The 288,358-nt window shown below is 37.0% G+C and overlaps 3 protein-coding genes and 1 pseudogene across 7 annotated transcripts; 2 read left to right on the top strand and 2 right to left on the bottom strand.

Moving 5' to 3' along the window:
• Window positions 1–1,965: 1,965 nt before the first annotated feature.
• LOC141570123 (chymotrypsinogen A-like) lies at window positions 1,966–4,501 on the top strand. Its single transcript, XM_074325864.1, has 3 exons — window positions 1,966–2,522; window positions 3,529–3,662; window positions 4,328–4,501. Exons 1-3 carry the CDS (start codon window positions 2,489–2,491, stop codon window positions 4,490–4,492), a joined length of 333 nt encoding a protein of 110 aa, XP_074181965.1. The 5' UTR covers window positions 1,966–2,488; the 3' UTR covers window positions 4,493–4,501.
• Window positions 4,502–6,214: 1,713 nt separating this feature from the next.
• On the top strand, window positions 6,215–40,779 carry ERGIC2 (ERGIC and golgi 2). Of its 4 annotated transcripts, XM_019737184.2 has the most exons (15): window positions 6,258–6,346; window positions 12,434–12,498; window positions 14,056–14,195; window positions 15,676–15,784; window positions 17,636–17,682; window positions 18,944–19,014; window positions 23,892–23,932; window positions 27,813–27,914; window positions 28,877–28,972; window positions 31,593–31,648; window positions 32,538–32,636; window positions 35,934–36,031; window positions 38,759–38,921; window positions 39,992–40,074; window positions 40,234–40,779. In XM_019737184.2, the coding sequence occupies exons 3-15, from the start codon at window positions 14,090–14,092 to the stop codon at window positions 40,294–40,296; spliced, it is 1,134 nt and encodes a 377-aa protein (XP_019592743.1). In that variant the 5' UTR covers window positions 6,258–6,346; window positions 12,434–12,498; window positions 14,056–14,089; the 3' UTR covers window positions 40,297–40,779. The 4 variants fall into 4 exon arrangements, with proteins under 4 accessions (XP_019592735.1, XP_019592743.1, XP_019592751.1 ...); XM_019737176.2 differs by lacking the exon at window positions 12,434–12,498 and having other exon boundaries at window positions 6,215–6,346; XM_019737192.2 differs by lacking the exons at window positions 6,258–6,346; window positions 12,434–12,498 and adding an exon at window positions 6,843–6,965.
• An 8,714-nt stretch (window positions 40,780–49,493) lies between these two features.
• On the bottom strand, window positions 49,494–184,769 carry FAR2 (fatty acyl-CoA reductase 2). Of its 2 annotated transcripts, XM_074325862.1 has the most exons (13): window positions 184,545–184,769; window positions 148,200–148,241; window positions 101,710–101,938; window positions 87,456–87,631; window positions 85,293–85,472; window positions 75,648–75,825; window positions 74,307–74,351; window positions 63,628–63,746; window positions 62,693–62,760; window positions 60,382–60,553; window positions 55,015–55,144; window positions 52,345–52,472; window positions 49,494–51,492 (listed from the first exon to the last, which is right to left on the bottom strand). In XM_074325862.1, the coding sequence occupies exons 3-13, from the start codon at window positions 101,896–101,898 to the stop codon at window positions 51,330–51,332; spliced, it is 1,548 nt and encodes a 515-aa protein (XP_074181963.1). In that variant the 5' UTR covers window positions 101,899–101,938; window positions 148,200–148,241; window positions 184,545–184,769; the 3' UTR covers window positions 49,494–51,329. The 2 variants fall into 2 exon arrangements, with proteins under 2 accessions (XP_074181963.1, XP_019592758.2); XM_019737199.2 differs by lacking the exon at window positions 148,200–148,241 and having other exon boundaries at window positions 184,545–184,757.
• Window positions 170,660–172,609, bottom strand: LOC109449639 (elongation factor 1-alpha 1; annotated as a pseudogene).
• Window positions 184,770–288,358: the final 103,589 nt, after the last annotated feature.

Raw genomic sequence — 288,358 nt, forward strand, 5'->3', positions numbered from 1 at the left:
TTTTGTATCCTGTGAGGTGAACCCAAATACTTAGGAGTTTGATCCATCAGGTGTTCGATTTCCTGGACCTTCATGACTTAGTAAATCTTGTTCTTTTTTTCATGTCCATTGAAACCAAAGCTATTGTGAACGTGTAGTGAGGAATTGTAGTCTGGCTCTGTCACGTAGTAGCCATGCAGTCTTGCATAGGTTGTGTAACTGTTCTGAGCCTCAGCTTTATCATCTGTAGAATGGGAATAACAACAACCCACCTATCTGCATACCGGTAGCACAAATGAACATTCAGTGGCAAACTATATTGGGGGGAATATAACTAAGGCCTGTGGATCATCCCCACTTTCACACCATGCCTTTATTCCAACTCTCTCCTGTGTTTCTGCATTCTTCAACTGTTCCTCTGCCATAGCTTCACCTCCCTTTTTGTGTCTCGTCAATGCATCTACCTGCAAACCCCCAATTATGGTTCCATCCACCCTTGCTTTTTGTGCTTTTCTAACTGAGTCAGTGAGAGCATCTAGAATAGTGCATCTTAATCGTGGCTGCGCATTAGAATCCCTTGAGTTGCTTTAAAACAAAACAAAACAAAACTGTAGGCCAGGATACATTTTGAACCAATTAATCACAGTTCCAGGAGTGGAGACCTGACATATTTTTTTCTCCTTATCCTGCTTTTCAAATTTATTTTAGTTAGACATTATATGTTGAGATCATTGTAAATTCACATGCAGTTGAAAGAAATACAACAGAGACACCAATGTACTTTTTGCCCAGTTTTCACCCCTGGTAACATCTTGTGGGATATTGACATTGATGCAGTAAATATACAGAACATTTCTATCACCATAAGGATCTGTACTGTTGCCCTTCTATATTTAATAAATTGTGGTACATTCATTATCTGAATACTGTGTGCTATTAAAAAGAATGATGTGGTAGATCTATATGTAATAATGTGAATGATATAACCATAATGCAGTAAATGAAGAATATCAGAACAAAATGACCAATTAAAAATATATGTTGGTGGGGGCCGGCCTGGTGTCTCAGGTGGTTGGAGCTCCGTGCTCCTAACTGTGAAGGCTGTCAGTTCTATTCCCACATGGTCCAGTGGGCTCTCCACCACAAGGCTGTCAGTTCAAGTCCTCGAGTCCTGCGAGGGATGGTGGGCAGCGCCCCCTGCAAATAAGATTGAACACGGCACCTTGAGCTGAGCTGCCTCCCAGATGGCTCAGTTGGTTGGAGTGCATCCTCTCAACCACAAGGTTGCCAGTTCGACTCCCGCAAGGGATGGTGGGCTGCGCCCCCTGCAACTAGTAAGGGCAACTGGACCTGGAGCTGAGCTACACCCTCCACAACTAAGATTGAAAGGACAACAATTTGACTTGGAAAAAAAAAAAGTCTGGGAAGTACACACTGTTCCTCAATAAAGTCCTGTTCCCCTTCCCCAATAAATAAATAAATAAATATATATATATATGTTGGTGAAGGGAAATTATTTTTTTTAATCTCAAGGAAATTGGCAGGAAATGGTATGATAGAGCAATGATGATCTGTAAAGGTAGCATAACATAAAACGTGGAACCAGTTGGTACATGTATAGAGAGATGAGTAGGAAAAGAATAGACAAGTTACAAAGAGTTTTGTATGATTTTATTAAGAGATAGCAGTAAAAATAAAAAAAAATCATTTAAAAAGTGGTCTAGGTAGCAGATATGGCAAATCATTTAAGTATGTAAAAGTCTGGATAAGAGTGAAGTGAAATCGCGTGGGAAGACACTCAGAGGAGCACTGTATTCAGTGTATGTGTGTGTGTAGCGTATATACACAGACACATAAAATCACTATATATGTGTGTGTATATATATGTTTGTATATATATATACACACACACACAGAAACTTTGGTATTAAAAATGAATATTTCAATGTATAATGTATCAATATAGTTTGCAATACACTTGTGAAAATGAATTATATATAAAAATACTTAAAATGTTTAAATTGCTATAAATATGGTTTTCCCCACTCTTCATGTGATAGAGTTGAAGCCAATTATGTTTTTCTCCACTGTCATCTCAAACACAACGAGGTGAGGTCTTGGAGGCATGTGGACAAAAAGGCGGATGCATTTTTAAAAATGGTTGTGGAAGAGAAACCAGGGGCCCACATATCACTGTAGGGCATGTGTTTCTATATGGAAATACCTGGAGCAAGGTGGTAACATGTAAATTTGGATGATCCCTTCTGAATAATTAATAGATGTCATCTTTTGGAAGACTTATTTATTAAATTACAAGGTTAAAAAGGGGTACTGTCAGGTCAAAGTAGATATTTCTAGAGTCATCTCTGAAAAGTGAACGATATTAATAACAATCCTATGAACTAAGTGATATTTGCCTTTTTCTTTCTCATCCTTTTAATTAGGAGAGTTTGTATCTCCAATCTGTTTGCCAGGGAAAGACGATAAAATAAACTTACTTTCCAAATGTATGACGGCTGGATGGGGACTCACTGAACCACATCGTGAGTATATTCACTGCCTCTTCCAGGGTTAGGATCCAGACACGTACATGTGAAGTCCGAGGAGACTGTCTACTCATTTTCAATATTTTTAATAGGAATACTAGTAGAAAAAGTCTTTTTCATAGTGGATCTAAAAGTGACTGCTTGGGTTTTAGGCCATCATATTTATTGATGTTAGTTCAATAATACTTGTAAAAAACGTTGCGTTGGAGAATGTCTAGTGATTTTATTGCCTAATAAATATTTGTGTGTCCCATTTATATGTAATTACTCCCCAACTGCACTGTGAACACATACGCTTGCACACACATTTGTTATCACAACAGTATAGATGGCACTACTGTGAAAATCCATACTTGAAGATATGAGCCTATTCTCAAAGACATGACTTTTTTTTCCTTTGAAATGATAGGCTAGTACAAATGGTAAATGGGTGGGAAAATTATGTGAAAATAACTAGTCCATATAAAGATCAAACCCATGTCTGTGGTCTCACTTTCACTGTATTCTACAACTGAATTAACAAGTTACAAATGTCCAAGAAACTAAAGAGTAAGTCAGGATGCAGAATGCAATTTCAATTGTCAGCTTACACACAGTGTCAGCACATAAAAATGTCTGTTCAGCAAAAGCCAAGTTCAAAGAATGAGAGCACACAATGGTGTAAAGTATAAACTTAACATATAGAAAATTAATCATATAGTTTGCTTTATCAACAACTGATTTGGGTGTAAATGTTGTCTTTTTCCTTCTATAAAGTGAAATTAGTTTTCTACTTAGCACTGTGGTAAAGACAAAAGACCCCGTGTAAAATGTTTTGTTTTTGTTGTACAAGCCACTGTGGAGTAATCCATTTTTGACAAATCACCTAATAGCATCATTACAGTGCTGAAAGGGGAGAATGAGTGGGATGGAATCCTAGGAGTCTGTCTATAATATAAGGCTATTTTTATCCCTCAAAAGCATTTGCTTAGGTTATGTGTGTGTTTATTCCTTTTTCTACTAGAAGATGAATTTTCTAAAACTGTGCAGCAGACAAAGGTACCACTGATCAGTAGTGCATCTTGTCGAAGCTACTGGGGACTGGATATTGAAAACACCAATATATGTGGAGGGGCTGCAGGATCTTCCTCATGCATGGTACTTCAAGGATAGCATTGATGAGTATAGGAGTTTTCTTTTCAGTGTGTCTCATGAATGGGTGTTTGCTGACCATAACAGGGATAAATGTATGGTAGTTTTAAAATGAAAAGTGTAAAGAATAAGTACATTGCTAAGCTGAGGTACAGAGATTGTTAATGTGGTACTTGAAATAGACTTAGCCTCAGAAAGAATTCCTCATTCATTTGCTTGGTTAAACTATGAAATTGATGATATTCAACTGTTTTTGACCTACACAAAATGATTTCTTATGGTTTGACTTCTTAGCTGAATTTGATAGCTCACAGTACCTACTTTTAGTAGCACTGAAAATATAAAGATGTTTTCATGTAACTTAAAACCATTATACAGTCATTCTATGTAGCAGATGCTTGAAACTTTCTGCATGGCACAGTGTATTGTCAGCATTCAATGAATTTATGCTCAATGTATCTTTTAGCCTCTCCTTGAAAATATAGATTTTAATCCGATTCAGGTATCTGTGACATGAGCCAACTACCTGGGTTGTTGTTTCTCTATGTTGTTGTGAGCAGAAATCAGAGATGAGAGTGACTCAGGCATTGTCTGATCATTCTGTGCACTTGGAGTTAGCTTCCACCATGAATCATAACAGCCCGGAGAACTTCTCTTTTTGCTGGTTGCAGGGGGATTCTGGAGGACCACTGCAGTGCACCCAGTCTGAGCAGTACAAGCTCGTCGGTATCGTGAGCTGGGGAAGCAGTAACTGCCATCCCAACGCACCAACGGTCTTCACCAGAATTTCTGCTTACAGGGACTGGATCACATCTGTCACTGGAGGAGAAGCATGATCACTGAGACAGCAGCAGGGTGGAATTGTGTTATAAATGGGAAAGGAAATGCATAACAGTATACATGAAAAATAAGTCTCTCGTCTGTGCTGAAAAAAACTCAGTGTCACTTCGCTCAACTCTTGTATTGGGGAGCTTGGATTTGGTGTGTTATATACGTTCAGTATTAAACATCAGTCACAGAAAGTTAATGTTGCTTCATGCCTCCTGGGAACTTACATTCTCAAATATCTTTAAGGTCATGCCTACTATATCATGTGTATGTCATATTACCTTTACTATATACCTTTACTATTTTTTTCTAGTTTGGTAAACATTGGAAGATATGAAGGGAAAATGTTATTCAGTCCAAACAATTCTAAATTTTACTCACACTGAATAGAGCCCAGTTAGATTCGAAAGATCCCTGTACATTTCACAATTTCAATGAGCAATGGACATGTAAGACATTATTTATCAGGCTTCTCACTTGAATTTTAATGTTTTAGATAAAATTTTAGGATATTTCAATTGCTTACAAAACAGTTAATTTACTTCTCAGTTGTCCAATACCCTCTCTCTAAACTGTAACCAGTCATTAGGGAGCAAGTAACTAAGTCTGTGACGTTAACCACTACACTATGCCTCTTATTAAAAATGTGAGGGAGAGAGAGAGAAATCACCTTAAAATTGATTTAAAGTTTTGGGACTAACCCTGACATGAAAGTGTGGAAATAAAATTGCATCAGTGGAAACTCTTTACCTGCCCTTATAGTCTAGGATAGTTTCAATTTAGTGAAATTTCATTTTCAATAAACATTAATTTGCTAAATAAAACGATGTGATGTGCTCCTTTAAAGGGCAGTTTAGTGTTGTGGCCAAGATTCCCTGCCTCTCCCAGCTTATCTGACTGCTGGAAAATCACTTAACTCCCTCTTGACTCAATTTCCTTGTTTCTAAACATGTAAAAAATGGTATTACCTTACAAGGCTGTAAGAATTAAATGAGATAAGGCAACTAAAGCACAGGAAACAGTGCTTACTGGAAAACAAAAACAAAAAACAAGCTGCTCCTGTATAAGCATTAGTCGTCATTCTGAGATTTTTTTTTGGTTAATCAGAAAATTAAAACTCAGTGTTTGATTGGAAAATCTGGTAACAGATGTGCTTACTCTCAAGTAGTTCCCATTAAAACTTTCTTTCCAAAGTCCCCTCTATTACCTCTTCAACTATGAAGTGTTAGGAAAAAATGAAGTTTTAGTCCTCAATAAATATTTGAGTGCATAGTAAGTATTGGCAGTATGACAGATGTGCTTTCTTATGGAGTTTACTATCTGGAAGACAAGAAAAACATTGAATAAGTAATGGAGAGCTTTACCTATGTCTGGAAAAGGAAGTTTAAATATTCTCAACGGGGGAGAATAAGGAGGCAAATCAGAGAAGGCACACAACGTGGCGCAGAGTTTGGAGGAGTGATACGCATTTGGGCTGCAAATGAGAATCCCAGCGCTCCAGTCTCTCATCAGTAATGCAGCACGGGGTGAGGAGCTGAGATTCGTTCGGTGGTCGGCGTTAGTCAGCAGGTAATCTATCCCTTCCCGGAGGAGCTGATTCCTTCCCGGCCATGTGGTTATTCCCCCTAAAATAAGTTTCAACCTTCGCTTTAGTCCCGCCCCTCTCCTCTTGACCACGCCTCTTGATTCACAAAGCACTTCGTCAGCACAGGGCCTATCGCGAGAACGTCCTTAATTCTGACGTTTTCCGCGGTGGTAGTCTCTCGCCCTCTCTCTGTTCTCGCGATGTTTCCGCGTAAACGGGACCCTCGGCGAGCCGGGCTTCTGTGAAACATGGCGGTCGGCTGGGACCGAAGCAGAAGGTAAAATGCGGAGAGCGCGCCGGGTGCTGTTGCCTCGGTGGTTCCAGGGCTGTTCAGGGCGTGAATGTGGTCGAGGGGGGCTGAGAACCTGCCATGGGGTTGGCTCCCTGCTTATCGCTTTTCTGGGGAGAGCGGGCCGGGCGGGGGAGCCGCTCCACCTCCCCCGGGGGCGTTGCTGGCAGGACCCTGGGCAGCGCTGCTCTGGGCGCTCCCCTCTGTCCTGTCTGGTTTCCCGGCGCTGTCTCGCAGCTTGGAGTTGAGGTGCTTCCCCCTGTAGCTGCTGACCCTGACCCGTTGCTTCTCGCAGTGCCCGGTGCCCCGGCGGCTCCTCCCGTCCGCAGGCGTGGAGGGTCCGGCGTTGTGAAGACCGTCCGATCGTGTTCCGATCCTCCTGGGTGTCTGGCTCCCCACCACCATTCAGACAAATACCAAATTCTTGGCAGCAAGTTGCTTTCTCTTTTTAAGAAAGACTGAGGTCTCGGCCTGGTCTGGAAGGAGAGTTGCAGACGCCGCTTGGGAAAATGGGAGAGGGGCAGGACAGGGCGAGATGGTACCGGAGAGACAGGTCCGAGTGTCACTACTTTTCTTAAACCTTCGAGGGTTAAGACATCCTTGGAAGGTAACTTGTCAACTCGTGGTAGACAGTAGCCTTGGGTAGATGTAGTATATTGAGTTGAAAGGTCATCGGTGGGAGAAAACACGTTTAAGTAACTTTTACATTCAGAATTTGGTGCCCTCGAGAGTTAACGCAAAGTTACATACGTATCTGTCAAAATGTTGCAAGACTGGTGGCTTTCAGAAGCAATTAAAGATACAGTTTAAAACAATTGATTTATTTGTTTGAGGTTCTACTTAAGTATTTCCTCTTTCCTAAGTAATTGCCTAGCCTGATACATTGAACTCTAGTATCCAGCCATTATAAAGAAACGAGTCAGGCTTGTTCCCTGAATAATTCAGGACTGTGCTTGTTTACTTAATTTATTGATATGTTTAAAGTGATGCAATTATTCCAGTTCTCTTGAAGGGAAAACATGAGAAAAATTCCACTTTTTTGGCAGGGCGCGGAGGAATTTTTCTTTTTGAGAATAAACTTTGCTGCACAACTGAGTATTGTGATGGTTTGAGGGTACTAATCAGAAAAATATATCAAGCTTGAAAGATTGCAAAGGAAATTAGACCCAGTCTGGAACAAGAACAGCCAAAAAGAATTAGAAAAAAAACAAATTTATTTACTTTGGGGTTTAGTGAGTTAATTGGAAGAAATAGTGAAACTTATTTTTAATAGAAGTTACTTTTAGGCAGTCTATTCCTACTATTAATCCTATTTAACAGTTTTTCAATATTCTGATTCTGTCTCGTAAATTCCATGATGAGCAAATTCACCACTTTGTGCCTTAGTTTCCTTATTTTCAAAGTGAGAATAATAATAATGCCTAACTCATAAGGTGATTGGTGAGGATTAAATGAGTTAAAACATGCAATGCGCTTAGAGCGATGCCTGGCATGCAGTTAGCACTGTGCTAACTCTTGTTATTTTTTAATGTTTGTTTTCTAACTTCTGTGGTTACTCACAAGATGTTGCCTTGGTACTTAGTCAAAATACAGACTGAAAAAGACGCTTTTTAAAAACTTTTTTTTTTTCTGGCCCCTAAATTAATTAAACACTATTTTATATGGTTAATATGGCTTTAAACTCCATCTTCCATTTGTTTGCTTTCTTAAATTGTCATCCTCTGTAAGGTACAAATGTCTCCTTTCTACTACTCCATACTGTCTTATTGCATTCTAGGTCAGTTCTACTGCTCTAGGTGCCTTGTTAACTCATTCTCCTTGCTTTTGGGGGCATTCATTTATTATAAATATATTTCATGTCTCCCTGACCTTTTCCTACATGTTCCTTATGCGTCTTCAATTTTGTACATGTTCATTGAGTAGTTATTATAGTCAACCCATTCTTTGAGGAGGATTATACTTGCCCTTGCTTCACATTGCCACTAGGCATTTCCAAATTGTAATGTCGTCACTCAATAGTCTGTGCTCTTAACTTTTATTTTATCGTTTTATACTATCTTCAGTCTTTTCATGATATTACTAACTAATCTCACGTACTCTCCCACTTTCTTCAAAGACTTTAACGTAATTCTCAAATATCCTACAAATCTTTACAGTTCTCTTGAGAATTAGAAACAGGCATTTATCAAATGATTCACTTCTATCTTGAATAAAAGCTGTGAGGTAGCCATTATGATCCTCTCCATCTTTTGAAACAAAACAATAATAGGGGATTCTGAGAGGTTGGGGATCTTTCGGACGTTGTTCCACAGCTAATAAGTGCCTAGATAGTAACCCAAATTTTTCTGATCACAAAATTTACATTTATATTGTCTTACTCGACTTTCAAGTATACCTTTTTAATCACTCAGAAGGTTATTACATTTATTTGAATTATATTATGGCAAACAATTTAAAATATATAACATTTAACTTGTGAAAAGTCTAAGTTGTAAAATAAAAAGAATAAGTAATTTTTTTGGATATCTAGTGTTTGTAAACTGAAACTTAGGTACCTTTCATAAAAACATTTTTATTATAAAATATTCTAATACAATTAAGTAATTTAAAATTACAGATAAGTTGTAGTTTTGCTTTTTGTTTAAGTTCAGTGATATCCGGGATAACATTTTTTCTGTATCCTTTTCTCATTCTTATTAAAGGCTTGTATTAATTTTATAGGGCTAACGTAACAAATGACAGTAAACTGGTGGCTTAGAAAATAGAAATTTATTCTCTCTCAGTTCTGGAGGCTTGCAGACTGAAATCAAGGTTTAGGTAGGGCCATGCCCCCTCTGATGGCTCTGGGAAAGAATTCTTCTTTGCCTCTTCTAGCATCTGAGCAGTCTTGGGCACTCCTTGGCTTGTGGGTGCATCACTCTAATCTCTGCCTCTGTCTTCACATAACATTCTTCCCTGTGTGTCAGTGTGTCTTCACATGGCTTTCTTAATAAGGACACCAGTCATTGAATTTTTGGGCCACCCTAATCCAGTATGATCTCATCAATAGTTAAGTTACATCTTCAAAGACCCAAGTATTTCCAAATAAGGCCCATTCACAGGTATCAGGGGTTAGAACTTCAATGTATCCTTTTGGGGGACACAGTTCAACCCACACATGGCCATATGTATTAACCAATTAAATATTTCTCATATTGCCAAATGTATTTTAAAAATAGAAGTTAGCTCATAAAATGTGGGTAGCAGGAGATAAATTGTGTCTTCATTTCTGTTTGGAGAAGTAATTAAATTTAATTGAGCGGACAGATTGTAAAACATGTCATGAATTCTATATTTTAATTTTGGCACAACATCTAATAATCTCATTGTATTCGGATTGTATTTCATCACACAGTGATGAAATATGGGCTGTATAACATTACGTAGATTGAGTCTTGATAGTGCACGTCTGTGTTCTAGCAAGAAAGATGATTTCTTATTTCTTAATGCAGTTTTTCAGTGCATTGTCTTACTCTCACCTATTATCAATGACTTTCTGGAGTTTTTTCGTTTGTTTGATTTTTTTACTATACGTGGCAGTTTAGGCTAGAAATTGGAGGAAACAGGTACGGTATTGGAGCTTGTTAAAGTATGAAGAGCAGCACCAACCAGTGGGCAAAAGAATCTAGTGCAGTGGCTTCTAAATTTTAGATTTTTGTGCACCAGTACAAAACATGTATAGAAAAAAAGAGGAACAGGGCAGGATTTAAGGACTGACATAGAATTGCAGTTTTTAATTTTATTAAGGAAGGATATCTAAAAACAAAACAAACCACAAACCTGTTATCTACTTTTAAATAATACCTACCACATAATATGAAAGTTAGGCTATAATTCTATGGAGTACATGTGGTGATGGTGGTGATGATGGTGATGATGGTGATTAGATAGCCTTGAATGGGGGAGAGATGGCTGAGCAATCATATGATAAAACTATGCTACTTTGTTACCTTGTGGGTCTCAGAGATGAAGTAAGGATTTAAAGGGAATTACTGATTACCGTCAGTAGAAAGTCAAGTTTCATAGAGAAAACCAGTAAGAGGATTTCTTTTAGAAAAGCTAGGAGTTGTTGGGTAACTTGTTCCTATCAGAATGCTGGCTTTATGGAATAGAGTGGTAAATATTGGACATAGAATGAGTTTTTTTCGGTGTAGGTTACTGTTGAACTAACAGGGACAGGACAGGAGTAGCAGCAGAGTGGCAAGGTACTCCATCCTAGAATAGTAATCATGGAAAATAGGAATGGAAGAAGCTAGAGGCAAAGGGGTAGCCAAGTGGGATAGACTAGCTAGACTTAAGGGAGGAGTGCTGAACTGGCTGTATGGATTGTTAGAGGGTTTGGAAAACTAACTAGCTGCTTGCTATATCCTTATACTTACATAATTTTTTAAAAAGCATTTATGAAGCTTATAAAAATATAGAAAATTTAGGAAGTAAAATTCACAGTTTTATTCATTTGCTCAACAATGCTATACCTACTATGTGCCAACCACTGTTCTAGGTGCTAGAGATACTGTGGTGAACAAAATAGAAGAATCTTCTTTGTGGTTCTCATATTTTTATGTATTTACTTATCTAAGTGTAACAGTTTGTTTTGATTGGAAAGCTGTGCAACCATGGGTGCTTCTGCGGAAATTCCCTTCTTTCCTTCTTTGGGGAAATTTCTCACCTTCCTTCTTTTTTCCCCTTCAACAAATATTTACCAAATGCCTGCCATGCCAGCCACTGGAGATACAGAGATCAAGTTAGACATGCTTCCTGCTGTGACGTTACAGTGGAGAAAACAGAGAATGAAGCAAGCAATCGGAAACAGTGTTCTAGGAGCACACACTATAACTAGTATCTTTGAGGTCATAGAAGTTATTTTATTTTATTTTATTGTTTAATTGAGAGAGATGTGCAGACTGAGACTTGAAGAGTAAGTAGGAGTTAGCCAAATATAGAGGTGGGGCAGGGGGAGAAAGGATATTTCTGGCAGAGAGAACAGCATGTTTAAGGACTAGAAAGTTGTTTAGGGTGGCTGGAGTTTATAGACTTTGAGGGATTGGGTTTGAAGAGAAGCAGGACCTGGTTTTGAGGCTTTTGTAAACCGTGTTAGGATAGAGTCCAAACTCTTCAAATGTAATGGGAACCTATACAAAGATTTTAAAAGAAAATGTATGTGATCAGTTTGATGTATTAGAAAGATTACTGGTTGTAGTCTAGAGAGTGAATTGAAAGACTAAAGATTGGAGGTTGTGAAAGCAGTGCAGACATAGATGGTAGCAGTTGGGACCAGGGTCCTTGTAAGGAACTTCTCAGTGGGCCTGGAAGAGAGAAGACAGATTTGAGAGAAATTTAGGAAGAGCTTAAGTCTAAGAATGTAACCGGTGTTTCTGGCTTGTGCCTTTGGGTACATGGTGTCATCATTAACTAAGATAGGGACTCAGGAGAAATAATTTCAGTAGGGTGGAGTATTCATTTTTGGACTTGTTGAGTCCGAATTGTAATGTAATAGAAGGCAAGAAGATAACATGTGTCTGCAGAGAACTTTGGACTGGGGATAAAGATTTGGGAGAAATCAACATGCAGATGGAAATGGAAGGGATGGGAGATCACTTTGGGCAAATGTGGAAGTTGGGAGGAAGGCTTACTGCAGAATCTGAGAGGAAGAATCTGCCAAGTAAGCCGAAAAGGTCTTAGAGGGAGGACGAAAAGCAGGAGTATACTATACTATACAGCAGGAATAGCCTGTTTCAAGAGACTGTTTCAAGAAGAAAAAGAAGTGATAAACTTTTTTCAGAGGCAAAATGAGATAAGGACTGAAAGTGTCCATTGGATTTAGGACTGAGGAAGTTGTTAATGACCTCGCTGAGAGAAATGTGGCTAAGAAGTGAGGAAGCAGTCCCAGTGATTGCATGGGGACAACTCATTCTTTGAAGTTTGCCTATAGGTACTCAGCCGGAGATCTATAGTTGGAGTTGGACTTGACCTTTAGTGGAGAGTTCTGTTTTAAATATAAGAGGATTGAACATATTTAATATTTAACTCCAATAGGAAAGAATGGATAGAAATTGAAAGATTGAAGAAGGATCAATCTTGGTGCAGTTACGACTAAGCAGGTACAGAAAATAAATGATTATTCTCTCAACTGAACACATTTAAGGAGCAGGAGCATGGCTAAGGCCTAACAAACGCTCAGAAGCTTAATTTACCAATGAGAATGCCAATTTCATAACTGTCCTGGGGATTAGAAAATGGCCTATGTTTTGTCTACATGTTCTTTTCTTTCCTTAGGAAAACCATATACATGAGAAGCAAAATTATAATCTGAACGTCACTTTGTGAGCATGGAGTCAGCAAAGGGGGTTAGTTGGATGTTTATAATGGCAAGTGAAACCCACCTGTTACTGCATCCAACTTCACTTGAGGGCAGTTGCTCCCTCGTGGACCAATCGGTGTGCCCCTGGTTGGGTCTGCTTTCTATTGGCCTGTGCATGATGGCTGCCAGTTTTACTTCTCCGACTCTCCTTTTTCCTCTGGGAATGCCCTTTTTCGGCCTCTTCTTTCTGTATTAATTTAATCCTACCATTGGATTTTAGAGGAGTCTTTCAGCTTTTTTTCTAGAAACATTCTTTGTCTTTTCATAGCTTCTGCAACCATTTGATTTATTCTGCTATTAGGTATTGATCTTATTAATACAACTGATTTCTGGTAATGCTTTATAATATCACCTATCGCATTTATAGAAATGAGTCATAAAAATTATATAAATATTTGAAAATTCAGTTATTTTTATGGCTTGTAATGCATTTTAGATGTAGTTGGCATGCTGATCAAAAAGAATAGCAAGCAATTTTTAAATATGATTTTACTGTAAAAATAATTTGTTAAGTCTAGCCTTTTGCAAAGAAGACAATTAAAATCTCCCCATGGTCTACTTTGAACACTTTTGTGTGTAGGCTTTCAATTTGTTTCTTTGAATATCTTTTCCTCTGGACCCATATGGCCTTCTAGTCATCTCTTAATGTATTTTAGTAGTAGTATTTTCTTAGGTCATTCAGTGTTTTCCTTTGTAAGATTTTCAGTGTTTACATAGATTAGAGCTTTTAATTCAACGTATTTGTATATTGGATACCAGAAGTCTTTTCTATCTTTACTATTTTAAAATAGCAATATGAAAAATATCCCTTTAATCGGATTTTTGTGCACAACCCTGATTATTGCCTTAAGATACATTCCTAAAATAGGAATTTACTTAGTCAAAAGTGGAATGGTGAATATTTATATTCTTATTAGCAATGTATGAGCATGGTTATATACTTCATTGTCATTTATTAGTGGGAATGTATTATTTTTATATATTTGTAAATTTAATAGGAGAAAAATTATTTCTTATTTTAATTTGTATATTTAAATATTATGAATGTGATTGACTTTCTTTTCACTTTTTTTTTGCTATTTAATGTATTAATATTTATTTGTGTAAATTGCCTTTCATTAGTACTTTTTGTCAGGGTGGGAGTGGAGAAAGGAGAGGTGTGAATAAGTGTTAAGCTCTTTTTTTTCTTAAAGAAGAATGAATATGTTGTTTCAAGGATATGTGTCAGTTATCTAAAAATAAAAGAAAAAGCTATTCTCTTTTTAGAGGATTCATTTATTTATTGTTTATTTTGTAGCATGACTATATGAAAAAATAAGGTTTTCCTGAAGATGAGGCGACTGAATCGGAAAAAAACCTTAAGTTTGGTTAAAGAGTTGGATGCCTTTCCAAAAGTTCCTGACAGCTATGTAGAGACTTCAGCCAGTGGGGGTACAGGTGAGTATCAATTCAAATGAAAACTCCTTCACTAAGTTCATCTTCTGAGTGCTCCAATCAACAGCATGCAGAAATGTAGCCATGAGGAAGAACTCATCAATGAATTGTGCAGTGAATTTGTAACCGGTCTGTCCTTATTTCACACTGTTTGTCCTAATTTTATTATATATATTCTCTTTGGCATCTAATTCAGTGCAGTCTGTGCATTTAGCAGTGTTTATTAAAACATTCCTGAAAAAAAATCCAATTTTACTGTTTTGGTGCTGTTATGTATAATTATATTAATAAGATCATTATATATAAATAGAATGAAACTTGGAAGAAGTTATTTAATGATGTGAAACTGCTTCAGTCCTATTTGGTTAAGAATAAATCAATTTAGACATTACAATAAAAATTAAGTTTCACATTACTGGAGGCTTTGGAAGCGAACTGTCTGGATTTAAGTCCCACCTCTTCCACTTCCTAACTACTTGACTTTGAGGAAGTAAATCAATCTGTCTCTGCTTTAGTTTCTTCTTCCATGAAATGGGGATGATATCAGTATTTACCTAGTAGGGATGCTGTAGTGATTAAGTAAGTTAATATTTATAGTGTTTAGAGCAGTACTTGGTAGAGATAGAAGTATTTGTTAAATAGAATAATTAATAATGAAATATATAAGAATATTATGCAACTATAACAATATTTACTATTATATCTCTCCCCATTAAGAGCTAATAAAATGTTTCACATAAGATTGACATTTCATTTGGTAAAATATGTACGAAGTTGCTTCCTATTTCTGATCTCTTGTGCTTAAATTTTGTTAACAAAAATAGTGCAAGTTCTTGTGCAGAAGCCATTATAAGTGTATTTTACATAGTACATGATAGTCATTTTTGTCAGATCTTTGACTTGCTTTTATAAATGAAATGATATGTTTAGGGGATTCAAAGTAGATGAGAGATGAGAGTTTTATTAGCAATTTGGAGATGTTATTTGAGTTTCTGGCACACAGATTGTTGTGGCTTCTTACTTCCCAGTATCTAAGAAAAGAAGCTTTTTTGGGGGGAGGGGGTTGCAGGCCTGGATGCATTTTAAATTATGAGGGGACTACTTTCAAATTTGTATTGTAAAACTTATGCTTACTTTGATTATTATATGTGACATTATTATATATAAGAAAGTAAAAGTTTTGAGGCGTCTAAAATTTTGGCAAATCTTTTTAATGAAAGATGTCATTAACATTGAAAAATAAAGTGCTTTGTCAATAGTATAAATGTTTGTGTTCATTTTTGTGTTTATCTCCTGTTTTGAGCTGTTTTAGGGGGGAAAAGTCTATAATGAACATTTTAAGGAAAACCTTTTATAGTATTCATTTACGTGGCAATCATATTAAGGCACTCTGATAATTTTAATCGCATGTAAAATAGTTTCCTATTGCTCACCTTTTAAAAATTGTTTTAATTATGTTTTTCTTTTCTGTTTCATTTCTTAGTTTCTCTAATAGCCTTTACCACTATGGCTTTATTAACCATAATGGAATTTTCAGTGTATCAAGATACATGGATGAAGTATGAATATGAAGTAGATAAGGATTTTTCTAGGTAACTGTTTTTCTTCTTGAAATACCTTTAGATATTGTTATAAAGATAAATTGTTATAAAGATAATATACCTTTTATAAAAAAGTCTAACCTTTTATATTTAGTTTTGAAGAAATAGTTCTGGTAAGTTCTTATCAATTGCATGCCTGGGGTGAAACATTTTAGAATCTTTTGAATACTGGTTAAATTCTAAAAGGGAGATTCTCTGACTTAATATACCCTAGTTTAAAAAGGTTAGGAAAACATAATATGTTTTTTCTTAGATGTTGAAATGGTGGAAATTGGTTCATGTTTTGAAACTGTTCACTCTTTAGATTTTGAAATAGCTTACTGTGTGAGTTGGAAAATAAATTGTCTAAAGATACATTATATATGCTTATAGCTTGATTTTTATAGATTGTATCTAAATTAAATTGCAATGTAAATAACATCACTTAAAACTTTGAAGACGTACTTTAATTAGGACACAAATTATACTTTATTTTTATTATTTGGATTTTTTAATTGATTGAAAATAACAGGTTTATAATGTTAAGATTGTACTAGATAGGGGAGACATTTATTTCTCCATTCCAGTTCCAGCTCTGCCATTTACTAGCTGTGTGACATTAGGGAAGTTACTAAATCTATATCTGTATGTGCTTCAGTTTCCTTTTCTGTTAAATGGGGATAATAATTATATTCCTTCATGTTGTTAATAAGAAGTAAGTCAATATTTATAAATTGCTGTGTAACTTTCAGTAAGTCACACAACTGACTTCTTCGGGGCTTCAGTTTCTCCATTATAACTTGAGAATTCCTGATGACATTAATTTTCAAGGAATATATTGTTTTTCTTATTTTGTTTGCTTTTAGCACCAATGAAGTACTTTTTATTTTTTCCAAATGCAGTCTTATGTAGTTCACCATGTAGGCGTAGTGGGGATGGATGCCTGTCTACTTGGTCTTATCCTCTGGTTCCTGGGCCTAAACTCCAGTTATTTGGAGCACAGCTTGAACTCTAGACAACTAACTCTAAAACTCCGCAAAGCTCTAAAAATCTACAATTCCTATTGAAATCAGATGCAAATTATTAGAGTAAAAAAAGTTTTGATAGGAAGCACAGGACAACACTGATTTTACTCATTGTTACTCATGGTGCTTAATTAATTCTAATATTTCAAAGTTAATTCTATTTGAACTCATCACTAGAAAATAAAGCATTGGATGAGCCTTTTCAAAAGGCCTTCAAAACTTTAAACATCAGAGGGGTTTTTTTTCTGGCAATTCGGTTGCATTATTCTGAGTCACACAGGTCTAGTTTCCAGTATGCCATTTCAATGGTTATGCCATCTTAAGCCAGGCATTTATACTGCCCTGATCACCACTGGCTTATCTACAAAACTGTGAAGCAGTCGCCTATATAGGTCCATGGTAAAAAATAAAGAAGATAGTATTCATAGGGAATCAGGCATAATGTTTGCTGTATGGTATTTATTTGATAAATAGAGGCAATAGACTTGCAATTCCTAACTCTTGATTTTGGAAGTTTTAAAGGAATATTCTTTATAAGGTTTATGTAAACAAAGTTTAAGAATTTTTTGCTGAGTTGCTTAGCGTTATTAATTGTAGAGTTGCCATTATTAAATTAAAGCATACTGTATTAAAATCCTATGAAATCAAAAAGGCTTTGGAATGATTGCAAAATAGAATTTTAATATGCCTTTGTTTTGGTCGTAAGAAATGCTTTCCACGATCTAATTGACATATTTTATTCTTCTTGAAATCCAAGCTTTTCATAGATCGATTGAATTATATTTCTCATTTTTGTTGATTAATGGGTAGGTACTAATGTTTCCTTTTTGTCTTTTAGCAAATTGAGAATCAATATAGATATCACTGTTGCCATGAAGTGTCAGTGTGAGTACACCTTTAACTTGATGAATCCATATGTAGTTATAGTTTAAACAATTGCTAGTGAAAAGTAAAAAAGTTGTGCTTCAACTTTATTTTTCATTTTTGATGGTATTGCAGTGTTATTTAATAATAGAAGTTGTTTTTCTCCCCAGCTTGTTATATTCTTTAAATTTCTTCTCCATAAAGAGATTTAACTTTCACATTAGTATAATTAAAGTAAAAGAAATTGAAAGAATTTTTGTGAATCAGCGTTTTAGGTTAGGTATGCCCTTTATTTCTTTCTTGTCTGGAGTACTAGTTTTTATACCCATTTTCCACAAATGTATCCTGTTTCATTCTCTCAGTTTACCACCCTCTACTCTTACTCTTGCATTTTAAAATGCAGATCCAAGTCTTTTAAGTTAATAGTGATGTTACCCTTTTCTATTTTCTTCACTAGCTTCACTTGACTATTTTGGTAGAAGTGAAAAAAATGTAATATGCCAGATAGTGTTTGAATTAGTATTGTTCTCAAAAATAAGGATGCCTTTGCATGAAAGTTATATTTTAAATTACTGCCTGAAAAGTAGAGACCAAGAATTCAGTAGTTCAGACAATATTTTGTAAAGTGTGAAGTAGTAGTATTCAATTATGGAAATTAATTTCTGGGAGATTTAGTCTCAGAACAACGTTACATCTCTTTTCCTTTTCCATTTCCTTTTCCTTATGTCAATGGTTTTAAGAGAAAAGGAATACTTTGTATCTAAATTATGAGCTAGTGTTGACACTGAATATGCCATATTTTACCTTGTTTTAGATGTTTCAATACCATTAAACTTATAGTCTTTTTGGAATAAGCTTTTTCCATGTGTTGATTTTTAAAACGTTCTCAGTAGCTTTGCCTTAAGATTTCTTTTAATCTCTAAAAATAATTGTTGTAATTAATATTTTGGTTAGCAGACAGTTAGTACTTGTGATTAGGTTCTTGCCAATTTTTGTAAAGCTCTTCAGTTCACTAGAGTTTATGCTTTTTACCATGAGATTCTGAGTCATCTTTTTACTGAGCAAGAAGTAGAAAAAGCATTATTAATTTTTGTAATAATTGCTACCAAAATATAATGCTACTTTTTAAACTTTTGAACAAGTAAGTAATATAAAAAAGTGAGTTTTCTGTTAGTCATCATAATTTGTTAGTTTATATCAGCTATAGTTTGACTCAGCATAGAATGTAAAACTTCTAATATTTTTTAATCTTTTTTTTTAAACTTCCAATTTTTTTATGTAGATGTGGGAGCAGATGTATTGGATTTAGCAGAAACAATGGTTGCATCTGCAGATGGTCTAGTTTATGAACCAGTAAGTTTTATTTATATGTTTTTTTAATAATAATGGTTTGAAAAATGGTCCCCTTGAAGATAGTTTTGATACTAGCTTTCAGTTTTGTCTCAGCTAGCTTTTAAAATATATTTTCTTAATTGAATAGTAATCTACATTCTTTGTAAAAGTTTGTATCTAATACAAATCCTTAAGATAACCATTGTTAGCACTTTGAATAAGGCTTGCTGTCTGTTTTATAACCTTGTTCTTACTTTATACTTTTTGCTAATGCTTTCTAATAGTTTCTTTTTTCCTCCTTTAGTTGCTATAGTGATTCAAATTTTTTCTTTCCTCTAATGATTTGGAAATTTTGTGTTCTGTTTGTATTCTATTTTTACCATATTTAAGTCTTTAAAAATGTTTGAGTTGAATTTCTCTTATACTGAAGAATGAAGCAGTATCTAAGGGGAGAAATTTCATATACATCTGCTTCCTTCTCTCTCTTATACCTTCCATTTCCCAAAAATAGTGAAATACTGATTCTCTTATTGTTTTCATAGCACAAATTGCATTTAATATAATTGATTTATCAGAAAACGGCATCACATTACAGGGGCAGATATGACATTACAAGGGCTGATGATAACAAGTCATGACCAGAGAACTAGCCCAAAAGAAGTTATAAAGAATAAAGCATGGAACTCCCAGCTGCTTGGAGTTGCTGGCTGCTCTGTTGGCATTGTGGTACTTACGTTTACCATGCATTCTTGAGTTCTTTTGTTTGCCAGTGACCGTTGCAAACCCTTCTGTAAGCAAAATTGCAAAATGAAGACTAAAGATGATGGAGGAGAATTAGAAGTAACTGAATGTGTGGAGGTAAAAAAGGAAACTCTTAAGTCAGTTTTGATACAAAATTATTTTTAGCTTACATTAACAAAATACTACATCCCTTTTGATACATACTTTTTAGATAGAAATTTCTAAAGAAAGAGTAACTTTGTTATTGCCTCTCTTCTCTACTTCTAACTCCTGTATTCCCACTCAAAAAATTGATTTCTCAATGTAGTTTTTTATGAGGTTAGGTACCTTACAAAGTCAGGTACCATGTTACTGCGTATTAAACTGTTATGGGGAAATTTAGATCTAGACGATTATTATTAGACACTTTAACATTTGTATTACATTTCATACTATTTTAAGAATACTTATTCAACTTTACCTCTGTGTGTTATTGTTTCCGTTCTCTAACATTCCTAGGTTCTTTATTTTTGTCTTTTTGAGTCTTACCGGCAAGAATATGTGGCTTATGTTTATGAACTGTAGCATGATTGCCTATGTCATTCTGTTCTTTATACATTAAGCTTGGCTGAGAATAGAATTCTTGCTTTATGGTGTTTTCCACTCAAATCTTTGTAGACATTCCTTCATTGTCTTCTGGCGCAATTATTTTTTTCCTTCGTAGTTAACATATTTACTTTATCTACTTGAATGCTTTTTTTTCTTTTACTTTTCAAATTCAAACATTTATCCTGTATATCCACTTTAGTTTTTTTGGTCTTTGGTGATCTTAATTTTTCAAATCTTTTTAGATTGTTGGCTGTAATGATGTTCAAAGCAATGCTTTTACCTCTGCTTTTTGAAATTATCACATGATGTTGAATTTTGGGGAGTGGTTCTCAATATCTTTCGCAGTTCTTACATTAGATACGTATTTTGAACTTTGCCTCTGAATGCTGGTAGATTGGCTTGATCCAGCAGGCTAAATCTTCTTTTTAGTGCCTTCATTATGTTTTAAAAATTCAGTAATTATATTTTCCACCTCCAATATATATCACAGATGATTCCCTTTTTTTTTCTGTCTTCATAATGCTAAATCTCATTGGGAAATAATTAGAAAAACTTAACATTTTTGTTCTTCTCTTTAGAAATGGTATCGTAGAGGAAAATTAGCCATAGTACCGCATATTGACCAGTTCCTTAAATTAATGAATCTTTTAATGTATCCATTGATTGATTGATTGATTTTCTTATTTATCTTTAGAATGGGGAAATGAGTGGCCTATTAAATGATTGGGAGTTAAAATAGAGTATTATGTCAGTTCCTATCTCCATTCTTTTTTTTTTCAGACCTAGATCAGAAAAGGCTATATAGTTAAGATATACGATGTTTCTAAGTCAAATCAGAGCATCCCATGGTTTTGAAAAGGAAGGAGGAAGTCACAAATGGGTCCAGGATGGCTGAGTGGTTCACTGGGGTACCCCAAATTTCCTTTTCTTTATTTGTTTTGAGAGGATAAATTTAGCTAGCGTAACTCTTTAACTGGTATGACTCTTCATTAGCAGCCAGCTGTGGCAATATTGTTGCTTAATTTAGAGTACTGTGTGGGCCATATATAAGCTAGGAAATAACATTGCTGTGGAATGCCCTCACCATGTGGTCTGTGGCACTTGGCTGAGCTCCTAAAAGTGTCCCTGGGATGGAGACTGCCTCATTGTCACACGTCTCCCTATCTTTTATCACCTGTTTGCTCTGTTCCTCTGAATTGGGGATTTTACTTACTGCCTACGTGGACTTTTTTGTTCCATGAAATAAATTATGTGTTGGGTTCTTTTCTAAGTTTAGTCTCCCTTGTCTCGTATAAGTTCTTAAAAATTTCCAGCAAGTGGATGCTAATTTAGAATGATTTAAAATGATGTTATAGATTGTGTCCTAATTTTTATATTTCTTGAGACATTGTGAGAATTTGGTTATGTGGAGATTTAATTGTCTTGAACTTATCTTTAAAATTTATTTATGCTCTTTCTCTAGCATTCTCTTCATATTCTGAGTGTCTGTCTTTCCACTCTTTTCTTTACGTGTATTAAGTCCCCGATTTTGTTTATGTATATTTTTTCTGGATGGCTTGTGTCTCTAGCTAGATTTTTAAGTTCCTGAGAAGCATTAACTTTCTTCTTTCTTCTTTAACGTTCACAAAATGTAAAGCATGCTGTCTTGAAGGGATTAGGCATTAATGAATATGTTAGAATTATGTAATTGACAAGATCGTTGATTATTCCATTGTAAACGGTTTCTGCCATCTCTATCAATCATTTGTGGAATAGGAAAGTTTTATTTAAATTTAACTGTTATGTAATTAAAAGTCATGTCTTAGCTAGAAAGTTAGGAACTTAAAAATACTTAATTTTATACTTTTTATCAATAATTTTTAAAATGTTTAACAATGTTTCTGATAAGTGTTCGTTCCCTTGTCCTTATTTATATAAAAATATTTAAGTAATATAAAGTATTAAGTAAGTATATTTAATATAATAAATATATTATTAGTAGTATAAAATTAATTAAAAGATAATTTTACTTGTTTTCACATTCTCACTCTTATTGCTTTAATATGCACTCTGAATATTAAAACAACCCTAATAACTTTGTTTCCAAACCATGATCTTACAATATTTTGTGATAGTCACTATTTTGCTATTTGCTATTATATTACATTGCTATTTATTTATTTATTTAAGTAAAAGAATTATTTTTAAGAATATAGGAAAGTGAGGAATCTGGCAGAGCTGGGTTTGTATACTGACCCGTACCATCCATGATTTTGAAAAAAGTTCTTTAACTTTTTGAGCGTCTTCCTTATATGCAAAAGGAAAATAATAACAACAAACTGATAAGGTTGTTATGAAAGTTAAGTGAGACAATGAATTTAGCGTAGTGCCTAACACAAAGTAGACTACTCAGTAGTTCTTTTACGCCCTTGTGCTAAGCATTCTAAGCAATTTGAGGAAGTCAAAGGAAAAATCACATACTAGTACCTACTGCCAATCATTTTATTCAGAAGGTAACGTGAGCTGTTACATTCAGTCTCATCTGTGTGCCATGGTGCAGTTTACAGATATTAGCATTTTCCTTGTGTGCTGTGGTGTGAAAAAGTTTGGGAAGCATGCTATAGACAAGTTAAGCAGAGGAGTAACAGAGTAATTTCATTGTAATAAAAAAGATGGGGTCAATTTAACCTGAAGCATATTGTTTATAGAATTTACATAGACATGAGGGTCAAAATTACAGGAGAGAAAGTTTCCATATTGGTATAATTAGATTACCAAAGGCACAGAGTTAGAACTGTTTGATAGAAGGAGGAATCCTTCCATTTTGATGAAAGAGCAAGGATTTATCAAGACAGAGTAGTAGCTTAGGGCCTGATTATAGAATTATAATTAATATTAATGAATTAAAAAGTAGAATTAATGTGCTTTGTTATGAATTGCCTTTATGAACATCAAAAGTGGACTTTTTGTTGCAAAATTAAATTGTGAGCATTGATGCAAACCATGAGAAACTTGCATATTTCCCTCTGATTCTTTAGCCAAGTCTCATTTTGAATTGAAGATAGTGCCCAGATAAAATTTTTTGAATTATTCTTTATTGATTAATACATTTAAGAATTACAGTGCCATTGTTCAGCTTGTTTTTAAAAATTGTGGATTTCACCATGGTATTATCTTGGCTGGAATATAGACTTGGAAGCTTGAACGTTATACTTAAGCTGGGGATCATTTTTTTTAAAAAAAATACTTGTAAATGTCATGCTGTCGTTATTTAAATGATTTTTTTTAAGTCCTAACATACCATTTTGTACATATAATAGATTACCAACTTGTATCCATTCCCTTAAGTGTAGATGACTGTAATAGGAAAATATTTGTGATTAGTAAAGTTTTTTATATTATTTTCGAGTAAAAATGTATATTTAAAATTTTTTAGGTTGACTTATGGATAATTAAATGTAAATCATGAATACTTGTTTTTAATAACACTATAAATTTGTTTCTTGTTCAAAGATAATTTAAAAAAAAATTATGAGACAAAAGCCAAGACAAGTTGATAATGCTAGTGATTATGTTTTCCTTTATTTCAGGTAATATTTGATCTTTCACCACGGCAAAAAGAGTGGCAGAGGTAATAAGTAAACAGAGTATTGTGGTCCATAGAAATCTAGATCACATTTTGTCTATTTTGTCTATTGTGAATTATTCATAGATTAGCATATTTCTTTAGGCATTTTTTGGATGAAATATTAGCAGAATATAGTATATAGTATAATCCTTATACTTTCAAAAATGTTATCAGATCTTAGGAAAGTCATGTATAATATTATCTCTAGTATACTTTGAATCATGAACACACTTAGTTTTCATTTAAAATTTTATTAACTATTTAAAAATTTTAAAAAGCAACATATGATCATTGTTTAAAATTCAGTTTGAATTTTGAAGGCTATAAAGTAAGGATACAGAAAGGCTATAAAGTAAAAGTAAAAGTAAAAGTAAAAGTAAATGCCCTCTCATCGTTCCATAAACCTAGTACTTCTGACTAGTGGTAATAATAACCAGTTAAATTTCTTGTGTAGCCTTCTAGGAGTTTTCAGTTCATATATAATTTTCTGTACTTTTGTATATTTGTTTGTCATTTTTTCCTAATACAAAAAGAATCATTCCATACATTTGTTCTATAGTTGGCTTTTTTTCATCTAATGTGATATTTTGTACATCTTCCCATTTCAGTACATATAGTATTGGCCATTTTATGTATAAACTATAGTTTATTGGATTGTTATTGATGGGTATTTAGATTACTTATAAGATTCTAATATTAAAAGTAAGGCTTAATGAAAATTCTTGAACCTGATTTCTTATATACTTTGTGTGTGTGTGTGTGTGTGTGTGTGTGTGTGTGTGTGTAGTTTCTAGGAATAGAATTTCTCTTCCAGAGGATATTTAATTCACTTTTTGATAAGTTCTTCATCACAAGGAAACAAATTTTAACTATGAGAAGTGATGATTGTTTACTAAACTTATTGTGGTAATCATTTTGCAATAGATACATATGTCAAATCATATGTTGTGCACCTTTAAACTGATACAGTGTTATATGTCAATTATATCTCAATAAACTGGAAACAATTTTGGTAGATAATGCCAAATATATTACCAAAATAGTTTCATTTATGCTTCAAAACTATATGAGAGTACTTGTTTCTATACAACCTCTCCACCAGTGGGTATAACAAGATTTTTTTTTTTTTTTTTTTTTTTTTTTTTGCCAATTTGTTGGGTGAAAAATGTTTTAATTAGTATTTCTTTATGAATCAGTTGAATGTCTTTATGGTTTTTTTTCCATTTGTACATTTTTTATGAAATTGCTTGTTCATACTATTTATCTGTTTTGTGTGGTTATTGATATTTTCTTAATAACTGTAAAGAATCCTTTGTATATTAAAGAAATTCGTCCTGTGTTTCATGTGATTCCCCCACCCCCCGCTACCATAGATTTTTTTTTTTTTTTTTTTGGTTCTAGGCTGTGCCTTATGTTTAGAAAGGCTTGACCTAATTTAAGATTATTACAAAAAAATATTTTTTACCCATCTTTTAAAACAATTTTCTTTCTAGTCCAAAAGTATGTTTCAAAGTATATTTTTAAATTCCAGTTTTACCATTTGGGAAGATGTTGAAATTAAAGTTGAAATCTAATGTAATCACACGAAAGAACTGAGTGTTAGATGTCTGTGGGTTTTTAGTGTTTTTAGTAGAAAGCCATCTGGAGGCGAAATGAGTTACTTTAATCTACACATATTAAAGTGAGAAGTCACCTTTCATCTGGAATTTTATTCTGTGTTCAAGGCTAGTAATAAGTGGGAGAGAGATTGTGTTTTTACTATTAAAATGTTAGACTTTTTCCATCATAGTAGAGTTCTCTATGTACCTTCATATATAGAATATAAGCTTGGATATTTATTGGTATTTTGAGGTAGAAGTTAAACACACACACACACACACACACACACACACACACACACTCATTCACTCACTCTCACTCCCCTACGTACAGTTTGATGTCATCAACCTCTTTTTCCCACTGCCTAGCAGCAAAGGTTGAACTCTGGAAATATAAGACATACAAAAACATGAAGTTTTCGAGTTCTGCTAGCATTATATACAAAAATTTTAAGTCTTTAGATGTGTAAATCTGAACATGGTAGGTACCTGGCGTCTTGACGCTCTAGAGAATGGGTTGTCCTTCTAAACACATATTCTTGAATGGACTAGACATATCCAAGGCCTAACATTCCAGAATAATGTACTTGCCATGCTCTTTACCTTTAGAATTTGTTTAAAGAGATTTAAGTTTTCTCTCAATTGATGTTCTGCTTTCTTAAAATATTTGACATCCTAATTAATCTCTCGCCAGTAGTAGTAAATCTCAAGCCTTTCTGGTTTCTGCTTTTTATTTCTAGATTTATTTTAAACTAAATTTAGAGTCTAAAAAATGACTTGTTATTTTAAATAGACCTGTTTTACCGGTGTTTTTAGTGGATGGTACATACGTTTTATCTCACTTGCACTTCTAGAAAATGTTTGTATCATTATTGTGGGATGTGAAGTGTTAATCAGATTTACATTTGCTTCCTTTTGTAAGTGCCTGTATTTGTTTATAGTCTTTTCCAAGTTATTTAAATATCTATTTAAAGACTTTATTTTTTAGAGTAGTTTTTGGTTCACAGCAAAATTGAGCGAAAAGTAGAGTTCCCAAATACCCTCTTCCCCACACATGCACAGAGCCTACCGGTATCAACATCTGACAGTGGAGTGGTACATTTCATACAGTCTTTGAACCTACATTGACATGTCATTATCACCCAAAGTGCATCGTTTACATTAGGGTTGGCTCTAAACAGTCAATGAGTTTTGACTAATGATGTATAATGACATGTACATTTAAGTACATGTAGTACTATAGTATCCATTATAGTACCTATAGAATAGTTTTGCTGTCCTAAAAGTCCTCTGTTTAGTCTGTTCATTCCTCCTTCCTCTCTGTGTATAATTTTTGTACTGTCTGAGTTTGAACTTTAATAAAGATGACTTTGATTATTAGTTAAAGATACAGAATTAAAGGAGGTAAAATAGGATTATATCTAAAGGTACAAAGTTATTGCTAAAAATGGTAAGAGATAATATGGCCCAATGATAGAAGTGCTAGAGGAAAAGCTTTTATTCTTGGCTTTGTTGTTTGGAATAAGTAATTTCGTAAGTTATTGTGAACATAAGAATTTTGTTAAAAAAGTATTTGAGCAACTCATCTTTGTGTCTAGATATTTTTAAAAAGTATTTAAACATGGGTTCTCAAATGTCTACTTTGTTCTTTATAATGCAATGTATTAAATGATGATATTCTTTTTAAAAATTATAGGTAGAGTAGAATATTTTATTTAGAATAGTCTTGTCATAGAATGAAGTTCAGGTTTTTTTTGGAAAAGTAAACACCAGGTAATATTAAATGGCACTGTGGTTGGTTTGTCATGAGAACTGGGTACTTGTACTGTGGGTTTGTACCCCAGTAGTCCCCCACTTTAAGTCTATGAGATCTATTATGTGACCCCTTATATGTCTTATTTTTTGTGTGTCTATAACACTTTATTCAATGCCTGACAAAAAGTAAGAATTTTGTAAATGTTGCATGTGTGCATGAAAGATGAATTTAGACATTCAGATGAGCAAAAGCTGCTTACGGTGACTGAGGGTGCACATCCGTTATTGATGGAATCAGACAGGCTTATTATGGAGCCCAGTTGTGAGACCTATGGCACCCTACCTCACTTTTCCTGCTTTCAAGGAAAATGACCAAAGAAAACTTGGTACTTTATTTTAGAAAAAAATTCCTTTTATAATAAATGTATGGCTTAGCTAAGTCAGCTAACCATTGTTATTTTAAAAAGAGAATTGGCTTTCATTGTATACTTTACTGTGTTTAAACTATTGTTTGTTTGTGTTATATTTAGGATGCTGCAGCTGATTCAGAGTAGACTGCAAGAAGAACATTCACTTCAAGATGTGATATTTAAAAGTGCTTTTAAAAGTTCATCAACAGCACTTCCACCAAGGTGAGATTTATATTTTATATGCCCAACTATTTAGTATGAATTTACTTTGACTTAATTTTGTTACTGATTTAGTTCTCGAATCTCATATTTCTTAGAGAAAATGTAATCATTCTTTATGATAAAGATGTCTTCTTACTCTTAAATTTATAACCTGTGATATTGATCAAGATTAGCACAAATAAATATTACAGCTGATCATTGAACAACGTGGATTTGAACTATGCAGGTCTACTTAAACGCAGATTATTTTCAGTAACTCCTTGTACTGTTTTCTATCTGTGGTTGGGAGTCCACAGATGACGAGGGCTGATTATATGCATTGATCTACACCATTTTGTATATAAAATTGTATTAGGTTTTAAGAACAAATTAATTGGACTTATAATTATGTATAAATTTTGATTAGGAATTTTGTGTTTTTATTTTTTTTTCTCTTTTTATAGATTAGAATCGCTGATATTTGGAAATGCTGTAATCATGAAAAACGATCATTTAAATTTAAAACTTTAGAGAGGTTTTACATTTGCTTAGGAAGAAAATGTCATTGCTATTTGAACTTAGATGGCATGCCCTTCCCTTTCCTCATTCTTATTCCCATCCTCCCTTGCCCTCTAAAGTTCCAAAAAACAGATAAGGAAAGCATGTCTTTGTTGGACTAATGCTTTATTTTTAATCTTTTTTCTATTATTGGACTTAGTCCTCTAGTTAGATTTGAAGAATCATGGAATTTTAGATTCGTGTAAATATAATACATAATTATGTAACTTTTTTCATTTTGTAGATGTTTGCTTTTTTATAAATGTATAGACTTCAAAAAACTGTGCTTCTACATATGACATTTATAACCTTACCTAAAAATTGATTTGTAGGGCTTTTGTTTCCCTCTACTAAATGTTTTCACCATGAAATGGTGACTACATTGAATGTGCGGTAAACAGTTCTAACATATCTTGTTGTAATAGGGAAGACGATTCATCACAGCCTCCAGATGCTTGCAGAATTCATGGTCATCTCTATGTCAATAAAGTAGCAGGAAATTTTCACATAACTGTGGGCAAGTATGTTCTTTTCACCTACTGAAAATACTTTAGACAAGTTGGGAGCTTGGTTAAAAGTAAATTCTTTGCTGATCAGATAATATATTACTAACTACTAAAGGACTGCTTAAAGTGTTGTGTATCTGTATTTTTGATGTCTTGAGACTCATGTTCGGGGCTTTAATCTCAGAATAGACAAGACTACTAACTTTAAAAACTACTTCAAAACAAAAGTTAAACAGTCATGCCATATTTTGTATATTAAAGTAAATGAGCTATAGGTAGATATGAATTAAATTCTACTTGCCAAGTTTTAGTAGCCATACAGCTCTTACCTAGACATTTCATTAATTTACGCATTTTGTCGGATGGTATTAGGTTTTTGTTTCGTTTTTCCATTTGGCAGTCATCATCAAAATGTAATCCCTAGCTAATTTCAGACAAGTATTTTGATGTAGTTAGATATTCGTAGTATCTGGGATAAAGTTAAATTAGGTAAACGTTAAGAAAAAATGTTAGACCACCTACCTTCACAAACCGTACCCAATGCAGAAACTGTTATACAGTAAACACTTGGTAAATTTCTGTGTGAATGAATAGATTCTCTGATCCACCTTCCCCCTCTCCTTGACTCTCTTCTTTCCTTTCATCCATCTTGAGTTGCAGAGCTGAACAATTCTTTATTGTAAAAGACATTTTTTTGAGTTCTGCTATGCGCAGAGTACCATGCTAGATACTAAAAGGGTGAAATGAAAAAAGAAAGTGTTTTTGGTCCTTATGGTCTTACATTCCATGAGAGAATCTGAACTTTAAACAGTGAATTACACTAATGATTATTTAATTATAGTAGTATTGAAGCTATAAAGGAGATGTATGGCTGATAAGAAACTATATAACAAGGTACTTGACCTACTCTGCAAGTCAGCAGAGGCTTTATTGCGGAAAACCTCAATTGTGTTGAAACTAGTGAATGATTAGGAATTTTATATATAAAGGAGAAAGGCACATCTAGGCTGAGGGAAAGGTACAGAGCATGAAAGACAATGGCTGGAGATTGTGTGTGTGTGTGAGTGTGTATGTGTGTATGTGTGTGTGTGTGTGTGTGTGTATAGGTGTGTAGAGAGAGAGAGGGAATTAGACTTTTATGCAAAATTACTTCAGTGTCTACAGTGATCAGATCAAACATTTATTTGTCTTCATTGCCCCACTCTTCTTAACATTCATTATTTGTTGTTTTGTTACTGTTGCCAGCACCCATTTTCCCCATCCTTAACCTGGGATCTTTAGAATATCTTGGTATCATACAAGCAAATAATAGTTGGCTCAAAGCTCAAAGAAATTTAGAAGATGTTATTGCACCTTTGGATACAAAACAATATTCTACTCCAAAACCAACGGAAGGAGGGAAACTTTGACATATACTGTATGAGCCTCCATAGTATGGCCTTTGTTCCCAGTTTCACTTCTCTCTTCATGTGAGAACTCATACCAGCAATCAGAGAGGCCAGATGGAAAAGCATTTGGTTTGTATCTTGTCCTTATCGCTCAGATAGCCTATAAACCCACTCCTCATTTTTTGTTACTAGGTTTGTCAAGTTCACTATTGATCTTTTTGAAGATCTCACATTACCTCTCAGGCACAACATCATTCTCAACTGTCGAAATTAAAAGAACTTGATTTATAACCTCATAATATCCATTTCAATATGCAAATCCTTGAGCATGAGTACATGAGATAAGGTAATGAAGAAGTCAGATGCTTGCCACTTACATGTAGACTCATTAGGTATCCAACAGTTGTAAATGCAGACTGAAACAGATGTATTGGCCACTCAGATCTCCTGAATGATATTTCTGTTGAGGAAGTGGTATTCTGAAATAGTGAACAACTCTTTGTAATACTGTGAACAACACAAAATACAACATTCCCTCTGTTTCCTGGGAACTTCAGTGTATATTGCAGCTATACCAAAGTACTTTGTATGGCCAAATGGAGTTAAGTTCTAGACTCAGATCATTTCTACATAGGTTTTTCACCTACACAGATGCCACTTAAGAGTGTTTGGAAGTCATGCAAGATGTGGGATGATATTTTTCTGTGTGAAACTGTCATTGCGTTGTAGGATGCCGTGCTTCCCTGGCTGCTATCCACTAAATGCCAACAGCCACTCCTCCCGGGTATTTGTGACAAGCAAAAATGCCTCCCCCCAGTGCCCTTCAAACAACCTTTCCTTTGCTGAAAATTACATGGAATGATACAGCACATGAAAAATACATGAAATTCAAATTTCAGTATCCAAAAATGAAAGTTTTACTGGAACATAGTCATGCTTATTTGAAGTTTGTGAAAATTTGTTTTCTTTCCTGTTATGTACCTAACTACATACTATCTTCAGTTTTGCGTGTTGGGCCACAAAGCCTAAAATACTTACTGTCTGGCTCTTGACAGAAAAAGTTTGCCAACCCCCAGTTGACTATATTGCTACGATGAATAGACATACATACTTAAATCATAGGCCAAGTATGCTCTTGTATTATTTTTATTATATTAAGAAAATTATATACCTTAAGATCCTTTTTCTTATTTTAATTAGTTATATATTTAAATATTATTACTTTAATCTTTTTTTCCTCCTTTCAGGGCAATTCCCCATCCCCGAGGTCATGCACATTTGGCAGCACTTGTTAACCATGACTGTAAGCCATTTCTGAAATTGTTTTCCATGAAAATGTCCTTGAAAAAAAATGTGTATGTGGTTTTAATTTTTAGTGCAGGTGCAAGGTGGGATTTTGAAAGTAGGCTGTTTTGAAAACAGATATCCAAAAGAGAAAATAAGTGATTAAATTTATTGACCTTAATGCATTTTCTCTTGTCTTTAAGGAGACTGTATTTCTAGTTAGTCATGGCTCAGAAGTTGCCCAAGTTAGGGAGGAGATCCTTGGTGTGCTTTATATTGCTTGGTACACATTTCTGCTGATTTTTATAGATACGGAAGGAAATATATTTGAAGTTTATTTCAATATGTAAATCTAAATATGGACATATATGCATGTTCATATAAAGTATGCAAGTTAGTTTCTTGTAATGATTGTTATAAAACTTAATTTTTAAAGTTTGCTTTAGAGAACAAAAACAGGTAATAAATGCCATAAAAAGTCAGTTTGGTCACATTGAGCAGTGTGTTAAAAACATATCTGATCAGATTCATTATTTGGCTTCATGGGCATCATCCTAGTTATTCTGATAACACAATCCTATTACTATGTGATGATTTGGACAAGGACAGACTTATTTTTTGGGTTATCAGGATTAGATGTAATGTTATTTCTTAGATGTTAATTTGTATGTAATCATGAAATTTGAGATATAGTGTTTTATTGAAGGTGACTTACCCTTATACATTTAATTTCCACATATTTATATGCATTTTTCTCAAAATTATTGTCATTTTAAATACTATATTATTATACCTGCAGATTTTAGATGTTTTAATTTGAGAGAGGGTAAGAATGTGAACCAATCTGTAATACGTGTTTTTAGTAATATAATTTTTCTACTTAATTGGTTTTATTTTTTGCTTCTTAGCATACAACTTTTCTCACAGAATAGATCATTTGTCTTTTGGAGAGGTTGTTCCAGGAATCATTAATCCTTTAGATGGAACTGAAAAAATTGCTGTAGATCGTAAGTACTTAATAGTTACTATTGGAATTTGCATGTAGGCAATTGTTCTTATATCTGTAATATTAAAAATTTTAATAATCCTCTTCCTAACCCCTTGTAACAGATAAACAGATACATCTTTAAGTGGTTTAAGTGGTTGATAATCTTTAAGTGAAAATGTGTGTGGAAAGACTTTGTCCTAGGAATGGATAAAATTTAAATATTAAAAAATGAGCCATAGAACAGAATAAGAAATTAGAGTTAAATGTAGGCTAGAGAAGGAATAGAATTTAAAAGGTCTCTGAATATATGAAAGGTTAATGAGTTAATAGGGCATAACTGCTTTCCCATATTCACCAAAGAAAGACTAAGAACAAAAGAAAATTTCAACACTCTAAGAAGAATTTTCTTTGTATATAGGTTTAAAGTTCTAATATGCCATTTTAGAAACCTCTCTGGAGAATTGTACAAACATCAGAAACCTAGAGTTACTCTAGAATGGTTTGGTTATTCACACAGATACAAGTAGTACAATATAGCACAGATACCTTTTATTGCTGTTTGTTTTAACCTTCTATTCCATTTAAAATTTGAGTTTATCCAAATATGGATGAATGATGTTGATGATGATGATGATGATAATGATTATTTTACTTTTGTAGCAAATAAGTTATTCTTGAGTTTCCTGATGGTTTTTGGTTGCTTTTCTTCTTGTTAAATAGTCATATTCTATCATATGTCCTACCTATACGACATTTTAAGGACATCTTCTTGTGCTCCTAGGAATTCTAGCCATTGCAAAACTGCAATTAAGGATTTCATTTTTTATTAGTTCAAATAGATTTATTAATATTCATGTCAGTATTCTACTCTTTTAGCATACTGCTGTAATCAGGTACATTAAAGATGCTTTATATAGAATACTGACTTATATTCATGAGTATTTTGTGTTTGCATGGGAATGTTTTCACTTAAGGACATTTGAGTGTACTGAATTTGGAAATGTGTAAATAGAAACATTCTGAGAATTGTAAGCTCTGTTCATTATAATTTCATCTTTAATCTAAGTATGTGTTCATTCTATACCAAAATGCATTAAATATTACTTAAGAGATGTTCACTTGAAAGCATGTTGGTTAATACTTAGTTTCAAGATGCTAAAATGAACTATAAATTTCTGTATAGAAGTGGATCCAAATATAAACAGATTAAGGCTCTTTTTAAATCTACTTATTCCTAAATGCAAAAAGACTAAAGGTCCTTTAGAATTATATTATAAAATGCCACCAGATGAGTGTCAGTAGGTCATTCAAAGCTTTAAAACAGATGTACTCATCTCCTTTCTATTTTTATTGGACCTCTTTTCCAAAAACAAAGGGAAAAAAAAAACCCATAAACCTGGTGTGTTTGGTAACTACCACCTCCTTGATGTTCTCCAGAAGTTTGAGGGGACTAGCAGTTGCATCTTTAATACTTGCAGATTTGACTGACCTACAGCCTTTGGAGCAATTTGTGGCTTGCAACAAAATTTCAACTCCATTCCCCACCCCCACCCCCTGCCTGCTAATTAAATTATTTAACAAATTTATAGCCCTTTCTTGAATTAACATTAGACAAATAGGTTTTCAGTAATTCTCTGGCCACAGCTTAAATGGCTTCCAGTTTTTCCTGTCATGTTTCTTTGACCCTTGGTGGTGGTTATTCATTGCATTGGCACGTCTCTCCTCATGTGTGATGAGAGTCCCTTCATCCTTCATTTTGCCCCCAAGTCTGATTATCCTACCCATGTGTACAGCATTATTGTTGCCTTACGACTCTGTTTCATCTTTTTTTCGTAAACAATACCTGAACACCTTTTTTCTCCTAGCACTTTCACCTCGCAGTGACATTATAGAGTTTATTTGTAAAGCATCTCAAAACTAAGCACAAATAGAACAGTTCCCCTTACATCAGAGAACAAACAACATACAACTGAAGGCCATCCACAACTGATGGGCCATCTGTTGGTTGTGGACAAAGTTCATTCCCTTTCACCCTAATATTGTCTGTGATAATATTTAGGATATTAAGTTGAAATTAATAATGGAAGCACTTGGCAAAAACTGTTTGAAATTTATAAGTGGTACAAATAGTAGGAACAATAAGAAGTGGTGAAGTTGAAACAGGCTTTGCTTTATTGTATTAGAAACTCATTTAATGTTAGTGTTAGAAGAAACTCTTACTCATACCTCTCTTCCTCTTATCTACAGTTTTACTCTTCCCTCCCCTAGTCTGAATTACAGAGACAAGAGACAGAGATATCGGATTGACAGAAATAAAAAGTCATTCATGCTGAGCAATAAAAGCTAGATACACTGTATGCTTCCATATGTATGAAATTCTAATTTATGACAATAGAAGGTAGATTAGTGGTTGGCCCAGGGCAAGAGATAGAGGGGATTGACTGCAGAGGGGTACAAAGGAACCTTTTGAGGTGATGAAAATGCTCTATGTTTTGATTATCGTGGTGATCATGTGGATGAATACATTTGTGAAAATGTATCGAACCATACATTTAAAATTGATGCATTGATTCATGTACACAGCTTTCAAAGATAATTATTACCATATGGTGTGAAGTACATCTGTTTTCAGGCGAAACATAATGAGGGCCCTAATACTTATCTAGTTGTAACTATAGATAGATATATCTCATTCTAAATTTTTTAGAATATAGACTTAGATAATTAGCATTTTGTATTATGTGAACTGTTAATTGTTTAAAATTAAGTAATAATTGGTAATATACTGGTATTTATGACTTGTATTAAATTTAGAAATTCCTGACTATATAAATATGATCCTTTTGATTACACAGTAATCCTAGCCATCATTAATTAGTTTTTTCGATAATCTTTCTGCTGTGTTATGACTGCCTTATATTTATTCAAAGTTGGCTAATTCAATTTTGGTTTATTTACATATCTTAAGATATTAGTAGGCTCTGAAAATGTGTCTTGTGGTAGTTAATATGTAGTATAATTTTAGTCATATTCGTTTTTGTATTATAAAGAAATGCTACTTTTCCATATCTGATAAAAAGATGATAGTGATTATAAAAGTATCTGAGTCACTAGTTAACCTTTTTTAACATCTTATAAAAGAGGCGTTTATGTATATGTGTGTGTGTGTGTGTGTTACTATTTTATGCTTACTGAGAACTTGTTTTACCAAGTATGAATATACTTCATAAGTGTTTTTAATAGAAGGAGTATCTATTTGGCAGTAGTTTTATTGCTAGTGGATTAAAAAAACAAACACATTTTGTTTTTATTTTAGACAACCAGATGTTTCAGTATTTTATTACAGTTGTGCCAACAAAACTACATACATATAAAATTTCAGCAGACACCCATCAGTTTTCTGTGACAGAAAGGGTAAGTTTGAATCTAACTGATAAAATGATTGTTTTTAGCATTTTGTAATCCTGCTACAAAATAAATTTGTAGTTTCAGTTGGTTCCCTTCCCCATTTAAAATTTGTACAAGTTTTCAAATGCATTAACATTTTATTTTAAGCCAATAAAATATCAGAAACAGGTATTAGTATGTTCCAGGGCAGGAAAAGAAGTAAATTTTTTTAAATCTCGAAGGTTTTATATTTAATTAAATCAGAATTATTAAATTATGATGGTATTATTCTTAATATCTTAATTTTGTAATATGTTTTCTCATGTATTGGTATAAGCAGTTCTTACCTGCCAGCAGATTTTTCTGATTTCTGTGTTGCTATTTATTTTTTAATTAATGTACCTACCCTGGGGCATGCATGTATATTGACTCACAGAACAGATTTTGAGGGTTTGCCTTCCTATTTTGCTTTGTATTCATCTGACTGAGGGGACAAAAGTTTTGTGGCCTCATAAACAAATCGAGGATCAGAGTTTGGGAATTGAACAGTTTAACAGATTTCTCATCTACTCTAAGGTCGTGTTTTCTTATTATTGTTTAGGAATGGTGAATATTCAAATACTAGTATCCAGAAGAATTCTAAGGCAAAATTTAAGTGCTTTTAAAATTTTGCTTTTCTCCATATGGAGTTTTCTTTTGATAGTCTTATGACTTATAATGACTATGTCTTACTAATTGTAGAATTTTCCTTGTTCATAGGAAATTAAATACTGAAGGTATTAGGGGTGAAGTGTCATGTGTTTATAACTTTTCAGATGATTAAGGGGAAAAATCAAGTATGTGTAACTGTGGGTGTGTATGTGTGATGTATTTTCACATACAGAAAGAGAGAGAGGCTAGGTAAAGTGTATACAAGTATATATTGTGCTGTTTTGCATTTCTGTAGGGGTGGGGAGATACCATTTCTCAGTAAGATAGGCACCACCTGAACCTCAGAGTCTACACAGTGGCCAGGTTTTGGGGAACACAGGCAAATTCCTATGGAATTGCAAAATGGTAGTCTCTATGGAAGGGAGTTTGGCAATATCTGCCAAATGACATAAGCATTTACCCTTTGACCCAGAAATGCCACTTCTAGAAGTTGCATCCAAAGATTCAGTGAAAAAATACAAAAATGTTGTGTGTATGAGGTTACTCATTGTGTTGTTATTTGTAATAGTAGAAGACTAGAAACAACCCAAGTGGTACATCCACACAATGGAGGAACATGCAACTTTGAAAGAGAGAAAGATATTAGTTTATTGATGAAATTATCTCCAGGATACATTTTAAATAAAAATAATAATTAAATAGAATCCCAGAGCATTTGACCATTTTGGGGTGTGTTTGTGCTTATGGGGTGGCTAAATAGTTGTGTTTTACTTAAAATAAAAATGGAGTAATGAGTTGGTAAAGTGGAGGATGAAGGGGGCAGGGATGGGAAGGGCTACCTTCATTGGTCCTGGAACCCAAAGGGAATCATTATTTGTCTTTTGTGATGTAAACACCCTGATCCCTGAAACAGCTTTCACCCACGTAGGTTGTGACAGTATATTTATAATTTTGGCATGATTGAACATACCAGAGCTTTATGATGAAGTCACTTTATTGGAAACTTGAATAATGGGTTTATAAGGCTCTGTTGTGCTAATAGAGACGGGTTTTGTAATGCCCCACGTAAAATTGTTTTGATTTTCCTTGTAATTTGTATTCCTAAAGTTTGAAGTTTGCTATAGCTTAGTAAAAATAGGTAGGACCTGACATGAAAGTCCTAACAAAGCACTGTGGTAACATAGTTGTTTGGAGCTATAACAGAAGTTTATTAGAAAGTTTGGAAACTTGAATTTTGAAGTGTAAACAGGATTGAATGAAATAGAATGTTTTCTCAGTGTGCACACTGTGTGGGTTAATAATTTTAGTTACATTCCTTACAAGAAAAAAAAATTCTTTAAAAACTGAACCAGTAGTTCACATATTGATCTTTTTTTTTTTTTCATTTTCCGGTTAACAGTTGACATTCAATATTATTTTATATTAGATTCAGGTGTACAGCATAGTGGTTAGACATTTATATAATTTATGAAGTGATTCCCCGATTATTCTAGCACCCATCTGGCACCACACATAGTTACTACAATATTACAGGCTATATTCCCTATGCTGTACTTTACATCCCCTTGACTATTTTGTAACTGCCAATTTGATCTTTCAAGTTAATGCATTATGTTTTCTTCCTGTATTGTAGCTCATCTAGTTTAAAATGAAAAACAGAAAGTGAAATTGTTTTAAATCTGGTTATTTGAAATGACAGGAAGTAAATAAGATTATTTTGTAATTTCTTAGCAAAGAAATATCATAAAAAGTATGTCAAAATGTGAACTTAGTTTTTATTGATTTGATCAATGAAGAATGTGCCATGCATTTGTAAGCTCTTGAGTTCAATAGAAAACTGTAGGTAAAGTGATCTTTTTGAGAAAATAGGAAAAAACAATTCTGTTCTCTTGATTGCTTTAAAAGCTAAATCACACAAAGAATGCAGAATAATCTGATTGTCTCATAAGAGCTTGATATAGTAGCACAATTCATAAAGAGATTTGCATGTCCCTCTCATAGGGTAGGGCTGTAGGGCTTCATATTGACTGTATGTAACTAACCAGATGACAAGAACACTATTTTTCTCTTTCTGTCTCTCCCTTTCCTTTTGCCTTCCTATAGGAACGTGTCATTAACCATGCTGCAGGCAGCCATGGAGTCTCTGGGATATTTATGAAATATGATCTCAGTTCTCTTATGGTGACAGTTACTGAGGAGCACATGCCATTCTGGCAGTTTTTTGTAAGACTCTGTGGTATCGTTGGAGGAATCTTTTCAACAACAGGTTAAGATTCATTTCTTTTTATTTTTTGTATAACTTCTCAAAGTGTTGCTGACACTGAAATTAAGATGTTTTTACTTAAAAAGAGTAAGAAATATAAACATTTTCATGTTTTGATATATAAAGAACTTTTTCTTTAGACTTAATTCCAAACCTCCAAAATTATGTTGATTAAACATTAAGCATAACTAAGTTCACTGCATTCAGCTATTTAAGGGAGATTACTTTGTGAGCTAGAAAGATCCTAGAAGTGAATCCAAGTTCTGTCATTTATGGAATAATAATCTTGTATACAGGTCATCCACCTTTTCTGAAATTTTCTCATCTATAAAAATGGGACTAATATTTAACTTGCAAATGTGTTATAGGGTTAGATGAGAACATGCCTAGAAATAGTAGACATTTGAATGTAGGTTTTCTTTTTTCTTGAATGTATTTTTAACTCTACAATATGTAAAATCATGCTACTTTGAACTATGTGGTATGCAAAACTATATTTTTCAGTAAGTGTATTTATTTATGGTTTTGGCCTGTTTTGCCCTGAGATTATGGGGTTCTCTCATAAATAACTTGCAGAACTGTAATCATGAAAATTTGAGAGTTAAGTACAATAGATAAAGGAAATAGTTCATTCTTTATCCCCAACCCCTATTCATTATTACATGGACCTCGGTAGTTCATGTATTTTGAATTATATTTTTTAGATGAATGACTTTTTTTTGAATGACTTTTTTAAATGAAAGTCTTTGTCACTGCTTCATTTAAATGGATTTAAATTTGCCATGCTGGTATTATTTATTTTTTTAAATGGTGTGAGATGTATTCAGGACTCTTGAAAAGATTGCTATGTCAAGGTCATGAATTGTGTGACCATGATTTTGAAAAGAAATCCGTTTGTTTGAAAATTAAACTGTCTTTTTTTTTTTTTTAACTGTGGAAGTGAGTAAAGCAAATTGCTTTCTTTCCTTCCTTAATCTATTCTATTGTAATTAGTTTAGTTTTATATTCTTATATAGCCAATTAGGAAATAATTTCATTAAAAGCATAATTTAATTAAATTTTTTTTATTGTAGGCATGTTACATGGAATTGGAAAATTTATAGTTGAAATAATTTACTGTCGTTTCAGAATTGGATCCTACAAACCCATCAGTTCTGTAAGTGGCATAGTATGAGTGGTACTGTTCTCTAAGTTCTAGTGTCATTGTTTAAATATATATTTTGGTATCCAGAAAGAAATTGCCCAAAGTAAAGCATTGTGTTTAGAGGAAATAGTGTAAGGAATAAAACTAATGCTTTGGTCTTTTTCTCCCTAGATCCCCTTTGAGGATGGCCACACAGACAACCACTTACCTCTTTTAGAAAACAATACGCATTAGCACCTCCGGAGTGAAGGACAAAAACTTTTTGCCTGAGACATAAAACCTTTTTTAATAAAGTATTGTGCAATATATTCAAAGAAAAGAAAATATGAATGAGAGCAGGAATCATACTTAGAAAAAAAAAGAACAAAACCCCCAAACTGAAATCCTATATATGTTGTGTTTGTTACAAATGTCCTAGAAGAAATTATGCAGCTAATCAGTGAATAAGCCCAACTGGAGTATTGCTTTGAAGATGATCCGTTCTGATGTTTCACAGCAATGGGCAACATCGAAATCAGACATTGAAGAGACTGAAGGAAAGAAGTCAAACCACAGCTAAAGAGAAAGGCATTGATAAGTGCAAATGTTTGCGTTTTTTTTGTTTTTAACATATATGATGTCAGAATAAAATACGGAAAACATATGGAAAACTAGTCTAGACTTTAAAAAATTGTGATCAGGTCACATTGTTAATAAAGGAAAACAGATGGATTCCCATGCTATAGCCATATTAATGTTAAGCCATAATGACAAGACCATTTATCCAATAATTTGGTCTTATGAAGATAACTGCTTTTCTTTAAACTCTGGGTATGGACTGTTGTAACTGTTCAAGGAAGTGTCTTGGAAGACTAAGGTGAATTCTTACAGAGGCAGGTACATAGGTGCTATAATATATTACAGAGGTATTCACAAACTGTAGAGTGGGCACTTAACACAGGAAGAGGAAAGCACATTTTTTTTTAAAGATGCTAAATTTCCTAATACGATCATTATAATATTGGTATGCTTTGGGAGCGGGGGCTGAATAATAAGATCCACTACTGATGATGAAAATTACAAGTTTGTAAAATATTAAAAAGAAAAGTAGAATATTTTATACATGTGGTGATTGGGCAACAGGGTAACTTTAATAGAAGTGTGAGGCAGCTATGTAATTAAAACAAGATAATGTCATATCTGAGAGATTATCATATTAAACAATGTCCGTTAACCTGTAAAACTGGATGAAAGTAGTATCTGCATTCAGATGTCCTGAATATGATTGATTCTGTATTAGAGTGTGTTGTTCTGACTTTCTTACTATTTAAGGGTTGATACAAAATTTTCAGCTATAAAAGATTAAAAATAATGAGAGGGAGCTATCACTCAGGTGCCATTAAAAACTATATTTGGAATATGTGTGCCAACATCAGTTTTCCTTTTCTAATACTTAATTATAGTAGAAGAATCATCAACCAATTCCCATGCTTTAAATCATTTAGGGAAATGGGGAAACAAAAATTCCAGGTAAGCAAGAAAGACTAAGAATAAAAGACTAGATATAAAATCATGGCTTTTAGAGAATAGGCTGTCACAAGTTACAGTTTTTCAACTGGATTTTTTTTAAAAGGAAAAAAAAAGTTTTCTGGAAAGCAGGTGAGACAGTAATGGAATGGAGAGGAAAAATACGAATAAAACTACTTGGCAGTAAATCTTATGTCGAATGGTATTTTGCAGAAAATAACAGAAGCATCAATGTTTAAAATACACAGTTTATCATTAAGAGCCGTGAAATTAACTGATTATACAGGGGACATAACATACCTTGAAAGATTTTTTTGAATCCAGAAAATTCTAAATAATGAATGAGCCTTCTCTATGGTTTTGATTTCTTCAGATATTATTTTCAATGAAGATAGGCTAGGAACTAATGGAACATCTCTCAAAAGGAATTTTAACTGAAGAGAATTAGAATTTTAAATATTTTAGATTGAATATTGGTTCTTTGAATCTGCATGTTAGGCAGTTCAATCAAATTTCAGGTTTTTTGTATGTTTGGTTTTTTTTAATGGGAAGAAATAATTTAGAATTATTTTCTCAGGATTATAACAGTAACGTATCTTTAAAAATAATTTAAAAAATTACTTACATATGATTTTAATTGTTTCCGTGTTTATTAAATACCACATTAAAAATTTTAATGGACTTAATCTGTCCCATTAAAACTATGAAAGGAATTTCTTCAAAGCAAAATCCTGCTTTGCCATTGATTTTCATTTTAAATAGAAAGGTTTCCAGCTGAAACTCCTTGAGTCGCATGGTCGGATTTTCTCAATCAAAGCATTAAAATTCCGACCCACCCTTTGGATGATAGACAATGAAGCATATTGAGATTTGTTAAGAGTTTTGATCTCGTCAATTGTTGCTTTTCCATTGCAGAGAACACTGCCCTGACCTACCTATGATGCACTTCAGCTTGTGCCTGGGGTGCCTCCAGTAGGATGTCTAACTTTATTATGCAGTCCTTCTCGTTTTATTAGGGTATTCATAATATCTGCACGCATATTTCAGCCTAAATATTTTAAAAGTTGAGATCTCAAATTATGTGAAATGAGTTTTTTAAAACTGTTTGCATACATTGTCCTTTAAGAAAACATGACATATTTAGGTGAATTCTCTGCTGCAGTATTTATACACTTCAGACTACCTCTTGGGAAAAGCTTAACTCCATATTAGTGATAATTACAAAATTCTAACTTAGATGATTTTCAACTTAGATGATTAATATCACACTTATACATTTTATGATAGAAGGCACTGACTTTTTATAATAATTTATGAATGCACACAAAATTTACAATCTTTAATACAAACTTTGGATTTTATAAAGGAATGACTAAGACCTAATTTTTAACGGTACAAGGATGTCTGTGTTATACATTTTGTCTTTTTTCTATCTTGGGTTTGTAATTCAGTTACCAAGAAAGTGAATTTATATGCAACTCTTCTACTTCAAAATTTAAAATTTTGAATCTTGAGCTTGAGTTCAAGATGCATAGTTTTGATTTTTTTAAAATGACTTAAACCTGAGCCTTAAGACCTTTAAATATCTCTCCATACTTAAGTGCTTCCCCTTCTGTTTCGAGCTCTAGCCAACTTTCAGCCAGCCAAAGGGAGTCACCCTTTGTCAGCAGTGTCCAAATAGCGATTACCAGTTGTGCACTACTTTACAGAACAATGCCTGGATTTAATATCCAAGTATTTCCTTAATGTAGTTTTTTTACCCCTTTTGAAGTATTTATTTAGTAATGAAATTACTTTGCATTAAGAGTAGGAAATGAACAACTGGCTTGGATTTTTTTGGTGACTTGCAGGTTTTTTTTGGTTTTGTTTTAAGAGAACAGAGAACAAAAAACACTCTCAATCCTGAACACGTGGACTCTAAATAAAATGACACATTATAGAACACATTCTTTGTCCTTTTACAATCATGTACCCTCAAATAAGCCTCAGTTCCTTCTTAAGCTTTCCTTCTTTATAGGAAAGTTATAGCTATCTTTAAATATCACTCGGTTACATTTGCTTTTGTTCCAGATGGAGCTAAATAACTGAGATTGGGTTTATTTTATATTTTTCATATTAAAAATGAGTTGAGTGGTGACGATTGAGCAGTTGGTTCAAGTCTATAAACCTGTAAACAGAGTTGAAGGTTATACCCTGTTTCCCCCAAAATAAGACCTACCCTGAAAATAAGCCCCAGTTAAGATCATTGCCAGATGGACACATTTAGTACATTATGACGATGTTCCAGAAGAAGATGACATGACTGTATTTGAATAAATGTAGATTGTTGTATGTGACAAAAATGAGACATCCCCTGAAAACACGCCCTGATGCATCTTTTGGAGCAAAAATTAATAAGACCCAGTAATTTTCGGGAAAACAAGTAATTAGCAAAACATTTAAATAATTTTTTTTTAGCAACTCCAAATTATATTGAATGTTTATCATCCCTTAGCTAAAATACTCGGTGGAAAACTGAAAGCTTTTCCTCTTAAGATCAAGAACAAGATAAGGATGTTCATTCTCACCTCTGTTATTCAGTACAGTACTGGAAGTCCTGGCCAGGGCAGTCAGGCAAGAGAAAGAAAGAAAAGGCATCCAAACTGGGAATGAAGAAATAAAAGTGTCAATTTTTGCAAATGAATGTTTACTAAAAATAATTAGATTAACAATTCCAAAGATAACTCATTTGTGCTATTTTGTGTAACTTTAAAGTAAAGCTTAGAATGAGAAGGTATGGGGAAATTATTCACTAATGAAAGCTGCATATTAAAGCAGACCTTCAGCAACAACTCGTACAACTGTAATAAGTATCATGAATTCTATGCTGTTTTTAAGCAGTTAGGCTAATCAATTTGGTGAATTCTTGTACTACACTTTTTTGAAAAGATTTTTATTAAAATATAGCTAATGTACAATATTATATTAATTTCAGGTATACACCATAGTTATTCAACATTTATATACATAACAAAGTGATCACAATAAATCCAGCAACCATCTGACACTGTACCACATTATCGCAATATTGACTGTATTCCCTATGCTGCACATTACATCCCCATGACTTATTTGTTTTATACTTGGAGATTTGGACCTCTTATTTCCCTTCACCTTTACCCCACCTTTAAGTTTTCAACTACATTTGCCGTTCAATATTATTTTATATTAATTTCAGGTGTACAGCATAGTAGTTAGACATCTGTATAATTTAAGAATTGATCCCCCTGAATAGTACTCACCTGGCACTATACATAGTTATTACCATATTATTGACCCCATTCCCTGTGCTTTACATCCCCATGACTGTTTTGTAAATATCAGTTTGTACTTCTTACTCCCTTCATCTTTCACACCCTGCCCACAACCACCTCCCATCTGTCTAAATTTAGTACCCATCTTGACACTATATACCTAGTTATTGCAGTATTGACTATATTCCTTATGCTATACCCTATATGCCCATGATTACTGTGTAACAACTAATTTGTACTTCTTAATCCCTTCCTCTTTTTCACTCATTCCCAAACCCCCTCCCATCTGGCAACCATCAAAATGTTCTCTGTGAGTTTATTTTGTTTATTTTGTTCTTTAGAGTCCACATATAAGCAAAATCTCATTGCACCTGTCTTTCTCTGTCTGACACTCCACTCAGCACAGTACCCTTCGGGTCCATCCATGCCGCTGCAGATGGCAAGAACCCATTCCCTTCCCTGGATGAGCAATATGTATGTACCACCTCCCCTTTAACTAGTCTTCCATTGACAGACACCCAGCCTGCTTCACATCTTGACCATAGTAAACAATGTTGTAATTAACATATGGATGCACACATCCCCTCCAAGTAGCATTTTGGGTTTCTTCAGATAAATACTCTGAAGTGGGATTACTGGGTCCTTTTTTTCTTGTTATATCTTTTGTTTTATCTGGTATAAGTATTGCTACCTCAGCTTTTTTTTTTTTTTTCCCCATGAAATATCTTTTTCCATCCCTTTACACTCCATTTGTGTTTGTCTTTCACTCTGAAGTGAGTCTCTTGTAGGCATTATATGTAAGGGTCTTGTTTTCTTATCCATTCAGCCATGCTATGTATTTTGAGCAGAGCATTTAACCTATTTACATTGAAAGTAATTGTTGATAGATATATGGCTATTGCTAGTTTGTTATTCATAATTTTTACTTTTATTTTTCCATCTTAAAGAAGTCCCTCAAGCATTCCTTGTAATACTGGATTGGTGATGATGAACTCCTTTAGCTTTTTCTTGTCTTGGAAGAGCTTATTTGTCCTTCAATTCTAAATGATAGATTTCTGGGTAGAGTAATCTTGGTTGTAGGTCCTTGCTTTTCATCACATTTAATATTTTGGGCCAATCCCTTCTGGCATGCAAAATTTCTATTGAGAAATCAGCTGACAGTCTTATGGGAGCTCCCATATAAGTTACTAGTTGCCTTTCTCTTGCTGCTTTTAGGATTCTCTCTTTGTCTTTAACCTTTGCCATTTTCATTATAATGTGACTTGGTGTGGGGCTGATTGGGTTCATCTTGTTTGGGACTCTGCTTCCTGGACTTGTATATCTATTTCCTTCACCAGGTTAGGAAAGTTTTCAGTCATTATTTCTTCAAATAGGTTCTTAATCTTTTGCTTTCTCTCTTCTCCTTCTGGTATCCCTATTGATGCGAATGTTGTTATGCTTGATGTTGTTCCAGAGGTCTCTTAAACTATCCTCATTTCTTAAAATTATTTTTTTCTTTTTGCTGTTCTGATTCAATATTTACTGCTACCTCATCTTCCAAATCATGGATTTGATTCTGTGCTTCATCTAGTCTGCTGGTGATTCCTTCTAGTGCGTTCTTCATTTCAGTTACTACATTCTTCACTTATGGCTGGTTATTTTTTATGGTTCCTATGTCCTTTTTTTATGCTTTATCTTTTTCCTGAAGTTCTCACTAAGTTCCTTGAGCATCCTTATAACCATTGTTTTGAACTCTATCTGGTAGGTTGCTTGCCTCCATTTTGTTTAGGATTTTTTTTTAGTTTTCTCCTGTTCTTTCATTTGAGATATATTTCTTTGTTTCGTCATTTTGACTAACTCTCTGTGTTTGTTTCTATGTATTGGGTAGATCTGCTATATCCCTCAGTCTTGGCCAGGTGGCTTTATGTAGGAGGTGCCCTGTGGGTCCCAGTGACAATCTTCCTGGTAACCTATGATGGGTGCTCCAGGCGTGTCCCTTGTATGGGTTGTGTGTGCCCTCCTGTTGTAGTTGAGACTTGGTTTCTATTGGCATTTCAGTGGGTGGGATTGACCCTCAGGCTGATTGGCTGTGGGTTTTTGCCAAATCCACACTTAAAGGCTGCTTTGCAGGGCGTTATTCTACTGAGTGGGATTTGTTCCAGCAAGCTCTGGTGCCTGTCGGGACTGCCCTTTGTGTGTGCTGCATGTGGGGCTAATTGGCTGGTGCTCTGCTGTGGTCTGAAGCCAACGTTCAAGTTTGTTCTGGGGCCTCTTGGGAGGGGCTCCGGTGTAGGCCCAGGTCACCCACTGCCTGTGCGTGCCAGGGACTACCTGGTAAAAGCTATAGAGCAATTTGTGGTTTATCACTGCCTGTGCTAACCCTGGAGGTGTGTGGGAGAAGCCAGTACCAGGGCTGCCATAGCTCCACAAAATGCCAGGACACCCCGAGGCCTGCTGCCACCTGCCAGCTCCCTTACGGTTTAGCCACTGATAAAACCTTGTGTGGTATACAAGTTGGGTGAGGCTGTGTGTCTGGGAATCACTGGAGTGGGAAGAGTTGTGGTCACCAGGTTAAAGTAAATTCTGGTTTGGTGCCAGTACTAGCTACTCAGCAAAAGCCTCAGAGCACGCTGAGTCCGGTCACCGCCCACCTGGGATCTGCCGGACTCTGATAGTTTTCTAAGAAAGAGTGCAATGCAAGCAGGGCTGGCTGCTCTTGGAAAAAGTGGTTCCATCATTGGGTGGGGTAAATCCCCAGTGAGTCATCAGGGCAGAGCTTCAGAGCTCATTAGACGAATCAGATTCAGATTTGGTTGTAAGTGTAGGGGGAGGGTTCAACACAGGAAAAATGGTGCCTGCTAGCTGCACAGGAGAAGTACTCCTAAGCAGGAAAATGCCAACTGTCTTTCAGCCCTTGTCTTGAAGCTACACAACTGAGTCTGCTCCCCGTGTCTTTGACACCCCCTGAGTTACTGTCCCTCCGTTGGAGCCCAAGGTGAGTGCCTGGGAGTGAGAGTCTGTGCATGGCCCTTTAAGAGAATGCCTAGTTTTACTGCCACTTTCCTTCCCACCCGGATGGTTGGAATCCCCACTGTTTTTCACAGCCAGTTGTTGTCGGGGCTCCTGTTCCCCACACCAGTATTCTGGGTTGGGGAGGCCGGTGTGGGGCTGGGGTCCCTAACTCCTCATGGGGAAACCCCCGCAGCCAAGATATCCCTCCAGGTTCTCAACCATCACACTGAGGTTTGGGGTTAGCCAGTTCCGCGTCCTCAATCCTCCTACCACTTTCGACGTGGTGCTTTATATCCTTAATTATAAAACTTCTGTTCAGCCAGACTTTAGATGGTTCTCCAGGTTGATTGCTCTGTAATTTAGTAGTAATTTTAATTTGTTCATGAAAGGAAGAAGGCACCATGTTTATCTGCTCCACCATCTTGGATCTCCCTGCTACTACACTTACTTTTAATTTCTCTAAACTATTCAAGAATTGATGCAAGTTTCCCAACCTTATATCTCCCCACCTATTTACAATTATAGGTAGGAATAAGTATTTCAAATAAATTAAGTGCACACCTAAAATGTTTGTGTATTAGAATAACTGTTTCTAGCTATTGCAACTCAATTTCAGTTACGCACCCTTTCCCATTAACTGTATCTATACAGGGCATTACCACCTGTCAAATTAGCTACTTCTTAAAAATAGCAACTGCTAGTTTTATTTTGTTAATTTTTAAAAAATATATTTTTAAAAAAGTAACCTAGGCAGTGAGTATTTTTCCCTACCTTTTTGTGGGCATATGGGACAACTGTTACTTTTTATTATAGGTAGTTACTTAGGTTCCCAAAACATAATGATTAGGCTTGCAGTTCTAGAAAAACAGCCATGTGGACATTTGCTTGTAATTCCTTTGAGCTTTGAAAATTATTGATGTTTTTGGAATCTTTAGGCTGACCTACTTTAATTATTAAGTTCATTGTCAGATAACACACTATTTGGTTATTAGTACTCCCTCCGATCAGTCTATTTACCTTGAGATTCTAAATTAGTTATTTAAATAAAGTGTTAACTGGAGATAATGTTAGGGTAGGGTACTTTGAAATTGTGAGGAATGATTTTCTGAGTTGTGTGCCCATCTCCCTCAACTTTCTCTAGTATTAATTGCCTCAGGTGGTGACTGTCTTCAACTTTGTGATGATATTCATTACTGAATCAGGTATCTAGTGGGTGTAGAATATAGGGATTACCAAAAATTCTTTTTAAACATAGATATCTTTTCTTTGTACTTACCATCCCCTTGCCCCCAAAAGTAGAAGGCTTTTTCTCATTACATTGTATATATTTTGCACTCAAATAATTGTTAATTGGTCTTGATTAAAATAACTAGGGATTTTCTTTCATACAGATACCTACCTACTTTTATACTGCTTAATCCTCCACAAGAGGACTTTATTCCTGTCATTTCTCTAATGCCACAGACAGTACATGCTTCAGCATATAAATGTAATCCTATGAATGGTGTCAGAAAAAGTGAAGCATGATATACCTATATGTTAATTTATATTAGTCTGATAAGTTCTTTGGAAGATGATATCATTTTTTTTCTGAGGGAGAGGGAGGAGATCTGCAGTCATCAGCAGTTAAAGACACAACACTAGAAGAGAGAAAAACATTTTTAATTCAAATTCTCATTTAACCAAAAGTCAAATACTTGCTCAGTGGAATTTATGGAATTAGTGAAACAATAATCAAAAGATAGTAAACTTTTAGAACTATTATGTTTTATCCAATCATTGAATTATATCTTCATTTCATTTTTACTGTATCTATAGTTTGTATCTTAAAATGACTCAAAAATATTGTATAACTAAAGATCACCAGGTGTTTTGTTTCAGAGCTGAGTTGTCTGTCCTGGAAAGTAGTTCCCAGAACTTAGATGAGGTTGGGAAAGACATTGTCCAGAAGAGTTCCCCCAAAATGCCCTTTATGGGTTCAGAAAAATCTCAAGAAATACTAGAAGGCCACCATCAAGGCCTTGTACATTCCAGCTACCTGAATGTGCCTTTCTGAGTTTTACCAGTTATTCCAGAAAGTGAGCATAACTATAACTGCTGTTGTTGACATTTATACTCATGTAATTTTCTAGTAGTTGTGATTATTTTTAGTTGTTTATGCCCCAGATATTATATTTGAATAATATTCCAGGTTTTTAACATGAAATACTGCAATCCAACATGCACTGATCTCTCAAATAGGAAAGTTGGGATAAATTACATTATTATAGAAATTTGAGAATAAATTAGTTTTTACTAATTCATTTGCCTTATACATAAAATAATTTTAAACAAACAAAACAACACTTATTCTCTAAATTCAGAGTCACTTAATGAAGTCTATCCTCTTCTGTTGTATATCGGACAGTTAATGCTATGCCATTGGCGTGATCGAGATACTAGCAAATCCGGGTGATCACACAAGAGTAACCTTCCCCACTTGGTAGAAAAAGCCTAAAGCTAGCATTTAAAATTTTATTTGAAATTTTGCTTTCCTCCATGGCAAAGATCAGGGGATTGGGTTTTTATATGATTCTAGCCTAGGACCTTTCTCTCCATTTTAGCCACTCTAATTGAGGCCTGAGCAAACTAAGCTTAAATATAAGGGGTTTGGTGACTTTAATGAACAAAAAGGGAACTCTTGAGAGAAGGTGATCAGAAAAATTGGTGATTGAAAAGATTTAGAAATAGTAGTTGTCAAATTGAAATTACGAGGATTAATTTTTACTTAAAAACACAACAAATTGAGTCTCAATGCAAATATGCTTGAGCCCTCAATCAATATACAATTATTTCCACCTCTGGGTTAATTTTAGGCTTCAGAAGTGGGTATAGTTAAGAAAAATGTTAAGTGTAAGTCCACTTTTCAAATATCCCTAACCCTCAACCAGGACGCCATGGTATAACATAAAAAGGAAGCAGAGACTTTTCAGTGGATAATTGTTTCTCTTACAGCATTTGTGAGGATGTGGAGACCGTTCTTCGGGTTATCTTGATTTTAAACCTTTGTACTGGGTGCCCCAGAATGGTTCCAAGGATAGAACTGCCTTGCTTTAGCATATTTCAGCTTCTACTATGAGTCCTTCCATGTTTATTGAGTTGAAATTAGTCTGTTCAAGGAGAAAAATGCTAAATATGGAAAGAAAGGTGTACTCTGGTGTTTTATATTCAAGGACATAGAATAGTGTTAAGAAACGATCTGAAAATACTTTTTTTCCTAAAATGTGTGTAATTATAGGCTAGGCTATGACTTGCCTTCTCTCGTTGCAGTAGAAAGAATATAGCATAGTTAAGAAATAGGGATGAATACATGACAGCACATTGGATGAGTAATGAGGCTGGACATGTTCTTTGTGAACGTCCTGATCTTGAGAACCACAGTTTGCTGTTTTAGAGGTATCTGAGAGGTTCCAGGTAAAAGGAGATTGCCAAGTGTTCTTAACCCTTGAGTGTGCCGGATGCCCTAAAGTAGGAGAGGAATTTATAACAGAAGCTCACAATGAAGAGCCAGACGTTCCGAGCCATCTGAGATCTTGCGATGAGAAGGCGCCAGGCGATGAGCAAGAGGGCCGTGTTAAAGAGGTAGTGAATATTTCGGAGCCTGGGGAGCAGACACAGATAACCGAAGTTAAAACAGTACCAAACACCCAACTGTGGCATCTGAAGCATAAACATGTCTTTTTCTGGCTGTGACCAGCAAATTATAAGGAAGCGCTTTGGGTTTTATATCTTTCATTTCCACAACATCCCTGCTCAGTCATCAGATTTCCACAATAGTCCCCGACTAGTTTCTCTTTCTCATACCTCTCACTACCTTGCAAACATGACTAACAAAACCTTCCTGAAATGTACTTTGACCATGTTACCATATCACAAACCTTCACTGGTTCCTGTTCCCTGGAGGGCAAGTCCTAAAGTTCTTAGCCTACGACTCACGGTTCCTCTCTGTTTCCAATTTACTTTTCTATCCTTACCATCACTGCATTAAAAATCCTTTGCTTCTACCAGAATTCTTCCATCCTGCTACAATTCTTTGCCCCTGAGGGGATTTTAAGGCAGGTGAAGGACGTGAAGAGTGGTTCAGTGATTTGCCCGTGTTAAATAGTATTATCAGGTCTCCTGCCTATTGGGTGTTCATTTTCTGTATCACATTGTGATAGGTTGTGGTAGGAGAATCAGAAAATTTCATTCACATTTGGCTCTCATAGTTCACCGTGTGTTACCATGAACAAGTTACCTTCTTTGAGCCTAACTATCTCTTTGATAAAAATGGGATAACAGAAATAATACCTTCCTCAGAGGAGTGTGGTGACATGTAAATGAAACAGTCTCTTACAGGGAAGCACCTGTTATGTAAATGCTCAAAAAATGTTAAGTCCTCCCCTCCCTTGGTCTAATTTCATATCTGGTATAAAAAGTGCTCAGTAAATATTAACTGACTGATTATGCTTACCTTTTTAAGTGTTGCTTTGCTTTTGGAACCCCAGCCATATCCTCTTTCAATAAATACTTCTTAACTCCTAAAACATAATTTTCAATGTATTCCAACCAGTTCAACTGGCGCACGTCAAAGTTGAATACCTGAAAGGCAGAGAGAATGGATTGCCAGACTGCACTGGTGGACAATCTCTCTATCCACTTAAGGAAATTTCTTTTACACAAATGAGTGACATTCAGTTTAAAAGACTTAGGTTGGACCTCATTTGAGCTGTTATTTCAAAGGCCCTGACAAAATGGATTACCATTTGCATAGCAATATTTAAACATGGACCAAGCACAAACATTTGACTTTTAGGAAGTCGTGTGAGGGAAATTTAAGGAACTGGTATTAATCTGGGGAAAGCTAATTTCATTTCTACTAGATGTGGATTAATTATTTTTTAAAGTGATGGAATAATATGTTAGGGGCCAAAACACATTGTGTGTCTTTTCCTTTTTGTTTTTCATAAATTTTGGTGGTGTCCCCTTTGCCTACCATTGTTTCCTACAATGTTGCCAATTCATTATGCAGATTCAGGTAAATTTGGGGGAGCAAAGCCTTGAGGAATAGCTTGACATATGAGTAATTTATATTTTGTATTTGCTTTAGAGCTATTATGTATTATGTCAGGTTTCTTTTAGAATTAAGTGGTAAGGAAAATTTTACTTCTCCTGGAACAATAGTATAATTTCTCCTCTGGGACAAAGGATACCATGAAACTATATTTTCCTTTCACTTTGCCACTAAAAAGCTCAAGAACAAATTCCCTGTCTAACTACAGTGACCTAGCAGGATCTTGTAGACTACATATGGACATTCTATTATTTCATTCTTATCCCTGACTTTGTATTTTAATTCATATATTCCCTAGTTTGATATTTTATTTCTATTTTTTCTTATATGTATTTATTGTAATATATCTGAAATCTTTGAGATAATTTTGAGTATTAACAGAGAGTATATGAGATTAACAAGTTACAGAGCGCTTCATAGACTTGTCCAAAAGCTGAATTGTTTTCCAAAAGTAATTCTGTATTACTTTATTTGGATATGTTTGTTTTCCATACTATCGCTACATTTTATTTATTCATCTATACAAATAGAGGCTTTTACTTTTACACTATTTCACATTTCTAAGTTAGAGGTCAATGAAGCCCTAGTTTAGAAACCTGATTCCATATGGCAAATCAAACTGGAGTGTGAGACACATCAGTTTGGCAATTAAATCCAAGTATTCAGGACTATTACCTTTGCATACAGTAAATCAACTGCAGCCTCGATTCTTTTTTATTTATTTTCATGAATTTTTAAGTTATTTTAGGTAAAAATAGTAAAATGTCAAAAGGGAAATTCGAAGCTTATTACCTTTTGAATTATGTAGATGGGTAAATTCCATGGAGAAAAGAAAAGCCCACATAAAATTTGAAGCTTTTAAAAAATAATGTACAATAGCTTGAGTTTTTTTAATACCTGGTTGGAGCATCATTCGTGCATTTCAAACAGGTACTTAGAAGAATTTTATCTATACAGGGTATGTAAACATTTCTGGAAATAGCTCTATTCATGTCAGTTTTACAGGTACTCAGTGATGATTTTAGTTAATATCCCTCTAAATCTCATTTGATTTATTAATATAATATTGATGGTGTTTAACTTTGCAAGTAATCCTTAGGTTCCCTGACATAAAGTAATTCTAGGACTCGGATTTGAATCATGCTCTATAAGGCTAGTATATAAGAGTAAAATCCTTAACTAGCCATCTAACATTTACTTCTCAGTATGACTTGATTTCCTCTACATGCTGTCAAGTAGAAGTTAAATCAAGAAATGGTTTGACCTTTTAAAAAACATTTTTGGTGGAAAATGTCAATCAAGAGAGTGAAAACTTTCAGGTTTAATGGAAAACTAATGATATGTTCAGGGAACTCATGACTCTGAAGGGAAAAAAAAGCTAGGAGCATGTACAAAGTACAAAAGATTTCTATGCTTGTGAATTTCAGAATATGCAAAGATTTCAGGGCTTATTGTTTGCGACGGCCAAGAAGCTAATGTAAAGAAATAAATGGCACTGATGCTAAGTGATTAAAGACCTGTCTTGAGAAATAAAAGTCTGAATTGTTAAAGGAAATCATTATAGGGAGAAAGACTGACAGTGCTGGAGAGAGGGCAATACTGATGGAGGAAGGTCTTAGATGAGATAGAATGAATAGGAATAGGGGTCAGCTTAAAAAGATAAGAAGGAAGAAATTATAGCTTTAAAGATGCTGAACAATTTTGACTTGACAAAAACAGTGGTTGAGAGAGTTTATGAGCAATAAAGTTATTATTTTTCATCAAAGTCATATGCTGTGGCAATTAGGGGAAAGATAGAAGTATGGAGAGCTTGTTGAAAAGGTAACAGCTGTGAAAGTATATGGAATGTGACTGCAGAATAGCAGTGAGGATCTAACTGAAGTCCAAGAGCGAGATCTCTTACTTACATTAAACTCGTTTCTTGCTGTGTTGATAACTCTGACTGATTTTCTTAGTGAAAAAAATTCTGTGTATATAACTAAAACTTTATTCATTGGCTTTCCGGGGAAAATAATTCTAAATTCCAAATGAGTAAGATTTTGCTGTTGGTTAAGTCCATGCTGTACTTACTCTCTGGTCCTCGGGACTCAGCTCAGACATCAGCATCTCTGTATTGTATGTGCTCCATTCCCAACTCCGGTTAAGGAAATACTCCAGCATGGAGACGGTTCTTAAAAGCCGGTTCATGAGCTTTGTCATCCTGAAGTAAAGATCACATAGAAGCAAAGATCAGCGCAGCTCAGGTGGCTGCTTCCCTGTTACTCTGTAGAAATCCATGAGAAATTGTTTTTGAGAAAAATAGAAAAAATATCCCACTCCTCTTTTCCCCAATTCTTCATTAAAACTCATGTTGAATGAAGGGAAGGGAATGAATCTAAGGGAGATTGTTCTAGCAGGCCTTTTAATACCACCAAACTCCCTCTTTTCCTCTTTTCTACCATCTGTTTCTCAAGAGTAGCAAACATTTTAGAGCATACTGTTCTTTCTTTGAATTCTGAAGTACACAATTCGAAAACTTATTTGTCTTCTTTATGGTATGTTCTTGGATTTTTTAAAAAATGGATTGATTCAAAGTCTTAGTATCTAAATTCTGGGCAGAAGTGTTGACTGTATTAGCATCTGGTGAACTGAAAGCAGTTGTCAATTGTAATGCAGATTTAAGGGGAAAAGAACTTATTTGTTGATAACCTACTTTGGTAGGCACAGTGCTAATACGCGTAAAAAATATCTCCTCTAATTCTCATAGCATCCCTCTTACGTAGGTATGAAGCTGCATTTCTATGAATGGGTAAAGTGAGCTTAAGACAAAAAGGGTCACAATGATATAATAGGTGTTAAAGCCAAAATTGTAACCCAGCTTTGAACGACCTCAAGAAGCCTCTGCTTTTGTAATCTTACCCCTCTGTGTCCCATTACTTAACATGGACCACATCTTCCAATACTGTGGTGAGGACTGGGACCAGCTCTGCTATGTGAACTTCCCACCTTAACGACAATTGACAACAAACTTCCATATGCGACCTTATATGATCCTCACAACATGGCTGTAAGTTAGTCAGGACCTACATTATTTATCTTCATCTTACAAAAGGATTCATAGGTGCATGGTCATATAGCTAATGCTCAAACCTAGGTCTTGCAGCTATAAGTCACCTTTGGCCTATAGAACGTTTGATTTTTATCTTAATCAGTTAGGCCAATCTTGGTAGTAGTGATTACTGCAGTTGACCCAGTAATGACACTGTTTTGGGAATTTGGTCTTACTTCTGATCAATCCTAATGCCCACATACCTAATAATCATGGTATCATGGGAAATTCATAGGCAGAGGGTAGCATCAATATTTCCTGATACAAGCATCATAATAGGGTCCCATTTGGCTATTATTATTGAACATCCTTGCTATAGACTGAATGTGTGTGTCCCCCTCAAAATTCATATGTTGAAACCTATTGCCCCCAATAGGATTATATTTGGAGGAGGAGATTTTGGGAGGTGATTAGTGTCCTTAAAAAAAGATACCCGAGAAGCTCTCTCAGCATGTGAGGGCACAGAGAGAAGATGGCCGTCTAGGAACCAGGAAGCGGGTTCTCAGCAGATGCTGAATCTACCGGTACCTTGGATCTTAGACTTCCTAGTCTCTGTAACAGTGAGAAATAAGTTTCTGTTGTTAATAAGCCACCCAGTCCATGATATTTTGTTATAGCAGCCTAAATGGACAATCTTTATCCATTCTATGACTCTGATGTAATTGATATGATTTCAATAGATTTATTTTAATTTTTAAAAATAATCTTTGTATAATGATATCATTATATGTGTAGGACTATATCAGCATAATAGTATTTCTTTTCTGAAAGAAAGAATACATTTATTACTCTTAGGTAGAGAAGGTCTGCTTAATACATAAAATGCAAAAGCCATAAAGGAAAATAATTGATTCGTTTTATCACATAAAAATCTAAAACTTCTTTTTTTTTTTTTCAAATTTATTTATTTGTTTTTTAATTAGTTTCAGGTGCACAAGACAAAGCAAAACTTAGACGTTTATCATTTATATCCCTCACACTGTGTGAACCCCCCTCCCCCCATCCACTATCCCTCTGTACGTTCCCCAAATTAATTTTCAAACCCCCATGACCATCTTGTGGTTACCGACTATTTTCAAAACCTCTCACCTTCCCCTTATCCCCACCCCCCCGCTCCTCTAGCAACCCTCTGTTTTTCCTCCATGTTTCCAAAACTGTCTCTGATTAGTTCATTCACTTATTCTTTTCTTTAGATTCCGCATATAAGTGAGATCATATGGTATTTGTCTTTCTCTTTCTGACTTATTTCACTTAACATAATGTTCTCTAGGTCCATCCATGTTGTTGCAAATGGTAAGATTTCTTTCTTCTTTATGGCTGCGTAATACTCCATTGTATAAATGTACCACAGTTTCTTAATCCAGTCATCTACTGATGGGCATTTCGGTTGTTTCCAGGTCTTGGCTATTGTGTATAGTGCTGCAATAAACATAGGAGTGCATAAAGATTTTTGAATTGGAGTTTTGGATTTCTCCGGATAGATACCTAGGAGTGGGATTGCTGGATCATAAGGTAGTTCCATTTTCAGATTTTTGAGATACCTCCAAACTGTTTTCCATAGTGGCTGCACCAATCTGCATTCCCACCAACAGTGCACCAGCGTTCCCTTTTCTCCACATCCACGCCAGCACTTGTTGTTTGTTGATTTATTGATGATAGCCATCCTGACTGGGGTGAGGTGGTATCTCATTGTGGTTTTTATTTGCATTTCTCTGATGGTTAGTGAGGTTGAACATTTCTTCATATGTCTGTTTGCCATCTGTGTGTCCTTTTTAGAAAAATGTCTCTTCATGTCCTCTGCCCATTTTTAATTGGGTTGTTTGTTTTTTTGGAGTTGAGTTGAGTGAGTTTTTTATAAATTTGTGATATTAACCCCTTATCAGATATATCATTGGCAAATATCTTTTCCCAATCAGTAGGATCCCTTTTTGTTTTATTGATGGTTTCCTTTGCTGTGAAAAAGCTTTTTAGTTTGATGTAATCCCACATGTTTATTTTTTCTCTTACTTCCCTCGCGCGAGGGGATATATCAGTAAAAATCTTACTCCGGGTAATGTCTGTGAAGTTTCTTCCTATATTTTCTTCTAGGAATTTTATGGTTTCAGATCTTACATTTAAATCTTTATTCTTTTTTTTTTTAATTTATTTTTTAAATTTATTGGGGTGACAATTGTTATAAAAATTCTTTAATAATAATAGTGATTGCTGTATTCTACACATTCTTACATAAAACTCTATAAAATAGGTATGATTACTATCTTTTTTTTACAGGTGAGGAAGCTATGATTTAGAGAGTTTAAATAATTTAGGGCTCATATGGCTAAATTGGTAAAGTCAGGATTTAAATCTTTAAGTCTGACTCTAAATTCCATGCTCTTAAGAATGGCATTATATTAGCTTTCCTTGCATTATATTATAAAAAGGTTCATACGCAAAGCTACAAGATAAGAAACAGACTTGGAGAAAACACATTAAATATGTATTTACACACACACACACACACACACACACACACACACACACACGTCCATAAATTAATAAGGCCAACTCAGTCGAAAAATAGATAAGAAACAGAAACAGGCAACTCACAGAGGAGAAAAATGTGAATGTCCAATGAACAAATGAGCGCCCAGCCCCTTCAGCAGTCAGGGGAATGCAAATCAAAGTAACAAAGAGATGCCATTTCTTGTCTTCAGTTTGGCAATTCAAAAGATTGATTTTTGCCAAGTATTTATGAGAGTGGAAATTATCCCCTCTCCCCCCAGATTTGTGCCTTCGTGTGCTGATGTGGTAGTGCAAATCGACAGAGCCTTCCTCTAGGGCAACCTGGCAGTAGCCCAATATCCACATACCTTCCAACGCAGCACTAGCAGCCCTCAGCATCTTCCCCAAGGCCAAGGGCAGACTCTACAAAAATGTGTGTGCACTGGTATTCGTTGCCCCATCGTTTGTAATAGGGAAACAAAGACAACACTAGGCAGAATGACTTAGATTTTCATGGAACATTAGTGAAAAGCACTGGAAAATATATAGGATTGATGTATACACAAACCCTTACGTCAAAGCAAAACTGTATATATGTTCATATATGGCTGTAAATGCATAGATTACACACAAACACACCTAGGGAGAGAAAGGGTCTAGAAGGATTCTAGCATTTTCTGCCGTAAAGATTATTCTTAAAACTCCTATCAAAAAACAAACTTACCCATTTCCCACAAATATTATAATTTAATTTCTCACAAACAAAATTCATCAAGATTTTTATTGAGTCCCTTCCTCCTGTGTTTTTTTCTACTTACTGAACTTCGCTCTTTACCCAGGTCTTCTTCCACCCTGATATATTTTAAAGTCTTTAGCATTTCTGCCTACAATGTTTCTTTTTTCCTTTTTTTACCCATCTTTATTTAATACGCCCCATACAAATATCTTCCCTATTGCCACAGTGTCCCCTTTTCACTTTGCACAAGGAGAAACTGACAGTTACTGAGTTATGAGCTCTTAATAAGGTCTCTGCCAAATTTGGATAAAATCTACATTGCCTAAGTTTTAGTCATTTGCTCTACTAATAAGGATGGAAATTAGACGTGCTGGGAAAGACTTCCTCCTTTATAAAGGGGCTCGCACAGAGGCAAGAATATTCGTCCTTTGGATTGCAGAAATTGCCTTTGGTAATTATAATAATGATGGCTCCTCAGACACCTCTAATATTCAAGTGAGACAGAGCGAAAAGGATATGTCTTATGTCACACAGCTACAGGGTGACAGAGCTGCCTCAGCATCAGCATACATTTTACTCTACCTTGTTACCTTTAATGTCTTCACTCATCTTTAGGTGGCAGTAATCTAGTTCAGATTTCTCCAAATCTTTCGCCTGTCACTTCTTTAGAGGCTACTTTAAATTCTACCCTTGGCTTCTGTTTCCTTATTTGTATAATTGGGATGATGAAGATATCCTCCTTGAGTGGTGGTGAGAATGAAAGTGAGATCCTCATGCATCTTCCCATGTGTATGTAAGTGAGGCTGTTATCATTATCAGACATCTTAAGATCATCTAATGATTTAGAAAACCTCACACCAGTCTCAGTTGCTTTTCCTTTTGGGTGGATGATTACTTGCTGAATTCAGCAAGCAAGATCCTTAACACTTAACTTCCATTACTATGATGGAAGATTGTTAAGGTAGGGGTACCTTAGGGCTTTTCACTGCTATTCCTTTGGTTGTCCATGTACATATATATGTTAGATTCAGTTGTCAACTTTGGTCCCCAGCCGAAGGGAGGGCTAAGGACTTGGGGCCCTAATGTTCCATTCAGCGACACTCTTAAAGCTGTTGACCCAGCTTCTCACCTGGGTTTCCTTCCTGTGAGCCGGAGATAGAAGTCATAGATGATGGCAGGGGCCCGGTGGCTGACTGCATTCCAGTACTGGGTTGTGATGGTGTTGGTTGTGAAGTCAGCATATGGCCTCCTAAAAGCTCTCTCAAATGGGATTTTTTCAAAGGCTGCCAAGACTTGGAATCCTGGAAAAACAACAACAACAACAAAAAAAAACCAGTGCTAAGTCTAAAGCCTATAAGCCCATTGTGGTGGATGGCATTTGTAATGGGTCAAAACAATAAAGAATCAGGATTTGCTGTGTAGAGTCAAGAATAAATTTCTGAGAACAATGTTAAGATTTTTATCCCAGACTAGTGGTCACCTGCAAAATCAAATGTGAATGAGTTAGGAATTGGGTCCTTTTCTTCAAACCTTTACTATAAAATAATTTCTTGGAGAAATAGTTTTAGTCAGTACTGTGAAGTATTGCTTAGAAAAACTTAAATTCATCATTTAATTCCAAGGTTATTGGCCTAGTCTGGAAGTGCCAAGATAGAGCCTAGAGGCCTTATTTCCTTGTTTGGGTCATTACTTGCAGAACCATCTGGAAAGTTCTTTAACATTTTACTTAAACCTTTATAAAGGGCTACTTAAACCTTAATCCTTTAAAGGTTTAAGTAAGAGAGAGAATATAAAGGCACATTTCTTTGTGCTTGTTCACTTTAGTGCCATAGTCTTTTACTTCTTTGGGATTTCTGCTTCTTAGAGAATATGTCAGACTCAATTGTCCACTCTTGTCTCCAGAGGATTTTTTTTCATAATAACTTTTTAAATATTATTACTTAGATAACACCTTGTTAAAAACTTTTAATGTACATTTGCAAATTCAATAATTCTTTTTAAAAGATACTCATTTGAATTCAACGTTGATTTTATTTATGTAGAATTTGCATTGAATATGCTTAAATTCATTATTCAATTATGATGATGTCAATTATTATCGTAATATGATTATTGTCCTCCTTAAAAGATACTACTTGGAAATCTATATGAAAAATATTTACTCTGTACAGAAAAGATTCTCAAGACATATCTGACCCAGGAATCTGGACTCTTTTCCTCCCAGAGGGATTTATATTCACTTTTAAGGATCTAATGGAGTGGTTAATGCACATTCAACAGGCAAGAGACCTGTCTTCCATTTCAGGCACCAGCTCCCCATATCGATTTGAATAGATGGACCATTTACTCTCTCTGGGTCTCATATGTAAAATAAAGTGACCCCCCCCAGATTATTCTTAAGATCATTTTCAACTATGAGATTCTATAGTTACATCAAACAGAAAGTAAGAATTTTTGGCATGGAAGAGAGCTACTTTGAATCTCAGAAATGAAATTTACATGCAATATCTTTTTATTTAAGGGCTTAAGATATCTTGTTTGCTTCTATTAATGCCTTTTTATGAGTGACATCAATTCTGTTACTGAGGTAGAGGACATTTATTTTTGCTTCCAAATGTTTTCAGAATTATTTTTGATATATGATGTAAATAACAATATATGATCTATGATGTAAAGATCTTTTATGGTAGATAATTTCATTGACTTTTCATGGAAGTAATAGCTTTGCAAATAGAATAGCACAGCTGAGTGTTCTGAATTGGAAATCACATTCTAATAAATTAAGCACATGTGATTTTTTTCCTCCTCCATTTAGTACCCCCCCACCCCAAATAGCTAGATGATCTGAAGTTTCATATATTCACAAGAAAATCAACTCCTAAATTCACAAAGGAGTACAAGATTGGTTAGCTAATTTTCTATTTATATGTAGGATTAATTACTTCAACAAGCTACTTTCAAGGTTACTCTTATGGCTAACTGCATAATTAACAAAGAGTATCACTGACTTAATAACAAAAGTTTATGTTATTAGACGCTTCTAAATCTACTTGGCCATTTCACATTCTCAGTGATGTAGCAAGGAGGCCGAGGGTGTGTGTGTGGGGGAGCAGCTGCCTCAACAGGAGCATTTTATCACTAACGTTGCTTATAATTGCTGACTTCTAGTTGGTTTTATTTATTTTTAAAAATCTCTATAGCAATGGACCCCTTATTGCTTACAATCATGCAGATGTTCCAACTGACCCTTCTTTGGTACAACACAGCACATTCTGGTTAACTCTTACACAGCTACAGTTTATAATTATTTTAACTCTTTACTTATTTTTTGTCTTTTTCCCCCATTACACTCTAAGCTCCATGACACTTTGTAACACCCCCCCCGCCCGCCACGTGGCAGAAGCTAGTAGTTATGTAGTTATGTCCCTATAGGCACTTACCCATTTTGCCCCAGTAACAGGGGTTGAAGTTGCCAGATGTACAGTGGTAGATTAACGTTGATTTAGGTCTAGAAAGAGAAATAAAACTTAGATAAATGCAACAAAGTGGAGCACGAATGAAAGAAAGATAAGGAAAAATAATATTTAGACAAGGTTGTTTCAATAATTCCCAGCAGAAAGGCAAATGAAGCAACACTTCAATCTTTTGTTCCTTCTTTGGGTTAATAAGCAAAATGGAAGAAGTCTAGGAACAGTGTGTGCATGTATGAAAGGGATCTCATATAGATCAATATATTTGTGGAACAAATGGAAGTACCATGACAATGAGAAAGCAGATCATATTTCTAACTTATGGACATGTTTATTGGGCAAAAAATATAGTCTGTGTTTTCTCCTAAGTCCAGTTAAGCCCTGCTGGTTTGGAAAACATCTAAATGTCTTACTTTAAATAAGAAAAAAATAATTCTGTTTACCATTTACTAACAGAGCCAAATATAAAATATAAAAACAACCTATTTTTTTTTTTGAACGAGGAAGTACTCCCACACATGGTGATCTTTGGCATTTATCAGGAATTGAGCAGTTCAATGAAATATAAAATACGCTCTTATTTCATCCACTTTTATCTCCTTTGCCTTAAAAAAAGAAGCGTATTTTAGATTACTGACTAGAAAGAGAAGCTTTTTAGATATCAACAATTTTATGGTTAAATGATTAAAAGAGTTTGTACTTTATGATCAAAGAAGTATTAAGCACTATTTATAAAACAACTCAATACATATGTGATAGCATATTTGGAACTATGTAAAATAGTGAAACGGATATCTTCTCATATTTGTGGTCTTCTATGATAAAAATGCATATACTTTGAAAATAAGCCTAAAATATTCCCCACCCCCCAGCATCAAATCTTTTGGAAGCCAGTTTAAGCATACCTGTTAACAGCAGTGTACCATCCGACAGCCAAGGTGAGATTGGCGACTGTATCAACTGGAATTAAATCTGCCACAGCCTTTGGAGTACCTCTTATGGCTCGGAGAAACCCTTTCCCAGCCTGCACAGGAGGGAGAACATAAAATACTGAACCAGGTCTTCAGTGACAGCTGGGGCTAATACTAATGCTTTCAGTAATAACTGCAAAGATTGATTCACTGCTTACTAGGCTATTGTGCTAAGCTGACTTCTCTCAGCCTATTCAATCTCCCAGCCAAGTTCACCTCAAATGCCAACATTTCCATGAACAGCTAGTGGTCCTTAGGTTCCTTTAGGGAGTGAAATTCCTCAAATTTGTGAGAAGCTAATATATTTAGTTAATTAACAAACACCAAGAATACTTTTTCACATCTTAAAAATTCATAAGACACTTTAAGAACTAAGGTTTTCGGAGATAGCAATGGCGGCAGCGGGGCGCACTTTTTGAGTTCTCCGTCGGATCTTATCAGAAACGGGAAGCTTATAACCCATCAAAGGACTCTCTGCTCATCACGCAGAACAGCGAAGAGACTCGCGCAGGGATTTCTTGCAGGTGGGGAAAAATTGGGCGAGCAGGGGAAGAAGGAAGGGAGTGGAGCGGAGACGCGCCGCACCTGCGGCGGCGGTGGGGACGCGGGTTGGGATCGCGGTCCACACCTGTGGCGGTAGAAATTCGGCCCCCACCCTCGGGTTGTGGAAATCTGCTCCGCACCTGTGCCTGTGAAATTCCAGCCCACACCCACGGCTACAGATACGCAGGATATCCCAGGACGGAGGAGAGCCCGGAAGCCACGAGGTGGGCGTTTTGCCCTGCGTCCCACAGCGGACCTCTCCCGCTGCAGGCGCAGCATATCCAGCATTAACTTCAGCTAATAACCTCAGTTGGTCCTTGGGCCGGACAAGGAACACAGACTCCGTGCCTGGGCACCTTCCCCCGCTCTTCTGACCCTGCCCCGCCTTTCTAGAGACTTGATCTAGCCCCTGCACTAAGGAGCAGCGGCAGATTACAGAGGCGCCTTGGAGCCCCGGCTCCGGGAAGACAGGCGGGCCCAGGGAGGAGGCTAGGAGCTGGGAATCTTCCGCCCCCAGCCACCACCTTTTCTGGCCTGCGGGAAGAGTGTTAAGACAGCGGGGCTGGGAAAGAGAAGACCCCTCCTTCCATCCCCAGCCCCCACCCTTTCTAGCCAGCCTAGAGCGGGGTAAACACATCCCCAGCTGCAGAGACGCAGGGGTTCCCAGGACAAAGAGAGAACACAAAGCCAAGTGCTGGACTCTACTTTGCGTCCCAGAGCAGACCTCTCCCTCCCGCAGAGGGAGGATATCTAGCATTTGAGACTATTAAACTCCATACCTGGGCCCCTCCCCGCTCTTCCAATCCTACCCCACCCTTCCAGAGACTTAAACTGGCTCCTGATCTGAAGAGCAGTGTCAGATTACAGAGGAGCCTTGGGGTTTGGGCTAAGGGAAGACTGGCCGCTGGCTTTGGTCCAGGGAAGAGGCTGAGAAGAGTGTGGTTTGCCCTGGACTAGGAGACAGAAGACTCATCCACCCCAGATACCACCGTTTCTGGCCTGTGGGTGGGGTGTGACACAGCTGGGCTGGGAAAGAGAAGACCCCTCTTTCCATCCCCAGCCCCCACCCTTTCTGGCCTGCCTAGGGCGTGGCAATTACATCGGCGGAGGCACTCCCAGGGATCAGCAGTAAGTGGTATATACAGCACTCAGCTTTCAGCAGCTGAGGAATTCCCTGCCGGCCACACACACACACAGGGAAGAGGTGCCCTAAGACTCAGGAGAGCTGGACACAGGGCTGGTGGTGCTATTCTCGGTGTGCATATGTGCCGGCAAGGGCAGAAACTGCACTGACTTTGTAAAACCTACTGTCCAGACCCCTCAGCCCCACGCATCTAAAGCTGCAGCCTCAGAGTCACTCTGGGCATCAGGTGACCGGCTCTACCTGCACAATACGCAGGGGATTACTTGGTGGGCTTAAGCCACAACTGGCGCTGTCTTTTTTTTTTTTTTTTTTTTTCCTTTTTCTTTCTTTTCTTTCTGTTTTGATTTGTCTTTATATTTTTGACATCTTTGCCTGTGTCGAGTGGGGATTCTGTGCTACAGCAGAGAACAACTTGGAGATTACTTGGTGGGCTTAAGCCACAACTGGCGCTGTGTTTTTTGTTTGTTTGTTTGTTTTTTGTTTGTTTGTTTTTTGTTTGTTTGTTTGTTTTTGTTCTGTGTTGATTTGTCTTTATATTTTTGACATCTTTGCCTGTGTCGAGTGGGGATTCTGTGCTACAGCAGAGAACAACTTGGAGATCACTTGGTGGGCTTAAGCCACAACTGGCGCTGTTTTTTGTTTGTTTGTTTGTTTTTTGTTTGTTTGTTTTTTGTTTGTTTGTTTGTTTTTGTTCTGTGTTGATTTGTCTTTATATTTTTGACATCTTTGCCTGTGTCGAGTGGGGATTCTGTGCTACAGCAGAGAACAACTTGGAGATTACTTGGTGGGCTTAAGCCACAACTGGCGCTGTGTTTTTTGTTTGTTTGTTTGTTTTTGTTTGTTTGTTTTTGTTTGTTTGTTTGTTTTGTTCGGTGTTGATTTGTCTTTATATTTTTGACATCTTTGCCTATGTCGAGTGGGGTTGTCGATTGTTTTTTACATGTGAATGTATTTGACTTTTTCCTTGTTGTTATTGTTGTGCTTGGTGATTTGCTTTGTTCTGTAATTGCCCTACCAGTGCCCAGCTTAAGAGGCACAAGATTCAACATACCCAGCGCCAACTCCAGACCAAGCCAGAGTACTACCGGTTTGACCTACAAGTGACACACTCAGAGGGATTCTTTACAGGCACATAGAGGCCAAAGGGCAAACCACATCTAAGCGGTCAATCCTCACGCAGCAGAATACCCTGCGTGGGCAAAGCCAAGTCTTACAACTAGTCAGCCTAGGAGTTAACTCCACCTACTCACAAGCGAAAAGCAATTAAGGATCTTCTTTAACAGGACAATATACACAACACAAGAGTCACTTTTAGAGCACACGCAGGGGAGAAGAACAGTAGTGCAAGTCAAATATAAAGGACATTTATTATATACTAATCCAGCAAGAACTAAGAACTCCAGGGCACCTATCTAATACATCAAGCAAACACAGAGAGTCAGCCAGAATGAGGAAACAAAGAAACATATCCCAAATAAAAGAACAGAAGAAACCTTCAGAAATGGAACTAAATGAAGCAGAGGTAACCAAACTGTCAGAGACAGAGTTCAGAATACTGATGATAAGAATGTTTAAGGAACTTAGAGAGGACATCAAGAAGGATGTAGAAATCATAACGAACAACCAGTTAGAACTAAAGAACACAGTTACCGAAATAAAGAACTCACTTGAAGGAATTAACAGCAGGTTAGATGAAGCAGAGGATCGAATCAGCGACTTAGAAGACAAGTTAGCAGAGATCACCCAAACAGAACAACAGAAAGAAAAAGAATAAAAAACAATGAAGATGGTTTAAGAGACCTATGGGATAACATCAAGCGCAACAACATGCGCATCATAGGAATACCAGAAGGTGAAGAGAAGAAACAAGGGATTGAGAACATATTTGAAGTAATAATGTCTGAAAATTTCCCTAACCTGATGAAGGAAACCAACATACAAGTCCAGGAAGTGCAGAGAGTTCCAACCAGGATAAACCCAAACAGGTCCACTCCAAGACACATTATAGCTAAAATGGCAAAGATTAAAGACAAAGAGAGAATCCTAAAAGCAGCAAGAGAAAGACAGAGGGTTACATACAAGGGAACTCCCATAAGACTATCAAATGACTTTTCTGCAGAAACATTGAAGGCCAGGAGGGAGTGGCAGGAGATACTCAAAGTGATGGAAAACAAAGGCCTACAACCTAGGTTGCTTTATCCAGCAAGGCTATCACTTAAAATTGATGGGGAGATAAAGAGCTTCCCAGAAAAGAATAAGCTAAAGGAATTCATTACCACCAAGCCAGCATTGCAAGAAATACTAAAAGGACTTCTGTAAATAGAAGAAAGACGAAAACAATTTATCCACAAATTTAAAAATGGCAATAACTATGTACTTATCAATAATCACTTTAAATGTAAATGGTTTAAATGCTCCAATCAAGAGACATAGGGTGGCTGAATGGATAAGAAAGCAAGACCCTTGTATATGCTGTATACAAGAGACTCACCTCAGATCAAAAGACACACACAGGCTAAAAGTGAAGGGTTGGAGTAAGATATTCCATGCAAATGGAAATGAGAAGAAAGCTGGAGTTGCAATACTTATCTCTGACAAAATAGACTTTAAAATGAAGAAAATATTAAAAGACAAAGATGGACACTATATAATAATAAAGGGATCAATTCGACAAGAGGATATAACTCTAGTAAACATCTATGCACCCAACATAGGAGCACCTAAATATATAAAACAGATATTGACTGACATAAAGATGGAGATCAACAGTAACACTATCATAGTAGGGGACTTCAACACACCTCTGACAACAAGGGACAGGTCTTCCAGACAGAAAATCAATACGGAAACAACAGCCTTAAATGACACATTGGACCACTTGGATTTAACCGATATTTTCAGAGCATTCCACCCCAATGCTGCAGAATACACGTTCTTCTCAAGCGCACATGGAACATTCTCCAAGATAGACCATATGTTAGGCCACAAAGCAAGTCTGGATAAATTTAAGAAAATTGAAATCATACCAATTGTCTTCTCTGACCACAGTGCTATGAAATTAGAAATGAACTACAGGAAAAAGACTGGAAGACACACAAATTCATGGAGGCTGAATAATATGTTACTAAACAATGAATGGGTCAAACAGGAGATCAAGGAAGAAATCAAAAGATATCTCGAGACAAACGAAAATGAAAATACAACGACCCAAAATCTATGGGATGCAGCGAAAGCAGTCCTAAGAGGGAAGTTCATAGCACTGCAGGCCTACCTAAAGAAACAAGAAACATCACTAATCAACAGTTTATCTTCACACTTAAGGGATCTGGAAAAAGAACAACAAAATAAGCCCAAAGGGAGTACAAGGAAGGAGATAATAAAGATCAGAGCGGAAATAAATGAAATAGAAACCAGAAAAACAATACAAAAGATCAATGAATCCAAGAGTTGGTTCTTAGAGAAGATAAACAAAATTGACAAACCTTTAGCCAGACTCATTAAAAGAGAGAGAGGACCCAAATTAATAAAATCAGTAATGAAAGAGGAGAAGTGACAACAGACACCGCAGAGATACAAAAAATCCTAAGAAATTTCTATGAGCAACTGTATGCCAACAAATTTGACAACCTGGAAGAAATGGACAATTTCCTAGATGCATACAACCTCCCAAGGCTAACTCAAGAGGAGACAGAAAACCTGAATAGACTGATTACCACCAAGGAAATTGAATCAGTAATCAACAATCTCCCAACAAACAAAAGCCCTGGACCAGATGGCTTTACAGGTGAATTTTACAGAGCGTTCCAAAAAGAATTGTCACCTATTCTCCTCAAACTCTTCCAAAAAATCCAGAGAGAGGGAAGACTCCCAAACACTTTTTACGAAGCCACTATCACCCTGATCCCAAAATCAGACAAAGACACCACAAAAAAAGAAAACTACAGGCCGATATCGCTAATGAACATAGATGCAAAAATCCTCAACAAAATACTAGCAAACAGAATTCAGCAATATATTAAAAAGATTATACACCATGATCAAGTGGGATTCATCCCTGGCATGCAAGGGTGGTTCAACATCCGCAAATCAATTAATGTGATACACCACATTAACAAAATGAAAAATAAAAATCATATGATCATATCAATTGACGCAGAAAAAGCATTTGATAAAATTCAGCAGCCATTCATGATAAAAACCCTTAAGAAAGTGGGAATAGAGGATCATATCTCAACATAATAAAGGCCATATATGATAGACCCACAGCTAACATCATACTCAATGGGGAAAAACTAAAACCATTCCCTTAAAATCAGGAACAAGGCAAGGCTGCCCACTTTCTCCACTTCTATTCAACATAGTGCTGGAAGTTCTAGCCACAGCAATCAGACAAGAAAAAGAAATAAAAGGCATCCAAATCGGTAAGGAGGAAGTAAAACTGTCATTATATGCAGATGATATGATACTATATTTAGAGAACCCTAAAGACTCCACCAAGAAACTATTAGAGCTGATAGATGAATTTAGTAAAGTAGCAGGATACAAAATTAATATTCAGAAATCAGTTGCATTTGTATATACCAATAATAAAACATCAGAAGGAGAAATTAAAAAGCAATTCCATTTACAATTGCTCCAAAGACTATAAAATACCTGGGAATAAATTTAACCAAAGAAGTAAAAGATCTGTACTCAGAAAATTATAAGACACTGAAGAAAGAAATGAAAGAAGATACAAATAGATGGAAACACATACCATGTTCATGGATAGGAAGAATTAATATAGTTAAAATGTCCATACTGCCTAAGGCAATATATATATTCAACGCAATTCCTATCAAACTACCAACGACATTTTTCACAGAAATAGAACATATAATCCTAAAATTTATATGGGATAACAAAAGACCCCGGATATCTTCAACAATCTTGAGAAATAAGAACAAAGTGGGAGGTATAACAATACCTGACTTCAAATTATACTACAAGGCTACAGTAATCAAAACAGCATGGTACTGGCATAAAAACAGACCCATAGATCAATGGAACAGAATAGAGAGTCCAGAAATAAATCCATGCCTATATGGCCACTTAATCTATGACAATGGAAGCAAGAATGTACGGTGGGGTAAAGACAGTCTATTCAATAAATGGTGCTGGGAAACTTGGACAGACACATGCAAAAAGATGAAGCTGGATCACCTCCTTACACCACATACAAAAATAAATTCAAAATGGCTTAAAGATTTAAATGTAAGATCTGAAACCATAAAATTCCTAGAAGAAAATATAGGAAGAAACTTCACAGACATTACCCGGAGTAAGATTTTTACTGATATATCCTCACGAGGGAAGTAAGAGGAAAAATAAACATGTGGGATTACATCAAACTAAAAAGCTTTTTCACAGCAAAGGAAACCATCAATAAAACAAAAAGGGATCCTACTGATTGGGAAAATATATTTGCCAATGATATATCTGATAAGGGGTTAATATCACAAATTTATAAAAAACTCACTCAACTCAACTCCAAAAAAACAAACAACCCAATTAAAAAATGGGCAGAGGACATGAAGAGACATTTTTCTAAAAAGGACACACAGATGGCAAACAGACATATGAAGAAATGTTCAACCTCACTAACCATTAGAGAAATGCAAATAAAAACCACAATGAGATACCACCTCACCCCAGTCAGGATGGCTATCATCAATAAATCAACAAACAACAAGTGCTGGCGTGGATGCGGAGAAAAGGGAACGCTGGTGCACTGTTGGTGGGAATGCAGATTGGTGCAGCCACTATGGAAAACAGTTTGGAGATATCTCAAAAATCTGAAAATGGAACTACCTTATGATCCAGCAATCCCACTCCTAGGTATCTATCCGGAGAAATCCAAAACTCCAATTCAAAAATCTTTATGCACTCCTATGTTTATTGCAGCACTATATACAATAGCCAAGACCTGGAAACAACCGAAATGCCCATCAGTAGATGACTGGATTAAGAAACTGTGGTACATTTATACAATGGAGTATTACGCAGCCATAAAGAAGAAAGAAATCTTACCATTTGCAACAACATGGATGGACCTAGAGAACATTATGTTAAGTGAAATAAGTCAGAAAGAGAAAGACAAATACCATATGATCTCACTTATATGCGAGTCTAAAGAAAAGAATAAGTGAATGAACTAATCAGAAACAGTTTTGGAAACATGGAGGAAAAACAGAGGGTTGCTAGAGGGCGGGGGTGGGGATAAGGGGAAGGTGAGAGGTTTTGGGAACGTACAGAGGGATAGTGGATGGGGAGGGGGTTCACACAGTGTGAGGGATATAAATGATAAATGTCTAAGTTTTGCTTTGTCTTGTGCACCTGAAACTAATTAAAAAAAAAAAACTTCATTGAAATAGAGGCAGTGATCACAAAGGCAGTGATAGAAGAAAACATGCTATACAGAAAGGTTAACAAATTTCAGCTTTAAATTTGAATTATGATTGCATGTTTATTTTCAGATCATAAGGAATTTTTAATGTCAATTTATTATTTCTTTTGAATTCTGGATGTTGGAGATTTTACTTAGGTAATTTTCTTTAGATGTTATTGTTGCAAAAAGATAGGAGATAAAAAGTTATATATTTCTTAAGACAGTACAAAGCACAGAAAATGTTGAAAGTCTATCCAGTTTTAATAGAATTTTTGCAAGTGATCATTTTTTTTGAGAATAGCTTTTTACTGAATTAGTCTAAAATATACTTTTGAAAACCATAAGGATTTTTCTCCAACATGAGAAAGAAGCTTAACAAAAACTGTGAAAAGAAGTTAAATATTGAGTTGTCTTAGATACAAGAAACACTAAAAAAAAAAGAACTTTACAAGTATAATCACAGCGTTTTATAATAAATTATTTTAACTCAGGGTCCAAATGGAATTAACCTTTTTAAAAGTAATTTACTAATAGATTTATTCATAACAAAACTTATTTTGTAAAATTTAATGTGATACAAACTAAAGAAAAATTCAAAAAACTGTCAGCAATATTTTGTCAAATATAGAGTGATAGCATATTTGGAGACCATAGACTTTAAATAATTGAGAATCATCAAGAGCAGAGATGCAATTGCCTTGAAATTGTTAAATTGAAATTAAGGGACAAAGGCAAGATGCAAGAAAATCAAATTGTTATATTTTATCATGTCTTTGTTTTTATTTCATTGATATATTAAATAGTATTTGAAATAAAATAGAAATGATTCTGAAACATCATGAAAAAAAAAAAAAAAAAAAAAAAAAAAAAAAAAGAACTAAGGTTTTCCAAATTTCCTATTAATACTTTTTTTTAAAAATTTAACTTTACCAGTTCTTAAATGATATTATTTTCTGCTAGTGCTTACTAACTTGCCAACAACAGCAGACACTAAAAGTTTAAGAAATATTTATTTTAAAAAATTAATAAAATTCTACTATTTAACAACTTTGTTATTACTTGGGAAAAGGCCACCATTATTTACTTTTCGTTCAGTATCTTAGTTCACCTCACAGATCACTGATGTTACGTAGATGCAAGAATCGGGAGTTATTCACATTAATAAATAAGTCATGCCAACAGATAAATGTCAGTTAATAAATAAAAAGTTGTTTATTGATTTTATGAAGCAATTGATTATTTATACCCTCCATACTTCCAACATTGGTTTGCAGCATTTAGCACTTTTGTATGTTCCTGATTTCTGTTTTCTTGTAACTGATTCCCTTTCCTTTGGACATAAGAAAATTTTATACAATTTTGGAAAATTTTAGAAAATTTGAATAAGTGTGCAGCTTTGTAAACAATGTGATGAAACACACTCTAGTGTCATGTTAAAATAATTATGTTCTAAATTACCAAATGCTCACCCTCAGCTAAGCCTTATAGAAGCAAGAGCTGAAGGCCGATAGAGAACAAAAAGAGAAGCTGCTAGAAAAAAGAAAAAGAAATCAGAAAGAAGTTCATTTTTACTATCTTTGACAAGTAGTCATAATTCACTGTCTTATATTTGTATTTTAGTTCATGTCGGACCTAGCTCTGATAAGAGCAGAGGCAGAGTTTGAAGCACAAGAGTTCTAGTAAGAGTTCAGGTCAGTTAGAAAATTGAATTCCTTTTCATTGTCCTAAAGAGTAGAGCTGTGGTCTGGTCCTAAAACGCTTTAGTGTGACCTGTGAAGCACCACAGCTCAGACCGGATAGATCTTGACTGCAGGGAGATGCGCGCAAAGGGCCTCTTACCTAGAGGAATCATTGACGTTTCTCCTCCTCTGTGAGAGGTTTATTGTTGAAAAGCATTTCCTATATCAACTTCTATATTTGAAAAATTTATTCCAATTGGTAGTTCTCTTTCATATATACAGAGGCTGCCAAAAATATGTATACCCATTTTAAGAGATGTCATCTTAAAATATGTATACATTTTTGGTACCCCTGGTATATGTTAATAACTAGTTATTTATGTGTTTTATATATGTGTATATATAAAGTCTCTATACATACACACATAAACTCTTGTATGTGTTTTAGAATCAAGAATTTAGTATGATTTTTATTGCATCCCTCAACTCGCAGCAAGAAGTAGGAAACACCCCCATCTTGTGGTAACTATAGGGAAGTGCAGACATTTTCCTCCATGCTCAAAGATTTTCCAAAAATAAAATTCCTAAATAGTAATTGATATCACAGTACCTCTGTTTTTCTGATAATAAAACCCACAAATAAAAGTAGTTTCATCCTGCCTCTATTTTCCAATCAGCAAAATTAAGAAAAGTTGCTTCAATTGTAGTTAGTAAACTAACATTTATGGTTTTGGATCAATGAAGCTGAGACAACACTAAGCATTTTCTTACTATCCCTCCACTACATTTCAAGGAGTTATTTCCACATTATCATACATACCGCAATAATGAGCCCACTAGGTCCATTTAGGTTGTCAACCCAACCCTAAAAAAAAAGAAGAGAAAGAGGAGATCTATATTGATTACACGTCAGAAAATTGTAGTACCTTACAACTGGAACATCTGCAGTCTAATATTAATAAATTTCAAACAAGGGCACTGAGACACCAGTCAATACAACTGTCTAATGCAGTATTTCAGATCACAAACAAAGGTCAATGGCAAAGTACTGGATATTTCTGCACTTTATTTGTGCAAAAATTAAAATTCTGCCAGCAGGAGTCATGGATGGTTTCGAGTTGGTTTAATGACATCTTAGGGGCTAAATTAGACCTTGTATTACTATCATAATCTGCTTAACAATTCATCAACCATTATTTTTCTCCACCTGGGGCCTGATTTTGTCTCCTCAGGGGAACATTTGAAACATGATTTCCGGGAATTATCCAGTTCTTGAGAATTTTAGGAGTCATAGCACCAATACTATCTCTCTATATATTTGTATTAGCTTGCTTAGGTATGTTAGAGGAAAGATTATGTTTAGGAGCAGTTACAGGAAAATGTCTTTTTGAGTTTTTCTCCTACACCCTAAGCAAGTCAGCTGACTTTATTATGTCTTTTATTTTTTTTAATCTGTAAACGTGAACATGTGAGTGTAACATGGGAGAGGAGGGAGAAGATGAAAGGATTATATGTTGAAACTTTTACTAGGGACCAGGTACTGTGCTACATACTCCTCGTACATTGTCTCATTTGGTCAATTCTCCAAAGTGGGTGGTAATAACCCAGGTTTACAGATGCGGCAAGTCAAAAGGCTGCACTTTCAGTAAGTGATGGAGCTTGAATTTATCTGGTCCTAAAACTTCACAGAATTGCTTCAAAGAAGATGGTGTAATTCCAAATACTTTGAAAAGGATAAAGGAGTATATAGAGACAAAAATTATTACGTATTCCTAAACTGAGACCCTTCTGTGAACTTTATGATTCCTGTTTACCCTGGCAGTTGCCATCAAGAGCATTTTGGTATATTTAAACTATAATGGGAAAGGCAAGACATTAAACTATCTCCCATGTATGTTTTAAGACCACAGTTAATGAGAAGCTAGTTTAAGATCTCCACCCAACTCTAGAACAGCTGGTGTAAATCCCAGAGGAGACTTATGATGGATAAATCCTGAACCAAACGTGGAATTTGCCCTAATATAATGGGTTCGTGTTTGATTTCCTGCACTCAGCTATACATCCTGAGAAGAGAGAGACAGCGAGTGAGAAAAGACATCAGAAAGTAATTGGACTAGAAGGATGCAACTTGGAAGCAAAGAATTCATGTGAATGCGCTTACTGGGAAAGGCTCCTGCCAGGTTGCTCCAACAATGGAGGGCCTTACGATGGCAATGTTTAGGTTCCTGCTCTCCTGCTGCACCACCATCTCTCCCAAGGCCTTGGTGTAGGTGTAAGTGTTGGGCCGATCCCCAATCAGCTTGGGTGTGATCTCATCAATGATAGCATCGTCTAACCACCTGAAAGTAGTCAATGTAAAATAGAATTCTAGCAGCGTATGTTAGACAACAGACCAAAGAAAAACTGTGAGATACAGATAATCAAACAAAACTCCCACTTTTTCTAGCTTGAGTTCTGGAATTCAGAGTAGTGACGGGATGCTAGGGATGAGTGTGTACCTGGCCAAATCACACATGTTGGATGAGCTCTTCACTCTCCATTGTTAGCCGAATCTTACCAGTAGAATCCTACTTCTTCCCACCCAGATAAATGTAACAGCTTTTCAGTCTACTACTTTATTACATATAGTCGCTAATTATCTTAAATTACTTGCTCTCCAAAAGGTCATAAGTACACATTCATTGAACACATTCGTGAGCCCAGGAGCATGTTAGGTGCTGTGTGCATGTAGTTTAGAGTCTCTCATCCAAGGTGCTTCTGTGGCAGTGCCACTCATTCCATGTTGTCCAGTTAAAACCTAATGCACCAATCTTGCAAATTTCAGCTTTTAATTTTGAAAACTCCATCAACAAACAAAAGAACTACATCTGACAGCTTACAATCTGCTTTAGCAAATCACATATGAAATGTGTTTTGAAGGTCTGTTTTGAGTCTATGCTAATAACTTGGTAATTATTTCTAGGGAAGTCTGATGTGCTCTCATAACTATTAATAGTGTGTCAAGCGGCGTCATTATAATACTCTGAAGCTGTTTTAATAGAATTATTATTGAATACCTCTACTTACAAGAACACATGTATTATTAACAACTGACAGACCATCTTTTCATTAGAGATGTCAGAACCATTTTGAAAATCCCAAAGTCTATCTGTACTTTTGAAGAGAGCAATAAATACAATTACTGTCAATTAAATATTTAGTGTTTCTCTTATCTGGCAGATCTAGCTGGTTAAAGTTTTGATATAATATAGTTTGAAAAAAATTAGGCTACCTATATGGGCTAGAGGGATTTTATAATCAATAGAGTTGATATCTGTATTCCTTTCTTATAGGACAGAGCTCAGTCATACTATTCTGAGGGTAGAAAAATCTTAGTTGTGACCACTTTGCTCCCATGACAATTTGTTAAGCATTTAAGATGTGCTCATGCCACGACTTATTCAGCAGCACAATTTTAATCACTCTCCATTTTAATAACTCTCCTTTGATTTTAACGTGCAACCTGAACACTGTCTATAATTTGAGTTTTCTCTTTGCTGCCACTAGTGCTGCGTGTTTTCTAGATAGCCAAATGCCTTTTGATTTAAATTGAATAGGGAAAGATTGAGAAGTTCCTAGAATTAAAAACAATCCCAAGTACTTAGAAAAATACAAGCTCCTCCAAGTAGTGGTATATGGCCACTTGAGATTTGGGAGGAGAGTGGGATGCTGCAGGCACCTCTCTGTCTTTAGAATAACATTACCTTTACCTCATCTTATTTGTGGGTCAACAGTAGATTAATTAACATAAGACCATTTTCTTTCACTTGCAAAAACATGCAGGTTACAACAACCTGGTCAGAAGACATACAGCCTAATTTATTTCAATAAGGCTGCAGAGAAAAAAAATCTAAGTGAACATCAGACCCTAGTAATGCACTAGGATTATATGTCACATGGCTGGTACCAGTTGCTGTCGCTGACAGGTGTTGAGCACAGAAAGGATGATACTTAGAGGCTTTATCAAGTTGGAAGAGTTAGCGTCTTAAAAATATTGGTTTCATAGGTTTCTAAGAACACATATGCAAAAGAAGTTGTAATATTCTGTAGATGGTTTGCCGCCACTATTCAGAGCTCCACTTGTATTCTAGTGTATTGGCTTCTTGTTGCCTCCATTTTTACTTGTGTAAAATGGCAATAATGATATCTTTGTAATTATTATAATTATATAAACATCTAAATGTTCAGGTTACCACGAGGACACACAGGAATATTCACAACTGCACTTAAAATTATTTGGTAAAACAAAATAAACCAGTAAACCTAAGGCACATTAAAACAACCAGGGAACATATATGTACACAGGTAATAGGTGGTTTTAAAATATCTTTTCTAATACAGCCAAAGAGACCATCGCCTGCGACGTGCAGCCACCTCCTGAGTTCTCAGAGATGAGTCTGACACGCATGCACACTCATTCGTTACAGTGATGCCCTTTTTAGGATCTGTAATCAGTTCATGCTCTTCTTTACCAAACTTTGATTTGCTGCTGGGGTTTGTTCTCAGTTTGTTTTTAGAACAGTAAATAAGTTAGCGTGAAAAAAGATACCATATAAACCAAAGTACATTTCTCAAATTAACCCAATGGCCTTGGGTGTACTCAAGATGTTTTGATCCCCTAGTTCCCATATTCTAAACGTCTACTTAAACTGATTCAAAAGAACCAAACAGTTATTAAAGGATTCAGAAAATAAAAGAGTGTGTATGCATGTGCTGGGGGGGTGTGGGGTGGCACACACACCTACAATTTCCTCTAAATATTACTCGCATTTTGGTTTTAAACTTACTGAATCAACCTCCTAATATCATTAATAATTTCATAATTTACGTGTTTACCAAATTAAATAACGAGGAATTTTCCTCCTAATTTTCTTATTCAACAAGCAGGGCAAGTCTACTGGTGTATCAGGAAAAGCTTTCTGGAGAGTAAGTGCTGGATGCACTGCCTCACGGTAACATTAGCTCTCTCCTTCTCTCATCTGGATCACGTCCATCCCTTGATTATTGCAATTATCATGCCATAGGTACTTGCTCATGTGTCTGTTTCTCCACTTTACCATGAGTCCAGGACAGCAGCGATTATGGTTCTTTGTTTTTTATCTCGGTGTCCAGTCACTTTTCCTCTCGCAGGAACCAGCTATTTTTATTTTATTCAGTCAGTGGGTACTTTCCCATATGACAGTCTTGATTGGCCAATTTATATTCTGTATTGGGTTTTGAGAAGCTGAACTGGACAATGACAGGAAGGAATGGGTGAAGTCAGCAAGAGGTGAGGCTGCAGGGAGACTGTGTGAAAGGAAGAAAGGACGAAATAAAATTGGAAGTTCAAGTATCCCGTGGCTGTGGTGAAACGTGTTGAGAAGCTGAAAGGGTGGATGTTGACCCACTTCAATTTGGCAGGGTTGGCTTCCGAGTAAACTTAACTGGCTTCAGAGTACATTTAAACTTTTATTAGGGAGAAGAAATGTGTACCTGAGCCTAATGCTTGTGGTGAACTGACCTCTGTATTTTCCTCCAGACTTTTATTGGGCACTTATTCTGGCCTCCAATGGCCTGACAACATGAAAATTATTCCGTTTGTTTAAGAAACAATCTATCCCTATTCTGATTTGTATTTAAAGCCTGGTAATATTAAAAGTACATAGAATTTTAAATTGTCAACTACTTAGATGCCACCTTGAGACTATACAATCTTGAAAGTAAAAGCACAAACGCTAAAATTAGCTTTTTGCTTTCCCCTAGAATGGGTAAACTGTCTTAGTGTTAACAATGTCATTTTCAGCACCAAGAAAACTACTTTCCCACATTCGACCTCCTTTCATATTTTCCAAAGGGCCGTTATTAGGATGCCATTGTCAGCTGCGGGCAGCTTTCATCTTGCCTGCGTCTCATTCTCTACCGGCGGCTCTCTGGCCACAGCAGACTGCTCGTGATCAAGAAAAACTACGTATAGTGTCAGATGGGTACTAGACTTATCAGGGGGATCACGACATAAATTATATAAATGCCTAACCACTATGCTGTACACCTGAAACTAATATAAAATAATACTGTCAACTATAATTTAAAAAATATATCTAGTCATGGGATGTAAAGTACAGCATAGGGAATATAGTCAATGGTACTGTAGCAGCTATAGATGGTGTCAGAGGGGTAGGAAACTTGCGGGTATTATCACTTTGTGAGGGGTGTAAATGTCTAATCATTATGTTGTTTTGTACACCTGAAACTAATACAAAAATGAAATCAAATCAAATGATGAGCGAGAAAAAAAGAAACACCTTTTCACATGGCAGATTAGCTGTGTCTTCTTCTGACTTGGTAGCTTCAAAAGTGTGAATTTTAGTAGGTACAAATCTATCAGGAACTTTTTATTCAATTAAAGCATCTAGAAATTGAAAGACAACAGAAGGTGAGGAGAATGGGGAAAAGAGGCTAAGAGGCTGATTATTGGAATACAAATGCACCCCACTTCAAATGAAAACTGCTAAATGAAAAAGCACTTTAAAACACTAGTTTCCAAGTTTGCCAGCTCATAAATAAGATATCTGAGGCCTCTCTGGAGTTTTATTCCTGGATGGGTGTAAGGTACCATTTCAGAACTACTAATTCAGTCTTTAGGTTGATAGCCTGATAATCTGTATTTTTAACAAGCCCTAGTGATTCGAATGGGGGAATTACTAATTTAGAAGAACTCCACTTCACAAATATAAGTTATTAAGACTTGAATAAATTGAGATTAGCTCTCAAGAAGGCATTGTTCTCCTTGGAGGAAAAGTCTCAGTAGAATTGAACTTTAAAAGAATTAAATTCCTGGTATTGGAAAAGTGTATTGTGACAATACACATATTCTAATCTGGTAGCTGACTAGATATGTGCAAGGCCCATATGCAAAGCAGTGGCTATGTCCTGTTGGTTTTTTCTTCCTAGTGGCTCTTCTGTCTCTGGCTACTCCCCATGTTAATCTACATCCCCCCTCCATAGTAATGTTCCTAAAACTCACTTTTATCAAAGTTTTTCCTTTATTGAAACAAAATAAAGCAAACAACTGACTAAAACACCCCTGCTTCCCCCGCCAACCCCCCTACACACGGCCCTCCTTCAGTGGATGCATACTGCCTGCAGAGTTAAGTACAACCCTCTGTGTGGTGCTCACAACCGCCACAGTATGGCTCCAGCCCATCTTCCCAGCTTGATCTCTAATAACTCCCCTCTGCACAGCATATGTGCTGCCAAAATGGACTTCACAGCTGTATCCCAAACATGCCCCAGGTATTCTTGCTTCACTAGCTCTGCGTAGCATGTGCACCTATTTCACCTATCCACAGTGCCTGCTTGTCCAAGTAGATCTCCCACTCCTGTCTTTATGCCAAATTAATCTATGATTGCCTGTCGCTGTAGTCTTCCTACTCCCTCCAATTCCATCCAACAATACATCCCATTTCCTCCACCACACTACACATATTATTCTACCCTGCTCCACTCATGTTAGATTGTGACCTCCGTGAGAGCACAATCTATATCTTAAAGAAACATCTTTTAATCTCTGGCACTGTCAAGTATGTGGTAAATTGGAAAAACCATGACCACGCGGCCAGATCATGTGGCTATGGAGGAAATTGTGTTTCTGTGACTTACTAGCTGAGAGACTTCCAAAGAGTTCCTTAGCCTCTCCAAGCTTTTGTTCCTTTAATATTATAGTAGAGCCGTGATAATATCAGCCCTACAATACTATGTTAAGGAATTAAATGTCTGAACGTGTCTTTGCTCACAGTAGTTGCTCAATAGTGATTCATAGTCATCTTTCCCTTCTTAATGCATATTTACTAGATTGAGTATGTTAAAGCAGCGACTATGTAACACTTTTCTAGTTCCTAACTCTTGTTATTTCAGATTTTTATACACATGCATAACCCCTTTCCATCTACACTGGCTTCCCTAAGAGAAGTTACCTTGGCCTGAAAAATATGGAAAGCACCAGCCCTGAAACCCTATCTTTCCTGGTCAGTTAGATGCATTTAAAAAAATAAATACACTTAAACTGTTATTCTGAAAATGCGGAATTTTACTGGCAATCCCTGATCCATTTATGCACATGAGTTTCTAAAGGTAAATATCACCAACTATGTACAAGCTAGAAATTTAAAGGCAGAGATGAGTAAGTATTCTGACACAATTACATGGTAAAATGTCTGTGATAGTTGGGATGGGGGGGGGCAAAAGACAACTGCAGGTATAAGAGCTAGGAAAATTAGTTGCTTAACATCGATTAATGGCCATTCTTGTCATACCAATTAAAAGCATTAACTCCTAATTTAAGTTATTAAAATGTGTTTATGCTACAGTTTTTATACTAACACAATCAAATTTTATTGCTTGGGTTCCGGACCATCATAATTCTGGACGTTTTTAAATATGGGCTGAAGGAAAGTGAGCTGAGGCCTGGCAGTCTTGGGCTGTGGGATGGACAGAAAATGAGGTGGGCTGAAAGGATGGGGCAGGGATGGTGGGTGTCTGGTTTAAGTTCACAGTCCCTTTCCCTTTCTTAACAACACTTGGGCCTCTGCAATTGGGAAAGTTCCTGGCAAAAAGTGCAAATTCTCTTTCATTTCCCAGAACTGGAATTCAAATTAAACTTGTTTTCTGGAAAAAGAAAAGTTCATTTTACTTTTCTTGGTAAAATGGGTGATATTCTTTTTTTATTTTCTTCTTCTTTTTTTAGGTATATTTGCTTTCAGGTATATTTTTTATTTCAGGTATATTTACTAAGATAAAATTGTAAGCTATTTAAAGTGAATAGTGTGACGATTTGGTATACGTATATATTGTGAAATGATTCCCCCATCCAGTTAATGAACATCTCCACATGGGTGATTTTCATGAGGTCACAAAGCCCAGAATACAGCTTTAAGATCATCTTGTTGTCTAATTTCTGGCTCCTTTTAAAAAATGAGGGCCACTGGAATGCTAAGAACAGGGATAGCTACTAGAACATATGGGGTTTTTGTTAATAAAAATTTCCAAGGAAATAGAAGCCTAAAAATCTTGGAAAATAATTTTATTTTAATCTTAGGCCAATTACAACAGAGAAGAAGTCAGACAATAAATATATCTTAAAACAAAGCAACTAAACCTGGATTTAGGTGGATTAATATTTATTCAGAAGAACTTTAATGTGATTTGTGATTCTACAACTTCAGAAAATCTCATCTAATAGAGGAGTTGTTGAAACACTTTTGAACAATGGTGTTGTTGGTAATAGGTTGCTTGACTCTATTCAACATGTTATTCAAAACCAAGCACATAGGTTTTATTTGAAGTTCAAGAAGAAAAAATGGCAATGAAACAGGAATGATATATCAGCATAAGCTATTTTATGCGTTAAGACTTAATATCCCATAATATCAGCTTGCTATGGAAGTCTGTCATCTATCCTTGCTTTTGTCAAAACAAACAACATTCCCTCCCCTGCCCAGCCAGAACAGTATGAACAATGATCACCTAGTGCTATCAATGACTTTTCATTCAATCAGCAAATATTTGAGTCCCTACTATGTGCTGGCATGAGAGAGCAAGAAGGAGCAAGACAAGTTCCCTTCCTTTGAGAAGCTCATTGTCTAATGGAGACTAGAGATAAGCAAACCAGATTTTAGAATGAGCATCGGGTACTATGGCCCACCTGCGCCTGAGGGATTCCAGGGGAGAGCTTTGCTGTGCGAAGCAGAGGTGGAAGTTGTCTTTAGGAACACAACCATGATAATCAAAGGCAGACCACAGGAGAGAGAGGAGTAATTACCTCAGTGTGACAGCAGCACCAACGTAAGGGGACGGCTGAGAGAGATGAGGTCTCTCCATGTAAAATTCTGAATTAATTCTGAATTTATAGGTGGTCCTGAATATAAAATTCTGAATTAATAAATGGTGGTTATGACGTCTCCCTGCTTTAAAAAAAAACACTTAAGTTCCTTAATTGCATTCAAAATGTATTCTGTTGAGACAAAGTATAATGTCATCCCTCCTTCTGTTTGGCTTTACATTTTTTAAAGTAACTATTCTCCTTGGAGAGCAATAAATGACAGACACAAATTTTATACAAGTGTCAATGACAGTTAGGTCATAAACCATGTAGCAATTACTTGCCTTTATATAATGGGGAGTATGGAAAGTGCTAAATACTTAAAGATAAATCAACTCCTCCTCTGGAAGATGTGTCCATTCTTCTTTGAAATCTCAGGGTATGGAGGGTCTGGACAGTTTGGGATGGAGGAAGTGGTATGGAGTACCTCAGACACCTCTCACTATGGGTGAAGTGAATCTGTATTTTCTACCTCTTTTTTCTGGTGAATTCTCAGAGACTCCTGTCCTCCCTCAAATCGTGCTGTGATCTGTCAGGTGTCAGAGGGGTCAGTAGTGGAGTGAGTGTAAGGAATCTCAGCGGCAGGCTCTGGAATCAAAGGAAGTCTGTCCCTTTCCTGGGTATATCAACACAAAAACACCATGTTTACTGCGAGACAATACGTTTCAGGGGCAGCTAACTGACAAACAAATCAATTCCATCCTGAAAATGCTCCGAGGCTTTAGATATTGACTTTCCTTCTCTGACTTTGGGCATCAGAGTCCTTTTCTTTTCTCCATCTATCCTGACAAACTCTGGACTCTGAAAGTCTCCTTTTACCAGTTAAGCAAATCATGCTTTATTAGCAATTTTAAGTATAACCTCCAGGTCCTTTAGATGACTTTCATTCTTCTTTGTCCTGGATATTTTTTAATGACAGGTAAAAATATCTATTCTCAAAGCTGTATGAGATAAAAATGTCTGCCCTGAAGGGAATGAACTCTTGATGTAGCGAAAGTTTCATTTTGAAGAGTATATCTTAAATGGAAATACGGATTATATGACATTCAAATCTAACAAATTCACTGTGAAGTAGTCTCCTTCCGCTGTTGTAATAATTTTAATGCATAGTTTATTAAAAACAAGTAAACAAGGTACATTTGGTAAATGGAACAGAAGAACAAAGAAGCGAAAAACAGAAACATATATATTCTGAGACTTGGGCCATGTCCTAAGATGAAAGTGGTTCCTGTCAGTTGGCGAGAAGAAAAAAATGCTAGACGCTTTTTTCCTGCACAATAGGACAGAAAGGAGAGTGTATCTCAGCCAAACAGGTCTTCTTCTTCTCTGTTAGTTCTTCTTTACTAACCTTTTGATTAACTGCTATTAAGCTCTCCTTAGCACTGTAATAATTGCTTTATATAACTCAATTTATCATCACAACTATAAGATGGGCACTACTATTAGTCTCATTTTACAAGGGAAGGAACTGAAACTCAGAGAAGCCGAGGAACTTGTTCAAGGTCACAAAGCAAGTAAACTGCAGAGCCTAAGTAAACTTGAACCCTTGTCAGTCTGACTCCAAAAGCTTTCTTCTGAGCATTTTACACGACATGTTATACTTCCTTTAGTGATAATGCTGAGTTCATTCAGTGGGAAACCACTTCTATGTAAAATATCCCCATGGACCTCATGCAGTCGTGGACGTTTCTGTGGGATTTTTCTATCCCTGTCCTCTCCTGTCCTCAAGCACTGTATACCCCACTTGGGGATGGAGGGAATTGCAGGGACAGGGTAGCTAAAGCGAGCACCATTCGAAGCCCTTTGTTTCAAGAGTGTTCCACTTTGTTACCTCATTAGTGAATGAATACACAGAATCAAAGAGAACAACAATGTGCTCATTCCTTCACCCCCTCATTTAACCCCACTTACTCCATGGAGTCGATGATTTTTTTGGGCTCCACAGGGCATGGATAGATGACTTCATCGATGTGCTTCAAGTTACAATTTGAAAAGGCAGTAGAAATATGTATGAAGGCTTCGAGCTTTGGCATCTGACTGGCCATGAGCAAGAGCTGCTGGGTGGCAGTGACGTTCAGTTGCACGGCATGTCTAGAGAAAATTAAGAAGGAAATGCAGGTAGCTTGTACCATGCTTCATGGTGAAGAGTTAGGAGCACTGCTTTTAAAGTCAGGGCCAAGAAAGATTTCTACCATCACTACTGCTACTTAACATTGCTCTGAAGTTCCAGTCTTGTAATTAGAAAGAAAAATAAAATTAACAGATATAAATATTGTAAAGGCAGGCACAAAAATCAGTATCAGATTATATAATTGTATATCTGGAAAACAAACGGAAGCAGCTGAAAAATCTGGGATGGACGATAATTCAGTAAGACATCCACTTATAAAAGTTATGTGAGTCATTAGCTTTCCTGTACAGAAACAACAGTTAGGGAACACAATGGAAGAAAGGCACACATTCAAAACTGAGCATTTAAAAAATATATCAAATTAATAATAAATGAATAGGTTCTATATTAAGAATTGATAAAACTTCATTAAGTATCATAACAGAAAAAATTGAATAAATAAAAAGACATAGATTGTTCTTGCATATGAAGAACTAATGTTTTAAATATGTTAAGTTTTCTAAAGGAATATACATATCTAATCAAATGTCCAACACTTTTAAAAACTTGGCAAAATTATTCTAAGTTTAAGAAAGAAGTATAAGCAGGTGAGAATAGTCAAGAAAATTCTATAAAAAGAGAATGATATGTGTATACCTGCCTAATAAAATAAAAATTACAGTAATGAAAATCCTATGGTACTGAAAGAGAAAGCCTAGTTAATGGATGAAAATAAAGAGTTCAAAAATGGAAATTTAATATATTACAAGAATTTCCTTTCAAATAAAGCGTGAAAATAAGTAATTTAATAAATGTTTAAGAAATAACCATCTGTTAGAAATAAAAGAAAAGTTACTCTATATTTACACCTACATCACTCTTTTTATAGAATGTTCCTGACTATTCTTCTTTATAGCTAAATAAATTTTAAATGGGTCAAAGATTTAAATATAAAAATGAACAATAAAAATACTAAAAGAAGTTATGAATAACTGCATAAATAATAAAAACAGAGTTGAGGACAAATGACAAACTGTTAAAATATTTGGAGCCTTATAAAAAAACAAAGAATTGCTAAATCTTTCAAGAGATCTTAACATTTATAATAAAAAAAACATTTCAAGAGAAAAAAAGTCAAAGACCATGAATAGGTATTTCACAAAAAAATAAAATGCCAATCAATATGTAAACATCTTCAACCTTGCTAATTATCAAAATAATAAAATCAAAACATGCAATGCCATTTCCATTATCATACTGACAATGTTAAACAGAATTAAAGAATTATAATACAGTATTGTTGTGGGTGTCAGAAATGAGATTCATGTGCACAGAGACAGTATAAATTGATAGCATCTTTTTGGAAAGCTATTTAGCATTATGTGACAAAATTTAAACTGGTCATAACTTGGGTACATCTGATACATCTTAGTTACACATCTGGGAATTTACCCAATGGAAAGCACCCAAAGGTATTTGAAAAAAAAATGTATGCACAGAGATGTTCATTGCAGTGTTGTTTATAAGAGTGAAAAATTAGAAAAATCCCCAAAATGCTCACCAATACTGAACTGCTTGAATATATTATATACATGTACAATGGAATGTCATGCAGTCATTACAAATTATAATAAAATAGCCTGACAATGGAAGATACCAAAAATAAAATTGAGTAGGTTGTAAAATATCATTCTTAATAGGATGCCTATTTTTGTTTGTCTTTTTGTTTGTTTTTTAAATTGGAAGCACATTTATGATGGATGCATAAAGGAAAGTTGGAATGTATGTTCGCCACAGTATTAAATAGTATTTCTGGATGGTGAGATGTTGGAGAAGTTTTACTCATTTGTTTTTTTTTTTTTTCATTGACAGTATATCTTTAAAATAAAAAGAATACAGAAACCATTAAGAAATTTGCACACACATGTATATCTACAAGCCACGAGAGGGAAATGGGACTGTACCTCAGATGGTCATCAAAGCGTACAGTGGCGGCACAGTGGAAGACAATGTTTGTGCAGGAGAGAAGCTCCTGCATGTCCTCCTTGCTGATGGCTAAGTCATTCTGATTGAGATCCGCATAAATAGCTCTGATCTTCTCATGCACGTTTGGACAAACGTCTTTGACTTTTTCAAACAGCTAAAACATAAATATAAATCAATATACAAAGATCACCGTCACCATCACATCGTTTGTCTTCTCACTGATTTGTTTTATTATACATCTCAAAAACAAGTTGTAGCGGCAGTGTCACTCGAAGGAGGCGTCTATCTACTCAAGAGCCATTTGCTTTATTTCATGTAGTTCAAAGTCAGTTTAGTATAATCCCTGCTCCTCTTAGTTTGATAAACATTTGAAAAAGTCAGTTCCAATAACCAGTAAAAAGTGTATTCTGAACTTTTCCTGCACAGTGAAAGAGTGATAGTACGTTAACCATATTCTGCCCTATCCAGTTTTTCCCTACAAGGTGGCTTCATGTTTACACGTGGTGATTGTTTCCATTTTGTGCTGAGAAATACTGTTTCACTGTAAAATTACCATCCTTTATAAATTACCAGCAAAATTACCAGCCTTTACAAAGGATGTCTCATTAGCACAAATTTGTAACGATTTGTTTAACTGGCCCAGATTAACACAATGACCTAGCAGTACACATGTAGTTAGAAACAAATTAAGTAAATTTGTAATGGGTACAACAAATACAAATTTTATATAATCTCATTCTAATGTAAATGGAAGTTATTGTCTAGTAAGAGAATTACATGTAGCTCATGTACTTTTTATGGAATTTTAATTGACATTTTTAATATCCTAATTTATAATGGATAAAGGAAAGATCGCTGGCAACTTTAGCTTTTATTACAATTATTCAGTTGGACCAGAGTCTCTACTTTCGCTTCCACATAGAAGTTCTTAGATTAAATTAGCATTTTCCATTTTCTCAGGCAATACAGTTTTAATAAAATAATCGTGGTTCCAACCTATTTTGATAAAATGGAATTTTACTCTAATATTGGTATGATATGCTAACGGTGAGGAAAAGGAGAGTAAGTTTAAATGTTTAGAAAAGTTAAGAGCAGAGAGAATTCATCTGGGGTTTCAATCATAATATAGTAGCAGAGTCAGTTCTCTTCTCCCTTTTAACCCAAAAGAATGTATTCATCTATTCCTTGATCCTTATGTAGTAGCGGGCTTCTACTCTCCGTTAGAGGCCTACCTACCCCAGGGTTTTTATTGGGTAATAAGAAGTTATCTTAGGTAATCAGAGAAATCATGTCCCATTTGTATCAAGCAAGACCATGTTCAGAGGCCATCCTGGGAACTCGATGAAGGTTGCTAGGGAAAGGAATTAAATTCACATATTTTCTTGGCAAGGTAATACATTCTGTCTCTGAGCTACCACTTTTCTGCACTGTAGGGCCAGCCTTTTCCGTGGGGTGTTAACTACAATTCTAAAAGTAATTTGGAAGTTAGGTCAATCCTCAACGCTTTTTTGACATCTGGGATTGATGAGGTTGTGAAAGTGTCTGAGGGGCGTTTTCAACAAAGGTCATTCTAGCTCTTCCAGAAACATAAAAACAGCTCTTCTAATCTTGATGGATCATAGCATGCTCAATATGTGCTCTCACAGTCAAATGTCTTCTTCTTGTAGTTCATGTTACTTGCACAACAAACATACGTTGGATATTTTTTGATAAATTTATCTAAAATTTGTGCAATTTGTCCCCTTTTAAATAACTAAAGTTGTAGAAGACCCTTAAAAGAATCTGCATGATAGATTTCACTTAAAAAAACAACAACATTATGTAAGGTTCTGTGGAGACTGACTTTGGCCTGTGCTGACTTTTGGCTACTCGAGAGCTAGAAGTAGAAGATGATTTCAGAGTCCTCCCTTCTAGCAATGGGGTTCTTCACATATGATGTACGCTGCCGTATATGGATTTTCTTTTTCCTCTGCATTTTTTGTGACTTTAAAAGACAGAAGATACTGTTCTGCTATATTGTACTTTTAGGCAACCAGCGCAATATTGAACAGCACCAAGATACCAATTTACAGTAATGCTATTTTAGGAGATAATTACTAATTCAGGAAATAATGTCAATTGATAGCCTGTATATTGATTTATGATTTCAAATAAGAGGGTATATTTGTTGAAACATAGTGCAATTTAAAATAATCCAATTGAATTTTCTGATCAAGATAGTAGTTGATTATGGTCAGTCAAAACTAATCAATGAATTGGCTGCATCAGTTCAAACCACAGTGTTAAATGTGGGTCTCATTTTATAATTAACCATGCCTAGTCATATGACTTGCCTTGTCTGAATCTCACCACACTGCTACAATTGTTAATAAAATAACACTCTTTAAATATTGCTGCATCCTAAATAGAGTGCTAGAGATTACAGCCAACTGCCATCTAGTAGATCGGTGCTTTTCAAGGTGTTATACACCAAGTGAACTGCATTGGAAACACTAGTATGCATATTAAAAATGTATATTCCTGGACCCCATGAAAGAAATTGAAGAGGACACAAATAAACGAAAAGAAATTCCATGCTCATGGATTGGAAGAATAAATATTGTTAAAATGTCCATACTACCTAATGCAATCTACAGATCCAATCCAAACCCTATCAAAATTACAACAGTAATTTTCAAAGAACTAGAACAAATAATCCTAAAATTTGTATGAAACCACAAAACAACCCTGAATAACCAAAGCAATCTTGAGAAAGAAGAACAAAGCTGGAGGCATCATGCCCCTGATTTTAAACTATATTACAGAACTATAGTAGTTAAACAGTATGGTATTGTCATAAAATCCCATACTGGCATAAAATACCAGACACATCAATCAATGGAACAGAATAGAGAGCCTAGAAATAAATCCATGCATATATGGTCAATTAATGTACAACTAAGGTGCCAGGAATATACAATGGAGAAAGGACAGTCTGTTCAGTAAATTGTGCTGGGAAAATTGGACAGCCACATGTAAATAATGAAACTGGAACACCATCTGACATCATACTCAAAAATTAAGTCAAAATGGATTAAAGACTTGAATGTTAGATCGGAAACCATAAAACTACTAGAAGGAAACATAGGTTGTAAACTCTTTGACAGAGATCTTGGCAGTGATTTTTGAATCTGACACCAAAAGCAAAAGCAACAAAGGAAAAAATAAATAAGTGTGACTACATCATACTAAAAAGCTTCTGCATACTAGCAAAGGAAACCATCAACAAAATGAAAAGGCAACATACTGAATAGGAAAAAATGTTTGCAAAGCACATATTTGAAAAGAGGCTAATATCCGAAATATATAAAGAACTCATACAACTCAATAAAATAATAATAATAATAATAATAAATCTGATTAAAAATTGGATAGGAGATCTGAATAGACATTTTTGAAAGATGACATACATATTAATGGCCAATGGGCACATGAAAAGATACTCAACCTCACTAATCATCAGGGAAATGCAAATCAAAACCACAGATACCATATACCTCACAGCTGTTAAAATAGCTATTATCAAAAAGACAAGAACTAACATGTGTTGGCAAGGGTATGGGAAAAAGCCGATCCTAGAGCCTGCTGGTGAGATTGTAAATTGGTGCAGCAACTATGGGAAACAATATTGAGGTTCCTCAAAAATAAAAAAATAGAACTACCATATGATTCAGCAATTCTGCTTTTGGGTATTTATCTGAAGAAAACAAAATGCAAACTCAAAAAGATATATGCACCCCCATGTTCACTGCAGCATTATTTATACTAGCCGTGACATAGAAACAACCTAGGCATCCATCCATTAGATGAATGGATAAGGAAATTGTGGGATATATATATTATGGAGCCAAAAAAAAACAAATGAAATCTTGGCATTTGTGACAACATGTATGGACCTCAAGGACATTATGCTCAGTGAAATAAGTCAGACAGAGAAAGAGGTGCTATGATTTCTTATATGTGGAATCTAAAAAAAGACCCCAAAACAAAAAACCTCATAGATACAAAGAACAGATTGGCCGTTGCCATAGGTGGGGGCTGGAGGGTGGGAGAAATGGGGGGAGGGTGTATATTATTAAAAGTCAATCAATCAAATTACCAGTCCTGTGAGCTGGGTGTTATTTTTATTTTAAAGTTTAGATAGCAGAGGCACACAGAATTTAGGTTCTTGCACAAGATTTCATCACCAATAGGGGCATAAAATAAATTAATCCTGAGGTGTTTGTATTCTTAAGCCTATGTTCTTGACCTCAGTGACATCTAGACCAGCTCCTTGGGCTACTTACCAGAGAGAGGAGGCAGCTATGTCCCTTCTGTACACACACACACACACACACACACACACACACACACACACACTACATTTCTGGGCTCCACCCCATACTCACAAAATAAGAAATTACTGGGGCATAATCAGGAGTTTGCATTTCACATCAAGTTCCCTAGTTGATTTTAACTGATCCGAAGAAGAGAACGTCTCTAGTTGGAGGGTTAACACAGATAGTTGCTAATGATCAAATCTGTATGATTCATTTCCCTTTATAACTGCCAGGGAGATAAAGGATATCAGTGGTTTTCCAACTGTAGACATCAGAATAATCTGTGGACTGGTTAAAAATAATTTTCTAGTTCCACCCTCAGAGATCTTGACTTGGTAGTTTTGGTATATAACCCAGGAAGTTGTATTTCTTAATAAAATCCACAGATAGGTCTAATAGTTCAGTTACCATACTTGGAGAAACACTGACTCTGCAAATGTATGTCCATTTTGAAAGCCAGGCCTTAAATTTCCCCCTTTGGTTTGTAAAGTTTGATTCTTGTTCATCTCTTTATGTGTGACACCACTCAGTTCATTGAAAAGACTCAAATTGTGCTTATTACGTTGAAATTAATTACTGTAAGAACAGTAATAGAATCATGAATGGGAGTTTGTTTCCTGAAATTGTTTGGTTACCAGCTCTTTTGTATTATTAGGATGAAAGACAGCCAAAAACTGCTACTAAAGGAATACACAGAGGGTTCCCTTGGGTCTTGTGTATTAGCTGCCAGTGGGAACTGGAATGTCACAGAGCAGGCCCTCGTCCTTTGTCATAGTGACAAGACCTAAGGACAAATGAAATGATGCAAATGTAGCCGCTCAATACACACCAGCTTTCCGGAAAGTTTCTTTTGCTAATGTGAGACATTAATTATAAGTAAGAAAAAATAGATGGAATAAAAATGAGTGAAGAAAAACTATAATTTCAAAAATGCCGTTGAAGCCCCACCCATAAAGAACATAGCAAAATGATTTTGGATTCTGAGAGTTTATCTTATGCCTTCTCACATGTTTTATTTCATGGCATAACACTGAGAAGGTAAAGAGTTGAATAACTATTTGCCATTTATGAAAACGCACGCTGAGTTTTTCCATTTTATGGAAACGGGCTGCTGCTTTTCCATTTTATGAAACGGTTTTCTTGACAGGAGCAGGACACATTTCTGTGGTTACTGAAAGATAACAGCTGGGAGGTGATCTAAGCATTTCAAACTCATAACAAAACTATACATCTTCCTTGGGAAGTTTGGGAGTGTAGCCCTGATTTGACATTACACAGGCAAGTATTTCTCTCTCTTAATTTTTTTCAACATGAGTGACTATCCTGTTTATGGCAACAGTTACTTATAGCTCAGAGGCAAGAAATCCTAAGTAAGAAAATTCAGCAGAATGAGAAAACCAGAAAGAGAAAATTTTTTTTGGATTCAATAAACTCCTTGGGTATGACTTCTGTAGGCAGACACTAAGACTGCATTTTTATTAGCAGGAATTGGGCAAGGGCTGGGGGTGTGACATTTACATTGTGTTTTTGAAACAATGTAGAGTCCTGACCTTGGACTACAATCAGCTTGCTATGACATGACCTCACTTTGGAGGTATCCACAAGAGGTTCGGTCACCATTTCCTGGGGACCATTGAAGTTACGTAATCGTATCTGTTACAATCAGGAGAGCCTTTGATCTTCATGCAGTTTACTGAGTTTTCCTCTTCAAATATAACTCTGTTATTTAGTCCCAATAGCACACCAAAATTTGCTTAATATTTTTATTGAAGTTAAAGAAAAAAACAAAACAAAACGGTAATGTCCCTTACACTAAAGGGCAATCTTTGTGAAATATCTGGTGTCCTAAAGCAAAAGAGAGCCTGTCACATTTACCAGAATTTGACAGTGCTGAGTGAAAGCAAATCAATGGGTTGTGTAAGGTAGCTCTCAAAAAAAGAAAGACTTATTAAGAAAGGATGTAATCTGAGGACAATTCAACACAAATAAATGCATGTAAATTAAAGGGGAAAAGAAAACTATCATACCCAATGTAAAGATTCATACAAATTTACAAAATGTTAGGATTTGTCTAGTTTGTTAATAAAATATAAAGGATGAACCTAGACGTTTTGACTGCTTAGTGAGGACCATTTCTATAGGACCATAAGGCAGTATAGTATAGTAGCATGGTTATCAAACTCTGCCATATAGAAAGTTGTTTACAAAAACAAAAAATAAAACCCAAATGTCCTGACTGTGGAAATCCTGACTCAGTAGTATTGAGTTGAAGCTGCGCATCTGTACTTTGTACAAGCTCTCTAGTGAGTCGGATACACACAGACTGAAAACCATTGGTGAATTGGGAAGCTCTCAGGCAGGCTCTTTGGAGTCAGAAAGGTAAGAGTTTGAATCCACGTTCTACCATTTACTAGCTGGGTAACTGGGGCAAGTTACTCATCTCTTGGGGCCTCAGTGCCTCTGTTTGCATATTTATCTAAAATGCTAATCACGTGACTATCTCATTCTGTGAGCTCAGAGCACTAATGATTCTGCAGATATTCTATTCTTAAAAATAATTTTGCATTTAACAAAATTTTAGTTCATTTTACATAAGGATCTGTAATAAATGCTAGAGGTGACAGAATGTTCAGTTCTTCATCTTGTCAATGCTTTCTTCCCACACCAAAGGCCAGTTTCAGAGTTCTGCGAGCATAAGCACCTTGGTTAGAAGCAGCAATATCCTAGGTGAGGCAATGCAGGGCAGTGGGGAAAAGCACCGGCTTTGGGGATTAGAGAACTGCATTGAAATTGTGCTTTGTCACTTCCTTGGCTAGGTATCAACGTTTTTGGATGCATTTCTCAATTGTGAGGTAGCAATAAGGCATAGCACAGTTTTGTAAGGATTAAATAGGGTAGTGAAAGTCAAATGCCTAGCATGTGCCTGCCACTCAGTAGGTTCCTAACACCAGAAAAAAACCCTTTCTGCTGCTACAATACTCTACTTTCAAAAGCTGCTAATCAGACAGCTAGGTGTGTATGTGTATGTGTTTGTATGTGTTGGGTCATCCCAAGGTTTCTGATTATACTGTGTGATCCAGACACTGAAAACTGAATGTGTACCAGAGTCATGTTGAATCCTGTGGCTTGGTGAAGTTTTGAGTGAAATCAGTAAAGGCAATTTGAAGCTTTAACAAACAAACAAACAAACAAACAAACAAACAAACACCGATGTGATTGGAAGCAATTTAAAAAGAAGGAAAGAAATTGGATAAGTGAAATCATGCCAGTGATTGAATTATCTAGTGAATGGTATTGTCAAAGAAAAATAAGAGATTGAGAAAATAAATTGTCTCTGTTTCTGTGACTTTTAGTAAATCCCCAGAACTAAATCAATTTTCCTTTTCTTTTTCTTTTTTTCTTCCTTCTTTCCTTCCTTCTTTCTCCCTCCCTCCCTCCCTCCCTCCCTCCCTCCCTCCCTCCCTCCCTCCCTCCCTCCCTCCCTCCCCTCCTCTCCCCTTCTTTCCCTTTTTCTTGAAAGAAACAAAATGGCCCATAGGGGAGAGGTTGAACATGTTTCAACTAATCTGACTTGAGTAACTGTCAAACTAAAACCCAGTATGTTTGTTAATCATGGGAAATTTGAATTCTTGGCAAAATTATATTTTCACTAATTGTGCCAGGTATATAGAAGCCTCTTGCTTTTTGTGGGATAGTTTCTTAGGAAAAATGAGAAATAGTAATGGAACAAAACTGGCTTTGGGGATTTAAAATACAAACTTCTGTTTCCAGTTGCCTCTGCTTTATATAGAGATTTAACAGAATCATTGATGTTAATCGGAAATTCATTTTTAGATGTTGGGGACACAGGGTAGCACAGACCAATGCTTTTTCTTTTCTTTCTTTTTTTCTTATAAAGGAGTCTACAAATTAACAAGGAACTTTTATGTAAAATGAAATTAATATTTCTGTTGTGTGTTTTTTAATACTCAACAAGATCAGATAGTTGGCCTTTTCTTTGCAGGTGTTATTTGGTTCAGAGTTATTTTATTTTTGGTTCCAAGTTAATTTGTTTAAATGTATTATTTTTCCTCTTAAGGATTAATTTATCTAACGTCTTCTAGAAACTACCAAACAGTGACAGTCTTACAAAAGGATTCAATAAACTATTTCATAAAATGTTACTATCTTCTATTGTCTTAAACCAAATCAATTCTGTGAATTGAGGGTCCAGGGTTCCTGCATGTTTCATTACAGAAAACTCTCCAGGGTATTTCAAGGTTGATTGATCTCAGGGCCAACTAAGGGCTTATTGAGTAATTCACATTTCCCCAGAAATGTTGACTTGAAATATCCAGTTCAACCTGCCAAGCTCTGCCTTTGTTTATAAATCCACTTTATGGGACATCATACAGGATAGGCCCTTGTTGGAAATCATGAATTGTGCCTGGTCTTCTCAGAGGATGAATTCTAAACCCAGCACAACATTTTTATAACACTTTTCTTATCTGATTACTATAGCTTAATAGGAAAAGCCCAACCAGTTTTGGTACTCTCTCCATAAACAATTTTTTAGATTCTGACCTCACAATCATTCTTTTTTTAAAAAAAATTTATTGGGGTGACATTGGTTAATAAAATTATACAGGTTCCAAGTGTACAATTCTATAATATATCTTTTGTATATTGCATTGTGTGTTCACCATTCAAAGTCAAATCTCCTTCATCACCATATAGTTGTCCCATCTTTACCCTCTTCTATCTCCGCTTCTCCCCTCTTACCCTCTGGTAACCACTAAACTATTTTGTGTCTATGAGTTTTTGTTTGTTGGCTTATTTGTCTTGTTTGGTTGTTGGTTTCAATTTTATATCCCGCATATGAGTAAAATCATATGGTTGTTGACTTTTTCTGCCTGACTTATTTTGCTTAGAATGATCATCTCAAGATCCATCCAAGTTGTTGCTAACGGCAATATTTAATCTTTTTTATGGTTGTGCAATATTCCATTGTATGATTATACATGTACCACATCTTCTTTATTCAATCATCCATTGAAGGACACTTTGGTTGTTCCCATGTCTTGGCCACTGTGAATAATGCTACAATGAACATAGGTATACATATATCTTTACAGAGAAATATTTTAGGATTTTTTTTTTTTTTTGGTGGATACCCAGAAGAGGGATCGTTGGGTCATATGGTAATTCTATTTTTAATTTTTTGAGGAACCTCCATACTGTTTTCCATAGTGGCTGTACCAATTTACATTCCCACCAGCAGTGTATGAGGATTCGTTTTTCCCCACAACCTCTCCAACACTTGTTATTTTTCTTGTTGATAATAGTCATTCCAAAAGGTGTGAGGTGGTATCTCATTGTGGTTTTGATTTGCATTTCCCTAATAGCTGTTGGCCATTTGTTTATTTTCTTGAGGAAAGTGTCTTTTCAGGTCCTCTGCCCACTTTTTAACTGGAGTCTTTGTTTTTCTTTTGTTGTTGAGGTGTATAAATTCTTTATATATTTTGGATATTAGCTCCTTATCAGAGGTGTTGTTTGCAAATATCTTCTTCCATTCAGTTGGCTGTGTTTTTGTTTTGTTAACGGTTTCTTTTGCTATGCAGAAGCTTTATAGATTGCTATAGTCCCATTCATTTATTTTTGCTTTTACTTTCCTTGCTTTTGAGGTCAAATTAAAAAAACCAAAAAAAAAACAAAAAAAACCCTCTCTAAGACCAAGGCCCATTAGGTTATTACTATGTTTTCTTCTATGTAATTTATTGTTTCCGGTCTTATATTTAGGTTTTTGATCCATTTTGAGTTAATTTTTGTACATGTGGTACATATATACTCATACAGCAGTCTAGTCTCATTCTTTTGCATGTGGCTTTCCAATTTTCCCAGCACCACTTATTGAAGAGGCTTTCTTTTCTCCATTGTATGTTTTTGTCTCCTTTGTCGAAAATTATTTGCCCACATATATGTGGGTTTATTTCTGTGTTATCATTTCTGTTCCATTGGTCTCTGTGTCTTTTTTTCTTGCCAATACCATGCTGTTTTGATTATTGTTGCTTTGTAGTACAATTTGAAGTCTGGGGGAGTGATACCTCTGGCCTTGTTCTTTATTTCTCAGGATTGTTTTGACCATAAGGGGTCTTTTGTGATTCCATACAAATCTGATGATTTTTTTTGCTCTATTTCTTTTAAAAAATGCCATTAGGAATTTGATGGGGATTGCATTAAATCTTTATACTGCTTTGGGGTAAATGGTCATTTTAACTATGTTGATTCTCCCAATCCATAGACATAGAATATCTTTCCATTTCTTTGTGTCTTCTTCAATTTCTTTTAATAATATCTTGTAGTTTTAAGTGTATAGGTCCTTCACATCCTTTGTTAAGTTTATGCCTAGGTATTTTATTCTTTTTGTTGCAATTAGAGAAAGAATTGTTTGTTTGTTTTTCATTTCTATTTCTGAAATTTCATTGTTAGTATATAGGAATGCATGGATTTTTGTACATTGATTTTGTATCCTGCAACTTTACTGTATTTGCTTATTATTTCTAGTAGTTTAGGGTTTTTTTATATAAAGAATTATGTCATCTGCAAAAAGTGACAATTTGACTTCTTCATTCCCAATTTGGATGCCTTTTATTTCTTTCTCTTGCCTGATTGCTCTGGCAAGGACTTCCACTATTATGATGAACAACAGCTGTGAGAGGGAGTAATTCCTGTCTTGTTTCTGATCTTAGAGGAAAAGCTTTCAGTTTTCATCACTGAATCTGATATTAGCTGAGGGTTTGTCATATATGGCCTTTATTATGTTGAGGTACTTTCCTTCTATACCCATTTTATTAAGTGTTTTAATCATAAATTGTATCTTTTCAAATGCTTTTTCTGCATCTATTAATATGATCATATGATTTTTATCCTTTATTTTGTTTATGTGATCTATCACACTGATTGATTTGCATATGTTGAACCATCCTTGAGCCATTTTTTTCATAATGTATAATCTTTTCAATGTATTGTTGTCTTCTGCTAATATTTTGCTTAGAATTTTTGCATCTGTATTCATCAGAAATATTGGTCTGTATTTTTCTTTTCTTGTGTTATCCTTACCAGGTTTTGGTATTTGGGTAATGCTGCCCTCGCAAAATGAGTTAGGATGTATTGCCTCTTCTTCAGTTTTCTGGGAGAATTTGAGAAGGATGGCATTAAATCATTTTTGAATGTTTGGTAGAATTCACTAGTGATGCCATTTGGTACTGGACTTTTGCTTTTGGGGAGGTTTTGGATGATTGTTTCAATTTCATTACTGTTGATCGGTCTATTTAGATTTTCTAGTTCTTCATGATTCTGTTTACAAAGGTTACATATTTCCATGAACTTGTCCATTTCTTCTAGGTTATTGAATTTGGTGGCATATAGTCCTTCATAGTATTATTGTATGATCCTCTGTATTTCTGTGGTATCCATTTTCTTCTCTTCTTTCATTTCTGATTCTGCTTATTTTCACCTTTTCTCTTTTTTTCCTTAGTGATTTTAGCCAGGGGTTTGCCAATTTTATTCGCCTTTTCAAAGAACCAGTTTTTTGTTGCATTAATTTTTTCTATTGTCTTTTTGTTTTCTATTTCATTTAGCTCTGCTGTAATTTTTATTATTTCCTTCCTTCTGCTGACTTTGGGCTTCATTTGTTATTCTTTTTCTAGTTCTTTAATATGGAATGTTAGGTTGTTTTTTGGGGATTTTTCTTGTTTCTTGAGATAGGCCTGTAATGATATAACCTTCCCTGTGGAACATTTAGATTGGTTCCAGTTTTTGCTACTATAATACTATAATAAATATATTTGTACAGTGGTTGTATGTGTCTCTGCTTGTTTACTTAGAGTGCTACCTTAATTATGTTTGAGAGAAAGTCCTCAAGAATCTGTAATCAATTCATATCCCTTTCCTTTCATTGATATATTCCTTTAAATGCTCTGAAAATTCTTAAGAAACTTAGTCATATGTGATGAAACGAATCCTCCCTTCTGATTCTTGAGTCCCAGTTTATGTGGCTAATGGATTAAAAAAATCCTTCTTTCCAAAGCATTTCCAACTCAATTGTCTCCCTCTGTAAGCATGGGACCAGGAAGTGAGAGGTAGTAGCTATGCAAACCATGAAAAAGAAAGGAATGAAGCACATACATGAATTTTGGTAGGTAGAACAGATATTCTCTTGACTATATTTCCTGAAGACACAGTGGGAATCAAAGGCAAAGTGGTAACACTTTTACTTACTATGTTTTAAAGAAAAATATCCAAGCCTCGCATACCTGATATTATTCATCTACCTTTAAGAACACTATATTAATTAAGGTTGGTTAGAAATCTGCAAACTGGCTACAAAGCTAAAGAGCCATGTCTACTAGGTGAGGAATACAAAGTCCATTAGGGGTATAGCACTGAGCACAGCTGTCTGAAGAGGGGCCTGAGAGTTTCTTCTAGATTTCAATTTTATGCCACATCAGCCTCTGGGTCTTATTCTTAAGAACTATTAGTTATGATGCAGGCAGTAGAGGAGTAGGAATAAGCATGTTGGCCCTGGAGCCAGACTTGGGGGTCTGAAGTTTGACTCTCCTGTTCACTAGCTGGGTGACCTTTGGTAAGTTAACACTTTAGATCTCAGTTTTGCCATCTATAAAATGAGGTTATCAATAGCTCTTACTTCCCAAGGTTGTTATGAAAATCAGAGGTAAGGCATGAAAAACCCTTTGAATACTGTCTGCCATGTAGTAAGTGCCCAGTAACTGTCAGTTATGATGGTCTGTCCACTGCTGAGTCAGGCTATGAGCTAGGGCTTTTCTGATGCTCTTGACGATGGTTTGTACCCAAATCTCATCCTGATGCCAGCAGATGAATGTGGTCATGAGGGTTCCTGGGCATCTATAATGTGCTGGGCTATCAGATACACATTAGATGTTGGTATTCCTACACACTGGAAAAGAGACTTTGTAAATAAAAATACCTTAGTTAAATTGTCTTTTTACCAACCTTAAGTGACCCTGTATATTCGAAAGAAAACTATGAACGAGATACGTGCGTTTCTTCCTTTTCTTTTAATTTCTAAAGCAATCCTGGAAAGTCATCATCATTGTTTCTATTTTAAATACTGCACACTGGGGCTGAAGAGGTGAAGTGATAACAAATTGATAAGCCAGAATTTGAGCCAATGTATGTTTGAGACCAAAGCCTATACTGCTTTCAAATTTATAAATTAAAACATGAGAGAACAGGCATAATACTATTTTGGAGGAATGAGAGAGTTTGATACACAAATGCTCATTCACACATAGAATATTTCACTTCAATGTTTTTTCCTTAGAAGAACTTATGGTATAATAGAAATACAATGGGGGTAATAGAAATATCAATTTACCACAGATAAAGTTTTAACAGTTAAACCTTGTGGAGTTTAAACAATTGAAAATGTTACTGCATGGCTACTTAGTAATCGTATCTGTCCCATATATAACATAACATAATATAATATGATATGATGTGATGTGATGTGATGTGATGTGATATAATGTAATGTAATATAATATAGAATATCCAAAAAGTGGGGGGAAGACTGTCTTAAATTTAGAAGAAAATTAGGGAAGAGTTCAGATGAACTTGTCAAGCCTGGAGAGGCCACCCTGGGAGTTTTAGCATTTTGATTCTTACTCAGTAATTTCCAGAACATAGATGATGTGTTCACCTGCCCTGGACAGAGCCTAAGCACTCTTTTCTCTCTTTATTTCCACCAACAGTTGTTTGCTGTCTTGTTTGCAGTTGTTTGCAGGATAGTTGAGGCTATAAGGGAACAACATAGTGAGTCACTTTGCCTTAAGGTTCTTTCCATAAGTCATACCTTACTATTTAGGATTTGGAAAACTCTCTGCTGCAGTGTCTGGCCAGACTTGGGCCTCACAAGGATGTAAATGACTTTCAGGTCAGGGCTGGTACGAAATAGCTTCTCCATCAACACTTTGCCCAAGAATCCTGTGGCCCCAGTAATGAGAATGGACTTGCCACTATAGAAAGCTGCAATCATGGACATGATTCTTCCCGTTGTCTTTTAGGGCTCCAGAAAGAGATTCCTGAAAAGGAAGAGAAATAACAAAAGATTACATTCTTTGAAGTTCTAAGATGCAATCATTTACAGTGTTTCTGGTGCTTGCAGAGTTTTGAATGTGGGAAAAATTCAGAGAGAGTGATACCTAGCATCATGGTTTATTGGCAATGATTTACTTCAATCAATATTTATTTAGCACACTATACGCGCCAGATTTTATGCCAGGATCTGTGGGCCAGAAATGAGTAAAACATGGTTCCTGCTCACAAGGAATAGCTTGGAGTCTAATGAAGGTGACAAACACATAAAGAGATCACTACATATACACATACAATATGGGAAGTGCTAAAACAAAGGGGGCACAGAGGAGAGGTGCACAGCAGGATCTGGACATTTCGGGAAGGCCTGTACAGATGGTGACATCTGAGGTGAAACTTGAAGGCAGAGAAGGGCTGTGGTAAGGGTGTTTCAGGCTAAATAAAGAGGAAGAACAAAGGTCTGAGTTGTGGTGTAGCACCTCTATTGGGGAAATGAAAGCAATTCAGGGTTACAAGAATGTAAATAAGGCTAGGAGTGGCCCTATAACCTGTGAAACCAAAGCTTAGAATAGCTTTCCATTTTTTTGAAATTATGATTGTGGGGACAGAGCCCCAGAGTGCAGTTTCCAGGCTCTCGGCCTCACGTGGAAAGGTGCTGGCTCAGGTAGTAAATGGCCATCAACTGTGATTGGACGGCCATCAGCTGTGGCTAGTTGGCTGTCAGCTGTAACCAATGAGCCATTGGCCACTAATACAACTGCTGTGGCTACGCTAGCAGAAAATGGGGGCTAGCAAGAAGATGGTGGCTGAGCCTGCAAGCGGCACAGTGAGGGTTGAGAATTGTGTGGCTCCTGCTTCCTGTGTCTCCAACCCAGCCGCCAGCGATAATATAGTGGCATGACTCCCGTATCTATGGCTCCGTGGGTGTTCCTTTTTGGCCTCACCCTATCCTGCGTTCCTGTGCGGGGAGCGGGAGCAGAGACCCCGCCTGTCACCCCACACAACAATGATGTATTTAGTATTTCAGTTACAGTTTTATTTAGAGACAGTACTGGAGCAAATAACTTTTAGTTTCACTTGACCTCACTGGCCCTAGACTACCTAGTCATTTCTTATTAATTATGTTTTTCTCTTCCTTGAGCTGAAAATGGGTCGGGTGCCATCCTTTCCTTCATAGGATGCTGATGGGGTTGAAACATTGCAAATGACAAAGGGTGGAGAAGGTTGAATGGAGAAGCCACAACCCAGAAGCCTGTTAAGTCCTGAAATAGCACCAGGTGCAATAGTGCGCCGTTCACTGAGGCCCTATTCCAAGGAGAATAGGTGAAGCGCTCGTGGGAAGCCAGCTGCAGCGCTTCGATGCCATGGCCCCTGACAAAAAGCACGACAGGCTGTAGAAATGCAACATGAAACGTTTTGTCTTTAGGCCCCAGGTTAAAGACTGTTGATTGGAAGCAGCCGCTGAGAGGTCTGAACGAAACAGTGCTGGTGGTGCAGGAGCCGACTTTCCTTTCTGTCCACTGACTGTTCTGACTACAGCGAGTCCTGGGCTCTCTGCCCGGGAAGGATTTGGGTGTATGTTACACATACACAGCTCCTGGGACCAACCCTGATATCAGGGTTTATAAAGAAGAAGGAAAACAAGTCAAAGAGTCAACACCCTCCTGCCTCTTGAACTCCAGACACGATCAATCTGCCAGTAACTCCTTAAGGAACAATGCCTTTCCATAGTCGTAATGGACATGGTATAATCTGTAGTCATAATTGATATTCTGAGGATTTGGGGGTTATGTTCTTGGGCAGAACTCTGCCTTTGGAAGATTCATTCATTCATGAATTGACTCAACCTATAATTTTGGGCACCTGCCTTGCCAGGCTCTGTGCTAAATCTAAAGGTAAACAGATAAATAAGGCAAACAGATCCTTGCTATCCCTCTAGCAGAGGAAGCCAGTGATACAAAGATAAGTAAATAAATAAGCAAGATAATTACAGATTGTTAAAAATGTAAATATAACAGGAATCAAGGATAAATCATCAACACTACTCACTTTAGGACACCTGGATTTCAAAGCACATTAGTTATATTCCTTGAACTACTATGTAAGCCCCTTTTATTGAGGGCTGATGTGAGAAATATTATTTTGAAGACCACATCTGAACTTTGTGCAAACAACAATTAATGCTAATTTTTGTCATGTTACATAATGTTCCCAAAGAACGGAATTTTCCTGCTCTGTCCTCAGTCCAAATGCTTCTCAAACACAACAAACACTATGGTGGAGTACATTGAGTGCTCTGAGGAGGAAAGAAAACATAAACCAGTGTCTTCTGGCACTCATCACCCGATCATGAAGACCAGGTGGCAGAGGAGTCGTGCCATGACTCTAATCAAGGCACGCGATACTGAAAAACGTCAAAGAGAATTCCTCATCCTCAGATCACAGCTGCATTGGAAATATTTTGTGTGTTTCTTGCTTCTACTTTCAAGATAAGGCTTGGTTGTAGACCCCTGCAACCCATCTGTATGTTATAGCTTTGCAAGGTCCAAGAGTTTTTTAACTGCTGATATACTTCATTAAATAATTAATTATTTTAAAATTAAAATATTTTTATAGTCAGTAATAGAGGATATGCAACTCCAGAAGGAGGAATATGTTCAGAACAGCTGACCAGGTCATGGCTTGCCTTTCATATCTTCTCAAATTACCAGTGCAGAGAGCAAAGAACAATTTCCTCTCCTTCATGCTCATAAGAAGCGTAACTCTCTTTGCCCATCACCAGAATCATCCTGTATAATGCAAGATATCTGATGCTTGAATGAAAAAGTAAGAGACCTCTGAGGGTCATCCAGCGTATTTTTATGGAATGTAAACAATGTGCCACTTACTGGGTAGATGCCGGGAGTGGCAGTGAACAGGCTGTATGTAGCTTAGATTCTTCCTTTCTATTCTGGAGAATTTTTTCTCCTTAAGATCACCAGTTTTCCCATGGTTGTTAGTGAAAATAGAGAGTTTTTTACTCTCCACTTGACAGTAAAATGAGGCTATTCTCATTTCTAAAGAACAGATGTTACAATACTGAGTCACAATAGTTGTGCCAAGTGATACATTTTTTGCAGTTTGCAGCATATGGGGATTTTATTGTTTGGGTAGTTCCTCTAGGGGAAAAAAAAATAAGATGAAAACATCTAAGGTAGACAAGTTTATCCAAATTTCTTGGTAGTCCTTAAGAGAAAAACATTTTTTTTAAAAGAAACAAGGTGCTTTGCCTCTCAGGAATCTTACTCTTGACCAAGGTCTTGGTCTTGGAATTATTAACGTTTTGGGACAGATAAATTTGTGGTGGTGGGGGGGGGCACTGTTCAGTGCAATAGAGAGTGTTTAGCAGCATCCGTGGCCTCCACTCACAATGTGGTAATAACGTCCCTCTTTCCCCTTGCCAGATATTACAATCCACAACGTCTCTAGATGTTGCTAAATGTGCTCTGGGGGAAAACTTGTCCCCTTCAGAGAACCATTGCTCTAGGACCTTCTTAATTTCTCATTTTATAATATTCAGCACATTCTATTAAAAAGTGAAGCTTCAAAGATGAGATGTCTGATTGTGAAGCTAAGTATAAATATGATCCACGGCCATACAATATTTTGTCTATATTGAATCATTCATAACTAATTACAGTTACCCCAGTAAATTATACATGTGGCAAATCTTGATAGTATTCCAAGTAGAGATAAAGGAAGATTTCTCCAGAGAAAAGTTTTTCACTTTTTATTTAACCAATTTTTTTTTCCGTCTCTGTGCTATAAGTTAGACTACTAACCCCACCTTTCGTTTAGATTGAGCCTCTCAATTTTATTCATCTAAACTTATTATGAGCAAACTTAAGAAAGACTGGCAATTGGACCAGCATGAGATCAGCTGAAAAATTATTATTGGTTGCTGTATATCAATAATTCTATGGATAATCAAATCAATCTCATCTATACGTAATTCTTTTGCCTTTTTTGAAAATTCAAAGTATGTTGTGTGTTAAGAGATATCTCACGTAGACAATGGAGTTTTGCTTGGCAACGTCCACAGTAATATGGGCAGGTAAATTGAAAAAAATCAATGGTGTTTTATAAAATTCAGTAAGTGGAAGTTGTTCTGCTTCATTAAAATTAAACACTAGAATTCTTTCAATAAGTATGATGAATTAAGATAACGTATTTACAAAATAATATTCAATGAAAAAAAGGAGAATGCAAACTTGTAAAACATCATAATGTCCATTACAAGTCCCTGTGGAAGATTAGAGGCAAATGAAATAAATGACAGTAGTTTTAAAACACTGACACGGAATTAAAGGTAAAACGTCTTCCTTCATGGCAGTAATTTCTTTCCACTTTAAAAGGTAATTTAATAATACATAGTTTAAAAAACAATTTCTTAGAAAGCAATGATAACTGGTACGTTTATAGTCACTTCTTTTGCTGTGGGTACTAGAAACATAAAGAAATTTGCAAAACAAACTTCCTTATTTTTAAAAGTGTGGCTCAGCTGACTTTACACATGTTTTAGACTAAATTGTGTTCCCTCCAAATTGATATGTCAAAGCTCTAACCCCTAATGTGATGGTACTTGGCAATAAGGCCTTTGGAAAGTGATTCAGGTTAAATGAGGTCATAAGGGTGAGGCCCTAAGATAATAGGACTAGTGTCCTAATAAGAAGAGGAACAGTCTCTCCTTGAACAGACGCCAAGGAAAGGTCATGTGAGGACACAGTGAGAAGGCAGTTCTCTATAAGCCAAGAGCACTCTCACCAGAAACTGAATTTGCTGGCACCTTGATCATGGACTTCCAGCCTCCAGAACTGTGAGAAATAAATGTCTGTTGTTTAAGCCACCTAGTCTGTCGTACATTGTCATGGTAACTTGAGCATGCTAATACACACACAAACACACTTGAACAGAGGTATGTGTATTTTGGGATAAGTGAGTAAAACAACTCTTGACAATAATTCGTATCAACCTTTGCAATTCTGGAGTAAACCTTTTTATGAAGCAAATGTATCTGCCTCATTTTCCCCTCTGTGTGGCATAGAGGTAGGATATTGGTTCTTGGTTTTCACAGGTTTGGAAAGGTCTTTTTTCATAAAACTTGTGTATATATATATATATATAACATATTTCTTTGTCAAGTACTTAGTGGGAAAAAGTTCTTTATTTTTATTGCTTTAGTTTTCTGAGTATATCCCAAATTATACAATTCAGCAATGAACTTAGGTAACTTTCACTGTGGGCTTCTTACATAAAGTTTTTCTGAGAGAACTTTTAAGTTCTTGATGGAGGAATATAAACCCCCAGGGGTCTTGCCAGCAGCTGTTGGGCTCAGGCCTCACTAATTGGATTAGCAGTGCTCCATATTCAAGAAAAAAACAATTTGAAAAGCCCCACCTCTGGGCAATAGTTCAGCCTGGCTTTAAGAATACAAAATTTAGCAATCACCTCAACGTCTTCTTCCAAGTTTGCTTCTGCTTAGCTTATTATTAAGTCTTCAAAACAAATCCAAACAAAACAAAAACCTCCAAATTTCACAAAAATGAAAAAGGAAAAAGATATAACCTAAATTCATCATTTCATCATACTTGATTAAACAGGTGTATTGAGTGCTTACTGTGTGCTACACATTGTGTTAGGTGTGAATAATTAATGTGTAAACATTCTTGCTAAATGATGAAGAGTTTAAAAATGCATGCTATTATTATTGTTATTTGTAGATAAGTCAAATATCAGTCAACATGTGAAGAATCTGAAATGGTATCAAGAATGTTACAATCAAATGTAAATCTTGATGCTCCGTATTTCCTCTTGGTGAATTATAAATTGGTCAGGTTATAAATAAAAGAATAGTTGATCAACACAATGACAAAATGAACCATACTGAATGGATTGTAAGTCAGTACACACATTTTCATGCTTTCCTTAGAATTGAAGACTATTTTTATTTTGCAGATGACATGACATGCCGTATACTACACACCTACACAAACACACACACACACACACACACACACACACGCACGGTGCCAAAAAATGTATACACATTTTAAGAAAAAAAATGTATTAAAATATTAATATTCAAGATATATTGAAAACAAAAGATGAATACAAGTCATGTTTGACTTCTGCAATTACAAGAGGTGCTCAAAGTGGTTACCATCAGTGAAATTTCAGTTTTATCCTTTCTTAAAATTTGTATACATTTTTTTGGCACCGTGTGTCTGTATGTGTGTGTGTGTGTATACACACATACACACGAGGTCTGACAATTAAGTTCACGAACTTGTTGCAACGATGTTGCTAACCTTTCTTGATATCAAAGGGATTATTCATTATGAATTTGTACCAACTGGACAAGCAGTTAACCAAGTTCACTATTTGGAAGTGTTGAAAAGGCTGCATGAAAAAGTTTGATGACCTGAACTTTTCACCAACAATTCATGGCCCTTGCATCACGACAATGCACCAGCTCACACGGCACTGTCTGTGAGAGAATTTTTAGCCAGTAAACAAACAACTATATTGGAACACCCTCCCTAATCACCTGAGCTGGCCCCCAAGGACTTCTTTCTTTACCCAAAGATAAAGGAAATAGTGAAAGGAAGACATTTGGATGAAATTCAGGACATCAAGGGTAATATGACAACAGTTCTGATGGCCATTCCAGAAAAAGAGTTCCAAAATTGCTTTGAAGTGTGGACTAGGTGCTGGCGTTAGTGCATAGCTTCCCAAGGAGAATACTTTGAAGGTAACCATAGTGATATTCAGAAATGAGGTATGCATTTTTTCTAGGATGAGTTCGCAAACTTAATTGTCAAAATTTGTATATATATGGGGGAACCAAAAAAAATGTATGCATACTACTTGTATTCATCTTTGGTATAGGTATATACCATTGAGTATTATAGTTTTAATACTGTTTTTTCCTTTCTTAAAATGTGTATACATTTTTGGGGGCACCCTCTGTGAGTGTGTGTGTGTGTGTGTGTGTGTGTGTGTGTGTGTAGGGAGAAGGAGAGGGAGAGAGAGGGGGAGAGAGAGAGAGAGAGAGAGAGAGAGAGAGAGAGAGAGAGAGAAGAGGGGAGTGAATTTTAAGGAATTGGCTAATGAGACTGGAAGCTTGGTAAATCCAAAATCTGTAGGCTGGAGACTCAAGGAAGAGTTGCAGTTTGAGTCCAGAGGTGGTCTGTTGGCAGAACTCTTTCTTGGGGGAGGTCAGAATTTGCTCCATTAAGGCCTTCAACTAACTGGATGAGGCCCATTCATAATACAGCGGGTAATCTACTTTACTCAAAGTCCAGTGGTTTCAATGTTATCTAATCCAAATAACACCTTCACAGAAACATCTTGAATAATGTTTAACCAAATGTCTGGGCACCATGGCTCAGCCAAGGTGACACATAAAATTAACCATCATAAGTCCACCCCTCATCAATTTGGCACTCATACCCATCTCCTTAAACCATACTTAATCTCAAAATAAAGGCAATTACAAAGCCGTACTGCCTGACATGATACAACAATACCGCATACAACTGAAAACCTACAAACCTTTCTCCATGAGAGAATGCAAAGTCTTTGAGTGATGTTTATTCTTCTTCTTGATATCCCATAACTAAAATACTGTCTTTCCCTGAAAATAAGACCTAACCGGAAAATAAGCCCTAGCATGATTTTTTAGAATGACATCCCCCGAATATAAGCCCTAATGCGTTTTTTGGAGCAAAAATTAATATAAGACCCGGTCTTATTTTTGGGAAAACACGGTACTATGTTGTAAAGTTAACAATATGTAAATACTATGATATAAAATCAGTGCATTTTATGTTACACGATAAAAGGATTAGATAGTAAACATATTTGCTTTACACACACACAAATGTATTCATAACAAAATAAGGAAGAAACACTCATGACAATTACAGTCCTCATTTCTATAACTGATCACATGGTCACAGCTGGTATTTATGGCTACCTTCTTTCACTACTTATTCTGTATTCCCTTTGCCCTCAACAGGGACTTGAGTTGGTCATGGTTCTTTACCTGATGAGATGACCCAAACCTTCATTCCTGAAGGGTCTGAGCTATCAGTAGTCCTCCCTGAATGGGGTTGTAGTTTCGCACTGACCATAATCACAGGGCATGGAAACACTAAGAGATGCCCTAAGGGAGCTCCCGTATTTCAGACATACTCTTCCTGTGGAGTGGCAGTCCAATTTCCTCTTGGTAGTCAGGATCAATCACCCCAGCCAGCCTAGTATGTATCTCTCTTCCGTATCTGTTGGTTCACAGGCATCAGAAGTTCGAAGTGGCTGGGCAACAGTCTGAACTTCCAGTTCAGTGGAATCAGTGTTGTGTATCATGATGGAAGCATTCTTCCCTTTGGAACTAAGACCTCTAGCCCAGCAGAGCACAATGTTGTAGGGGCAGGAAGCAAAACATTTTGCTTTTGGGCCACTAGTGGTAATAGTAAGCAGTAACACTCTCATTTCCACCCCATCATTTCTGGATCCATGAATCATGGCTATAGGAGAAACAGCACCACATGTTGGAGGCTGATTCAGAGCATATACAGCTTTCTGGAGAACCTTGTCTCAGCCCTGTAGGGTATTGCCACCTAGCTGGCAATGTAAATGAGTCTTTAAAAGGCCATGTCACCATTCTATCAAGTCAGCAGCTTCAGGATGGCAGGGAACATGATAAGACTAGTGAATTCATGAGCATGGGCCCATCACACACTTCATTTACTATGAAGTGAGTTCCTTGGTCAGAAGCAGTGCTGTGTGGAATACCATGATGGTGGATGAGGCATTCTGGAAGCCCACACATGACAGTTTTGCAGAAGCATTGTGTGTGGGGAAGGCAAATCCATATCCTGAATATGTGACTACTCCAGTAAGAGCAAAACACTGACCCTTCCCTGATGGAAGTAGTCCAAGGTAATCAGTCTGTCACTAAGGAGCAGGTTGGTCACCCTGAGGAAGGGTTCCATGTTGGGGACTCTGTGTTTGTCTCTGCTGCTGGCAGATTGGGCACTCAGTGGTGGCTGCAGCCAAGCTGGCCTTGGGCATCAGAAGTCCCTGTTCCTGAGACTATGAATAACCTCCATCCCTGCCACCATTGCCACTTTGTTCATGAGTCCATTGGGTGATGACAGGGGTGGCTGGGGAAGGAGGCTGACTTGTATTTACGGAATAGGTCATCCTATCTACTTGATTATTGAAATCTTCCTCTGTTGATGTCATTGTTTGGTGAGCATTTATATAGGATTCAAGTATTTTTCTCACTCCACACACATCTTCCTCAGACTTCCTTGTAATCAATTTTCCAGTAATGTTCCTTCGAAGTCCCTGACCACCCATCTAAACCACTGGGCACAAGCCATGAATCAATATATAACCCACATCTGACCAGGTGCACTGCTTGAAGTTCTGGTCACTGGGGAAATTTCCCTTCACCATTATCCTTCAGGAATGTTCCAGAAAAGGGCTATAGTGCTGTAGCTGTGCACTTTGGGTGGAGCCTGCATATTGTGCAGAACCATCTGTAAGCCAGGCTTGAGATTTCTCTTCTTCTGTTAACTGAATTGTAGTGAATTACCCATGAAGTCACAGGTGCAGCCGGGGAGAGAGACGGTCATACAGCAGGAGTGGGGACCATGGGCATTTGGGCCACTTTTTCCTGTAACTTATATGAGTCTTCAGGGCTCGCTTGGGACTGATCAGACATATTTACAACTTCCACTTGATGGAGGGCTGCTGTGCATGCACCGCTTTATGGCTTGGTGGGTCCGACAACATCTACTTTACAATGGGCAGCTCAGGCTTCATGGTAAGTTGGTGCTTCAAGGTTAAGTGTTCAGTCTCTATGAAGGCCCAGTAGCTGGCTTACAGCTGTTTCTTAAAAGGAGACTATTTATCCATAGACAATGGCAGGGCTTTGCTTTAAAATTCTAAGAACTTGTGTTGTGATTCACCAATAGAAACCTGATGAAGAACCCAAAGAGCATCCCTGTCTCCCATTGCCACTTCAAGTACTATTAGGTCTGCTGGATCATGTGACACACAGCATGTTGGACCTGTGGCACTCTCCTCCTGTTCTGGGTCCCACTCAAAACTAGAAACTTTTGGTGTTACTCACTAAGTAGGCCAGAGTAACACCCAAATGAGGAATATGTTGCCTCTAAAATCCAGAGGTTCATTAGGCATCATGCCTTCAATTTTGGTTGTAGGAAAAATCTACAACCTTAGAGGCAACAATTTAGCCTTCACATTAGAGGGGATATCTTGACATGCCCCAAACCATTGGACCTCTAACATTTCAATGAGATAAAAGGCCCCTAATTTTTTGTTGGATTTATTTATCACCCTCTAGTATGCAAAAGTCTTACCAATAAGTCTAGAGTAGTTGCTACTCTTGATCAGTAGGTCCAATCAGCATAATATCATCAATGTAATGAACCAATGTAATATCTTGTGGAAGGGGAAGGTGATCAAGGTTTCTGCAAACTAAACTATGACACAGAGGTAGAGAGTTAATCGATATACCCTTGAGGTGGGACAGTGAAGGTATATTGCTCGCCTTACTAGGTGAAAGCAAACACTTTCTGATCTCTCTCTCTCTCTCTGTTTCTCTCTTTCATAAAATAAGATCACCAATATTTTATACTTTATTTTTTCCAGTTTATTGAGACACAATTGACATACATCACTGTATGAGTTTCAAGTATACAGCCAAGTTTCAATTTATGTATGAGTTTCAATTTAAGCATAAAGGCTTAAATTACCTATATTATGAAATGATTACCACAATAAGTTTAGTTAACACCTATCATCTTATATAAATACAATAAAAAGAAATGGAGAAAATAAGAAAACAAATCTCCTTGTAATGAGAACTCTTAGGATGTATTCTCTCAACAACTTTCTACAGCAGTGTTAGCTATAGTTATCATGTTGTACATTACATCACTAGTACTTATTTATCTTGTAACTGGAAGTTTGTACCTTTTGACCACCTTTCTCCAATTCCCCTTTCCCACACTCTCCACCTCTAGTAACTACAAATCTGATCTCTTTTCCTATCAGTTTTTATTGTTGTTGTTTTAGAATCCACATATAAGTGAGATCATACAGCATTTGTCTTTCTGTTACTGACTTGTTTCACTTAGCTTACTACCCTGAAGGTCTACCCATGGTTTTGCAAATGGCAAGATGGACATTGAGGTTGTTTCCATGTCTTGGCTATTATAAATAATGCTGCTATAAACAATAGGGTGCGGATATCTTTTTGAGTTGGTTCTATTGTTTCCTTTGGATATGTTCCCAGAAGTAGGACTGCTGGATCATATGGGAATTCTATTTTTAATTTTTTAAGGATCCTCCACACTTTTTTCCATAGCTGCTGTCCAGCATTTGCCAGACCAACAGCCACATACCAGGTACCTGGGAATGTGTTAATTTTCTCAGACAATGAAATGACATCTGATGTAACAGCTGTAATTGGCGTCATCACCAAGGTTAAGCTTACAACAGTCCACTGTCATTCTAAAAAAATAAACTTATCTTCTGCACAGGCTAAATAGGCCAGTTGAATGGGGATGTGGTGGGAATCATCACCCTTGAATCTTTCAAGTCCTTGATGGTGGCACTGATCCCTGAAATTCCTCCAAGAATAATGTATTTATTTTGGTTTGTTACTTTTCAATGTAGAGGCAGTTCTTGTGACTTCCACTTGGCCTTTTCCACCATAACAGCCCTCCCTCCACAGGTCAGGAAACCAATTCTGCCAGCTGCTGAGCATGTCTATTCCAAATACGCATTCCGGGATTGGGGAAAGAACCATAGAGTGGGTCTGAGGACTCACTGGGCCCACCTTGAGAAGGAACCGAGGTAAAACTTTATTGATCACCTGATCTCCATAAGCCCCAATTCTGACTGGTGGACCACAGTGATGTTTGGGGTTTCCTGGAATACATGTCAGTTCAGACCAATCGTCCAGTAGTCCCAAAAATCTCTCATTATTTCCTCGCCCCCAGTGTACAGTTACTCTGGCAAAAGGCTGTATAGCCCTCTCGGGAAGGTGGGGAGAAAGATGAAAAGTATACATTTTTAGCAACATACCAGGGTCCTTTCTCAAGGAGACAAAGTCTTTCTTTCATTCAAGAGGTACTGGCTCAAGTCTGGGAATTGATTAAGGGGTCATGCCTCTGTTTTATGATTCAAGGTAGACTTTTGTTCAGTTGACCTAGAACTTTTCTGCTTACACAGATCGAGTGAGAATTTAGTAGGCATACCATCTATTCCACTTCTGGGAACCCCACAATCAACCAGTCAATACCATAGGTCTGTCTGTACAAGTCAGTGTATTCTGGTTGTTGCTTTGATTGCTGTTTGTTACAGCAACCATGATCACTGTGACTTTGGCAATTGAGGGTCACCACTCGGACCCTGTCACCCCAGGATCCCCATTGCATTTATGTTTGCCAAATCAGTGATAGCAATTTCCACTGTTAAGTTCTGGGCTACAGAGAAGAGTGATCACAGAGCTCTTTAAGGATGCTGGGGCTCCCTTCACACATTTATTTCTGTGGCCCAGCCAAGTTCACACGTAAAATAAACCATCACAGGTATTCTATTTTCTCCTAACACATTCACCACATGCTGGATTTCTCCCACGTTTTTCTTTTTGGAACAGAATCCTTGCTTGATGGCTTGGTAGTGGAACATAAAATACTTATTGACAGGAAGGAAGTTTTATTCATTTATTTGATTTGGAATAATTCCTTTTGTTTGTTTTTCAACCAAAGTATCCAATGCTGAAGTAATTTCATTTTATCTGAATGCTTCTCTCTCTAGACTGCTTAAGTAAGAAAAAAAATCACGTGGGGTATGATACTGAGAAGAACACTAGTCTAGGAATTATAAAATCTAGACATGAACATTTCTCTGCTTCCTACTGGTCGCGTAACTGAATGTCAAATCTTGACAATTTTCAGTCTCAATTTTCTTTCTGCTAAATAATATAGTATCTATTTCACAGAATGGTTTTAGTAATCAAGTGAAGTAATGGATAAGAGAGATTGTTGCTCCAGTTGTCCTCTGACCAGAACGGAATGACGTCTCTCTTGTTTGGGATGTTACATGTGATACTATTGATGCTACCTTGACCTTGAATCCAAATACTATGCTTATTTATTAATATATTGTGGGGACAGAGCCAGGAGTGCAGTTTCCAGGCTCCTGGCCTCACATGGAAAGGTGCTGGCTCAGGTAGTAAATGGCCATGAACTGTGATTGGATGGCCATCAGCTGTGGCTAGTTGGCCGTCAGCTGTAACCAGTGAGCCACTGGCCACTAATATAACTGCCGTGGGTATGCTAGCAGAAAAAATAGGGCCTAGCAAGAAGAGGGGGGCTGAGCTTGCAAGCGGTGCAGTGAGGGTTGCGAACAGTGTGGCTCCTGCTTCCTGTGTCTCCATCCCAGCCGCCAGCGAGAATATAGTGGTATGACTTCCCTACCTATAGCTCCGTGGGTGTTCCCTTTTGGCCTCACCATATCCTGTGTTCTTGTGTGGGGAGCGGGAGCTGAGACCCCGCCGGACACCTTGCCTGACACATGGTGCAGAGAGCAGGGTACCCCGCATGACAAATGGCACAGCGAGCAGGGTCTCCCGCACGACATATATATTGCGGATACGTTTTGTCACCTTAATTAGGTAGTAAAACACCTGACGCAGCTAATGTTTTTTATACTGTATTATTCCTCACATTTGAACTAGCACACTATTATGCAATGAAAAGTGGCTCAATGTCATTCAGGGTCTCTGGTCCCCCTCCCCTCACAAGAACGCAGGATATGGTGAGGCCAAAAAGGAACAACAACGGAGCCACAGATAGGGGAGTCATACCACTATATTCTCAATGGCGGCTGGTCAAGACACAAAAGTAAACATCCACCAGTACCCCAACATGGGGTCTTTCTATACCCCACTCTCGCTGGTGGCTGGGTGAGACACAGGAAGTAGGATCCACACAATCCACAATCCATTCTTGCTAACCCCACTTGCTAGCCACAATCCGCCATCTGCTTTTCTGCCAACCAACCAACCAACCCCCTAGCATAGCCACGGCAGTTATATTAGTGGCTAATGGCTAACCAGTAACAGCTGATGGCCACCCAGCCACAGAGGATGGCCATCTGATTACAGTTGATGGTTATCTAATAACCGAGCCAGCACCTTTCCATGTGAGGCTGAGAGCCTGGAAACTGCTCTCTGGGACTCTGTCCCCACACTCAATAATAGTGTTCAATCAAGGGATGAATGAGTCAGGACTGAGGGATTGGTTCATTTAATCAATGAATAAGAAGTCAGGGGGTGGTTCACAAACCCTAGTGGGCATGTGAAGCGTTTGTTAAAAGGGTTCTTTATCATACCTCATTCTCTGAGATTCTGATTTAGAAAGCCTGAGGTAGGGCCCAGGTGCATCTCCAATTGATTCTGATCTAAGTGGTAAGAGAAATGCTGGCGCAGGGAATTTGATTGTGTTCTGATCCCAGGTCACACTTTGTACCTTAGCGTATATCTTTAACATAAGCTTGTATTGTCCCTACGGTTTGTTTTAATTTCTTAAACTGATACATAACATAATCTGCTTGCTTCAGAATTCTCATTTCCAATAATAGTAGAATGTGGATAACACAGTTGGGAAACAGCAGAGTGTGGTTTCCTTCCACCCATAACCTAAGCCTGTGCTTCTGTGGCCTCCAAGCTTACACTAAGGTTATTTTGACTGAAAGACTTTCTACCTATTTACTACGAGCATTAGCGCTCACAGGTGTCACCCATCACAACACATGCATTGGCAGAAGTGGAATGGAGACACATCTTTTCAAATAAATAACTAAAGCTTTTAAAAATTAGTTTTCTCTGTGTTCCTGCTTCCCAATACTAAAAGTTAAAACAAATGGCTATATAAAGGATTTTTAAAAGTATAGTGCAAATTTATGCATAGGAGAATAGCATACCAATGATTAATAAATATATAGTATTACTCTGGCAAAAGAGGGTTATATATCAAAGTGTCCTAATTTTTTTTTTTTATAAGCTACAGTCATTTTTTCTTCCACTCGTATGGGTTAAAGAATTTATTCAGATTCATTCAAGCAAAGCTTAGAAAAAAAGTTGAAGATTTCTGTTTCCCAGTCCGTAACACTGTATCTCAACCTTTGATTCAACCAAGGAAATTTCGTGGAAACAAAATAGTTGGAATATTTAACAACAAGGCCTGATTAAAGGAGATCGACTTCACTTCATGAACTCAGTCCACCAAAAAGACAATTGATTCATAGAATAACACTGAAAACTTGCTACAAAATCATAGTACAAATTGTTGTTTGCACCAAAAGACTACAATGTTTATATTTAAAAACACATACTTCTTTTGCAGCTATGTGGGTTACCAGAATTTGTTACTGTCAATAATTAGACACGGTATTTAAAAACTATATCCATCCAAAGAAAAAGCACAACGTTAATCACTTCATATATTGAGATTCCAGGAACTTAGTCATGGCCATGTACCAACTAATTATTCTTGAACCATGTAGGAAATTATATTTTTAAAAGGTTAATGCAGAGGTTAGTTAATTAGACCTAAATCCATATAATACGGTAAATTGGAAATCCTTATTTCCTAATGGAAGTTACCGATCATAACTTGTGCCAATAAATCAACAGTCTCTCAGGAAACATCTGAATAAATGTAAATACAGTTGACCCTTTAACGACTGTTAATGGGTTTGAACTGTGTGTGTGATTCCACCTAGACAAGGCAGATGTCGGTTTGTACTTTAGCTCTACTATTTACTAGCTATGATCTTAAGCAAGTGACTTAGCCTTCACCAGATGGTTTCCTCATTTATAAAATGGGAACAATATTATTGGGAGGATTTAATTTAAAAAAAGGCTGGACAGATCCTGGCACATTTTATAGTTGGGTCAATGAGGCTGGAAGGGAAGCGATGGGTGGTAGAACATTGGAAGGACATTTAGTTTTTTCTCTTACTTCCTACATTCTATCTTATATATTTGTGTACATGAGTTTTCTGTTGTACAGGAGCTGGAGTTCTTCAAGGCCAGAGAAACAGCCATCGTTACATGCTCCAGATATTATGATTGAATGAATAAATTCTGTCCAATCTTGTCTCTAGCTGCATTTGTGTTCAGCATCTATTTTATATCATACCCTTGAGTTCTTTGAGGGCAGGGACAGTGGATTCAATTTTTATACCTAGTGCCTGGTAAACTCTAGGTGCTCAATCAATGTTATTTAAGTGAATGAATAAACGGACAAACACATGGATAAATGGATGTTTGGAGGATGAAGTGCACACTAGTAATGGCTGAGTGCTAAGCCAGGTCTCTTGTCTTTGAAATCCTGGTCTCCAGGGACTCTGCCATACAAAATGCAAGAGGCTCTGCCTGTCACAATGAGATGTACAGTCCCTGAGACGCCATGTGAACCAACTAGCTTGGAACATATTGCTGTGAAATCATTGGAATAAGTTTAGCATTTAAAGTTCAAATTCTGCACCAGTTCACGTGGATGCTAATAAGATAAGATACTTCAAGTCATCTTTCTTTTCTGTTCACTGAGCAGGGCTTAAAAAGTTCATTTAATGTGTACATTGGCACTTTCTTTTCAGAATTTAGCATTTGGGGAGAGGAAATGATCAAAATAGTCATTATTCCTGATTTTGCATATCATTATAGCTTCTGTGTTGAAGCATTTGGTTATTTTTTAGCTCTGTTAGATTTTAGGAGCTGGTGAGAAATAGAACATACAGGAATATCTAATTACACAGCTAATAGTAGTCAAGGTGACATCTACTTTCTTCACAATAGCTACTTTATCTAAGTTGGAAAATCCATTCATTCATTTATCCATCCATTCATTCATTCACCTGCTGATTAAGTATATACTTAATATATACCTAAAATATGTGCCAAGCATCGTACAAGGTGCTAGGGATACAGTGATAAACAAGACATCTACCTGTTCAGGATAAGGTGCTTTCTCTTTCATCTTGTGAGTTCTTATTATAGGACTTTTAACAACTGCAAGTGGTGTTAAGCTCATTGGTATCCACAGAATCCTAAATTCAGGATGAATTTAGACACCTATTAGGACCCTGGAGTTTCTTTTGGGCTTGAACAGTTCGTAGTTGTGAAATGAATGAGATGGGCAATTTTAGACTCTCCTAGGGAATTCACAGGTGTTTTGCTTACAACTGATATACCATTCCAGCAGAAAAGGATCTATGGTGTTTCCCCGAAAATAAGACCTAGCCAGACAATCAGCTCTAATGCGTCTTTTGGAGCAAAAATTAATATAAGACCAGGTCTTAATCTAACAAAATGTAATATGTAAGACAATTTTTGCTCCAAAAGACGCATTAGAGCTGATTGTCCGGCTAGGTCTTATTTTCAGGGAAACACGGTAGTTATACCAACATAATCTGGCTTTCCCACACCCACCCAGTTCTGATCCAAACTCCAACACTGACATCAAGAAAAATGTACTGAATATCAGTGGTTCCAAACACTTGCAGAAACTGTACTTCCGTTTATTGCACACCTGCTAAACCATAGCACTGTGATAAATGCTTTTCATGAGAGACTGAATATACAAATGAAAAATGGCTAGACTGTATATAAAAATAGAACTTTGACCCACAACCTGCAGTTACCTGTCCAAGAACCCAACCACTTTTTTTTTTTTTTTTTTTTTTTTTACAATAAACAGGCCAGGAAGCCAGCCAGTTATAAATCAGATTTGCAGGAAGTCAAATTATACTTCTAGTAACAGTCCAGGAAGGTAAACAATAACTTCTGTAACAGTTGGCCCCAAACAGCCAGGACTTGATTAATAACTGACAGCTGCCCTAATTTTTATTCCTTTCCATCTTAGCACCAATCAGAGGAAGCCAAATATCTACCCCCAACCAATCCCACAAAATACCCCGCTTCTAGTTAGCTTGCTTACAGCTTCCTCATACCAATCAATAATCACTAACCAGGGAATACCAGAAGCCTTCCCTTTTCCACCATAAAGCTTTCCCGCTCCTTTGTCTCTCTCTGAGTTTCTGCCAAAACGCAAGAGATGGGGGCTGACTGCCTTGCTGTAACAAGGTCTGAATAAATAGCCTTTGCCTGTTCTCATTTGGTTGATCTTCATTCATTTCCACACAACTATTACAGTCATTTTACAGATAAGGGAATTTATAGAGATTAACTTTTGAATAGGGCCACACAAGTGGCACAGCAAGGTTTTCAATCTGATCTCACTAATTCCAAATTTATCCCATTAAACATTACCCAAATGTAGAAAGACCAAAGAGGCTTTTCTGTCCTCTGCTAAACCTAATTTTTAATTTTTGGAGTACTTTTATCCTTAAAAGGCAGTTACTCAAAGTATAATACTATTAGTCTATATACTAGTTTAGCAAAAACGTACAATTCAGATGCACTATAAAGAAAAATTCCATATTTCTTAACTGTGAACTGACTGTATGAACAAGTCCAGAGCCCACTGGGTGGTGAGACTTGAGTTGCTCGTGGGGACGCAGTTCTCTGTTGTCACTGATTCATGGGACACAGTACTGCCCACGTGCACCACATCCCAATGCCTTATTTAGGGCATTTTACTTACAGGTTGTGGGCCTCTATGGACTTTAAGAGGATTTAAAAGTAACATGCAAAATTCTTCAGGATGCAGAATTTTAGCATGTGTAGAATCACTCGTTTAGAGAATGGGTAAATTCACCAGTATACTGGTGTTCAGAGGTGACGAAGGGGAGTGGATTAACTTAATTTATAATTAAGTTTTTTATAACATTTAAAAAAAAAAGAAGCTTTTTGTTTTAGTTACTACATTTCATTTGTCATTTTGGGTTACTGCGTTCTAAATGGAGTGAAGGCCTCACACTCACAAGTACACACACGTTCCTCTCTAGTTCACAGACACGCTGGAGTTTTGTGTCAAAACTTGTGTGAATCCTTTTGGGTAACGTGGCATTCTGTCATTTAAATGGATCTACAAAAATATCCAGAGGCAAGTTCCATGCGTAGCATTCCAACTCAGCTCTCCAAGAACCTCACATTTGCCATTTGTCGCACTGTCACCAAATGTGTTGTCTGCGTGATTTTTCTGTAGAGATTCTAGAGAGGGAGGGGGTGTTCCTCATTACTCAGACACCCTAGGGAACTTGGCTACACCCATCAGCAATTCTCTCAGGAATCAACCATGCCTGGGAGCAGCTGAGGTGCCTCTGCGGAATGAAAGGCAGGAAAGACAGCAAGCAACAGCAGTCCCGCTGCTGGAATACCAACCAGAAATGGGAGACTGTTTGCTTCTCATGTCAAATGTTGACACAGGGAAGAAAGGAAGGATTCTACACTTCACACATTTTTCTTTTTTTGAAAAGTAGCTCAGAATACAGCATCAAAGAAAACATTATGAGCATTGTCAGGGTGCAGTGAAGTCTGCAAAAAACACCTCAGTAAGTAAAAAAAAAAAAAAAAAAAATATTAAGAAAGGAATTGAGCTAGAGAGACAAGAGGAGGGAGTGGGGAACAACAACAAAATTCCCTTCTCCTGACGAGAAGGAAAAGAAACTGAGTAGTATATACACACAAAAATAGAAACCACAACTTGTGGCATACCTAGATAAAATAAATCTAAAATCCACAGAAATTCTTCCTTTATTTTCTTGAGAAAGTATTTTTAGATTTCTGTCAAATATAAAGTAAAAAGTAAGAGTAATACTAAAGCAAGAAAAAAGGAAGTGAAGTGCATTTCAGCATATGCTTACATCGCTAAACATTATATCTGTATTCACAAATACACACACTTTATATATGTAGTATATACATAGCTTAATTTTTCTTTAGTATAAATGCAGAATGACATTTTCAAAACTAGCCCTTAAATATAGAGTAAAATCCTGGCATTAAAAAAATGTATACCTTTTATCTGTGAATAATTACATAGGTCAGTTGCCCTTTTCAATTATATTCATTTCCCCCCACCCCCACCCCATCAAAAATTGTATCTGAAATTGGTGTTGGCCAAGATGTTCTTGGAAGCACTTTTAACAGACATAGTCCTTTCTTGATAAAAGCTTACAAAGAGAAAAAGATAATGCTAATAAAACGTAAAATGATGATATTGCGCATAGAGAATTGCAATTCAGAGCTAGGAGAAAGGCAGAAATCCTCTTAAAGAGATTTCTTTTTTGTTCAGGAAAGGAAAGTATTGGCATGTTTACTCCTGAGAACCACCACCTCTCATCTCCTCTACATGACTGGGAGAGGGGTGGGGGAGACGGGAGGAGGAGGAGAAGGAGAAGAAGAGATTCCAGAGGAGAGAGACCTGAATGAAATGGTGGGAAATTGAGGAAGAAGGAATGTGAACACACAATTCTGTGATGTACGTGATGAGGAGAGTAAAGTGAAATATTCAATACAAAATTCCCATTTTGTGCTGGAACCTCTCTGTAATACCCACGCCTTGAGGAAGCATCTGCTATACGTTTATGACAGTGGTACTCTTGGTAAAGGGAGCAGTGTCTGCCATAGGGAAGCGGTATAGAAAGAGCAGCCATGATGGGGGCGGGGGCGGGTGGAGGAGAGCAAATTAGCCCAGTTGTGAAGAATCCAGTGGGAGCAAGAATTCAGAATGAGAGCTGATCAGGAGACTATAAGCCTTTGGTTCAGGGTATAATTGGGTATTTCAAGAGGCTAAGGGCAATTCTTTCTGATCATTAAAGCTTTAGTAACAAAGGTACATCTGCTCTACTAGCCATGTCTCTCAATCAGTTGATTGATTCCACAAAAGAAGATTTCCTATCTTTTTAACCCAACCTAGAATTTACTGAAATTACTGGAAAAGCAGCCTGGTACTGACAGGCAGCACTTTATTTCCTGAAACGAAAAAAAAAATACAACCCTTGTCTCATTTGTTTCCATCACCCACCACATTCCCTCCCCAGAGCCAGGCACAGCGTGTGGTGCAGCACAATGCTTTGTGTGTTGTAGATGCCCAGCAATGCTGGTGGGACCGATTGGTACGTGGGCCAGGGCACACTTGGAAAAGGTACCATGTGGTGAAATGTTCTGGCATGGCTTCCAGGTTTATCTTAAGAGAAAAAAGCCCAAACATTAGTACATGTATATTGACTATAGACTTACTTTCTTACCATACTGGACTCAGTGTACTTTTTCTTTGACCACACACTTCAGGAAGTGCCTCCATAATAGCCAACTTTCAAGTGAATGACTTGTGGAAAAATACTGAGAGAGGCATAAGGTACATTTCCACAACACACAAAGCGGCTAAAACTGCATTCTCAGCATGTACTACCGAGCAAATATGGTGAGATTTTCTAATTTGCACTTAAAAAATTCCAATAACTTCTTATTCTGTCGTCCTGCCTCAGGATCTTTATTTTCATTCTAGTCTATCAATCTTACCCAGCTTCTCTAAGAACATCTTTCCTACTGTTTAGATACAATAGAACATTGATAGAGAGAAGTTCCAAAAAGGGAAGAGAGAAATGCAAATGCCATCCTGAGCCGAGTTTATGAATTAGCATTTCACAGGAGAGATATATACTAATTTGGTGTAAATACAGAAAAAATGCATGCAGATATGTGGTTGGTAAGGGGGGAAATAAGAAAGCTAACAGATTATACAATCTATATATGAGAAGATAAATTGAAAGAGTTCCTATCTTAAGGCTCCTATTTTCTTTTAAATAGAAAGGGAAATCAGGTGCTGAAAATGGCATGGGAAATTGAGGGTTTAGAGGGCTAAGGAGGATGGTGAAGGCGTGAAGGAGGTAGCGATCTGCACATGTGCACAATTTTCCACTGCTGTACTTGGCAGTGCATGAGTTAGTGCAGAGAAGCTGGACATTAGAGTTTTTTTCCATGATTTGGATTCTGGAGGTAAAGTATAAAAGGTAAAGAATTGAGTTTGTGTTTAAAAACTGGTGTAGGAGAATGATTAAAAATTGTGTAGTCTAGGCCAGTTAAGGATGGAAATGGATCTGGGAGGGGTGGGGAGGACTGACAGATCGGGAGAAAATGGAGGAGGGTCATTTGGAGCACTCGTTGGTGTCAAAGAATAAGTATAGTGATGACAATACTGAAGACTCCAATTTTTAAATAACAGGTTGTTTTCAGAGAGCGAGCTATTGAAAGTCAGGCTTCCAGACGTGAAGCAGCTCTGGGTGACACGGTCCATGATGTAGCCATTGGAATAGTTGTCAGTGAGGACCTGTCCTGAAGACCATTGGGATTGAACAGCTCATGGAGGATTGATGGGAATGGGTGTATTTTTTGGGTCATCTACATTGATGTAGAAAATTTTTGAGTGAAGAGAAAGATGGTGACGTAGATGCCTAAGCTGTGAAAAAATATGGAGGAATAACCAAGATGTTGTAGGATGGCAGTGATACTAGGTAGAATAATAATCAGGTTGCGTGGCCTACAAGAAAGATGTCTGGAGCTATAATGTTTAGGCCCTAAGCGAATGCTGTACACCCTCCTGACCATGGGAAAGAAAGAACAAACTATTGGAGATAGCTCTTAGTAGGACATTCAAATTTCAGTTAAAGTAAGGCGATAAGAGATGTAGAGGGCTTCCACTAATATAGAAAGATTAGGAGGGAACGACGCAATAGGAAGAAAAAAACCATGAGAAGGGAAGAAAGCACAAAGGAATGTGGAGATGAGAGTATGGGGGAGGACAGATGACTGGAGAGGTTTGCAATTTGGACATTACCCAAAGGTGGAAAGAATGAAACCAGCCCGAAGCTGCTTCAGGGTCAGTACAGATCTCTGGAGAGTGTTGGAAGCTTGATGACATGCACATGCTGAAGCTTTTGTTCCAGTTTTCAAGGAGAAAGTTGGCGATATAAGGTCTTTGGAGAAATCTTAGCCTAGAATTGCAAACAATTAATTCAATCCTAGGACCTTATATTGAAAACAGCATTTGTCTCTTCCCAGGGATAAATTGTAAAATCCAAATTCTTGGATTCAGATTCCCAGCCCCTGAAATATGCTCTTTTTCAGCGTCATAGGTCATAATATCATACCCATCTCTTCTCGAACTTTTGAAATTCTATGTTCCCAAAGTTTCAGGGTGTGCATCTAACCATGCCCAGTGTTCCCATCGCTGTCATGAACTCTATTCTGTTCCTACAACTGTATAATCTCATCTACTTGACCGAGAGATCCTTGATGGGGAGGGTTTTTAAATCTCTGAGTCCCCAGCAGTTTGAGCAATGTGTGGCACATGATAGGCTTTGTTGAATGAACGAAGCATACAAATGAATCTACTTGTATCTGCACCCATCCTTCTCCATAGAGGAAAAGCTGCCTCTCTTTGTATTTAGGGCTCATCCCAGTACTTGTGTTTGCATTCCACCTCCTCCAGTCTTCTTTGAGAGCTATATGATTGATTATCCCTTCCTTTTCTTGCATTATCAGCCTACTCTACTCAAAACTATCCTTCCTTTATGCTTTGGAATATCTCCCACAAGTTACTCTCGCCTGCCTAGGCCTCACCCTTGAGCTTTAGGCCATGGTGCATAATTGCTTACTTGACACTCCACTTGGATAGCACAGAGGCACCATGCTCTTATGATCTTTTCCCTAAAGACTGGTTCTAACTCCAGCTTTTTTTCCCTTCTGTATTCTTGGAGGAAATCACTCTGTTGTATAAGCCTGAAAGTCAGTTGGTAGGCGCTCAATAAAGATTTTTTGGAATGAATGAATCAATGGAACAAATGGGTATGGTCTTTTCAAAAAGTTTCTGACATCTTTACTTCACTAACTAATTTCTTTTTGTTGTTCAGGAATCCTTTGGTTTTCACTGTATTTTCTTTATATGGAGAGATGAAACTGTCAGCAGGTACATCATGAATTTAAGATGGGATTGCTAGAATAGTGATGCCTGTCTGGACCACCCGGGCAGATTATTTCAAAATCAGATTTCCAAGCCTCACATCTGAGTTTTTCATATGAACCTATTAAAATGTATCAGCTACCTTTCAGGAACTTCACACCTTATTTTATTTTGTGTCTTCATTAGAAAAATTAAAAACAGACTGCAACTTGAAAATATACCAATTCTGATGCAACAGGTAAAGCTCAAACAGAAGCTCAGCATGCCATACTCAGTGGGGAAGACGGGCTTCAGAATACAGTCTATCATGGATAAAAATGCTTTTAGAAACAAGCATTGTTGACCTAACTGCAAAGAATGTCAAAACTGAGTAACTACAGAAAGAATATTGCTGAGTTTCTGCAAATGAAGAAGAAAAAAAAAATCCCTTAATAGTCCCTGTGTTGTTCTTATGCCCAAGATAAAGACATTCTTTCAAAGACCCTAAGATGCTGCAGATGCCAGTCAAGGATATTCACACTTCAGGAAGATTATGATTTTCTACCAAAGTATGATGCGAAAAAATGAAATGAATCAATACAAAAATAATTTTATAGCAAGTTTCTCAAATAAAGTTTTATGACTACTTAAAAATAATAGTATTAAAAATAATGGCTTGTTTAAAATTTAAACCTTGAAAGTAAATGTAATCTTAAGAAAGGCAGTGCCATTTTTCAGAAAACAAACAAACAAAAAAAACAATGACATCACCCGAATATTTTACAATTCAAAATCCTGATTATTTTTTGTTTCATTTGGAAACAAAACAACCAATATGAAAGATTGAAATGTAGTTCTATTAGACTGTTTTGCTGAGAAGGTAAATTAGGTTAGTAACAATAACAAAGTTTAAAAACTACTCTTTATTTAAAAAAAATCAAAATGAAAGCCTTAGCAAAGTATATCAATGAAATATACGTGGCTTGTGGCTATTATTCTGTCCTAATGCTAAGTCTAGGACAGGGCATATGTTAACTGCCCTGAGAAACTAAACACCACTTAAAAATTCTCAGGAAAAGAAATTTTTTCTGCAGTTAAGAGGATGGTGCTTTTTCAGATGCTTCCTTGACTGATACTAAAATTTCTTATTTCATAGCATTTGTGAAAAATTGATTGCTTAATAAAGCAATCTTCCTGAATAAAACTTCCTGGAAACCATTAGTTGTAATATCCCTGTATGAAAGACAAACTGGCAAAACGGTAAGGCAGAAAACCTTGGGGCAAATATAATAAATACATAGAGAATCTGGGTTCTGGTCAAGATGGCGGAGTAGGAAAACGCTACGCATGGCTCCTCCCATAACTACATTAAAATTGCAACCAAATTATAGAACATTCAACTTGGAGAACCATCTGAAGTCTAGCTGCACAGAAGTCCTATAACTGAAAAGATAAAGAAGAAGCCAGGTGGAGACTAGTAGGAGGGGCGGAGATGAGAAGCAGGCCGGCCCCCCACCTGTGTGTGTCAGGCGAGAATCAGGAGGGATATTTCTGAGGCAGAGTTCCCCTATGAAGGGCAAGGGGTATCACGCCCACACTGGGTTCCCCAGCCTGAAGCACCAGGGCCAGGAAGAGGAGCGCCCATAACATCTGGCTTTGAAAATCAATGGGGATTCTGTCCATCTGGGTGAGATGGAAGGAAGCTGAAAACCCAGGCATTCCTCTTTCAGGGCCCATGCATAGTCTCTTGCTCCCAGGCACTCACCCTGGGCTCCAACGGAGGGACTGCGGCTTGGAAATGGAATGTATTATGCTAAGTGAAATAAGTCAGGCAGAGAAGGACAAATACTACATGGTCGCATTATATGTGGAATCTAAGAAACAAAATAAATGAACCAACAAAACAGAAACAGACTTATAGATGCAGGAAACAAGCTGGTGGTTGTCAGGTAGGAGAAGGTTGGGGGCAGGGTGAAAAAGGTGAAGGAATTAAGAAGTACAAATTGGTAGTTATAAGATAGATAATCATGCAGATGTAAAGTAAAGCATAAGGAATATAGTCAATAATATAGTAATAACTATGCATAGTGCCAGCTGGGTTCTAGACTAGTAAGGGGGATAACTTCGTAAATTATATAAATGTCAAACCACTATGCTGTATACCTGAAATTAATATAAGTTAATATTGAATGTCAACTGTAATTGAAAACTCTTAAAATAAAAGCCGGTCTTATTTTACTGCAATATAAGACTGGATCTTACATAACATATATAATATAAGACTGGGTTTTATATTAATTTTTGCTCCAAAATATGCATTAGAGCTGATTGTCCGGCTAGTTCTTATTTTCGGGAAAACACAGTATTTAAATGTTGAATAACTATGGTGCACACCTGACACTAATGTAATATTGTATGTCAGCTATGTTTTAATACAAATCTTTTAAAAGTACATAGAGTAGCTGCTCAACAGAGAAGAAAAGGGGCCTACTTTTTACCCATAATTTAAAGAAATATAATGAAAAGGGACCTATTTCTTACCCATGATTTAAAATTACAATTTAAAATTGTTCATTAACCCTAGAAAGATGGAAGGAAGAATGCATGTTAACTGTCAGGAGTTAAGTAGATAATAAGAAACCACTGTTTCAGGGATAATGGATAAACTATTTGTATATTATCCATTTATACTGACACTGTTTTATTTCCGAGATCTTCATTATAATGTTTCTATTTTCTTTAATTTAAAACCCCTTCTCAAAAATTTTATGTAAATTCTTTAATATTGCCAAATCAAATGCCTTAAACTAAATGTTTTCCTAGCTCTTAGCAACCAAAGGGCCAAATCTGTCGACAAACATCAGAAATATAACAATTACAGCACACGGGGTGCCCTGCAGAAATTGAGGCACCTCCATACTTTAAGTGATCTCTCATTCCTCACCAAGGTAGAAAATAAATCCCCTTATAAAGGGGGAAAATGACATTTGCTTTGAATTTTATTTTCTAATCTTATTTTTTTTTAATTCTAAGTAAAATACATTTTAAAAATATTAAGTATGTTGTATGTTCTTTCAAATAAGCCACCTCATTATACTTTTTTATGGTGCTCCACCAAGTTTTCTTCACATCTTCCCAAATGGCACCATTTTGCTCTGACAGATTTAATAGTGTTCTCATTGTTTAAAATATATGCTTAGAGGAACTTAGAGGCTCCACACACTGGCTCTAAACCAGGATGGGACTAGGACTAAAATGATTTCAAAGTGGAATGAATAAAGTGTGAAAATTAGATATACATCCAAACGCCCAGGAAAGAGGGACAAAAGATAATATATCTGCCCCACAATACTAAATCAAAATGATTTGGGATGGATTAGAATTTCATTTGGAAGAAACTCACCATTATAAATATGTTTGTGTTTCCAAAATAGTTTGGAAAATAGATTTAGAGCTTAAACCTTTTCCCAGAGCAAAATTTGCATATGAACTTTTGCTAATTAACTTCTGACAGTTATATTAGAAACAAAGACCTTGTCCCAGTACTTTGTGAACCTGCACTACTAGAAGTGAAAAGAGCAACAGTTTAAATCTGAAGACAATTTTCAGATTCTATGCTACTGAATTAATAAATGAAGCAAGTACAGAGGTTTGACTATAGGTTTTGGAACCAAGACTTCTAATTTCCCTTTTTCCCAATTCCTTTACTCTGAGTCAACTTAACTAATGGAAGAAACTATATAGTAAAACCAGAATGATACCTAACTTCTGTTAAAATTGTTAAACAAGGAGGCTATTAGAGAAGATTGCTTTAATGCCTTAGTACCCTACATAAGCAAACCAAAATCTAAGCTTGAATACTTCAAAGTTAAGAAATTGAAACTTAAGTACAAACAATCACAAACAACCAACTAGGCTTTCCCAAATAATGCAATTACTTAAGCTATAGACAATCAAATAATTTGCTTGTTTTATTTCCGCCTCTTCTTTATCAGTCTTTCCCTTAGCTCCTGCCTGTGGAGGGCTTCTAACCACTTCCGGTTTGGCACTGCCCAACTCTGATCATTTTTTGCTCAAATATACCCTTAACATTTTCCATATGCTTTAGTTTACCTTGTAATACTTCTCAGTACAACTATCGACCAACAAAAGAAATGAAAAGTGTTGCTAATATTTACTGAGCACTTACTACGTTGCAGACAAATGTCCCAAGTACCACGCAATTATTTTCTCACATAATCCTTACAATAATTTCAGGAGGTAACAACGAGGACTCTCAACTCAGGGAGCTTAAGTAACTTGTGCAAGTCCAATAACAGAAGAAGAGTAGGAATTTAAACCCAGGAACTCTACCTCCAGGGCCTGTTTTCTTCACATGAAACAACAAGATGCCCTTGTTTAAGTATTCTCTCAGGTAAAGAGCACGCTCCTTCACCTCCACATGCTGCAATTCAGTTTGGAAATAAGGGAACCTACCATCATTTTTATAAGTAAAACAAGGTGCGGTCTTAAGGTGCCTGAAGATGTACTACTAATGTGATAATGAGCAAACCCCTGGCAGCTCCACTCTAGGAACAATATGTTTGCCTTCATTAACTTCTGCTGTTATCTACAGTTTTCATGTCAGCATTTGTCCTGCTCTTATTGGATAGCTGTCCTGTAACTGTAAACTTTGATCAACAATAATAACAATAACAATGATAGCTAAGGCTTTTTGTCCTAGGTCTTCTGCTAAGGGCTACATATGTATTAAACTAATCCATTTAATATTTATAGCAATACTGTGAAGCCGACACAATGATGGATGAGAAAAAAGAGGCTTAAAGAGGCTAAGCAACTTGCCCCAAAGATTTTTATTTGCAAAGTTAACTAACTACATCTTAATAAATGTTATTTTCATATTCCTTAGCGTCAAAAAAGGACATGAGGCTATTAAGTACTCACTTGGTGACCCTTCAGTTAGTCCATAGAATCATACATCTTTCATGCTATTGCACTAATTCCACTTCGCAATTTAACTATACCATAGATATCTTTTAAAATTACTGCTTGAGTCTAATAAATCACTACTCTGGTATGTATAGGATTTGAACGTGTCTCATGGAGAAGCCAGCTGAAATAAAAAGAGGTGAAATATTTATGGGATGAAGATTCCATTCTAATACTCCCATACCCAACAAAATAGAACAATCAGCCTTCTGAGCACTTTGGAGTTATTTAATGAAAACACACACACACACCCCTATTGTCAGGCATGAGCTGGAATGAATAACCTCTGAGTATGAAAATTAAATTCCATTTTTAATTGATTATTCCAGGCAAATTCAATAAGATGATCAAATGCCATTGAAATATTGTATTCTTCCCTGGAGCTCTCAAGTTCTCTTTTATTGTAATCATATTTGAATCCCACATGAAAACACTTAGACTATAAATCTGTACCACATGTGTGAAAATGACGTTTGGTTACACACAAACTCAAGGCAGAATTAAATTTCAGAGACTGGCAACAACCACCTCACTCCTCATCACCCAATACCCCACCTCCACAAAAAGTTCAGCATCTCATATCATGCAGTCATAGTGAAAAGCAATTTTTCTTCATTCAAACATTTAAATAAGTTGCAACAATTATTTGTCCTGTACTTCACAGCACAAGGTGAACTAAGCACTCATTTTTAAGCAACGTAGAACATTGCAGATTTATTGATTTCACTTCACAGGAAATTAGTCATTGATTTCTTAGGATAAATGAGTTCTGATGAGCTATGGTGAAGACCAAGGAAAAGTGAAAATGAGTTAAAAAGACCAGTCTCTCACCTCAATACTCATTTACCTTGTCATTCCCACTAATAGCTTTAGCAACATCTGGGACTTCATTGATTGCTTGTTTTTCTCTTACCTTTTCATCTTATTTCTCTGGTTTTAGGTTTCTCTAGGACAAGAACGTATGAATAAGAAGAGCTGAACAGGAAATGTGGCAGAAGAATCTAACTCAGGTCGAAAGAGCGATAGGAACGGCTCCCACAGAATTCCACAATCAGCAACCTTTCATCAGGGGAGCTCTTTTGTCTAGGGAAGAAAGGTTCGTCACACTACTGTGTTTGCCCGAAAATAAGACCTGACTGGAAAATAAGCCCTAGCATGATTTTTCAAGAGGACATCCCCTGAACATAAGCCCTAAGGCGTCTTTTGGAGCAAAACTTAATGTAAGACTCGGTCTTATTTTCGGGGCAACATGATATTATATCTATGTGCTTGAGGCCAGCTCACCTCAAGCTGACATTGGAAGGACCTGTGGACAGCTGCAATCACCTGTGTATTATGAAATACAGACAATATCTTCTGCTCTTAAAATGTTGTCATTGGAGCCCTTGGCACACACAGAGTTTGAGAAACATAACTTGATTATCTTGTTAGTGATCAGGAACTGAGTATCATCTTGTAATTCATTCAATCATTTATTTACCCAACAACAAAAATTGCTGATGACCTGCTATGTATTAAGCACTATGCTAGGTAGTACATATAAAGAGTTTTGAGGGTGAAGAATAACCCAAACTATTTAGACTTCCACAAATATACTTCTACTTCTCCTTTACCCAGTTCTATGTATCTGCTTGGAGAAAGGAAAGGAAAGAGATTTTATAGATGCAGGAAAGCACAGTGGTTAAGAACACCATCTCAAAAACCATGTTGCTTAGGCTCCATTCACAACCCTGACATATTTTACTTTAGTAACTTTAGATAAGTTTTATAACTGCTATGTGCTTCATTTTCTTTGTCTGCAATCTTGGGATAAGGGTAATAATAGTACTTCCCTCGCAAAATTGTAGGGAGGATTAAAGGGGTTAATTTATATGAATCAAGGAAGTGCCTAACAAATAGTCATCACAGTATAAATATTACAAACATTTTCATCATCCTCTGACATTGATCAAATTTCCTAGATTTCACTTGTAACAAAGTGTCAGTATCCAGGCGGTTCTGCTAAAAGATTTTGTTCTAAAACAGTTGGTATTACTAATCCATGGATGAGCCTTATGTATAATGATGGAGCCTATTGTCTAGAGCTCTAAAATAACTAATACAGTACCACTAGCATTCTAAATTGGGTCGTATTAGTGGATAAATTTAAATTTAGAAAGGCTACCGTGGTAACACTTGATAACTAACCAAGTACCTCTCCCCATCCCATTTAATTTAGGCATCAATTTTTCCAAGAGAGACTGTAGCAATTTACAATCCCAACTGCCATACAATTTTTATTTCATGTAACAAACACTTCTTTAGATTTATAGACCAGATACTGTCCTAAGTGGCTTATAATAGCAACACATTTAATTCTCATATAAGCCATATGAGGTAGGTAATAGTAGTACCTACTTTGGATATAGAATTCTAAATTGGCAGGTTTTATTTTCAGCATTTTAATATCATTCCAATATTTTCTGATTTTCATTGTTTCTGAGAAGTCAGTCATCATTCTTACTGTAGTTTTTCTGAATGTAACCTCTCCCCCCTTATAGCTGCTTTTAAGATTTTTCTCTCTATTTTTTTTTTTTTTTTTACAATTTCCTAGGTGTCATTTTTTTTTATTCATCCTTCTTGGAGATCTGGAAACAGATGAGGGCTGATCACAAATGTTTGGGTTATCTGCATATGGAATAGAATATAAATGAATAACTTTGTCAAATGATGGTGAAAGAAGACTGAAGAGAAGGGAGATAAAGATAGCATCCTGAGTAAACCTACATATAATAGATGAAAAATGGTCAGAGAAGGAGCAACTAGAGAAGTGAAATAAAACCCAGGGATAGAAGAGGTCACAATCATGCAGTGGAACTGCCAAAGATAATAGTGATCAGTGGCAAACGGATAGGCAAGTCAGCAAGAATAAAGATTGGAAACGGGCACTAGATTTAGCAATATTTTTTTTCTCAAAAGAACACATTTGTTTTGCTTTTACGGCAGAGGAGAAGTAAAAGACAGATTTTTTTTTGGTCCTTTTTATAAACAAGTTTTTATTGACTACCTTTGCAAAGAAAAGGCAGATTTTTAAGGAATTGCCTTATATAGTTTCAGGTTCAGATTCCTATAGTTTTATTGGTAGCATCTCAATGAGCATGTACATGTATTTATTCTCAATAATGTACTTCGGCAATTTCTAACTACTACATATTTAAAATGTGGTTAACCAAGATATCACTAATACAGAGAATAGGTCAACCACAGATTTGTAGTTAAAGTATATTTTCTAGTGAGAACAAATGAAGTCCTGATGATAGGTCCTCCACATTTCTGTTAGAGCCAGGGGTACCGTCCGAGCAAATACATAGAAGGATGTTTCTGGGAAATTTTCCAGGTAAATTATATCTTTGATAGTCTCCCTCCCTTCCTGGTGCTCACTTTTTCATTTTTTATACCTCTAAGCTTCCCCCAATATCATTTAAGCTTTTTATGTTGTCTGTATTTCCCAGAACATGTGAAGGCTGGTTCCATGCTCTATAGTTTTCTATTTTCCTGAATAAAATTGTATCCTTGTTCATCATTGCATTGCTGATAATAGGGGGAGAAAACCCTGAAAACAAATATCTGACAATAGGAGAGGAACAAAATTAGTTTAGCCATGGAGCTAAATAGTATGACGTTATTAAAAAAATTGACATTATTAAAAAATCAATAATATGAAAAAAATGTCAATATATTAAGTGAAAAAATATGTCTGACCTTTATTCTGGTTCATAAAATAAGAATATTCTTATAAAAATAATGGAACAGAATATTTGAAATTGGATTTGCCTGAAAATAGCCTATGGCCACAGGCACCATGTTAAATAATTTGGGGCAGGGAGTCCTATAGTATTCGAAAATATACAACCACTTAAGCATGTGCTATAGTAATGGGCTACCACATGACTATGTATGAGTAACTTTTCATTTCTATGTCCTTTGAGTAATTTACAGAGAATTTCATATCCCAACATAAAATTTGGATTTTCCATTAGGAGATTAAAAAAAAAATCATACTAGCATCTTTCTTACACCACTAAGCTTAGTAGCTCTCCTGACAAAGGCAAAATGGAAACCCCATGAAACAGTGTTCATTATCATTATACGGGCTGTACGTACTCTTAGTTGATTAATGTGGTTTCATTATATGCCACTAAATAAAACCTTTTGGACCATCTGTTTTTATGTTTTGTTTTAGAATATTTGATTGACATTTAAATGGAAAACTGAAGATTCGTTCATGTTTCATTTAAAAAGAGAAAACTAACAAAACATTTCCTCATTAAAAATGAGTATAATTAAATTAATTTTACAATAAAGCAACTAACAGAGCCAAAGCATGTCAAATAGAGAATTCAAGATATTCAAAATATTTCTTGTGAAAAACTATTGAATCTGAAACACTGGTTTTTCTTAGTATATAGAGTATTCGTCTCTCCATCAAGATACTGTCAAAATGAGTTTTCCTGTAATTTGTATGGTGCTTTATAAACATATCTCATCAGTCCTTTAATATCCCTGTGAGTCAAGAAGAAAATTTTTTCTTAATTTAATATATAGAGAATCTAGCACAAGAGATCGGCTCAATTATTTTAGGAGATTGAATAGTTCATCAGGAAAATGGAAATTGATTACAGCTCACATTATTTCTTTCTTTCCATAAAGTTATAATTTGGGTTTATATACATATAGGCACACAACTGATCTCATAAATCACTACATTATAACTACTAACAAAGGACTAAATATGGCTGTTTTATCAGTATCAAAATCCTGATGATGTAGTCATCTATAAATATGCATACATCCATACATGCATATATAATCTGCTAAATTCACACACACAATACATATTATATTAACACCATTTTACAGATGGAGAAAGCAGAGGGTTTAAGTACTTGTCTGGAATATAGAGCAAGTCTTCGTTGAAGAAGAGATATAAACCAAGTCTTAAAATTACTATTTTCATTAAAGTTACTGGAGTGTGGGGAAAAAACAATTTGTAAACACAAGGAAGATATTTGCTGCCTGGAAAATATATGATGACTGGTAGGATATTTGACAGTCTTGAAGGTACGAGCTAGTTGAATTTAACAAAATGAAGTACAATAAATAAAATTCTCTCCTTGGAATTAAAAAAAAGAAACTATGCAAGTTCAGGAGGGATGGATGAATATATATATATATATATATATATATATATATATACACACACATATACATATATACATATACATATATATATACACACACATATATACATATATACATATCATTTAATGAACGGATGGAGATATATATATATATCCATCCATTCATTAAATGATTTATCAGCTCCTATTTTGTGCCAGGCTACTTATAGTACTTGATAGACAAGCCAGAGCCTCTCATCTTGTAGCTTATCTAGTGGGAAAAATGATTAAGAGATTTTAGTTCATTTTACAATATTACAGAACACTGATTCCCCCCAAAGCTAATGTAATCTTAGGTTGCATTTATTGAAGGCCAGTATCTAGAAAAATATTATATTTAATTCTATGCTAATCTGTACTGTTGTGACCATAACCGAAATTTGCATGTTCCACTCTCAAATAGATACAATAAACTGAAATATTTCATGGAGCTAATCATAGTGGTTAAAAAACTAAAAAACTGTGTCATATGACTAATAGTTGAAAGAACTCAAGGGCTAGTTTAGAAAACAAATAACTTAGAAGGGCATGATAGCTGTCAAACATTGAAAGGACTGATGTGTAAAAGGGAATTAAATTTGTTCTTTCTAGCTTTAAGAAACTGAACTACAATAAATGGGTGAAAACTATAGATAGATAAGAGTTCAGTTTAATATAAGAAATCATATTTTAATCATCAGAGCTACTAAAGATAGAGTAGGTTGCCTCAGGAGTTAGCAGATATACCCAAGCAGAGGTGGGAAAACCACTTTGCTGAGACATGGTTGAAGATACTCAAATATCCAATGGACAACTGAGACAGATGACATGATTATTCTTCCCAGACATGAAAGTCTATTAATTAATGATGCGAGTTAGAGAGATACAGGACAACACTGGATTTGTTTATCTTTTTGAAATCTTTGATTCTATCAAAAGGTTTTCTTTCATAATGGTCTTAATCAACAGTGATGTTGAGAGAAAGATCTTAAGTTTATTTTATTTGTGTTATAATGTAGTTTATATTATCTTGTTGCACTCATTGGTCTATTACTCATTGTATTAGTGTCCCAGGGCTGTTGTAACCAAGTATTGCAAACTTGGAATAATGGAAATGGATTGTCTCCCAGTTCTGGAGGACAGAAGTCCAAAATCAAGGTGGTGGCAAGGCCGTGTTCCCCCTTAAGATGTTAGGGAAAGATCTATTCCAGGCCTCTCTCCTTGCTTCTGGTAGTACCTTGGCTTGTGACAGCATAGCTCCACTCTTCACACAGTTTTCTCCCTGTGTGTGTGTATCTCTATGTTCAAATTTTCCCTTTTCACAAAAAACACCGGTTATGTTGAATTAGTGACCTCCTCTTAACTAGTAATGGCCCTGTTTCCAAATACAGTCACATTCTTAGGTATTGGGGTCAAAACTTAAACATGAACTTCAGGGGATCAGAAACTAGTGGCAAGGAGGCAGGCCTACATTATTCACTTCTACCCAGCCTGCCTAGCCACACTAATTTCCAGTTTTCTACCATCAGGACTGACTTCTTCCCAGTGTCTGTGGTGGTGAAATCACCACTCTCACTACTGATTCAACATGGCCTTCGTAAACTATTATTAATAAAAGGTTTTTGTCCTAAAGGAAGGCATCACTTTCTGCACTGCATAAATTCTAGATGACTTGGAGCCCAAGCTAGTCTACCCTCAAAATAGATACACTGATGATTGACTTAATCTACCTCAGAGATGGGAAAAAGAAAATGAGAGAAGCCTTAAAAGGAATACACTTGTAAAGTCAAAAGCATTTCTAAAGACAAAAATCTTTGCTGAAAACACTGACACCAGAGGAAAAATTTTGTGTTTCATTAAACTACGTGATCTCTAATGTTTATCTTTAATTAGAAACAATGTATGAGCTTTGAACTCTTCCATGAAATTCCTCTTGGATCCTCTTTTTCTTGGGCAGTGCTTTGACCTCAGGGCAGGTCCAAATGACCTCCTGCCTGAATTTCTGCAGCAGCCTCCAAGCCTGTGTTCTGGCTAGCCTCTTCTCCCTTCGAGAGCATTCCGAGTACCTAATCGTCTCCGGACTAATCCACCTAAAGCAGATTGCTTTCCCCACACTCTATTTTGTCACACCAAGGTTGCATTTGGCCATTGGAACATTCTCCCATGGTTTTGCTCATTGGAACATGCTCCCATATTTTGTTCTTTTTTTCTCCCACTACTCAGAAATTAAATCCCATTAATTAGTCCAATCCCATGTTTCAGATCAACACATCAGAGCATGTGATCATTTCATTTTCAGAACATGTCCTGCAGCTGTTATAAGAATCTCTCACTCTAGTATTCATTTACTCTCTAATTGGCTCATATTTTATCATTTTGTCTGGCTAAGACAGGTTTTTTTCTTCCTTCTCTCTAGCATTTAGCTTGAGACCAGAGTTCTCAATAAATGTTTCCTAAGTTCTCAATAAATATTTCCTAATACCTGAGTAATAGATGATTGCATTTCTCCTTAAGAAACTGACATAGTACACACCTTTTATTATAGTAAACTCTGATAGTAGAAATGTAAATGAAGAGTAAACTAGATAACAATTATGATACTTGCATAGCTACAAGCCACATCCTATCAACAAAGGCCACACACACACACACACACACACGCTCAGAGGAAACATTCTTTGACTCATGGCTTCCTATAAGGCCTATTTCTCCTATGTCAACGGACTGAGTCAGTGCAGCTCAAGTTCCCTCATCACTGAAGTTTGGGCAAAAGACTTCCCTGTCTGTTTGCAGCTGTTCAGTGATGAGTAGATATGTGAAAATAGATGGCAGAAAGTGAGGCATTCTGTGGAGGGCACCAGAGTGTCCAGTCTTTAAATTTCAGGTCAAAAGGAGAAGTGCAGGAAGACAATTTTAGTTGCTCCAGAATTTTTTTTTTCTCCTCACATACAGGTTGTGACCCTGATCAAAGCTCTCGTCCAGTCAGGGAATGCTAAACTTCTGGTCAGTTGAGAGGCAGTACGTGTAATGCTAAAACACCGACTTACTTGAAATAAGTTAGTATATAAATAAACAGAGACTTATGGTTAATGTGCTATGTCCAAGTTCCTGAATTCGTGTGGTGGTGTAAAATTTATCTTCTTTTAAGATCTAACAGAATTTTATCTGCAAAGAATCTTATGAAATGCCTGCTATAAATGCCATTTCCTTCTAGTTAGGTTGCCTTCTTCAGAATAATCTATCTGTCTGCCTTTCCATCTATTATCTATCTATCTATCCATCCATCCACCCATACATTGAACTTGTGTCAGCCCAGTATTAGCCATGATATGATTGAAACTTTACCCAGGCCTGCTCTCCAAACAAGGAAATGAAAAAGAAAGACGCAGAGACACCAAAACAAACCAAAGTAGATCGAAGCCATAATGAAAGCATCGGTGTAATTCAGGAGATGCCAGTGCAGAGTTCCCTCATTATAGGTAATCAGGATGAACCCAGGGAGACCGGGTTACTCTGCTGGGGACACTAGTTTTGCTGCCTCAGTGGAGCCCCCTTCTGTCTATTACTCAGGGGGCTTCTATGCAGCAGTTGTACTTCTGTACAAATCACCATCTCCTCATAGCAACAGTCAGGATCCTGTATCTGAGAAAATGAGGAGCTGGTGAATACTAGCCTGCGTCTATGCTTAATTTCTGCCAAACTTAGGCTTCCAAGCAAGGGGTGGAACTGGGAAGCGAGGAGTCATGAGATATAGAGGAATTCCAATGTCGTTCTCCAGCTGTAAAAATCAGATGTTGTAGCTAAATATGCCCCATTATACTGAGCCAAATAACGTTTCCAAAATGCCTGGCACACAAGGCTATTTACAAATCCGATGCATCCTGACTTTTCTGTCTTCTCTTGTTTTCTCCTCCTACACTAAATTTTTACTGTAACCAAACAGGCTTTGTTTCTTTAAACCTTTTTATTCTCCTTCTCACAGAACCCCCTCCCCCCACTTCTCTTTTATGCCTGTCCACGATATCTAACTTGGCTTTCTTTGAAACTTCTCAAGATGGTGCCCGTGTCTAGGGAAGGCTGAGAACCAGTGGCCTATCTAAGGTCCACATCGTATCCTATTTCATCCGTGATACCAGCCCAGGCTCCTCTGGGACTCAGACATGTCTCCTCCCTCCACCCATCCCACTGCAGTTATAGTTTACATCAGCCTTTTAGCATATAATCATTGTCTTATGTCATTTCATGTTATGATCTTCTTTTATTCTTATCTAGCACTTTCACTGTTCTTTCCCTTCCTTAAATGTGTATATGTGGTAATTCCCCAATTAGAGGAGGAAACAATGAGAGCTGAATCCCATTGTGCCTTCCATTTAGTTAGGGGTCAATAAATACTTTTGATTGCCTGAAAGGGGTCAAAGGCACCAACCCATTATTTTATTTATGGCAGCCAAAAAAGGAGCTTTTTGGAAAAGCTGCATGCTTCATAGTGCTGTGGGTACATCTCTCAGGTCTGAGTCCTTTTGCCAGGTTGAATACAAGCCATAGTTTAGGGAATTCAGCACAGTTTCTCAGTCAATATTAGTTCTGATGAGGCAAGAATTTGTATTAGGTAAACTTCAGTGTCACTTTTGGAATATAATGTCTTCATTGTCTTAACTGTTGAGTATTGAACCTTGTAGGAATATTGCAACCATCTGAAAAAGTTCAAGAAAGCTATATGTCACTGTGACCCATGACATAAAACATAATGAAAGATAAGCATTTAATCCAATTCTGCCCATGGATGAGGATTGCTGGATCCTTTGGTGATTGTCACCCAATTCTTGGGGGAAAAGTCAGGGAAACAGGTTGTCTAGGACCATCGTCATTGGGTGAGGATGCACTCTCATGAAACAAGCTTCTCAGTGATGACAAGTATTAGAGAATAAATGTAAGGGAAGCATGATTTAAGAAACTGCATCTTTATTATGCTCTACTTCTGGGAGATACTGTCATCAAAGAATCAGAATTGATTTTTTTCCAAAGCACTTTATAATGAGCATCTGGTAGCCACAAGTCAGAAAACTAAAATACCGTTGTTGTTGTTGTTGTTGTTGTAACTTTTTTAAAGACAAGGGAAAATAAGAAGTAATAAGCTCTGGAACCCTAACTCCCTGTTTGCAGCCTCCTTGAACATTCAGCTATGTGACATAGCTGCTATTTTCTAGAGACTGAAGCTTCTGAGAATTGACCGATGCTTTGTATTCTCTTTCTATCTGAGACCTTTTGAAGTTGGCCAGTACCATTATTTCATTCTAATCCAGAGCTAAGATCAACCAACTATCCATTGAAAAGTTTTAGACCACATTTATCTGACTTCCGAGTCACACTTGGTGGTGGTGACCACTCTTTCTGCCCTGAAACTCGGTTCTCGTCATTTTTACACCAATTGATTTCTTCATTTCTGGCTACTTCTTGATCTCCTTCCCAGCTGATTTCTTACCGCTGGCCACTAGACATGATTAGGGGAGGCTGTACTCTGCTCAACTACGGGGCATCATTCACTTTGTAGACTTCAATAATTTGTTAATTCATTATGACCACTTTCTGGCTGATGGCAGCAAAGGTGTTCTCTAATCCTCACAAAAATACCATATGGCCTAGAAGTCCCCCAGTTTGACCACTAGGACGGCGATACTCCCCTTGGGTGCCACCCTAGGCCCTTCACTGTTTTCATTTGAATGTAGCTACTAACGACCTCGTTCATACATATGGCTTCAACCACCACCCGGATGGCTCTTAACTTGTTCTATTATCTACAACTCAGAGTTTTCTCCTGAACTCTAGATTCATACTAACTGGGTTTGACACAGTTTGATTCAGGTGATTCAGTGGCATCACAAACACAGCATATTAAAACAATGAATTGATTCCCAATCCTGACTATCACCACTACCCTCCACCTGGTAACTCAAGCCAGAATGTGAGAATTATCTTCATCTCACTCATTCTTCACTGAAGATCAATCGATAAATCCTGGAGATTCTGCTTCAACCTCTTCCAATATCTGTCCCTGCTGCATTCTTGTGAGGCTGCGTGGGACCTCTCAATGCCCCCTAATAGCCTGCCATCTTTTCTATCATTCTGAACCATGCTGCCTCCACATGGCTTCCGTTGGGATCTTTCGACAATGCGTGTACTATCATGTCACTCTTCTGCTGAAGCTTCTTCTGTTTTTATGCCTTGTGCATTTTATGGTAAAGTTTGAATTCCCAGTTGTAGCATACAACAAGGAACAGGTGAGCTGGACTCTGCATGCTTTTCCATTTTCAACTTTTACCACTTCTCCTAACATATGCATACCCTTTAGTCATGCACATTACATTTGGCTTCTTGAACCGGCCCGGCTGGACTTCTCAGACTGGGTCAGTCGCCCTGCCTAGAAATCCAGTGGTATTTACCAAGGTCCATTGCAATTCTTTCCAAATGTATCTTTTTCTTTAGACTTTAAGAACCTTGAGAACAGGAGTATGATTTTATCTTTGTATCTTTAGCACCTGCCCAGCACCTGCTACTCATTATAAATGTTTGTCAAGTTGATGGATGAATGCAAAGGTCAAAGAGAAAGGAAAAGGAGGAAATTAGTGAACTTCAGATACCTCCGAAAGATCAGGAAAGGTGGGGAGGAGATGAAGTAGGAAAGAAAATAATAACAGCGACGCAGAAAGTATCTTTAGATTTAAAAATTACTCTGCTTTTTCTACACTGTAGGTGGAAGTGGGGAGTTGATTGCATCATTATTTCACAGAGACGTAGCATTTTTATGCTGCAGGTTTTTTGTTTTTTAATCTACAAAAGGGGAATATCACTTCAAAGCATTTATGCTCTAAAGCCTTTGATCTCTATGACAAAGCTATGGATACTAGTGATAAACCTTAAAGAAAAGGTGCTATAATATTTAAATGTAAAAAAGAATGGGAAAAGATATAATTGCCTTTACACAAAGATATTTCAAAATAGTAAGTATCAAAAGAAACTCTCCAAGTATAGTTTTGTTTTTCCTTCTATTCTTTTTTCTTTAAAAAACAAATTGTTATTTTGAAAGTACACAGCTGTTCACAGCTATAAATCAGGAGGCATCAATATCACATCTGTTGGAAGTAAATTTAATGTCACCATTAAGCTATATCAATCACTTCATACATGTACAAACATGAGACGTGAGTTTTTGGTTCATAAAAATTGTCTTGCATTAAGATTGAGATTTTGTTTGGTCTTGAGTCCAAATATCTCGGTGTATATCTGTTTGTTTGTTAACCATCATCAACAAAGCCTGTGATGGAATACATCTTTATGTAAACGAATACTCATACAATTTCAGAAGTCAACTCTCCATATCATTAGTTTGGGGTATAATTAAACCATAAGGCTGGAAACTGCATTTCATAATTTCAAACAGACATTTAAAAATGCAATTTAAAAAACTTTGTTTTAAATGTTTACTGAGCCACTGTTTTGTTTCATCTGTATCTTCCCCTATAGTATCAGACATGCAGGAGGTGCTTAATACATACTTAGGCAAATTATTTAACTTTCTAAGCCTCAGTTTACTCATTAATGAAATGGGATTAATACACATATCATAAAGCTATTGGAGGATTAAATAAGGTAGTGCTTTGTACTGTGCCTGGTACATGGCAACCATTCAATCAAAGGCTGCCATGATTATTTGCATATCTGATCCTTGTAAGTCTGGCTAAGGGTTCTTTTTTTATCATCAACATATTCATAGAAATATAAGACTATGCATTTTATATTTCAGTATGGGGTAGTAGTTAAGTTACAAAACACAAAGTTTCAGAGGGAAATTGGAGACTCTAAATGAACAAAGCCAGCTAACAATGAGAAACTGCTTTAGTAAGGACTAAGTAACTTATGAAACAAATTCTTTCCATTTGGAATGATTACTATCTGAAATGCAGCATAAAGTTAGTAATAAATGATATAATACACATTACAGGTCAAGTACAAATGTTGCTTCATGTGAATTTTCTCTCCACCAAGGAATTTTACCAATTTTCTTGTAAATCTAGTTTACGAACCACTGGTTTACGAACCACTGATCTAGACTGTTCCATCACAGAACCTATTTGTTCTTATAAACAGATTGTAAAATTTTTTTAAAAAGCCCTAGAGAAGGGGGTCTTCTTTCCAAATGTTTCTTATTTTTGCCAATGTTTTTCAACTGTATTCTGAATCTTTTCCATTTCTCTTTGAGTATATTCTCTTGTTCTCTCCTCAGTGGAGATATAGAAGAGTTGGTCAAAGTCATTCAGAATTAATCTTCACTTTGCTACTTTATTTTTCATGTGTTAAATAGTTTACAGAAATTTTCTCTGCTGTCTCCAGTATATAAAAATATACATATTATTTTCCTTTTAAATGATAATATAGTAGAATAGGGTCAGTGTTTTGGAATAACATGAAAAATGAGACTTCATAAGAAATAGAAGGAAGATTCACGATCAGCCAGTTTAGAAAAAAAATGTTTGAAAGTGGTTGTAGATGGTGGAAAGTACAATTTCCTTAGAATAATATGCGTTAAAATAGCTTAATTATACCTGCAAAAGATGAGATTTGCTGATCTGAAGAAATCATCAGAGAAGACACTTTGATTCCCAGGTTAAAAAGTAAGAAAGACTGGGTCAGCAAACATATTGAATTCTCTAACATTAAGGACTGTTTTGAGGGAAAACTCTCACAAGCAGAAGTAAAGAACAATAATTTGTATTCCTCCCCACCCCCAACCCCAACAACACTGATCAAAAGGTAGAAATGTAAAATCCTGGTGTTCTAGACTCTCAAGAGGCTAACGCTGCTGTAGTATAGACGTTCCACTTAGACTCCACCATACATTCTCTGCATTTTGCTATAATTCCATGTTAACTAAACAATCTTTGGATTACAAATCTGAAGACCCAGTACAATAAAGAGTCTGAATCCATTTTTTGATCACTGAAAAGCCTTATTCTTCCCACTACCCTTTCTGCCCCACCTCTGGGGAAGCTGATAAGAAACCCAGGAGCTTGGTCACCAGCAGTAAATTCAAATCATGTGTTACAACCCTCACCCCAGCCCTATCCTCTAACCACCATAAAAACTCAGACCCAGTCTTCTTTCCTCCTCTCACAGCTCTTTCAAGCCATTTTCAGTTCGGCTTAAGAGGTTTGTCCTGCTCTCCCCAGAGCCTCAATTATGGGAAGAAAAAAATTTCCATACCCTCTTGGGGTGTGTGTGTGTGTGTGTGTGTGTGTTTTCATCAGTTTGGAAACACAAACCAAATTTTGCAAGGGGATCCATCCCAACTCTGTGGACTGGCCCTAACACCCAGTCACCATACTGGAAAGAGGGTCCCTCGCAGTGAAGACACAATAACTTTAGTACCTAGGAAGAAATTTGCATCCAACAGAAACTTAATAAACTGGGATTCTAGTTTATACATCAATTTCTTGTGAGCTCATATACTGGCAATCCATTCCATTGAACCTAGTCAATGCTAACATGATGCCAAGACTGAATTTCAGAACCTTGGAAGTGGAAGACTAGTCTTTGGAATTTGGTAACCCCAACAGACTACTTACTACACCTTCTCTTTTTGCTTCCATTTATCATATGGAAACACACCTTTATTTCTCTAGGAAATAATACAACTCCATTTGAAGAAACTGTTCTACTTTATGGGAAGCAAACTTGAATGCCTACAGGGGGCAGTAATTGACTTAAATAGAACAGGCAAGAGAAAATAGATGTGCTAAGCTTTTGTATTACAACCAGAATAACCTGGCTCCATTGTATTGTCTATTAAAACACTACTGTTTAAAAGGCATGTACTTTAAAAGGCAATGTACAGTTCCCTTTTTACCCCCTGCTGTAAATGCTAAGGTTGAAAGTTGCATAACTAGAAATATCAGAATCTTAGCTCCTTTGCTATCAAATTAAAACAAAACAAAACAAAAACCTCTTGATATCTGCAATATAGGCACTAACTTGTGGATATGTATATAATGGGAAAAGGGTGGCACTGAAGGAACCAAGGACTTCATTTTGACTCTCCTTTGCCTTATAATTTCCACTTTCATTTTTCAATTTCATGTTGACCAGATCCTTATGCTTTGCTAATTGTTATAAAAGCTGATGCTCATTTACTGGACCTCACTCTAAGTAAATTTATATGTATTAGTTGACTTTGGTATTTCATGCACAAATGCAACATTTTATGGAAACTTTGAACTATTTGATAAACATATAACACATATTATTTGCTGAACTAGAAATCTGTAAATACATACATGGTTTTTAAAGAACATTGGGGTTTTGGAATTATCCAGAACTAGGTCCAAATACTGGCTCCACCAGTTACTAACTATAGGGAAACTTGGCCAACCTCATCTGTTTCATGGAGAACCTTGTGAGGATTAAATGAGATTGCATACGTATAGCATCCATCATAGTCCTGCACAGAGGAAGTTCTTAAAAAATGTTAACCCCTTTTTTTCCAAGTTAGTCCCTTTAGGTCTTTTGGGTTTGGTACTCTGAAAACTTCATGTGCCTGATAGTTCATATTTATGCAGAATATTCAAATTTGCATAATCATACAAGAGAGTTTAAATGATTTAATTTGTGAGGAGCAATAATGCGACAATGGTGAGAAGTACTGTGGTGCATTCATTCACCCATTTTGGAATTTGATGCACTAGAGAAAGTGAGAAAATTAATGACGGTTATTTTCACACATGGCTACTCACTGGGCCATGGCTATTCTCCTCTTGCTTTTTGACAAACCACAGGAAATTTACCTGCTTGGAGGCCTTAGCCAACGTCCTAATCAACAAACACAAATAGCCAGGCAACTGAGTTTCAGATAAATAAGAGTCCACTGTTTACTTTAAAGGAGTAGTCTCTATATGGGAATTCATTAGCTAGCCTCAAAAATGTATTGTCGCAAACTGATTCCGCAGAAGTAAATTAAGATGTGAGGAGTAGATGAGATTGTGAATGGCATCAAGCTTTTTGCTTTATTCCTCCTGAACAATCTTCTCAAGTTACTTACTCTCCTTCAAAGCCTAAAACAAAGACACTTACAAACACCTGGTAAATGCAAAAGCTTATTAATGCAATGTTAGTGTTGAACATGTAAATATATCAAAGGTCAAATTTCAGTTACAGTTCCCACAGCAATTGTAACTTGGCTAGTTTACACTTCAATATTAACTACCCAACATATCCACAACCAGAGAAAGCATTTCTGCAACCATTCTAGGCCTTTCTGTTATTGAAAAGTTTTGGCTATTATTTGCACCTGTTTTTGTGTGTTTACTCACATCTGTATTTCTATAGCATCACATTGAGCTTCTACTACTGAAAGCTCTTCAAATTGGCCTCACTGTTTCAATGGTAATGACTGCAGCCACATGTATCTTTCAATTGTCCATTTTAGCCAGTAGCGTTTTAAATGCACCCATACACTTTTCTGTAGAAACGTTTATGATAAATCTTCCTGCTGAACTGGAAGGCTATTTTAACACTGTGGTGTAAATCAGAAAATTTAGGAGTGTTCACAGCTCAACAAATGAATTCAAAGTGGGAAATATATAAAAACGAAGGCTCGGGGGAATTCCAAGATGGCACAGTAGGTAAACGCTGTGCTTTCCTTTTCTCACAACCACATCAAAATTACAACTAAACTACAAAACAACCATCATTGAGAATCACCTAAAATCTTCCTGAACTGAAGCACTACCACTAAAGACTTGCAGAAGCCACCTTGAGACTGGTAGGAGGGACAGAGACACTGAACAGGCTGGTCCCACATCTGCGTGTGACCATTAAATGTTGGAAGGGATAGTTCCATCCTCCAAAGGAGTGAAAGATACCAGCCCCACCCCAGCCCAGGGTTTCAGTGCAGAGGAGTGAAATCCTCATAATTGCTGGTTGTGAAACCCAGCGAAGATTGTGACTGAGTGAGGCGGAGGGTGGCTGCACTCCCAGGCGCTCCTCTTAAAGGGACCGCATGTGGACTTACTCACCAATGGAATCACTCGCTCTGAGCTCCAGTGCTGGGGCAGCACCTGGAACAACAGAGACATACAGTGGGGAACTGAGCTGTCTGGCTTGGGATGGGGGCTGGAGAGTCAGCTTTCTCCTGGATGGAGGAGCAGGCTGAGGCCATTGTTTCGTTGCTGAGCTCTCCTCCTTCCCAGCGTCAGAACACAGGTGCCCACCATGTCTCTGTTTCCGCCATTCGTTCACCATGCCCTGGAGATTTGAGATCCAGCTCCACCCAAATTTCCAGGCATACCCAAACCACTTCCAGTAGCTTTTTCATACAAACCATCTGCCTTTGTTCACGCTGCAGACTTTCCTAGGGTCTCTTAAAGATTTGCGGAACTCAGACAAGCAGCATCTGGCTTGAGCATGCCCTGTACCTCTGGCTGAGCAGCCCTAAGCCAACATTAGTGGCAGCTGGCCATGGTTTGTGGCTTGGCCTTTCACGCTGCATCCAAGCATGGCATGGGCAGCAGCTATCTGTGGATTTCTTTGAGGCTTCTGCCAAGTGGCACCAGGTAGGGCATGGGCTGTGGCTGAACTTGACCTATAGTGGATCCCCTCTATAGGTCAGGACCACCCCTCCAAGGTGGTCCTGAGGCTGGTGCCACCAGTGGCCAGCTTCAAAACAAGCTGGAGCATTATCCAGCCACATCCAAGTACGACACACTCAAGGGGTGGATCAGGCAGGCACCAGAGTCCTGCTGAGGCAGATCCTGCTCTGTAGGGTCAGCCCCTCCACAACAGCTCTCCCACTGTAGTCAAGGCCAGTCCTCACAACCAGTGAGCCCAAGGGTCAGTACCTCCCATTGATATGCAATTATCAACCAATTGTCAACTACATGAGGAGGGCACACACAACCCACACAAGGCACACAACTGGAGCATGTGGCTCAGGTGACCAGAAAGACTGATGTAACACTGAACCCCACAGCACACCTACTACATAAGGCCACTCTACTAAGACCACATAGCAGCCCTACTTAATACATAGAAACAAACACAGGGAGGCAGCCAAAATGGGAAGACAAAGAAACATGTCCCAAATAAAAGAACAGAACAAAACTCCAAAAAAAACAAAAAAAATGGAGACAAGCAATCTATCAGATGCAGACTTCCAAACACTGGTTATAAGGATGCTCAATGATCTCAGGGAGAACTTTAACAAAGGTATAGGAAACATAAAAATATAGATAGAAAACACGAAAAGGAACCAGTCAAAATTAAAGAATACAGTAATGGAAATGAAGAATATATTATAGGGGTCAACAGTAGATCAGTTGAAGAAGAGGATCGAGTCAGCAATTTAGAAAGTAATATAGCAGAAAACACCCAACTAGAACAGCAAAAAGACAAAAGAATCCAAAAAACTGGGGAGAGTTTAAGGGGCCTCCAGGAGAACATCAAGAATACCAACATTCACATTATAAGGGTAATAGAAGAAGAAGAGAGAGAGAGCAAGAAATTGAAAACCTATTTGAAGAAATAATGACAGAAAATTTCCCTAAACTGGTGAAGGAAATAGCTATACAAGCCCACAAAGCACAGAGAGTCCCAAACAAGATGAACTCAAAGAAGCCAACACCAAGACACATCATAATTAAAATGCCAAAGGTTAAAAACAAAGAGAGAATCTTAAAAGCAGCAGGAGAAAAGCAGTTAGTTACCTATAAGGGAGCCCCCATAAGGCTATCAGCTGATTTGTCAATAGAAACTTTGCAGGTCAGAAGGGATTGGCAGGAAATATTCAAAGTGATGAAAAGCAGGGACCTAAAACCAAGATTATTTTACCCAGCAAGGCTGTCATTTAGTATTGAAGGACAGATAAAGAGCTTCCCAGACAAGAAAATGCTAAAGGAGTTCATCATTACCAAAGCAGGATTTCTTTAAGATGGGAGGGGTTTAGGGATGGGTGAAAAGGAGAAGGGATTAACAAGTACAAATTGATTGTTACACAGTAGTTATGGGTATGTAGGGTATAGCATAAGGAATAGAGTCAATAATATTGTAATAACTATGTATGGTGCCAGAGAGGTATTAGATTTATCAGGGTGATAGATGGGAATGGGGTTGGGGGCAGGGTGAAAAAGGTGAAGGTATTAAGAAATACAAATTGGTAGTTACAAAATAGTCATGGGATGTAAAGTATAGGGAATATAGTCAATAATATGGTAAAAACTATGTATAGTGCCACGTGGTACTAGTTAGGGGGATCTCTTCCTAAATTATATAAATTTCTAACCACTATGCTGTACACTTGAAACTAATATAAAATAATATTGAACATCAGCACTAGCTGAAAATTTTAAAAAAGGGGGGAAAAGATCAATAATATCGTGATAGCATGGTACAGTGTCAGATGGTTGCTGAACTTTTCGTGGTGATCACTTCTTTAGCATAGGGAATAAAATCAATAATATGGTAATAAAACTGTATAGAGCTAGGTGGGTGCGGTTGAATAACTATGAAGTACAGCTGAAACTAATGTGACATTGTACGTTAGCTGTATTTTAATAAAAAATCTTCAAACAATAAAGTAAAAAAATAAAAATGATGGTTCAAAAGCCAAGAAATGAAGAACTCAAAGCTAAGTATGGGGTTTCATGAAATTATTAAAATAAAACAACAACAATGTAAACACTGGATACATTTTGTTTCAAAAGAAGAGATATAAATGATTTTTATAACACATGCAGCAGAAAAATTCAAAAGACAATAAATACAGTTTCATAGTCACACAAGAATGAGTGATCTCTGAAGCTGTCTTCTTTGTATTCAAATGTCCGTATAACTCAACATTATGCCAGAATCATGATGGGAAATCAGATGGCTAATCTATACTGTTAAAGTGGAGTGATTCTAGAATATCTAGAACAAGGGCCAACAAGCTACAGCCAATGGACCACATATAACCTGAGGTCTGTTTTTGTAAATAAAGTTTTATTGGAACACAGCCAGGTTGACACCTTTACATATTGTTTATGGCTGTGTTCATGTTACAATGGCAGGCAGATGGAGTAGTTGTGACAGAGACCATTGTGTTGGCAAAGCCTATAATATTTACAATCTGGATCTTAACAGAAAATATAGCCAACAAGCCTAAATGAAATCAGATATATAGATCCATTGACTGGAATATACAACTCTTTATTTTGTTTGAAGAAAAGTGAACAGTAAAACAAGCAAACAAACAAACCCCATGTGGACTAGAAATAACCACTTATTTTATTCTGCTTTCAGGCCATAAAGTTATCAAATCCCCACTAAAATATGGGTAAATCATTCCCCTAAAAATATTCAGAAAAGTTGATATGATTTCCTATTTTTCATAATATAAGCCACTAATACACAGGCTTGATACATTTTAAAATCCATGTCTTGATTGATTTAACTATTTAAAGTTCAAAAGTCCTGTACTTGACATCCAAATATTAAAAATTATATTTATGTTTTTGACTTCAGGGGTATTTTTATTGAAAGTCAAGTAGAAATAGTTATGAAAGATAATTGAACAATACCCCAAGCAAAATGTTTATTATTTATTAACCAACCTCTAGAGAAATGAGGAAGAATGGACAAAATGGTTATATTCAAAACAGCATGAAGGACTGTCAAAAGGAACTTAGTAACATGTAAAATTGGTCTTGAAAAACACGGGTAAGAAATAAATAGTTTTATTAGATGGAGAAAATGTGGGAATATTAATGAAAGTTTCAGCAAGGGAACTCAGGTAAACTACTATAAAAGACAGAGAGAAAAAGAAACAGAGAGAGAGAGAGAGAGAGAGAGAGAGAGAGAGAGAGAGAGAGAGAGAGAGCGCCATAGAAGAAATAAGATGTATAAAATGCTGCCAAAAAGGATGGAAATTTGTGTTCAGGTAATATCCTGAATAATGAAAGCAATTAAGGCAAATGTCAAGAAAATCATTTTTTTTTTTTTTAAAAAATCAAGCCTTGAATTATAAAATGGTTAATTTACTTTCATACCTGAAAAAGAAACAAACACTCAAATGACTCATCTAGAAATCAATTTTCAAATGCTTAAAAGATCAGAAGATACAGAATAATAATCAACATAGCTTTGGCTTTCTGAAAAACACATTAGGCAGACCGATCTTATTTTTTTCTATGATACAGTGACAGGAATCGCAGATGAAGTCAACTGAGGTCTTTTATTCAGTTGCTTATGACATGCATCTTGCCAGAAAGGCAAAGGCTGTTTAGAAAAGCACACTGAATCTCCTAGAACTATAACATAGGAACCACTAGCTACATGGGGCTATTAAGCATTTGAAATGTTTGAGATGTGTTGTCAAGTGTAAATAAATACCAGAGTTTGAAAATAGCATAAAAAATGTAAAATATCTCAATAATTATATATTGCTTACATACTAAAATGCTATTTTGTATATACTAGGATAAATAGAATATATTATTAAATTAATTTTACCAGTTTTAAAATATTGTAATGTGTCTATTACCAAATTTAAAATTGCACATGATGGCTTGTATTTGTGGCTCACAGGCTATTTCTGTTGGATAGCACTGTCTATAGTATAGACTGATGCTAAACCCAGTAGATTGTGGGAGAATCTCTTATCTTTCCTGAGCAACAGTTTTTCTTATGTAATGAGGGGTGGGAAGGTTGGGAGTTTGGTAGGTGGGATGGGGAGAGGACAGTTCTTTGTTGAGCTATTGGGTGGATATGTTCCCTGCAATGCAGTGTGTTTAGCATTTCTAGATTCTTCCCACGTATGTTCTCCATCAGGACAGCCAAAAACAGTCTTCATATAGTTCCAAATACCCCTAGGGTGGGGTGATATCTAACTTTGAAAACCAGTGGCTATGAGATAGTTCCAAATACCCCTAGGGTGAGGTGGGGTGATACCTTACTTTGAAAACCAGTGGCTATGAGATTGTTCCTAAGGTCCTTTTCAGTGCTGAATTTTTATGATTCTACAGTGTGATTTTATAAATCTTTTTTGGCCTTGATTTTATGAAAATTATTTCGTATTGCTATATTAATCTAGTGCCTAATGACAGCCTCCTTGAGGGCTGAATTATAAAACCATTCTTAGTGTTTACCCTACATAATGTTCTAAGTTGTATGAAGTTTATTCATCTAGAATTCTAGCTCTTTGCACCAGCTGCTTTTTATTTAATTCCTTTGTATCCATGTCTTGCACACCAACCACGCAGGATCACAAACTCTGATGGCAGGAACAGTTTCTTATACCAAGTTTCTCTCCCATAATGAAATGAATGATAGATCCCAGTGTAGTAAAGGGATCCAGTGGTCAGGAAATCTTTCTGGACTGAGTTAGAATCTGGTGCTATTTGATATTTTCAGCAGTGACTATGATGGTGGAATATATTATTCATTTGAAACTAAATCATATGCTGCCTTATGCATTATAAAAATTTCATAGATTTAAATTTGATTATCCAAATTAAATTCTTTGAAGGCAGAAAACTATGTCTTTATGTGGTAACAATATTTAAAAATGGTTATGATATCATACACATTTTCTAATTTAAGAATTGAAGGAACTCTATAAAGAAGACATCGCTATCGTGTCCATTTTACCTAAGGGGACAGTGATGTTTAAAGAGGTTAATGAGCTGACAACATCAGTGCCAGAATTTGAACCTAGAACTTGAATTTAGGTCGTCTGATGCTAGGTTGATGGTCTCTGTGTCACTCTACAGCACTCTCTTCCTTTGTGTGTGTCCTAGTTTGCATTCCCGTAGACCCTGACTCTGAGAAAAGGATTAGAGTGGAAGTTTGGGGCGGTGCAAAAAACATCTGAAGGGGAGTGGGTTTGTGATACAGGGAAAGAAAAGTATCCAATAAGAAGTCATACTAAGTCAGCTACCACTATATGTAAATAGACCTTAATTTCTCAGGGAAACACTGAAGTGGTATAAAACCCATGTGTTGTGGGCTGAATCATGTCCCCTCAAAATTCATGGGTTCACACCCTAACCCCCAGTACCACAACACAGGAATGCATTTGGAGTTAGGGCCTTTAAAGAGGTGATTAAGTTCAAATGAAGGTATTAAGGTAGATCCTCACCGAAACTGACTCGTGTCCTAAGAAGAGGAATTTAAACACACAAAGGGACACACAGAGGAAAGGCCATGTGAGGACACAACAAGAAGGCAGCCATCTGCAAGCCAAGAAGGAAAGCCTCAAAGAAATGATACCTTCCAACACCTTGATCTTGGACTTTCAGTTTCCAGAACAGTGAGAAAATTACTATCTGTCATTTAAGCCACGCAGGTTGTAAATAGGCCATGCCTCGGAATTTTCCCTCCAAGTAATGAGGAAGTTGGAGTAGTTGTACTTGAGTTCCACTTTCTGTACTCATGGCTCTCATAGACCCTCCCTGTCAAGTCTCCTAAACTTCAGGCCTGCAAACCACTGGGACTGTCCTCTCCTGCTTCCTGCTTTTGCGCCTTGAGCAGAGAGTAACACACCCGTTTCTATTTGAATAACACCTTGCAGGTTATTCAGCTACGCCTTCCCAGCGAGATGGATGTTTTGACAATAACGTCAGAATTCAAAAAAGTTGGAAGAGCTGGAATGAAGTGTATCGAATAGATTTTAACAGCAAACACATACAGAATTAAATTTCAGAGAGAGGAGAGCCATCAGTTATTCCCAGAGATGTAGAATTCAAACTGAATCCTAATGCAGAGTTTAACACAATAACACAATATTAGTGTTATTATTGCAAGTAAAGAGAGCAGGACTGACAGAGAACAAATGAAGTATGGATGTGAACGCACATTTTAATTCATTGCACCAATAGTACTGGATGGTATTATTATGAGTCTAGAGAAGAAAAGAATAGCATGCTGGAAGAAGACATTAATTTTTCCATTCTACATCTGGGTAACAATTACATCTAGTTTGGAATCCTACGAAATAATGTATGAAATGGAAATCTTAAAAAGAGACAAGAAGTGAATAATAAAGATGGCTTAAAATTTGTTAAAAAAACTTTGAGGAAAAGCTTATAAGATTTGGAGAATAAAGATCATCAGCATTACTAAAGTTTTTAAAGTAGTATCACTGGAATAGATCAGCTGTTATCTATTCCTACTGAGAATTTAAAAGAGAAGAAATAGATTTTAAACCTGAAGGAAAAATTTAACTGAGCCTCCCAAACTTTGAGGGTCAGAGTAAAATACTAGAAAATGCCAACAAAGGTTACAAAAACTTTCTCCTTAGGGACCTTGAAGAGGAAAGATGATATATCAACCTCTACAATGGATCTTGGGAACCAGGCCATATAATTTATCACAGTGAGAACAAATAATTCAGAAGAAGTACAGTTTTTGGACTCTGAGTGATATTTAAGAATTCAGTGACAATTTAACTTGCCTACAACTTCTTTATTAATGTCTGACATCTTTCTCAGAATTGCAGATTCAAATTGATTTCTGTGGTCTGGATAGATAATTATGTTGCTGGAGTTATATAAGGTTCTTTTATAGAAGAAGGAGATGAGCTTCTCAAAGATTTTCTACCTTTGTGTTGAATTTTTTTTTAATTGAGGTGACATTCACATAACAAAACAAACTACTTTAATGTGTATAATTCAGTGACATTTAATACATTCACAATGATACACAACCATCACCTTTACCAAGTTCTAAATTTGTGTTGATATTTGCAGTTAAGACAGTCTTTAGTGTATTTCTTGTTTTTTAATTAAAGTTTATTGGGGTGACGATAACATCATCTATATATCACATTGTGTGTTTAGTATGTTTCTTTTTGAGGTTTCCTAAAAAAATAATGATGTGGTACAGACTCTGGAAATCTGAAGGATTCCTTTAAACTTTCATTTGGAATGAAAATAGCCACTTAATATACGAATGAAACATGTTTGTGCTTAATGAATGAGAACAAAGTAACTTAGAGTGCTAATGAGCACCAAGATAAATGTTAACTGGAGAATGTCCTGGAGGGAAAATCCTGTTTCTTCACATTAACTTCTGGAGAAAAAGGGAAAATATACTATATTCCAAAGACATCTTTCAAATAAAATTTGAATGTTGTGAACTATTAAAAAATCAATCATTAGTGGGTAATTTTGTGCATGAATTTCAGGAAAACTAATATAAAAGTCTACTTCTATGTTTGCCAATTATTACATCATACAGTTGAAAACTGCTAAGCATAATGACAAGATAAACACTGATCATTCAGTGAAGTAAAAAACTGTAATTATATATTTTATAGATAAGCACATGGGGATTAATGAACGTTTAAGGGTAATAAAACTAGATACAATAGACTTTGATTATGTGAAAACACGTATGCTTGAAAAAGTTGTCTTCCCTCTCCTGCACGAAAAAAGTAGGGAGAAGACAAATCACAAGCTGATGTTTTCTTCACAGGAAGGATTGATAAATGAGAGAACCAAATACTCTCTCAGGAAATCCAGAAATTTCCAGCTCTTTGTATTTTATGAGTGGTTTTTACAGATAGACGATAGATGTATAGATAGATGATAGATAGATGACAGACAGACAGACTCATTGAATAATACACGTGAACTTAGGAACATACACGTGGTTTGAAGAAAAAGGAAAGATTCCGCAGACCAAGGCTCTTTCCCTTGAAAGTCTTCCTTGGGGCCTTAAAACACTACTGGAAGACTATAAATGCTCTGTTTAAACTGTTACAATTGCTATTTAATTGTAAAGTTGATGATTACATGTAATCTTGGGGAAATCATGGGACATATTTATAAAATGAGCACAACAATACCTTCTAGAGCCATGAGCAAAATGCCCACTTGAGGTTTGTCCAGATCTGAGATTTATAAATGTATGAATTCATTCCAGTTCAGCTACTGTGTCATAGGAATTTCAATTCTTTTTTCACCCCAATCCTCATTTGAATCATTTGTAAGTAACTCGTTACTTATGCAACTGTAGGAGAAAAACCTAGGATAGCCCTTCTTATATAAGCCACAGGAAAATTGGTTACATTCCCATTTTATTTTCTGAGGAAATGACACTGGGACGATGAACAGATTCACCGACATAGTTCACAGTGGCATTATTCTTCTATCCATATTTTCCCACAGAAACATCTATACAATAATGTGTTCTAGTAAAAACACAAATAGAAGCAAAAAAGAGCCTCTCTTAAAAATCTCTAATCATGACCACAGCCACAGCCAGCTCTGGCATTTGTTCTGCAGAGTATTTGGAATATATGTAGCATGTCTTCACCTGTATTGCTACTCTAGAGCCAACTCAGCCAGAGAAGATTGGAATAAGACTGATGAGATTTGTGTCAATCTCTGAATGTCTGGATGTCCTCTGAGGTCATTCAAACATCATCTACAATTTTGCTGCATTCGTCATTGCATCATTCATAAACCTCCTCTGGCTCTTACCCAGGTTATTTTAAATTGACTGTTCTTCAGAATGCTCTTTGGCTCTAAAGAAGGTTGGCCATTGCTTCTTGTGAGGTAAATGCTGGATGTAGGTGTGTCTTGCTTAACTAAATTGATGTAGGACAGGGAATCAGTATGGCTAAATGAAATTCACTGACAGTTTGCTCAAGAATACTAACTTAACCTGCAGTTTCTGGGTTCTCTGCAACCAAAGCTCTCACTTTTTCTCTGAAAAAGTGTTCAGGTGATTTATGTAAAATTTCCTTTTTTAACCATTTTCTCTGACATTGCCGTGAGTAAGAGCCCAAGTGAACACGGAGTGGCTAAGGCAGAATCAAAACAGCCTGCACAATGACACACTGGATTAAAGAACTGGGACAAGGGCAACACATCTATATTTTGTACATATTATACTCATAGCATCATTTCCTCAACCTTTGTCATAAGTGATCATATATTTTTAGGATAAAGGTGACAGTTTTAGCTACTGTTCTTGTTTTATTTTATTTTCCTCTAAATGGTCTTTCAACTGCTTCATTTAAACGTTATTTTCTTTACATAAAAAGTAGGTATGTGTTTTTCTGCAAGAGCTTTTTCTTTTCTAGGATGAAGAAAATAATGCAAACTAAATAAGACCGTTCAACTGTTGTCTCTGCCAGTGGCAAAGTACCTGCCTGCTTTTGCTGTTCTTATCCGAACTCAGTTGGAATTACAATTACTAATGTATCACAGAATTTAGACGCATTCCCCAGTCGATAAATTGGCTAAGAAGAGCAAATGTACACCTTGCTTCAATAGCAATGATTACCTTTTGCAATCATGGGGGGTGGGGAGGAGGGTGGAAAGGCTTTTATCTATTAGAAATTAATTTTTCTCTTTAAACAAAGTTGCTAAGCATTTCCCCAAAAGTTTCATATGCGGCAAGACCAATCTAGGGAGCTTAAAATTAAAATTTGATAACAAAGATTACAAAAAATGAGGTCCTATGTTTAATGCTTTGGAAAACTCAAGTAACAGGTACTTAATTGTATAAAACTAAAGGAGTGCAATATTTAAATTTTCCATTCTTTAAGATTTCATAAACTAAGGTCACCAGTTTTTATCCTTGATTTTAAATTTTGATATTTTGTTTTCTTTTTCAATTTTTACTCTAGCAGTTTAATAAGATGAATGCTAAGTTATCATCATTTATAGTTTGAATTACTTTCTATTCATTTCTTTCTGAGCCTGTTTTTCAGAAATGAGCTTTTGCAGAATCCAGACATGCACTAAATCGGTATGCCTCAGGGGCTGAGTCCATCAGCAGACATACCACACTCTCTACCCCCAGAAATGAGTTGACCAGTAATACCATTAGGGTAGCATGACATCTGCAAACAGTAGAAAGTCCCCCATGTCAGCTCATAGTATCATAAATCTCAATTATTTCTGTCAACAGAGGTGAGGGTTCATCCAAATGCACTGTCTCCTATTATAAGGAGCAAAACCCAAAGTTCAGGAACTCCCAATTGGTCTCTGGTTTCTAGCCAGGATTCACTGTAAAGAAAATGCTTCCGTTGACATCTGCATGCACTCTTGACTGATACATAATCAAGAATTCACCTTCTGGTATTTTCTGGAATCCTGAATACAGAAATTACTTGTATTTCATCTATGAGGATGTGCACATTTATTTTGATGCAACATTTCTCCAAGAATTTCACATCAGTAGCTGATAATGAGAAATGTGTGTTTTTTTTTCCCCTCACAGCTGCTATTACTATCCTTAAAGTTTGCATTTCCAACATGAAGCTTCACAGATAGTGTTCTGATGCCATCTCTAGTTGTTGGTCAAAGCAGCACATTATGTTCACATACTCATCGAAAGCAAACATCCTTATTGAGTAAGGTAAAATGTCAAAATAGAAGAAGAAAGTAATTAATACCGTATCAAATTAAATGCTAGAAAAATTCATAAACTGTTTTTTGGTTTGTAGTATTAATATGACAAGTTAGGACAAATTACTTAATTAGAACACCCAGTGTAAATTACCACTGGGAGAAGTTCAACCATAGAAGGAAAAGTGACGTGGTGTCACAGGGTACCAACAGGAGAATAGAAGGATATAAAAATAAGGGAGTGGCAGATGACACAGAGCGACGTTATATGAATGGCGGCAGCGATGTGGGCTTTTTGAGTTCTCCGGAACTTACCACAAATTGAACATTTATAACCCATCAAAGGACTCTCTGCTCATCATACAGAACAGCTAACGGGCTCCCAAGAGGATTACTTGAAGGTGGGCAAACCAGGGGAACAGGGGAAGAGGGAAGAGCGCAGTGCAGAGACACAGCCCGCATCTGCAGCTGTAGGGTCGCAGGGGCCTCAGGATACAGACCAGAGATCACAAGAGCCACAGCTGCGTCCCACAGCTGATCTCTCCTGCTGAAAGAGCAGTGTATCCAGCACCTGAGGCAGTAACGTCAGCTGAGATCTCCAGCTGGGCCCTAAGTCGGACATAAAGACAAAAAACAAATGCCATACCTGGGCCCCTCTCCCCACTCTCCCACAGCAATCCGATCCCCACCCTTCCAGAGTCTCAAGCTGGTCCCTGAACTGAGGAGTAGTGTCAGGTTACAGAGGAGCCATAGCGCTCAGGATCTGGAAAGACCTGGTTTGCAGCTGTGACCTAGGGAAGAAGACGGGCAGGGAGACGGAAGACTCCTCCCTCCCCAGCGCCCACCTTTTCTGGGCTGCTTGTGGCAGGGCAATTACAGCTGCAGAGACACACCCAGGGGTCAGCAGCAGGTGGCAGAGGCAGTTCTGGGCTTCCAGCAGCTCAGAAATCTCGTGCCCTCCACACACACCCCAATGGAAGAAGTGCCCTAAGACTCAGGAGACCTGGGCACAGGGAATAAGCCCCTTCCAGTGGCTGACTATGGCGCTCTCAGCGTGCATTTGTTCAGGTGAGAGCAGAAACTGCACTGACTTTGTAAAACCTACCAACCACACCCCACAGCCCCACTCATCTAGAACTGCAGTGCCAGGGTCACTCTGGACACCAGGTGACCAGCTTTGCCTCCACAAGATGCAGAGGAGTCTTTGTACAGCAGAAGACAACCTGGAGATAGCTTGGTGGGCTCAAGCCAAGACTGGCGCTGCTTTTTTTTCCCCCCTTATCCCTTTTTTTTTTTTTTTTGTATTCTATCATTTTCCCTTTTCTCTCTCTTTTGTTTTCCTTGCCCTACTTTTCCTCCCTCTTTTCATTTTTCTGTATTGAGTCTTCTTCTTTTTTTTGGTATTTTTGATAGTTTTGCCTGTGTTGAGTGTTCGTTATCGGTTGTTTCTACATGTGAGTGTATTTGGATTTTCCTTTGTTGTTGTTGTTGTGCTTGTTGATTTGTTTTGCTCTGAAATTACTCTACACCAGGGCCCAGACCAAGAGGCACAAGATTCAACACACCCAGAGGTCAACTCCAGATCAAATCAGAGTATTACCAGGTATGACCTACAAGTGACACACCCAGAAGGAATTCTCTACAGGCACAAGAGCCCATAGGGGCCAAGCTTCATCTGACGGGTCAACCCCCACAGCAGCTCATCCACTGTGAGCATAGCCAGTTCTCACAACTAGTCAGCCTAGGAGTCAATCCCACCTACTGACAAGCCAAAAGCAATTAAAGCTCAACTTTAACAGGAGAATACACACAACACAAGGGTCTCCTCTGGAGCACACACACAGGAGAAAAGGGATGTGGTGCAAGTCAAATACAAAGGACACATACTACATACGACCACCCAGCAAAGACCGAGAACCCTAGGGGATCTACCTAATACATCAAAGCAAACACAGAGAGTCAGCCAGAATGGGGAAACAAAGAAACACATCCCAAATAAAAGAACAGAAGAAACCTCCACAATTGGAACCAAATGAAATAGAGGTAACCAGCCTATCAGAGACAGAGTTTAGAACACTGATGATGTTTAAGGAGATTAGTGACGACATAAAGAAGGATAGAGAAATCATAAAGAACAACCAACTAGAACTAAAGAATACAATAGCTGAAATAAAGAACACACTTGAAGGAATTACCAGCAGATTAGATGAGGCAGAGGATCAAATCAGCAATTTAGAAGACAAATTAGCAGAGATCACCCAAGTGGAACAACAAAAAGAAAAAAGAATAAAAAACAATGAAAATGGTTTAAGAGACCTGTGGGATAACATCAAGCACAACAACATGAACATCATAGGAATACCAGAGATGAAGAGAGGAAGCAAGGGATTGAGAACATATTTGAACTAATAATGACCGAAAACGTCCCTAACCTGGTGAAGGAAATTGACATACAATTCCAGGAAGTGCAGAGAGTTCCAACCAAGATGAACCCAAACAGGCCCACGCCAAGACTCATTATAGTTAAAATGGAAAAGGTTCAAGAGAAAGAGAGAGTACTAAAACCAGCAAGAGAAAGACAGCAGGTTACATACAAGGGAACTCCTATAAGACTATCTAATGACTTTTCTACAGAAACTTTGCAGGCTAGAAGAGAGTGGCAGGAGGTATTCAAAGAGATGAAAAACAAAGGCCTACAACCTAGATTGCTTTATCCAGCAAGGCTATCATTTAAAATTGAAGGAGAGATAAAGAGCTTCCCAGAAAAGAATAAGGTAAAGGAACTCATTACCACCAAGCTAGCAATGCAGGAAATGTTAAAAGTGCTTCTGTAAACAGACAAAAGATGAAAACAATCTAACTAATGAAGACCAGAAATACAAACAACAAAATGGCAATAACTATGTACCTATCAATAATCATTTTAAATTTAAATGGATTAAATACTCCAATCAAAAGACAGAGTGGCTGAGTGGATAAGAAAACAATACCCTTGCATATGCTGTATACAAGTGATTCACCTCAGATCAAAAGACACACACAGGCTGAAAGTGAAGGGTTGGAGTAAGATATTTCATGCAAATGGAAATGAGAAAAAATCTGGAGTAGCAATACTTGTATCTAACAAAATAGACTTTAAAATGAATATATTGAAAGACAAAGATAGGCACTACATAATAATAAAGGGATTGATCCAACAAGTGGACATAACCCTAGTAAACATTTATGCACCCAACATAGGAGCATCTAAATATATAAAACAGATATTGACTGACATAAAGGCAGAGATCACCAATAACACTATCATAGTAGGAGACTTCAACACACGACTGACAGGGTCAGATCCTCTGGACAGAAAACAAATATGGAGACAGTGGCCTTAAATGACACATTGGACCAGTTGGATTTAATCGATATCTTCAGAGCATTTCACCCCAAAGCTGCAGGATACACATTCTTCTCAAGGACACATGGAACATTTTCCAAGATAGACCACATGTTAGGCCACAAAACAAGTCTCAATAAATTTAAGAAAATTGAAATCATATCAAGTGTCTTCTCTGACCACAGTGCTATGAAATTAGAAATCAATTACAAGAAAAAAACTGGAAGACACACAAATACATGGAGGCTGAATAACATGTTACTAAATAATGAATGGGTCATCAATGAGATCAAGGAAGAAATCAAAAGATATCTCAAGACAAACGAAAATGAAACATGATGACCCAAAATCTATGGGATGCAGCGAAAGCAGTCCTAAGAGGGAAATTCACAGCAGTGCTGGCCTACCTAAAGAAACAAGAAAAATTACAAATCAACAGTTTATCCTTACACTTAAGGGATATGAAAGAAGAACAGCAAAATAAGCCCAAAGGGAGTACAAGGAAGGAGATAATAAAGATCAGAGCGGAAATAAATGAAATAGAAACAAACAAACACAAAAAACAATACAAAACATCAATGAAGCCAAGAGCTGGTTTTTCGAGAAGATAAAATCAACAAACCATTAGCCAGACTCATCAAAAAAAGAGAGGACCCAAATTAATAAAATCAGAAATGAAAGCAGAGAAGTCACAGAAGACACACAGAAATACAAAAATTTTAAGAAATTACTATGAGCAACTATACGCCAACAAATTAGACAATCTGAAAGAAATGGATAATTTTCTAGAAGCATACAACCTTCCAAGGCTAACTCAAGAAGAAATGGAAAACCTGAATAGACTAATTACTACCAGTGAAATTGAATCAGTAATCAACAAGCTCCCATGAAACAAAAGCCCTGGACCAGATGGCTTTACAGGTGAATTTTACAAAACGTTCTAAACAGAATTATCACCTATTCTCCTCAAACTATTTCAAAAAATCCAGAAGGAGGGAAGTCTCCTAAACACTCTTTACAAGGCCACTATCACCCTGACCCCAATATTAGACAAAGACATTACAAAAAAAGAAAACTACAGGCCAATATCCTGATCCAATAACATAGATGCAAAAATCCTCAACAAAATATTAGCAAACAGAATTCAGCAATACATGAAAAAGATCACGCACCATGATCAAGTGGGATTCATTCCTGGTATGCAAGGTTGGTTCAACATCCACAAATCAAATAATGTGATACACCACATTAACAAAATGAAAAATAAAAATCATATGATCGTATCAATAGATGCAGCAAAAACACTTGACAAAATCCAGCAGCCATTTATGATAAAAATTCTTAAGAAAGTAGGACTAGAGGGACCATATCTCAACATAATAAAGGCCACATATGATAAACCCACAGCTAACATCATACTCAATGGGGAAAAGCTAAAACAATTCCCTTTAAGATCAGGAGCAAAGCAAGGTTGCCCACTTTCTCCACTTCTATTTAACATAGTTCTGGAAGTTCTAGCCATAGTAATTAGACAAGAAAAAGAAATAAAAGGCATCCAAATCAGTAAGAAGGGAGTATAAATGTCACTATATGCAGATGACATGATACTATATATAGAGAACCCCAAAGACTCCACCAAAAAACTATTAGAACTGATAAATGAATTTAGTAAAGCAGCAGGATACAAAATTAATATTCAGAAATCGTTGCATCTTTATATACCAATAATAAAGTATCAGAAGGAGAAATTAAGAAAAAAAAATCCCATTTAGAATTGCTTCAAATACTATAAAATAACTGGGAATAAATTTAACCAAAGAAGTAAAAGACCTGTACTCAGAAAATTATAAACACTGAAGAGAGAAATTAAAGAAGATACAAATAGATGGAAACACATACCATGCTCATGGAAAGGAAGAATTAATATAGTTAAAATGTCCATATTGCCTAAGTCAATATACAGATTCAGTGCAATTCCTATCAAACTACCAAGAACATTTTTCACAAAAATAGAATATACAATCCTAAAATTTATGTGAAAGCATAAAAGACCCTGGATAGCCTCGGCAATGTTGAGATAAAAGAACAACGTGGGAGATATCATGATACCTGGCATCAAATTATACTACAAGGCTACAGTAATCAAAACAGCATGGTACTGGCATAAAAACAAACAAATAGGTCAATGGAATGGAATAGAGAGCCCAGAAATAAATCCATGCCTATATGGTCATTTAATCTATAACAATGGAAGCAAGAATTTGCATTGGGATAAAGACAGTCTATTCAATAAATGGTGCTGGGAAACCTGGACAGACACATGCAAAAAAATGAAGCTGGACCACCTCCTTACACCATATACAAGAATAAACTCAAAATGGATTAAAGACTTAAATGTAAGATCTGAAAACATAAAACTCCTAGAAGAAAATATAGGAAGAAAGTTTGCAGACATTACCCATAGTAATATTTTTACTGATATATCCCCTCGGGCAAGGGAAGTAAGAGAAAAAACAAACGTGGATTACGTCAAGCTAAAAAGTTTTTTCACAGCAAAGGAAACCATCAATAAAGCAAAAAGGCATCCTACTGAATGGGAGAAGATATTTGTTAATGATATACCTGATAAGGGGTTAATATCCAAAATTTATTAAAAAATTCATTCAACTTGACACCAAAAAACAAAACAACTCAATTAAAAAATGGGCAGAGGACATGAAGAGACATTTTTCTAAAGAGGACATACCAATGGCAAACAGACAGATGACAAAAAATGCTCAACCTCAGTAATTAATAGAGAAATGCAAATAAAAACCACAATGAGATACCACCTCACCCCAGTCAGAATGGCTATCATCAATAAATCAACAAACAACAAGTGCTGACGAGAATGTGGAGAAAGGTGATCTCTCGTGCATTGCTGGTGACATTGCAGATTGGTGCAGCCACTATGGAATCAGTCTGGAGGTATCTCAAAAAACTGGAAATGGAATTACCTTATGACCCAGCAATTCCACTCCTAGGTATCTATCCAAAGAAATCCAAAACACCAGTTTGAAAAAATCTATGCACCCCTATGTTTATTGCAGCGCTATTCACAATAGCCAAGACAAGGAAACAACCGAAATGCCCATCGGTAGATGATCAAGAAACTGTGGTACATTTATACAATAGAGTATCACTTGGCCATAAAGAAGAAGGAAATCTTACCATTTGCAATGATATGGATGGACCTAGAGAACATTATGCTAAGTGAAATAAGTCAGACAGAGAAAGACAAATACCACATGATCTCACTGTATGTGGAATCTAAAGAATAGAATAAAAGAACAGGCTAATCAGACAGTCTCAGAGATATAGAGAAAAACTGAGGGGTGCTAGATGGGAGGGGTGTGGGGGTGAGGGAGAGGGTGAGGGGATTAGACAGCACAATTGGTAAACACAAAATTGCCACGGGGATACGAAAGACAGTTTGGGGAATATAATCAATAATGTTGTAAAGATTTTGTCAGGTATCTGATGGACACTTGTCTTATAAGGGAGACCACTTCAGGGATGGTGTAGATGCCTGATCATTGCACTGTACACCTGAAGCTGAAGCTGAATAATAATGAATGTCATATATAAAATTATAGTTGACATTCATTATTATTAAATATAAATATATATGTATATATAAATATATATATATATACATAATATATACATTTATGTATATACATAGATATACATAAATGTATATATGTATATAGTAACAGGAAGTGGAGTACAGCATAAGGAATAGAGACAGTGGAAATGTAATGGCTGTGTGCGATGTCAGAGGGATAGTGGATGGGGGGAGGGGGGTTCACACAGTGTGAGGGATATAAATGTCTATTACATTGTTTTGTATACCTTAAACTACTACTACTACTACTACTACTACTAATACTACTAATAATAAAAATATGGGAGTGGAGCGAAGTTCATTTGTTGGTGACATGGGATGTTTGAGCATATGCAGAGTGAGAGGAATTAGAAAAGAACGATAGACTGAAAATAAATGGAACCAAGGTTCTGAAGAATTTCAAAGGGAATAAAATTAGTAGAAAAGATAAAGTGGTCAGCCCTGAACACAGGAAGGTCATTTTAGTCCTCTAAAAAGGATGAAAAGAGGTAAGAGTGGGTGGGAGGTAGATAAATTTGCGGTTGGAACAGAACCTGAGATAGATCTTTGGTTATTTCTCAACAAGGAGTATGAGGCAACATCATATTTTATTAAAGAGCTGCAATTAAAGGAAGGTACTCAGGGAAACATGTAAATATTTGTAACCACTGCTCTAGATAGGAAGAAAAATAGACCAGAAACCAGCAAAGAGACTGAAAATAGCAGAGTGTCCTGCTAAGGTTAAAGATAGATTTGTACGACCCCTATTTCATACAAATACTTACCTGGTGTTCTCCAGCAAGACCTGACTGCCTGTGGTTGGAGGAGGGACTATGGATTGTCCGCAAGACCCAAATTTGGGGGTATGAACAGTGGATTTAGGAGAAACAAATGGAAAAGTTAGGGGGTAGAGGATGCTGGCAAAAGTTTAGTTAAAGCAATGGACGTAGACTGGGTGACGAGGAGGCAAATGACGGGAGGGTTTGCTGAATTGAACAGTAGTTTTGGTGAGAGAAAGAAAATGAGAGATCTGAAAGCAAAGAATGTCACCGTCCAAGTGTAAACTATTAGATTTAGGGATTTCAGATGTTGCAGTCTGGAGCAGTGCTGACGCCAAGGATTGGCCTTGGAAGTAGATTCTAAAAATAGGGCGCTGTAGTGCTTGCATTGAAAGCTGATGAATATGTGAGGTCAAGGCAGAGTGCTGTGTGCTCGTTCAGATGAATGTTGAACTTAAGGATACACTCAGAAGTTGGCAAGGAATGGATACATGTGAGTTACATAGTTGACAAATATCATAGAATGATCTTGAGGTGAAAGGTTACAGAAACAATGACTGACAGAAGTTGCAAAAAAGGAGAGGTTTTCTTTGGGGGAAAAAGCAGAGATCTGTGTTAGCCACATGGAAAGGCAGGACAACACCTGGCCCATCTCACAGGTCTTTCTGAGGCTTGTATAAAACAATGTCTACAAATGTCCTCCAAGGAGTGTAAAATATAATTTAAATGGAAAGTATTATTATCATTACTTGTGTACAAAATTATATACATACATAGATGTTAGAGCCTATACACACACGGAATTATTAGTCTCGTATGCTATTAATACTACTTACTATTAACATTACCAACTCTTGTAATAGCTTACACTTTTTGTTAACAGTCCTTAAAGCATTTCATGTGCACATTTCAGTATTTTCTCACAACAGTCATGGGAGGTAAATAGTGTAGATGCTATTATCCACAGATGTGGAAACTGAAGAACAGACAGCTAGTGATTTGGCCAAGGCCCATCCCAGTGACAGAGCCAAGACTTAACTTTTCATAAAATAATTTGAAGTCTCCTAACTTCTCCAGGTAATGAAAAAGAGGCTTTTCAGCAGGAGTTCATTTACTTCCTGCTTTTCCTACATAACAACATCTAGGACACATGTACTGTACACCTCGTAACTCCCTGTTCTATGTTTTCCTTTTGTTTTTCCCTTAACCTCCGCTTATTAGAATATTAGAACTTGAGGAGCTCAGTGGTACTGAATTTGCAAGGAGACTATCTTCAACAGCCAATTTCCATTCATAGGCTTCAAGTATTTACCTATTGGTACAATTATTTTTCACACTGTCTCTTGGTAGTAAAAACAAACCCACGATTCTGTTCCTGTCACATTGCCCATTAAACATGAATATAGAATCATTTTCTTGTTGTTGATTTTCTGAAAAATATGACGCTACTTAATCCAAACGTGTCTACTATATCCAAACAATGGGAGTGTGTCAATATCAAAAGCATCTTCAAACTAAGTTGTTTGGTTGGAAAACTTCTCTTAACTGAAGTGATGCTTCAATAACGATTATATCTTTATTTTGATGCTTGCCTGATGACCGTATTTTGAAATTTATGGGCCTTGGTTTTCTTATCTGTAAAATGTATAATCCTCAGGATTGGTGTGATATATATTTTTAAAGTGTCTGCATAGGACCTTGCACGTGTTAAACACTCAGTAAATAGTAAGGGTGATTTTAATCAGCCATGATTTAGTACCCTGCATATCACTATTAGAGTATTTCCTTCCTTTGTGCGAATTGTGTCACTGCGTTGCCACCAACAAAAGAAAATCAACCGTTGCAAACTGGAGTCTGAAATGATAGTCTAACTGAGGGAGCTGTTCCCCAACTAGTTACTTAAAAAGTGAAGCAGACAGGGAAGGCTCTCTTTAAACAAGACACAAAAATCTCAATACAAAGAGACAACGTTTGGCTGATTCACCAACAGTAGTAGTAAGAACTTTGGTTCTTCAAAACACACCAAAAAGAATGTACACCCAACTATTCAGCCCAACAAAGTGAGTCACGGTTAACATATGGGTGTCACTAGGCAACACCCAGTAAACAGTTTTGCAAGGAACTGCAACTAGTCCTGTTTTTACTCAGGAAAGTCACGTTTTTAGTTTTCCCTTCTTTTTGCTGCTTCTCTAACATCTCTCTCCATCTTGGTTCATGCACAACTGGATCCTTATACAAACACACTAATTTGTGACAGAAGTTCTGCAGTCAGAGCATGGTTCCTCAATATCCTGTGTCTCTGTCCCACTCCCCAGCTCTTGGCTTAGGGCTGGCTGGGGCTCCTTTCACTCTCCTCTGTTCTCCCCTTTTCTGGGCCTACACCCAGGACCACTCTTAGATGTCCCCTGCTCCTTTCACCCTCTCTGAAGTTCAGACCAGCCAGCCTGGTGTGTGGAATGCCGAGAGGTCTCATAGTAGATGGCCAGTACCAACGTTACACTCTGAGGAAGGTGGAAATTAGGCCCCCTGATGCCAAGAACTGGTCTGGAGAGGGAGGGTGAGGGTTTGAGGAGAAAAGACATGATAGAAGCAGCTAGCTTCATTCCAGAAACTTTGATGTTAAATTTCCCTGAGTAAAATCCGCTGCCTATCTCAATGAAAGTACTGGAAATAAGCAAAATGACAATGGGAGCCAGCACTGGAAGTACAGCACAACTGTACCCTTACCAAATAATTGCCTCTTCACCTCATGCCTGCCTGAATGTGAGGGTGGGAAGGAGCTCTAAATGGATATACTGTGCAATGCCTAATTGTTCTTTGCAAATTAAACTAGGTGCAATAGATTATGAACAGTCAAAATAGCCTTAATAATAAGGGAAACCTTATTTTATGTCAAGCACTGTTCTTAGAATGTGACACATATGAACTCATTTACTTCTCAGTACAACCCCTTAAAAAGTGTCTGGTTGGTCAGTTAGCTCAGTTGGTGAGAGTGCGTTGCTATTAACACCAAGGTTGCCGCCCTCACTGAAAAAAAAAAAAAAAGGAAAGGAAAAGAAAAAGTGTCTGTTACTAGGTTGAACCATGTAAAATTGCCAACTCAACCATTTTGACCTACAAATGGTAACTGTGCATGGTTCAGTCTGCATTCTGTCTGAATTTTACAGAAGAAACTTAACTAGATGCACAGCCCTTAAGTAATTTGCTGGAAAGTGTCAAGCCTGTGCCCAGGCAATGAGTCTCCCATTTCTATGGTCGTTATTAACTACTGAAATATACCTCCTGTCTACCACATTGAATTAAAATGACAGAAATGGTTTCTTCCAATTTAAAAATTCTGTCCACGAACCTGTGCTCCATCATTCCCAGTCTCCACACACACCAATCTCTTCTTGACTTGCCTACATATTTTAAAATGATACCACTGCTCACCCAATCACTCAGCTGGAAATCTCAAAATCAAATTTGATTTCTCTTTTTATTTCTCTACTACCAGAATCCAAATAGTATTTATTAAGTCTATCTCAGCAGGAGCTGCAGAATCATAGGACATGAGAGCTGGAAGGAACTTGAGAGATAATCTAGTCATTTTTCCTTTTTTATTTTATCGTTAAACTTTGTTTTAATGGGTCTCAAAATTCTGTGACAGATTTCTGGTCAAGTTGTTTCCATTAAAAAGTACTGATTTTAAAAACTAACTTAATAATTGCTCCACAAAAAAAGCCCAAAGAGTCCATTCTCTTTTCCTTCTGAAAGTTTCTTGATGCATTGTAATCATGAACAGACTTTTACTATTAAATATAAATGGCCAATTGACACAAACAGTTCAGAGACTATTTTTCCACCATTGCTTAAGACAGGGCATGGCAGGCATGGGGGTAATATTCTTTTAGCCTTCGGAGCTTTGTGCACAGACTTGGTGACTTGGCCAGCTCAGCTGTCTTCCTGTTCACTGCTTTGATGTCTGTCTCATGTCATGAACAGCAAAATGGCCCAGAGGAGGATTGTCAGAGAAGCTCTCAACATACATGGGCTTACCAGGAACCATATCAATGATGGCAGCATCACTACATTTCAAAATCTTTGGGTCATCTTCCAGCTTTTTCCCAGAGTGAAGATCAATCTTCTCCTTCAGCTTAGTAAATTTGTAAGCAATGTAAGTTGTGTGACATCCAGCACAGGAGCATTTCCGGCACTGATTTGGCCTGGATAGTTCAGGATAATCATCTGAGCAGTGAAGCCAGCTACATCCATTGGTGGGTCATTTTCGCTGTCAGCGGCCACATTGCCCTAACGGACATGTTTGACAGACATGTTCTTGACATTGAAGCCCACATTGTCCCCAGGAAAAGTTTTACTCACAGCTTCATAGTGCATCTCAACAGACTTTACTTCAGTTGTCACATTGACTGGAGCAAAAATGACCACCATGCTGGGTTTAATAACACTAGTCTCCACTCGGCCCACAGTCAGAGTACTAATACCACCAATTTTGTAGACATCCTGGAGGCGCAGATGCAAGGGCTTGTCAGTTGGATGACTTGGTGGCAGGATGCAATCCAGAGCTTCAAACAGTGTGGTTGCACTGGCATTGCCATCTTTATGGGTGACTTTCCATCCCTTGAACCAAGGCACGTCAGCACTTGACTCTAGCATGCTGTCACCATTCCAACCAAAATTGGCACAAATGCAACTGTGGCAGAGTTGTAGCCAGTTTCCTTAATGTAGGGTCTGACTTCCCTTAACAATTTCTTCATCTCTCTTCTGCCTTCAGGGTGGGTCAGTGGAATCCACTTTGTTGACACCAACAATAACGTATTTTACATCCAGTGTGTAAGCCAGGGCATGCTCATGGGTCTGCCCATTCTTGGGGATACCTGCTCCAAATTCACCAACACCAGAAGCACCATACAGAGCAGTACAGTCAGCCTGAGATATGCCTGTAATCATGTTTTTGATAAGGTCTCTGTGTCCTGGGGCATCAGTGATGGTCACAAAATACTTGCTAGTCTCAAATTTCCAACAAGCAGGTCAAATAAGTACTTTGATCTCAACATTGATGGTTCTCGAGTTTTCATAGTCACAACGGACTCCAGAAGCCATTACAGTGCGATGTGTCTTAAATAACTTTGTGCTTAAATTCATGAGTTCCAACTGAGGTGTCCAGGCCGCTCATATGTAGAATTATAATAAATCGTGCTGAGTCAATTGGATATCCAAATGGAAAAATGCATTTTTATTTCTCACAACATATAAAAAAATTAATTCCAGATGGACAGATCTTAGTATGAAAAACAAAACAATTAACAATTTAGAAGAGAACATCATCTTGATCTGTGAATAGGCAAAAAGCACTCACCACAGAAGAATAATACTAATAAATCAGACTCGATTATATTCATCAAAAGAAAACCATTAAGAGAGTAAAAAGCAAAGCCACAGCTTGGGAGAAGATATGCACAATACATGTATCCACCAAAGAAATCATATCATATGAAGTATATGCACAAATCATAAAAAAGACAATAGACAAATGGACAAAGGCTTGGGAACTTCTCAAGAGAAGCTATACAAATGACCAAATATACAAAATGTGAAAAGGTGCTCAATATTGTCAGTCGCCAAAGAAATGCAAACAAAATCACTATGTCGTACAACTGCTCTCCCACCAAAGGGGCAAAAATAAGGACCGGAAGCAAGAAGTGCTGATAAGGATATGGGACAAGGGGATCTCTTGATGACTGCTCCTGGGAGTATAATTTGTACAACCACTTTGGAAACTCTTTGGCGGATTTCATTAATGCTCTCTCTATAAAGCGATTCCATGCCTAGGTATTACACAACAGAAATGTATACATATGTTCAACAAAAACACATTCATAAGGGTGTTCTTGATAGCACTATCCTTATGAACCCCATAGTGGAAACTATACATGTTCATCAACAATTGATTGAATGCTGTATTAAATCAATTGGAATGAATTTAAATCAAAAGGAATTAAATGCTGCATATTCACAGTATGGAGTACCATACAGCAACGAGAATAAATAATCTACCACTTCACATAATTTGGATCAATCTCACAAACATAATGTTGAGTAAAGAAGCCAGGTACAAAAGAATGCATATTATATGATTTCCTTTATATAAACTCCCCAAAACTGGCAAAGCGAATCTATGTTTGAATCTAGCTAATCTATGACTTAGAAGTCACGATAGTGGTTACTTACGGGGGCAATAGGTAGTGACTGGATGGGAGCATGAGGGGACTGGACTTATGGAGTACCCATAACGTTTATTTATTTATTTATTTATTTATTTATTTATTTATTTATTTATTTATTTTATCTAGAAGCTGGAATTTGAGAGATGCTTGAATGTATTTAACTTATTACATTCATGATACATTCACTTTTCAACATGTAAATTATACCTCATAAAAGTCATAAAAGTCACGTGGAGAAGAAACACTTGGTGAAGGCAATAGTCATTACTTATGTTCATTATTAATTCATACCTAAAATGTATATAACATTTGTTATGTTTTTTTCAGTTCTGCGTGTTTTTGTTTGTTTCATTCTTTTTTGTTGTTGTTGTTTTTTGTTTGTTTATTTGAGTAACACGAAAGTCCTTTGCAGACATAGTTTCATCACCAAATTGAATTGTGGTATGGAGGAGTCAAGCATTAGGTCAAGTATTAGTTTCCTGGGTGTTAGGGATTGAATTGTGCCACCTCCCTCCTCCCAACTCATATTGAAGTCCTAAAGCACAGTGTCTTAGAATGTGGCCTTATTTGGAAATAAGTTGTTGTAGATGTAACTAGTTAAGATGAGGTCATGCTGGAGTTGGGTGCCCTTAATTCAATGTGACTAGTGTCCTTATAAAAAAGGGAATTTGGACACAGACATAGACATGTAGATTTAAAGACACAGGGAGAAGATGACCATCTACAAGCCAAGAAGAGAGGCCTGGAACAGCTCCTTCCCTCACAGCCTTCAGAAGGAACCAATCCTGCTGACATCTTGATTTGGGATTTCTAGTCTCCAGATTAGTAAAACAATAAAGTTCTGTTATTTAAACCACTCAGTTTGTGGTGGTTTTTTACAGCAGTCCAAGCAAACTAATACATTGGGAAAACCAAAAGGCTAACTAATTGCTTATGGGTACCCAGCCAGATAGCAGGTGATGTTAAAGGCTCTTATACACCAGTGACCCCACCCCCACCCCCAACTAGCATTCACTAAGCTGCCCCTGTTTTGGAACACTGTAGTGCTCCAAGTCACGTGACATCCTGAAGATGGAACATGAAAACAGCCCAAACAGTTCTATGATCTCTGTGAAGAACCTTTAGAAGGGATCTTTCCTGCCCTGGCAGTGGCCTGGGCCTGGAGTGTTTCAAAGAGGTAAAATGGTCCACTTGATTGTTCCCAAAGGTTCTGATCTTGTTTCCACCATGACCTCTCTGAGAATCTGCTGAAAGCAATAAATCCTCTCAACAGACAAATGCCCATACTCATCCAGATTTAAGAGTATAGGTAAGGTCTTTGAAGGCAGAGGATTGTTTTTTTGATTTCTCTTCTAGAAATAAAGATGAATGGCTAAAGACAACAGGGTTTCCACTTGTCATCTCAGAAGTCAGCAATTAACTACTGACCCTACGGCAAGACTCAAAGGTATCCTGAACACTTTGTAACTTTCCCACATTGGTTATTTTTGCTCTTCCCCTATCTCTTTTTCCAGTGATTAGCAGTTAATTACTTAAAACACAAAGAGATTGCAAGTCTATCTTTAGGGCCAGAAAAGAAAGGGGAAACCTAAGGATGGAACTCACTCCATAGCCAGGTTTGGGGAAAGAGTGAGTAACTGAGAGGATGGGAGCACAGGCTAATTAATCCTCAAGATTAGTGATGAATAAAGGAAAACATTGTTTCCCTGTGAAGAATGTTCATTCCCTTCCCTGCTGACATTTTAATATTTATTTTAATTCCATTTCCCATCATACCTTTATTAGTGTTAACTGCTCAGGGCTTTGGGAAGCCAAATCATTGACTGGGGCTGGTTAGGAAGGGGAAGAAGGGGACATAAAAACTTAGGAGTATTTTAGATTTTTACACTAAGCATCTTAAAAAAAAATTCACAAACTCCTAAGTTGTGACTGGTTAAACATTGCTCAAAGATTAGGGGGCACTAAAGCTTAAGGGCAGGTACTATATAACTTGTTCACCATTATATTTGTGGAGCTAACCACCCTGTCTGGCAAATGACAGACACTCAATAAATCATATGACTGACTGAATGAAAAAAGAATGAACAAATGGAATGGTCATGGGCTTTGCAGTAATAAGATCTGGATACTAGTCTACACTCATCTATTAAATAGATGTGTGATCAGTTACTTTATACCTTTGGGAGTGGCTTTTCTTTTCTATAAATGAGGAAACTAGATCAAATATAGATAAGGTACTCAGTCGTTCTACAATTTAGAATATGAATATACCTGATTAAGGCAAAGCTATTTGCAGTCACCACTATGTATAGTAGATAAGATGGTGTGATATGTGCTGACATATAGTACATCTAGGGGTTCAGGGAAGTCTAATTTGAGCAAGTTTCACTGTGTCCTAAAAGAAACTGAGACCTAATTTACCTAAAGGGCAATTCTGTGATCAGCATGCACTCCACAGCAATTGCATAACCACTGATTCAGGAAGAACTAGACCAAAATAATAGGAGGAAAAGAAGGAAGAAGCAATTCTAGGAAGGAGAGAGTTTTGACAAGTACAACATGCTGAGAAAGAAGGAGACTGCTCATGTGGATGAAAGAAATTAACTCTTTCAAACCATCAAAGATTCCTGCACCCTTGAGAACAGTTTTGCAAGTGGCTTTTCACGCTCTCAAAGCCTTTTGGTAAGTGAACAAGTGTCCAGCTTTTAGGTTATGTACTCATCATGGAGGTCTTATATAAACAAAGCACAATAGAAATGAGATTCAATTCAGAATGAGACAACAGTTACTGTGTAATAGAAACAAACAAAAAAACAGACTGATGTGAAGTTGATTTCATTAGCATTTATCAGGGTAACTCATTTACATTTATATTTCATGTGGAATTAAGTGGACAATTTCTCTTGTTTTAGGCAAATGGCTCTATTTTTATTAAATGAATACTGTCTATCTTTAAGATGCTTTTGTCACTAGATAAAACTATGCTGCTACTACCCACATATCTTTTAGTATTAGATATCCTTTCTTGAAAGTAATGAGCAAAAACCTTCAATACATGCACACACATTGAATAGTTACACACAGTTGGGAAGATTCTTCCGGTTTCTTGACACTATTGTACATTGGCATAGCTAACTCTGCCAATGAAGTACTTAAAGTGGTTTCAAATATGCTGGGACCAGACACGTAGTTTAATGGTTTTCCTAATTTCCAACTTTTTTTTCCTTAAGAATACCTGGGTTTTGTGCTGACTTTTGTGGAATGTGTCCTCTTACTGACCTCTGATAAATAAAGCACTATTTTTTCTAAAACGTGGAGCATTTTCACAATGACTTTTTCTCATTGCTTGGCTCAGGAAATATTATTCTTGCCTCCTGTGATTATCCTGTTATTCACCAGCAAATGTTACTGACACAACAACTCCTCAGCTGAGGTGGAAGGACAAATAAGTAGATAGGAGAGGCCATAGTTTTGCCTCCTGTACACAGATTCACAGGCGTTGCTTTCTTTTCCTCCCCTTAAGTGTGTGTCTCAATATTTTGGGGCCATCTCTGGAGGAACCTGGGAAGTTAAAATGCCTTAAAAACAGGACAATAGTATATCCAAAAGCCGTAAGGCACACATACTGTCAACTGCAGTTTGAAAATGTTTTTGCTGGACTGTAAAGATTAGGGATAAAAAATTAAGACTTTTTAAAATAAACCATGCATAAAACAATAAACCAATGCTAGTCATAGTGTCTGGTAATTATAGTCATTTTGCCATTGTCGCTTAATCACATTGTTGCCTACACAATGGTATTTGCTTTGATACAGGTACTGCTACTGCATAAAATGGAAAAATGCTTATTGAGTGATCTCACCTGAAACCCATTCTTTTTTTTAAAGGTAGTTCTCTTAGTTAGGCATGGAACCTCCTGATGAACGCAGCTGGCAAGGAACCCCATATTTCATACTGTTTGATTCCCCCAGAATACCCCGATCTGGAAAGATTTCGTGATAGCAGTGACAGACCTAAGCGCCAAGCCTCCTGTCTCCTGGTTTAAAGTCCCATGGAAGTCCCTCGACCACTTGAGCCCCCATTTTGCATACCTGAGCTATGCTGGTTATATATGAAGCACCTGGTGATTTTCAAACGAAAAATCCTGATTCAAGAGATGTGGGGTGGTGACAAGGAAATGTGTATTACTGTCGCCCCCAAATTAAGATTGTCACCCTTAAACCATCACTCTCCACAAAAAGCATGCATTAATAAAAAGTAGATTTGCCTCATTATTGAAATAAAAATTGGAGGTGATTACTCATGCTCAGAGGTGGCAGATTTCTAATTTATTAGAGTAAATGACCTGCTCTACCTCCTGGGGCTCTGGTTATATTTACCTGAGTGCCCATCCTCCATATGTGAGTTCAAATGTTTGAATAGCTCTCAAAAGCTATTACCTTCAAGACTCACTTCCGCTCCTCACATCAGCATGCAACATTAGCTACACTAGCCATTGACAAGAAATGGCATTGTCATGACGCCAGTGCCAATAACGGTGAGGAGCTTCTAGGAAGTCAGTTTACCTATCTGTAGGTCTTCCACTGCTATAGAATATTTGAGTCCCCGCCCCCGCCCAATTCAGAGGTTGAAATCTAGTGCTCAATGCGATGGTGTTTGGAAGTAGGGCCTCTGGGAGGTAATTAGGTCATGAGGGTGGAAACCACCAGAATGGGATTAGTGCCCTTATAGAGGTGACTGCAAAGAACTCCCTTGTCCCTTCCAACCTGTGAGGTTACAATGAAAAGACATCCATGAATCAGGCTTTCTCAACCTTTAAAACTGCTAGAAATAAATTCCTGTCATTTATAAGCCACCCAATCTATGGTACTTTGTTATAGCAGCCTGAACTAACTAAGGCTACCCCCTAATATGTAAAACAAATGAAAAAAAAAAATCTATTAAAATTATCTATAGCTGGTGAGTTTACCAGTCTAGAATAGGGGTCAGCAAAACATCTGCTGTAAAGGGCCAGATAGTTGATATATTAGGCTTTGCTCGTCATTGGATGAGGCACTAAAGCTACTCATTGGATGAGACACTAAAGCAGCCATAGATAATATGATGAGATGTATGTATGACATTGGCTGATTTCCAAATAATCTTTATTTATGGACACTGACATTTACATTTCATATAATTTTCATGTGCCACAGAACATTGTTTTTCTTTTTCTTCCCCCCTACAACCATTAAAACATATAACAATCACTCTTAGTTCAAAGGATATATAAAAACAGGTTGGGGCCAGATTGGCCCTGAGGCCACAGTTGGCTGATCCCTGGGCTGTAAAGCGCCAACCACAGCCAAGTCCACAGATGTGTGAGCTTGTTTCTTATGTTCTGCTCGGTTGCATTGCTCTTTGGTCACAGATTGCATTCCTGTCTCCACCCCACCACCCTGCAAATGTATTGGGAACCAGGAAAGAGATTTATTGTAATAGCACTGCTCCTATACACGCCCTAGGTATTCACATGGTTTTACTCTGCAGGAGATATATTACAAACATCAAATAAAGCCCAGACCTATCATGGAACACAAGACGGTCTGTGAAGTCTTCCCCACTGTTTACGCTTCAGGTTCCTCGTGTATAAATCTAGACTTGACAAGATGTACCTCACAGAGATCCTGCATAACCTTGCCAGAAAAGTAGCAATTAAAAAAAAAGAAATGTTTTTAATCAGACTGCAGCTCTTGCTTGTGAATATCTCTTTATCTCTTATCCATAGAGCAGAATTACTTCCACCATCAACCTAAAGCCTATTAACAGAGTTGATTCCGGTCTCCTGCTTTCTTCCAAGTAGCATAAAAAGACATGAGAGGAGATGATGGTTAATAGAGAGCGGTAGATGTTAAAAGGTTTAATCTATTAATATAGGGCAGCATTTCCCAAAGTGTGTTATGCTGAATGCTGACTCTGTTAGCTGTTCTGCCAAAAAAGCATTTCAAGGTCAAAAAAGTTTAGGAAATACAGCGTAAAATGTCTCTTCTTTCTTGATGATTCTTAATGTGCATTAGTATATTAAATGCTCTGAGGATTCCTGCAATAAAACTGCTTAACTAGGTTAAATCAAGTGTTTCCCAAGCTTCTATGATAAGGAAACCTTTTTTTTTTCCTTCTCTTAACTATTATTAATATCCCAAGGAACTAATGATCCACATACTACATTTTGGGAAACACTGATATAGTCGAGAGGGAAGAATGGAAAGGTTTTGTGCAGGGGAGGGAGTTATGTTTTAGAACCATCATTTTGGTGAGGATCAGGCCTTTCTTTCCTGGTTTTTGGCATTTTAGGAAATTAGAGCCCATATTCTATCCATTTGCTCAAGCGAGAAAAACAGGAGCCATATTTGTGGTGATGGTAATCTTTAAAAATTATAAAATGCATGCATGGTTTAAAAATAGTTCCAACAGTCCAAATGATAGTATGAAAAGCAAAAGCCTCCTTCCTCCTCTCTCTCAGCTCTACCCAACAGCCTATCACACTTTCCAAAGATACTAAGTAGGGTTAGCAGTTTTCATTCGTTTTTCAGTTCTTATGGCAATTCTAAATCATAGGCACGGAAGCCTTTTATTTGGGATTATAAACATTCAGCAGTATCTATTGAAGGAATTTATTCTCATACTTCTTTCCACCTCATCCACCTCTCATATCCACTCGATCACCAAGTTCTATCAATTCTCCTTTCAAAATGTATCTCTTCTATCCTCTTCTCTACATCTTCCACATCAGTAGTCACCGGCACTCTTTCCTAACTGGTTTCCTACATTTGGTCCTTTATCCTTCTAGTCCATTCTCTCATTGGCGTCAGAAAGATCTCCTTAAAATATATATCAGATAGTCTCTGGCTTCAAAGTCTTCAATTGTTTTCCACTAAAATAACATTCAAGATGTTTATCAAGGACTGTGAAGTGTTGCACGACCAGGTTCCTACCCACCTCCTCACACTCATATCCAACCTCTCAGCAAATCCCTCACCAAACTCCAGGCACATGTGCCTTCTTTCTGTCCCTTGAGCCTCTCCAGGCTTTCTATCTCCTTACAGCCTGCCCATTTGCTATTTCCTTTGCCCGACTACTTTTTGCACGGTACTTTTTTTGCCAAGTTGACCCCTCTGCCTCTTTCAAAATCAATTTAAATCTTTCTTTGTCACAGAGACCTTCCTAGAGCACCAAGTCGGAGCCAGTCCTGTTTTTTTCCTTCACACCACCCTGTTCTTCTCCATACTACTTTCAACAACTTGTGTTATGTTTTGTCTTTTTTTTTTTTTTAACATCTGTAAGTTCCAAAAGAATAGGGAGCACATCTGCTTTATTCAAAACTCAATGCTGTAAAATTGGCACTGTGTCTGGCCACAAAACGGGCTTAATAATTATTTTTCACATGAATGAAGCTAGCCAGAGGAAAGTTTTCTTAGTTTCATTTCCTGCCTTTTCTTTATATAAAACTTTAGCCCCAGAAAAATCCAGATTTTTATTTTTGTCACACTGATCACCCAGAAGACTCATTCATTCATCTCTATCAGGAGTAGAACTTTAAGGGCTATCTCACGTAACTCTCCTCTAAAGCTTCAGTAACCGTTTCGGTTTATTTTATTCTCTTCTTGGGAACTCATTGCACTTAGTTTCTGTACCAGTCATTTTGTGCTGAATCTTATATTGCCTTGCAACAACTTATCTGCTATTGTTAACTAACGCCTTATCTTTATGTGTGCTGTCTTGCCAATGATGTCATGAGTTTATCAAGTGCAGGACCGGTACATCATTTCCTGAAGTCTACAGCATGACTCTGAACAGGGTAGTTGCATGAAAGAAGGAATATCCATCTATCGCCTTTAGCCCCCATTTGATAAGACCTTAATGTGGGAGTTTGATCCATTTTCTTACGCTCTATTTTCTTCCTCAGCCCTGCTCAGCGTGTTGCCATCGTGCTAGGAATGAAAGCTGGTATAAAGATGAGCTCCGAGGTCAGAGAGAAGTAATTAAGGGAGGAGTGTGGGGACAGAGGACTTGCCCGAAGTTTCTCAGTTCCTCCCTCAGTGTCACAGAACTTGAAGACAACTCGGTCAGGGACTACTAGGTGTGCTTTATATTGCTAGAATACATAAAAGAATAACTTGTTCAAGATTTTGAAAATATGGGTTTTTTAAAACATAAATGAAGCAAACAGGATTGCCTCCTCAAAATTTTTCAATTATTGACTCTGTTTTTTTGACAAAAAAAATTTTTGACAAAATTTTTCAATCATTGTTCAAAGTTTGAATCTATTAGATTGAAATATCAACTTAATTCAGGAAGTATCTTTGGGTTCCAAGTTATTTTGTACTTTGAGTTGTCACTTTCAATGTTGTCCACATAATAATTTTTTAATGAATATTAAAAATATTGGATACCTTAGCTACTTTTTATCCCTATAACATCTAAGGGTTATAAAGGACTTGCAACCCTTTTATTGTACTGAAACAACTTTCCTCAATCTACTTCTGGAAAATGGAGTAGAAAAGTCCAGCCTGTAGCAATACCATCTTTTTTAGCATAGAACTGTTCAGGGTAAGTAGACATTTTCACAATTACTACCTCTTTTTACCTACCTCAATTACTATATCACTGCAACCTTTTAAGATAAACAGAGTGGAGGTTATTGTCTGTTGTCTTTATTTTATCAATGAGGAAAGTGAACATAGAGGGCTTAATGACATAAGTATGCAGTAGCTAACCTCCAGGTGAATTCACCTGAAATGCAGAATGACTATGAGACAACACTGTTATTCAATAAGTTCTAAGCAGGGTCAGGACTGGCTATAGAATTTGCAGGGTCTGGTGTACAATGAAAATCGGGAGCTCCTTGTTGGAAAGTTATTAAAACAGCTGAAAGTGACAGCAGAACATTAAAGTGAACATGGGGCCCTTCTAAGTATAGAGCCCTGAGTGACTGCACAGTTTGTGCTTCCATGAAGCTGGGCCTGCCTGGGACCTCTGGATGGCTAACATTTGAGTGGTTGGATATCAAAGAGACTGTGAACTCCTGAAATTGTAGGCAGAATTCTGGGTTAATGTGTGTTTGTTTCTCGTATTTCATAGCTTTTTGTCAGATTCTTAAAGTGGTCTGTTAACACAATAATGTGAGAAGAATGGCTCTTCAAGAGTAGTAAGTATTCTCACAGAACCCACAATGTCAGACTAGATTGGCAGGGACCAGCTGTTCATGTCCACTGTGCCTGATCCTTCAGGAGACTGTGTTGTGAATGAATAGAAAAACAAAGGCTTAAGGCTGCGCAGATGTTGCCAGAAAGAAATACACTCAAGAATACATCTTCAGAAGATAGGAAAGCAAACATTGAGTTGTTCAAGATGACCACATTCTTTATAAACCCCAAAGTAATACACCAAAATGGTCTATTTTATTTTCACCCCCTTAAAGGGAGGTTCTCCCACTTCTGTAATTAGATGTCGCATTCCCTCTTTTGCGTAAAGGAGAAAATGTCTCACCGTAAGATTTACCAACTCATGGTAATTTATATCTATTTTATAGATAATTATAACTCAATGTTAGAAGTAAGTTAGGAATTTAATAAAGTAGGCACAGAAGATGGCCTCAGAAAAAGGAAGAGTACCCCAAAGACCAGCATCTTGAGAAATACTACAGATGAAATGTTGCAACCCTTGAGACAGGCTTGTAAAGGCCTCTGATCATCTAGAAGTGTCACACACAAATATCCCTAAATGTGGATTTTGCTGAAAAGCCTGCTCCTGAAGTTTGAAAGTTTGTGTTAAAATTGTATTTAGTCCCCTTTTAGACTAAATATGCTCCTCAGCCAAATCTCCAGCTCACAGAAATGGGGATATAGAGAGAAACCAGAGTAATTCTCAAATTTCCATCTGCACAGTGTCAAACTTCAATTGATGCAGGCTCTCACAAATAGAAAAGCACAATTCACTTTTTTACCGGTCAATCTCCTGTGCCCACTCTGTTCTTGCTCCTGGCACCATGGGGCACTATATGATTCAACCTGCTGCCAAAGCTCTTGCGGATCCAGCGAGAACCTTGGTTGCTCACAGCAGGTAACTCATCCACGTTAGAATAAGTGTTCATAATTCTACCCATCCGGAAAGGTGAAAGAGTAGGAGGCTGGCAGTTGGGACTCCTTACGGTTTCTAGGATTCTGTTCTTCATTAATTCTTTTAATGGAATGGAACTGACCTGCGGGGATTCTAACTCGCCTTCCCGCAAGCCATCTATTCCACTTGGAGTCTTCTGGTACTTGCTCCCCTACTCTCACTATGCCCAGGCCACAGGAAGTGATAGAAAACTTTCAACGGGAACAGACCCCGCCCTACCGTCCCTGGCCATTAGCCTGGGGCTGGGTACTGGCCAGGTCCCATTGCAAGGGTCCAGACGCGCTCATCCCAGGCTGGGGCTAGCGCCGTGCGAGGCCGCGATTCCGGGGTCGGGAAGCGGGAAGCGGGAAGCGGGAAGCGCAGGGAGGGCAACCGAGCAAGGCACCGCGCCACACGTGGCCCCGGAGTTCACGCGCTCTCTCTAGGAATAGCCCCAGGGGACAAGGAGTCCTGGCCCAGACCGGGGCGGGCACCTCTCTCCCTGGGTCCCCCACTGCCCTGGCGCTGTTCCCGAGGTTAACCCTTGCAGGCCGGGCCCACACGCAGCGGTTCCCGCCTCTGCGCGCGCCACCTTGGCGGGCTCTGCCGGCGCCCAACTCGCCCAAACCGCCGGCTGACCGCGGGATGCGGCGGGGGCACCTCCAACCTGCAGATCCCCGTAAAACGCTTCTCTGTTCCCGCCCGGCCTCACGCCCACCCTGCCTCGCGCCCAGAGGGGACCCGCCCCTCTCGCCACCCCTGCCAAGCCCTCCCTCCCCGGCCACCCCAGCCCGCACTCTGCCTTCCGAGGCGTGGGCTCTGTGAGCGCCTGGGCTGCGGACCCTGGAATACCTGCTTCTCCGGCTCGGGTGGGGTTCAACTAGTGCTGCTCTAAATCCCGGTCCTTCCCCGAGGCTACGGGAAGTACTCCAGCCACTAGGAAACTGCTCTCGTCTTTCGGCTCCAGAACGTGACACTCTATATATCCGGCTCCGAGACTGGGTGTGGGGCGGGAGGAAACCACCCTCCCCCCGACCTTCCCCGCTGCCACCGCGGCCTCGGAGTCGGGCGCGGAGCCGGCGGCAGCCTCCACCCGGGGCGGGAGGACGGCGAGGGGCTGGCGGAGACCCTACAGGCCGCGGGGCGACAGCGTCTAGGGCAGGGAGACCGCGCGCGCGCAGGCCCACCCCAAGTCTCCATTCATTCAGCATCGAGCAGATCCACGCTGTTACTCCTGTTTTATTTTTTCCCCATTCTTTTAATCGGTGGGTGAGGGGAGAGGGAACTTGAAAGACGCCCCTCTCTGGTCTGGAAAAGAACTCCCACGACTGGAAAGAGAAAGAGAGAGGACGGAGGGAGGAAGATAGAGACAGACAGACACACACGCAAAGGGTCAGAGAGTCTGGTCGGAACGCTAGGAGGACACATCTTTCCCCAACCATCCTGGCAGAAAAGGCAGCCAAAACTCCGGCTTGTTGGTTCTGCACACCCCGTGGGAGGGAGGTTCTTGTATCTGCTCCAAACTGCCGAGTTGCCCCGCAATGACCCCCCAGCGCAGTGCCCTTTTAAAAATCCAGGACGGGCTGGAGGCGCGGTTTAATTATATCCAGGTTTGGAGGTCAAAAATCAGGTACTGTCTGCGTAGGGTGCAGGTAGGAGTGGGCAGGTGAATGGGAGATTGGAAAAGATCAGATGCGGGCTAGCTTTTTGCTTAGCAGCCATTCTCCAGATTGGGAGGGAAAAAAAAAGACGTCTTTTGGGGGGAATTTGGTTTGGTCATTGTTACATTTTAAAAGGAAAACTGGACCTATCATCAGAGAAAACTTGTAGAGGGATGGACAGTCTGATGAGTGGAGCTACCATAGACCTTAGCAAGGATGTGATGAAAACCGGCCAACGCCCAACCTCATTCCTTGGACAAGGTGGAAGGTAAATTCCCAAATAAGTATGCTATGTTAAAAAACTCCAGAAAGAAATATTGCCCTATAAACTGTCTTCATTCCCCTCATTACAACAATCGACATACAGATAAAAACATAAAATTAAAGTCATGAAGGTTAGAATTAATGAAATGAGCTAGTTCTTGCATTAAAAAAAATGACACCCATTTTAAATTCTCTTCTACTGGACTCTCTTCAATTAAATGTATTAAGGAAAGTGTAGCCTAAAGACACTGTGGCTAATTTCCTCTGGTGACTTCCTGAAAGCAACAGCGATTGGAAAAGTTAGGACCAAATAAATATACTCTTTGTTACCCCTCCTCCAACTCAAGAATACATCTGAATGTGTTCTCAAAACATGTATGACAGTACTTGAAAAGATACTGTCAAATGTTAGTGAGAAAGTGTTGAAATCACTCATCACACAGCAGGTAGAAAGAAGGTCAATTGTTACAACTGTTTGTAAAGCAACTTAGCAACATATTTTAAAGACATAAAATATTTAGTCGCTCATTTAAAAAAAAAACACAAAAAACGGTTCTGAACTTTTTGGTAAAGGATTCCCATTTCTTAGAATGTATCCAAAGGAAATCGCCCACAAAACAAGAAATGCCACATGGACAAAGTCACAGGTTTATTACAGCATTATTAATAAAGTAGAAAATAAAACACATACTTTCAGTGGAATGTTAAGAAATAAAATGCAACATTATTATAGATTATAAAATCTTATTAGATTATTACCATTAAAAATGACATTTATGTATGGATTATGTATTAGTTTGCTAGGGCTGCCATATCCAAGTACATAGACTGGGTGGCTTAAACAGAAATTTATTTTCTCACAGTTCTGAAGCCTAGAAGTCAGATTGAATTGTCAGCAGGGTTCGTTCCTTTTGAGGGCTGTGAGGGAGAGTCTGTTTCATGCCTCCCTTCTGGTGGGTTTGCAGGCAATCTCTGGCTTTTCTTGGCTTGTAGAAGCATAACCCCAATCTTTGCCTGCATCTTCACATGGTGTCCTTGCTTTGTGAGTGTCTGTGTCCAAGTCCAAATTTCCCCTTTTTATAAGGACACCAGTCATATTGGATTAGGGCTGATTCTACTAATGTCATCTGAATTTATTACGTCAGCCACAATTTTATTTCCAAATGAGGTCACATTCTGAGATACTTAGTGTTAGGACTTCAACACATGAATTTGGTGGTGGTGGTGGAGTTGGGGTGGCAGACTTCAACCCCTAGTAGACAATAACAACAAAAAAGGCAATGGTTGAACGGTGGTTCCCAAAAATATGTCCTAGTGCAAATCTCTGGAACCTACGAATGTTACCTCATTCAGATAAAAGGGTCTCTGCAAATGTAATGACATTAAAGATCTTGGGAGGAGATCATTTTGGAATATCCAGGTGGGACCTCAATTCAACAGCAAGTGCCTTTATAAGAGAAAGGCAGAGGTGGATTTGAGGCACATGCATTTGACAAGGTGATGTGAAGACAGGGCAGAGATTGGAGTAATGTGGCAGGAAAAAGACAAAAAGAAAAAAAAGGAGAAAGAAAGATAAAGAATGCCTAAGCTGGGGGAGAGAAGGCAGGATCTTCCCCTAGAACCTCCACAGTGAGTATGGCCCACGTCTTCCTTTCAGCCTTCTAGCCTCCAGAACTGTGAGAATTGTTTAAAGCATCCAGCCATTTATTACAGCAGACCTAGGAAACTAATACAGGCCCTTTGTTTGGGGTGGCATTCTATGTATTTACTTTTTAAATTTTTCCTTGAAAGAGAGCTATATGGTTGAAGATCATTTCAAGTGTGTATTTTAATAGAGTTTGCTCAAAATTCTCATCCGCTTTTGAGAGGAAGGGCAGAGAACACGCTAAAAATTTCATCATCTTACAAAGTAAATTCTCCAATAGGGACAAATGCAGTTAAAACTGCAAAGGGTTCTGATCCTGTGAAACAGGTCCTATTGTTCTGGATCTTTGCACATGGTGTACATATAACTCCTCTTAATATGAATTCAGTTCCACACAGGTTTGATTAGAGGGCAGTCTCCAGGGCTTTGTCTCAAAGTCATCGTTGCTCAAAGTCAATGTTGAGAAATAGATTATTACAATAACTGACCTCTACTTTCAAAGTCTTCCCTCCCTCACTGTTGCTCAATGACTTACCATTTTATTTAATCCCATAAAATAAATGTTTCTTTGGAAATCGGCCTGGAAGTTTTTACTTAATATGCAAAAATACTTACAAAATGTGCCAGACCTAAAATAATATGTCAGATCATTTTAATGACGTGCTAAAGTTGGAGATTGTGAATAAACCCAGTGTTCCAAAAGGATGCTATTCCCCAATACTATCTGTTTAAACAAATACTGTTTCTATTGACCAATAGTATCATGGAAACAGAGGATTGATTTTGATCTATAGTAGACTCATAAAAATATAGTGTTCTAACTAGAAAGCTAGTCCTTTGAGCCCACGATCTTCCTTAACAATGGTGAAGACTGGACTTTGTGTTTTGTCTGAGGTTACTGTATTAGTTTTCTGTTGCTGCATAACCAATGACCATAAACTTGGTGTTTTAAACCGTGCCCATTTCTTATCTCAAAGTTCTGTAGGATAGTCCTCTGGACATGGCATAACTGGGTTCTTTGCTCAGGTCTCACAAAGCTGAAATAACGTCAGCCCAGGCTCTGATCTCATCAGTCGCCCGAGGCCCACTTCCAAGCTCCTCATTGGTTGTTGGCAGGATTTAGTTCCTTAGAGTTACAGGGCCGAAGGCCTCATTTTCTTACTGGCTGTTGGTGAGGGTTTGCTTCCAACTCCTAGAGGCCAACCTCTGGTCCTAACCATGTGCTCTCTCACAGCATGGGTGTTTGTTTCTTTAAAACAAGCAGAAGAAATACCTGTCTTTTCAAATCTCTGACCCCCTTTAAGGCCTGCAACTCAGTTACGTGAGGACCCCCTAGGATACATTCCCTTTTGATTAATTCAAAATCAACTGATTTGGAGCTTTCACTTTCATCACACAACACGATCACTGTAATGAAACCCATCATAGGCACAGTTTCACTCCTTCAAAGAGAAAGGGTTCTACAGAACGTATACAATAGACTGCACTGATCTTGGGGGCCATCTTAGAATTGTGCCTAGCTTATCACTTACTTAGATGCTAGATGGTAGCATTGGCACTAGCAGAGTGTCGTTCCTACTTTATTGAAGAGTTACTTTTGAATAAGGAAGATGGTTTTTCATTATATGGCCTTTTTATGAAGCAGCTAGTTAGGGACGTTTACAATTCTTTTTCTTGTCTTCTTTTCCTTATGGAGATATGCAGGTTTTTAAAATTTATATAACTTCTTCATTCATAATTGGGAAAGTGTAAAAAAATTCAAGCTAAACTCATATTTCCTGATTCCAAGTGTAGTATCTCCTGAGCTGATGGTTTCTTAAAACTTGTGTCATAGACATCAAGAGGCTTTTGAGAATACTATTGAGAATTCTTTTGAGAATCTTGTTAACAAGAATGTAGTAGGGTTACGGCTGAATTAACTAGAGGCATATCCTCTCTATTTACTACTATATGGCCATTAAAAAGAATAAACTAATACAAATGAAATTATTCTCAATTCTAGTGTTCAGTGTTCCTCTAGTTACCAATGTTAGAAAAGAAAAAAGAAAGTTGGTAACATGCTTCACAGTACTACATTGAGATTTACATATATACAAATTTAACAGTGGGTTATTTACTAAGGCAAAATGTTCGTGAGTCGTGAAAAGCAACTCTTGCAAATACTGCACTAATTTGGACTCAGAAATTGGAACACAAAGAGAAACGAGACATTTGACTTTCAGCACTACTAAGAAAAGACACTATTACGCAGTTTATTGCATTCATACGTAGTATTTGAGAAGCAGGATTTGATGTCAATTATTTTGCCTTTGCTGTTAGCTAAGTTCTTCTGCCACTCAAATCCTCCTCACACTCCAAAACAGTATCCTTCTGACACTAGCAATGGCACAACCCCGAACCTCTGTGGCATTCAGATGTGGTCACATTGTTTTGAGGATGAATGGCAAGAGAGACAGCACTTTCTGGTAGCTGAATGGTATTAATCATGAGAGTGGACGTTTAGGATTGTGCATCTAATTGTGCCACTAATGAATGCTGGGTTCCCAATGACAAACACTCATGCATTGTGTAAGGTATGTGTGTGTGTGTGTGTGTGTGTGTGTGTGTGTGTGATGTGATGTGGAACTCTCCGGAAGGCAGATCTTAGGGGACCCTCTTGCTTGGTTGTAATACCACTCTTAGATTGTATAAGTGAAAGGGCAAAGGGCAGGCACTAGGCATTAAGATATAACATTTTCAACATTATACTGGAAACCGGGAAGTGGTAGAAGGGACAGAGGGAAAGATTAGGAGGAGGGATGGTTAGCAGGCTTTGAACCTGGCTCAAAGAAGAGGCTTAGTCAAATAGAATACAGATAAAATTTGGGGCCCAGATTATTGCATAATAGCTGATAAAATCAAGAAATTGGGTCTAATATTAATATAACTTTTGATCATCTTTTTGCTGTGGTTACAAGAAGTATAGTTTTTCTCCATGATCCATGAAGATTTAATGTAGGTTTTGGTGGAAGAAAACCAGTGGGGTCATTATTGTAGATGTTTGATGGTTTGGGTGACTATGGTCCATCCCATGGCACGAATTCTGCTTAACAAGTGACCCATTAAGCACTCTCCTTCTTTGGGGATGGGGAACAGCTGGGATTCAGGAAGCCCACTCCTAATAACCTCCTATAATCTGTTGGAGTTTTAGAAACGGGCATCAAGAGGATGGATGAAAGAGGCACTAATACATGCTGTTCAAGGTTGCAACATGTTACAATGATCTGATCTGATCTGATCTGGAGTTGAATTTTCCAGACCTAGAATTCAAATACATAAGTGGATACCAATACAAATCGTCACCCATTGTTCTCCATGCCTTAGGTTAGGACCAGACTTGCTATAAAATGCCTACTCACACAATCTTCTATAGTTGTTCCTTCATACCTTTTCTAAGCAGGCAAACTGAAATTATTTTCAGCTGTTTGATTAATAATTAATGTTTCATGTTCTTCTGAATTTCAAGTACTCATAGGCAAGTTCTATTCAGATAATTCCCTTCATGTCCATACTTTTTCATATTACTAAGGTCATCTAACTGTAGTGTTTGGCACATGTTAAGTCAAAAGAAATCCCATCCGTATCTACATCCCCCCCAAATAAAAATTACCAAAATGTGCTTTTTTGTTAAAAGAAAAAAATGGATATATAAAGCTTTAAAAAGTTAAATGGATTCTGTATATTGAATATGAATCATTTGGGGGTAAAAATTCTACCAATTTTGTTTTCAAAATTTCAATTAATCAGTCAGTTGTCACCATATTCAGGTTTTAGATACTGTGTAAGGTGATGCTCTGTTTCCCTCTTTGAGAACTGCCTCTGAAACATAAGGGTGATCCTCTATCAACCATCATTCATTTAGTCATTCACTCATAAATGTTAATTGACTATTTGCTATGTATCCATCACTGGGCCAGCTTTAAAACTGAGACAAAAGAATCAAAATCTCTGCTCTCTTATAGATTATTGTTAGAGAGCATAGAAGACAGAGATTAAAGTCCAAAGTAAACATCTGGTTACAAATTATGGTTAAGTGCTACAAAGGTGTAGAGCAAAACCCTATGAGAGAGATTAACAGGGGAATCCTGGTTTAGATTTGGAGGTTGAAACAACAACCCTGTGAAATGGCACTTTGGTTCATACATAAAAGATGAGAAAGAGTGATGGGGAAAGTTCTAGACAAGAGAAGAAATACAAAGATCTCAAAGGTGAAGTGTATGGAGCACCAAAGTCTGTGGTTTGAGTGAATTTGGAGGATAGGTAGGCACCAGATGATATGAGGCCCTGTAGGTCCTGGCAGGATATTTGGGTTTGAGGGGAAGTACCACAGTGCCATGGAAGGATTTTATGCAGGGTTTTAAGAGCCTGTCTTTGTGATCGCAACTGATGCATCCAAGGGCAATCACCTGATTCTGGCTGAACCAATCAGGTTTTCTCAGTAGATTGGACTAAGGGCATTTTGTCACCTTCTCATATAAAGGGACTGTAAGAATGAAATTTGGTACCAAAGCACTTCTCTGGTAATTGGTCTCCACCACTAGTATCCATAGCTGCTTTTTGTTTGGGCACCAAGTCCTGGTTCCTTTAGTTATGACTAAGGTGGCAGTGTCACATTATATAAGGCTTTGCAATTTCATAAACAAAAGACTCATCTATGGCAAGCAATTTCTCTCTGAAAGTAGCTGTGGGCATGGAGGGTACTCAGAGGTTTACAGCCTCCTGTGCAGTGCAGATTTCTAAAGCTTCTTATTGATCTTATTACCCAGCCTGACTCCTCCAAGACGAAGGTCTAAGTTTGGTGTCTGGCCATATGGTCTATACGTTTCCAATAGATTTTTAGAATCTCTTTCCATGCTTGTAACAATCCTGATGATACTCTTATTTATACCTTTTGCCTGAACTCCAAATTTTCTGTGTCCACACTAAACTTATCATCATCTTCCCCCAGACCTTTTCTTCCTTCTGTATAATACCTTCTTCCTTCTGTATATACCATATACATATACCATATATACCACTTCTTCCTTCTGTATATACCACTATCTTGGTAAATAGTGTCAATTATCCTTCTGGTAGAAAAGGCATAGAACATTTTAGATCAATTATTTTCAATATTCATTCAGCTTTCCCCCGTCTTGTAAATGTCCATCAATTCAACCCCTTTCTCTCTATTCCCACTGTCTACTGTCTTCTTTGTTCATGTACCATATTTTCTAGCCTATTACTGCAATAGTCTCTTAAATGCCTCAGCCTTGTCTCTTCCCAGAGTTATTTTTCCTCAAACAAAAATGTCATCCCATTAAACTTCTAATGCAAATTTTTAATTCATCTCTAGAGTTTTAGTTATTTTAGGTTTGAACCTAAAGTTCTCTTAAGCTCTGGCCCCAAGCTGCTTCTCTGATTCTGTCTGTTATTATTCTCTGCACTCTTTGTTACAGCCCCATGGAGCATGTATTTTCTCATTCATTGTGAAAATAGTCATGGTTCATGTCATTCCCTGGGCCTTTAAAAATGCTTCTTTTTCTTCCTGGAATGTCTGCCCTAACTTCTGGGTCAACTTGGCCTTGTTACTAAGGGTGAATTCTCACTGCCTGTAAGATAAGATTCTTGCCCTCATTCTATAATTTCAGAAATGGACTAATATGCAGCCAGTAATTGATGGAGCCAACTACCAAGCAGATATCTTTCTGCCTCCAGCTCTCACTTATTTCCCACTAAACAATTTTGCTTAGTGTACCTATTCAGAGGGGCAACAGAGCAGCAGCCAACTCAAAGGTTTTACCGGTGATGGGGGTGTGAAGGTACATCTTAAGATTTGCATACTTGAAATTTTACCCCAGAAAATTTTTGTGCTGTGATAGAGCTGACTGTCTAAGAGGAAGATGGTGTTGCTGTCAGGTGGGGGCAGTACTTCTCACCTTGAGCTGGCAAGCCCTTAAAGAAGGTTGTCAGGTGCTGATGGGACTTTGAAGGTGCCAGGGGGCGGGAGCTTCAGTGTGTGAGTTGGGTAATACAGGTTAATCTAGGGAGTAGAATGCTCAGCAGCTTTCACTTTGGTTATTTTTCATTGCTTTAGGAAAACTTTTTTAATTTTTTTAATTCTAGAAGTCAAACACGCTCACTTGAAAATTTTAGAAAATGCAATACACTTTAACAAAGTAAAAACAAGATTGACTCCCACTGCTCTGAGATAAACGCTCATTGTGAGTGGTTGCTATATGTCCAGCTCAACATCTCTTGTTGCTTCGTTTAGTGTTGTTGCCGGGATCCTGGCTCTGCCCTCACCCCATCACCAGGACTGTTTGCTTTTGATTCTTAACTGTGCTGCTCCTGCCTGATATGTCTGCTGGTACTGTATTGCCTATCTGTCCTGGGCACACTGCTAGGCTGTGTTTCTACCAGCTTCCATTAAATAAGATGCCCTGATGATTTTGATGCACAATTGATTGCATTTTCCTCTTAAGTGTGGGTATTGTGGGTGTCCTTAAGAGAATCCAACATGTTAAAGTGTCATAAAGTTCAAGCAATTTCACTTTTTTTTTTTTCACAAAAGCACTTTTCATGTTGAAAAGTACTCAGTGATGAAGCCCTTTGCTCTACGTTCAGGAACACGACAGGGATGTCCCCTATCACCTCTGCTTTTCAATATAGTGTTGGAAGTCCTCACCAGAGCAATCAGGCAAGAGAAAGAAATCAAAGGCATCCAAATTGGGAATGAAGAAGTTAAATTATCACTCTTTGCAGATGACATGATGCTATACATAGAAAACCCTAAAGACTCCACCAAAAAGCTATTAGAAACAATCAACGAATACAGTAAAGCTGCTGGCTACAAAACCAACGTACAAAAGTCCATTGCTTTCCTATATACTAACAATGAAATCTCAGAAAAAGAAATACAAAAAATAATTACTTTTGCAATTGCAGCAAAAAGAATAAAATACCTAGGAATAAACTTAACCAAGGATGTGAAAGACCTATATGCTGAAAACTATAAGACATTTTTGAAAGAAATTGAAGAAGACACAAAGAAATGGAAAGACATTCCGTGCTCATGGATTGGAAGAATCAACATAGTTAAAATGGCCATATTACCCAAAGCAATATACAGATTCAATGCAATCCCCATCAAAATCCCAATGGCATATTTTAAAGAAATAGAACAAAAAATCATCAGATTTGTTTGGAACCACAAAAGACCCCGAATAGCCAAAGCAATCTTAAGAAAAAAGAACAATAATGGAGGTATCACACTTCCTGACTTTGGCTTGTACTACAGGGCTGCAATAATCAAAACAGCATGGTATTGGCAGAAAAACAGACACATAGACCAATGGAATAGAATTGAGAACCCAGAAATAAAACCACATAAATATGGACAGATAATTTTTGACAAAGAAGCTAAAAACATACAATGGAGCAAAGACAGCCTCTTCAATAAATGGTGCTGGGAGAATTGGATAGCCACGTGCAAAAGAATGAAACTGGACTGCTATTTGTCACCATGTACCAAAGTTAATTCAAAATGGATCAAAGACTTAAGCATAAGACCTGACACAATAAACTGCATAGAAGAAAACATAGGTACTAAACTTATGGACCTTGGGTTCAAAGAGCATTTTATGAATTTGACTCCAAAGGCAATGGAAGTAAAAGCTAAAATAAACGAATGGGACTATATGAAACTTAAAAGCTTCTGCACAGCAAAAGAAACCATTGACAAAATAAAGAGGCCACCAACTGAATGGGAGAAGATTTTTGCAAACAGTGCCTCCGATAAGGGGCTAGTATCCAGAATATACAAGGAACTCATGCAACTCAACAACAAAAAAACAAACAACCCAATTGAAAAATGGGCAGAGGACTTGAAGAGACATTTCTCCAAAGAGGACATACAAATGGCAAATAGACATATGAAAAAATGCTCAACATCACTAATCATCAGAGAAATGCAAATCAAAACCACAATGAGATAGCACCTCACCCCAGTCAGAATGGCTATCATCAACAAGACAAATAGTAACAAATGTTGGAGAGGCTGTGGAGAAAAAGGAACCCTCATACACTGTTGGTGGGAATGCAGACTGGTGCAGCCGTTATGGAAGGCAGTGTGGAGGTTCCTCAAAAAATTATGAATAGAATTGCCATATGACCCAGCAATCCCTCTCCTGGGTATCTACCCAAAAAATCTGAAAACATTTAGAGATAAAGACACGTGTGCTCCAATGTTCATTGCAGCTTTGTTTACGGTGGCCAAGACATGGAAACAACCAAAATGTCCTTCGATAGATGAATGGATAAAGAAGTTGTGGTATATATACACCATGGAATACTATTCGGCGGTAAGAAAAGATGATATAGGAACATTTGTGACAACATGGATGGATCTTGAGAGTGTAATGCTGAGCGAAATAAGTCAGGCAGAAAAAGCAGAGAACCATGTGATTTCACTGACATGTGGTATATAAACCAAAAGCAACAAAAGAACAAGACAAACAAATGAGAAACAGAAACTCATAGACACAGACAATGGTTTGGTGGTTGCCAGAGGGTAAGGGGGGTGGGGGGTGGGGGGTGGGAGATGAGGGTAAGGGGGATCGAATATATGGTGATGGAAGGAGAACTGACTCTGGGTGATGAACACACAATGGGATTTATAGATGATGTAATACAGAATTGTACACCTGAAATCTATGTAATTTTACTAAAAATTGTCACCCCAATAAATTTAATAAAATAAAATAAAAAAAAAACACACAAAAAACAGAAAAGTACTCAGTGACCACCGCCCCCCCCCACGCACGGGGCGGGCCAGGAATGCTCAGATATTATGATTTGAACAATCTCTCCTGCTCTCAACTCTCTTTTGTTTCTAAGGTAGGACCTGCTCTCAGCCTGCTCTCAGCCTGTGTGAGTTCAGAGCCCCACCTTGCACTCTTATGTCTTCATTCCACCTGCTGTCCACAGGTTCTGCCCTTTCTCCACCCCACAGTCTTCTGTCTCCTATCTCTTTTTTCTCCTTTGGTAAGTCTTCCCAGCTAATTATTGCCAGTTCCTCTCCCTTTCCCTTTTTCTGTACTTCATGAGCTCTTTGTCTATTCTCCATCCTCCAACTCCTTGGAAGAAGGTTCTCTAGTCGGCTGAATTGAGTCTAGGTCACTTATGGCTTTAAAATGCCATCCTCATAGCATACATCTTCATTTTCTTCAAAGCAACATAAATAGGTTTTTGCCACTTCCAAAAATAATTAAGAGTGCCCCTCACACACCTTGAAAATTCCTATCACCCTTAAACACCACATTGCTGTAAGTGCTTTTCATGTATTTGCCCATTCAATTCTCACAAGAACTCTAGCTATAGGCACTACTACTATCCCCATTTTACAGCTGAAACAACTGAAAAAATAAATTGGAGTAAATTACATTTAGGAAAAAGATTCAAAATTGATGGCAGTGGAGAGTGGTAGTAGTATCTTTTTAACCTGAAATGGTGTGTGTGTGTGTGTGTGAGTTTGTGTGTGTGTGTGTTTGTGTGTGAGTTTGTGTGAATGTGAGCAAAACTCCATTTATGAATCCATAGTTTTGACATACTTGCTCTCTTGGAGAATGACAGAACAACTTTTCTTATTCTGCAAATAGGAGATGAGAGTGTTGGGGAATCTAACAGTGATTAATGTAAAAACCAGTCTCTTAAAAACCAGGCTCTTAAATACTTCCTTCCACTGATTTTTGAATGATTGCATTTTACATTTGGGATTTTATTGTAAAAAAAAATAGTGCAAATGCTTAATAAACAGCCTGGCCCTCTATTGCTAGATCTTTGCCAAGCGATCAGGCCATACCCGGGTTCAAGACTTGAGTATCCTGAGGACAGCTGAGTTAGCATGGTCTTTATTTCCCTTTCTAGTTCTATTTATTTTATGTTCTGTGACTTTTCTTTCCCTCTCTAGAGGGTTGATATTTTCCACCCTGACTGATAAAAAGGAAGATTAAACACTTTAGTTATAAGAATTCTCTTTATTCAACATAAATCAGGAGTTATTCATGTCAACAAGCTCAGGAGATTATTTAACAAGTTCCTTGACAACAAACCTTTCAATTCATTTCAAAGTAATATTATAATGTAGAGACTCAATACTTGCTTGTTGAATGAATGAATTGAAATTAAAATCAGTGGAGTTATGTCCATTGCATGATTTCACATCAACATCTACGAAGAACGTAAAAGAGCAGGGTTTTACCTTTAAAAATTGCTTTCTTAGCCTTTATTTTAAGTTATCCAGACAGTTCTATTATGGATATCTTCTCTTTGGGAAAAGTAACCTGCTAAGAATAAGAAATAAATGTGCAGTGTTAGGTTTGCAAAAAAGGAGAGAGTGAGGTTTGCAAAAAAGAAGCATTAGATCACAGTTCATTCTACAAAGAATTGGAAGGTGACGAATAACAGGCTTCCTGTTTCAATTGAAAATGTCGCTGTTTTATTCTTCACCAGACTGCTTTGAATTGAAACAGGAAGTCTGTGGTATTAAGATTTATGGCTTGCCCGTTATGTACAAGGCCACGATGTGAAAGAAAACATGAGTATTTTCAATTAAAATTTTTCGAAAGAAGCCATGATGCAAATGAAGACATTTCATTAATGCTGACTCAGTGCCTGGGTCCACGTGTTTCCCAGCCCTTAGTCCCATCTTGAAACCAGAACACTCAGCTATAATACGTTTCATGCCACTCTTTAGGATCTTTCCCACCTACAGCAAACAGCTCAGGAGCTGAAACCACAAAGGCGGCTCAGTGAGCTCCCACAAGTTGTGGGCCTCAGACTAGGCTCAGGTGAGAAGTGGAGCTACTGGGCTTCCCTCTTTACACTCCTCTTTTCTAATCAGTAATGACCTAAATCAAAAGCACCCAAACTGACAAATGCTAATGGAGGACTATTCAAGGGCCAGGCTAATCACTGGATTGCTCGTCCACCTCCCAGCTTTAGTCTCATTCCTCTATTAGCCAATGTTTATATAATATTAAATTTGAATGAAGCCTACCCTGCCTTCAAAGAACCTGTGGTCTAGTGAGAGAAGCTGATCCTGGGGTTATAACTATAATACAGTGTCATAAATAAAATTCTAGGGGACAGTCTGCTAGTGCAGAAAAGGGCACACCACCCAGTGAAGAATGTGGGGTTCAGAGGAGAGTTTGGTGTAGGAAGGAATCTCGGTGATAAGTAGGAGGTATTTCCTTGATGGAACGAGGCTTTGGGGTAGCATGGGGGAAGAACTGCCCATGCAGAAAAGAAATAGCTTGTGCGTTTCAGAAAGTAAATAAGAGACCGTGGAGTGTTTTGAGGAACCACCACCCATTTCCTGTTGCTGCAATGTAAATGTAGGAAGGTGGCACTGAGGGGTCTGTAGCAGAGACCTGCCCACACAGAGGCTCTTGGATGCTGGGCTAAGGCATTTAGATCATATTCTACAGGGAATGCAGAAGTTCTGAAGAGTTTGAGGCAGGAAATAACACCCATAGGTTTCCTTTTCAGTAAACCACAGTAGTAGCTGTGTAGGAGATAAATTTGAGAGGAGCAAGCCTGAAAGCAAAACAATAGTCTGTGATCTAGAGTAATCTGGAGATATTGGAAATGATCACTGATTTCAGTTTCATGGCATTTGTAAGAAAACATTGCAATTTGGCACTTGGAGAGCACAGACTCTGGAGCCAGATGGCCAGGGTTTGAATTTTGGCCTACCATTATGTGACCTCGGGCAAATTAATAATCTCCAAGTTTCATTTTCTTCCTGTGTAAAATTGGGATGAAAATACAGGTATCTTATCAGTAACCATGAAAATTAAACAAGATAATTAATGCGTATTGCATAGCACAGTGCCTGGTATTATGTAATACTCAATAAATGTTAGCTATTCTCATCACCTAGTAAGGAGAAAAATGAAAAATAGAATATAGTGAGGAATAGCAATGGCAGTTCCAGACAACCTAAATACTTATCCCAACCTAAAACCATAAAAAATTATTTTTATTCCAGAAAGGATATGGGAGAAAAATAACTCGATAAGAATGCAAATGTCAAGGGACTATATTTGTTTTCTGCAAAAGACAAAATCCTAGACATATTGATATGCATCCTAGATTTTAAGATGCAAAGCTGTATACATGTAGTTGGTATAGCCTTGTGTTAACGTAGATATAGAAAAAAATTCGAAGAATGATGGCATCAATATTTCTGCAGTGTTCACTGATGATGAGAAGCATTTGATATCAGTAACTAAAGATTCTATCCACATTTGAAAAGCTTTACTGCCCAGAGATATCTAATGAAATCTAAGTTCTTTCTGGCTGGCTTCATCAAATTTCACAGTATATTTTCTTGTCTGTCTGACGACAGTGGAGAGAAGTACATATATGAGGTTGTTTATTTTACGCAATCTATTTGCTATGTATTTAGTGTTTTTATTTTTCAATTTTTGATGTATTTAAATTTTGTAATTTTATTTATTTTCTGTATTAAAATTGAATTATTTGCAAATGTTTCAAAATGTAAAAAGTATTATTGAGAGTTTAAAATAACATCAGGAGGAAGTAATGAGCCATATTTTCACAAAGCCTTAACTTAATGTTCTTTTATGACTGCCTCCGGTACCAGCCTGTCAATCTCCTGTACGTGGAAGCCTTCTCTTGGTGTTCCTCTCCACCTCTACTCTTATGTCCTCTTGCCCTAATCTGGTCTGTCATAGCTTTCTGGACAATTATTGACATTCCTTGGTAGAGTGAATCTTTTAGTTGTGCTAAAGATGACCAGAAAGTTCTTCGTTATATTATGAACAAAATAATTCTCTCTCATTCTGCAGTTCCTTCACAATCTATTTATAATGCATACATTTAACAGAAAAGAAATTGAATTGTTGCAAGGAAAAGCATTCATTTTCTTTCAATTTTTACAGACTTCTAGACTGAGACAGTCTAAATCCGTAGAATACACAACTAAGCAATTAGCCAGAAAAGCCAGGGTAGAACATATTTTTGCTTGGAATTTTCAGATTTTAGAACAGACATAGTAGGAAATAGTACTTTAAAAAGTGAAGTGTTAAACACAAAACTATCAAACTTCAAATATAACAAAAAAGAAAGTCTAGGTGACTTTTGGTTTGGGCATCACTTTTTTAGATACAACACTGAAAGCACAATCTATAAAATATAAAAAGGGTAATTTGAACTTTTTTAAAATGAAAAACTTCTGCTCTGCAAAAGGCACTGTTAAGAGAATGAAAAGATAAGACATAGATTGGGAAAACACTTTTGCAAAAGACGTTGATAATGGACTGTTATGCAAAATATGCAAGAGACTCTTAAAACTCAACAATAAGAAAACAACTCAATTTAAAAATGGGCCAAAGACTGGAATCTCACCAAAGAAGAAATACAGGTGGCAAATAGCATATGAAAAGATGATCAACATCATATGTCATTAAGAAATTACAAAGTAAAACAACGAGATACCACTACACACTTATCAGAATGGCTAAAATCCAAAACACTGACAACACTAAATGCTGGTGAGACTGTGGAGCAACGGGAACTCTCATTCATTGCTGGTGGGAATGCAAAATGGTACAGCCACTTTGGAAAACTTTTTGGCAGCTTCTTACAAAACTAAAGATACCCTTACTATATAATCCAGCAATTGTACTCCTTGGTATTTACCCAAATGAGTTGAATACCTACATCCAAACAAAAAGCTGCACATAAATTTTATCATAGCTTCATTCAGAATTGCCAAAGCTTGGAGGCAGTCAAGAGTCCTTTCAGGAGGTGAGTGGGTAAACAAGCCCTGGCATATCCATATGAGCTATGAAGCCACAAAATGATATGGAAGACACTGAATTGTATATTACTAAGTGAAAGAAGCCAATCCGAAAACGCTACATAATGTGTTATTCCAACTATATGACATTATGGAAAGGGCAAACTAGGGAGACAGTAAAAATTCATTTTTTATATGTCAAAGTAACACCACACACACACACACACACACACAATTTCTTTATACAATCAAGATGCCCTTCAATAGGTGAATTCAATATAAGAAACTTATGGAAATTTACAATCTTAGCACATAAAAAGAGAAAATTCTTTTAGATAACTAGCCTTTAACCAAGGAAGCCTGTCACCCGTTAGGCATAAAGATTGGGTTAAGTGTGTTCATGATCTGAATATGAAACATGTGTTTTGTATCTAGGATCTAAGAAAGAAGTACGACATTTTTACTTAATATATATATGTTCTATATTATAGATAAAGATGAAAATATGAACCAATTTAACTGAGTAGAAATCTGGTACCAAACACTAACAGAGGTGACCTGTAATAGAATATCCTACCTATGAGCTTAGAGTAGAAAGTCTAGAGTTAAACACTCAACAAATGAAAGTAAAGTGAAATAATAGTCCACCACGATCAAATGTACTTTATACCAGGAATGGCTTAATGTGAGAAAAACTGTTACTGTGGTAGGTCATGTTAGTAGGTCAACTCACAAAAATAAATAATCCTTTCATCAGCAGTTGAAGAAGGGCATATGATAAAATTCAGTGTCCATTTCTTGTTTAAAAACTTTTTTTTTTCAGAAATTAGATTTTGAAGTTAATTTCCTTAATCTAAAATGAATATTTGCTACAGACGAATGGCCAAAATAATGTTTAAGAGTGAAATACTAGAAACAGTCTTACAAACCAAGGAAAAATTAAGTATGGAAACTTGCATTAAGTTAGAACTCCATTTAATTGAAGCAAAATGGGAATTTGTTGGCGAGCTCTCAAGGTCTCACAGATTTGTTGATAGGCTGGAAGACCAGGCTTGGAAACAACAGGATGCAAGGAACTCATAAGGGTGAGGAAGCAGGATACATGGTAGGGACACTGTCTGGTCAGAAACAGTCCTCATGCAGCCCATCCACCAGAGATGCCTTAGCTGCAATGAATATTACCTCTAACAGTATAACAGCCAGTCGGGTCACCGGCTCAAGATGCAAAGCCCCAGGAGAGGGTCAGTTGGCTAACTCGAAGTCAAGGGATTCTCTCAGCCACACTGCAATACTACGTATAATGAGAGTGTCCTCTAAATAGAGGTGGGGAGCTAATAGGAAGAGTGGAAAGGAATGTTGGACCTCCTTAAATGACATCACTACCATTGCTATTATTTATCATCTTTCTTTGCAGATTAAAATATTTTAGGGGGTCAACTAAATCCAATAGCAAAAGGTAAGAACTTTGTGAGGAATTTGGAATAAAAAATACACAGAAAAACTACAATTTTCCTTAAAATGTCAACAACCAGATAGAGAATACAACGAAAGGAAATACTACTTTCACAGTAGCAAAAGTAGGAAAGTTTTAGAAATTATTGTAGAATCATGATTATTGCAAAATGTTGCATTCCATTGCATTCCAGAGGATTTGTGGATGCTTGGAAGCTTCCCAATGGATAGGCTAGGCCTTCTTAATCTTTCACCCTTGAGGAATGCTTGCAATAACATCCAGGTCTCAGGAACTCTTGCATAAAAATTATATTTACAGTTCATGGTATATTAATGTGATTGATAAATTGTAGCTATAATAAGCCATTGTCATTGTTGGTGATCATTGAGTCAAGAACGATATTTTTCTCATGATCTGTTTCTTTTGCATAACTTATTAGCTTACTTTTTGGTGTGACTTCCTCTTCCCCACAAAAGATGTTCACTTTAATGCAAGTCAGTAGTGCTGATAATGAACACTTCAATTTCTTTTCCTTCCTTGATTTTGTTTTTAACCTATCCAGGTAGGTCTAAAAGTCTTACAATGAATTTTTACTCTGCAAGATGCTAATTTGGAATAAAGTGGTATATGTAGTAGACAGTATATATACAAGTTTTTTTTTTTTATTTAAAACTAAAAATGACATTTCAGCCAAACATTCTTGGAAAAGAACTAGATAACTAAGCTTTGCTTACTTTGTTCACTATTAATCTTTGATTTCTATAAATTTTAAAAATCCATAAGGCAAACATAATAAATTTCTGGTAAATTACTACCTTAAGCCGAATGGAATTTCAATTTTCTAAAGGTGGTTTTGGTAGATTTAATACAAATAATCATTATTAATTGATTTTAACTAATGGTATTTACAACATAAAATTTATTGACAATGTTGAACAGTAAAGCTACTAAAGTCATAAGCTGAAGCTATATGAATGAAAATATGACCCATGATACAATTTTACATATACTTTGAAAAAGTTTCTTACAAAGTAACATGATCAGATCTTACTTACAGATCAGCCTTAGCTGTTTCAAAATGACTATACAAGCATTCTTGATCTTTTTTATAGAAATATTTATGCATAAATGTGCTATTTTGCCATTAAACGTGAAGAATGATATTCACCTCTCTATTGTGCATCTTATGCTTGATTTTTACTACACAAATTCTCAATTCTGGGTTTAACTTCAGATAAGCGAGCACACACACACACACACACACACACACACACTTTATTTTTAACTAAAAAGAGATTTCTCTCCTTGTTCTTCATGCCTGTTAACACAAGAAAAGTCTGATTATACATGTTAATAAACTACAAACTGTCGTCAAGTGTTCATTGCTTTCTTTCCTATGGCTTGCATGATACTGTTCTTACACAGAGACCGAGATCTTGTCTAGTGGCAGACTGGTAAGTCTCATTTTAAGTGTAGCTCACAAAGTTCTTTCTTCTGTCAAAGTCATATTCTCAGGCTGAGTAGAAGATTCAGAGAGAAGGGACTGGAAATATCGCTTAATTTTAATCTGCAGTTTTTCTGACTGGTTTTCAACAGTACTTGAAAATTACAGATACCTTTTCTTACTCTCAAATTCAAGCAGCATTGGAAACATTTAAAGATTTCATTTTACAACATGATTTTCCCAAAGATTGAGTTTCTTTTTAAATCTAAGAATCATGTCATGTGAAGTCAAAACTTTTTCTCCAAGCTGTGCAGATATGTGTTCAATCGGTGTATGTGATGAAAATGTCTGCAAAGGAGACTAATTTCTATAGCCTTTCTTCATCTTCAAAGCATGTAGGAAAATCTAGACTACTGGCTTCTTGAAATTGCTTCTGAAATTTATCTTTCAGCTCAAACAACTTGTTAAACCACCAGATTTGTGCGTGTAGCAAATTTATTTGTTCTTTGGCTACATTTTCACATGGTCTTTTCTTGAATAATGGGTCTTTGTTCAATAAAGCTAACCATTTAGCATCATCCTGATAATTTTTCATTTTATTTTCAAGACTATTTGACACCAGAATCCCTCTGTGAAGAAAGAAGTGTATTGTGACAAAGTCAAATTTTTCACACTTTTTTTTTTACGAGAGGTGAACCTTTTATGAACATAATTAATTAAAGGGGCAACATCCACCCAAATGCCAGCAAAGACTTTATTTCTAGATATGATGACAACACAATACCTATATCTTGGGCTTTGCTTGTTTTGGCCAGCTCTTGAGGCATACATAATTTCTTGAATTTCACCAGCATATACAATTTCTAAAAATGTTATATACCATGGCTTTTACTGGTTAAGTTGATTTATCAAACTGGATAGTGAAACTGTTGTTCTTCAGGTTATTACGCAAAACCTCTTGCGATTCACATGACAAGTGATCAATACTCGTATGCTGAGTTACACTATTTGCGAATAGAGCTTACGTACTCAGCTTCTCATTCTGCATCTTGCATTTTACTCACTATCATTTTATAATACGTACTGTCGTTATTCTTAGACATCCTGTGAGTGTTCTTTCTTGTGGCAACAGGTTCTGCTGTAAAATAACTTGGTCCCTGAGACTTTTACTGATTCTACTCCCTCCCCTGCAGCATTATTGAGGCATGGCTGACAAATAAAAATATATATATACTTAAGGTGCACAACATGGTATATATCGTGAAATAATGACTGCAATCAAGCCAATTAGCATTTTCATCACGCCACATGATTATCTCTTTTTGTGGTGAGAACTCTTGTGATCTATTCTCAGCATATTTCAAGTATACAATTGAATACATGAGTATTCTCTATAGTCACCATGCTGTCTGTACATTGGGTCTTTAAACTGAATGATTGAACACTTCGATTAATAGCTCTCATTTCCTCCCACCTCCTAGCCTCTGGTAACCACCATTCTACTGTGTTACTATAGCTTTGATTTTTTTTTGTTTGTTTTTAGATTCCACATATAAGTGAGATCATGTACTATTTGAATTTCTGTGTCTGGCTTATTTCCGTTAGGACAATGTCCTCCAGTTTCATCCATATTGTTGCGAATAGCAGGATTTCTTCCATGTAAATAATATTCCATTGTGTGTGTGTGTGACATTATCTTTATCCATTCATCTCTTGATGTATCTTGGCTGTTGTGAACAATGCTGCAAAGAACATGGCAGTGCCTATATTTCTTTAAGACAACAACTTTATTTCCTGCAGATATATACCCAAAAGGGAGATTGCTGGATCCCATGGTTGCCCTATTTTTAATTTCCTGAAGAACCTCCGTACTGTTTTCCATAGTGGCTGTACCAATTTACATTCCCACCAACAGTGCACAAAGGTTCCCATTTCTCCACATCCGCACCAGCATTTGTTATCTTTTGACTCTTTAGCGGTACTGACGGGAATAAAGTGATATCTCATTGTAGTTTTGATTTGCATTTTCCTGATGATTAGTGGTGTTGAGCATCTTTTCCTACACCAATTGGCCATTTATGACTTTTTTTAAACAAAATTTTTCCTTTGGAGATTCCAAGTCATTTTAAAAAATGAGTATTTTTACATGTCTAATGGTTATGATATGTAGATAAGAGGCTTTTCAATTTTTTAAAATCAACCCTATTAGGTACATTTTATATACAATAAAATTCTGTGATTTTTTAATGTAAAATTCTATGAGTTTTAGCAAATGTATACAGCTGTGTAATGACACTTACATCTAATCACGGTATATGGAACATGTCTATTACCCTAAATAGTTTTCTCATGTCCCTTTGTAGTAAATCCTCATTCTAGGTCTCTAGATATCACTGATCTGTTTTCTGTCACTTTAAATTTGCCTTTTCAAAATTTCATGTAAATGGAATTGTACAGTCTGTAGTCTTTTATGTTCTTTCACTTACATAATGTTTTTGAGATTCATCCATGTTGTGTGTATAGTAGTACATTCCTTTCTCTTATAGAGTGGTGTTTCATTTTATGAATTTACCACACTTATCCATTTACTAATTGATTAACCTTTGGGTTGCTTCCAGTTTTGTCCTTCATATTTCCATATACATTTTGTGGACATGTGCATTTTTCCCTCTGAGTAAATACTTACGTGTAAATGTCTGTGTTTTGTTGGAATTGCGTGTAAACAATTTAAGTTTCCAAACTGTTTTCCAAAGTGTCTTTATCATTTTGCATTTTCATCAACAATGTATGAGTGGGTTTATTTGCTCTACATCCTTCTGAAGACTTGATGTTGTTAATCTATTTAATTTTTGACATTTTAGTAGGTATACAGTGATTATCTCACTGTGGCTTTAATTTGAGTTTCCCTAAAGATGATGCTAATTATTTTTTCATGTGCTTATATAGCAATTCTTACATGTATTTGATGAAGTGATTGTTCAAATCTTTTTTCTATTAAAAACATTAGGTTGTTTATCTTTTTATTATTGAGTGGTAAGAATTCTTCATCATTTCTGAATACAAGTTCATTTTCAGATAAATGCATTGCAATATCCCTTCCAATCTGGGATGTCTCTTCATTTCTGAAACATTATTTTTTGAAGGGCATGAGTTTTGATTTTAATGAGGTAAAATTTATCAGTTCTTTCTTTTATGACTTATGTTGTGTGTGTTGTTTATGTGGTTTACCTAAGAAATCTATGCCAAGATTGGTGATCTTCTTTATTCCAAGTTCAAAAAGATTTTTTTCTCTGTTTCAGCTTCTGGAAGTTTTATGGTTCCATCTCTTACATATAGTTGTGTGATTTAATGCATATTAGTTTTTATATGTGGTGCAAGGTTAGAGAGTCATTTTGTTGTATGTGTATATGCAATTATTCCGAATGGTTTGCTGAAAGATTATTCTTTCTCTCTTTGGATTTCTTGGTACGTTTGTTGAAAGGTTTTATTTTTGGACTCTATGCTTTGTTGCTTGATTTGTAACACTATGTTAGAATTTCATGTGTTACTTATTGTAGTTTTATAGTAAATGCTGAAGTTAGTTAATGTAAATCTCCCTGTTTTGTTGGACAATTTCTACATAAAAGCCCTTGGGATTTTTGATTGGAATTCTATTATGTCTATAAACTAATTTAGAGAGAACTGATTTCTTTACAATATTGAGTATTCTAGTCATGAATATAACATATTTCTATATTTATTTGGGACTTCTTTAATTTCAATACTACTTTGTAGTCTTCAGTGTAAAGTCTTACACATATTTTGCTTAATTTATCTTTATTTTATATTGTTTGATGATGTTACAAATGGTATTGCCTTTCAAGTTTCAATTTCCAAATGTTGATGGTTAGTATGGAGAAATATAATTGATTTATGCATATTAACCTGTATTTATCTACTTTAGCAAACTCACTTATTAATTCTAATAGCTTTTTCACAGATTGTTTAACATTTTATTCACGGATGACCATGTCATCCGTGAATAAAGATGATAGGTAAAAAGCCAGAAAAGGAAGACAAAAACAAAAAATTACAGAGCAACCAACATTTTCATAACCTCCCCCGTCAAAACAATCAGTGAAGTACTTTGAAGAAACTTGAAGAAATCTCCCAAAATTAATTGGAAAAGAACAATATTATAAACATTTTTATAGAAAAGATGATAAAAATATAAGATAATGAGGAGATCCAAATTCCATATAAGCAGTATTTAAGAAGAAGCAAATCAAACAAATGGAACAGAGACTTACATAGTTTCCTGCGCTTCACTTTAGGTATATCTACTTAATTTATCACCTTACATTGTCTGTGCAGAAGAAACTCTATCTGCTGTTTTAAGTATAGCTTTGGCATTAGATTTACTTGGTTCAAAATGTTGCTCAATTCGTTACTAGCTCTGTGACTTTGGAAACATCTCATTTGGGTCACTCAGCTATCTCATTTGTAAAGTGGAGATAATAATAGTGACTATTCTGAAGCCTTGTTCTGATGTTGAAATAAGATACTTTACATAAAGTGCTTAGAATTGTGGCTGGCACACAAAAAAAGTATTTAATAAATGTTATTTATTACTATTAAATATCATTTCTTGCTTAGTCACATTTCAATTAGGACTGTTCCTGAAATAGGCAATAAATAACTCTTATCCAAATGGCTTAAATAACAAGAGGAAATTGATTGGATCTTGAAGAGATGAAGGGATGAGTTTTCTCAGGGTTAGTCTCTCTCTCTCTCTCTCTGTCTCTCTCTCCCTCCCTCCCTCCCCCCCCTCTCCCCCCCCCTTCTCAATTCAGCTCATCTGGCCTTGGCTCCATTCATAGGCAAGGGCCCCCCCTGTGGTGGTAGGATAACTGTCAGTAGCTTCCAGCACCTCGTCTTTCATTCACATGGAAATAAAAGGGTAAAAATTTTTTCTAACCCAAATGTTGCACAGAAAGCATGGCTTCATTATTAGTGGCCCAATTTGAGTCACAGGCCCATTCCTGAACCAATCAGTATGGCTGAAACCTGACCTCTAGAGATGAGGGTGGGGTCATTTTCTTTCAAAACATTCTGGTTGCATGAAGACAGGGTGGGTACTATTAATAAGAGAAGGGGAAGTGGATGCCAGAAAAGCCCAAAGCAGCAAATACCTGTGAAAAATCCTATCTCATTCATGTTGTCGCTTAAGAGAGATCACATTTCTATATCCAGTGGAGAACTGCTCTTTATCTACTTTCTGGGGTAATCCTTCCATTTCCTTGGGTAAACTGCTCTTTATCTGCCTTTTGCTACTGGTGTGTGTGTGTGTGTGTGTGTCTGTGTGTGTGTGTGTGTGTGTGTGTGTGTGTGTATCACAGTTTTTATGTATTAGCTCGTGCTGGTTACTTCATAATTATTATTCATCTTCAAATGGAAGCCAGCCACTTGCTAAAAATAAATGAATACATACATACATACATACTGTGGTTAGGAATGGTTGAGGATAAAAGCTAAATCTTTTAAGTCACAAGCTCTGTTATAGTCTCGCCATAACTCCTTCCCCTCCCTCTTTCACTCCACTTCACCTCCAGAGGTCTCCCTTGACTAGAAAAGTATACTGTGAATCTTTTCCCTTCCCTCCCCTCCCCTCCCCTCCCCTCCCCTCCCCTCCTCTCCCTTCCCCTTCCCTTCTCTTTCCTTGTCTTCCCTTGGCATGCCTTGCCTTCCTCCCCTTCCCGCCTTCCCTTATCTCTCACACATACAAACCTGGGTCAGCAGGAGTTATCTTTATACTGCACCTGCCCTGTATTCTGAGAGGCCCTGGATCTCTATAAGGACCTCCTTCCTTTCTTATGTGCTCCTTATACCCACAGAGCTCAATGCACCAATTAAAGGGATTTTTAGGCCATTGGTGACAGGGACTTTTGGGGGAAACTAGTTTTCCTTGTCTAGATACTAGGAGGCAAGGCTTGGCTCTCTGTTCTCTCTTCTCTCATCTTAGTCTAGACTTCACAGTATTTGGCAGATATGCCTCCTCATTTGTGGCTTGTGGTTGTGTTCTTTTCCATGTTTCATTGAAGATGGATTATTTTCCCTCTATTTTTTGTTTGTTTTTGGTGGAGCTAGAGGGAGTGGAGAGGAGTAAAAATTTTACTACTCCCTTTTCTTTAACCAAAAATCTTCTTCAGAATGATTTCAGTCTATTTCACATTTTCACTTCAATGTGCCCCAGATACACAAAATTAACATGTTAAAAAGTGAAAACATATTCCTTCTTTCCTCTTACCACAATTCTTTTCCTTCTTCAGTTTTTCCTACCTCAGGAAGAGGCCCCATTATCTCCAACTGACTCTGAAATTCTAGAGTTTTTCTAGACATTTTCCTTTCTCTTACCTAAAATACCCAAATGGCTGTCACATCTTATATATATTTATCTTTTATGTCTTTTAAATCCATCTCTCTTTCTCAGTGCCCACCACCATGGATTCTTGTCTGTTCTATTTCATCAGCCTCTGATCTGGTCTCCTTGTCTTCATGCTTATTCTTTTCTTGTCCATATAGGAATATTGAAGCCAGCGGAAAATGGATTGGTTTAACCAATAGCAAATTAAGACGATCTTCAACCAGTTCAAATGCCTCCTTCTAGGTACAGATATATAGTCAAAAGTTGTGACTTTAGCCACTCCTTTCCAAGATGCCCCCACTCTGTAATTACTTCTTTCTTTCAAGGCTGACCTTGAACCATGTTGTTTGAACAATTTTCCTGCTGTGTTATAGTGCTAGAGAAGAGAGGTGGAAAATGACAGAGATAGACAGTATAAATTATCTCTTCCAAATCTATTCTTAAACAACTGTCAGATATAAATCTTCAACCAGTCTCTGGTTTTGGGTTAATCTTTATAATGTGATAAAGGCTACACTTTTGTTTCTAAGAAGAATGATCTATTTATAATGTTTTGAAAAATAAAGAATAAACAGTTTCCATTTTCTGATAAATGGAAAATTTCTCTGTGTTTTAGTAATGATGGCAGGAGGGTGGAGTGCTAGTTTAACTTTTGAAGAGTTCAGCCAGCACTGCTTAAGGGATGCATGAAGAGGAGAAATAGTTTCCGTCTGTCTTTCTTCAGCAGCTCAGTGAAAATTATAAGTAGAGGACACCTAGTGGTGCTTTGTAGAAATCCACATATGCTAACAAAGAGTACACTTGAATATTAACAGCACTCACTATACCAGGAACTTGTGGCCAAATATAACAGAGGCATGATAAGACAACAAATTACAGAACAAACCTGACTTTGGTCTAACTGTATTGGCTATTATAGGCTAACTGCTGTAACAAATAACCTCTGAATATAATAGTTTACTTTTGCAACCTCAAAACAGTATACATGCTAAGTTTGTAAACTTCCGCGTAAGGACACAAAAAAGTGTCCTGATTACATGGAAAAAAATATATACTTTATGCTTGCATAGGAAGATTCAACAATGTGAAGATATTATTTCTCAAAAACAAACAAACAAATAGATTAATTAAAATACAACATTGTATGTTGAAATGGGTATGAATGATTAAAATTTTCAAGAATCATCAAATTGTGCATTTTAAAATCTCTGCACTTCACTGCATGTAAATTATACCTCAATTTAAAAATAATTTAAAAAAGAACACCTGGTATAAAGTTGGGGAGGAGAAACACTTATATTAAAACTCATAAAATCTCAATAATTAAAAGAAAGTGGTACTATAATATTAAAAACAAACAATTGAAAAAAGGAGTGGCATGGACATACTAATAGACAAATTAATAGAGTAGAAAAGCCAGAAATATACCCAAGTGCACACAGAAATTTAATAAAAGATAAAATAGCAATTAGAAATCCAATAAACTATTCAGTAAACATTTTTGGGATAGCTGTAAATATCTGTATTCTTATTTGGAGGAAGGATGGTAGAAAGGAAGGAAGGAAGGAAGGAAAGAAAGAAGGAAAGAAGGAAGGAAGAAAAGGAGGTGGGCAGGAAGGGGAAAGTTAATTCATGCTTCAGAAAAATACTCTTGGGCATTGCATTAGTCAGGGTTCTCAGAGAAATGGAACTAATAGGATGTATACATGTGTATGTGTGTTTATTTATTTGCTTAGGTATGTATACGCATTTTATGTAAATTAAATATTCATTTATTCATTTATTTATTATAAGGAACAGCTCATCTGATATGGAGGCTAACTAGTTTCTAGATCTGCAGGGTGAGTTGGCAAGGTGGAGACGCATCAGCTGATGGTGTAGCTGCAGTCTGAAGGCCCATGGGCTCAAGACCCAGGAAGAGCTGATGTCTCAGTTCAAGTATAAGGCAGGAGAAGGTCAATGTTCTGGTTCAAAGGCAGTCATGCAGGAGGAATTCTCTTTAATTCAGGGGAGGGTCAGCTTTTTTGTTCTAGTTGGCCTTCAACTGATTGGATGAGGCCCACCCGCATACGGAAGAGCAATCTGCTTTACTCAACCTACCAATTTAAATGTTAATCCGAAATACTGTCACAGACACATCCAGAATAATGTTTGACCAAATATCTGGGCACCCTATGACACAGTTAAATTGAAATATAAAATTAACTTTCACATACATCATAAAAGATTTATATTCTTTGACTGCTTATTCTCTTTCCTGAAATCTTGGAGTCACAAAGGATCATGATGTCTTGTTTGAAATGGACCACAAAAAAGAAATGTATTGAAGACTCCTTTGGCTGTATTTGCAAGATATGCACAAAATGTCTCCTTTCCGGCAGTCCTCTACTGCTTACTGAATATGAATATGCCTCAAATCTACAACAAGACATTTGTTTAGTAAATAAACATAGAGAAAATCTTTATCTTTTAATATGCTGGCAGATCATGGCACAATGTCTGGCCAACCACTAACTTAAATGGTCACTTGCTATTGATTTTTCTATATAAAGATGGGTATCACTGTGTCTCTAGCAATTAGGGGCACACACTTCTCTTCATTCTCTTCTTTTTTTCTTTAGTGGGTTTGAAGTTGATCCATGCTTTAGGTGACCATTGGTGGTTACATTACTCTGATATTTAACTTGCGTGTATTTCTGTGAGTGCAACTGAAATCACTCAAAGGCATCTGACAGAATGGAATAATAACAATATTGTTGAATATAACATAGCATTCATGTTTGGATCCTTTATTGTCCAGAGTTATCTACGCTACCTTACAATTTGAAAGGATCTTAATGAGGCAGCATATGGAGAGAAGCCCTTGTGAGTGCCCCAACCATTATCACTTTTGATCATAAATGCACCTTTCTGCAGAGCCCTTCAGTCCTGGGGAAAAGGAAGTGCTGAACTGCACAGAGATCACCTCTGCATGGTTAAGCTAATTGGCATCAATAGCTCACACGATTTTCTTATTTTGCATCTCTTTTTTGTTTGGAGCAATTCAAAACTGTATCTTTTGGTGTCTCAATTGAATGAAGCTAAGAGAAAGTCTTCCTGGCTTTGAGGGGTGGCGGGGAATCAATAATCAAATTCTGAAAGTTCTCTGTATGTCCTAATGGGAATAGTTTATCAGATAAAATGATCATGAATGAACCGTTTAAGTGACAAATGGCCTTCATGATTGGGACATGTGTCTATTTTATCAGGAACGTTCTTTGTTTCTTTGTTTTTCCCTCAGCACAAATCGTGTGTGTCTATACGTGTAACTGGAAGAGTACACGACTGTCTTTCATCACCTGCAACTATTTTTCTGTAACTCCCCACCACCATGGATGATTAAAACAAAGAATAATCTGAGTCTTTATAAGAACAGCAAAACTAAAGTCTTTCTTGGGTTTACCCAGAAAGCAGCTGTTGAAAGATAATGGGCACTTAGGTTGCTTCCATATCTTGGCTATTGTAAATATTGTTGCAGTGAACATAATGGTGCAGATATCTTTTTGAATTCGTGTTTTGGATTTCTTGGGATAAGTACCTAGAAGTGGACTTGCTGGGTTATAAGGTAGTTCTATTTTGAAAATTTTGAGGAACCTAAGTGTCCCATAGATGATTGGATCAAGAAAATGTGGTACATTTATACAATGGAATATTATTCGGCCATAAAAAATAATGAAATCTTACCATTTGTGACAACATGGATGGACCTAGAGGGTATTATGCTAAGTGAAATGAGTGAAATAGAAAGACAAATACCATATGACCGCATTTCTATGTGGAATCTAAACAACAACACAAAATAAACAAAACAGAAACAGAGTCATAGATACAGAGAACTAACTGATGGTTGCCAGATGGGAGGGAGGTTGGGGGGCTGGGTGAATAAGGTGTAGGGAGTATGAAGTAAAAATTGGTAGTTACAGATAGTCACGGGGATGTAAAGTACAGCATAGGAAATATAGTCAGTAATGTTGCAACAACTATATATAGCGCCAGGTGGGTACTAGACTAATCGGGGAGATCATTCATAAATTATATAAACATCTAACCACTATGTTATACACATGAAAGTAATGTAACATAATACTGAATGTCAACTGTAACTGAAAAAAATAAATAATTAAAAAATAAAATATAAAGTAAAAAAAAAAAATCACTAAAGAAAAAAGAAAAGAAAGATAATGTAGTTCCTCTGCTTTTCTGATAGGCCCTCAGGTGGTGAAGAACAGAACTGAACCTGTTCTGAATGTTAGTGGAATTTGAGGTTTCCAGGGAAGAACATTAAGTACTTATTAGGCAAGAAAGAGAAACGTTTCCTTCTTCAGTATAGTTTTACACTGTTCTGTCACTGGAAGTTGATGTCTCTGCTAGATAGGAATAGTTATGTTTGATTTAATAGGTTCAATAGTTAAAGAAGCAGGAGTGCCTGCATTGCACACGTCTCTATATCTGCTGTTAGCATCTAAGCCTCCAGAATAGTGCCTAGCACCTGGTAGGTGTTACAACATTTTTTGATACGTGGACAAAAGAACATCCAGCCTCAGTAAAGTTAAGACTTTATTTAAGCCAAACTGACGACAATTTCTGGGAAGCAAAATTTTAACGGTTTGAGAAAATGCTCCAGAGAATGGCAGTTTTGCAGCTTACTTTAGACACTATAATCAAGAGGGAGATGGAAGGAGAGTTACCTGAAATTCATTATTGGTAGATTAGGGAGGTGGGAAAAAGCAAAGCAGGGAAATCTCTGGGATTGGATAAAAAGCAAAATGGAGAATCACATGCTTCTTTTACATTGGTGGGTGCAGGATGGTTAACATTCACAATGCATAGAGATGCTATGCAGGAATAAAATAATGTGGCTTTGTGTTCTGGTGCCTGTGGTTGAACCTTCCAGGGGTCTGGAAAAGAAAATTACTTTGATGTTTCAAAGGTATGTTATCTTAGATGCAAAAGACAACAGATGATTTCAAAGGTAAAGATTGACCTTTGTCAAGGAAGTTACAGGCTGAGGATATGACTACCCACCAAGACCGGCTTTTAGTTAGGAATTATTACTTTCAGACTACCGTGTGGTTACTTTCTGTCTCTGAGTTTGCAAGGCCCACCATTGTGGGCCTCCCCTGAGCTTGTCAGGTTTAGTATGTGGCCCCTTTTGCATCCACAGATATGTGAATGAACACCTAATTTTGTAGACTGATTCATACCTGATATAAATTACAGTTACTCCATGTATATACATTCATGCTTAAATGCACCCATGTAGGTGTTTCAGTAAATGAAACAAAAAGTTAATTTCACACTGTGAATTCAATTCTCCTTGCCTTTTTTTTTTTTTCCCCTGGGGCTTTAGTTTGACTCTAGAAAAGCGAATTACAGTCTCCCTCTACCCTCCCTCTACAGTCTCCCCCTACAGCCACCTCTTCTGCCAGAAGGTGCAGGAACTCATGGGTTGGAGACATGCTGTAATTGATGAGAATTTCCCATCTGCACATGTTAGGGCTGACATAAAAATTCTGCTTTTAGAGCATGTTTACAGAAGAGCTAAAAGCCTCTGTCATAGTAGCGGCTAAAGAGATGGGTTATGGGAGATTTTTGTTTTTTTTCTTTTTCTTTTTGGTGGGCAACAGTATTATATTATTGAACCTTGTTTAGAATTACCAGCATATGGTGATAATAAAAAAGCAGACCAACATTTAATCAGTTTTATGACTGTTTTAAAATGATCTACAGCTTACACGTCTGTTTACTGCCCGCACCCTGGATAGACCACTGCTGCTCTGCAAGTTCCTGTTACGAAGCTTTGCGATGTGTGCCTCCGATTCAAGCACACTATCACCTCCCAGAGGAGCACCAGTCCATCTAAATCTCACTCTACTCCCAAGATGAGGTTCTGATATGGATTCTTCAAGGAACACAAAATGGGATCAGAATTTATACAGGAAAGAGACAGAGATCACAGTGGCAGGAATAAAGGTTAAAATGGAAGAAGACCCAAGCGACAATTTCTACCATCTTTCTCCGACTGCTCTGATCTCAGATCTCTTAGGTCTTTTCAGAAAAAAACATCATTTAGATCTCTGTAGTTATTGTGTGGCTACTTCAAAGCCAAGAAGACCTTCGGATCTGCCTGTATCTAACTCTACGAAAGTAAGAAGGACCAGGGCAGTGTGCCAGGTGTGATGGTTAATTTTATGTGTCAAGTTGGCTGGGCCATGGTGCCTAGATATTTGGTCAAACATTATTCTGATGTTTCAGTGAGGGCATTTTGGGTTGAGGTTAACGTTTACTTTATTTATTTTTTATTTTTTTGAGGAATAATAACATTTTAATGGATTTTAGGCAGAAATCTGTCTATTCAAAGCAACTTCCAGGAGTGTCTTGAGTGTTCCTTTTTCTCCACAGCCTCTCCAATGCTTGTGTTGTTGATGAAAGCCATTCTAACAGATGAGAGGTGGTATCTCATTGTGGATTTGATTTACATTTTCCTAATAGCTAGTAAAGTTGAGCATTTTTTCATCTATCTGTTTGCCGTTTGTATGTTGTCTTGAGAGAAATGTCTATTTAGGTCCTCTGCCCATTTTTAAATTGGATTGTTTATTTTTTTATTGTTGAGCTGTATGAGTTCTTTATATTTTTTGGATATTAGCCCCTTATCAGAGCTGTTTGCAAATATTTTCTCCCATTGGTTTGTTGCCTCTTTGTTTTGTTGATGGTTTCTTTTACTGAGCAGACTCTCTTTAGTTGATATAGTCCCATTCATTTATTTTTGCTTTTACTTCCCTTGACTTTGAGGTCAAATTCATAAAATCCTCTCTCAACCCAAGGTCTATAAGTTTATCACCTATGCTTTCTTTTATGCACTTTATTGTTTCAAGTCTTATGTTTAGGTCTTTGATCCATTTTGAATTTATTTTGGTACGTGGGGACAGATAGCAGTCTAGTTTCATTCTTTTGTACATGGCTTTGCAATTAGAGCAGGAGAAATGTTACAAATAACTATTTCAGGACAATTTTTAGAAGGTTTTAGTATTGAATTATAATTCAAAGATGTGATGGGACATATAGAGTTGTTTATTTTTTCCCTCCAGGTTTGCAACACCTGGTTTGCAACCACAGACGGGAAACACGCAGACACCTTCCTGGAGAAGTGCGTTACTGAGTCAATAATGAACATTGTGAGCGGCTTCTTTAATTCTCCATTTTCAGACAACAGCACCAGCCTCCAGGTAACTTAAACAAACAAATGCAGAAGCATTCTGTCACACAAACTTTATTTACCTTGTTGGAGTAGGAAAAACTTTAATCTGGTCAGGAAGCCATTTCCTACACTTCTGAAGGTGATTCTTCTAGTATTATTTACTGTTCTGCCCCTTTGTGACTTTACCAAACTTTATTTTAAATAAACAGGCCCCATCTTCAAATAAAATTATTCTTGCTCTCTCTGTAAGCATAATAGGAACTTTCATATTATATATTGACTGTTTGCCAGGTGTTGAAATAAATGATACAATTCTTTAAATGGATAGGCCTTTTGACTCAATAATTCCACTCTAGTAATTCATCCTGAAAGAATCAGCAGAGATTTATATACTAAGATTGTCTTTCTTCCTTTTTCAAACCTTTTAAAAGAGCAATTAACATTTAAATTAGTGGATTTTGAGTACAGTGGATAGTCCTTTATGTGGGTGGGCTTCTGCAATCATTTAAAGGTCTGAATAGAACAGAAGATTGACCCCCCTTGAGCAAAAAGAAATTCTGCCAGTAAATGGCATTTGGCCTTTGGCCTTTGGCATTTGGCTGTTGGCCTTTGGCCTTTAACCTTTGGCCTTGAACCACAGCATCGGCTTTTCCTGAATCTCCAGCCTGATGGCCTACCCAGCAGAGTTTGGACTTGCCAGCCTCCATAATTGAATGAGACAATTTCTTAAAATAAATCTCTCTCTATGCATACACACATCCTTTTAGTTCTGTTTCTTTAGAACTAACCCCAACTAATACACCAGGGTATGAGACTACATAGAGATCTGGGAGACAGCACCGGTTGCTAATCGAAGGTATGCACCTTCCTGTAGGACCTTCTATGCACATCTTCTTCAGGGAGGTAGCTGTGGTGCTGGAGACCATGGGACACTTGTGGTCAGGAATTCAGAATCCCATTCTGAATATCTCTTTTTAGAGACAACATTACTAACCATAACATATTCTTATAGCTGCTTATGGAGAAACAATACACTTTAAAATAGTGATATTTTTTGGTTTAAATGACAAACTCTCAAAATTCTAGTCTAACAATATGCTACCTAAGGATATTAATTAGCAGGTTGTTTTCTTCCTAAATCAATAATAATAGCTAAGGCAATAGTTTGTGTAAATTGCATTTACCTAGAACAAAGGTGAAACCACCAAAAGCTAGAGAAATAGCAAGTGTCCTACCCAATGTGTTGTGCTGTTTTGAGACAATTTTGCAGAAATCTATATAAGGGAAACTATAAAATTCTGATGAAAGACATCAAAGAATTACTAAATAGAGAGACATTCTTTATTTATAATTAGGAAAGCTCAATATTGTCAAGATGTCAGTTCTTTCCAACTTGTTCTACACATACAATCAATTGCAATCAAAATCTCAGCAAGGCATTTTTTGGACGTTGACAAACTTATTCCAAAGAGTATCTGGAGAGGCAAAAGACTCAGAATAGCCAACTCAGCTTTGGAGAAGAACAAAGTTGGAAGACTGACATTACCCAACTTCAGGACTTACTATGAAGCTACAGTAATCAAGACAGTGATTGGTGAAAGAATACACAAATAGATCAATGGAATAGAATGGAGAACCTAGAAATAGGCCCACATAAATATAGTTGACAGATCATTGGCAAAGGATCAAAGGCAATACAATGGAGCAAAGATCCTCTTTTCAACAAATGCTGCTGGAACAACTGGACATTCACATGTGAAAAAATAAATCTATTCCAGACAAACAAAAGCTGAGTTCATCACCACTAGACCGCTTTACAAGAAACGCTAAAGGGAGATCTTCAAGTTGAAATGAAAGGATGCTAAGTAACAACAAGAAAACATATGAAAGTATAAAACTCACTGATAAAGGTAAATATATAGTCAAATTCATAATACTCTAATACTGTAATGGTGGTTCATAAATCACTTTTTATATCTAGAACAAAAGTTAAAAGACACAAATTTAAAAAATAATTGGTTAATGGATAAAAATATAAAAAGATGTAAAGTGTGACATCAATAGCATTAAATGTGGGGCTGGGGAAGAAGTAAAAGTGTAGAGTTTTTGCCCAAGATTGAAGTTGCTATCAGCTTAATATAGACTTACAACTATAAGATGTTTTACGTAAACTTGATAACCACAAAGAAGAAACCCTTGTAGGTACACAAAAGGTAAAGAGAATGGAATAAAAACATACTACTACAAAAAAATCAACAAATAGCATTTTGTGTTAAAACATATGAATGAATATTCGTATATAGTTTTTGTGTGTTTTTTTTTCCTTTGGTGGATCTAAAACATTTTCTTTGAGTATGGGCTCACTGTTTGAAGGTCAGTGTTGTTTCTCCTTCATTAACCGTACCAATTATCTATCACTTACAATGTCCATGGTTGTATTTCTTTACTGTGAAGCAGGAGCTTTAAAAAGGAAAATTACTCTGAGTACAGAATCCTAGATATTTATTATTTTTCCCCCTAATTTGTTTACATTTGTCTGCCTCCACCTAATTCATTATGATTTTTATTGTCATTTATGTTTATTGAGCCTTTCCAAAAATTCTACTCAACTTTCATAGCAACATCATTTTCTCACTCATGGTTCATAGCCTTTTGTAATATTTAATTAAACTGTGAAATAATAATAATAATACATTGAACTAGCGTAAACAGGTTTGGGAACAAACACAACTGTGCCTTGGTGCATATACGAGTACAGCATGGGAGTGAAAGAATGGGTAGACCTACTAAGCCAGCATTCAGTGGGACTCGTGGTCAACATGTATTATATGTTGGGAATGGAGAGCTCTGTTTAAATGGTGAATTGGCTTAGGGGAAGTCTGAGATTGAGTTTCTATCAAATTATTTTAGAAAAAAAAATGTCTTTATGTAAGTGAGATAGAAGCTTTTAGAAACTTAGAATCCCATATCTCTGATTTTAAATTTTATGAATGTTTTGTATAGGTTTAAAAATATTATACTAATGAGGATAAGAAAGAAATAAAGCTAACAGTATTTGGTGGGGTAAAGCATAGCATTATGCAGAAGCAAATAACCCTGTGCCCTTCGTAAGTGTTCGGAAAAGATTGCTTCGAATTATATTATAAGAAAGTTTTCTTGCACCAGCATTATTTTCATAGGTGTATTTTGTTTTTTTTTAATTCCAGAAAGTGAAAAAAATGTCTCACGAAGGGAACTGCTATATAAGTGGACCTGGAACTCACACGTAACCCTGAAAATCTGAGTAAGTTACTATTTCAGAGACATGAGCACTGATTATTATCAGCTTCAGAAAATAGTTTCTCCCAGAATGCTTGCCTGTGTGGGTCCTCTGCAGCTGCTTTTTAGACTTTATGTCACCCAATCCTCCCAACACCCATATGTGGTAGGCACTTAGATCTCTACTTTGCACTCAGAGAAACTGAGGCTTAGAAAAATTAGGTAAACTGTCAAAAGTCAAACAGCTAGTGAATGTCTAATTCCAAGCCCAAGATTTTTCCTTCCTGTACAACCTGCTCCCTTCCTGGCTTGAAGTGTCTGTGTGTGCAGGTCAGGAAGATATAAATATGCTAAAACTAGGCATTGCCTATTAAATTTTGAGTGAATGTTCCCTGAATAGAAGTCCTACATGCTATGATTTATGAAAGCTTTAGACCTAAAAATAATACCCAAAATGATAATCATCCTCTCAAAAATGATTTCTCACAGCCTTTGGTTAGTTTAGAGGACAAAGCTTTTAAATCCTTGTCATACGAATAAAATTCCCTATCTAAATAACTACAATAATGAACAAAATTAATTTCCTAGTAATTATTTTAAGACCAGATTATTCAAAGTTGCTACTCATTTATAAAACTGTTAATTATCACTAGTATTACTTATTTTTGTTTGTGAAACAAAACAAGTACACTAAGCCCTGGAAACAAGTGTTGATTAGATAATCTCTGGAGATTATTTTGAGACTGCAGTGAAGAATAATGTTTACCTCTTTATTAAAGAAATAAAACAAAAAGGCTGGTAACTTCAGAGGGAATGTATGGAATTTAATTTGATTTCATCAAGGAGAGAGAAGCACAACTAGGGCTTTAAAGGATTGGTTTGCCTCAAGTGTATTTGCTGTTTTTAAAATGTAACTCAAACTTGACATATATAAATTAGTAGACCATGGCTCCCGAGAGAGTTTATGTCTTATATGAAAAGAAACAAAAACTCATAAGACACGGACAATAGTTCAGTGGTTACCAGAGCATAAGGGGGGAAGGGGGAAGGGGGTGGTAAAAGAGGGTAAATGGGGTCAACTACATGGTGATGGAAGGAGAACTGACTCTGGGTGGTGAACACACAATATGATATATCGATGATGTATTACAGAATTGTACACTTGAAACCTATGTAATTTTAGTAACCATTGTCAACCCAGTAAATTTTAATTGAAAAAAGAGCAATGTTCAAAAACAAACAACAAACAAACACAAAGTAATAGAAAGAAGAACAATACAGGGACTTTTAGCTTGTGATGGAGCTGCCAAATCAGAGAACAGACAATATTAAAGAACAGTTCCCTTGACTGTTCTGCAGAAGAGTGTGTAAGTTGAAACACTCTTAGAGGATCACTCAGGTAAGAATGAGTGATGCCCACTCTCGAACCTGCCATTCTTCCACACGTTTGTTCACTGTATCTTCCCCACCCAGACTGTCTTCCTTATCCCTAGCTTCATCAGTTGAATTCTTCATAGACAACTCACTATCAACCTCTTCCCTGAAACCTTCCATGAACGCCTCATTTAGAAGTCCTCGCTCCATTCCCTGAACTTCTATGGAATATATAATCACTTAAAATCACATGATCTGTATTAGGCACTGATTGAATATTTAGTCAGTTGTGTACATATCTTAACTCCTGTATTTGTAAACTCTTGGAAGGAAGGAAATCTGACTCAAGTTTCCTTTTATTCCTCATCCTAAATTACAAAAATAGATTCAAAGAGGGGGTGTTAATAGCAACTTTATAAATAAGTGACTGTGTGGATTGCTTTTTGCTGTCAATATTTTTCCAACTTGTCACTGATGCCTGAAATTTAATCATTAGTGATACCAATTTCACTAACTGAAACACTGTAGATTTTTTTCATAAAGGCAAATAGTTCAACATTAGTAGTCGGTTGTCATTTACTAATGTGAATATATACATACATATTTTTTCAGTGAACACTTAAGTTTTGACAATGACTATATCTATGTAACCTAAATATCTATCAAGACATAGAACATTACTCTCACCCCAGAAACCTCTCTCATGCCCTGTTACCATTATGTATATTGTTGTACAGTTTTTATAATTGCCCTTCATTACATTGAGAAGTTTCATTTTATTATTTATTTGCTGAGAGATTTTACCATGAATAGTTGCTGAATTCATTAAACATATATGTGGTATATAGTCTGGAACATTATGTATATACATTATCTATATATTTATGTATGTATATATGTAAACATTGCCTGGAATGTACGAGAAGATGAGGCTTTGGGGTAGTAGGAAAGGAAGGATTGCTAAAAGAGAGGGAGGGATAGCAAAAGGGAGGCAGAGCCTTCTGGAAGAGCGAGGGGCAGATCCAAATCTATGCCTTCTCAAGCCCTGCTAAGTATGGATATGGTCACTAAGGAACTCCTCTAAGAAAACATTTAAAATAGTTTTTTTTGTTTGCAAACCTAATTCCAACATGGAAATTGTTCAAATTTAAGGTCTTCCTGGAATTTGGTTATTATTGGCGAGATTGATTCCTTCAGACCTGGCCAATTATTTCTTCCGAAGCACCTAGACCTGGGATTTGTCTTCACCACATTAAAACACTTGTCATCCTTCCTTCAATCTGTGGCAGGACACAGTTGCTATGGCTGTCTTGCCAATTAAGCCCATTTAGGGTTTTCTAATTGAAGCTTCATATAGTGGCATCTGTTCTTCGTCATCTTAATCTGTGGTCATTTTCCTGAAAGGCCAAAGATGGCCAATTCATCCTTAGACTGGAAAATCAATATGCCTCATGTGGCCCAGATTTTATGAATAACATCCGTGGTTTCATTCAATAATGTTCCACCTTGCTTTCCTTCTTGGAAAAATAGAGATTCTATACTCCGCTTCCCAGATGGTTCTGTCATTAGCTGGTGTTCAGCAATGAGCCAGAAGCCTGTTTAGCCTGTTTATTAGAATAGACCTGGGGAAATGCTCTCTCTAGAGCATTGTCAGGGAATATATCTTTCTCATCAGGTGCCATTGCAAATGGCTCTGTGCTAAAGCAGAGATTCTGACAGGTTGAGAAAAGGCAGGCATTTCCTGGGTTGCACAGCCTGAAAGATTTTCCATTAAACAGAGGTTTCAATAATAAGTTAATAGAACCTTTCTGATGTTAGTTTATTTTTAGGTTAGACACATGGGCTGCTGCTGCCCACCACACAGATTCTACAATCAGCATTGTATTATCTTGGCTGCATAGTCATCTGTCTATCCATTCTACTCTATGTCCATCAATTCATCTGATTATTTTTTTGGTACATTTCAAAGTACATAACAGATATTAGCGTAGTCCTCCCTAAATACTTCAGCATGCTTTTCTTTAATTAAAGTTCAAAATTTTACAGTGTTTATTTCTTTCATGACATAATTGATAAACAACAAAATTTGCAAATTTTAAGTGAACACTTAAGTTTTGACAAATGACTGTATCTATGTAACCTAAACATCTATCAAGATGTAGAACATTACCCTCACCCCAGAAACTTCTCTCATGCCATGATGTTACCATTATGTATGTTGTTGTATACTGTTTTTAGAACTGCCTTCATTACATTGAGAAGTTTCATTTCATTATTTGTTTGCTGAGAGTTTTATCACAAGAAGTTGCTGAATTCATTAAATAACTTTTTTTCCAACTACTAAAATGATAACGTGATTTTTACACTTAATTTTATTAATAAGGGGAATTCCATTGTTTGATTTTCAAAGATTCAACAAATCTTGCATTCTTGGGAGGAACCCTATTGGGACATGATGTATTATCCTTTTGCTATATTGTTGGATTTTCTTAAGAAATATTTTGTTAAGAAATTTTGTGTCTATAAGGTATACTGGCCTGTAATTCCCCCCGACACATCCTATTTGGTAATATCATTTTAAGTTCTACTAATATTTCACTGGCAGAATTATTCCCTCATCAGATGTTCTCTCAAGTATCAATGGTCAGAACTAGAGCCTGTATTCACCCCTATATCAACTACTGACAAGGGGATGGTTTCCTAAGCTTGATTTAGACTATTAAAGATACATTCTTGAAAAGGGAGCTACTACTGAAACTGTGTGAAAGAGGGTGACTACCTAATCAAAATCAGGATTTTGTTTTTTAATTTTTGTTTTGGAGGGGCGAAAGGAATAGCTCTTACAACTAAACCACAAATATATTACTATCATCCTTTTTTGACGGAAGGGGAAAAAAAAAAAAGAGAAGTTTAAGAAGTTAAGTAGCTTGTTGAAGGTACATAGCCAGCAAGTAGAAGATCCAGAATTATGACATAATAAAAACAATATTATTAAAGATGTCAAGAAACTTGCCATAGCCTAGTTGTATCTTGAAATAACTAACTCACAAATATCTCTGGAGCTCAGTTTTCTCATTTCAAAATTAAGCTCTAAAATAAGCTCCATGAATCACAAATTTCACAATCAAATGTAGAATTCCACACCATGTTCTCCAAATTTATTTGAACGGATTAGTGAACCATTTGTAACCTAAAATATCAGAAACTGAATGGCAATATCAATCGTGTTAAAACATAAAATTACTAGAATATTGATTTTGTATAAGAAACTTGGAGCAAGAAGAGCTGGTTTGGAAGCTGAATTTATCTGATATTCCATCTGCATTTTCATTCTTAAATACCTTATGATTTACATACTTTTGAATTTTCTACTACTTGTTAATTAAATAAATACGAAGAGTCAAAGCATCAAGATTAAAATTATGACAGGGACATTGTGGTAATGAAAAGAACATAAGCATATCGGAGTGTGAATCTCAGTTCAGCCTCTTATTAGAAGACTAAGGACAAATCACTTAATGTCCTGACTCTCAGAATTTTCATTAGAAAAGGAGCAATAGAGTCTGGTAAAGATAAAAAAAAAAAAGGATCTCTCAATAGATGGACTTGACATATATAAAACATTCCATTATCAAAAAGCAGTACACATTCTTCTCAAGTGCACATGGAAAACTCTTCAGGAGAGATCACATGTTAGACCACATAACAAATCTCAGTAAATTCAAGAAGATTAAAATCATATCAAGTACTTTTCCTAACCACAATGGTAGAAATAAATTACAAGAAAAAACCTGGAAAACTGAAAAAAGTGGAGATTAAACAACATGCTACCGAATAACCAATGAGTCATCAGAGAAATCACAAAATACCTAAAGACAAACGAAAACAACTCTGACATACCAATATCTATGGGATGAAGCAAAAGCAGTTCTAAGAGGAAAGTTCATAGCAATGCAGGCCTATCTCAAGAAACAAGAAAAAAATCTGAAATAAATGACTTTATAACTAAAAAAAACTATGTGAAAAAAGAACAAATGAGGACCAAAGCTAATAGAGGAAAATAAATAATAAAAATCAGTGTGGAAATAAATGAAATACAGACTAAAAAGACAATAGAAAAAAAACAATGAAACCAAGAGCTGGTTCATTGATAAAGTAAACCAAATTGACAGCCCTTTAGCTAGAATCACCAAGAAAAAAATGAAAACGTTCAAATAAATAAAATCAGAAATGAAAGAGAAGTCACAACTGATACGACAGAAATACAAAGAATCATGAGACTGCTACAAACAAGTACTGTGTTTCCCTGAAAATAAGACTGGGTCTTATATCAATTTTTGCTCCAAAAGATGCATTAGGGCTTATGTTCAGGGTATGTCATCCTGAAAAATCATGCTAGGGCTTATTTTCCAATTAGGTTTTATTTTTGGGGAAACACGGTATATGCCAACAAATTTGACAACCTTGAAGAAATTGATAAATTCCTAGAAATATACAGTCTCCCATGATTGACTCATGAAGAAATAGAATGCAGAATAGACCAATTACAGTAAGGAGATTGAATCAATGATAAAAAACTTTCCAACAAACAAAAGTCCAGGACCAGATGGCTTCACTGGTGATTTTGTCATATGAGTACACACACAGGCGAATTAATACATATATTTCTTAAACTCTTCCAAAAACTTGAAGAAGAAGGACTACTTCTAAACACAGCTCATTAGTCCAGTAATTTCTGATACCCAAATCAGAAAATGACACCACGGAAAAAGAAAATTAAAAGATAATATCCTTGATGAAAATAGATACAAAAACTCTCAACAAAAATACCATGTTTCCCCGAAAATAAGACCTAGCCAGACAATGAGCTCTAATGTGTCTTTTGGAGCAAAAATTAATATAAGACCCGGTATATATTATATTATATTATATTATATTATATTATATTATATTATATTATATTATATTATATTATACCAGGTCTTATATTATAGTAAAATAAGACCGGGTCTTATATTAATTTTTGCTCCATAAGATGCATTAGAGCTGATTGCCCAGCTAGGTCTTATTTTCGGGGAAAGACAGTATTAGCAAACCAAATAGAACAATACATTAAAAGGGTTACACAGAACAGTCAAGTGAGATTTAATCCAGGGATGCAGAGATGTTTCAATATTCACAAATCAATCAATGTGACACACCACATTAACAAAATAAAGGATAAGAAATATCGACACAGAAAAATTATTTAATAAAATTCAACATCCACTTATGATAAAAACTCTTAACAAAGTGGCCATAGGTGTAATGTACCTCAACATAATAAATACTATACATGGCAAACCCAAAGCTAACATTATACTCAATGGTAAAAAGCTGAAAGCTTTTCCTCTAAGATCAGGAAAAAGACAAGGTTACCCACTTTTGCCACTTTTATTCCACATAAGAGCATTGGAACTCTTAGCCCCAGCAATTAGGCAAAAGACATAAAAATGATCCAAATAAAAAAGGAGAAGTACAGCTGTCACTATTTGCAGATGACAATTTGATAAATAAAAAACCCTCAAGACTCCACCAAAGACTTGAAACTAATAAATGAATTCAGTGAAGTGGCAGGATACAAAGTCAAGATACAGTAAACTGGTGTTTCTATATACCAATAATGAACTCTCAGAAAGAAAAATTAAGAAAACAATCCTATTTACAATTGCATCAAAAAATACTTAGTAATAAATTTAACCAAAGAAGTGAAAGTCCTGTACGTTGAAAACTGTAAGATAATGATGAAAGAAATCAAAGAAGACACAAATAAATGAAAACATATTCTTTGCTCATGGATTAGAAGAATTAGTATTGTTAAAATGCCACTAAACCCAAAGCAATCTATAGATTCAATGCAATCTCTATAAAAATTCCAATGAATATTTCACAGAACTAAAAAAATTAATTGTAAAATTTGTATGGAACCACAAGGGACTCTGAATAATCAAAGCTATCTTGCAAAAGAAGAACAAAGCTGGAAGTATCATGGTCCATGATTGCAAACTATATTGCAAAGCTATAGTAATCAAAACAGTATGATACTGGAACAAAAATAAGCACAGTGACAAATAGAACGGAACAGAGAGCCCAAAACCCCACACATATACATCTATGTATAATTATTTATGACAAAGAGGCCAAGAATATACAATGGAGAAAAAGAATAGTCTTCAATAAATGGTGTTGGGAAAACTGGACTGCTACATGCAAAACAATGAAACTAGATCACTATCTTATACCATACACAAAAATTAATTCAAAATGGATTAAAAAACTTGAATATAAGACATGAAACCACAAAATACCCGGACGAAAACCTAGGTGATAAGCTTCTTGACATAGGTCTTAGCAATATTTTTGTGGAGCTGACTCTAAAGACAAAAAAAAAAAAAAAAAAGCAAATAGAACTTCTAAACAAATAGAACTGCATAGCAAAGCTTCTGCACAAAAAGCTTCTGCATAGCAAAGGAAACTCTCAACAAAATTGAAAGGCAACCTACCAAATAGTAAAAGATATTTGCAAGTCATGCATCCAATAAGGGTTAATATCCAAAATGTATAAAGAACTCATACATCTCAATAACAACAACAACAACAACAAAAAGCAATCTGATTAAAAAATGGACAGAGATTCTGCATAGACATTTTTCCAAAGAAGATGTATTTAGGTTGGTGCAAAAGTAATTGCGGTTTTTGCAATTATTTTTAACTTTAAACAACAATTACTTTTGCACCAGCCTAATACATGTGGCCAATAAGCACATGAAAACATGTTCAACATCACTAATATTTAGGGAAATGCAAATCAAAACCACAAGATACCTCCTCACATCTGTTAGAATGGCTATTACCAAAAAAACAAGAAACAACAAGTGTCAGAGAAAAACATGGCGAAAAGGCAACCCTTGGACACTGCTGGTGGGAATGTAAATTAGTATATCCACTATGGAAAATAATACGGAGACTCCTCAAAAAATTAAGAATACAGCTACTATATGATCCAGCAATTCTCCTTCTGGGTATTTATCTGAAGACTAAGAAAACACTAATTTCAAAACATGTATGCATCCCTATGTTTATTGCAGCACTATTTACAATAGCCAAGATATGGAAACAACCTAAGTGTCCATCGATGGATGACTGGGTAGAGAAGATGTGGTACATATACACGTGGACTACTACTCAGCTATAAGAAATGAAATCTTGCCATTTGCAACCACATGAATTGAATTTTAGGGTACAATGCTAAATGAAATAAATCAGGCAGAGAAAGACAAACATTACATGATTTCACTCATATGTAGAATCAAATAGTAATAAAAAACCTAAATGAACAAAACAAAACAAAAACAAATTTATGGATGCAGAGAACAGATTGGTGGCTACCAGAGGGAAATGAGGTTAAGGGGTGGGCAAAAGGGATGAAGGGATCAATTGCACGGTGATGGATAGTAACTAGACTTTTGGGGATGATCAGTTTATAGTGTACAGATGTCAAATTATGAAGTTATACACCTGAAACTTACTTAAACCCAAAGTAAGTAAAATGGAAGGAAATAAATGTACAACACACTATAGTGACAGAAAGCAGAGCAGTAGTTGCTTGGGCTGGGAGATGAGGGTTATTGATCACAAAGGAATAGTGGAGAACATTTTAGAATTCAAGAATTTTTCTCTATTTTGATTATAGTGGTGATTATATAAATATAAAGAATTATGAAAACTCATTGAACTTTATACTTGAAATGAGTATGTTTATTGCATGTACATTCTGCCCCATTAAATATAATTTAATTTTTTTAAAAATCTCTCAAAGCTATATGAAATTTATGAAATTATATATATATATTTCAGATATTAGCAAAATATCTGTACCCAGGAGGTGTTCAGTAATTATTTGTCCCTTTTCCAATTTTGCTTGTGAATAATGTTTATAATGTGCTTCATTGTGAATTGGATATTTCCAAGCTGGTCTGGACAATTTAGAATGTGAAGCTTTGGTTACTAAGTATTTTTAGGTAAAAACTGAGAGACTCCCTCTTCCCTTGTCTAAAATTAATCCAGAGATTGGGGGGGGGGGGGCCCTAAGGGAAGGAGCTGTAGCAACTGGAATTGCATTTTCATGGTTTTCTGTAATGTGCCTCACTCCAACTCCCTCCTGATCCCAATCCCGAGATAAATAATTATTTAAAGAAAAATACTCAGTTGATTCTGATGTTGGCCTTTTACTGTTAAAAGTGCTTTTAGCTTCAAGTAACAGAAAATTCAGCTAACAATGGCTTACAGAAAAAGAGTTTATTTTTCCACATAACAAGAAAATGTGGCAGCTGGTGATGGTTCAGCAGCTCAAACACATCAGATATGGCATTTCTGAAATTCTCTTGACCTTTACTTCATTTTCACAGTGCAGTTGCCACTATAGGTATCAGGTTCATGTTCAAGTCATGAAATAGCATTGTCAACTACCTCTGTTCCTTTCATCAGTGAAGCAAAAAGTTTTCCAGATGTTTCCCAGCAGACTTCTGCTTTAGCCTCTGGTGAGCCAGATGTGACACAGCCATCTGTCAGGGTGTAGCTGAAAGGGTGGCTGGATACATCAGCTCACATGCTCCAGCTCTTATGGGAGGGAGAAGGTTAGTTCATAATGGATGTGGGCTAATCATCCAGTAGTAACTGCTCCAGTTTTTCTTACCAGGTACTTGAGAATTTATTCCCTAATGTTTTTCATTTTGTTTTGTTTTGTTTTGTTTTGTTTTTCATCTTCTCCACAGTTTGATATTTATTCCCAGAAGGACTGACATAGCTGTGGGAGAAAAATAAATTCTTCCTGAAAAGAAATAAGGTCCTAGGTAATAGTGAGAGCCAACCTTAACCCCATATGTAGCAACTCATTTTAGGAACCTGGGAAAGCTAATTAATTCCTGCCCTAATTCTTCATCCACTGATTTATGCTGGAATTTCCTGTTTCATCCTTCATGACCTATTTATTCTAATTCATATAGAGAGAGCATCTCTGAGGTTACAATTGAAGATAATAACCAGAGTTTTGATAACCACAGGTAAGCACCCGTGAAATGAGGAATTGCAAGTAGATTTTAATGAGGTTTAAGGAAAGCATTATGGTACTGAAGTGGACGAGTAGGAAACCAAAGACAAATTTCATCCTCTTGACAATTTTGTTCAGAATTAGTCATTGCACACATCTAATCCATCATAATGGTTTATACATTATCTATTCCTCTAGTAGTCAGTAGTTGAATTAGATTATTTTCTTCTTCACAAACAATACATGTCCCTAGCTTATCTCCTGTTACTTTCCTATAGAAACCAAAAAATGACTTTCCATGCTAGTCTCAAAATATGCTGTGGACTTCCCTGTTTCTACACAATTGCTCAGAGTGTGCCCCACCCAGAATGCCCTCTGCGTCCACTGAAATCTTGCTCATTCGTCAGTGCCATTTTCAAATACTCCTTTCTTTGTTCATCCTGCTTAGAGTATATCAGTTGGAGTTTCTTTTTGTGGCACTAACCATATACTACCTGGTTTGGCAGATATTGTGTTACAGCCCTATTAAAACATAAAGTCCTTTATCTCAGAGAGTGACAACTAGCCATCTCTACAATACTTTGTATGATAACTTACGTATTACAGACACTTTGTTTTTAATCTATTTGTTTAATTTTTATTCTATTTTACTCTATTTATAGAATAAATGTAGAATACATTTGTAGAATAAATGAGCAAATGGAGTAATACTGTGGCTTGAAAAACTATTGGCCTAAACAAATTGAAAATCTTCTAAGCTCCCTCCAGTATCATCACCAAATGGTATGTATATATATTTTTAATGGACAACTCCCTTTGGACATTTATGTTTAACTTGTTGTTATATTTTAGGGGTACCATTGAAAATAATAAATAAAGAAGAACAGTATTCTCTAGAATAGAAAACAAGAATTCCTAGCATTTGGCACTAACATATATGATAAACAGTAATTTATTTCGATAACTTTCTCATCAGAGAGCTACATTGTTAATCTTGGTTACTTGCTAGGACTGATGTCTGTGGGTTTTATAGTAGCAACTCTTCCATTTGGTGATAGCCAGTAGTTGCACTGGATTCTTCTTTCTTTGCCAGAAGAGTAAATGACTTAATAAAACTGTGGAGTTTCTATATAATATTAATAATGTGTCTTGTTTTTTCTTGCTTGGAGGTCATTTGCTCCAAGCAAGAAGACTCATCATCAATGTTGCCTGTTCTTCACTGAAACTGAACTCGAGGCATATCCACATGAAATGGACGAGCCGCTCTGTCAGTAGTTTCTTGACCTTGACCAATGGTTTTATGCCTCTGAAGGTAACACAAAGACATGTCAGTCCAGAGTCCTGCTGATGTCTGAAGATGCACCAACACACTAAGTGGAAAGCAGTCTGATTAAATCCTTGTGAACAGAATCTCACCGGGAGAGCATTATTTTTTTAAAAATGTATTACAAGTAAATGGTAATTTCGAATTTTCTTTCCCTTAGGAACATGTCTATCCTGACACTTCAACAATTTCAAGTGATGCTGCCTTTGCATTTATTTTAATAGACTCCTTTCTGATGCAGTAATTTGTCACCCACAGAATCTAGGAATTCCACAATTCTCAGGAGCAGAGGAATACAATCAATGCTGATTATGCTAACAAAGTCTAAAGTTGTTCACGAATTAAAAGGATGCTAGGCCGAACTAAAGTAACGGAGAATTTCTAGCCAATAATTTCAAAGGTGTAGGGCTGCTCATTTACCCCTTTATCTGTCCGGGGACTGCGTATGAACCCCAAAGGAGAACCCTGGAAAAAGCCAAGTTAAGGGGGAGCAATTTTAGATCACTCCAAGAATTCAGAACGAAACTGAATGCTGCCCACCCCACAAATTAGATCTTTCAGTTGCAAAATTTCCATCCAATCTCTTTTCAAAATTCTCGGCTACAAATGTCTTCTTATTCTTCCTCTTGTTCAGGCTTGGATCACTCAGATCTGTGATGTTGTCTTTATTTCAAAAAAACAGGGTTCCTTAGCTTCTGAAGACTGATTTACTATTTGAGAATGATCCTTCTTTTGCCAGGGTGTCAACAGATTGCCCAAGATTGTGTTCCTGAAATAGCTGAAATCATTTTTAAGCCAAACTCCATAAACATTACATTTTATTATCCTAGAAAGAACCACAAGACATTAGTCACTGCTAGTTGCATTCCTATGTTATGAAAGACTTTTTTTTACTTCTGTTTTTGTATTTACGAGAGTGTCCCAGTTTTTCAACATTATTTAGAACAACAAGTCATCATGCTCCTATACTGTCCTGCATTCTGTACCACACAGATTCTGATAAGCTCAGTGGATACTTCAGAAGTGCTGGGTTCTGAGTCATCTGAGGCCTTGTACATCCTTTACCTCTGGTTTGTGGTCAGTGGCCAAGATACAACGTTACAGTTCTTCAATCTCCAAGGCATATGAGTCTGGGAATCCGCCGGCAAGTACCCTTGGCTCCATTAGCTATAAGAGATCATTCCTGTGAACGATCTCCTTCCACTTCTTTGTGGTGTTCCTGGAAGGCCCTCAAGGTCAATCTCATAGTGAAAAGAAAATATATCGTCTTCCTCGTCTAAAATGAAGACTCAGTAAGAGCATAGGTACTTTTATCTTTTACCTTTTCACACTTGCATTTATACTGTGATCATTTTTAATATTCTTAGATATTTTAAAAACATGAGCTGAATAGTGTATTTCATGTAATATTTTAAAATACGACTGTATAATTTATGTGACAATTTACTTGTCACAACATCTAAATTTTGACATTTAGATTTATTATTATAGTTTTTCTTAGTTTTAAACACCACTATTACACTATGCATTTTATTCTTAATGATTATTTTTATTTATTTTTGACCTTATCTTTGGTTTGAATGTCAAGGTGCTAACAGAGGTTCTTTAACTTTCTCTTTATTTCATCTCATATTTATCCCGAGACTCTTTGGGAATAGAATTGAAAATAAAATAGAGGCAAGAAGTTTCGGTTTTCTAAGCAGCTATTTATTGGTTCCGCAGAACCAAACAGGAAAAAGGCCGCTAGGTGTTGACTCTCGGGGTGGCTCATTTGGCACTGGAAAGAGCCAGAATCCCTCTGGGCAGTAGGGCAGGCCCGAGCATCTACGGCTTCATGGAGATAGGTGAGAGGATAGTAGGTGCTCCTTAGTTTGAACTCAGAGGTGGAAACTGTCTTGCATCTGCTTTATCTTAAAGTGGCTTAAAACCTCAGATCAGACAATTGGATGTAGTTTGCCATAAGAACTGAAAGCCAGTTTAGACAGTTGGTCTTAGCTTTGGTCCTTCTGCCCAGGATGCAATGATTTTTCCAAAGTATTTGTCTGTGAGGCCATCCTACTCCTCTCAGTACTTCTGGTTTATTTAGGTGTTATTACTTAGTCTACAAGTGAATATTCCTTTATGTGCCACCTCTCCTTTTAATTATACCTCTGGCCCCTGGGTCACTTCCTCTGGCTCACTTCTGATTTCAGCCATACTTGTGATGAGAGTTCAACAAAGGCTTAGAGTCACCTGGCCCTGACAGCATCCCTTAGAGTCAGCTTGCCCAGACACATGCACCATGTGTCTTTTTATTTTCTGTTCCAGGGCTTTCAACTCTGTCGGAGCCTACAAGAACTTGCTTGTCCCATGCACAAGCTCAGTCCAGAAACTCAGGGTAAATATTTGACAACAAACGTGGGTTGAGAACAGATGTTTAAGGATTACAGCCTCCCATTCGGTGTCCCATTGAGTGACCATTCCAGGAAATATTTGCATGCTTCTCTTGGTGTCCTCATTACCCGCAGTACAGACCTTGATAATGTGCCCTCATATTTTCTTCTCCTCTTTCCTTGTCTCACACGCCTCATTACTTCACTCCTTTATACTGAGTATCTTTTTCCAAGTTTTTGTCTCAGCCTCTGCTTTCAGGAAACCTAAACTAATATAGCACAGATGTGATCCTTAAAGCCAGTTCTCAGAATTGGGCCAGAGAACCAGCTCACTCGCCTGTCAGTAAGAGTTGGGTGGCATTAATGGTGATTAGGAGAGAAGCGGTAATCTCTAGGATGCTCATAGCTCCTGGCAAATTGTAGGATTACAGTTATGAAGATGCTTACCTGTGTGGGATTCAGAAGAGTATAGTTATAAGGAGAAGTGATAGTGTATAGCAGGGGTCAGCTTGCTATAAGCTGTGGGCCAAATCTGATCCACTGCCTAATTTGGCACCTAAAGTTTTATTGAAACACACCTATGCACATTCATTATGCATTGTCTGTGGCTGCTTTTATGCTCTGACAGCAGAGTTTAGTAGTTGCAGTAGAGATCATATTGTTAGCAAAGCCTAAAATACTTACTATGTGGCCCCTTAAAGAAAAAGTTTGCAGATTCTTAGTGTATAAGATGGGTTAATCTCAGGCAGACTGGATTGCATGTTTCTCTCCAGAGTTGCTTGAAGCATGGTACTGATCCTTGAGTGAAACTACAGAATGAACTAACTCAGATAAATTATAGTTTACAACCATGAGTCTGTGAGTTATTTGTGGACAGCTGAATGGGCTGAATGGAAAATATGTTTTGGTTAATACAAAAACTACAATTAACAGACATTTTTGCAGAGAAAAAAACAACAACATCTCACAGGAGGGACAAACTTTGAGGGTGTTGTATTGGATTAAAGGAGGAGCACATTATACTTACAAGGAAAAGTGGCACTATGCCATCTCATCTGACAAAACTTGGCCACATAGCGGCAAATAACTTACTGCCTAGTGGATGAGAGAGTCCCATGTCTTTATCTTTCAAACCCCACCCACATAGAAATAAGAACGGGTGAGGGAGAAGGCACTTTCAATACTACTAGTTCTCCTAAGAATATGGGTTATTTAATGTGCTTACCTGGAGGCAGGGACATTTGATTAAAAATAAATGATAGTTGGAAGGTATGATCATTGTAGCCATTAAGTTTTGGGATATCTTGTTATGCAACAACATGCAGCAATTAGATAATTAAAACAATATCCACGGTGGATTAAATTGTGGGGTCTTTGGCTAGCTCCAGTAAGAGACTCACAGCTTATACCTCTAGGGATCTGGAGGAAGGCTATGTTTTTCTGGAAGAGAATTCCCCACCACATGAGAAACTGGACCTGGTATCATATTGGATCCTAGAAAAGACCAAGTGTCAGGTCAAGGGGCACCAAGTAAGTTACTATATACCCAAGCCGCCCATCATGAGCAAGATGGTATCAGACCCATGAAGTAACAAGACTGGATGAGCACAGCAGCGATGCATTATACATAGCTGAGATTGGGCCTGGCAGGTCCAGGAGGCACAGTAACATTTTTGAATTGGTATCCCAGACTCCTATGCACGTAATGTTTTTGCACTAATGTTTCTTCCTCAGATTCCTCAACTTCCTCAACAAACTCTTAGGAGATTTCCTAAGGTCAGCTGGTGGAAGAAGAATAAACTCAGGAGTTCACAGATGGATTTATAAAAATATTCTATAGAGCTATAGTCCCACTCAAGGATGTCCTACAAGACAGTGGTGGGGGACATCCACCAAATGGGAGAACCTTTCAGTGGTGCACTTGGCATTCCCTTTGTGGCTAGAGAAGTAAGGATGCACACAGAATTCTGGCCAGTGGCAAGTAGGTTAGAAGAAGGAAGATCCAGGAAAAGGAGATCTGAGAAAGTAGCATGAAAATAGATTTTTTTCTGGGAGGGAGGGATAAGCACAAAGGGTGAGGACTTTGTATTAACATTATGCCCAAACAGAACATCCAGTACAGAGAAGCCAATCAATAGTCAGGCAGATCTAGAGAGTAGATGTCAGCCAGTCTCTATCCTCAGGAACCCCATCATTTGCAAATAGGACCCCTGAAGGTAGATATGGTTGCAGTGATGGAAGTTGCGCCTGGGTCTAAAGCACAGGATCTCTCTAATTAAGCTATTTAGCTATTGCCATCAGTGAATGTCCAATATGCCGGCAAAGAGGCCAACACTGAGCTCTTAATATTACAACCAACTTCCTACTTGAAAGCAGTTGATGGCATCAGATCCTTCTATCCTAAGAATAGAAGTGGTTTATTCTTATAAAATTATCTATTGTGGATTTGGATTTGCCTTCTCTACACACAATGCCTTGGCCAACACCACAACTTGAGAGCTTATAGAATAAGTCCTCTATCAGCATGATACACCAAATGGATTGTTTCAGACCAAGGGAATTGTTTTAATGACAAAAAGAGGTACAGCACTGCGTGCATGGCAATGGACTGTGTTTATCTTACCATCCTGAAGCAGGTGACATATTAGAATGATGGAATGTTCACTTAAAAGCTCAACTAAGGTGCTAGCTGGAGGTGAATATTGGCTAAGTGTTTGGGTGTGAGTTTGGGGTGCTGTCCTCCAGAAACAGTATGTATGTTGAATCAACAGAAAGTACATGGTCTACATCCTCAACTGGTACACCAGATGGGTTAAACAACCAAGGGATGGGAGCAGGATTGGCCCCCCTCATTGTCACTTTTGGATACCACTTGTCGAATTTGTGTTATCTTCATAACCTTATCTTCTACTTGGTCAGAGGCTCTAGTTCCCTAGAAAGAAAGGCTTTTACCAGAGGACAGAGTAAAAATTCCATTGGTTCTACATGCCATCAGACCAGCAAGCAAAGAAAAAAAAATGACTTAAAAGATGAAAATGATAAGCCTGATTTCTAGAGAGAGCTAGGGAGTTTTTCTATACAATGTAGGTAGAGAGGAAGGTGCCTGGAACTCAGGGAATTGACTGGTACATCTCTTGCAGTTTCCATGCCCAGTACTAATAATGAATGGACAATTACAGCATTCACTTCCTGACAAGAGAAAGACAACTAAGGGATGATGATCTACATCACTTGCCCACGAAATACAGATAAATTTGAGGGCTGACAAAAGTGAAAAAAACCTAAAATGGATAGTGGAAGAAGGAAGTAATGAATACAAAGAATTGCTTCAGGGCCAGTCAGTTACAACAACAAGGACTTCAGTCTTTTCACCTAATCCCCCTATATTGAGTCTTTGCAAATATTGTAGCTGGCCACCCCCTTGAAGCAAACCTTGTGATATATTAGGTATAACACAGAGCTTCAGCAGATTGAAGGGATGTCAGAAGTGGATCATGTCAGACAATTCTTGTACATGATTTCATATCTCCTAAGGCTCACATTTATACCAGCCATTGTAGTGGCAATCAAATCTGCTTGGATTTTGACAAACTTCATGAAATTGAAACTTGACAGTGATTCATCATGGGCATATTGATATGTACTTCTTTTTTGCTGCTCCATGGTTTCGCTGATGCCAGAGTATGGGATGTCTGTGGATATTAGCTCAACAGCCACAGTCCACAGTTAGAAAGTTCAGGGGAGTAAAGGTTGGTGGGGCCACAGTTGATCAATGGAATATAGGAACTAATGGATAAATGCATCCTTCTTTTGTCTTCTGGGCAGATAAATGTTTTATAATGTCCCTTGGACAGTCCCACAAAATCAGGTAATAGTTACCTGAAGTAGTGGCTAACTTTATAACACATAGTTCAGTTGTGTTTTTGTTTTTGTTTTTGTTTTTCTTAAATCTTTCTCTGTTCAGGCCCCCTGTCTCTCACACCTGCTTCCTGGTTCATATTCTCAGATAAACCATCTGAATGCAAGGCTTTAATCTCAAAATCAGCTTTAAGGGGGAAAGTATGTGTTAGAATTATTTACTAATATGCTTTTCTCTCTTTTGGACTGTACATTTATTGAGGGCAGGACGAAGGTACTCAATGGATGCTTACTGAAGGAACTGAACCAAGAAAAATTCAACACACAAATCTTTTTCACGTATGGCCTTAGCATGATCTATTCTCACAACAGAGTAAAGCATTAATATCCAAGGAAATTGAATTTACTTTAAAAGGGAAGATTACCTATTAAAACAAAGTTAGCTGTCTTTACCACTGTCAACTATCTTAAGTCTGTAAAGCAAGGGACAGTAAGATAGGGAGATAGAAGATGAAATATCTATGGATTGTCTGCCGTGATGTGGTCTCACTTGGGAAATAATTAAAAATAATTAAAATGAAAAGAAAACTGCCAGCTACTAGAGTGAGGTGAGTTTGTCACACATGAGGGAGAGTGCTACTTTAATATAATTGCAACATTTACAATAATAACTGCCATTTATTGAGAATAAAGCATGTGATAGGCATTTTTCTATGTGTTTTATTTGTATCCTCTCAGTCCTTACAATTTCATACAGTAGAGACTTACAGTTTTTATGCATGTGGAAATGGGGGTATGGAAATATTAAGTAACGTGTCCAAATTCACACAGAGGAATGAGTCAGGACACAAATTCAGACTCTAGGGCATGTGTTCTTTACCACTGTAGTACACTTCAAAGATACATGTTAGTGGTCTATTAACTTTGAACATAGGCTCAAGGTCACTATATCTAAAAAGATGAATTAATATCACTTTTAAATCTCTGACCCAAGATTGCTGATTCTATGTTCCAGATCAAGCAAAAACAGTATTTCATGTGAAATAAAATGTAATAAGAGTGAACCTAGATATAGTTTAGAGAAAAGCCCCAGTATATGCTTTATTTTCCACTAGGCTGTCTAATATTAAAGGTACAAACAAAGTAGTATGTGAAAAGGTCTGTACCTAGACCTGAGTTCTGAACTTGTGCTTTGTTGTCTGTACCACATGAGTATAATTTAATAGGAAAACTAGAGTCTGGGAATTCAGAGACCTGGCTTTTAATGCCAGTATAACTCTCAATACTTTAAACAAGTTATTTAGCCTTCTGTGTTTTAATTTCCTTCAGTTGTCACATGGTTACCTGCTCTCCACTTAACCACAGGGTTCCTACAAGGTTAAAAAGAAAAGTTTGAGAAAGCTTAAAGTCCTACTTAAGTGTTTAGTGCTATTCATCATTACTTTCCATCACTGAATTTATTATGCATCTGCTATACAACCCCACACTCTTCAGTGTATAAGATCATCTTTCCTATAATCAAAATAGTCCTCAAACCAAAGATGTTATTATGACCCTTGGGGTTAATGCAATGTTTTCAGAGATGACACGGTGAAAGAACGTTTAAACCTCCGAGAATGCATAAATGTTTTCTTTTCCTCTCTTTTAATATTAAAGAAGCCATTGAGTGTGCTGGACAAATGCTCCTCTTGGGCGAGGTTCATAGCCTCACCGGTTCAGTTTCTCTTCTCTTGGAAACTCTGTGATGGTTTGTGTAACCAGAATCCTTAGAGCACTTGTTCATGATGTAGGAACAACGTCAAGTGCAGCTGTTGGTCAAATTCCTATTTGTCTTCCAACCCAATTTAGATGCCACAAGAATAGTCAGGTTTCTTTCAAACCAAAACACGGCAATTTCCATACAAATGCTACAGAAGAATATTCTGTGTTCCCTTCACACCAGGAAAGAATGGAGAAAGGAAGATATCACCTCAGTGAGAGAAATAGAGGATTATTGGAAATCAAATTGAAGCTAAAACTTAAGAAGACTGTGGGCAGGGACTGAATTTTTTTTATATTTTTCCCCCGGCACCGAGAAAAACACTTTGTAAGCATTTTAGTAAATGATTTTAAAGGAAAGAATAAACAGACATTTAGCCTAAGAAAACTCATTCCATTCACTCAATAAAGGGAATAATTTTGAGATTAAAGTTAGAAAATCAGGATTCAAGTCTGGTTTCTTTTCCTTATAATCTGGGTATTTGTTGAACTTCTCAAAGCCTACAACTTCTCATCTATAAAATGGGGGTGAAACTAGCCTCCATGTGAGTGACAGAGACTCTATCTAAAATGCACATCTGACCAAGATACTCTTCCTTTAAAACCTTATAGTCTTTAGGATCATGTCCAGATTCCCTAGTGAATCACAGAAATCTTCCCTGGTCTGACCTTTGGATTTCTCTTGCACAAATAAACTCTTAAAGCTTCCAAGTGAAGTGACTGGGGGAATTATAAGCCATAAGAGCTAGCTGAAAGAATAGTCATGAGTATGTAAGACAAAATAGTTCTTACAATATCAGGTCAGTGATAGAGCTCCAGACATTAGAAATGCATGCATTGCAAATAATAGAGAACTCTACTACAGTGATTGAAATCGATAGCAATGGATATCAAGTTCAAAAGCCCTGAAAAGGGAAGCAGGGCTACATGCTCCAGGAAGAAAAACAACCAGTGAAAGATAAAAAACAATGCGGGAGAAGAAGGCAAGATTCAGATCAAATCAAACACAGCTTTGAATGATGCTCAGATTAACCAATCTGGATTTTATGTTACACGCTATGGGATAAGATTGAAAGAGTTTTAAGCAAGTCAGTATAAATATGAGAAGAGAGACAGGAAGGAATCAAGGGTTTCGCTTCACAACCAATTGAATTGTGGGGACATTTACTACATGGGGAAAGTGGAAAGAAATGGACTTTGTTGATTATGGGGGAAAAGGAAAGGAAACCAAGAGTTTTATTTAGATATGTTAGCGATGCTTGTTAGACACTGCTGTAGATAGGTTTAGTAAATAGTAAATCTTGGAGTCTGGATTTCAGGAGTGAGATGTAGGCTTGAGAAACTTTCTTTCCCTGTCAGACAGAGTTAGGGACTTCCTTCCAGTGTTCACTGTGGAGGATTTCAAACTCTTCTGGAGTCATAGGGTTCTCAGGAAATAACCAGCAAGGGAACTCAACAAATTGAGGGAAAGTTCAAGTGGATGAAGCTCCTTTAACAAAGCAACTCTTGTTTATTTGCTTGTTCTTTAAATGCGTTTTCTACATATGGATTTTATGTAAGATTTTATTTTAACAAATGTCTGAAAGTTACAACATAATAATAGCTAGCATATATTATACATAGTGCTTACAATGTGCCAGACCCTGTATGTTTACACACACACACACCACACACAAATGACTATATATATATAAATATATATTACATATATATGACATGACATATATATATATATATATATATATATATATATATATATATATATATATATGACATATCTACTAATTTAAATATCACAACAACAACCTGGTACTGTAGACACCATTATTAGCCCTATCGTATGATGGGGAAACTGAGACAGAGAGCTTTAGTGACTTACCTAGTCTAAAAGCTAGGAAGAGGTAGAGTCAGAGTTGAGTTGGACTCCTCACCACTATCACACGACCACAGAATAATATTGAAAATTTCTAACAGGGCACACAAAACTTTAACCTACTTTGCTGCCTCATGGCTTATAAAAACACCCCCAAGCACCCCATGCTCCAACTAGCCTGCGTTGTGACTATTTCTCCAAGTCATTCATACTCTTGCCTCTATGCCTTTGTTTATTATATCCTTTAAAATCCAGCTAAATATAAATGTTTTCATAAAGGCTTGCTTGACTCATTACCTTTTGATGGCAGAGTGAATCACGACTTCCTCTGAACATTTATAATTCTCCGTTCACAGTCCAATTACATCAATCATGATTTTTTGTGTATAGATCTATTCCCTACCTTTACCACACCCACACAGAGAATGTGAAAGCCTTAAGGGCAACCAAACATGTAGTATACTTGGAATAGTGACTGGCACATATTAATAGGATGTATTTGATAAATGTTTGTTGTTGTTGTTATTATTATTATTATCATTATTTTACCTTTATTATAGAAACATATTTCAATGTGTCCCAGAAGATTATATTTTGCATTTCTAGCACTTATAACTATGAATGGCATTACACGTTTTTTTAATGAATGACTCAGTTAATGGATAGGCGATATCCATTGAACCATTCATTAATACAATAAATATTTATTATGTATCTACAATGTTTTATTGCTGTGCTGGGGTTCTGTGGGTGAACCATATCAATAAGTTTTCTTTCTGAGCTCTCAGGGCTCAGGGATTATAGTTGCCCTGAGATCAGGTATGGGTGGCACCAACAAATAAATAGGCAATTCCATCACAAGATAGTGATAAAGAGTATAATAAGGGAAATACACTGTATTATGGGAATAGAGGAAAGAGCCTTTCTCGTATTTGGGAGGTAAATGTTAGCTAAATTAATACCAGTAGTTAGACATATTAGTTGATCAGGGGAAAACAGAATACAAGACTGAATGTTTAAGCAGAGCATATGCAAAAAACTTTGGAAGCCAGGGAGAGCAAGGCTTCATGGAGGGACTTCAGTGAAATTAGATGCAAAGCAGCAGAAAGGGAAAGGCTCAGATCATGAAAGAGCTTGTGCTCATTTTAGTTAGGGTGACTTTATTCTGAGAGCAATGATTAGCTATTGAAGGTCGTAATTAGAAGAGGAACTTGATCAGAATTGTGTTTTAACAATATCATTCTAGCTTCAGCATACAGAATAAATTGGAAGAGGCAAAGACTGAATACAGGGAGACCAATTTGAAGGCTGTAATAGAATTCTAGGGGCCTGAGACTGGATTAAATGAGTGGAAGTGAGAATGAAGAAACAAAGACTGGAGCTAAACCATCAAGGCTTGGTGAGAGACTGGAAATGAGGGTTGGTGAGGAGGTAGACAAGCCTGTGTGATGTTTGATTTTCTGAGAGACACTTGAATAGATAGTGATACCTGGCAGGAAAATAACATGTAGTAGGCTAGCGTTGATGAGAAGATGATGAGTTCAGTTTTAGATATAATTAGTTTCAGCTACTTGTAACATTAAAGAAAAGAAAAAGCAGTTAGCTGGATTAACCCAGGGCTTGAGTTTTGCCAGGCAGTGATTAAATGAGTAAGCAGAAAGATGATTGAGGATACTGTAAGAATTTAATAGAAGTGATGGTGTATGAAATCTAATGGGGTACGGAAGGAAGAGTGACGAGAAAGTCTGGAGAAACACAGATAAAATAGATGAGTGACAAAACACAGAGGTACTGCCAAAGTGTAGGCACAGTGACAATAAATAAGTAGGAAGGATGGAAGAACAGAAGTTATGCTTATATTATTGGAATTGATGATTTCAGGGATGGATCTCTCCAAGTTGATGACAAGAACCAAATTGTAGTCATGAAAGCAGGAAACAGAAATGGAGTAAAGGCAAAACCCCACAGAAAGGAGTAAATAAAGAAACCAAAAGATCAGGGTGTTGTGTCATACAAATGTATTTCACACCATTCAAGAGGGTGGCAGAACTGGGGCTAGAGAGGAAGACTTTAAAATGGGAATGAAAGTCTTTGTTCAATGTTATAGAGCAACTAGGATGCTAGTAGATGACACCAGGGAGGGGATATTATTGAGAGCAGGAATAATGAACAGCTGTCTGGGCTTTAGAGTTCCAAGGAGTCTCTGGGGGTAGCCTAGACACACTCTAAATTTAAAATATTGTTTTGGAAAGAATATGAGCAGGACAGATAATGAAGAGGCACAATTCAATTCGCCAGTGGGTTATAGTCCCAGAAACTGAATGAAAGCAGATTTTTTCATTATCAGCTCCAGCAGGTTGGGTCCACCTGGGAGCCCCAACCATCTCATGCAGTTCATTTCTTCCCTGGCTTTGAAAAATTGGAACCTAAGGTAGGGAACAGCGAATGTAAGAAAACAGGAAAGTCCTAATAAGAATTTATTCTTTCTGAAAGGCTATTTTTAAGACTAAGGCTTTTATTTTTTATGTTTTAAGAAAAAATGGTTCAAAGCTTCCCTCCATCCCTTCAGAATCTAGGTGGAAGAAAATGCAAAAACAAATCAGTAAAAAGAACTGGAAATTCCCCAACCCTTGATGTGGTCCAGCACAAACATCATGGGAGATGTGGAAAACTCTACACGGCAACATTTCCTAGGATTATAGAATTTTGAGCTGGAAGCCACCCGGATCAAATGGACCAGCACTTCATTTTAAATGAGGGTGCCCTGAAAAGGCCAACAGAATGGAAGGTAGTCAGGCTGGAACATTGCTGATTAGAAAAGTCGTCACAAAACGATCTTTTTCAATTTCACTGAAAAAACAAACAAACAGAAAAACCCAATGGTTCTAATGGTTTTTAAAAGAGAATCTTAGATTAATTTGATTATGGAAATGTAACTGTAAATCAGCATTTTAACAAAAATTATATCGCTCATAAGAACTTGTTCACTTAATAGTTCATATGACGTTATTACATAATTTGGACTCTGAAACTTTTCAAAAGCTCTGTAACTCTGCGGCATGAGAAATACCCTTAAATGCAAAGCCATTTCCCTGTTAATATAAGCAGCAAATCAGAAATCATGCTAATTGGGAAGGTCAAAATGATTGATCTCATTAATGTTATAACTTACTATTTTTCTTACAGTAATTACACAATATTTTAGATTTTCCGTCTTTCACTTAAATACTTCATCCACCTATAACTAAAGTGTACCTAATACAATAAATTAGATAAGGAGACACTTCTTTGTCACTGACAAATAACCACAGGAAGTCAGGAAAATCTAATCTTCTCTTCACCATCTGATAATACGGCATAATTTGCTTAATAGTGTCTCCAAGCATATCTCACTTTGGCTTTGTTCTGGTATCCTAAGACATTTTCATTTTTTTTTATTAGCAGCACTCTTTATTCAAATAAAATCTTACCAACTGTGTAAAATATTGAAAAGCCAAAGTTCCAATTGAAATAGTGATGGCACGTGGCCCACATCGCAACCCACATACATCTCCACTCCTTACATCTCTCTCCATCACAGCTCTAAAAGATTTTGTGGAGCTGAGATTGAAAACCAGTGCCATAAGGGGGTCTATAAAAAGCATAGGCAAATAAATACTTAGACTAATTAATTTACACACATACACACCCATACAGACCCTCACATGTACTTACACAGATATGCATACATTCTCCAGATGCATATAAGAAACTGTGCATATAGTAAGACCTGGCTATTTAGAAAAATTTAGCACCATAGAAGCCAAATAGAAAATATTATTCTGATGCGTTTGGAAACGTTAATGGAGAATGGATTTCAATAGTTTACAAGGGTTTATGGTACAACGCATGGTCGGGTTTATACCAATTGACACTGGCTTCTTTTGACCAAGAGCTAGATTTTATTTATATTCTGGTTGGAACCTTTGACTCATATGATCAGACACCCACACAATCCGCTTAGCTTTAAAAATAAAATAAAAACCACCAGAGTGAAGAAGGTAGCGTGTTGCAGTTCTCCTTTGTGGGTTGTGGTTAATGTAACAAGATCACGAACAAAAGGGTCAAGAAACCACATGGTTTGGACAGGGAACACTTCAAAGCAGCGGCTGCCTTCAAACCAAAAGGGTTTATAAAGGCAAATTGAGCATATGGTTACTTAGTGTCCTAAGATGACTTGAGGGAAGACTGGACCCACAGGAAAGGTGAATGGCATAAAAGAAAGATATCATGTTTGGCTGAACACCTACATTTGTCAGAGGCTTTATATGTACAGTGCCCTTTGATCCACAGCACAAAGCAGGTTATCTCCTGTTTACAAAAGTGGACACTACAGTTAGGAGAGATTCATTAATTTGGCCAGGATTATACAATCTGTGTTTGTTTTATCATTTCATACTATCTCCTTGTTCTTTGACAAACTAGCCAACCATATTTGTACCTCAAGTTCTTTGCTATTGGCTGTTTGTTCTGCCTACAATTACTTTCCAACAGATATCCTCATATCTCACTTTCTTGTTTCACATAGGTCTCTTCTGTTCAACAGTACCTTCTTAGTGGGGCCTACTCTGACCACCTTCCATAAGATCTCACTCCTTGCCATGCTCTATGGTCCATGCAAGGAGGAATGCTGAAAGCAAGCTCCCACATCAAGCTGAAAGCCTTTAAGTCCCACCTATTATTGGGGGGGGCAGGGAGGAAAGGACTAAAATAACTTCACCTAAACAGACCGGCAAACAAGCAACAACAACAAAATACTTGTCATCCACCTGGAAATGTGCATAGAAAAAAGTCACCTATAGTCATCAGCAATCCAGGCTAGTAAATTGGTCAGAAGAAGTTAAAACCTTGGGGGTCTTTTGAAGAATAAAATTTGAAACCATTCTGAAGGGAACATTTTCACAACCTAGGGTACACAGGACTTTCACAGGATGAGAAAAACTGAAGATGAGTGAACAATCCAGTTTAAATGACACACAAGGAAATGTACCACTTTGAGAGAATATCACCAAAGTCAGTAATTACTTAAAAATGACAGTAGTAAAAACAAGCCTGGATTTTCTAGCAGACAGAGCCCAGATGTTTATGGCCAGAAGCTGCAGTGGGACTACTGGGGAGCCAAAGAGTATGGAATGATGTCAAACCTCCAGAGGCTTGGGGCAACGGCTGGAGCAGCTGAGGGCGAGTTACTGAACCAGAGCGGGTGAGCGTGTCAGAGGCAGTGAGTATTTCCCAGCCAGATGCCTATAGTGTCAGAGTTGAAGGGAGATAGATTTCAAAAAAGCAAAGAGAGGCGAAGCTGAGTCTGAGACACGTGCTCTGAGTCAAAGTAATTGAAGAGTCTGAAATTGTCCCTGTATATGGGGATCAAATGGCTGACAGTAATTTGGAAAGCTACTCAGAAATGGCTCAGGATAGGATTCTCAAAGATGAAAATAAGCATGGCTTCAGTAATAAGATTGCCAAAAAACGAGAAGTCAAGTCATCGTAGTGAATGATTGTCAACAGAAACAGGATGCAAGACATGTAAATACTAGAAGACTGACAATATTAAAACTGGCAGATATAGGATGAAGAAAAAAAGTATACGTGAAAATACTTTACATATTAAAATAAAGTATGCAATTACAATGAATATAATATCAAGAATGAACAGAGAGACTATTCAGAAACAAGTAAGAACTCTAGGAATAAAAACTATCATGTATAGGTTTCAAATGATATTATAAGAAGTTAAAAAAATATGACAGAATACATTCTATGTGGTTAAACAACCCATTAGAGCAGCGTCATTTTCTGTGGGGAGGAAGGTAGCTTGGGGAATGCCTAGAGTCCTCCAATGCGCTGTGTCCAGTAACTCATTTCAGGAAGGAGTAAGAAGCTTTTTTGTTTGTTTGTTTTTTCCTCTCTTACTTTTCCTCTTCTCTAGTCTGTTTTACCAGCAATCAAGCTGATATTTGAATCCTTAATCTGACTCTTATACCTATTTTTTTTAGATTTACTTTTTATTTTTTGATGTGCTCTGAATTTTTTTTTTCTTTTTTCAACTTTAGTCAAAAGTTTTTTTGCTTAAAACTTGAATACCTTTGAATTATGGATATGTAAGAGACTATATTCGGTTGATAGTTCAGCATTTTGCCTAACACTCTTTATGAGCTTTCATAATGTCAGCATAAGAGCAACAAACTTATGTTTAGCCAACTTGTAACACAATCTACAAGTTATGATTATACAAAATTTTAAATTTACACAAAAGAGAGAACAGATTATGAATCCCCATATACTCATTAACATATACTCTTTAACAGTGTTCAACAGTTTATAGTTCATTTTGTTTCATTTATACTTTACTTGTGCTTCTCAACCCACACTGATATATTTTGAAGCAAATTTCAGACATATGATTTGATTATCATATTTGAGTACAGAATATTTTTGTGAAAAGTAACTTTACTTCATCAGCTATTAGGTCACTTCCTTTATAATTTACATAGGAAAGACAGGATAAGTATACTTGATACTTTCCCTTTATTTACCAGTTTTCACAATAAGAGTGGGTTCCCTTCTGTAATCAAAGATAAACAATGAGGTTTTTGGCTTGTGTATTTGGTTGATGGGTTGAATCTTTCTGAGTATAATTCTTAAGTATATTTGTATTTTAATCCATTACAGTTACCTTTATTGATGCTTGAACTTATCTTTGGCCAGAGGGAGGCTTTTCAAATTGGTTTCTGAGTCTTTCTGATATGACCCTCATAGCCTTTGATTACTTCCCTGCTTCCTCAGGCAACATGTTTCAGGTTCATTTTGTTCATTCGCTGCCTCAGATCCATGAACCCATGTTTCTATGGAGTCTCTGATTCTTTTAACGGAAAATAGTTTGTAGCACAGTCACAATTTGGGTGAGAAGGGGGCTTGTTGCTATGGACAAAAAAGGATGCTATAACAAATCATAAATTTCTAACTGGGCAGGTCGTAGTGGGTAGTTACACTCCCGGCCCATAACTTCTTTTTTCAAAATTAAATGTATTGGGGTGACATTGGTTAGTAAAATGATATAGGTTTCAAGTGTACAATTCTATAACACATCATCTATATATCACATTGTGTGCTCACCACCCAGAGTCAGTTCTCCTTGCATCACCATATATTTGATCCCCTTTACCCTCTTCTACCTCCCACCTCCCCCTTACCCTCTGGTAACCACTAAACTATTGTCTGTGTCTACAAGTTTCATTTGTTTATTTTGTTTGTTGCTTTCAGTTTTCTATCCCACATATGAGTGAAATTATGTGGTTCTCGACTTTTTCTCTCTGATTTATTTCGCTTAGCAGGATCATCCCAAGATTCATGAATGGCCTCTTACCTTGGGTTACGTGGTCGTTTTCTCCTGAGTAGATTTAGGTTTTTGTATCTTTGTCAGGAATACTATATAGATGATCAGTCCTTGTGAATGCATCACATCAAAAGGAACATGATGTCAGTTTGTCCCTGGCACGATGATGATAACGTGGATCCCTTGGTTAGTGTCATTTTGCCACAATAAAGAAACCATTGTTTTTCCTATTATAATTACTATATGATCTATATGTAACTACTTTGATCCTGTTCAACAAACTGCCACACATTGGTTGTAGCTTCCACTGATGGTTCCTGACTAAACAAATTATTGTTGTGTTGTGGCTAAATGTTTTGTATCTTTTATTTTAACTGGGTCAGAATCCGGAAGGACAAGGAATTTGAGGCATGGTACATTAGCCTGGAAACCTCAAGAAATCAACATAAAGGTTAGAATAGTGAGAAAACGTGTCTTGGAGTGGCTTGGGTAGATGCCTTTAAATATAGGCCTTGCCAGTCTTGGAATTTGTGGGCTGTAGCCGTTTATATTGCGGCTGGTGTTTGCAGGCATGTGATTGGTTATAAAGAACACTGCCAGATTTGGAGGATTCACCCAATTTTTTTGTCTGGTGTCTTCAGCTATGGAACCCTACCTGGGTTTAGTAAATAAAGGGATTCAGTTTAGGGATTAAGGCAATTAGGGCATTCAATTGAGTGAATAGATTCTGGACTCAGGAAGAAATTGCAATTCCTTCCCAGTAGTCAGAAAGGATTTTCTTGACTCTGGAGAAAAACCTTATCTCTGGAGTATTTCAAAATCCCTCGGGGAGGAAAAACACCCTTGCTGAGTGAGAACCTGTTCACCTGTAAAAAGGTAATGTTTCTTTTGGAACCTCTCTTCCAGGACTGCAAGCGCACAGAGGTATAGCAGGCATGCTATGCTGTCCCGTATTTTTGGAGTGCTGAGGACAGAGACATGAAAAGGAATTGATTCTTACTTTTAATCCTCCCAACCTATTTATCTTGTTTCTCAAGTTGTGCTAAGAGACAGGCCTTTACAGAGCAGTACGTAGGTGGTGGAAAGGGAGTTTCAAACAGTCGCAGAAAGTTGTGCTTATGCAATGTTTTAGGATTAAAAGCTGATAAAGCAGGGCTTGGGGATAAGTATAGGACCTGGGTCTCTGCTTCTCACTGGCATTCTTAGAGAAACTCTAGAAGCAGCAATGGGGGAGTGCACATGGGCTCTAGAACTGGTACAAACTACTGGCAAGGCTGAAAACAAAATGATTTATCTTGACTCTCTTATTGTTTGTCTATCTTCCTTCTCCAATGGATTATAAAGTTATAAATTACTTATTATAATCCTTTCCTGCTCTCCCAGAGTTATTGAGACTAGATATCACGGTGAAAATAATCCAAAGAGGAGTTCTAGAAGAATCAGCATAGCAAGGTTCCATTCCTTCTAGTTTATACAACTAACGAAAAACAAAAAATAACCACTGAGGACAACAGAGATGATACCACCTTTTAAAGGAGAACCGAGTTCTATGGGGTAGAGTCCCCTGGAGACCCCGAGAACCTTACCTGTGAAGTTGGCAGGTGTCTATAGGAAACAAAGCCTGGCATCATGTCTCCCAGAAGGATGAATGCTGTGCAAAAGGATGTGGAGACGTGTCCAAGGGCCACAGCAAAGGGAAAGACCCTTCCAGAGCAAGGATGGAGTGACCCTTTCAATCCTGCCAGAGCCTCCACAGAAAGGTGGCAACACCTGTGTCCACAGATCCCAACTTAGGGATACAGAGACTAGGTGCAATTAGCACTATGCAAGCTTGCCAGAAATTGTGGGGGGGGAAGGCACGTAAAACAGGGGCATATAGACATGATGCCTTCATCTGGTGACTCGACAGAACCTCTAACTGCATCTTTCAGGAGGATCACTGACGACTATAAACTTGGAGGGACTGGATCCCTCAGCCACCTACAGAGTTAAAATCCTGGCTGGGCTAGATGAGCAAGGATTCATTCGGTCAACAAGATATTTACCGAGTACCTACTATTTGTCAAGAACTGTCGTTGGCAAAGGGATAGAATAGTAAACCATACAGATAAAGCCTCTGCTTTCCATTCATTGAGAGAGACAGATAATAGACGAATATACAAATAAATACATGCGACAAACACATGAAAATAATTAATTAAAAAACGAAACAAAACAGAGGACAGAAAACTTAGCTCAACAGCCTATTATATAAAACAATGGTCGCTCCTAGAAAACACATCCCTCACAAGAGTAAGAGAAGAGGCAGAAGAAAAGCGAAGAGGATGGAAAAGTTACACTGCAAAAGAAAATTTCCGTGGCTCCATATAGCCTGGAATGGAGGTGGGGGGAAGAGTTTATTGGTTAGAGATACAGGAGGTTTTGAACCAAAATAAGACCGGATACTAATGACTAGATTTTTAGAAAAGTCATTGGAGTACAATTTTATTTCTCAATTATACCTCAATAAAGTGGGTAAAAAGTCATTGAATTGGACTGATGTGAAACATAAGAAACTACTTTAAAGTTTCAGCAGCCTCGTTACCCATTAGGGTAAGATCTTGATGAAATAAAGATGGCAATGATTATTGAAAATATGCAAAGCCGTTCCATGATGAGCTGAGACTGCTTGATCGGACCTATAACCCTCAGTGTCCAACAAGTGTCTGCATCAGGGTTCCACTGGCATCTCGCATGTGGTTAAAAGTTGTACTATGTGTGGTCTGGGGAATACTGTTTTGCTATAATATGTAGTTATTATGCTTTTTAGATTCTTTTGGTCTAGAGCTGATGCTTTGCTAATTCATATATCTGATGTACTCTTTAGACTTCTTTAAAAGGACTGGGGATTTGATTAATTCAACTTTAGAGATGCTGAACAAATTACCTGTTTTGGTGAAATACTCGAGGCGGTAGCTATGTAAAGAACCATAATTCCACCCAGATATTTAAAATGAAATCATTCTGGAAGAGACCGAGCAGAGTACGAAATGGGGAAATAGGGAAAGAAAGGGTTGTTGTTGTTTGTTTGTTTGTTTTAAGGTTTTTGTGTTTTAACATGTAAGAGGAAAAAGAAGATTTAACTTTTGGCTTTTACTTCTGTGGGGGAATTTATTACTAGAAGAGTACTCATATTGAAATTTGGGCATTTTAATATTGCTATCACTATATTATTAGGGGTAATTTAGGTAGTTATTTGGGTTTCTTACATAACTTCTGCAGAGCTATAATGGAGACTGTGGCAGGGTATCATTTGCAACAGGAGAAAGATAAAGGATTTCTGGCCTCCTGGTACAGAGTGGTTTTGTGAATATTTTAAGGTGTGCCTTGCTCTGATGCGTTTCAGAGCAAAATTAGTGCGGCATATCTCAGGTCTCAGGATGGTCAATAGAGAAACAGTTGCTGCAATGGGAAGAAGGGCCATATTGGAAGGAAAAGGGAAGAGTAGTGCTTGACACACTGTGGGACCTTTTTCCCTAGGTGACCAGCTATAAACAGTAGGCTCGAATGCTTAAGTACACTAGGTTACAGAACAAAAATTTTGGGAGGACCAGGAGAAACATAGGAATTATGATAGGAATTAACATAGGAATTTCTGCCCTTGAGGAAATTGAGGGAGGGAAGTTTTGTGTTGTTCTCCATCACACTCTCTCCACTGCTTCTTCCCAACGTTTATTGCTCAGGCATGGCCGTGTCTCCCTGGCTCCCTGTTTAGATCTGTGGCTGACAGGGAGCTTGCATCCCCCTTTTCTCCACATGGAAAGCCCTGTGGGTCAGGCTTGGTGAGGGGAGGCTGAAGTTGGCCAGTGGCTCTGCTTGAGAAGAGGTAGGGCAAATACAATTCAGGCCAGAAGAATTCCAAGCACTTTCTGGTGTTGGGTACAGCTCTGGCCTGCAATCCAGCTGCTGCTGACACTTGGATTTCCCTCTGACTCTTGTATGTATTTTCTCAATTGCTTCAGAATCCAGAGGGAAGAGGGACTAACAAGACTTGGCCAATAGTGCCAATGGTCCCCGTGTGTGTGGGAGAGAGAGATCACGTAGGACAGAGAGATATCAAGCAGGGCAGGCACAGACAGGCTGCAGATTAGGTGGGAACACCAAACGGCCACACAGAGGAGATGTGCTCAGCCCAGTGGTACCTAAGAGCTCCTGCAGGACTATAGATGGCAGGTACTCGGTCAGGGCTTTACCTGTACTGTCGTATTTAACTCTCACAGAAATCCAATGCAAGAAATATTATTTTCTCCAAGGACAGTAGCTGGGCTTTTGCAGGAATGAACTGTATGGAAGAAAGCCTCCTAAGCTAGTGCATTCAACAGTTTTTGACTATTGCCCACAATAAGAAGTACAGTTTTCATTGGGACCTTACACTTTAAATGCTTATCTTTGATTGAAACAAAAATGTCACACACACACATACACACGAAAAAAAAAAAGAAAGAAAAAAGAAAAAGAAAGAAAGAAAGAAACAACCCAGTAGTTATTATTACTGTCTGCAGTGGAATCTGATTTTTTTTACTCTATTTTAAAATATCTGGCTGAAACTACTAAAATATTCTCAAAAGGGGTGAATTAATCAAGACATGTAACTTGAAGGAAAAAAAAAACTGTTCTAACTAAAGCCATGGAACATAGATCTGGGTTCAAAACCTGATTTGATCATGATTAGCTGCATGACCTTGAGCAAGTCACCTTGCAGAGTCTCAGATTCCTCATCTGTAAAATGGGATTAATCCTTATATCTGAGAGTGGTCCGTTAAAAGCAGCAATGAGCCAGGAGCTCAGCTGAGCAGTACAGAGCAGATTCATCAGATATCAGAGTAGCCGATTAAAAACAACAAACCAAAAAGAAAGTAACAGTCGAGCCTTAAATCACTTACTGTAATGGGCTAAGCAAGAGTCTGAAATTGGAAAAAGTGCTGATCCTTCCCTATTCCATTTTCTCCCAGGGAACCAGTCCAGGGTTAGATGGATCAGCACAGATATGGGGGCCGTCTCAATGCCTACAGACTCCTGAACAAGAAGCTCATGTAGTTTTGTGGACCAAGGAGCTGTGGAGTGGGGAGGAGGACAGGGGGGAAAGGCTGGGAATGGAAAAGTGCTGAATACTGATTCCGAGTGGAGCACAGTGGCTTCAGGTTTCCCTCGCCTTCCCTTTGATAAGGAGGCCTCAGGAGAGATGCCTGAAGAAGACCTAGGCTGAAGGCCCCAAATAAAGAGGTCTCTAGATGAAAGTACCCAGGCTAGGAATGCAAATTGCATAAGAGCAGAGGGGCCTGAGTCCTGAACTGTAACTCCTTCCAGAGACTACAATGCATGCTGTGCACCAAGCCTGGTGTGGTGAGGGCAGCTTTCTTCCATGAGGTTGACCAGGTGAAGGCTTTGTAACCACCTATGGTCAGGCCTGAAAATCTTGCCTAGGATGTTGGCCAAGATCCAGACCCCTCATAATATATAAGAAGGAATGAACTCTATGTCTGGCAAAAAATACCTACTTAACAGGGTTAGTGTGAGAATTAAATTAAATGAAGTTAACATTGTGCTGATACTAGTGCCTGGCACATAGTTATAGCTTTATGTGTTTTTAATTAAACAAATAAAATGACAACAATTCAATGAATGTTAGGTATTTTGCAATTACCCCGAATTTGACCATGTCTCTATTCCTTCCACTCTGATCTAAGCCATCCCTGGATGATTGTAATTGGAGTAGAAATATATACAACAATATTTACCAATGGATATAAGAAAAAAGAAAGGTGATTTTTTTTTTCCTTTTTGAAATTCAATGCTTTTCTCAACAATGAAGGAATAATAGAATTAGAATGTCACCATTTTGCAGTCTCTGATAATTAATCATTGATCATCACCAGTTGCTAATATTACAAAAAGACAAACAAAAATTGTGCAACTCCTCAAGGAAGAATATATGACCATCCCTATTGCCAAAGAAATTGAAGCCGCATCTGGTCAAATCTCTAGAACCAACAATCAATTTACAGGACACCCAGAGGAGAGAGGCACGTGTCAACTGACATCACTGTGATGTGATCAACAAAATCCAGACTGTGAGAAACTCATAGGACAAACAATCTAGTTTCTTCAATGCAAAATTTCAAGATCAGTGGTGGAGTGGAAACCTATAGATTAAAAGAGACTTAGGAAACCAAATACAAATCACATTATGTGGTTCTTACTTGGCTACTTACACAAACAAGTTATAACAAAGAAAAAGGCAGTTAATGACACATGCACACACATGCACAGGCATGTATATGTCAGCAATGGAGATATAGACTTTTACTTTGCCTAATCGATAGCCCCCAAATGTAATCAGTATTCTCAACTCTATCACCACTGTTAGGTTTTGCCTCTTCTAGAACTATTTTATGAATGGAGTGATACAATAGTCACTCTTATGTATATAGTTCCTTTGCTTACCATCATGTCTGTGGGATTCAACCATATTGTTGGCATGTGGCAGTAGTTCAGTTAAAACAGTGTATTTTTAAAAGATGTAGGAATATAATGTGCCACCCATTACGGGACTGATTTATTTGGCATGTTAAAAAACCTTTAGCACAGATACAAAACAATTTATAAGGCTCAGTCTTTGCATGAATCAATCGATGTAGCTGCCATGGGTAGAGATTATGAAAACAAAGGAATTTGAGCTGGATTTTGGAAGAAAGGTAAAACCAAAGAAGCATAAAAAAAGGATAGTCCAGGTGGGAGAATAGTGAACAAAAGCTTTGAGGAGTTTTGGAACAACAACAACAACAAAAATGTGATTAAATCAACATAGCTGGGTTGTGGGAGGTATTTACAGGATTCCCCCCCCCCAAGCTTTATTGAGGTATTGATATGCAATAAATTGTACATACTTAAAGTTGTACAAGTTGATTATATATATATATATATATATATATATATATATATATATATACATACACACACACATACCTGTGAAACTATGACCACAATCAAGATAATGAAAATTAATGAAAATCTCACTACCAGAAGTTTCCTCATACCCCACTGCAATTCTTTACTCCCATTCTTTCCCTGTTGGGCTTGCTTCATTAAGCATAATTACTTTGGGATGCATATAGTATGTTGCTGCACATATCAATTGTTTATTCATTTTTATTGCTATACTATTGAAATGGATGAATATACCACAATTTGTTTATTAATTTGTTGATGTCTATTTGTATTATCCAAAACCTAGAAACAATCTAATCTAGTTTTTGGATAATACAAATAGAGTCACTATGAACATTTGCATGCAATTCGTTGCATGGAAATATGTTCTCATTACTCTTGGGTAAATATCACAGAGTGGAATCGTTGGAGCCTATGTATGTATTTTTTTAAAGAAGTTTTCAAGTGTTTTTTTTAAGTTGTACTATTTTATATTTACACTAGCAGTGAATGAAAGATCCAGTTGTTCTATGGCCTCACCAACATTTGGTACGGTCAGTATATAATTTTAACCATTTTAGTAGGTGGGTAGTGGTGAATCAACTTATAAATTGCTACAAAAAAGAGTTGCTTGGATTTTATGTACAGGACATACTTCTCCATTTAAGTCTTCTTTAATTTCTCTCAGCAATGTTTTGCAATTTTCAATGTACAAGTCTTTCATAGTTTATGCCCAAACTACCCCACAATATTTTGTAATTTTGTTATTTCAAATGACATGGTTTTTTTAAAAAAATATTTATTCATTCATTTATATTGAGATATAATTGACATATAACATTGTGTAAGTTTCAGGTGTACAAAGTGTTAATTTGATCTATTTATATATTGCAGTATGATTACCACCGTAGTGTAAGCTAAGATTTCTATAACGTCACATAGTTATCATTTCTTTTTTTGTGGTGGTAACTGCTGTCTTTGAGCAACTTTGAGGTCTATAATCCAGTATTGTTGTCTACAATCACTGTGCTATGCATTGGCTCTCCAGGTCTTATTTACCTACTGGCCACAAGTTTGTACCCTTAAACAATATCTCTCCAGTTCTCCACCACACCCCAGCCCCTGGTAACCAACATTCTACTCTGTTTTACAAATATGGCTTTTGCTTAAGATTCCACATACAAGTCATATCATATGGTATTTGTCTTTCTCTGTCTGACGTATCTCACTTAGCGTAATGTCCTCAAATCCTATCCATGTTGTTGCAAATGGCAGTGTTTTGTTCTTTCTCGTGGATGAATAATATGTCAGTGTGAGTGTGTGTGCGTGTGTGTGTGTTTGTGTGTGTGTGTGATCTTCTTTATCCATTCATCTGGTGATAGACACTTAGGTTGTTTCCATTTCTTTGCTATTATGAATAATGCTGCGATAAACATGGGAGTGCACGTCTTGAACATACTGTTATCACTTCCTTTGGATATACACCCAGAAGTGGAAATGCTGGATCACATGGTAGTTCTACTTTTAACTTTTTGAGGAACCTCCATGCTATTTTCCATCCTGGCTGAACCAAATTGTATTCCCACCACCAGTCTACAAAAGCCCTTTTTAAAAAATATCCTTGCCAACACTTGTTATCCCTGGTCTTTGGGATGACAGCCATTTTAACAGTTGTGAGGTGATATCTAATTGTGGTTTTGATTAGCATTTCCCTGATGATTAGTGATGTTGAGCATGTTTTTATGTAGTTGTTGACCATTTCAATGTCTTCTTTGGAAAAAGAAAATGTCTATATAATTCCTCCACCCATTTTTGAATCAGATTTTTTTCTTTGTGTTGTGGTGGTTGTTGTTATTGAGTTGTATGAGCTCTATTATGGATGTTAATCCTTTATCCAATATATGCTTTGCAAATATTTTCTCCCATTTCATAGGTTGCCTTTTCATTTATATATATAGTGGTTCATTTTGCTCTGTGGAAGCTTTATATAGATGTACTTGTGATTTTTGCTTTTGTTCCTTGTGCTTTGGGCATCATATATAAAAGAGTAATTGCCAAGACTAATGTCAAAGAGATTCTTTCCTATACTTTTTACTGGAGGTTTTATGGTATCAGGTCTTATGTTTAAGTATGTAAACCATTTTGAGTTAATTTTTGTGGGTGGTGTAAAATAGCTACCTAATTTAATTTTTCTGCATGTGGCTGTCCAGTGTTCCCAACATTATTTGTTAAAGACATTATTATTTTCCCATTGGGTACTCTTGGCTCCCTTGTCAAATATTCATTGACCATAAGCATGGGAGTTTACTTCTAGGCTCTTCTTTTATACTTGGTGTCTGGACAGATTTAGGGGATGCTATGTATGTTATAAAGTTAAAATTTCTAAATGTCCTCCACATTCAAAACTGGCATCTTAGCATCTATTTGGATACTCACAAGCCAAAAATCGATGGAAATTCAAAAAATGAATGCAAGTTTATAGTCACATTTCAAGCTTATCAGTTCCTCTTCCAAAGTTAATATACAAAGAAGACCTTTTATTGTATCATTAATGTACTCCTCTAACAAACATATAGTGCTTTGTGATCCAAGAATTATTAGATACTTCCCATGTCAACTCATTTCCATACTGCTATCTGGATACTGAGGAAGGGACATAACTCATTTTTTAGATCTGTTCAATAGATCCTTCTGCGATGATAGAAATGTTTGATATCTGCCCATTTAATGTGGTAACCACTGGCCCCAGGAAGCTATTGAGCACTTGAAGTGTGGCTAGTGCAACAGGGAAATTGAATTGTTTACTTTATTTAACTTTAATTAATTTAAATTGAAATAGCCATACATGGCTGGTGTCTACCAAACTGCACAGAGCAGCTCTCTAGAAATGATGGATCCTCAGATACCCTTGCCTCTTAGGCACTAGGTTCCAAAACATATCAACAATGGATTTTTTTCTCCCCAGTTAAATGAGTTTTCTTCAAAGTGGCTGTCAGTGTGCAAAAGAACAATTTTAGTTACAACATAGGCATTACAGGCCACAGTATCGAAATAATGTTTTAAACTAATGGTATTTGCTTATTTCTCTTGTACTTTTCAGTTTTGTTTTGTCATGTTTCTTTCTATACTTTAAAAATAAAACCCTTATTTGATGGCTTACAGCCTGGATGTGACTATAAGTTCAGAAGCAGTAAAGTGGGTATTCTTAAGGAGGGGAAGGAAGAGAAGGAATTACTTATTTTTCAAAGTTAAAGAGTCATATAAGTAATAAAGATTGACTTGAATTTTAAAACCACTGTTTTAACAACAACAAACAATTGGGATACCTCAGATATCAAGTCCTAGGATATAAGTAATATTTACCATTGATTCAAGGTCTAACTATACTACTTTTTAAATAAACAGTTAGCATATAACATACTGAACACAAAAGAGGAATGGAAAGTTTTTAGCTCTCTTTTGAGTGTTCCAAAGACAATTGCAAAGACTTTTTCACAGATGTTACACTACGGATTTTTTATTGTTGAGTTGAACTTTATTTCAGAGTGTAACTGTACATAAAGAAGAAACAAATAACATATGGAAAAATATGAATAAACAAAATAATAATATAAATCAGAGTACTTATCAAATAACTATGAAATTTCCTCTACTGATTAGGTACTGAAAAAAACAAAACTAATATCAAAAGAAATGCATCCTCATCATTTATATTATATAAAAGAAATAAGTCACTCACAGTGAACTAAGCCAAGCAATTGAAGGACAGATTTGTCCTATCCTTTAAGAAGCACTATTATTAAAGACAGTAAACATAGTGTTTAGAAGGATAGACTCTGGAGTCAGACTGCACGGGTCCAATTTCTGACTCAGGCATATACTAATAGAGTGACTTCAAATGGTGCCGACTGAAAGAAAAATGCTGTTTTTCTCACCACACTCTTTCCATATTCTACCCTCAATATTTCCGGTCACCAAATGTGCAGGTAGTTTTCCCCACACTAAGCAATTCTCCAGTTCTCTGTGGACACCAGCTCAGTGTCCTACAATTAAATTCAATTCTAACACTATCTACCCGGAGTTCGTGTGAGATCCCACAGGTTAAGATATCAGTCCCACAAGATGCCCCCCACACCCAACCTCAGATGCCAGTGGCAAGTAGTGGGGCCTCAGGTTACCGATAGCTTCTGTCCAACTTGACTACAAATCAGAAGTTCCCACAACCCTCTCCTTGGCTAGAATGGCTCACAGAACCCAGGATGGCTCACCAAACTCAGGAAAACAGTGTACTTACTAGATTACCCATCTATTACAAAACAATAGGACTCAAGAATCGCCAGATGGAAGAAATGCATAGGGCAAGGTATGGGGCGAAAGGACACAGAGCTTCCTTGCCCTCTCCAGACATGCTACTCCTGCAGCATCTCCCATGTTACCAACCCGGATTTTTTTTAAACCCCACAAATCTCAGCCTTGGAGAGGTTGCAAGGACAGTGTCCCTTGGCAGTCTGGGAATTTTCAAAGGCTCTTTGCTGTTTCTGGTAGAATTGATCACCTGGTTTCCTGATGAGTAGCTTAACTTCAGATATCAGTAAGCAATGATCAGAGATAGAATGGCAAGGCTAAGAGCTAATGTTCAGTTTGTTTAAAGACTTCACTATCACAAAACTGCTTCCCATTCCCATCTCTGAATCTTTGTTTATGACATTTCTTCTCCAGGAAAGATCCATACAATTGTTCAAAGGCGAGCACAAGTGTCACTATCTAGATGAATCCTTCTCTGATCATGTGAATTAAAGCATCCTCTTCCTCCTCATTTCTATGATACTTTGGATATGCTATTCAGGACCTCCCCACGTAGCATCTTCACCTACAAGTCATCTTCTCTAGTAGGCCGGGAGGTCATTGAAGCAGAGCTTGTGTCTCAAGTATCTTTGTACCAATGCCCAGTACTTAGTACATGCTAATGATCTAAAGCCACCCTTGTTTTTGAAATGGGAATGATAAACCATCAACTACACATATTGTTCTGAATATTGTTACTGCGTAACAAAGTACCTCCAAAACTTAGCAGTCTGCAACAACAATTTTGTTGTGCTCATGATTTGTGGGCTAGGAATTCAGACAGCATTCATCTGAGTAGTTGTCGCTTGGGGTCACACATGCACATGTAACCAGATGTTGGTTGGGGCTTTTATCATCTGATAGCTCAACTGAGTTTGCTGTCCAAGTTGGCTCACTCAGAGGACTGGTCGTTGATCAGGACACCAACATGTGGCCTCTCCAGTGTAGCAATGGAAGAGTAATCAGTTTTCTGATGTGAAAGTTTAGGGTTCCAAACGGAATGTTCAAGCAACGCGGAAGCTGCATTTCCTTGTATAACTTAGCCTTGACAGTTCACAATGTCACTTCTAATATACTATATTTTGGAAGTGGTCGCAAGCCCACCCAGATTCAAGCAGACAGGAATTAGACTCTACCTCTTGATGGGGATGGCAAGGTCACATCTGAGAAGAAGAAATCAGATAAGAGATATTGTTATGACCATCTTTGGAAAAGACAATCTGCAACATGTAAAAAAACACATGTTAAAACACACTTTGGACTCAAGAGAGTTATGGCCATATTTATTCATCTTTTTAACTTCTATTTAAGCCTTCTGAACTTTGACCTATTCAGTTCTAGGCCAAGTCGTATGCTTATCCAATGCTCCGAGCCTGTAGCATAAAATGCTAATATAAAGGAATTAGGTAATAATCCCAGGAATTTCTTCAAGCTTCTCTGTCTTGCGACTCCACTCTTCTTTCTTCTCTCTGCTATCTTCTCACTGCCCTTGCCTGTTTTCTTAGCCTTTTATCAAGATGGTTTTATATGCTCTATTTCTCGTCATTGGTACTTTCAGAGTATCCTCATTTCCTCACCTCACCACCGCTAGCGAACCAATAGAAAAGACTTTAGAACCTGTAATGTCTTGAATAATAATAACTGAGTTTCTGAAACTCCTGACAGTTCTTCATAATATCGAGTGATACATATGGAACAAGGCATTTTTGATGAATAGAAACATTTCAGCCTTTGTAGCAGAAGGTTAATTTTAATCCCTCAATGTCCACATTGGTCCTTATAAAAGTGTGGAATCATTCCCTTAGCCTAAACGTCCTAGGTGAGATCTGTTGTTTGTTTGTTTTTAGTGAAATGAATGACAGAGCAAGAGAGCACAAGAGTAAGAGAATGAGAGAGCGAGAGAGAACCTCTTTTTGCTGGGGATCAAAGTGCCCAGGAGAGCACCTGATACAGTTGACACTGAGAAATATTAGTTATACAAATAGTTAAATACAATCAGCATTCATCTGGTGCAGACGGGGTACCAGATAGACAGTCGTTAATAGCTGCATACAAGAAGCGTGAAGACCAGTCACCGAGGAAGTTGGGATGACAGCACTCAGTCACAGAAGCAGACAACTAGCCAAACAATTCTGTTCTTTGTAAGGGCCAAAGCTAGTGGTACAACTATGAATTATGATCTTGGGAAAAGTGGACAGAACTAATATTCTTAGGAAAACTTTTGTGTCTGAATTGGTCCCTTCCTTATCTCACTAAATCCTTATAACAGTGTTAGAGGAGAGGGGAAGAGAGAGGAACTGAGGGAGTGGAGGGGCGCATGAAAAACCCAAAGTCAGGCAATGTGCAAAGGAAAGAATCAGAACAAACCTAGGTCGCCACCATCAATGTCAACTTCCTTTCCCTGCCTGTGACCCGTATCCTCAGGAGAGCAAGATTCCATTTCTCTCCTTTGAGATCCTTTTCAGCTTGTCCTTAGAGGCAAGGACATGACTGAGATAATTAATAGGCAATTCTGTGATGTTGAGTGTACCCTTTCTAAGAGACTGTCTGATGCCCAAACTGACCAGGGTTCAATTTTTCTAACGGCCACTGGAGGGCTCCCCACCGTAAGCTTTATAGACAATCCCCAGGTAGTAAACATTTTTTTTTTGGTTCTCTCCGAAGTTTGATTAATTCCAGGCCTTTGGGAGTTGATGGGTGACTATGTCACTCTTAAAAATGAAGGATGAATAATATTTGGCTGGAACCTGACTGAGTCAACTTTGGGCAGAGGTCATATAAGGATCTTGCCACGCAGTTCTTCATGTATCCCTGAAGCCAGGCTGCCCACACTTTGCCTCTCAAGTCCCAAGCTGACACACAATTCAACTGGTACACCTGCACTTCTGACTGACAACACGCGTCTGCATTATGCCTTCTTTGTTAACCACCAGCTTCTCACTGCCCTCCACCTTGGATTCTGCCCTAAGGGGTGAGGTCTCAGCCAGGGCAAGGATCTAATTTGGTCGCTGCTGGAGCCTTGGAATACTTTTCAAAGTGGCCCTCCAGACCTACCCCTGTGCCATCTTAAAGCACAGGGAGACCCATAAGAGGGTTCAAAGAGGTGCCAGTTTGCTCTCAGACAAAATGCACTCTCTGCTCTCTACAACTTTCCCTTGCTAGTTAATATGTCACCCTACCTGGTGCATTTACAGTTTAAAACACACAGAGAAAAGGAGATGTTGAACACAGTGAACATATTGTGATGGCAGAATTTAACATTGCATCAAAATGAAATTTGGGGGCAAAGACTCAGAGCCCTCCAAAATGTACCAAAAAGAATGACAGATTGTGGTGTTCAGCTGTTAGTGGGTACTTGAACTTTTGCTAATGATTTCAGAAGGGTTATCTTGCTGGAAAGTTGTTTCGAAACCAAAGTGGAACTTTAAATAGTGCCTTTTCAGTGAAAATCCCTGCCAAAGTTTAAACAAGAATCATTTCATTAAAAAGTACATCAGTCCAACTCTGGAATGATTTTTCAACAAAAGGTTGACCTCCATCAGAAGCAATCAAGGGAGGGTCACATCCTTCATGACAAAATCAGGAAGAACTAGTTACGTGCTTTCCTACTGTGTCGAACCAGCAGCAGCTGACAAAACTTGAGAATAGTGGAATGCTGAGTCTCAGGTTCATGACTGTGTTTTCAAGACCAGAGCTCCAGTGCAAAGCATATCTCCCAGTTTACCAACCGAATGCAAACTGTCTATTCCTTTGGAGGTAATTGGTCTACTTAACCATTTGGTACTTCTGTGAGTTAAAATCATTGTTTTCGGTTTAGAGCTGGAAGGACAGAGGCATAGGGCAGGCAAGCAATTGACTCGAGTCTGCCAAGTTGTGGTTTATGGTAATGAAAGTGGCTCAGTCATGCTCTTTGCTCATGTGTACTCAATGTGAAGTAACTAGGTCCCACCGATACTGTACCATCCCATGCTGTCAACACAGCTGTGGTTAGACTCACCCCCTCCAGCAGTGACTTTAGATATTTGAGGCCTTTTGGCAAGAGATCCATACAGGCAAGATTAGATAGCAGACTTTTCAAAGACGACCCTCTCCCTAAAGTAGTCTGATGTTCTGAATCCCCAAATCAGAAACAAGACCACAAATCTAAACCTGAGAGTAGAGCAGACACTTGTCCTGGCTCGGGTTTGACTAGTCCAGTCAGAAGTCAAGCAAATACCCATCCACCTATAAGCCTGACAGCAATTTTCCACCCCAGTGGGAGAGAAGAAAGCATCAGTGTCTGTCTGTGTGGTTTGGTGCTAATGACATTAAATTGCCAACACCAATCTCGGCAGTTTTTATCTCAGCAAACTCCACCCTCAGCAGTCCATGGTCTGCAGTTCCACCCAGGGCCTGGATTCTGGGATGCTGCTTGGGTGGTATGGAGAATAAGTCCTCTCCTGGCTAGATCCCATCCAGTGCCTGAGCCATCACCATGACTGAATAACTGTAGGTGGAAAGGCCTTTAAGACATGGACAGCTAAGTGCGGAGGCAACCGCCTCTGCACCACTCAGTATTAATTATTTAATTAACTAACAGAGGAAATAGATATGTAATACTCAGAGAGCTTTAGGCTTATCCTAGGTTCAATTTAAGCTAATCATCAGTCTTTCTGGAAAATGCCTATGTGGGTTTTTCTCAGTAAGGACAGTCAGAAAGTCTGAACAAAACCTTCCTATGCTGTCTGACACAGCTCTGTTTGGACTCACATCCTGCAATACTGCATGACCAAGAGGGCTTTGGTGGTGCTCTGGGCCAAGGGAAATTGGCTCAATGGCAAACATATGCCTTTATGAAAGAAAATAGAAATTTCTCAGATGGAAATGAGTGTGACGGAATTGGGTACTCCATCTTGAACTTGAAATAAATTAAATACAGAAAACTTACACTTCTCAACCATTGGAGCACATTTTTAAACAGACATGTAAGGGAAAGTCATAGCAAGAACTATCTCTGTACAAAGCCTATGCACATTTAGACAATTCCAAGAACAATTTTTGTTGGTTCTTGGCACCGCTTTATCCTAGCATGTTTGGACAGTTTGCTGGATACAGAGGATGGAATGGCATGGAAGACTAGAATAACACTGAACAGCCTCTCACAGTTTACAAGATCTAGGGGCTTAGACATAGAGGTCCCGATCATTTGAAGTCTTCATTCTTTTAGAATAGTCTGCAAAATAAATGTTACCTATGAGCCCAAGTCTATAACGTGGGGCAGTGATGTTGCCAATTAGATGAAAGTAAGGAACCAGCTAGGATAAATAAGTTTGTGAATTATATGGTGTCCTTGCATTTCCATTAGAGGGCATTCTTGCTTCACAAATTCCTGGATTTTCTTGTCATCAGAGAGCCTTTTCTTCCAAGGCAGGTCTGCATGCTAGGTGGTCCAAACTGGCAAATGTATGCCAAGCAAGGTAAGAGAAGTTGAAAGGAAACAATATGGCATTTCTTTTTTCCTGCTTTCAAATCAGAAGTGCATGCCCAAGGTTAACAGAAAGAACCTTGGGCCAAAACTGTTTTCCTGGGAATTTTTTCATTTCACAGACCTTGTACACAGTACTTCCATGGACTGCCAGAGTCTTCCCCGGGGGAGTCTGAAAGGGGAGACAGTTGATTTTTCAGAGAGATTGTGCAAATGCAGCCAAGCAAACAGGAAGGTGCCTCGAGTCCTAGACGGGGGCCTTTCCTCTCCATGTACAGTCACTGGGGCCCTGTGTGTGGGGAACGAAGCCAAGCCTGAAGAAAACTGAGCACCTTCTTTAGCTTCTCCATCACCAGTGCTGCCGCCCTCGCCAGCTGCTTCCCCAAATCCTGATCTGGTCATAATATGCACGTTGTCACGTTCATGTGTACGGATGCATGGGGTGTGTGTGTGTGTGTGTGTGTGTGTGTATGTGCGTGTGTGTGCAGTTTAGTACATGCACATATCCCTAAACGAGTCCTCAGAGCATGCACGTGGTGGGACTGAAGTAGTCTTCAGAGTGTCCAAGTTTTGAGTATGAAACACTGGAAACAATGTCAGCAAAGAGGTTGATACTTCCTCTGGCCATGCCGTGAATGAGGGAGACTGTGGAAAGTTAAGGTTTCTGACGGATAACAAAGCACTCTGTGGACAATACATACATTGCTGAGTGCACATATGGGGTGGGGATGAGAAACAACAAAGAAGAAGTTGCTCCCTGTCATAGCAGGGACTGGTTAGTCTTTATCCTAAAGATACAGGCTATTACTCCACTGCCTGGGGAAAGTCTGCCTCTAAAGGCTGTGCCTTAGTTCAGGCTGCTATAACAAATTACTGGGTGGCACATAACCAGCAGATTGATTTCTGACTGTTCTGAAGGCTGGAAGTCTGAGATCAGAGGACTAGTGCAGGTGAGAGCCCTTTTCCTCATTGCAGATGGATGACTTCCCATGGCAGAGAAAGCGTGAGGGAGCTGGCTGGGGTCCCTTTTATAAGGGTACTAGTCCCACTCATGGAGGCTCCACCTTCATGACCTAATTACCTCCTAAAGGTACCACCTACCTACAATCACACTGGGATTAGGATTTCAACATATGGAACTGAGGGGGTCACACACATTCAGTTCATTGCACTGACGGAGTGCTCAGTGGAGTGGGCTCATGGGAACTTCTGAGCTCTCCCTGGTCACCGTCCAGTGGCTCACTTGAGGCCTCCGTGAGTGCACCACTCATGGTTTCCTCCCACACAGGAGGATGAAGTTGGACAGTGGCAACGATTCTTTATCAAGGCATTGAGTCTGGGAGAGAAGGGTGCAAACACGAGATATAAAGCTCTCCCTCACTTTGGGCCTAAGAGGGCAGTAGCTAGGATTTCCCCAGACTTGAACAGGAAAACAGAGTTGTATTTTACCATGATGAAAAGTGTTTAATTTGGAGTGGTTGTAGAAAATCATGTCAAGACAGTAATAGTAAGGTAGCTTTTATGAGATTCTTAAAGTACAATGCTGGCAGAGAACTAATGAATCTTGGGAGAAATCAGATGACTAAACTTGTCTCTAATAGGCTTAAGTTAGAGACCCTGGGAAGGAAAATAAAACCTTCAGCAGGAGGGCGAGAGGGCAGGGCCTGTGAGCAGTCCCCTTGGCAAGATGTTGATGCAAAGTAATAGTAATTATAGAGATGGGAGGGGAAAGCCTTGTTCTCCTTTGCAGCCATAAACCCCTGATTTTACAACTGAAGCTCCTGGCCCTCGTTTTCATTTGGGGCTCTGCAGCAACAAAGCACCTTTGGCCCAAATCTCTCACTTTCTATTTTTAAAAAGCAAGGATTTCAGCGTACAGGGGAGCCTATAATTTACCTGGCACTTGAAACAATTAACTACACCCCACGGCGTGGATGAAACTCAGATCCTCCCGCACAGGTTTTGATGGTCCTACCAAAGCACTTAAGGTTTTCTTTTATGTGCAGCGTAATCGCCATGGTTCCCTTGCTGAGTGCATTTTATGTCTCACATAATGTAGCATAGAAGTAGGTGTGCTCCTGGATAGAGTGTGGAACCTAAAGCTAGGGTCTGTTTATAGGCCTTCGGCTTGCAAAACATGGGATGGTTTGCCAACTTTGGAACCCCCTGGAAACCTGTGGATTTGGAACTCCAGATAGAATTTTTTTTTTTTTGAGGTTCAAGTTCTTTTCACTTTTGGCACAAATATGACTTCCTGTTTCTAAGAAAAAAAAAAAGCTTTAAAAAGTTCCATTAAAAGAACTCCTAAAGAGCCCTGGACATCCAGTGGTTTTTCACAAAACACTATTTTGATGAGTTAAGTGTAAATGTATCAGAAACATATGGATTAAATTTCCCTTGAAACACACAAGGGTTTGAAAAAGGAGGGGAAAAGGCAGGCCAAACACACTTTAGGGTTTTGCCGAACCTAAAACATTCGAAAAGTACTTTGAGTTGTTTGAGTAAGTCCAAACTACAGTGCTGGCCCACCCGGGATGGGTAACAGCAACCTCCCAGCCAGGCAGACACTCGTTTCCCAAACTGTGATGCTTTTGTATAGGCAAAGAGACGTGAAGTGCATGGAGCAGCTCTGTAACCCGGAACCAAAGCAGGGTTGTCCAAACCCTCATCGGGGCACATGCCTCACCTCCTTGCCCCAGTACTTCAACTCTGAGCAGTGCATAAGGAGAGCAGTTAGCTGTGCTCTTTGAGGCCTGATTACAAAGCACAGTTCCTCATATAAGATACATTGCAATAAAATAGATTCAGGTCAAATGAGGACCAACTGAAGCCTCTACTCCAAATTTTAATTGGACCAATTGCTAGGAATGGAGATGTCCCCCCAACCATTGTTTTTTTCTCTCTCTCCTCCAATCCAGCTTCTGCATTGTCTCTTCTGATCTTGGGTGAGACCAGAAGCAAGAAGTCCCAAAATCACCCTCCAGGAAACATGGTGTCACAGGTTTCCAGCTCCATTCATGGAAGGCAAAAATTTGAATACAGTTCACAGAAGCACAACAATTTGGCAATGTCTTGGGGGCCAAAAACCTTTCTTGGGTATCACCCACTTGCTAGGGCTGACCCTGGAGCACGTGGATCATGCTGCATAAAGCTATTGCCTTGGAAAGAGAACAAGGGACCCAAAGCAGCGTGGCAGCCGAACAATTCAGTTTTTCCAGTAAACTAAGAATCCCCAAAGAGAGTAAAGAAATTTCCCCTCTTTTCCCATCCTCTTTGCTTTTTCTGGTGATGATGCAGGTCTTTTCCCTTTGCTTCTCAAAGATTCCTGTTTTCAGTCATATAATATACTCCCAGTTATCTAAGACCTGGCCACCTTTTTGTGGATAAGTAAGGAAATAAAAGACTGAGAATGTTTTCAATTTCTGTAGAGAACATTGTCCTAGTTTAGGCCTTCTTAGTCACACCTAGGCCCCCCATCCTTTCTTTTTAAGCCTTTTAGGGGATTTCCAGCAATAGGACTATTTATTGGTGGGTAAACTCAAATAATAAAAAAGTTGTTCTAAGGGCAGAAGTTCTCAGCCCTTAAAAGGTCAACAGAGATTTTAACTAGGTTTTAGTTGAAAGAACACTTGGCTGGGCATCAGAAAGAGATGGGCAGAAGGCTAGCCTTTGTTTTCCCCATAATTAAGTCAGTTATATTATCACTTCTTCAGTTTTCCCATATTCCAGAAAGGATGAATGTATATATTACCTGGATAATTGCTGGGAGGGTAATGTGAAATGCTTCAGACTTCTGGAGGGCAAGGCTGTCAGATTAAAGTAATAATGATAAACTGCATTAAACAAAGCCTGGAATTATGGTGAAATCAAGTATAGCACTCAGTGTGTTAGGAAAATTGCTTCATTCTTACTTCCTGGTAACCTACAATTAATAATAGTAATTATTAATATGGTACTTGCTATATGCCAGGTATTTTAGGGGTTCTATGCATATTAACTTATTCAATCTTCACAACACCATTAATAAGTAGGTAGTTTTATTATCACAATGGGGAAACCAAGGCACAGATAAGCAATTTGCCCAATTTTCCAACATAGTTTTGGCAGAACTAAGCTTTGAACCACGGCAGTCAACTCCGGAGCCCATATTCTTAATGTCTGCAGGGTTAAGAACTTTTATCTTCAGGCAAGACGATCCCAATCCTACTTCTGCATTCTCTGATCTTGAAAACATCCTCATGAATTATCCTCCCTCTCATGTATTTAACAAGCAAATAATTATGCTAAAATAAAGCAACACACACACAAAATCATTTCTCTGTAATTTGCCGTCTCACTACTCACTGCCAACGGAGACTTCTTCAAACAAACACGCTTTGTCTTTATGTGGAAAAACTACTCTATAGTTTACTATAGTAATACAGAATAGTAATACTATTTTGCCACAAGAAAAGATGACACAGTACCATTTGTGACAACATGGATGGATCTTGAGATTATAATGTTAAGTGAAATAAGTTAGAGAGAAAAAGTAGAGAATCATATGATTTCACTGATATGTGGTATATAAAACTGAAAACAACAAAAGAACAAGACAAACAAATGAAGAAACAAAATCTCATAGACACAGACTATAGTTTAGTGGTTACCAGAGGGTAAGGGGGTGGAGGGTGGTAGATGAGGGTAAAGGGGAGCAAATATGTGGTGATGGAAGGAGAACTGACTCTGGGTGGCAAACACACAATGTGATATATAGATGATGTATTACAGAATTGTACACCTGAAATCTATGTAACTTTACTAACAATTGTCACCCCAATAAACTTTAATTAAAAAACATACAAACAAAAGAAAACCTTATTTTTAAAAAATGTTCATAAGGGAAAAATCATCTGTCATCTTTAATTAAAAGCAAATCTCTGAAGTCTCTGGAAAAGCAAGGGAAGTATATTGACACCCACTGAAGTTGGTGTAGAAATCAATGCTGAGGAAAATCTCAAGGTGAGCTCAGAGTCTTGGGGGAAAAAGAATCAGAATGTCTGGTTTCATCAGGAGAAACTCGTTGCCTGCTGCATAGGAGAATATGGAGAGAGCTTTTTTTTTTATGATGGGTGCTGGCATCTAACAGTTTCTCCCCCCCACTAGCAAAGCCCCAAAAGAAGCAGGAAGGAGCAGATACTTGGAACACAGAGAGTGTAAACTGAATGGTTTGCGTGTAGGTATTCCTTGCAAGGAGAAGACAGAGGGTCTGCCAAATAGCGTTTAAGCTTCAAAGTGCTGCTGAAGCCCCATAGCCTTGGGAGGCTATTTTGACTTTAAGGGAAGATTTGCGGTGAGTTTTGTTTCTATGGAAATAAAGAAATTAGGTTAAACAGCGATTGAAAACTATTTTGTGAAAAAGATTACCCAATGGTATTTCTTTTTATTTTACACTAAATTGCGTAGTATTGTTTCAGATAGTAACTAGAGAACAATGCATATTTATGCTAATTTTGTTAAATTAAAGGTTTACTTTATTTTTATTAAAACAGCACTGATTGGGCGGGGTACCATACTGTGAGTGATGGTGCCTTAGGAGAGCCTACAATTGTGTGTGAAACATCATGATTCTGCTGGAGGCACCATCTGGATTTCAGAATGAGCATCTAGGATGACAATGACATATTCAGACTTGTCTTAAAAACAACAAAGTGTTGATCATTGTGCTTCTTTATAGTCCTTTAAAGGATGAATGGCCTCCTTCTGAAATAGGGTTAGGAAAATGTTCCCCAGCATTCACCAGTCTCTTTCCAATTGTAGGCTTTTTCTATTGGGCTCCCCCTTTTTAGGATGGCTTCTTTTTTTCGACTACTTCTTAAACAGTTCACCTGAGCGTTTTGTGAAAATGCAAATTCTGGGCTCATAAGTGTAGGGTGGAGCCCAGGGTTCTGAGTTTCTAATATGTTGCCTGTTGAGGCCCATGCTTCTCATTCAGGGATTACCCTTTGCATGGCAAGTAGTCCATGACCAACGCGTGTGTGCGTGCAGGCGTGCACGTGTAAATGGCCAGTGATTGTAATACTTGCCTGATATTTACTCCTCTTTTCAAATAGTCAAATTCTACTAATTAAAATTTTTAAAAATCTCATTTTGTCAATTCTAATTCACACACCTCCACTAGATTTAGAGAGTTAATATAAGCAGGAAGTTAGGAAGAGGATCTTAAGAAAATAAAAGCTCAATACTCATTGCTGATCAATGTGGAGTTGGGCTTTCACACTTGTTTAACAAATGGTGCTCACAAGGTAGTAGATCCATCCAAGTTACTGAGGGTATTTGCAGCACAGAGCTAGTCTTCATATTTCACCTCCTACCCTATCATTAATGGTGCTAGCTCCCATTTCCTTACATCTCCCAACACATTTCTCAATAAATTAGGTGCTTGGGTTAAGTGACCCTCTTTGTACCAAAAACTATCATGCCTCACCTTTGTCCTCACCACACAGTTACATTGCCTTAGTTCTGCCCACCCAACATTTGCCAGTTCTCTCTGATACAATATGTAGGCAAATTCTCCTTGGGCAAAATTCAGAGTTCAAGTAAAGAGTGAGCTATACTTTGATTCACTTTGCTTAATTTGCTCAAAGATGAACTGAGAAAACAGTGACTCAGTTTTTCCATCCTCATCTTCTTTCTTTTATTCTCAACACTTTATCCTCTTTTTCCTAGTAATAAAAATAGCTGAGACCATAAAATATAATCTGTGCAAGTGAATATATTATTGTATCAACTGTTGACCAGTGGAGACAGGCAGACTGTATTGTGTACGCGATGATTAAGGAGGAGAACAATTGGGGCCTGCAGGGGGCAGAGCTGAATCTTCCCTGAAATTCTAAGTCCTGATGTAGCCTGATAGTTAATTTAACTCTCACCTGTTGACAAATGGTCAAGGGACAGTAAGGCTGTAGGAGTGGGGTAGAGAGAGAAGAAACAGGAGAGATAAGTGGAATGGAGGCTGGTTCTTGGGGAGGAGTAGGCAATTCATGGAGAGAGAAACAAAGATCATTTGTATGATAAAACTGATGACCTAGAAAATAACAAAGGAAGGGAAGAGTGACCAATAAGAAGAAGGAAGTTTTACAACTTGACCCTTAAGTGAAGCTGAGTATAAACATACAATTTTGGCCAAACACTGATTATGGAAAGAGATAAGTCTTTATTGCTACTGAGGTCACAATTGAACAATGAATTTTCTAATGAGAAGGGAGTTTAGAAGTTCCTTAAGAATGCCAACACGCTGGGGGTATAAAAGAGAAGTGTTTCTCAAACGCAGTACAAATGGACTTGCTGGGGCCTGGGAAGGAAGAGAGTGAGAGAGGATGGGTGGGGGAGGTGCTGTCTTTGGAGCTTATCCTGCCCAAAGGTTCGGTAGGAATTGAAACTTATATAGGGCATTGCGTTTTTCTAAATTTACCGTTTGCTTTCTGAAATCTCACTCCATAGAAGACATTAATGTAACTAAACTCTGAAAGCCAAAGCATAAAAGGGAGGTCTCTACTCTTAACAGTTCACGTTTTCCTCCTAGGTCATGTTGAGAGCATCTTGGCAAATCAGGGGAAAAAAAAAGGAGTCATTGTTCCACAGCCTTTGCTTAAAATAAAACTGCTATTTTGGGCTATTTTGTAAGTTTTAGAAATAGAAAACATTTTAGAGACAATATAGCTTTATGGTCTTATTTTATAGGAGCAGGAAGGGAAGTAGCTAACCTCTGGTCACGTAGCTGGTGAGTGATTAGAATTTGGTAATTTTTTAAACTATCAGCACAGTATTTTTTTCTCCATGCTTTAAAAACATGTGTCTGCTCCCCATTAGTAATGCTTTGCTTAAGTGTAGAATAAAGTCTTCTCCCAAATAAGAACAGGGTGAAAGAAAAAGGTACATATATAAAGGATGCTTCTATATGTTCATATTGTTCTTCATATGGGACACTTCGAGACCTCTAGCAACTTTCAGCACTCCAGCTGGCTGATTTGCCACAGAGATTAATTAGAAAATGATAGAGAAAGAACCAAGGCATTGGTGTTGGCATGTTTCCTAGGCACCTACACTGTCTATGTACTATAACATTCTCATTGGTCACTTCTGACTTCATAAAGCCTTTGAGCATATGTGCTTTTTATTAATTTAGACTTTCATTCCCAACCAGTTATCTGTGAAGGCTTCCATGGGAAGGACTCCTGATCAGGACCACATCCATTAGGGAAGACCTGGTCAATTACAGGCACACTGTCCTTTGCACAGAGCTAAGACCCTGGGGACCCCAGTTAGCGCTCCATCTTTGAGATCACGTTGCTATTTCCCCTCCAGCATATTTCAGCAGCAGATACAATCTAGAACCTCAAGAGGCAGGGCTGGAAACGGAACAACTTGGCTTCAATATTCTGGGCTTGAACCTGCTTTGGCCTGGGGGCGGATAAGATGACTTCATAGGTCTTTTCCATTCCCAATTTCTGTGAAACCATTGTTCTTGGGAATAGATGATTCAATAAGCTAATATATATTTGTGTTTGCCCACTCTGCTATTCCTTGTATTTGTTGTATTTTACTTAGTTACTCTGGGAAGAACAAACACATTATGTAAGTGCAGAGATACTCAGAGGTCAAAATCTGCAAAGGGCAGAATTTGAAGGAATGTGGTCAAGAAGGAGAGAGAAGAGGAAACCTGAGCTCACAAGTGCTTTCTAGATGTTCCCAGAGCAAAATTTCAGAAAAGTACCAGGGTGTAATGTCTTCTGGTGCAATGGAAAAAAATATAAATATGGAGACAGAAGACCTAGTTTGAACTGTTACTTACTGGCTTCTAATGATTTTAGCTTCCACAGATAATGGATTCAATAATAATTACCCTGATTATTTTAAGAGGGTTGGTTTGAATATCTTATGAGAAAATATGTGCCTGTATATTATAAGTATAAAGTGCTATATAAATTAAGGACATTATTGTTGTTTAATGAAGTGATTCTTATACTCAGAACTGAATAGAAAAGTTCTGTGTAGAAAGAGCTATGCCAAAACAGCTGTTTTCTAAAGTAATTTTGGGAGAAAGGACCAAAAACTGACAATAGGAAATTAAGTTTCATCAGTGCACAGGAAGAAAGAGAAATAAAACCTCAAGTGTTCTCATCTTCTGGTTTGTTCACCCTGTAAGCCAAAGCATATTTCAAAATTTAAGAAATACTGAAAATCACCATTGATTTTTTTTCTCATGATGTATGACTCCTAGAAATTTTTAAGTAATACTTTAAGTGGTATAACATTCAAAGAATCTGATTACAATAATGTAATTCAATATACATTTTTCTGAGCAGCTTCAATATACAAGACCATGACCCAAACTTAGAGGGAAAAATTATTCCCTGCCTCCAAGTATTGCCAATGTAAAGGGGAAAAATGAGTTTATAAATCCATTGAATGTTTTCCAGGGTTAAAATAAGATCAAAATGATTCTCACAAAAAAGTTTTTCTTTGTCTCTATTACTTCTCAATTACTCATTAGTATCCAGGAATTTTATGAGTGAGCCACCACTAAATCATTAGCCACCATTTTGCAAATCCCATTTTTGTTCTCTCCTAGGTCAGCTCATTGTAGTAATGCCTCCTGACTATTAAAACCCACTGAAGCACCTGCTACTGCCGGCCCTCAGAGGTGCCTTGGCTATTGGTCCCTGCTTAAGGTGCCACTGCTGCCCAGAAGTGTCTCTACTGGCACTAATACAGCACAAGTAACATTAAATGAATAAGTCAGACAGGTGTTTAAACAAAGTGTAGTAGGAATGCCTCATAGCAATCTATTGATTCTGTTCAGCCAGGGGTCATGGAATGCTCTCTCTGAGCAAACACATCTATTTTTCATTAATAATATGAAACAGGAATAGACATCAACAGGCAGAGAAGGAAGGGCATGCTAGAGTTATGGAAACGTATGGACAAAAGCACAGAGAGGTAAGAGTTCAGACCTAGCATCTGGTTTAGGAAAATAAAGTAGGGACCTCTCTCAAAAGCAGCATTGTAATGTATGAAGAACAACAAAAGAAGTTTGAAACAAGGGCCAACAGTCTATAAAAGATGGGATGTGTGCTTCTAGAATACTTTTCAACCATTCCACTTCCTATGGAAGAATAAGAGGTAGAGGTAATAGTACTTCCCTGCTCATTAAACAAGAAAACAGCATTTGAATTAAAACCCCTCTGAGTGAAGTCCTGAGGTGAAAAGGTATAGTGAGTTCAGAAAGTAATGGAGCACATTAACAAAATGCCTGGACATCTATGCAGATTTACACATTCTCAAAACACTTTCCATACAGGGCAAAAAGAACATGACAATAAAAATAATAAAAACAGCTCTGAGGACATACTATGTCTGCACTAAACAGTTTCCAAGGTGACATTTATTCATCCCAGTAATTCAATGATCCTCATGCTAAAGACACAGAAACTGAGGCTCTGGACATTTCAAGTAAGTGTCCCGAGGTCACATGGCAAAATGAGGCTGGCATGAGACTCAAACCCAGGTCTGCTGCCTCCAAAATCCATGCTTTTCAGCAGGACACTCTCAGTCTCCTCCATTCAAACAAGAACAAGGCTGATCTGTGACAAGGATGACAGGGCCAAGGGTGAACTTTGGGGCTGCCGTTAGTCTATCTTTTTTCCAGTGACATGAATGATAAATGTAGAAATTAGCTCAAAAGACTTCTAGAATATGTTGTGTTAAGACATTGATTATAATATTATGGAAGATTGTTTTTTAAAAGAGAAATACTAACTATTAATAATGGAATGATGGTTAACAGAAAAAAATGCAAAGATTTAACCTAAGCTGTAGAATTAGCTTGTGACTGACATAAGCTAATCTGAAAATGACCTGAAAACAAAACATACATTGTATTACCTTTTTTTAAAAGCTAGGAAAAGCAAAAGGTTAAGATTAAGGCAGTTTATGGCATAGGATTCAACAGAAAGAGACTAGGAAAATGAGTTTTTTTCATATACTCAGAAATGGTAAAGAATTTATTAACATATTAACTGCAAATTTGATTTACATTTAAAGACAGAAAAATTAAAATGATGTAGAGAAAAACTACCAAAAGATGGAAGAAATTGAAGGTAGGAATTATGGGTATAAAATGGCATTTGAGTTGTTCAGTTTAGAGAAAAAGATCAAGAGTAGTACTCACTGTATACCTAATATCATTATAAAAATTGCATTATTTTGTTGCCTTCTACTTTTACAGAGGGTAGAAGGATCAGTTTCTGTTTTGGATTTACATCATTTTAGGTAAAGAAGTTTTCTTTTCTGAAAAATTGTATGTAAATCAAGATTATTTACCAAAATCAAACTATGAGCTAAAAAGCAGGATGAATTCCATTAATAGATTCAATTTGGAAAGAAATTAAAACCCCAAATTATTCTTTTTTTATGGTACTGTGAACAAACCACAGGTTCCCTTTCTACTCTCAACCCTACTCCCTCCAAAAAACCTCTGTGAGTCAGTTCAAGCTATGACTGTTATAAATTTTTCTAAAGCATGGAAATGGAACAAAATCAGAACATCAAAATACTCTCCAACCCAACCTGACCTGACATGATATTCCACTTGGTTTGAGTCCCTGGTGTAAAAAAAAAAAAAAAAAATGAGTCATACTTTAGAAGCACCAGAGAGCTCTTCTATTTCAAAAAGAAATCCTATGGCGGATGCTTTAGAAAAACAAGTACTTTTGTGAAATGAATAATCATCCATTGATCTATTGTTTTAAAAAAGTTGATTTTTGGAGTCTGATTTCTTAAACTACCTGATTAGCAATCGATTTACATTAAAATGATGTGGCCAAACTAGGTATAAATAAAACTGGTTCAATTCCCATGCCTACAACTGTATCAAGACAATCTTGAAGATTATTTTATATTCAAACTTACTTATGTGATTTGGGTGATAAATGGCATGACTTAATTTCTTTTACAGAAAAAGAAGTTTGGAAAATTGACATCGTAGACTCTCCACGCTTAAAAATATTAGGAACTTCAAGAAGTCAGAGTTGACCCATTCATTTTTACAGCTCTGTGTCAGTGTCCATTGGGCTTATGCGCGTAAGATACCCATGCTAGCTCCTCTCCTCTTACCACACGAAGACTGGGCAGCTCTTCTGAAGAGTAGCCTCCGACAAGAAGGCAATGCCATGACTGGTTTTCCTTTACCTCACCACTAGGATGGTTCTGAATACTTTATGGAACACGTTCCCTCAAGCTGTGTCCTTTTCTCCTCATGGAAACAAATGCGTTTATTTTTCTTAATAAAAATGAAAAGGACCCTTCATGCCACAATTTCTTGTTTTCTTTCTTTCTTTCTTTCTTTCTTTCTTTCTTTCTTTCTTTCTTTCTTTCTTTCTTTCTTTCTTTCTTTCTTTCTTTCTTTCTTTCTTTCTTTCTTTCTTTTTCTTTTTTTTTTTTTAGTTTGTTTCCTTCATGAGGTCCTGGGGATATTAGAACCTCATTATTCAGTAAGTTTGGAGGTGTACTCAGAGGATAATTTAAATCAAGAACCAAACAAACACAATTTGTGTGAGGAGGATGTGGTGGTAGTGGTGAATCAGGAGTAGATAAGTGTAATTTCTCTTCCTAAGATGTGATGTCATTTACCCTGATCCCCTAAAGGGGGACATGTAACAAGCAAATAGCATGATGCTCCCTTCTATTCATTTCATTCCTCTACCTATCGGTCTAATCACAGGTCTGGGTCTACAAGGAGTTGCGGAGGGATTGGCCACCCCGATATGGATTAATCAAGCAGTATAAGACCACATGAAGAAATGGAGTCTGATCATTTTTCTGACTCTAAAAATTGGGAGACTATTCTATAAAACAGAAGGGCAGATGTACATGGAGAAAATATCAAAATTTATTGCCCGATAAATGACATTCAAATTATTTGTGACAAAGAGACTTTTACTCCAAAATAAGCTGTCTGATCTTGGGTAAGTTATTTAACCTCTTCCATAATATGTTTTCTTAACACACTCAATTAGGAAATAATCAGTAGTATTATTTTGTGGATTAAATTAAAATATAGAAATTGGTTGATGCATACCTGAAAGCATCTGAAGCATAATAGACTCAAAGAACATTAGTTCACTTTCTTTCTATAAACTTTACTCTTAAAACACACAAATGTATAACAATTGTATCACCCACTTATTGAGTGTCACTGAATGACTACTGAGTACTAGGTACTTTACATATTTTGCATTTGCCTGTATTGTATAATTTAACTCTTCCCACAATCCTGTCAGGTGAATGATATGATCCTGATCCTGTTTCTACAGTGAATTAACTGAGACACAGAGAAGGCCAGTAATTTGCTTAAAATCTCACAGCTGGTAAATGGTAGAAGTAAGATTTGGATCCACACTCTACAACACAAAAATATTATTACACTTTTTCTTTTTCCCCTAAGTCCACTACCCACGTATGCACAGCTATCTTTAGGGGAAAGATCCATAGCTGTGCTTCAGATTTTATCAAAAAGAAGTATTTTTTACTCAATGATCAAGAAGATTGATTTTTTTTTTTAGTTACTTTAAGAAACCTGGAGATATCTGGGTAATCTAGAAAACATCTGGCCATTTTCTATGTAACTATCCTGACTGTTAATACTACACTACAGTAATAAAGTATATGTTCATTTTGTGTCTGACGTTTTTCACTCAACAGTATATTTCTGAAGTTCATTTAAGTTGGGTATGTTACTGTAGTTAGTTTTCGATGATGAATAGACTTGCTGGGAGGAATATACCATACTTGGACATTTGGACAGTTTTCAATTTAGAGCTATGATGAATAATGCTGCTATGAATATTCTGGTACCTGTCTTTTGGTGCAAATGTGCTTGCATTTCTGTTGGAGTAGAATTATTGCACTTTTTAAAATTTTTTATTTATTTTTATTAGTTTCAGGTGCACAAGACAAAGTAATACTTAGACGTTTATCATTTATATCCCTCACACTGTGTGAACTCCCCTCCCCCCAACCACTATCCTTCTGATATCGCACAGAGCCATTACATTTCCACTGTCTCTATTCCTAATGCTGTACTCTGCTTCCTGTAACCATATATATACATATATAATTATCGTTGGCATTCATTATTGTTCAGCTTCAGCTTCAGGTGTACAGTGCAGTAATCAGGCATCTACATCATCCCTGAGGTGGTCTCCCGAATTACTGCATTTTAAGACATGTGTATGTTCAACTTCAGTAGACACTACCAGTTTGCCAAAATGTTTACATGCCCTATACTTCCACCAGCAATAACTTCCAGTTGTTCTATGCCCTCATCAACAATTGTTATTATAAGTCTTTTCCCTTTTAGCCATTCTGGCAAGTGTGTAGTGCATTGTGATTTTAATTTGCATTTCCCTGATGACGATGCAGTTGAGCATTTTTGAATATGCTTATTGGCCATTTATATATCCTGTTTTGTGAAGGATTGTTTTGGTCATTTTTCTATCAAATGGACCATCTTCTTACTGATTCGCAGGACTTCTCTATAAATTCTGGGTATGAGCTCTTTGTTAGCTTTAAGGATTGGAAGTATCTTGCTTTTTGTGGCTTGCATTTCTCAGTCTCTTAATGTCTTATGTGGCATATGTTTTTAAATTTCATCAAGTTCAATTTATTAATTTTTTCCTTCGAGAATAATGCTTTTTTAAAAAATTTTTTTTTAAATTTATTGGGGTGACAATTGTTAGTAAAATTACATAGATTTCAGGTGTACAATTCTGTATTACATCATCTATAAATCCCATTGTGTGTTCACCACCCAAAGTCAGTTCTCCTTCCATCACCATATATTTGATCCCCCTTACCCTCATCTCCCACCCCCCACCCCCCTTACCCTCTGGTAATGCTTTTTGTGTTCTGATTAAGAAACCTTTCTTTCCCTTGGGTAATACATATACTCTTCTATATTAAATTTTGGAACTTTATTGTTTTACTTTTCAGATTTAGACTTACAATCTATCTGAAATAGATATTTGCATGTAATTTGAGGCAGAGGATGCTTCATTTTGTCCACATGTATATCCAATTGTCCCAACACTATGTATTGCAAAGATGATCATTTTTTCCATGACTGTATAGTGCCACCTTTGTCTCCTAGCTAGAGACCACATAGGCATAGGGGTAGGCCTTTAGAGACTCTGCTTTTGTTCCATAGATCTGTTGATCCTTGAGCCAATATCATACTGTCTTAATTACTGCCATTTTATAATAAGTCTTTTTAAAATTATAGTTGACATTCAATATTATTTTGTATTAGTTTCAGGTATACACTGTAGTGGTTAGAGATTTATATAATTTATGAAGTGATTATGAAGTGATTTCCCCCAGTTAGTTTGGTAACCACCTGGCACTATACATAGTTATTACAATATTACTGACTATATTCCCTATGCCGTACTTTATATCCCCGTGACTATTTTGTAACTACCAATTTGTACTTCTTAATCTCTTCACTTTTTTCACCCAGTTCCCCGACACTCCTCCCGTCTGGTAAACATCAGGTTGTTCTCTGTATCTATGAGTCTGTTTCTGTTTTTATTTTGTTCTTTAGATTTCACATAAAAGTGAGATCATATGATATTTGTCTTTCTCTGCCTGACTTATTTTGCTTAGCATAGTACCCTCTAGGTCCATCCGTGTTGTTGCAAACAGTAAGATTTTATTTTTTCTATGGCTGAGTAATATTCCATTGTGTAATGCAGCACATCTTCTTTATCCAATCTTCTATTGATGGGCATTTAGGTTGCTTCCATATCTTGGCTATTGTAAATAACGCTGCAATGAACATAGGGATGTATATATCTTTTTGAATCAGTGTTTTGAATTAGTGTTTTGGATACCCAGAACTGGAATTGCTGGGTCATAAGGTAGTTCTATTTTCAATTTTTTTAAGGAACATCCAAACTTTTTTCCATAGTGGCTGCACCAACTTGTAATCTCACCAACAACAATGCACAAGTGTTCCCTTTTCTCCACATCTTCGCCGAAACTTGCTTTTTGATTTAATGACGATAGCCATTCTGACAGGTATGGGAAGATATCTCATTGTGGTTTTAATTTGCATTTCTCTGATGTAGTGATGTTGAGCATATTTTCATATGTCTATTGGCCATCTGTATGACTTCTTTGGGAAAATGTCTATTCAGGTACTCTGCCCATTTTTAAATTAGAGTTTTTTCGGGGGGGGGGTGTTGAGTTGTATGAGTTTTTTAATACATTTGGATATTTATAATAATTCTTGATATCTGATATCTGGGAAAGCAAGTGCTCTTCCTGGTTTTCCTTCAGATGACCTTTATGGAGGCTTGGCTTTCTTAACCTTTTAGAATCAGCTTTTCAAGATCCACCAACATTACCACACACACAAAAAAAATCAAAATAACATATTTCAGGATTTGAGGAGGGGAATTATATTAAATCATTAAGATTAATTTGGGAAGAACTGACATTTTAACAATATTGGTTCTTCTATTCCATAAGCAGGATATGTCCAGCTATTTATTTATTTAGGTTTGCTTTTATTTTTGTGCAATACATTGTATAAATTTCTGTATAGGAGTAGTGCAAGGCTTTCCTTAGATTTATTCCTAGAAACTTGGTAATTTGATACTACTGAAAATGACATTGTTAAAAAAAATTATCTTCCTTTTTGTTAGTTGCAATTAAACACAATGCAATTGATATTTTGTATATTGATCTTTATCTAGCAATTTTAAAAAGTTGCTTGTTATTTTGAATTTTCTATATAATCACATAATATCTGAATATTAAAAAATAAGAGGTATTCCTTTTCAATACCTCTTACTTATTTTTTTTTATGGCACTTATCTTTCTAGCACTTTCCTTATGATTATTAGTAGAAATGGTGTTAGTGGGCATCTTATTCTTGCTCCTGATTTCAAAGGAAAGCTTTCAAAATTTATTACCATAAAGCAAGATATCTGCCCAAGGTTTTTTGTAGATAGGTGCTCTCCATCAGATTAAGGAAGTTTTATATTCCTAGTTCACTAGGATTTTCTTAAATCATAAATATATATTGGATCATTTCAAATGCTTTTCTGCAAATATTGAGATAACCATATAATTTTTCTTTACAGTACTCTTAATGTGGTAAAATACACTATTCAACTTTCTTGTGTTACACAAATTTTGCTTTCCTGGTCTAAACCCAAATCGGTCATGATGTATTACCCTTGGCATGGCTTGCTCATATAGTGTTTAAGAACGTTGCTTCTATGTTCATGAGGTATATTCATCTGTAATTTCTCCCTCACCCCATAATTTCTTTCAAATTTTGTTATCAAGGTTATGCTGGCTTCATAAAATAAGAATGGGAAGCCGTTCCACCTTTTCTTTCTTCTATAAGTGTGTATAATGTCACATTATGCCTTGCTGAATGTTTGCTAAAATTCACTACTAACCTGTCGCAGCCTGGAGTTTTCTTTGGGTGAAGCTATTTAAAGACTTTATTTAATAGTTATAGTATTGTTTACATATTTTATTCCTTCTTTCATCTTGGATAGTTATATATTTTTAAGTAAGTTGGACTTTATTTTGGAAATTTGTTCATGTTAATTTCAAAGTTCATTTTCTTTATGTTGTTCATGATTATAATGCCTGTTTAATTTATAATCCTACTGGAACACTTTTGAGAATAATTAAATTTTTGTATAATTTTTGAAGTGTTTATTTATGGACCAAAGATTTATTTGGTTATTTTGGTGTACTTATAAAATGGTTTTATTGAAAGTCTATTTTCAAGAGGGAAAAACCTTCCTATAAAATGTAAATAGCATATCTATTTCCATTAACACAAAAATAAACTTGTTTATATAGAGTATCTAAGCATTATAAAATGACTTAAAAATATTTCATGTTACTTAATAAATGTCTTGGCTGTATTTGTCACTAGTGTTACTGTGTCACTGATATTTTTAAGAAGAATATATTTTTCAATATTGTGTTTTAATTTTTAATTTTTCATGTACAGTAATGCACTGCTTACTGATGGAGATACATTCTAAGAAATGCATCATTAGGCTATTTCATCATTGTGTGAACATCACAGAGTTCACTTCCACAAACATAGATGGTCGAGCCCACTCCACACCTAGGCTGTATGCATAGCCTATTGCTCCTGGGCTACAAGCCTGTACCGCATGTTACTGCACTGAGCACTGTAGGCACTTGTAACACAGTGGTATTTGTGTATCTAAACATAGAAAAGTTAGAGTAAAATTACTGTATAAAAGACAAAAAATGGTATTCCTATATAGGTCACTTACCATGAAGGGAGCTTGCAGGACTGAAAGTTGGTGTTGGTTAGTTAGTGAGTGAGTGGTGAGTGAATGTGCAGGCCTACACATTACTGTACACTACTGTAGACTTTCCCCAGTCCCACATGCCATCCCCCTGCTTCCTTCCAACAGGGTCCGGAATAGAAAATCAATGCTGTCAATGCTGCTCCATGAACATGGATGTGAGCTGGATTGATGGGAAATATCCAGGTAAAACTAGCCAGGTAAGGTGTAGGTCACCATAATAGTGACTGTCGGGAAGGAGCAAAAAGTGGCCTGAGGATCAGTAGAAATAAAACATTAAGATGGAGAGATAACGGAACACAGAGGATTGGCATGGCAATGTGTTTTTGGCTATAGCTTGTTGCAGCAGTGGAAACTGTGTATATTCATTAAAAAAGAGAGGGTTTTAATATGGAGAGGATGTAGAACTGAGAATTCAATATTTTGACTTTGGAAATTAGTTTTTGGTTCCATTGACCCTATATGGCACAAAGAGCTTGTTCTGGCATTGACGTGATACAAAAAATAAAATGTATTTATTCTTTACATTATTGCAAGCTGAAAATATTTTCAAAGTACAGGGACAGGCACACCACCACAGAGTGCTTTCACTAAAGTGGCAGTGACACTTAACACTTGTTACACCCATGCAACCGTGTCCTTTCACAGGATCTTAGGTCCTCAACAAAGAATTTACAACAATGTGCTCTAAAGACCATCAAGCTAGATCTGAGAGGGCTGTAATGCCCTCTGAATAGGTAGTGCTGAGGGGACATGCTCCTCTGTGCTGAAACAGGTCAGTGGCTGACTGATGGGGATGTAGTCTGTGCCCTCCAAATTGAGGTGCTGTGAGTGAGAGGGAATCTATTCCAAGCCCCACAGATGTTGCTCCCATCAGAGGAAAAGAAAACCCTCCTGAACCACATATCCTTCCACTTCTTACAGGAAATTCAGCTCCATTATAATCTACGAGCCCAGCGACATACATGTGGTCTGTCATTCACCAAAGCGTCATTAGGTAGTGCAAGACTGTGATTGTCTGCCGTGTTTTCAAAATTGAAAATCACATTTCTACACATGGAGTGTGGACAACTTGAATTGACTTTTCTCTGTAGATCAACAAAGTTTTAATTGAGAGCGTACTACAGATGTTGAGGTACCTCAAAGCTCATAGTAGTTTCCTGGAATAAATTGTATTATTTTTTTCATAATGAAATGTATAAATATTTCAGTCCAAATATTTTCACAGGCTCTGTGAAAATTTTTTTGCTCTGTTTTTCTTTTGCTTCATTTCAGCATATATTTCTTTGAAAAATATTCTTGCAAGGCAAAATTCATCAAACAAGTTGTCTATGGTTATGATTCTTGAGCATTCACTCAATTTACATGCTGCAAAATTGTGGGCCTTTTCAATTTCATTCTACTCCAGATCAGTACACAAATTTATTCAATTAGAAATTGGAACACAATGAAAAGATTTTTATGACAAGTTAAACTATCACAAATTTCAATTATAATATTTTAATGTTAAATCTTGTGCACCATTTGATTTCTCATAGTTTGTTTCTCCAGTTTCTCCTTGTTTTTAAAGGGATTCATTTATATTTCTTTCCCTTTGAAAGCTTTGTTGCTTAATTGCAATTAGTAACTCTGAGAGCTGAGGTTTTATGTTGAATATTTTCATTAAAGATTTCCAACTGATTTAGGGAAAAATGTAACCAAGTATCAGAAATCTTGTTTATGAAGAACTTCAAAAGTAATGTAGGACATTGAGGTCGAATTGTTAAGGAGTTCTTCAAAAGTTTGAACATTTCCAAAATCTGATAGTGGGTGGCAAAGGCAGAATGTGTGCTCTGCTATGTTGGTGATATATATTTAATTCATTATCAAGTTCATCACAAAATTTTGATAGTTCATTCTCAAAATTTACATGTATCTGTAAGTACTGAAAACTAGAGCTTTTATTTTAATTAGTGGAATATAGAAACTCTCTGGATGTAATTATGAACTATGTATGTACTACAACCATTGTTTAGGACATAAGTTCGAAATTTAGTAAGAATATTGCCTTATATTAGTGTCATGCTTCAGCAAAATTTGCATTTTCATCACAAAAGCGAATAATTTTCTCCTCATTGTTGAACTTTAAAACAAAATTTCTAAGAGCATTCACAAAATGTCCTATATTTGACTTTCAACAGAATGAACTCCAAAGCATTCAATTCTGCATAAATGAACTCCCAAGCATTTGACTGTGTGTAAACAAAGCATTATTGAATTAACTGATGTTCTATTTGAAGCATCTGATGAAACTAGTATAAAGCCAGCATTTACACATTTGGGAAGTTATTGAACTAATGGAGCCAATACATTCATAGCTGTCACTTCACTTTTCATGTGTGCACAAGAAACCTTATATTAAGAAATGAGTGGAATTAATTTAGAACAGTCATTTGATCCAAATGAAAAGTCATGCTTCACAGAATGATATATAAATACGCCTTCTGCAGCTGCTTTTGCTAATTTTTGTCTTAAAAAATAATCTACTTAAAATAACTGAATTTTGAAGTAGAATACTGATATTTTAGTAGATTTGTGTCTTCTGTATTTTTTGTGGGTGTGGTCAGAAATAGCTCTAAAACTCTCATAATGACTGGTAAATATCGACTAATGTTTTGTGTAAGTAACATGTTTATCAGCAACATCCGTAAGAAACTAAAATTTAGTACTTAATTTTTACCAAATGTATATTTTTAAATTCAAAAGTATTTATTAGAAAATAAAAAGCATTACCTAACAGTAAAAGAAACATTTAGTTATAGATTTCACTCCATTTGATAAATAAGAAAAACACTATAGCAAGAGAGTTTAGATTTTTCAAGTCTACACAATGTATGGCAGGACCACACAACACAGCTATTTTCCTACATAAATTCCTCATTTAACCTTAATTTCTCACTTTTCTCACAAACTCCACCCTTAGCAGCCTAGAGTTTCATGAATCTCATAGGTTGCAGCATGAGTCATGGCATAACTCACTAGAACACCAAGTAGCTGACAGGGGCAGTAGAGACGAATAGTCTCCCATCTCTACCAGAACCCAGAGTCAGGTGGTACTGCCCCTCCTGTAGAGTGTACCTAATTTAATCAGTGAGTTCCTTGCTTGTTGCCTGTGAAGGGAAGTGTTAGTTATGCTGTGCCGGGTTAAGGTTAGCAAAAGATTAGTGGGTTATTATCTACCATCTTCAGTTGTATAGTGAGAACATT

This window comes from Rhinolophus sinicus, linkage group LG02, assembly GCF_036562045.2.
Source record: "Rhinolophus sinicus isolate RSC01 linkage group LG02, ASM3656204v1, whole genome shotgun sequence".
NCBI classification, from domain to species: Eukaryota; Metazoa; Chordata; class Mammalia; order Chiroptera; family Rhinolophidae; genus Rhinolophus; species Rhinolophus sinicus.

Coding starts and splice junctions, on each gene's coding strand:
- FAR2 (XM_074325862.1), bottom strand. CDS start 101,898: ATGTCCATGATTGCAGCTTTCTATAGTGGCAAGTCCATTCTCATTACT. Junction 87,632..101,709: donor TCCAAATCCTAAATAGTAAG/GTATGACTTATG, acceptor TTTATGTTTTAG/CTGTTTGAAAAAGTCAAAGA. Junction 55,145..60,381: donor CTCACAGGAAGGAAACCCAG/GTGAGAAGCTGG, acceptor TCTTTACTTCAG/GATGACAAAGCTCATGAACC.
- LOC141570123 (XM_074325864.1), top strand. CDS start 2,489: ATGACGGCTGGATGGGGACTCACTGAACCACATC. Junction 2,523..3,528: donor GGGACTCACTGAACCACATC/GTGAGTATATTC, acceptor TTTTTCTACTAG/AAGATGAATTTTCTAAAACT. Junction 3,663..4,327: donor CAGGATCTTCCTCATGCATG/GTACTTCAAGGA, acceptor TGCTGGTTGCAG/GGGGATTCTGGAGGACCACT.
- ERGIC2 (XM_019737176.2), top strand. CDS start 14,090: ATGAGGCGACTGAATCGGAAAAAAACCTTAAGTTTGGTTAAAGAGTTG. Junction 17,683..18,943: donor TGTTGCCATGAAGTGTCAGT/GTGAGTACACCT, acceptor TTTTTTATGTAG/ATGTGGGAGCAGATGTATTG. Junction 23,933..27,812: donor CGGCAAAAAGAGTGGCAGAG/GTAATAAGTAAA, acceptor TGTTATATTTAG/GATGCTGCAGCTGATTCAGA.